At 39.6% G+C, this 243,793-nt stretch overlaps 2 protein-coding genes across 10 annotated transcripts; one reads left to right on the top strand and one right to left on the bottom strand.

The window, feature by feature from the left end:
• Positions 1 to 80,205: 80,205 nt before the first annotated feature.
• On the bottom strand, positions 80,206 to 126,208 carry suds3 (SDS3 homolog, SIN3A corepressor complex component). 8 transcript variants are annotated; one of them, XM_052032465.1, is made up of 13 exons: positions 122,513 to 122,806; positions 114,082 to 114,453; positions 111,910 to 111,982; positions 107,773 to 107,828; positions 100,982 to 101,053; positions 99,965 to 99,984; positions 97,262 to 97,418; positions 96,826 to 96,921; positions 94,450 to 94,511; positions 93,640 to 93,661; positions 93,398 to 93,503; positions 84,061 to 84,145; positions 80,206 to 81,957 (listed from the first exon to the last, which is right to left on the bottom strand). In XM_052032465.1, exons 4-13 carry the CDS (start codon positions 107,825 to 107,827, stop codon positions 81,859 to 81,861), a joined length of 774 nt encoding a protein of 257 aa, XP_051888425.1. In that variant the 5' UTR covers position 107,828; positions 111,910 to 111,982; positions 114,082 to 114,453; positions 122,513 to 122,806; the 3' UTR covers positions 80,206 to 81,858. The 8 variants fall into 8 exon arrangements, with proteins under 8 accessions (XP_051888425.1, XP_051888426.1, XP_051888421.1 ...); XM_052032466.1 differs by having other exon boundaries at positions 113,984 to 114,453; XM_052032461.1 differs by lacking the exons at positions 114,082 to 114,453; positions 122,513 to 122,806 and adding an exon at positions 126,115 to 126,208.
• Positions 126,209 to 138,498: 12,290 nt separating this feature from the next.
• On the top strand, positions 138,499 to 242,713 carry taok3a (TAO kinase 3a). Of its 2 annotated transcripts, XM_052032238.1 has the most exons (21): positions 138,499 to 138,634; positions 176,392 to 176,496; positions 177,705 to 177,915; positions 188,872 to 188,943; positions 189,118 to 189,219; positions 190,356 to 190,401; positions 193,720 to 193,816; positions 198,904 to 199,017; positions 199,558 to 199,649; positions 203,167 to 203,260; positions 203,738 to 203,819; positions 207,944 to 208,111; positions 211,617 to 211,820; positions 220,460 to 220,597; positions 229,001 to 229,237; positions 231,628 to 231,756; positions 232,616 to 232,819; positions 235,694 to 235,933; positions 238,321 to 238,533; positions 240,562 to 240,744; positions 241,152 to 242,713. In XM_052032238.1, exons 3-21 carry the CDS (start codon positions 177,784 to 177,786, stop codon positions 241,311 to 241,313), a joined length of 2,709 nt encoding a protein of 902 aa, XP_051888198.1. In that variant the 5' UTR covers positions 138,499 to 138,634; positions 176,392 to 176,496; positions 177,705 to 177,783; the 3' UTR covers positions 241,314 to 242,713. The 2 variants fall into 2 exon arrangements, with proteins under 2 accessions (XP_051888198.1, XP_051888199.1); XM_052032239.1 differs by lacking the exon at positions 211,617 to 211,820.
• The last annotated feature ends 1,080 nt before the right edge of the window (positions 242,714 to 243,793 follow it).

A 243,793-nucleotide genomic window follows, 5' to 3' on the forward strand; every position in this document is an offset into this window, starting at 1 on the left:
TGGCCTATCTATTTAGTTCAATTCCCCAGTCTTTACCCCACACAATTGTATTCTAGTTTATAAAACATTTATACACTTACATTTTTTGATTCTGTTTCCTTCACTGTTTTTGGATGGATCACATTCTACATCTCCTCTACTCAAACAGAAATTCTCTCACTTCTTTCCTCATTCTCTCGGCAGTAATTTTATGTCCTCTGCCACTGGATAACATGGAGTGGTTGCAGAAGGGAAATAGGAAGACATCAGAGTCCACTGATGAGATTGAGATCCTGCATTTTCACAATCTAGGAACCAACTAAAGAGCAGGGCCCCAAAGTCTCAGAATTACTTCCACCACTGGGCAGTCCAAAAGAGATTCACTGGGCTAATTCCTAGGATGAGAAGATTGACCTGTCACCAGCAGCTAAAAAAATTAGATCTCTATTCTTTGGAATTTCGAAGAATGAGGGATGATCTTATTGAAGTATGTGATATCCTAAGGGGACATGACGGGCAGATGTTGAGGTAGTTCCACCAGTGGGACAATCTAAAATGAAAGGACATTGTTCCAAGATTAGGAGGCAGGCATTGCAAACTAATATGCAAAGGAATTTCTGCTTACAGAGGGTGGTAAATCTCCAGAATTCTCTATACCCCAGAGAGTTGTGGATGAAGTAGAACTGATATTGGAATTGGTTTATTATTGTCACATGTACCAAAGTACAGTAAAAAAACTTGTCTTGCATACTGTTCATATGGATCAATTCATTACACAGTGCATTGAGGTAGTGCAAGGTAAAATAATAACAGAATGCAGAATAAAGTGTAACAGCTGCAGAGAAGTGCAGTGCAGGTAGACAATAAGGTGCAAGGTCATAACAAGGTAGATTGTGAGGTCAAGAATCCATCTTATCATACTAGGGAACTGTTCAATAGTCATAACAGTGGGGTAGAAGCTGTCCTTGAGCCTGGTGGTACGTGCTTTCAGGCTTTTGTATCTTCTGTCTGATGGGAGAGGGGAGAAGAGAGAATGTCTGGGGTGGGTGAGGTCTTTGATTATTGTGGCTGCTTTACCGAGGCAGCGAGAAGTATAGACAGAGTCCATGGAGGGGAGGCTGGTTTCTGTGATGTGCTGGGCTGTGTCCACAACTCTCAGCAGTTTCTTGCAGTTACAGGCAAAGCAATTGCCATACCAAGCCGGGATATATCCAGATAGTATGCTGACTATGGTGCATCGATAAAAATTGATAAGGGTCGACATGAACATACCAAATTTCTTTAGCCTCCTGAGGAAGTAGAGGCACTGGTGAGCTTTCCTGGATGTAGCAACTACGTGGTTGGACCAGGACAAACTATTGATGATGTTCACTCCTAGGAACTCAAAGCTTTCAACCCTCTCGACCTCAGCACTGTTGATGTGGACAGGAGCGTGTGCACTGTCCCCCCTCCTGAAGTCAATGACCAGCTCTTTTGTTTTGCTGACATTGAGGGAAAGGTTGTTGTCATGACACCATGTCACTCAGCTCTCTCTCTCCTTCCCGTACTCTGACTCATCATAAGAAGAGGCCTGGGACAGCTCAGCCATGATCATATTGAATAGCATGGCAGGCTTGAGGGGCTGAGGGGCTTACTTCTGTTCCTATTTTCTTATATTCACTGTATAGAGGTCTTCCCCTGGGTTATGAAAGGGAAATGTTCCTGTGAACACAGTTTGCGAGTCGGAAATACAGCAGCATACTATGTTCCCACATGGCAGAAGATACCTGCAGCCTTGCGGCAGGCGGCAAATCCATCCCACCAGTCTCCCAAATGCCCATTCGTATGTACGGGCTGTACATAAGGTGGGCATTCATAAGCTCGGGAGGACCTGTACCAGAATATATAGGAACAGTAAGACAATCAGGTTACAAAATCATAGCAAATTTACAACACTGAAGGAGGTCAATTGGCCCACTGTGTATCAGTGAGCCAATTGGTTAAAAAAGAGCTACCCAACCTAATCCCACCATCTATAGCCTTCTGGGTCACAGCTCTTCAAGTATTTATCCTAATTCTGTTTACATGTGACAATGGTTTTGGCCTCATGCAGTGAGTTCCAGTTAATACATGGGTGGAATGTTGACACAGAGGGCAGGGTGTTTTCTATTGTGGATGGAGGTATTTAGAAAAGCATACAACAAACTGGAACATGGTAGATTTGTGGGAAAATCATGGTTCATTGGATGAAAGTCACAATGTGGTTGTGAAATTGCGTTAAGGACAGCAATCAGATTGAAGTGAAAAACAGGTATTTTAAGACAGAGAAATGTATTTTCCAACCCGATTAAGAATTAGGACCACCACTCTGTAGTATGAAAGGCCAGGGGTCAGATGACAGTGACAAAACTACTGACCCCCATGGTCGGATGATAGCATTGCCTATCAGGTCGGAAGCTATACCACTGTCAATCAAGGGTCAGGCTCCGCTCCACCCATTAAAAAGCACACCCGAGGTTTGGCTCATAACCCACCTTTGTTCTTGACCCTGAATCATTGGCTTGTTTCACCTGAGCGGGCTCCACCCCACTACAGCCCTATAAAAGATGGTACACATGTGCTCTCATCCTCTTTTCCGATTGCTGCTGGGGTCGAGACCACAGGTGAGAGGGTGCACTTCCACAGGGGTCTAGGAGCATCCTGAGTAGATTCCCAGTAGCGTAGAGCTGTTGTTTGTCCCGATTCAGGGGGTCCAGACAACGTATCTGTTCGTTCCCTGATAGTTTGTACTGGTTCTTTGTGTGTGTGTGTGTGAGTGTGTGTGCACTTCACCCCTGTTGCAACTTCCCCCACGTTTCGCGATCACCCTAGTGCAAGTGTGCAAGGGTGCATTTGTTCCTTCACCTTCTGTTCCCATGTCGGTCTTTGTGAATAAAATCCTCCTTTTAAAGTACAAAGACTGTGTGTCCAGGTACCTTTTATCTTTAAGATACCAAAAGAACCTTTCTCATAACACATTCCCTGTGATAGATATCTCTGCAGGAATTTCAAATCTTGTGGATGACACAAACTTCAGAAATGTAGTAAAATTTGAGGATAGAAGTAGCAGACTTTAGTGCAATTGAGAGGCTACTGAAATAGGAAGAGACAAGAAATGGAATGCAATGATAAAATGTGAAGCAACAGTTGTTGGTAAAAAGTGGATAGTCATTATAAACTAGATAATGAAATTTTAAAAGTGAGTGTATATGTTGAGAAGGTGTCTGGACAAGTAGAAATAGATGTTTAAAAAAATGCATAGGATTTGAAGACATTATAAACGGATGTTTGATAGGAATTTTAACCTGGAATTTCCCTTGATTTATTTATGAGCGAGAGAACAAAATTTCCAGAAATCCAAGTAGACTAGCTCCACCTCACCAGCATCTACTTTTAACTCAGCCCTATCCTGTTGGGTGCACAATACCCCCCGCCCAACTAAAATAGGTGGGCAAGCACTTTAAGTCATTCAGTTTCATTAATATTCAACCCAGTTTTAAACATAACTGAAATGTCAGAGATCTGAGATGTCTTCCTTTCTTAGTAAACGGAGTTTCCCATCCACCGCCATCAGTGCTGCCCTCACCCGCATCTCCTCCATTTCCCGCAAGTCTGCCCTTACCCCATACCATCCCCCACTCCCCCGACATAACAGGGACAGGGTTCCCCTTGTCCTCACCTACCACCCCACGAGCCTCTGCATCTAACACATCATTTTCCACAAATTCTGCCACCTCCAGCGGGATCCCACCACTGGGCACGTCTTCCCCTACCCCTCTCTCCGCTTTCTGCAGGGACCGCGCTCTCTGCAGCTTCCTTGTCCACTCATCCCTCCCCACTGGTGACCATCCCAGCACTTATCCCTGTAACCGCACTAAGTGCTACACCTGTCCCTACACCTCCTCCCTCAACACCACTCAGGGCCCTAGACAGTCCTGCTGGGTGAGGCAGTGGTTTACCTGTGAATCCAAGGGTGTCATTTATTGCATCTGGTGCTCCCGGTGCTGCATCCTCTACAATGGTGAGACCCGACGCAGATTGGGTGACCGCTTCATCGAGCACCTTCACTCCATCCACTGCAAAAGCAAGGATCTCCTGCTGTCCAGCCACTTCAATTCTAGATCCCACTCCCATACTGACATGGCTATCCATGACCTCCCTTACTGCCACGATGGGGCCAGATGTAGGTTGGAGGAACAACACCTCATATTCCGCCTTGGGAGTCTCCAACCTGACGACCTCAATGTCGATTTCTCTAAGTTCCAGTAACCCCTCCCCTCTTCTTCCCCCCTCCCTTTTTTTTCCCCTCCCTCCTTTCTGCCCCCCCCTTGTCTTCCTTCATTTCTGTGGCCCCTCATCCCTTGTTTTTCCCCTTCCCCACCCTCATGACCTACCCATCTATTCCCCACCTACTTCCCTTTATTCCATGGTCCACTGCCTGCTCCTACCAGATTCCTCCTCCTTCAGCCCTTTGCCTTTTCTACCTATCACCTCACAGCTTCTGACATCACTCCCTTTCATCCCCCCTCCTCCTGACCCACCTACCTTCCCCCTCTCACCTGGAGTCACCTATCACCTGCCAGCTCGTGCTCCTCCCCCTCCCTCCCACTCCCTGACCTTCTTATTCTGGCTTCTGCCCTCTTCCTTTCCAGTCCTGGTGAAGGGTTTCGACCTGAAACGTCGACTGTTTATTTTCCTTCATAGATGCTGTCTGACCTGCTGAGTTCCTCCAGCATTTTGTGTGTGTTGTTTCAACGTAGCTGGCTGTGAATGACTTTCCTGAGTTTCCTAAAGCTTGCCATTGACACCAATGTGAGAAAAGAACAAGCAAAAGGTTTTATTTAAAGTCAGGCAAACACTCCAACACATGCTCACAGCTGCTTTCTTACTCTGCACTGTGAAAGGTTGGCTTGCTGCCCTTACTGTGCAAGGTTTATTTCAATGCAATAGTCAGTTTCAGAATCAGATCAGGGTGAGTGGTGCCGTAGTTGTCTCCAGTTGAATACCAAGGCAGGACCATGCGGGACAGCACAGGCTGGCAGACCAGCAAGTAGTTAACACAGAGTGGTGCAGAGACCGCACAGTTCACTGGAATAACCAACGCAGCGGGATGTATAGGTAGAGACTCCACTTCCAGGAACATCCAGAAGAGATTAAAATCAATTCTGTCAGAAGCTCCGTGGAACATCAGTTGATGGCAGAGATATACAGTCTGGGAGTCCTGGACACTGTCTCCAGACTCAATGAAACCTTATGGCATCAGGTCAAGGAAATCCCTTCCTGATTACAATTTACCTTCCTCTCTCAGCTGAAGAGGCAGTACTCCTCTTTGTTGAACAATGCCCAGAAGAAACACTGAAAGTAGCAAAGGCACAGAATGTAGTCTGAGTGGGGTTCTCAATGTATATCGCCATTTGACTAGAAATGTTCCAGTTAATTAACTAGTCTAATTAACTAGAAATGCTCCAATTCGCAGGATCAAAAGAGGCTGCAGAGGGTTGTAGACTCAGCCAGCTCCATCACAGGCACACCTCACCCCGCCATCGAGGACATCTTCAAGAGGTGGTGCCTCAAGAAGGCGACATCCGTCATTTAAGGACCCTCACCACCCGGGACATGCCCTCTTCATGTTACTACCATCAGGGAGGAGGTACAGAAGCCTGAAGACCCACACTCAATGTTTCAGGAACAGCTTCTTCCCCTCCACCATCAGATTTCTGAACAGTCCATGAACCCATGAACACTACCTCATTGTTCCTCTTTTGAACTCTATTTATTTTTGTAACTTAGAGTAATTTTTATGTCTTTATGTCTTGCACTGTACTGCTGTTGCAAAACAACACATATAACAGCATATGGCAGTTATAATAAATTCTGATTCTGATTCTGGAACTCAACCTGGACCTGACACATATATACAGTGGCTGTACAAGCTGATCAAAGGATGGATATCTGGTAATCTTTCCACCATCTACAAGCCACAGGTCAGGAGTGCAATGGAGCATCTACACTTGCCTCAAGAAGCTCGACGCAACCCAGGAAAAAGCACCCTGACTGTTTTGCACCCCATTCACCACCCCAAACATTCATTTACTCTGTCACTAGGACACAGTGTCTGCAATGTGTGCCGTCTACAAAATGCACTGGAGTTGCTCACCCAGGCTACACCAACAGCAGCTCCCAAATCACAACCTCTACCACCAAGAAGGACTGCTGTCCTTGGAAGCACCACCATTTGCAGATTCCCTTCCAAGTCACACACAATCCTGACTTGGAAGTAGGTCACCTTTGTCACTGGCTCTAAATTCTGGAACTCCCTTCCCCAAAATCACTGTGGGAGTACCTTCACTGGAAGGGCTGCAAAACTCAAAAAGGTGATTTGTCTCTACCTTGTCAAAAGTACTTAGAGATGTACAATAAATGTTAACCCTGCTGCCAATGGAAAAATGAGTAAATAAATTAAACTTCCCTGTGGAAAACCTAGATCTCGATTGGAACGGGCAGCAATGTATTGCTTATGGCTATCAAGGTTCCCACTACCCAAATATTTTTGCCCCGGGGTTCTTCCAGAGCTATCTGGAGGCATTTGCCAGATTTCTAATCAGAATACACAGGGCAGGTAACTGAGACTGAAGATAACACAAGAGACTGCAGATGCTGGAAATCTGAAGCAACACACAAAGCAGCTGCCTGACCTGGTGAGTTCCTCCAGCTCCTTTGTGCGTTGCTTCATGTAACTGAAGGGTTGTTTGGCAAGACAAATAGTAGATCCTATTTCCAGCTGCTGACAGAGAGTAACTGCAGATTTAAGATTCTTGCCAAAAATACAGGTGTGAGACGGATTTCTTTCTACAACAGGTGTTCTGGTCTGGTGAACTTTGTTGAAAGGACAATGAAAGTAGATTCATCAGCATTTTCAAAAGGGAATTGAAGCAGAAAAAAAATGTTGAGTTCCGAGGAGAAAGCACAGGAAATAATTGGAGAACTCTACCAAAAAGCTTGCACGGGCATGATGGGTTGAATGGTCAGTCTCCTTTGCTGCATCGTTCTATAATTCTGTGATACTGACATACTGAGCCATGAAGTAGCTACACACTCTCCTTTCTTTTTATGTGTGGGGTAGATGGTTAATTTTTAATTTTCACTACGCTGAAGCTTTAAAACAATGGTCTCCGCTGTTGAGTTAACATTGCAACCCCTTGTGCTAAATAACTGCTAGTCTGGATCACAACGATAAATGTCATTGCTGACATTGCTGGGATGGTTTTTTTTAAGTGGCAGGGGTCCGTTCTCAGTCCAGACAGGCATCAAAGCCTTGATAATTTTACAGAAACTTCAAAGCTGTAGAACTTCATTACAATGCTAATTCTCTTTCAGTTGTCAAAATTAATACCTTTTAGTTGGAAAAATAATTTCAACTCAAATCATAGAAAAGCTTCTCATCTGTTTTTTAAAAAAAATTGCAATTATGCTTCACGGGAGTCTGCTCTGACCTTCAGTATAATTGCGGCTTTTGTTCTAAAAATATTGTGTGATTAGGAAAATATATGTTGATCTATATCATAGTTTTCATCTTGTTTCATTTAAAAAGTGCCATGTTGTATATGTTTTTTTTAAATATAAGCTGATGCAAATTCTTCAGTGATTTAATTTGAAGGAATCCAGGTGGAATTGTTTATTATTGTTGTTTCAAGATGCCAACTGTATGGTAACGAGGGGTACTGCTGTCTACATGGCACAAAGGCAGATCTGCATACACCTGTTGCATTTGCATAAGGATACTGTGAGCCATTGTAAGAGAGAGTGATCCCTTTGCTGAACATCTGCATTCAGTCCACAATCGAAATCCAGAACATCTGCTTGCTTGTCATTAATTCTATGGTGCATGCCCACTCTGACCTCAGCCTCCTTCAAGGTTTGAAAGAGCGCTCAATGGAAATTCAAAGAACAAAAGTCCATTTATTGATTTTGCATTTTAGAGCCTTTCATTAAGGTGATGATTATATCATCCTACATGATTGAGCTGGAACCATGAACTCAACTTCCAACATGAACACTTAAATTCAGTTCATTAAATAAATATGGAATAAAAGCTAGTATTAGTTATCATTACCATGAAATTACTGTATTATTGTAAAAAAAATCTGTTTTATTAATTTTCTCTCCTTGCCTGAACTAGCCACGGTTATTCTGGCCCCATTCGTAGGAATGATTCGTAACTTCCCAGCAAAATAGCCCAGAAAGAATTCAGTTCATGTGCAACCAGAGGTGGGCTGTGAATATTGACCCCGCCAGCATTACCACATCCCAGAAAAGAGTTTTAAAAAATTCCAGACTCAATAATTTCCAGTTATAACTACAGTTCCCATTCCTTTCTATGGTAGTGGTTAAGGTAACAAGTCATCATTTACACCCACCTTCAGATTCTTTACCTGACCCTTTACTGTCACCTCAGACTTTCACCCCCTTTGCCATTCCTTCTCTCCTGATTCTACCCTATAACAAAGCTTCCCTGTTATTCTTTCTGCCTGTCCTTTTTCTCATTTTGCTTAAAACTTGATATGTCTCTTATTCTCTCCAGTTCTGATCAAACATTAACTCTGTTTCCTTCTCCACAAACACTAACCACACCAGCTAAATATCCCCAGCATCTTCTGGTATTGCTTTAGGAGAGCTGGGCTATGATATCTTGAGACCCACCTCTCCAACTAGGCTTCACCATCAATTTTTCCAAATTCTGCCTCGCAGAAAAAGGAAGAGTATATGTTGCCAAGGTAGCGATAGAGGGCTGCATGTAGCCTTCCAGAAGAGACTTTAAAAGATTACATTGATGAGGATACAAGATCCAATTGCATTATTTAAAACAGAGTGGTTGAGAATCAGCTACCTAAACCAATACCAGAGACACTTGAGACTGCAGATGCTGGAATCTGGAGCAAAAACAAGATGCAGGAGGAACTCGGTGGGTCAGGCAGCATCTGTGGAGGGAAAGGGACAGTCAATGTTTCAGGTCGAGAACCCTCATCACTATCTTTCAGCCCAGTTGTTCTCCACCACATAACACCAGCAACCTTTCACCAGGCATGTTGTAGCCACAGTATCATCCCGAAATCAATTTTCCCTTTCCGTCCGCTGTAAATAACACAGTGCCACAAGGTCGATTCGAACAAATACCTTTATTAGCAGTGCACCCGCGAGGAGAATTCTCTTCAGCACTCACTGAGAGTCGCTTCCCGAGTTCTCCCCGAACAAAGGGCAGACAGACATTTATACAGGAATTGTCACGCACATCCCATGCAGACGGCACCGTGAGTCTCGGTCAAACTATAGAGATCCCGAGACAGCTATCACACCTTTTGTCTTAGTATAATTGAGTTATAATCAAGGCTTTCAAAGGCAGGTATCACCCTTCATTGTTCAGACCAAGTCTTCACCTCGATGTTAATTACACTCAGTATCGCCACTGTCTGACATATCGGAATGGTTCGTTACCCGAAACAAAGGCAGTTAACATACTTAACATTCCAACCTAACTAGTGGGTCAGCAGCTTGCTAGTCCTTGCTAAAGAAATATAAATGCATATATATGTATATATATATATATTGTGTTTGCCAGTTATAGGTATGGTTGCAATTCTTAACCCTTCACTTTCTCAACAGGAGTACCACAACAAGCAAAGGTAGACAGAAGACAGGCATATGGAGGCACCAAGAATTCTGCAGATACTGGAATCTGAAGCAATACACAAAAGGTGCTGGAGGAACTCAGCAGGTCAGGCAGCATCTGTGGAAATAAACAAACAGTCGACGTTTTAGGCCGAGACACTTCATCAAGACTGGAAAGGAAGAGGGCAGAAGCCAGAATAAGAAGGTGGGGGGGGGGGGGGGCCCCGGGGACGAGCACACACAGGCAGGTGACAGGTGAGTTCAAATGAGGGGGATGTAAGTGGGTGGGGGAGGGGGAGAAGATGTAATAAGCTGAGAGGTGATAGGTAGAAGAGGCAAAGGGCTGAAGAAGAAGGAATCTGGTTGGAGAGGGCAGTGGACCATGACTGAAGGAAGAACACCTCATATTCTGCCTTGGGAGTCTCCAACCTGATGGCCTCAACATCGATTTCTCTAACTTCCGGTAACCTCACCCGTTCCTTTTCTTTTTCCCCCAACTCCTATGTTTTCACTTATTCATGTCACTCCCTTCCCATGCCCCTGATGACCTGCCCATCTCCTCTCCTCCCCCATCCTTTATTCCATGGTCCACTGCTTTCTCCTATGGGATTCCTCATCTTCAGCCTTTGGCCTCTTCTACCTATCACCTTACATCTTCTCCCCCTCCCCCACCCACCTACCTTCCCCCTCTCACCTGGGACTCACCTATCACCATGCCTGCGTGTGCTCCTCCCTCTCCCCCCATCTTCTTACTCTGGCTTCTACCCTCTTCCTTTCCAGTCCTGATGAAGGGTCTCGGCCCGAAACGTCGACCGTTTATTTTCCTCCATGGATGCTGCCTGACCTGCTGAGTTCCTCCAGCGCTTTTTGTGTATTGCAGAAGATAGGCACCGGGGCTTTGCATGAGGATGATCAGTTAGTTTGTTGTTACATGATTTCATCATAAATTGGTTCAGAGTGTTTATTCTGTAGTGGCTTCTGTTTCAGAGTTGTAGCCAGATGATGTTGGTGATGATCAGTCGCAGAGGAAGGTAAGACCATAGGTGAATGGGGAATTGGGACTGCAGTTACTGCTATAGTGCTTGGATGCATCCTTCATTGACAGCCTGAAATAAGAAGAAAGAGATTTGTTGGTTTGCCTGTTCCCCTCCTCTTCATTTCCTCATCTTCTCCTCCTTCTCATGCATCTTTTCCACAGCTATACCCCATATGGCAAGGGCTTATGTGACGGCAAGAGTGAGCATCAGGTTGAGAGCAGGAAACCTGACCTTCTCTGCTGAGTACTGCAGACTCCTCCAGAACACTCCTGGCAGCACAACCTTTTTTTCACCATACTTGTTGGCTGCTCTGTCATAATTTGCATGGTAGCATGAGTCTTTAGTTCATTGTGCTGTGCACATTTCTTTGTATTCCATAGCAGAGTTTGTTTGCTCTGGTGCCTCCAATGCAGTTGGCCCAGGAGAGTGCGAGAGAATGAAGCCTTGCCTGACTCTGCCTCAATACTTCCATGATGCACTCCATGGGGACACCCACCAGCTGGGTATTGAGGGAATGGAATTCTTTCGTTTGTAGCTCACCTTCAGTTGCCATGTGGCATCTGCAAATCAATGTGTATGCAATCATTGGCAGGCACTCTATCCTATGGGAAAGTCTGCAATCTTCCAGAAATCCCATGATCGATCTGTCTGCTCATCTCTGACAGGAAAGAATGAAATATATTCAGTTCTCTTTGAATAGCTAACTTCAGTGACATCCCTTTCTCAATGGTGTACTGCCAGATGTTGCAACTGCCTCCAGCTCCGCCTGGAAGGAGGAGACATAAGAGTTCACAGCCACCAGCAATGTAATCCCAGCAACCCTCCAAGATTTCACTTCTGGCAGATTTCAGCGAGGACATCTTCAGTGAAGTACAGATGCACCACACCTTATTCCTTGCTGAGGTTCATCTACAGGATGTTAAGAAGGATGTTACTGCAGAAACTATCTTCAGAGAGAAGAAGGCCAGGTCTAAGTGTAAACTGTGAGATCTCAAACCCTATCTGGGCAAATGCAGTTGGCTTGAGGAAGCTGTTCTTGGTGGTTGCTAGTCATTTTCTGAACTTGTTTCTAGTGTAGAGAATTCAGAGGTGCACCTGCCATTTCTGTTGACCCTTTTTTTTCTCTAGTTTTTATTAGTGGTAACATCTTGTGTCAATATTTTCATGCTGCAAGGCACTCAAACAGGGTCCTCATGTCCTGAGATTTGAGATTGAGCAGCTGCTGATCTCCTGGTCCCTCTGTGATTAGTTGTCTCCAATAATTTCAAAAGTAGCTCAGCATAACTAAATTTATTTTTAAGGTCTTGAAACTGAATGATTTTTCCTGTGATAGGAGAATGAGAGGTGATCTTATAGAGGTTTCTAAAATCATGAGGGTCATAGATAAAGTGGACGGTAGCAGTCTTTTCTCCAGGGTAGGGGAGTCCAAAACCAGGGGACATAGATTTGTGGTGAGAGGGGAAAGAATTAAAAGAGACTTGAGGGGCAACTTTTTCACACAGAGGGTGTTGAGTATATGGAACTAGCTGCCAGAGGAAGTGGTTGAGGCAGGTCCAATAGTATCATTTAAGAAGCACTTGGATAGGGACGAGGGGCGGGGCTTAGAGGGATATGGGACGAACCCAGGAAATTGGGACTAGATGGGTGGGCACCATGGTCAGCATGGACTCATTGAGCCAAAGGGTCTGTATCCATGCTGTATTGCTCTATGACTCTACAGAAACCCCTCCTCAAAGAACCAGGGCTTATAGGACCTCATACTGAGAATCATTCTCCCACTCCCTTTCCCAACAGTATTATCCTGTTCATTCTCCCAGTCATGCTGAATTACAACAGGACTCCTTATTAATTCTCCCTTGTCAAGAAACAATTGGTTTTTACAAGTGCCTTGGTGTCAGGAAAAATCACTTTAGTGTTTATGCCTCCTCGTAAACTTTAGCAAATTGAAATAACAATAGAAATCTCCAAACCTGCAGAATCAATCAGCATCCAGCCAGTGAGTAATTAATGAGCTATTTAAATGAGTGTTAGCACTTTCCATTGGCTATTACCTGCTCAACCGTGCAAGGTTAAGAGAGGATGTTGGCTGGAATATTGAGTTCCAAAATGGTTGTGCCAGCAGCAAAGCAGCATTGCACAGTAATTGTTGTGATCTCCCCATTCGACATTCTTCCAGTGGGGGTTCACTGTGAGCACAGTATTGCCCTTATCATTAGGGCATCCGGCTTGAATCACCCCACAAATGAGTTTATGTACCAGGTACCCCATGTGGGAGGTCTAAGGATACTCATAACAGACAATTAATGAGTATCTTTACTCATTAATTGTCTGTTATGAACCTAAATGAACTTTATATCAAAAGACTTCTTAAATGGTCAGCTAGAATCTTGTTTAGTCTAATAAATGGATCCCTACCCAATTTCCTTCATTTCTAAAGATGACACCAGGATTGTTCCAGTCAGTTAAAAATTAAATCTTACATCCATTATATAGTTACTTCAGAGGGACTGCTGTTCTAAGTTATGTTTGCTTATAGAATAATAGGAAAATCTTTCCAGGTTCTGCATTTGAGAGAGAATTCAGGGCAGGAAAGATTGCACCCCATTGAAATAGCCCATCTGCTTTTCTGTGCATTTAATTTAAAGGACAGAGAAGTAGCCTGGTTCTATTATGGGGATGAAATGCTCCCCACTCAACTCCTTTCTACGAACTACACCCAGGTGATTGATACTCTCCAGTGCTATAAAAGAAAAATCTGTCCAGTGGTTTAAGGCAGGATACAATGGTTAGTAGATTATTCTGTTATATAATCCTGGATCATTGAGCCAGAGCCTGATCACAGTCCAATGTTATAGAAGGACACAATCACTGCAGAATAGATACAATATAAATTATATCGCAGTTGATAAACGCTTACCTGTCCAATACTATTGTTAGTCAAGCAAAACATTCCAATTTACAATTTCTATTTGCTTCCATTATCCTGAAATCCTGATCCAAGCAAATTCCATATTCAAGCTTAATATTATGTGGCAAACTAGTTACATTTTTATCAGGATTTATTTGTGTTCAATTACAATAATCAGCAGAGGCTGTTATAACTTGTGTTTCCATTATAAGTATGAGCAGACTCAGTGTGTATAAAAGCTCAAGGATTGTCATTTATTTCATTTTTGGCCAGGCACCAAACCAACCTTTCTCACCAACTCATTGTTGCTTTTCAATTTCAATTAACAGTAAACAACACAATCACAATTTGCTTAGAGTTTTTGTAAAGAAATAATTAATGTCATTTGTGTCTTTTGACTAAACTCACAAAACAAATCCATTACTGTTCATAGTTATGAGTGGGCACAGAGCAAATCAAATTACTTTTAAACCACTCTACTTTATATAAGGCAAGTTCAACAGGATCCAATGCAATTCAATGCATCTCAAGAGAATCATTTTGATGTCATTACACTACTATGACAGCATTAATTTATTTCATACAGAATTCAACCAACATTGAATTTAATGCTTGAATATCAGATTGCTCTAAGGGACTGGGACAAAGGTGCATGATTCAACGTTAAACAAAATAAATATGATAACAACCAAATAATATCACACATTAGCCATTAACAGCAAGTAGGCGGAATGACTGTGTTCAATAGCTGATGCATAAAACTTAGGTTAGTTATTCGTTATTAGTATATATGAGCATGGCTCTCATATATACTGCATGCGTAGTGTACTCCCTACCAATACTAGGTGAGACCAGCAATATAAGGGCCAGCAGAGTTAAAAACTGAAATATCCCATCCTAGTGAATGCAAACAATCATTGGTGATCAATATAGTGTCTCCAACCACCTAAGTTTTGCCAGGAAATATATGGAGTGATTTTAAACCAATCCGCTCATTGCAGATTGGGTCTGAATCTTATTTTATTCCCCACCCAATTTTGCTCTCCAGTAAGCCATGGGAAAATATTAATGAGAATATTAGGAGTAGTGCTACACTGGATTCCATGGCTTTCTATCTACCTGCTTATAATTACCCCCAAAGAAGCCCCACACCTCCCTCTGTCTCGATGACATTTCCAATCAGTACCCGACGCCAAGTTGTGTAGCAGCGCAATTTTCTGCAATCCTCAAGTGCAGGCAGAATTTCAATCAAAGATTAGTACAATAGCAAAAATCAGATATTCACACTGGGACACACAACTGTTAGTCCCACATCGCCACCACAGCAACAGTCTTCCTAATCACCTGCATTGGCCTGGGGGAACAGGTGGGCAATGCATCATTTGCATGCAGTTAGAATACAACTCCTCAAATTTGGAAGGGGAGCTGGTGAAAGAGAACCAGTGGATTCAGTTCATATTTGTTTTAGTTACAATGGAACTCCAGAATCTTCAGCAGAGATGTGTCGAACAGGCAGTGTGCTATGAATGCTTCATGAACAGCTCCCAGCCACAGAATAGATACTTAAGTTTGCTATAGTGCTTAAATTAAGATACATACATTTCTCATGTTCTAGGGGAATGACATTCATTCATGTATAAAAGACAACTTACTGGTTAACTTGAAGTAATCTGAAACTAAACATTAAAGGTGGCAATATGAGTAGGAAACTATTTAATGTCTGCAAGCAGTAATTGTCAGCCTCCTGCTTTAGCTTGTTTATTTTAAATGGGTTAATGACTCCACTTAAGCAACAGGTACGAGAACTCATAGATGTGTGTTTGCATTCATCCACCATCATTATCTCCTGTCCATTTTTAACAGTAATTTCCAGTCTTTAGTGCATGGCAAAACAATTGTAATTTTTGCCTGTGGGCCTAATATTCCTGTGGAGAATGATTTTACTTTAATGTATTTTATTGCAACATTAAGGATTTTTGGGTTGTTAAGCACCAATTAGTGACAAATGTGTAAATTTATTCATGGTCCAGTTCACATGAGACTAAGGACACCTGCATTAAAGATGCGGAAACAATCTGCAGAGGGCCAGCATGGGGCAAAGTGAAGATATCGGAAGGGATGATCCCACTGTTTCAGTACATGCAGAGACAAGGATGCAGTATTTATTGGAAGATGAGAAGAAGCCAGAAGCAATGACATAGGCTGCAGAAAAAAAATCTGCAAATAAACCTCACATCACATCTACTTCAGGCAACAGGACTATTTTGACTTTACCCTCTGAGACAACTGCACTATACCTCACTGATGCAGACATAAATAAACTCTGCCATCTTCTGGAATCAAACTGCATTGAGAAACATTACAAAAGAAGTAACTTAATCAACCATTTTTATAAGGTATAAATAATGGTTGTCCTTTAGCTTCCTCACTACCTTAATTCTTCCACTTTAGCAAAAGGATACACAAGAAAATGTGTCTGACGTGTATCCTAATAGTCCCATGACTTATTTATTTATGTCGGTTGAAAATATCTGCTTATTCTTGCATTGCTCTTAGAAACATACAGCGTAGAAACAGGCTCCTTGACCCTCCATGTCCAATCAGGTGCCTATCAAGTCTCTACCTAAACTCATTGCAAAGGTGATCACGCATTTCACTCGTTTCTCGGTACGTGATTACGTGCTGCCTTCTCCTCCAGTTGTTGGTGATTTCTGTTCCATACGGTGTAGATACAGTTGCTTGCATCTTATTGCTGAGTTCAAAGAAGGCCATTCTGCCCAGATTGCCTCTGCTGATTCTTTGTTCCAGAATCTACATCTGTAAATGTTCAACCCAGAGACTGTACTCCACATCTGCATTGGCCTGCAATGAGTGATGTTTAAAAGTCATAGAGGGATCCAGTATGGAAACAAGTCCTTAGACTCACTCAACCACCCGTTTTACAGTAACCCTACATTAATGCCATTCTTTGTTCTTTTCAACCTCCTTCCAGATGCTACCACTCACCTACACACCAGGGGCAATTTATATTGGCCAACCTACCTGCCAATCCACACATCTTTGGGATGTGGGAGGAAACTGGAGCAACCGGAAAAAAAAACCCATTCACAGGGAGAATGTGCAAACTCCACACAGACGGTACCCAAGTCAGGGTTGAACCTGGGTCTCTGGCATTGTGAGGCAGTGGCTCCAATAGCTGTGCCATTGTGCCGCCTGCAGTTATGAGCCTGTTTTTTTATTGTGCCGGTTACATGGTACTAAAGAAAAGGAACCCTCCATAACTGTACTGCATGGCAGAGCAGGTGTGATGGGCCAAGTGGTTTGCTCCTGCTGCTGTTTCTTATGATCTTATGTTCCTTCATATTGATTACTCAGCCAACTGTTACTTCTTGTAGGCCATAAGCAATCCAAGCACACTTAGATTTTCCAACAAAACATGCAAATAAATTAAGTGCTGTTTAACGAGCTAAACATTATCAGATAAAAGGTTAAGAAGGGTTTGCTTGGAGGCTGCAACTGTCAGAGACACAGGGAAGTTGATTATGGCATTTTATATTTGACTTGATTTAATATATATTACGTACAGTGTCTGATTCCATGTACAGCTGATGTCTGGTTCTTAATGGTTACCACAAGACCAGAGTGACACCAGTTAATTCTGCATATTAGAACTGCCCAAACAGTTATTTAACATTAAGGGACACAGTTAGGAAAATCTGTGTTAGAAAAATGTGATAAACATTGACAGATACGTCAGACACTTTTTTTTGTGGGATCATATACTCTGTTCTGGTGCAAGTGAGTTTCATAAAATTTAATGTGTTTCTCTTTACTTGATGTGTGTTTTGCCCCTGGCAGCATGCATTGGTCAGGCTGCATATTATATGCAAGTAAACGATAGAATGAATGGATTGGATGGTGGTTACATTGACCTGGTCGTCCACAACTGTGTCATGGGTCAAAAGGTCTGTTCCTGTGTTGTTCTATGTTCTATGTCTTGAAGGTGGAACATTGCACTTTTCCTGTGTCTCCACCTGCATTGATTGTCCCTCTTATGGAAACCACCATTAAGAAACAGATATGGCTTGCTTGGTATTTTCTTAATTGCTGGCAGGGACTGGTACAAAGATGACTTATCCATTTTAAAATAGTAGCTAGAATCCTGCATTGTCAATTGTTGCAGCTTCAAGTAGTCAATAATGACAACTTCAGGAATCTGTGCATTTTTAATAACATATTGGGTCAGATCGTATTCAATCCTGACCGCCTTCAGTGCTTGCTGCCACATTATCCCTGCAGCCTCACAAGCCTTTTGCCACCCTGTTGCTCCAATCAGCCTTGAGGCTTCGCTGCTGCACCCACCTCACAGAGCGGAGCAGTCGGTCAGCAAAAGACCAGCGTCAGGTGGTGGATCCTGAGACCCTGCCCCAACCCACCCTCATGGTCTTCCCACAGCTCACTGCTGTGAAAGGCCCTTGAAAGGGTGATTAGAGGCATTTAAAAACAGATCAAAAGAATTAAAATAATCAAACAAAAAACAAAAAAGTACAGATTAATAACTTACCTAGAAGTAGTTCAGTGATCTAAGTTTATTAAAGACAATAATATTAAGTAAAATTAAAAACATCTCTCTTTTCAATCTAATCCAATGACTCCGTTGAAGTGTAAAGGTCCACACTAGACGCACTAGGCATGGCTGTTGTAAACCTGACTGCACCAGCCCCTCAGCTCAACACAATGGAGATCTGAACCTGGTCTCAGTGTTGAGTCCAACAATGGACTCAGAGGTCAGGTCCACTGGTTTCTGACCTACAGCAAGTTCCTGACTTCCATGTTGCAATGTGAAGGCATGGACATCACGAACGAGCTGACCTACAGTGCTGTTAGCCTACAGTTCTCCAAAGAACTGAGGCAGTCCAGTAGGATCCATGCCATTAACTTTTAGTTTAACTAGTTGTTTATCTCAGTGCTGTTTGAAGGACATTGCTGTACATAAATTGCCTGACATATTTCCCTATATTACAGCAAAATACTACACATCAAATGTACTTCATTAGCTGCAAAACACTTGAAGGTGTCCTGAATTCACTATCTACATGTCAGGGAGACAGGAGAGGGATGGCCAAGCTCTGGGGAGTGTTCAAACAAGAGCCAACCAGCATCATTTACACAATGAGGTGATTGTCACTTTGGGTGATGATGTTAATCAGAAAATATCAAGTCAATTTCCCAGCATGTCTCATTTTACCAATGGAAATGAAAACCAGAATATAGATATACAGAACCGTTTACCCTTAACTTTGTTTCTCTATCCACAGATGCTACCTGACCTACCGAGTGTTTCCAGCATTCTCTAATTTCATTTCAGACTACTAGTATCTGCAGTTCTTTTGATTTTCAGTTTCTCCAATATGGCCCATTTTATATTAATGCCCTGGACAAAATTTTCCCAATAATGACCATCAGAAAGAGCAGGCCTCCTGGGAATGGAACTATGGTGAAGACCTTGGAATGATCTGATCACCTGGGTTATGTTCACCAATCTAGTGATCCTAATGTGGAGCTATATTCCAAGAGGACAGAAGTTCAGAGAGACAGTGCTCGGTATCAGTGGCCCATCTCTAGCCTGCTTTCTCTTACAACTCAGCCCCCACTAGAAGCATGTATTCCAATGACACCAGAGACACAAGAGACTGCAGATGCTGGAAACTGGGGCGACAAGCAATCTGCTGGAGGAACTCAACGGGTCGAGCAGCATCTATTGGGGGAAAGGAATTGTCGATGGTTTGGGTTGAAATCCTGCATCAGGACTAAATGGAGTGTTTTGACCCCAAATATCAACAGGTTCGTTTCCCCACACAGATGCTGCTCAACCCACTGAGTTCCTCCAGCAGATTATTTGCTGCAGTAACATGCTGAAGGCATTGCTCTGTTGGGAGCTGACATGCACCCAGTGGGTTAAATAGCCTCTACCTGTGCTGGAATAAGTAAGTAAAACAAAATCATTTAATGTAACTTTACTCCCAAATCTTCTTGATGGAAAAAATATTCACTGAACCCTGAAGTATGATAACCTTCCTCTCAGAGTGATCCAAGCTTCACACTGCAACTTGCTGTCATGGGAATTTTCTATGATGCTCAGAGCCCTGCAACTGGGCAGCTCATTCACTTCCATGACATCAGCCCCCACACTGAAAACATAATGGTGAAATCCTTCTAGGCTTATACTGAAGCACTCTAAAAGTTTTTGAAATGGGCCTGTGTTCTTTTTCTCATGCTTTGCAGCATTATATCACAGTAAGAAACAGTAATTTTGTTCCATCTTTCAATCAATTACCTTGTAGTGTTAATACTGTGATCCTAATGGCCTTCTATTTGAAAACCACCTCTTTAGTGCAGAGTCAGGCCATGTGTCAGTTTGCAGCTTGATTTTGTGTGTGTCTGTTTTAAAGAGATTACACTCAAGGGCCCATTGCTCAGGATTGAGACCAACTATGTTATTCAGGCAAGAATTTTAACACGAAACAGGACAAGTGGAAAAATGCAGCAAGATAAGCTCTCTGGTGCAAGTTAATGAGAATGGTAAATTGTAGCAAGGTTTTCACAAAATATTATGGTCAGCTGGCATTATAAGTTAAAGCAAAAGAAAAATAAGCATGCTTGAGGGATAACAATCATTTTGCAACCACAGTCTGAAATAAACCTTCCAGCCTTTGAATCTTTGATGGAAATGTCCTTATCATTGACCTTTAGAGGTACAGAGGCAGTATTATCAACAATCCTCACAGCTTGCATTAAAGAACAGGCTTAGAAATCAAATTTGATCCCTGAGGTAGGGAACTGAGAGTCAATATTTACAATACTGAAATCATTCGAAGTTTAAGGGGGAAAAAATCTCAGTCTGAAACTCCTAAACCATTTCTTCAGAATCCCAGTATTTCAGTAAATGTCCTGTTGACAAATGAAGCTTTAAGGTTTTTATTTATTATAGCTAAGAAGAAGGCCATTTGGCCTTGAAATATGATCGCCTTCCTCTCAGAGTGATCCAGGTTTCACACTGCAGCATGTTACCACGGGGAGTTTCTGTGACGTTCAGAGACTTACAGACAGGCAGCCCATTCACCTGCATGACAATAGTCCCCACATTGAAAACATAATGCTGAAATCCTTCAACATTTATTTTGAACCACTCTATAAAAGTTTTTGAAATGGCCTGTGTTCTATTTCTTGTGCTTTGCAGCATTAACAAACAGTAATTTTGTTCCATCTTTCAATCAATCACCTCAGGTCCATGTTATCCTCCAGCAGAGCAGTCCCACTCCCCCTCTCCTTAGTTCTGCACCTTATTTTCTCCTATGTGCCCTTTGATTTCTTTTCCCATCTACCTACACTAAGGGGTAAGTTAGAGTAGCCAATTGACCTACCAGCATGTCACTGGGATGTAAGAGGAAACCCACATGGTTACAGGGAAAACATGCAACCTTCACATAGACAGCACTCAGATCAGATTAGTTTATTGTCACCTACACCAGGGTGCAATGAACCTCCTTGCTCACATGAAGCTCACAGAGTAAACAGTGTACATGGTAATAATAAATGCAAATGCAAAACAATGGAATGGTGCAAAGTAGAGTGGGTGCAAACTGAAGGAGTGCAAAAAGAAATGTTAAAGTGACAATAGCGGAAGAGGTAGAATTAAGGGTTTGAGATTGTGACGGCACCGATGGGAAGGGGATGTGAAAGAGGTGATTCATTCAGAAGTCTGAGAGCAATGGGGAAGAAGCTGTCCTTGAGTCTGGTCGTCCGAGCTTTCAAGACAGAAAGGGGAATGGCCCCCCAGGGTGGCAGGCATCCTTGACGATACTATAAGCCTTCCTGATACAACACAGCATGAAGATGGACTGGACATGACTGTGAAGGTCAAGGTTTAACACAAATCCATGAAGCTCCGAGGCAGCAGCTCTAACTGCTGTTCCATCAAGCCACCCATGATTCAGTGCCCTTAGCAGAAATCTATTCTGAGGTAATGATACAAGTCAAGATATGCATTTAATATTAAATGGTATTTTCACACAGGAGGCCCACAGAGTAATACCACATTAATGCCCATTATCCCCTCCCAGGTATATTTCTGTGTAGAGTCCAAAGAGTATTTTGCTGCAAGACCAAACTAAGGGATGACACATGTAATTAGGAAATGCTAGAGGTTAAGGAAAATGGGTTAGAAGGTCTTCCATGTGAACAAGGCACAATAAAGTGGCAATGCAGAGCAGATCATTAGTTGTTTGGGCCCACCACATACTCTGTACCATACCAGCTAATGCATTGGCAAAATAGAACGAGCCTTTGCGCTTTGGAGGAATGGGGGAAGGAACTCAAGTAGGGTGTGTATCACATGGGATGACTATGGAGACAGGTTCAGGAGGTGCAGGAGGTAACAGTGGCGTTCGTAAGTGGGAACTTCAAGGGTCAGTTCAGGGCTTTATGAGGGAGCAACATTCAGCTGATGGAGAGAGTGTCGGGGCTGTGGTTGGGTATGTGAGGGGGAGGTCAGGATCAAGATTGGGAGGCAGGGAGAGTCAGAGACAAAGAGACAAGGTCTGGAGTATGGTGATGAAGGGGCCTGATGAGGACCCTGGACACCTACAGGTAGTTGGTTCCAAGCACTGAAGCAAACAGCCTGTGAACCAGGTCAGGTTGTCCCCTTTAAGTCTCACTGAAGCAGGCCTTGTATTGACTTGGGAACCACATGGCAGGTTTCCAATATAATTTCATATAAAAGAGATGCCTTCTCCCTTCTTCACCAAGGCCTTAGGTGCAATGTTCAAAACTCATAGAATCTGATGCCTTCCATGTTGTGCCACATATGTTCCTTGCAATCACTTCTACAATACCTGCTACAACCAAAATGCACTTTCCCCTTAAGAAATGGAGGCTGGGTTAATACAGTGCAGGCTCGTTTACACCAATCCTGGCAATTCACAAAACTGGACCCCCTACTAATGTGATAAGGCAGGTAAAGCACTGGTTACCATTGGATCACTGCCAAAATCATTATAAAACTAGCAGGCAGCACAGATTTGGTGCAGTGCCCATACTGGGTCAAACAAAGCAGGGTTAATGGCACAGTGTGATCCCACCACCCCCTTTTTTTAAGGAGCTTCTAATTTAGTTGCTAATTATAGACATGGGCATAAGTATAACAGAGACCACGTTACAGTTGAGAAAACAGCAAATTTTTAGCTACCAGGAGTAGAACTTCAGAAATTAAAGTGAAGAAATTAAAGTGGCAAAGACTTAAAACTGCTCAAAAGGACACAGGATGCACTAAGAGCGAACGAGACTCCCTCAGGAAGTATGAAGTTGAGGACAGAGTGAAACACAAGGCCAAAGGCAAGGAAGAGGAGAACAATGAGGAAAGTAATTAGGAAAGAAAAGGGGAAATATGAAATTAAATTAACAAACGTGAAATTAAGTAATAGAATTAACTACAGGCACCACAATAAAACATGGAAAATTGGTATAAGGATAGGACAGCAAATGGTGGACAGGATCAAAGCACAGAGATAGTAAAATTGTGGAAATATTAAATGATTGCTTTGCATCAGTATTTATCAGGGCATCTGATCAGGAGGGCCTGACATGAGAATATTAGATTAGAATGCATCTAAAATAAAGAGGAAAAGTAGCATATAAAGTCGAAAAGGAACAAACCTTGGACGGATTGCGTCTAGACACAGGAGGTAGCAGGAGCACTATTATACATGTTTAAATTATTCAACAGTTGGAGGTATTTTGCCAAGGGATGGGCAGATAGCTGATACTATACCCATATTTAAGGAGAGAACTTGAATGTGTCCCAGGGAAAAACAAACAAACCAGTCATCTCATCATTAGTGGTGGGAAAATTAATGGATTCCCTACTGTCAGAGAAAATGGAAAATCATCTAGAAACCAAAAATAACATAAGGAACAGATAGCATTGATTTCAAAAGTTTTGCTTAAACAACCTCTTTGAAATCTCAGACAAGCTAACAGAGAAAGTTGACCAGGACATTGTTATAGATTTCTAAAGTTAGGATGTATCTAGATTTCCAAAGGGCATCCTATAAGATGCCAAACATTAGACAATGAAATGTCAGAACATGAAAGGACAAGTAGCAGAATAGATTGCTAGTTGGCTCCAACCAAGGAGTTGGCAGAAGTTAGAAAGTCAGTTCTCACAAGAATGAGTGCAAGGGCCGGCACTGCTCACCATTTAGCTCAGCTTCTTAGGTTTTAGACTCAAAAATATTATCTTCTAAATCCGGACATTACACCAAATGGGGAAGGTGGAGATGAGCAAGACAAATTTCAGCAAGACATTCATGGGCAAAATGGACAAATTGGCAAATAAATTTCAAGTGTGATTTAGTACATTTTGACAAGAAAGGTGAGGAGATCACCTATTATTTAAAGCATACAAACCTAAATGGGGTAGAGGATCTGGGAGTACACAGACACTGAAAGTAGTAATACATGTTAATGATACTATTAGTAGAAGCAAACCAGACAGCAGAGTTTAATTCTAGAGGGGTCAGATGATCTCCACCAGAGAAAGGCAAGCACTTGGAAGGAGATCCTGTATCTCCAACCTAAAAAGGGAACCAGGCTTCCAGCAGCCAGGTGGCAGCTGGAGGGGAAGGACTGTGGTCGTCAGGTTTCCAAGCCTATTGCAGAAAATTACAAAAATTAAGGAGCACCACCAGTGACTGGATTTTGCTTCATTGTTTAATGAAGTTTCTTTTGTAACCAGCTCTTGTTGCTCATTTGTGCAGCTAATACTATGTAAAACCATTTAACTTGAAGGACCTGTCCCTCAGTAAACCAAGGTAAGTCAGCCGAATGCACTGGAGAGTGTGTGCATTGTCACTGCAAAGCAGAAGATAAATGCAATTCTCTGAAAATATGTACTTCCCAATAATAAGGTGATGATCAATTCAATGGATTAGAAAACAGAGTAATATGGTAGTGAGGCTCAGATACCCAGGCCAACGTTTCACCTTCTTATGGAATTTTACTGCCTTGCATTGTAATCATCTTCAAAGATTTATGTAAAAATTATGTAAAAAATATTTAAAATATGTGTAAAATTATTGTTATATGAAAAAAATATTTTTACATAAAAAAGTGAAACAAGGAGTTTAGTATTCTACACCTTTCTGTTCATCTCTTCTCATTTAAATTATGAAAGCACTGTCAACACAAGAATTTTGCCTAATGTTCAGGCATGGACATCTGTGCAAAGTATGACTGGTGGAAAGCTGAGGTCAAGAGGTGGTAGAGAATATCTCAGAAGCTTAGAGGGGTAACTGGCTCACGAAGACTTTCCAACACAACAGACACCTTAGGCACTACTGTGCCTGCTGGGCAATCCCAACGTGTTTCTATTTGATTTCAGATGCTTCATCCCTCCCAGTGTCTTTTTCCCCTTTTAATGAATCTGTGTTGACTTCAATCATTACGTTTCTCAAGCTTCTTTCTGATTTAACAGGTAAAATGTAGCTATTGCTTCTGTACTGCAACAGACAGTTGCAGAGTGTTAGTGACTAAACCAAATAGAGGAACACTGTTTAAAAATCATTGCATCAAACGTGAGAGATTTTAGCTGATGAAGGGATTAATTGGAAATGAACTGACATTTACAAGCGATGATGGAAGAAAACACCCAGGGTACAAACTAGCCTGCAGTATGAGATCAGCAGGAACACTACAGTGCTAATATTTACAGGGAGGTGGAGAGATGCAGGGAAATCTGGCAGTGCCAATGACACACGCCGCCTGCTGAACAAAATGGCAAGTCTCTCAGTAACGGCCTTCCATTCTGTTACCAGCCCAGCCAAATTCACACTGTGAAAGCAGACTGCAGCCGGGGTTCCTTGAAGTCTGTTGAGGGAAGAAAGAGGCCATGATTGCAGCTGCAGGGAGGTTTAGGCTTTGAAGAGTTCTGCTGTTCCTCTGGCAGACAAAGAGGTGCTGAAACAGGTTCACCTTGTGGAGCAAGAATGTCCTGCTGGCTCTCTGAGCCACACGGAAACCCAGCTGCCAGTTGTTTCACCAGCTCTCAAATGCATAATGATAACTCCACTAATTAACTTACATGGGAAATCATTGCCTTTGAACAGGAGTCTCTGGTAATTTATGAAAGTTACTCCAGACGATTCAATGAAAACCCCAAGTTACTTAAGTTAAGCCTGTGCATAAGCCCCCAAACTCAGGTCTGTTTGTGGGCCCCTTGATCCAGGTCTGCACCTGTCAAAAGCAGATCTATGTTGGTGCTCTTGTGTGTGCTGCTCTCAGACCTGGCCCTGTGTCCCACCCCTGGATCAGGCCTTTCAGAATGGTACAATTGATAAATGAACACCTAAAGCTTCACATGGCCCCAAAGAAGCCTGTGATATCGGCTCTGAACAATGTGCAGATCAATATTTTGGAACAGTTCCCAGGCATGTCAGTAAAGTCCCTAACTTTCCCCAGCAGGGCAAAGGGGCAACTTGTCCAACAGCAGTGGGCACCTGGTCAGTGATTGAGGATGAGGATGTGCTTCCCTTATTTAACTCTTTAACTACAACCAGCCCGATCCCCTTCCACCCATCAAGGGGGTTAATGTCGGGTCCGGCATCTTAGATGTTTGTACGTATTTGATTTTAGGGGATATTTTGAAATAAATTCACAAGTTGAAATCTGAGCACCAAGCATAGTCTTTGCGAAGAATGAATTACTTCCAATGTTAAAATAGTTCTTCGTGATTTTGGCAGACTGCACATGGGTACATAGAAACAGGTGTCAGTCAGTGAAACCCCTGAGCCCGCTTTGCCACTCAGTGATATCCTGGTTTATTGGTATTCCAACTTTACCCATCTGCCTTGGCTCCAAATCCTTTAATATCCTTATCTTGCAATCTTATGTTTAAAATTAGTAACAGGGTAGCATCTATCGACTTTTAGCGGGAAAGAGTTTGATATTCATACTATTTGCACATAGAACATAGAATAATACAGCACAGGAACAGGCCCTTCAGCCCAAAATGTTGTGTCAAACTAATTAAACTAGTAATTAAACACCTAAACTAATCCCTTCTGCCTCCACAATGTCCATATCCCTCCAATCTCTACACATTCATTTGCCTATCTGAGAGCCTCTTAAATGCCTCTGTTGTATCTGCCTCCACTACCACCCCTGGCAGCGCATTACAGGCACCCACCACTCCATGTTTAAAAAAATCTTGCCCCGCACATCTCCTTTGAATTTCCCCCCCTTCACCTTAAATGCATGCACTCTAGTATCAGACATTTTGATCTTGGGAAAATGATACCGGCTGTCTACTCTATCTATGCCTCTCATAATCTTATAAACTTCTATCAGGTCTCCCATCAGCCTTCTCCACTCCAGAAAAAAAACAACCCAAGTTTGTCCCACCTCTCCTTATAGCACATGCTCTCTAATCCAGGCAGCATCATGGTAAACTTTTGCATCCTCGTCCAAGCCTCCACATCCTTCCTATAATGGGGCGACCAGAATGCACAAGGAGTGTTTCCGAACTTCTCTGTCCTTCTGATTTTAAGGCAACACTCCCTTGTTGTAGCCTCCTCAACATTTCTCCCTATAATCCGGGCAAATTCCTTACTAAATCCTAAAAATTTCAGGGAATATATTTGCATAAATTTGCATAAATTTGCACTCAATTTGCATAATCTCTCTGCATTATCTAATCCTGGGACCCCACAGCACTTTATATTACACAAACTGAAATGCACTAAGGAGCATATTTCCCCAACATCAGCCTCAGGGCTGCTCAGATAGGAACCCCAGACCACATCCTGGAAACCCCCATTCATCCCCCACACCATGCTCAGGTCTGCTCCAGCAAGCCCCCTGGACCAGACCCTCATGGAAACAGATGGTTAACTTTGACACATCCAGTATGTTGTTGGCACCATGATCATCCTTCTATTAAGTCTGTGTTTAATCTGGCACACTCTACTTCTTTACTTCTGGACCTGTGATACAACCATTTTTATGCGTTTATAGGAAAAAGCCTTGAAATATTTTGTACAGCCGGTTAAACACATTTGATCTCAAGTTTGTCCATTCCCAAATCTCCTTAATATTTTGTTACCACCAATTGTTATAGTAAATGATGATATATGAGAACATAAAGGAATATTTTCACAGTCAATTTCCACATCTCCTTTGCAGGACTTTGCACCCTGTGGGCTTCCTTATATGTATGGAATATAAACAGATAAATAAATTTAAAGAACAGTTAAATATCATTTTATTCAGGTATTTAAACTGCCTAAATCTCTGCTGATCCCTGCTTTGCCAGATTATGTTGAGGTCCCACAAGAGTCAGTTCCTTTTCAAATCTATCAGCTGATATGCTCCCCTAATTTGTAAAAAGAGAAAATCTCAATTCATGAAGAATGTTTTCAATTTCCAAACATTTTTGTATTAATTTTTGGGATCTGCATTTTTGTGAATTCTCCTAACACAGGACCAAACTTTCTGAAATACATAATGTTAAACAAAAATTAGAAATGCTTAAAATAAATTGTAGCATTAATAAATCAATTGTCACAATGTAGTTCATATTTTAGTATTGTTCCATCGAAAAACTGAGGAAAGAACATCTGCTAAAAACCAGAAAAGCTGCATTATTGAAGACTTTGCCAAGGGTAAGAATGAAGACATTACAGGGCTGCAGAGTCAGAAGAGAATATTCAGAGCCTCAATTGTTTCAGAGGTAGGGAAAGGGCATTGTGACAAAGGACTAAAGATAAGCAATTTAAGCATGATGAGGGAAGGTTTGACAACAGAAGTCATTGAGGGCTAGAGTGGTAGTTGATTAGGATTTTGCTTAATGTAATAGACATGCAGGTGCTTCTGAATGAGAGGGACAGAGTGTTGGAGACTGGTGAAGGATGGTATTTAAGGAAATAAATGGAGAATTAATAAACACATGAGCAAGAGATAAATTCTTATTCTGAGCATGTGTTGGAAAGTTGCATTCTTTCAACATAAACACATCACAAATATTGTATAAATTACAATCATTTTAAATTCTCGCTACAAAGCAGCACATTAGTTGCAATGTTAATTTTAAAAGTCTAAATAACCAGAGTATTCAGGATTTCATATCCCTTGCTCCTCAATTAGTAGTTTCATAATAAAAATTTGCATTTGTAAGGTTTATGTTTAAGGATGAAATCATCAGTGGTATTGTACCAATAGATGTTGTTAAATGCTCAGTAATTACATTCTTCATGCTTTCTCCACTTTTTAATTTACCACTGATGCTAAATTAAACCATCCAATGGAATATACAAAGCAATAATGCAAATTGAGTATAGTAATTCATTAATCTGCTGAAGTGCTCTTTGTTGCATTTATTGTTAATGATCAAAGGCCTCTTTACTCAGAGTTTCAGCTGTGATTGAGCAATGCTGTGATTTTTATTATTCTTTGCCTCATCTTAACTTTAACTCCTTTGGAGGCTGATGTTACACTTGAGAACTGACCTACTGCAGAGGCACAATTATAATTCCTTTTCCAAACCATCAATTTAGAAGGAACTTAAAGTTGTGCCTTGGAGTAAATGCTGAGCTTACTTGATGTGCGGTGTGTTCTTGTGTCATGTCATAACGTTACACCCAAAGCCCAGGACAGTGATATTTCACTGTTATGAACAACACCTTATATTTATGTAGCACATCAACATAAGTAACAGCCCAAGACACTTGGTGGAAAAGTGAGCAAAACAAAATAGAATGCTAGGAATACCTGGATAGACCAGCCGTGTTTAACAGGCATTCATCTCCTTCTCCTAGATGAACCCTTGGACTCCACCCTATCACAGACATTCCCTTTGATCTCTCTATCCATCCCTCCCTCTCACTCTGCAGTTTCGATGAAAGCTTATCAATTGAAACATCAACTCTGTTTCTTTCTCCACAGATGCTGCCTGACCTGCTGAGTATACCCAGCACTTTCAATTTGTATTTAAGTTTTCCAGCATCTGCAGTATTTTGCTTTTGGATTTGATGTTGGTTGTGAAAGCGAGTGAACTCTCAAAATGTTCATTTGGCTTTCTGGAGAATGTAACTCATTTAAACTTAATACTCACTAATTACTATATCTCACAGTAGCTTAATAAACTATATTTCCACACATGGGAGATGCAAGTAACCATAAAATATAATTTTAAAGGATAGGTTTGGAGAGGATATTTCCTCTTATAAGGGAATCTAGAACTAGGGTCACTTTTTAAAAATAAGGGGGCACTCATTTAATGCAGGCATGAAGCAAAATGTTTTCTCATAGGAGGTCATGAATCTTTGGAGCTCGCTCAAAGGAAAGTGGAAGCAAAGTCTTTTTAGATAGATAGTCTTTTAGGTAGATAGATTTGTATTAAGCAAGAGGGTGAGAGGTTACTGGGAGTAAGCAGACATGCAGAGATGAGCTTACAGTCAAATGAGCCATGAACTTATCAAATGGCACAGCAGGCTTGAGGGACAAATGTCCTCCTACTCCTAAATTGTACATTCATACATTTGCAAAGACAAACAGCATTGCAAGAATGGAAGAAGTTGCAGAATAACTTAAACAATGTAGCAAGGAAGGTGATTAGGTGTCATCCACATTTACTTTGCTGTAAACTCCATACCAATTTATTCTTTGGATGGAATTGTAATTTAGACCAGGAACACAGCAAAGATTAATGTTCCATCCCTGGGCTACTGATGCTTCCTGCAGCACAGACTCTGCTGCCTGATCCATTCCCTGGTGGAGCCCAGCAGATGTTCCCTTTATAATTGCACTCTGGAGAAGACATGGGAGATTTGTTTGCTACGTTCTCTCATATAAAGAAAAATCTGTTGTTGCATAAATGGCAAATAAATTCTTAATGGCCTTAATCTTGTCTGTTGGTTTCTCCTGCAGCTTGGAAAGCTCTGATATTATTGAAGGATTTTGAATTTTTCAATTCAGTGCATGTGGGAAGCTGGCCTTGCCTCCAAAGGTCATCACACAACCTCGGTCAGCCTCCCCAGATAGCCGGCTATCACAAGAGCAGCACATCTAGATAAGTTGACTTGTTACTCCTCTACCTGCACATATCTCACACACATGCACTCTCTGAAATACCCCAGTCAACCATCTGTGGTTAAAACAAATTTCATTCACTATACAGATATCAAATGACCAGCCTATAAATATCAAATGAACCAACTGCTTAGAAAATAAATAATTTCTGAGCTGGCCAAGAGCCAGAGGTACCATAAATGAACATTTACCAACATACAAACTCTGTTTAACAAAATAAAGCCCTTGAGCCATTCTGCAGCATCTTTCAGTTGCTGGCAGAGCTCTGATATATCATACCTCATAATTCTTGCGATGATCCCTTCATGAATAGAGAAGCAAAATACTGTTTTTTCATTCCCAGAACTTTTCAGAGCTGATTAGTTTTAAACCTACAGCAGAACCTACTGCAGAGGGCAGGTGGGTGGGGATAGATTCAGAGGCAACGGCTGCATGAAAGGGCAGGGGAGGAGAGTGTAAGGGAGGGGGAATGGAAGGTGGGCGGGAGGGGGAAAAGAGAGATGGAGGACTGGAGGAATGGTTAGGGGAGCATGTGGTAGGAGAGAATAGGTCAAGGGAGGTGATGGGAAAGGGGAGGGGATGGGGTGAGGAGAGGGAAAGGTGTAAAGAGATGTAGATGAAAAAAATAGATAGGGGAAGACAATGAAGACCAAGGGTGTGGGCAGAGAAAGCGAGGGAGGTCTAGAACGGAGAGCGAGGGAGACAGGAGGGGGAAGAGGAAGGAGGGGAGGGGGAGGGGGTTTAGAGGCAGGAGAAGGGAGTTAGAGAGGGGAAATAGAGGCGGAGGGAAGGGAATAGGAAGACTAAGAGTGAAATAAGCAAGAGATCATGGGAGAGGGTGATTTGGGAAGGAAAGGAGGAGGCAGGTGGGGGAATAGTGCTGCAGGAAGGAGTGGAGGGGACAGAGAAGTGGAAAGGGAGATGGGTAAGGGAGTAGGGGAGAGGAGGAATGGACAGGAATGCAAGAGAAAGGGGCAGAAGGTGAGAGGGGCTCAGGCTGAAACGAGCTGGGCAGATTTACCTACCTGATATCTTCTGTGATACAGGGCAATCCTGATCTCTCCCATCAGCACTTCAGCTGCCAGATTGGAAGACCAAATTTTCAGGCATGTTTATTTAATTTAATTTAACATACACATTCATAGGGTAAATCAGATTCAAGGAAATGAGAAGAGAGCAAAAGTTAGAGCTTCTGCCTCGCCGAAATGTATTTCCACACTGGGCTGTTTTCCTGTTGAGGTTGCCTGAGTTATACCACCTAAACAGCTTTATAATATCTGGACCTGTGTCTTCTAATTCAGAGGCTGATTCAGAATTGCAGTCATAAGGTACACACTGCATCTTTGTGATAGAAATGTATCTGCTCCTTCATATTATTAAAGGTTCAATAGCATTGTGAAGCTTACACATCTTCAAGTAATCTGACTGAACTGAACACCATTTCATTGCTTATCTAATGCCTTGTGCTTGTGATGAGACTCCAATCTGTGGTTTACTTGCCCTGGTCAACATATTTAATATGTGGTATACACGTCATCCATCAATTCTCAGTCACAGGCACAATTTTTTCACTGTGTCACCTAAAGCAACAAGGATGATGACCGCACTTCACTGAGGCATCCATTCATCTTGTGTTAATCAGCTCACTAAAGTATCCAGCTGTGGGGAGTTATTACAACTGAACTTGACCCTTAATCAATCTATCGGCCACACACATGCATTTTCTCACATTAGCCACTGGATGAAGACCAGGAACAAAATCCTCAGCCACTTTCCTTTAACCTCCCTGTCTATCCTGCCCAGCTGTCTGAGATCTGCTGGAGAATTAAATCAGTGCCTTCCTATGTCTGTGTAACTCTTTAACACACAGCTCTGTGCCTTTGCCAGGGGAGCTATCAGAAGCTTTTATTGTCCAAATTTTAGTGTATCAAATGGGGAAAACTACTGACAATTAAAATATTGTGAGGCTCTATTTCCATTGGGAGGGAACATACACAGTGTGTAATGGAAAATCACAGTCTATGAATCAAAAATCATGTTCAAGTCTTCCACTATGTGTTTGTTTTAATAAATGTGTAACCTAGGCCACTATAGATTTTGTACCACTGTGGGCAAAGTATCACAGGTTTGAGAAAGTTACCCTTCTAAATTTCTCTTTGGCCATCAAAACTCTAGAATACCTTCCAAGCTCACCAGAGTCAACAACCTTCTATATTACATGTTATTATAGTCTTGAGACTAAACTAGATGAGTGATGATGCAGCCAAACTTTAAGGAGAATGAATATTTCCAATGAAAAGGCAAAACCAAGCAAATAAAATTGATTTCTGCATGAACTATATCAAACAGAGAAAAAAATATCGATTGTTAAGGTAAGTTCTGGTCCTCAGATGACTGAAGTTTCATCAATCTCAAACAATTCTCCTCTAACTTAGCTCATGTAATTCAAGTGCATTTTAATAGATGCTTAAAACATAGAGAGAATACGCTAGAGGAAAATTATTGAGTTAATAGGATTGATCTATGAGTCGCTATAGATTCAATGGGTCAAAATCGCCTCCTTCAATACCGTAAAGAAATATGACATAATAAAAACAACATCGTTAGCCTGGCCTGTGTACCTTAGCAATTATTTAAATGTTGTGTTTTTTTTTCATTTGAAGTTTTTTTTTCTGGTGAGTATTACACATATTTAAGGATGTCCCACTGCTTGGACCTAATCTGTGGAGGCTTCATTACGTGGCCCCTTACCTCCTCCATTGATTACCAATCACATTCCCATCCCAGCAAGCCATCATCCCTCCACCAATGGTGAACCAAGCAGACTTTGCATTACAAATCAGTGATTCTCAACAACACTTGTTCCTGTTTCTATGATTTATATAACTAATAGATAATGAAAACTTCAAAAAAATTAAATTTGTGTTCCAATTATTTTCCTCCAGAACTGCCCATGGCTCTGCCCTGAAAATCAATATTCATCGCTTGGAAACCCAAGCCAATCTCAAAGGGTTAGCCACCCCTGTAACTAGTTCAGTATTAAACTATACTATAACTAATTGTTTCTCTATGTTATTATGTAATTGTGTTGCAAAAATTCATTGTATAAGTGGATTTCTTCAGGGTAACATACTTTCTGTGGGGGAACAAATGTTAAACTCTAAGTGGGCATGAATCATCACCTTATCTTCTGTTTCGTTGAGGATACCTTCTCACAGTACAGGTCATTCGTTAACTCTCATCAACATAAAATCTCTTGATGGAACTCACTTAGGCCATAATACATAAGTCCATAGTTACCATTTTACTAAACAGTAAGGATCTGAAGAGTTCTAAGAAAGTTTCATAAGACTGAAGTCTTGGTGTAAAAGGATAATGTCACAGATCAATCTCCAGCTGTAGAAACAGTCCAATTTTCATTTCCAGTAAAATCAATGAAAATGAGAATCAGGCAGCTTCGGTAAAGGGCAACCGATCTAAATCAACAGTAGCTTTACACTTGAGCAGCAATTTGAAAATCTACAACAACTTCTCCAAAATGTAGCCTTGTTCTTTTTTTTTAATTCATACAGAGTGCTGTGGTTTCCAAATGTTTACCGCATATATTTTTCTCTTTCAATGATTTCACACTTGTTCCTGTAAGTGAGCCTTGTACCAGCAACCATTTGTCAAGTCCTGCTTACTCTTTCTGAAGAGGCCACAAGAGTAGATCAATCATCTAGAGTCACTGCCATTGGCTTGAATGGGACAACAGTTAAAGAAATAAGTGAAACATTCTTTCCCCAGAATGAAGTCTCCTTGATTCACTCCCATGTGAAGTGGCAGATCTTCACAGCTTGAACCACTATCGCCTCTCAAGTATGGTAAATCAATAAAGATGTGCCAATGTCTTGCAGGAGGTATTCTCTTCCATTCTCACATAAGCCTCATACTTATAAACACCACTTTATGCTTTGCCTGACATCATTTAAACAATATTTCTTCATTTACCTCTTTGCTTGCTCTTCCAGATGGTGATTTGCAAAGCAGGATTTGATTTCTTGCCCTGGTTCCACAAATTATACATCAGCGATTCCATCTTTAACATCAATTGGGCAGTCTGATTACCAATAAGTTTAAAGCCTTGCATTTATTTGTGGACATTGCTTTAATTCTTTCCAAAATTTTCGATGATCTGGCAGTGAATGAAGTCAATTGGATATTCAATGTTCGCCACAGAAATCAGACACTTGCATCACATGTTGTTGGAATATTGATCCAATAGCAGCACAAGAATGTCAACATCACATCTACGACCTTACAAGGGCCTCTATTGCTTATTACTTTAACCAATGAAATAAAAGGATATGCGCTGCCAGGGTGGTGGTGGAGGCAAATATAATAGAGGCATTTAAGAGGCTCTTAGATAGGCACATGAGCATACAGAGAATAGAGGAATATGGAGTTGTGTAAGCAGACGGTACTAGTTTAGTAGGCTTTTAATTACTAGTTTAATTAGTTTGGCACAACATCGTGGGCTGAAGGGTCTGTTCCTGTGCTGTACTTTTCTATCTATGTTCTATGTTCTAGAAGCAGAAGAACACATATCCTGATAGCTGACTTTTTATTTCCAATGGCATTGCTCACCCAGCACATTACTGATGATAGCTTTTAACCATTCAACATTTTTTAGATTGCCCCTTTGCATCCAATTCCCACTGTATCACCTGTTCAACTCTATCTGTATCAATCCGAACAGAACTTGTCACCTGACCCTGTACATTCTCGATGTTTTGCAGATCCCCCCTCTGGATGCATGCAATTACATTATCATCCTTTTCCTAGATTTTTTAGAAAGTTCAGGGCAGTCCAAATGCTATAATAAATAAGAAATCCCTTCTGAGATGTCCAATCAGTTACTGGATTTTTGCTGGAGTTAGTTCCCAATTGCATCCATCTTTTACGTTTTTACATTCACATTCCTGTCATGTAAACTTCACTTACATCTCCTCACTGGAGTACAATCTTTGCAAAGTACACAGAGATTAAGGCTTAGCCCTGTGTTTCCCTTCACATTATAACTTCTTAAACTTGTTAAGCACTGTGACAGCAAATCATTCCCCTTCTGAGTGTTATTGGTGTGTTGTAGCGTTAAATGCTAATTGGGAAGGAAGGTTATATAACCAGATAGAAGGAATTTTATTTCATTTATTTCAAGTTTTTGAAATAAACCATGTCAGGGAATGAAGGAACTGCAAACCTGAAGTAAGCAGTCTTTGCCTTGCTTTATTCCTACATGCAATGTGGAGAAGTAAATTACATTAGGGATTTTTAACATGCAGAATTCATTGGTCAATGAATTTCAATTGTGCGTGGCTGTACGAAGTTCCTATAGTCAATACAGTTCAATCTTAGTTTCTTACATCAATGCTGTAAATGAGCACATAGCAACTTCCAGCCATAGGCAGCCTGAGAGGTTAAACAGGTTATTGCAGTGAGGCATATTTATACCACCAGTTATTATCCCAGTATTCTACAAAAACAGAGTTAACCTATTTTGACTTCATAACCAAAGCAATCTCTTTGTTATGACATGGTGCTGGCATTCTACGTTCAAAGAAAAGATGACATAAATATAGTAGCCTTCTTAGGCAGTCCATTATGGTCAATGATGTGTTGTTTAAACTACAGTTCTGGAGGTTCTGAAGAGTCAAATGAATGCAGTGTGGGAACAGTAGACTCTGCCACAGACATGGAGCTTGGTGAGTTGGTAGGTTAAAATGTGATGCACTCCTTTTGCTGTTTTCACTCTGCCTCCATGTGCTCCCATTGGAGAAACTTGAAGTGCCCAGTGCCTTCCCGTCAACTTCTCCACCGGCTTGGGCTGCCATGAGCCAAGGCTTTGAGGATGTCCATGAAGAATCTTCTCTGTCCACCTGGAAATCTCTTGGAGTGCTGGAGATCTGAGTAGAGAGCTTTATTCAGGACACTGCTTTTAGGCCTGTGGAACATCCACAGGAGCTGGTGAATCCTGATGAGAACCTGCATGATGGGGATGGTGTCCTTGGAGAGAACTCTAAAGATAAAACTCTAACCATTCAGTGGATCTGGAGAATCTTGCAGAAGAAATGTTGATGTCACATCTCCAATGGTTTGAACTGCCTCCTGGAGGTTTTGCGTTTCTCTGATACATACAGGGGATGGGAGAGTCATCATCCTAGTTCTGAGGTATTGGTCTTTGAACACTCTTTTCCTCAGATGAAGGCTGTGCTGGCTCATTGAGGTGGTGGAGTATTTCATTAAAGATGCCTGCCTGTGCTGAGCAGTGGCTCCCGAGCTATGAGGAATTATCCAAGGTCTTGGCATGGATCTTGATTGTTGGTGGTTGTTGTTGCATGCTGAGCTGAAAGACCTTTGTCTTCTGAATGTTTAATCCAAGACCTGTATCTCCTACACTCTGGCGAAGGAATCAATAAAAGTTTGTGCCTCAGTCTCCAAGTGTGACATACACAAGCTGAGGTTGGAGTGTGGAATACTGTGCAACAAACCAACTGACCTGAGTAACTATAATTGTTTATTTTAAAAAAAGGAGGTAGAACTGATCACATCACATGGGCATGGATGACGTCAAATCATGAGTGCCAACAGTCTGCAATTCCGTCCATCTGCTTTGAAGCTGGGCCCGGTGTATTCATGCATTAGTTTGAGTTGGAGAGAATGTGTAACCCAGAAAGTTTGTCACCATTCATATCTGAAACCAGATTACTGGATGGGAAATAAAAACAGAACGCGTTGGAAGCACTCAATAGGCTGGGCAGCTTCTGCAGAAAGAGAAACAATGATAATGTCAATCAAAATAATTGGAAATACTGGAAAGCTAATGTGAAAAACAGAAAATGCTGGAAACACTCAGCAGGTCAGGTGGCATCTGCGGAAGGAGAAACAGCATTAACTTTTCATCAGCAATGGGAAAGAGAGAAAACAAGTTAGTTTTAAGTTGGAGAGAAGGTGGGGAGGGATTGCTAGAGCCATGGGTATATATGGGATAAGGTAAGGCCAGGGTTTACATGGGGATAAGTTGTAGAGGTCATCCGGTCTGATGGATTAATGGGGTTAGTTAGAGAGATGGAAAAGAACGAGAGCTATGGGCCGAGAGTTCTTAGAGAATGGAACTATAAACAAAGGAACAGAAAGGGGTGCAAAGTGCAGGGCAGTAGGACATGCCCTGCAGGTCAGGCTGTGCTATCGGTGAAAGTAAAATAGACCCAATAAGACAGATGGATAACCTACAGCAGAAGCTGTCTCCACCTCCTCCCACCTCCCTCCATCTGCCTCCCTTTTTTTTCTCTGCCTCCATCCATCAACCACTTGCCTCTGTCTACCAACTCTACCCCTACCCGGCTCGACCTGTCCGTCATCCTTCACCCCTCTCCAGTACACCAATCACCTCAGGGTCCTGTCACACCACTCCCCCCCCCCCCTCCTCTCCAGACAGGTCATCTCCCCTCTCAGTCCTGATGCAGGATTTTGACCTGAAATGTCGACAACTATTTCCCTCCACAGATGATACTTGACCCACTGACTTCATCCAGCAGATTGTTTGTTTCAGCAGAGATGGCCAGTTCTGATACAGACAGAGATAGAGAGTCACCTGAACTTATCAGCTTCAGTCCAAAAAAACCGCAACATGCACAGACAGAAGATGAGGTACTGGTCTTCAAGCCTCGGACAGATAGGTCCAAATGGGAGTAGGATGGAGCAGTAAAGTGGCAGACAACAGGGAACCCTGAGTCACCCCTATAGACTGAATGCAGGTGCTCTGCAAAGCAGTCAATCAATTTGCATTTGGTTTCTACAATATAAAAGAGACCACATTATGAACACTGAGTGCAGTAAACTAGATTGAAAGAAGTGGTCTGGATGGTAGTGCCCTCACTGTACCAACTGCATAGTGTGAGTACTGACAATACCAATCCAATTTTTGCTGAGTGAGAACATGTATCATGGAATATATAGCTATATGATTGAGAGATCACTAGCAGGGTCTACAAGAGGGCACAGTATGGTTAAAGTGGGAAATGGGAACAACAGTGGTTGTGTAGGAGATGCTTGTCTTTCAAGTTTCAAGGATTTCTGATGTCCCATCAACCTTGCATAATGTGGAATTATTTGTCTTCCCACATTTACTATTCTCAAACTGCTGCCTAGATATCCTCAACCTGGTTGTGTTCATTTCCTTGTCCTCAGTAGAATTATGTCCAAGGTGTAAAATCTGTATCATCAGTTGGAGCAGCAATGATCCTGGAGAGGGGTAATCTATTCCCTGAGGTCTCCAGGTCTCTAAAACAGCAGGTCTCAACTGCTGTGATTTCCATTGGTATCTGTCAGAGGTGCAGAGGAATTTCCACAGACATCCCAGAACTGCCCCTGAAGTAGGAGGAAAGTGCTAAAGAAATTTAAAAATCAAATGTAGAATTGACAATACACCACAGCCAAACTCTTGGCCATATTCCATATCTCCCAACTGGCAGTGAGGCAATGGTCACTCCAAAACCAGCAACTTAGGGCCCACACTCTTGGTAAATGTCCTTCCCTGAGTCTGCCTTGTCAATCAGTGACGTTTTCTCAGTATTCAGCTTTAATGTGAAGTTAATGAAATAAGTCTCTTATTTAATCAAAACTGCACAGGATTCAACATCATCTTTATAGTAAATACAAATCATCTTTAAATAAGGTATCAAACAAAAATATTTATCAAAATATGTCCAGTAACTATTAAGTGTTATCATGTAATCAAATTAAATAATGCTTAGTACAAACATTTCACTTCCATCAGGTCTAACACATTTTTGCAAAACACCATGCAGACCAACATTTTCTTTTAATACATGCTAAACAGTGCAGATATGTAAGTGCCAGCCCTCGATTAGAACCATCATCTCTGTGCTCACTTAGCCTAAATGAGAAAGCTCATTTTCTGTCATGAGTCTAATGTGCTTGGCCAGTGACTGATTTCTAACTGAGTACATCACTTCCTAATCTAATATCCAGGATGTAAATCATCCGATGAGCAAATATTAACATCAGTATTTGACATGGACTGCATTTGCATTTTTATGTGATTTTTGCAGGGTTCCCAAGTAGTCACCTGTCTCACTGATTATATGGCTCAGGAGACATATCATAAAAGAAACTGATGGTTACTTTGAAATTGTTGCAGGTAAATCAGTGTTCAGTCAACCAACTTGTTAACCACAGCCTGTGAAGAGAGTCAATAATAGACAAGATGAATTGTGTACATTAAGAGCCTGATACATTATGGTTGAAAAAAACAGCATTTTCATCACTTCAACAAGAATCACTTCTGGTTTAAAAAAAGTCATAGAGAGTTACAACGCGGAAACAGGCCCTTCAGCCCAACGAGTCCATGCTGACCATCAAGCACCCATTTACACTAATCCTACATTAATCCCATTTTTTCATTTACTTCACCGTCCCATCTGCTACCCTCAGATTCTACCACTGACCTGCACAGAGAGGACAATTTACAGTGGCCAAATAACATACCAACCTGCACGACTTTGGGACGTGGGAGGAAACTGGAGCATCCAGAGGAAACCCACATACTCACAGGGAGAGTGTGCAAACTCCATTCAGACAGCAACTGAAGTCAGGACTGAACCCGGGTCTCTGGCACTATGAGGCAGCAGCTCTATTAGCTGCTATTAGCCCTGTGTAAGTTATTGCTTACTGTTTGCATTCTCCAAATACTCTTGGAGCTTCTAAAGCAAGGAAAAGACTTCAATTTACACAGCTACCAATTGACATCCAAAAGCACTTCACAGCCAATCAAATACTTTTGAAATGCAGTAACTTCTGTAACACAGAAAATTTGGCAGCCATTTAGTGTACAGCAAGGTTGCACCAACACCAAGGAGGTAAGATGAGAATCAGAATCAGATTTATTATCACTAACTTAAATGATGTGAAATTGGTTGTTTCGCGGCAACAGTACAGTGCAGAGATAGAAAATTACTGTAAATTACAAGAAAAAATTAATTAGTGCAAAACAAAAGGAAGAACGAGGTCATGTTCATGGGTTCATGGACCTTTCAGAAATCTGATGGTGGAGGGGAAGAAGTTGGGTCTTCAGGCTCCTCTACTCCTCTCTGATGGCAGTAATGAGAAGAGGTCGTGTCCCGGATGGGGAGGGTCCTCAGTGATGGATGCCGCCTTCTTGAGGCACCGCCTCTTGAAGATGTCCTCGATAGTGGGGAGGGTTGTGCCCATGATGGAGCTAAGTAGTTTTGCTCGAGGAACAAAATTGACCAATACAGCAGGAGGAACTCCTGCCTTCCTCCATTAGAACTTACAAGTCCACATGAAAATTTTTGTTAATTGATTTATGGGATGTTGGGTTTGCTGGGATTTATTACCCATCCTTAATTGCACTTGAGAAGATTATGATGAGCTGCCTTTTAGACACACTGAAATGTGAATTCATGTGAATGTGTCCAAAGAATTGATCTGTGTTAAATTAATCCTCTTGTTAAATATCCTGCCTTACAGGCATTACAACATATACCAGATTCTTTTTTTAGATGGACCACAAATTGACTAAATCTGACAAGCTGGATGATCATAAAACAAATTGAGCATTTGATGTGTGCATGAATTTCGTCAAACTGTTTTAACCACAATAAGACTGGTTTTTAACTACAATAAAGGCACTTGCTGGAGGTAAGAGGCCATGTCATATCTGGTATCCCTTGCATCTCATTTGAACTGTTCATTTGCTTTCTACATAAGGTCCACCATACATCACATTGTCAAACTATTGCAGAATTTGTGTCAAGCTCTGAATATAAACCAAATTTAAATCACAAACGTAAAACAAATCATTACACTGTGTTTTTTGTCTCTAAGTGGAACCAAAGTGCAACCTTGTCATAAAAAGGGATGTGTTAACAATAAGCTCTCAACTGAATGACAAGCTCAAAGTGGCCACTTTCAACAAAATTGTAGAAAATCTGTATTTAGCTCAACATGAACACATTTAATGTCACATCATTTAACACCTTCGGAAAGCAGTAGCTACATTTAACTTCTCTGGTCAATGATTTTCTCTCTGAGGAAAGATCTTTAAAGAGACCACAGATCCGGCTATTCAAAACTGGAAACTTATTGTGGGCAATAGGAAAATTTACAACAAAAAAGGAGGCCATTTGGCCCATCATGTCTGTACAAGTCAAAAAGAGCTACTCTGTCTATTCCCACTTTCCTGCACTGGGTCCTACAGGTTACAGCTCTTCAAATATACTGTCATGTGCTGTTTGTGTGAGCTTTTTATTCAAGTCCGCCAAAACACATCGCTACATCTTGGGCAGTAGCTAACATGGTGATACAGGAGCTAAGTTACATGGTGCCTTGGATCGAGCCACAGCCTTGTTGAGGTTCCCTCCACTGTCACCCTGTCACTGTCTTCTAGCAATAGACTGTCCTGTGCTCTCTCAGCAGTTTTAAGTCTCCTCATCAAATATCTCCCACAGGTTTTTTTCTCCCGTGAACAATAGTTCCATGAATCCCTTGGGCAGCTATGGCTTTACACACCCAATCCCTCCTCTCCCTCTTCCAGCAATTTGTCCTGTTCCTTGCCACCCCATCATGTTGCATTCCCAAGGGATGTCCGCTAATAGATTCATGTCAGATTTGTGCAGAAACCTTGAAATCAGCACTGGTTACTACCCTCACATCTGGAGGAACTTATAGTCAGTACCATAACAGTTCTTGGACTATGGCAACCACCAGGAAGAATTGGTCATTCAGCAATCTGTAGGAAGTTAATAAGCGGGGAGGCTCTTCCAGCTGATGAACATATGTTTAGCTTGCACTAATGCGAGAACTGAGCTCCAAAATGACGGAGCATAATCAGCCTGATGTTAGGATCTGCTTACCCCGAATAATTCCACAGGTCCTCATCCCAACACTTTTACCAACGTGTAGGATGAATGGGTTACAGGGAAAGAAGTGGAAGAATGGGATTAATGAGATTGCTCCAAGAACTGGCATCAACTTGATGGGCCGAATGGCCTCCTTCTGTTTGGGAGAAATGTGAGATAACATGACGTCTGGATGATTTGACCCACAGATGCGGAGGCACATGAAAGATGTCACCTTGAAGCTCGAGGAGGACTCAGGGCATGCAAAAAGCAAACAATAATTTCCCAACTTCTGCTCATAAGTGTCAACATTCACACACAGCCCATTGGACAAGGCACTGGAGGCCTCAGTGTTAAGGGAAATGTAACCCATTGATAGTTAGCACCTTCCAGCAAGGAAGGAAATAAATTAGAGCAAGAGAAGGAATCAATACTGATAGCAGTTTTTTCTCCATTTTCAGTATAAGTTGTGAGGCAGGCGGGGAAATAAATAACATAGGAAAACAGAGAGAGGAACATCTAGTAAGAAAAAGTGGAAGAAAAGAGAGATTGAAAGCTGTAATGGTCTTTTAGCTTTGAACGTAGTACGCATAAATGATACCTTGAAGATTAATCTGGTTTTTGGAGTTAGTATAAAGCAGCAAAAATAAATCAACCTTTCACTTTGAACCCAGCCCAATTTGTTTTGCTATTGACATTTTACTTGAAAGATTAATAGACCAAGGTGGAAATGGCTGGCAAGTACTGTTCTCCATTTTGCCTACCTCTGAGGACCAGTTTCACCTTCAGTAAGTCTAAGAGAAGCCTGAAGAGAGGTATTGTGCACTATAGTTCATGCAAGGTCAGTGGAGTTGAGATACTATGGCATTATGCACTCACCTGCCTATTTTTCTTCATTTTTGCTCGTGATAAGTTCTATCAGCAAACAAGAAGTTTATCAAATGGTGCCTGTCATTCACTGTCAGTTTAAACTGATCTTAATTCCAATATGTCACTAAGCTCCAACATTTTCTAAAATTAAGTACTCACCAGAAAGAAATGCCAGACAGTCTTTATCCTGCCTGCAAGTGTTATAGGATTTCAACATGGGTTATTGGAATAAACAGATGAAGCACGGATCAAGTAAAATTAAATGATAAACTTTGATGACTCATTCATCCGAGCAGCTCAAGCTGCTGTCATCCAAATCAGATGATATCCTCTGTTTTCTTGGAATTATGAAATTGTACAAAACAGAAGGAGCCCATTAGACTGATCATGCCCATGTCAGCTTACAGAAGAAACATCCAATTAGTCCCAATCCCTACACTCCTTCACTATACCCCTGCAACCTTTGGAATATGCTTCCAATTCCTTTTGTAAGTTACAGTTCAGTCTGCTTCCCTCACTCTTTTGGGGATTCCTGATCATAAGTAAAAGCTGCATAAATCACTCTCCACACAAGTAAAATATAAGCTTATCTCTCCAGTTTATGTCATTTCCAATCAAGAATAATGAGAATAATGAGCCAATGAGCCAATGCGTCAATGCCTCATTGCTCTCGGGACCTGAGTTTGAACCAGAACTTGACTGCTGTCTGTGTGGAGTTTGCACATTCATCCTGTGACAGTGTGGGTTTGCGTTGGGTACACAGGTCCCCTCCTGCATCCCAGTGAAACACAGGTAGGTTATGTGGCTACTATAAATTAACTCTTAGTATAGGTTAAGTGGGGATGTGAGAGTGAATAAGTTGCAGGGCCAAGGGAGAAGAACAGAAAGAATGCAAGTGATGGGTTTGCTCATCTGGAAGCCAGCATGGATCAAGTGGGACAAGTGGCCTCCTCCTGTGTCACAATAAGTATTAATAATGACTTCAGCTATAGGTTAGAATGGAGAAGCTGGGATCATTCCCTCTACAGCGAAGAAGGTTGACAGGAGATTTGACAAGGCTACATGAACTTGACAGATGCAGATAAGGGAAACAGAGAAAAGCGGTTCCCACATCAAGGATCAGGACACAGATTCAGGGAGATATGAGAAGACCCTTCTTTTTAACACAGAGTGTATATTAGTAAATTGGTTTATTATTGTCACTTGTACTGAGGAACAATTAAACACTTGTCTTGCATACCGTTCATACAGATCAATTCATTACACAGTGCATTGAGGTAGTACAAGGTAAAACAATAACAGAATGCAGAATAAAGTGTTACAATTACAGAGAAAGTGCAGTGCAGGCGGACAGTAAGGTGCAAGGTCATAATGAGGTAGATTGTGAGGTCAAGAGTCCATCTTATCGTACGAAGGAACCATTCAATAGTCTTACAACAGCAGGATAGAAGCTGTCCTTGAGCCTGGTGGTATGTGCTTTCAGGCTTTTGTATCTTCTGCCTGATGGGAGAGGGGAGAAGAGAGAATGACCCGGGTGTGTGGAGTCTTTGACTATGCTGGCTGCTTTATCGAGGCAACGAGAAGTATAGACCATGGAGGGGAGGCTGGTTTCCGTGATAGGCTGAGCTGTGTCCACAACTTGCTGCAATTTCTTAAGGTCACAGGCACAGACGTTGCCATACCAAGCGGTGATGCATCCAGATAGGATGCTTTCTATGGTGCGTTGATAAAAATTGGTGAGGGTCAAAGGGGACATGCCAAATTTCTTCAGCCTCTTGAGGAAGTAGAGGCGCTGGTGAGCTTTCTCAACTGTGACGTCAACGTGATTGGACCAGGACAGGCTATTGGTGATGTTCACTCCTGGGAATTTGAAGCTCTCAACCCTCTTGACTTCAGCACCGTTGGTGTAGACAGAGGCATGTGCATCGCTGCCCTTCCTGAAATCAATGACCAGCTCTTTTGTTTTACTGACATTGAGGGAAAGGTTGTTGTCATGACACCATGTCACTAGGCTCTCTATCTCCTTCCTGTACTCCGACTCATTGCTATTTGAGATACAGCCTACTATGGTGGCATCATCTGCAAACTTGTAGATAGAGTTACTGCAGAATCTGGCCACGCCATGTGATCTAAAAATCAATGCAAGGCTTTCAAGAGTAATTGCCATTGCTCTTGTAGGACAGTGGGCTGATTGGCCTCCTTCTATGCCATAACAATGCTTTCATTCTAATGACACTACACCAGATGGGTGTGGTAGTTGCAGGTCACATTCCTACAGTCAACACACTCTTGGGAAATGACGCCCAGAGGATGGGAAGGATATCCTCTGTGCACCATATTATTGAGATTTTAAACCCTTTCTTTATATGTGAATCTTTATTCCCTTTCATATACATCAATGATTTGATGAAAATTTTCACCAAAGCCTTCAACATTCTGCTTGAGCACATGGATGTGTGTGAGAGGGGTTGGAGAAAGGTTATTATAATCAGGGACCTCTGTTTAACCACCTCACCTCCACCCCCCCCCCCCCCCCCCACCAACACACACACTTTAGAAAATGATGTATTTGGAGCAGATTCTGATCTGTTTCCAGTAAGGGTTTCCATCCTTGGCAACTTTTACACCCCAGCACTCCAGAAGTATTTACAAGACAACTTTGCGACATTTTGTTGCTTGACATACACCATGGCGACAGAATTCTCACCAACATGTGGAATTGTTTCAATAACAACTATAAAATTTGACAGCATTACATGTAAATATTTCCCTTATTTCAATGTGTGATGGATAAATCAGTTTGCTGAATCTGTGATAATTGGTAAAATTAATTACGAGATTTAGTTTAATTTGGCATCGTGTTTGGTGCAAACATGTGGGCTGAAGGGTCTGTTCCCATCCTGTACTGTGCTATGTGCTATGTTTTAATAATCCACCGCACAACATTTATCAGATATTTATTATTTGGATGTTAATATTAAAGCTTTGCTAAGCTTGGCTAACTGCTAGCACTCTCACCTCTGAGTCTGAAGTTTGTGGGTTCAAACCCTATTCATTCACACATTGGGGAAAGTTCTAGGAATAATAATCAATGCCAGGATTACCAGTCATGGACGAGTGTGGCTTAATTAGAGAGAGCCAGCGAGGATTACTTGGAGGCAAATCAGTTCTATTCAATTTGTTTGAGGTTTTTGATGAAGTAATAGAAATGACTGATGGGGGAAATGTGGTAGACGTGGAATAAGGACATTAGCCCAGAGTTGCTAAGATTTTCCAGTCTTCTGCTGAAACAATCTCCTCTCTGATCCTGTGCCAGGCCAGGTCTGGTGCAGGATTGGAAACCACTTTAATTTCAACAGAGTTTATAGGGAAAAGGTTGTAGGCAAAGGGAAAGGTAATTATTTTGCTTCATTTAAAGTTTTGTTTATTTATTTATCTATTTATTTATAATCATTCCATATTTTATAATATTTACATCAATTTTAGTCAGAGACATTTAAAAATTGTTAAAAATCAGTAACAGCTTTCACAGCTGGGGGTGGGATTTTATTGTTTGTCGAAGATTTCGGAGTCAGGTTGGGGGAGGTTTTCTGGATGGACCCTTCATGTTGCAGCTCTCTGCTCCCACTGAAAGCACACCGCTGGTCTCAGGGATGTGGAGGACCAGCGAGGTTTGACCCATTAACCTGCCGTACGCTGTTTATCCCTCACCCTCCACCAAAATGTCACTATTTGTCAGAATTTGTAAATCAATTACCTAAATAAGCGGTCAATAACTGTTTGCAAATTGGTTGTCTCACTGGCTTACAGTAATGTTAAAAAGGGAGCAATTCATTGGCTGCGAAACACATTGAGACACCCTGTGGTTGTGCAAGGGACAAAGTGATTCCTGTCCCTTTAGCCTTCAGTTATTCTGAAAGTTTAATTATGGATGCTCTTCAGAGGTTGGAATGAAGGTAGATCAAGGGGTGATTTATTATTTCATGGAATCATAAAATTATTTATACAGTAGTTGTAAGTGCAAGAGAAAATTTCAGGTTTATGACTTTGATATAAGTAAGAAACAGCGGGGACCACCCACATCTTGTGATGCTGCTCCTGACCCAGGAATGCTTGATGTTGACACAAAGTAATAAAATTGAGGAATTGCTCCATTCCCTGGCACTGACAGACTTCAGCTGATTGGCATAAAAATTTAGCACCTCAAAAAACAAATGGAACACCAATATGAAAGTACATCCATTCACTAGAAGAACCACCAACATTATTGCCTCACCAATAGAAAGTTGCTCAGAAACCTTTTACAATTTGAAATGCACTTTATTCATCAGTTATTTGTCCATTCTAAATGGCACATTGTCACCGCTGTGTGTGAAAGAGCTCAGAATTCATTTGTTCCACACATTCTTCTTAAAGGAAAACAAAATCACCTGAATCAGTATCATTCAATAGATGTGCCCCTTTACAGGTATCTACTAACCTGTCACAAAATGGTTCATTTAACATCACAAAATGAATCTAATTTGAAGTAACATTTAACACGTCCACTTACACAATGAGACTGGGATTGACTTTAACTTGTGGCAGGCTGGCTGATCCAGGAATGACAACATGGTGTCCCATCCAACTCCAACAGCCAGGCCTCTTTAATATTCCACAACATAAACTCCTGAGTAACTGCTAGCTAACACAAAGCAACTACCTGACCATGACATTCATTCAGCATAAGCCTGCCACTGTGGAGCAGAAGAGGTGGCCCCCCAGCGATGACATGGTAAATGATGAGGATTGGTGAGAGTGGGGGATGAGGATTGGGAAGGAGCTCACTATCAGGGCAGTGGGAGGGTCACCCAGATGCTGGAGGTCAATAGGTTTTTCGTGGATTTGGAGGAGCATTTACAACCTCCCGATAGAGGGGGTTAAAATAAAAAAGGTTACCTCTCTTTAGACCATTCACTTCCTCTCATGTCTGACCTGCACAGAAGTTTCGAAAACATAGGAAACAGAAGCAGGAATAAACCATGTAGCTCCATTCACCATATTCATTAACTCATCTTTACCTACTTTGCTGGTTACAAACTTCAAGGTGGAGATAAAGGATGCTCTGGTTGTCAGCTTCTAAAATTCACACATTTAAGAATCTCAAAAACGCTAATAGATTTGTCAAATATGATTGTCCATTAATAAATCCATATTGACTCTACCCAACTATATTATTATTTTCTAAGTTCCCTATTATCACTTCATAATAGATTCTAGCATTTTCCCTACTACTAATGTTGGGCTAAATTGTCTTTGGTTCCTCTCTTTCTCCTTCCCAGGTTTCTTTAAGATTAAGATTTAAGATTTCTTTATTAGTCACATGTACATCGAAGCACACAGTGAAATGCATCTTTTGCGTAAGAGTGTTCTGCGGGCAGCCCGCAAGTGTCGCCACTTTTCCGGCGCCAACATAGCATGGCCACAACTTCCTAACCCGTATGTCTTTGGAATGTGGGAGGAAACCGGAGCACCTGGAGGAAACCCACGCAGACACGGGGAGAACATATAAACTCCTTACAGACAGTGGCCGGAATTGAACCCGGGTCGCTGGCGCTGTAAAGTGTTATGCTAACATCTACACTACCATGCCTGCCTTAAATAGTTGGTTTATATCTACTATCTTCCAATGTCTTCTCAGATCTATAGAATTTTAGAAGACGACTAGCAGAGTATCCACTATCTCCATAGCCACCTCATTTTAGAACCCTCGGATACCGATCATCAGGATCTAGGGATTTATTACCTTTCAGTACCATTACCTTCTCCCATGTTAATTTTTTTTATCAATGATATTTCTCACTTATTCCACACCTGTAATCCTTCACTATTTCCACAAGGTTTTCTGACTCAGTTCCATCAAGGCAGACACAAAATATTTGTTTAATTTTTCTGCATTTTCTTATTTTTCAGTATTATTTCTCCTGTGTCACCCCCATAGGGATCCACTTTAACTTGAGCTAACTAGTTCTTTTTTACATATCTGAAGAAGCTTTTCCAGTCTGTTTTATTGTTTGTCACTGGCCTTCTCTCTCATCTTACTTTCCCTTTCTTTATCAATGCCTTGGTCCTCCTCTGCACAATACTGCTTTTCTTTTGGCAACATTCTAAGCTTTTTCCTTTGATCTAATACTACCTTTAACTTGATAGCTGCAACTGGATCACTTCCCATTGAGTTTTTTTTACCTTAAGGTATTATATATTGTTTGTAAACTTTGTATTAATCCATGTCATTGCAAACACCTGGAGTTAAGATTGCAATTGGGCTTCAGTGAAATCATTAGAACTGATTCCACCTGGAAAAACAAAAATCCCATAGACAGTGGACCTGTTTCCAAGGTTCCAGCAATTTAGGGTGGCATTGATTGAATTTACAAGGACGTCAAGGAGCCCTGGTGAAATAGAAGTCAATGGGCTTCAAAGGGGAAAAAATTAAATGATTGCAGTCATACTTCCCACAAGGACAGATGGTTGTGGTTGTTGGGAATCAATGATCCCAATTGCAGGAGTTTCTCAGGCCTGTGGCCCAAACATCTTCAGCTGCTTCATCAATTACCCACCTTCCATTGTGATGTCAGAAATGGGGACATACATTGACGATTGCACAAAATTCAATTCCATTCACAGTGCCTCAGCAAATAAAGTAGTCCATGGACAACATTCAGGCCTGGGCTGATAAGTGCCAGGTAACATTCATGTTACAAGAGTGCCAGTCAATGATCATCTCTTACAATATTCAATGGAAGTACCATCACTAAATCCTGCATCATCAACATCCTGAGGGTCACCACTGACCAGAAACTCAACTGGACCAGCAGCATAAACACTGTGGCTACAAGAGCAGGTATCCTGCTGTGAGTGACTCACTTCCCGAGTCCTCATTGCCTTTCCACCACCTACAAGGTACAAGTGGGTGTGATAGAAATCTCTCCATTGCTTAGACAGGCCCAGTACCAATAGCCCTTGAGAAGCTGGACACTATCCTGATGAAAGCAGCCCACTTGATTGGCACCATCAATCACCTTAAACATTCATTCCCTCCACAGAGACTACTGTGTGTACCACCTACAACGTACAGTGCAGTTATTTTCCCAAGTTACACCAACAGCAGTTCCTAAATCTGTGACCTCTATCACCAAGAAGGTCAAGAGCTGCAGATGCCTAGGAATATTACTGCCATTGCATTCCACTCCAAGTACCTTAAGATGCTGGTCCTTCATCCTTGCTGGGTCTAATATGCTTTTTTTTAAATAGGCAGATTTTTTTGCCTTCAACTTCAACCAATAAATATAAATTACCAAAGCCACATTAAGAATCAGAGCAGCAGTGCAGAAGTAACTTCATTTGATCTCCAGTGCATTCTGTGTTTCCATCCTGAGGTCTGGAGTGCCCTGATGCATGGACTGCAGCCAACCAGAATTTCTCATGGAACCATCTGGTACCTGTCAGTGTGATCTGGCCCAATGCTAAATTACAGAGTCCCAATGCTAAATGAACAGAGTCCCAATCTAAAACAAATTCCATTCATTTCACTTGAACCTCTCTCCTTGGAAAACTTGTTCTTACCCATGGGTTTATCTACACCTCATTTTCTATTTACCAGATAATAGCAATGTCTGATGTAATGTTGCTAACCTGAAACGTAGTTCCAGCAATTTCTGCTGTTGCAGCAAAAACAGCTACCTAGCCTTCACACCATTACCATCCCCCCCCCCCCCCCCCCCCCCCCACTTTATCTCACTATCTCCATCTCAGGGGATGGACTATCAAGAAACATCCATTGTAAGCCCAGTCTCTGGAGCTATCTTGATTATGCCTCCTACAACTCTGCCTTCTGCAAGGACCCCATTCATTCTTCCCTTTCCTCCATCTCATCTTGCTCTGATGATGGTTCTTCCCACACAGGTACCTCAGATGTCTTCCTTCCCTGAGTTTCCAGTTGCCTACCACTTTAATACGACATCCCACACCTGCTTTGACCTCTCTGTTTGTAGTTTCCTGCACTGTAATAACGTGGTCCAACGCAAGCTTGAGGAACGACACCTCACCCTACATCTGGGCACTTCTCAGCTTTCCGAGCTCAATATCGAATTCAGCTTCCGGTAACTCACTTCCTCTGTTTGTATCAGAGCTGGCCATTTCCACTGTAGGTCTCCCACATGTAAAGTGGGCTGTTTCTCTCTCCCTGCAAGCATAGCCTGACCTACTGGGCATTGCCTACAGCTCTGCATCTTCCAATGTTTACATGTTCCTTTCTCTGCGTTCTCTCCTTTGAAATGCCCTCATTAACCTGTCAATCAGATGACCTCCTCAACAGCTTATCACCATTGCAACCCTGGCACTTACCCTGCGAGAGATATTCGTTCGGTCCTATCCATCACATCCCTATCCTCCCTGCAGCTATAATTAATTTGTTTTCCCTCTTTCCCAGTTCTGACAGAGCTTCTTCAACCTGCAACGTTAACTGTTTCTCTCCCCGCAAATGCTGACTGACTTGCTGAAGGTTTCCAGCATTTTTTGTCGTTGTTTCAAATTTCCAATATTTTTCAGTATTTTTTTGATTTTCATTTAAAGAAAATATTCCCTGCAGCCTTCAGTAATTAAAGAGAAACATTCTGGCTAAATAGTCAGGGTGAAACAAGTCAACCCTCACTGTGCAAGCTAAAAATAGCCCTGGTCCTTGCCCAACACTTTCTCATGCACAATCTCACCAGCTGTAATCTATGGTGCTTAAAAATACTACAAAACTGTTTGTATTGAGGTAGAAATGAACAGAAATCACAGTCATGATGGATGTAGTTGACTTAAATGAAAATTTCTATGGAGCCATTTGAACAGATGGTTCAAGAATAACACCCTACCACCCTTAAGGACCTGGATCCCACAGTATTGCTAAATGATCCATTTGGTAATTTGAAGCAACATCAGACACTTGCACTGTAACTATGTGGAAAAATACAAAGTGTCTTACTAATTTTAATTTCTAATGTCCACAAAACAGAAAATACTGGAAACACTCAGCAGGTCAGGCAGCATCTATGGAAAGAGAAACAGTTAACGTTTCAGTTTTTTAAGAATCTGGCTGAGGATTTACGGGGTTATCAGTGGATGGGAATTGGGGGAGGGATTAATGGATGTTCTTTTAAGAACCTAATTCTGACAATGAGTTCCAGTCAGGAAATGTTAACTGCTTCTCCTTCTGCACATGCTGCCTGACTTGCTGAGTGTTTCCAGCATTTTCTGTTTTTGTTTCAGCTTTCTAACATCTGCAATTTTTGATTTCACTTACTGTCTCACTGCAAGTCATTCTGGCCTTAGAGAGACAGCAGTCAATGCAATTAACACCCTGCTTCAGTGTTGTCCTTCCCCTTTCCTTACCACACACTGGCGGTTTGATGTATAAAGCTGACAATGTAAAACAGTTACCTGCTGTAGAAACCACCCAATTACCACTGCCAGTGTAATCAATGAAAATCTATTTGCCTGTTTTCATTTATTTTTATTTTTGTGCTTTGAATTAGCAATGCAAAGAAAATCCTGGCAATGAGCAGTTAATAGCTGGCCTTAAGATTTGAAATATCTATTAAACAGTGAAAATAAATGAGCTATGAAAATTAAAAATTTAGAATCCATTCACTTTAATGTATTGCAATGAATGCATAATTCATAGTGAGGGAAATAAAGTCTCTATATTCAGTCATACAAGGTAGATCCAATGGATTATATCTGCAAATGACATGCTATGGACCATGAGGTAATGTCAGAAATCATTTTATAAACTATAAATCTGGAATATATCAAATATACAGTTGCCAATAGACTTCAAAATTTCTAATTTGTTGGTGCCTTATAATCATGCAGTGAATTACATGGGGTTTTGGAGTTCAGGAAATACATAGTAACCTGATTATGGAGTTTGCCATATGTGAAAACACCATTCCTTATCAGACTGAATCGGAGACAAGAGGAATACCACAAGGCAATGCTCACCATGGTATTGTATGAGTTAGAATAGGCCTTCAATGAGAAAACATACAAAGGTCTTTCCTCTGTGATTTCACACCAGTGTCGAGAGTGGGGATTGAATGGCACTGATAAATGGTAGAATTTACTGGGCCCTGAGTCTGCTGCTACAGAGTTCAGTGGCACACAAGGCCCAATGCATTGTGCACTAGAGGAAGTGCCACAAGGCATTTCTCGCCATATCAGTGCAATGGCTTGCTGGAACTCGACCAGGTCATCCAATCAGCTCAAGTCTTTGTGTACAACATGGAAGAAGGTGTTGCTTAACACTGGTTTATGCTTCTATACAATCTGAGCATGGGTAAAATAATTAGCTAGCAACTTGGACTGAGTGGAACCAATTGTAAAAACATTGCAAAATGAAACCAAGTTTGCAGCTTTTCCAATAACTTGAAATGAAGTAAAATGCTCCAAGGTGTTTCATGAGAGTGCTGCCAAACAAAAAGTGGGGACTTCCCCAGTCCCCATCTACTGACCCTCCTCAATCCCCGTCCACCAACACCCTTCAATGCCCTTCCATTGAACCCCCTCAATTCCCATCCACTGACCCCCATCAGTTCCCCCATCCACTCCCCCCTCAATCCCCATTCACTGATCCCCTTAATCTGTTCCACCGAATTACTCAATCCCCACCCACCAACCCCTCAATCCCCCATCCATCGAACCACGGCAGTCCCTATCTACTAACCAACCCAAGTCCTCATCCACTGACTTCCCTCAATCCGCATCCACCGACCCCCCCAATCCGCATCCACCAACCTCCCTGAATCCCCATACACCAATAATGCCCTCACTCCTCATCCAATGGCCTTCCTCAATCGCCCATTCATTGATCCCCATTCATCCCACATCCACTGACCATACCCTCCCAATCCCCATCCACCGATAACCCCATCAATCCTCAGCCACCAACCTTCTACAGATCTCCAGCTGTTGATCATCAGTCCTCAGCTGCTGGACATAGTGATGATTCCTATTCTTCTTCCCAACCTTCCACCCACCACAGACCTCTCACAACCATAATCTCAGCTACCCAGGCCACTATAACCCTGGCTTTTGGCTGTCCTCAGTGATGGAGTGTTTGGAGGAAAGGCCTTGCCTAATATAAGGCCTGTTCAATAATGCACAACGCATTTGGCCTTGGCTGCCACTGAATTCTGTAGCAGCAAGTTCAGGGCCCATTAACATCCTTTTACTGAGGCCATCCAATCCCACTCACAGACCTTTGTATGTTTTCTCACTGAAGGCCTATTTAAACATACCTTGGGAATTGTACGCTATTGTCTAAGGCAGCATATAGAGGCAGCCTACCAAACTGGCATTGACCCCTTACACACCTTATTGGGCAATTTTACACATATTATATTTTCTAATCCCTTAATTTGTAATGTTGCACCTTAACAAGTTAGAGCAATACTCCTCTGACAACTACTTTGAAGCCACAAAGATTTTTGAATTGATTTTTTCCCCTATTTTGGCCCACCTCTCCACACCATTCTAACGCACTGGTCCATGTGTGCCAGGAACCCACCAGCCTTTGCTCATTTTTCAACTGTTCATTTCATAACTGCAGCAGATTACTTTTGTTACTTCTGTTTTTGTTTAGATTTTATTTTATTTCATGTTGCGTCAATTTGTAAAATGTGGCAAATTGGAATAAGAAATCCTCAAGTTGGAACTTATGCATTTAAACCCTTTGTCAAAGATATTCTGGGTGACCTTTCTTCAATGGCATCATGAAGATTCAAGTTGGTACAGGAATCCTATTATCAGCTGTGCAAAGAAGATTAAAATATACATTCATTCACTTCCCCACTATTCATTGTTCCACGTGCATTTCTCTGCTTTAAAACTGCTTCTCAGAGATATTCAGATCATTGATATTTTTGTGGGCATGTATCCCATTAGTAGATTAAATGGAATAGAATTCAAGATCTTGAACTCTAGATCTTGATCAATTCAAGGTTCTGAAGATAGTGCCAGAAGGAAACATTACCCAAAGTATCCTCAGGCAGTTTAAAAGCATAATGCTCAGGCATTCAGAACAGTACTGACTAAACTGACCCACACAGGACCTGGGTTAATTGGCAATCCACAAGAAATCTATTCAAAGTTATCCCACTGAATTTTGATCTGCAGATGTGAAGCAATGACCAAGCTTCAACTGACAGCCACCTGTGCAAAGGATTTACTGCAGCACGGTAAACCCTTTACATTAGGAGGCTGCTTCCAAGCAGAGATTACTGGAGAACTCATTCAAAGCAGATTTTACTTCAGCCACAAAGGTTACTACCTTGGTAATACCAGCAGAAAATCAGTTTGACAACACTTCTGCCGTCTTTCTCCAAAATCCGTCAATGTCAATAATTATTTTCTGCACAAGTGCTGGGGAATATCTGGAGTTCAGTCCACTCCCTCTTTAAAGTTCATGAATGACAAGTCAATTGCCAGATTGCTTAGGCCTAAAAAATATAGTGAAAATGATTTAGTTGCCATCGTTCCTATAAACTGCAAATGCTAAACCTTTATTTTCATTTATATTCAATCCTTTTAAGGTTAACTTAAAATGTCCTATTCCATTTTCATTTCATGATATTCTGAAAGGTCAAAATCTAGGCTTAATTTTATTGTTCAATGAAATCAGACAGCAGAGAAACAAATGTTCACTTAACCATTCATTATCAATGAGATACCTTTCTGCTGTGGACTATTAAGACACAAGTTAATGGGCTGTGATGCTTGTTTTTTTTGTTATCCAGAAGTTATCAGTGGAAATATGTTTCATGATGTCATGCTGGTTAACAAGGATCTTGATACTGTAAAATTTCAAAGACTCGATCATATATCAACCAGGCGAACTATCGCTCTTGCCTGTAGCAAGTCCACAATAACCACTGCCACCACACCAACCTAAACTGTGCACAAAAATAAACACAGCTGCTTGTCGTGTTTTGCTGCCTTTGTTAACAAAGAAATAAACATGTAAGGTGGCTAAAGTTCCTTAGTTATTGTCAAAGAAAACTGGTACAAACCAGATGATCCATGAATTTTTAACTTTTCTTACACCACAACCAGAAAGACTGCCCGCTCTGTCGACCTCTCTTCTGGTACATGGCATCAGATGTCTTCACCATTTCTCTCTGGATCAGAGCGTACAAGGAAAGAGAAGATGAGCAATTGCCTGAGGCTGAATGACTTCAGGCAGGTTATTAATTTAATCCACTTTTAAAAGTACTTGAACCATAATACTCGAGGAGTATTATTAAAGAAAGGAATCTAGTGAGGAATTTAGCTTTTTCCCCACCACTGGACAATATTGCATTCTTCACCTTGTAACACAAATAGATCTGAATAAACATATTTCTCTTCAATGGACTTGCTTGGAGTCACCACTTTTCTAGGAAGCTGACACAAGTCATCAGCTGGAGTGTAATGAATCTACTTTAGTCTACCATCCAAGCAAGATTTCAGTGCCTTTAGAATTCAGTCCGAGCTGATTTGTAAGCAGTGCATGTGGATTTGAACACCTAAAGGGCTCAATCTGTACTGAATCTCCTTAATTGAAAAGTCATGTTGCTGCCAAAGTCAAGACAGTTCTGTTCTCATCCCTGGTTGTGACTTAGAAGCATTCTCTCAAAACTGCCAATTCTGCTAATGCAACTTGTCAATCTTTTCCTGACGGCATAAGAGAGGCTTTGCTGGAGGGATTTCTTCCTTTCAGCTGGACTCCACCAGTTCTTTGAGGATTTGAGGAGTGCCTGTAGAGGTTGAACCTGGTGTGGTGACGTCCATCCCTGACATTTTGCAATTCCCCCACTAAGCAAAATTGAGCAGTTGAGTTCACCAAAAAGAAAACACTTAGCAAATAAATGAATGGTATAAAAAAATGACTATCTTTTCTCTGTGTTGCTCTACAAAATTTAATTTTTTAAATTAAATAATCATCGCCAGATCGTATCCTACGCTAAAGATACAACTTGGAAAATTTGAGAGAGATGAGGGAAAGAATATTCAGGGAGATATTCAAAGGTTTAAAATGAACATTTAAAATCAAAATAATTTAATTAACCAGACAAAATTTAAAAGTGAAGTGCATTTTTTTGGATTATTGTGAGCATCACATGGAGCACCACTCAATGGATCGATTAATCGTGCAGGAGCAACAATTTTCAGCAGTGCTTCGGTAAATGATTTAGTCGCGAGACGTAGGCATCGCTAACAAGGTAGGATTCGATTCTCATTGGCATTTGTGCTTCAGAAGGCGATGGTGAATCACCTTGTTGAACTGCCACTGTCTTTGTTTTCAACGTATTTCACCGGTGCTGTTAGGAAGGGAGTTACCGGATTCTGACGCAGCAACAAGGAGACAAAATGCTGCAAGTCCAGTCTAGGGTGGTAAGTTGCTGGTGATGCCTTTGCCTTCCGAGGTGGTTGAGAAGTTCTGTTGAGAAAGCCTTGACACGTTGTCGCAGAGCACTCTGTAAACGGCACATAATGCAGCTTAAATAGTAGAAATGAGTCAGATGGCTTTATCCAGAATGGTGTCAAGCTTCTTGGTCTTGTTTGAAGTTATATTCATTCAGGCAAGTAAAAATATTCGAACCTATACCTTGCAGGTGATGGAAAGATGTTGGGGAATCAGAAGTGAGACATAGTGCAGGAGACTCAAGCCTGGAAATTGTACTTCGCCTATCTATGATGCACTAACCCATCATTGTGTTTACCATTCATAGGACCCCTGCAAAAAGACATGAGGTTGGCCAAAAGACATGTAAAGCAGTTAATTAGAACAGGACCTGCACTGTGAGAGGTTGCAGGGAAGAGGAAGAGAGCCCTTCGCTTTAGTGAGAGACCCAGACATTCTCAGCAGTGTGAGAAATGCCTGGTGGGAGGTCCTGTGTACCATGGGTCCACAAAGCCCACTAGAGCCAAATAGGAGGAGGAGGAGTAGCTATTTTTGTCTCCTCCACATGTGAGAATTCTGACTCAAGTGACTAATACACAAATAACTCTCACAACCTCACCAAAATACCAACATGAGCTGCAGACCACTAAGAAAGGTTGTAACAAGCTATTTCAATAACTGGATCAGAGGTCCATTTTCTGATCTTTTATAATCAGTACAGGTAGGTCAGCAAAGCAGAATTTAATGGATTATGTAACATGTTGTCTGGGCTCCCCTGTCTTATTGTTGATGCACTATATTGTTGGTAACAACTGGAATGTGGAGATGGTCACTGGTTTGTAGCTCTCTATCTCATGTGGACAATCCCTTTACCCTTGTACCCTGGGTGGACAATGCCTGCCTCTTCTCGACCCAGCCGAGACCTCAGGCTCCAGGTCTCCTTGTTGCTCTCTTGTTGACTCCATCTGCAGTGGTCTGGGTTGTGCAACATGTGTGTCACACAACGATGAAGTCTCCACACCTGGCTGGGATATATCGCAGAGCCACCCAGACTAACACAGGCAATTGCACCCCATTTTTAGAAGACCAATGGTTTTTCTCCCCCTTTTGTTTGATCACTTCTGCCTGATGCTTTGGAGATTCATAAAGAAAATGGTTAAAATCAGCAGTGAACCTCTGGAATTCTCTGCCCCAGAGGGTGGTGGAGGTCTGACATTAAGGTAGAGATAGATAAATATTTAAAAGATCGAGGAATTGAGTGTTATGGGGAACTGGCACAGAAGAGGAGTTGAGGCCAGTGTAGATCAGTCATGGTCATACTGAATGACGGGGAAGACTTGAGGGGCCTGGTGGTCTACTCCTGCTCCTATTTTCTTGTGTTATTGTGTTCTATTTATTCATTCCATTGCCCACAATGAAGGTTTAGGATTCTTAGAAGGCCTTGTATAATTGCAGGAGTGGAAATTAATCCGAGGCGCATCATACATCCAGGATTGGAACAGTATGAGCAGTGCACTTCCAAGCCTGAAGGCCTTGAAACTGGACACCACCCTGCCAAAAGTCGGGCACTTGTCAGGCCTGGTCATGCCATTTGACTTCTAGAAAATCGAGGTTCATTTTAATTCATCCTCTGTTTACTATCTGGCAGTACTGGCTTTTTCGCTGTATTGTGCTTCAAGCCCAGTTGCTAGACTGAGCGTTCCTTCCAACCCTTTGAGGCCTAGATAATGTGTGGAATTTTCAGTGGATTCAAACAGCACGTTATCTCTATCTGAGGTGGATTACACAGACCCTTTATTATCTAGTTAAGTAGGTCCATTGATCCACTCACCTGGTTGGGGATTGTGCAAGATAGTCAATGAGGAAGTCAGCAACCAAGGATCGAGTTTACACTTCTAATCCCACAGGATCGCACTGGTTTTCCTCTTACTTCAATTATGCTCGATATTCATCTAACTCCAAGCCGTGCATGGCCAAGATTCACAAATCAGTGGAATTGGTTTGAAAGCTTGATCAAGCTAAGATAAATCCTTTATCCCCTCAATTCAAATTCAGTCAGCCTGAAATATCAATTGCCTCTTTGGCCTGGGTTCCCGCGGTGAGATTTTGGGGTGGTTTTACCTCTGCAATCGACCAGTTGTGGGAACAATGCAACATCACAATTAAACTGGAGAAACAAACTATCTGCTGGAAGAAGGGGATGAAGATGAGTGAAGGGGGACTGGGGGGGGGGTGGGGGGTGGGGGGGGTGGTGTATGGGAAAGGGGACAAAAATGGGAGGACCAAAGGATCGGAAGGAGGGGGTAAGGGGGTGAGGGAAAAGGGGTTTACCTAAATTTGGAAAACTCAATAGTCATGTCAGTGGGTTGTAGACTACCCAGGCAGAATATAATCTTCGTTCCTTCCCCCTCCTGGTTCCATCCACCCACTTCACACACAGGCTCGCCCCCACATCCCCGACCCCCAGTCTGACTGTCGTTCACCTCTCACCTAATGGTTCCCATTGTCATCTCCTTTACTTATCCAAAACCAGCTCTGGTAAAGCTTTGTGGTCCTGCTTATCTCCCTCCAGCAGCTGTGTCCTATCTTCACACTCCCGTCCCCCCACCTTGCTCCATCTGATGAAGTCCTGATGAAGGGTCTCAGCCCGAAACGTTGACTGTTTATTTCCCTCTATAGATGCTGCCTGACCTGCTGAGTTCCTACAGCACCTTTTGTGTATTGCTCCAGATTCAGCATCTTCAGAATCTCTTCTGCCTCCATCTGTTGTTTTACCTTTTCCTTCTCTCTCCGTCTGCCTCCATCCATCCATCCAGCTCCACCCCCACTCCCATCCCTGGCACTACCTGCCTGGCATCTCACACCCCTCGGTTCACCAATTGCCCAGGAATCCTTTCTCACCACTCCACTTCTATTTATACCGGCCATCCTGCCTCTCCACTCTCAGTCCTGATGCAGGGTTTCTACTTGAAACATCGACAACTCCTCTCCTCCCACTGATGCTGCTTGACCTGCTGAGTTCTTCCAGCAGATTGTTTGTTGTTCCAGATTCCAGCACCTGTAGTCTCATGTGTTACCAAAATTAAACTGCTCTGGGATCATAATTGCCACCTTTAGCTCTTCAGGAATGGCTCTGTATCACAGAAATGACCATTCAACCACAACTGTAAAGATCTCTTTTGTTTCTTCATTTACTGCATCTTAAATGGACCAAAGACACCAACTAACATTTGTGAACCAAATAAACTTTGGCAAAGAAATGTCCCCATTATCTTTTCTTATTCAGCACCTGGCAGGAATTGCATTGCCTGCCATATTGGTTAAGGAGGTATTGGATAAGGTATCCCCCTTACCTCAGCATGTATCATGCTGGTTTTAGATGCTTCACATATGTAGGTAAGTATTTTAAGCCTGATTGATGCTTCCTTGAAATGGTTTTGCACTGAGACAAGCTTTCAATCAGATATAAAGAAATTGGACAGCTTCCAGCAACCTTAACTGCCTCTTTAAAATGCCACCGGTCACACTCCCCATTCCAAGCCCTCAGCCAAACCTCTAATCCCTCATTTGACCATCACTCACTCAGGCCATGATCCATCTCCCCATAGCACTGACACCATTCTATAGGGACTTACCTCCCTGACCTTCACTACCATGAAAACAGCTCCGAGCATAGCAACTCTTCAACGTTTGGACCTCTGGTGCTGGAATGATCTGAGGACCTTGCCTGCTTCACGTTAATGAGACATGGTTAACGTCAACACCTCACCACTCAAGCACAGTCACTGCACCAAACCACAAGCAGTGTGTTATGACAATTCCATGACAAAAGTTGGTTTGAATAGCAATATAAGTGACTAGCTTGACAGATTCACCAGCGAGTGATTGTGAGGATAAAAGCTCCTTTATGTTGCTTGTCTAAACACTGGTGAATTGCCAGCTTCAACAGCTGGGACCTGTTGCTGGCCCATTGGAGCAGATTGATGGAGTATCAATGTACAGCCTTCCATTGTGGGAGACAGAGGGACTTTCAGCCACAATGCAGAGGTACAGAAATTAACATGCAGAATATTTCTCACTCCCCTGGTATATCTACCTCTCCCTTACCCAATCTACTTCACTGTCTAATTTTCCTTTCAAATCTTACGTTTTATGTTTGAACACTTCTAAACTGTGTTTCTCAATTGATTTCAGTTATATTTAAAGTGTAAATATATTTGGTGCTGGACCTGCCTGAATGCAAGGCATTGCATTTGTCTAGCTTAGAAACCACTTGCCAGAGTTTGGCCCATTCCCTAGCAAGATCTGTACACTACTGTTTGATATCCTCTTCAATCCTACATTAGCACAAATTTCTTGCATCTTTCTCAAAGTGGTGACTTTTCTCCATGGACTTTTATCTATATGATTTATTAACTCAGTAAGAAACAATGGCCCTAGGCAGTCTCTTGGGATCGAGGATGACCTACTTCCACTCCATTTCTATGGGTTCTCAGGTGGCTGATAAGGCCAAAGTGGGATGCTCAATCTCTATCATGGTTGGGGTAGATGAGAGGGTAGCTTGGGAGACAGGTGCACTCCTTCTGCTTTTAAGCTGGACTTCTGCATGCTCCCGATGAATGGACTTGAGATTCTCAATACCATCCTTCTCCATTTTGTGCAGTCTTAGGCCAGGGATTCCCATGTCAATGGGAAATCTACACTCTTTCAAGAAGGTTTTGAGAACATACTTGCATTTTTACCTATGTGCATTTGGTAAACTCTTGCCACAATGGAGCTTGGAATAGAATGCCCGTCTCTCCAGTGCTTTAAGGCACCCACACACCATTTCCTTACTACTTCAGTGCTTCTTCAAAGTAGTGTTCATCACACATATCCATCAACTGAGGGACAGCAAATCCCTGGTGGTTTCCTTGCCTGACTTTGAGGACTCCAGGGTCACTTGGTCTCAACTATAAACCACTAAGCTGCCACATCTAGTATGTCTGCCAGAGGGACAGGACAGATCCAGGGATCAAAATACAGGAGTCTGGGACACTGGTTGGTCTGCAGGTGTGACCATTTCATGCTATTGAGACTCCTCTGTATGATAGCTCCCCCTATATTGACACAAATCCACAAGTGTTACTGAGGAGTTTACAGTGTTGGCTGAATTGGGTCTGTATTTAATACGTCCTTATCCAGTGCTGGGCAATCTATCTAGTTTTATTTTATTATACTTTGTTGCAGCAGCTTGTTACAAATGGAGAGGTCGCTAGGTTACTTTTAGTTTGGCATTTTCTACTACTTTAGCTCAGCTGAATTTTGAAGAATGTATTCAAAGTATTAACTTTACAAAGTTAAAATACCACATCACTAACACGTTAATCGTAAAAGTAATTCTGCTGGCACACTATTATAAGATGCCCTTTATCTGACTGCATTCTAGCAAACCATTAGCTAACAGTTTAGCTTTCAGAGAAACTGAGACCCAAGTTCTCAAGTGTTGCCTAATCTTGCTTCCTAAGATGTTCGGAAACATCCAGGATTGAACATTATTCTGTATATAGACACAGCATGACTGTGATGCTAAGATTAGACACAGTTTTTTCTTGTATTACTGGTATTGATTTGTGTTGTCTTTCAAACCAGAACCTAATTCAGTTCCACTCCACAGCCTCACTTTTCAGAAGATCACTATGCTATAAAGTTGGATTATAGATTTCAAAGGTTATTTTTTCCCTCTCCTTTTCTGGTTTGCAAAATGATCAAGTCTATTTTGTTTATTTCTCCTATCCCTCTGGACCAAAGTATTAGTGTCTGTGAATCCTAACAAATGTATTGGACCTGATTTTGTTTTGAGCAGAGAACAAACACCAAAGCCATTTGTTAGACCTACACTTGCCCACTGACTTCCTATGAGCTTTTCAAATGGAAACCCTTGTGTGTCTACAGAGGCTGAACCAAGTAGTATCAATTAGATTATTGAACCCAATCTCAAATTCAGGAGCAAAAGAAAGGGGGGAATAAAATTAGTGAGAAAGGTAAAGGAGACAGAAAGAGAAAATTAAAAAACATAATTCTTTTCTATTTTTAAATTTCCAACAATACTTAACATCTGAAGGAATAAAACTCCACACTTCCAGAAATTAATTTTCATTGCTAGAGAAGCTGTTTGCCATTAATTAAAACTAATGACTGATTACTTACACCACAGACTGTTCATATTTAAATTCAGCATCTATCAAATTATGTCATCTTTGATAAGCTTGATGGCAAAAATTATAGCACAACAATATACAGAAGATGAAACATTTAATAAAACCACTGAGCTTTATGAAAATAATCACTGATTAAAGTTCATATAAATGGCCACTATTGAACATACCTATCTATCCAGTGTTCAACATAATCACCGAGATGATGATTGGTGATTATGTTGAATAGCGGATAGATAGGTATGTTCAAAATAACTACCTACCTTTGGAATATTGTGAATAATTCTTCTTCATTTGGATTTCAGTAAGGTAGAGTCCTGTTTATGACTTTGACTAAGTACAAAGGAAACACATCAGTAATTGGCAACAAAAATTTCAAAGTAATTTATAATTCTGTTCATGTTTCATCAGACTGAGGGCAGGTTTGGATGTATATTGATAAGGCATAATAAAGAGGTTTAGTGTGCAACTTACTGACCATTTCAGCACTATATATTTTCTTTTGGTTCTGCTGCCACGAATGTTATCAGGGGCCTTTCAGCAATAGGCCTGCTACTTGTTATGTTTTGTGTACACTCCATTATGGACCACCAATGGGTTTCTCCGTGAGAATAGCCTTACGTCTGTAATGACTGAAGAAAGATGATGTGAATTGCCAAAGGTGTTCTGCACTTTTCTGACATGTCATGATGCCAGCACTTGCAGTTAGAGAGCACCTACCTGCTGTTCTAAGTATTGTAAAGGTAAAATAGAAACTGTCCTTGCAGCATTCTCAAACAACTGGAAACCAGTTTAGAGGTTGAATGTGTCCATATCTTCCACAGATGCTGTTCATTGATTCAAAATACAATATACATGGAGAAAAAGGAATCCAGTAACTATCATTGCTCATCATGACCTTCCGCTGTGGTACACCATGCTGTACATGACATCAGGCTGTGTCCCTGGTTTAAATTTATGAAAGGACTTGGGGCATAGAAGACAAATCATAATTCAAAATTTCTGAATGTCTGTGCTTTCAGAGAGCAGTTTGTGGATCTTTACAAACAAGTTCCTCAACAAGGGACATTTGCTTTCAGGTATCTGTTTCTTGGGAGGGTCCCTTTGTACCAGTTTCACTGAATTTATTTTCAATTTATAGCAGCGTGGCAATTAAATCACTTGTCCCCACACCTAAATATTTCTTTTAACGGTTCTTTTGCTTGAATGTAAACAATTTAGATTGAGGTGTCCAGAAGCAGTCTGACGAAAATGAGTTTCTCTCGGATCAGATTGTTTTGCTTCCTCTCAAACATTATTTCTCACATGGGAGCTAGGTACTGAGGCTTGAGTTAAAAGAAATTTCCTGTTTTAACGTACAGTGATTCTATGCTCACAATTGCTAATATTAACCATGAGGAAGGAAATAAATACTACTGCTCAGCAGATACCTTTAATCTATAATAATGCATAATAACGTGACCTTTTATTAAGAATAATGGGTCTGCAAGTTCCATTATCATAACACTATTTAAAAGCCATTGTCTTCCATCAAGCCACATTAAACACAACCTTTAAGATTAATTGAAGTTGTTTAGTTAGTTTACAGCCTGTATTTTCTGATCAGGTTTAGTTCAAAATGGATAGAAGCAGAGGAAATTTTCCCAGTTTTGTCCCAGGTGAGTGAGGAGGAAATTTGGTAGAAATCTATTCAGCTGCCAAAAGATGAAGTCTGTAAACATTTCAGCACGATAAAGAATTGGTGATGGAGCCTCTCTGGAACACTGAAATAAACTGTACACAGTGTACACAAATTTGTTCTTTTAATACTGTTCTATAATGGTCTAAATGGCTGTGTATTGCCAAGGCATAATAAAGAGGTTCAGTGTGGGATTTACTGCCATTTTGGCACTATTTTTCTTTTTGTGCTGCTGCCATGAATGTTATCAAGAGCCTTTCAGCAACTTCTGCTCTTTATTTCATTTTGTGTACAGCTCCGTTGGGGGCCACCAGTGGGTTTCTCCATGAGAATTGTCTTATATGCACAGTGACTGAAGAATGATGATGTGAATTGTCAACAGCATAATACAGAGGGATGGCCAATACCTGCTTCAACAGACAACCAGAAGAAGAGGTTCCTATCCTCCAGAACGGGAGACCAACTATAACGTGGATGCTTTTCCCAAATGCCCGTGGATACTTGTGTATTCTGGGTACAGTGTTGCAGTGGTTAAGTTACTAGACCACTAACCCAGAGGTCTGGACTAACAATCCAGAGACTTGAGTTCAAATCCCCCTAAGGCAACTGTGGAATTTAAATTTAATTAATAATTAATTTTCTTTTAAATTAGTCTTAGTAATGATGACCACAAAAACTATTGGATAGTTATAGAAATCTATCAGGTTGACTGATGCCTCACTGAAGAGAAAATGTGCTATCCTGACCTGGTCTGACCTATAACTGACCGTAGATCCACAGCAAAATGGTTGTTTCTTAACACTGCTAAGAAAAAGGAATTTATTCACTAATAATTTTCTCATTAATGTTTCACTTGAGTTCTGCCAACTCAATTTGGCTAAAGATTTCATTACAGCCTTAGTCCAAACATGACTAAAGTGCTGAATTCCAGAGATGAGCTGAGAGTGACCACCCTTGACATTAATGTAACATTTGATCATGTGTAATATCAAGAAGGTCCAAGAAAATTGATATCAAAGGGAATCAATGGCATTTTTTTCTACTGTCTTGAGCCATACCTAGCACAAAGAAAAATAGCTATAGTTGTTGGAGGCCAATCATTTCAGCCCCAGGACACCCCTACAGAAGTTTCTTGAGCAAGCATCAATGACGTTTCTTTCATCATTAGGTCAGAGGTAGGAATGTCTGCCGATGATTGCATAAAATTCAACTCATCAAATAATGGGAATATGTCTGCACACAGCAAGATATGAGCAACATTTAAGCAGGGAGCCGATGAAACGCAAAGTAACATTTGTGCTACACAAGTGACAAGCAAGGGTCATTTCCAATATGAGAGTCTAACGTTATCCTCATGGTCATCTAACATCCTGGGGAAATCACCAGTGAGCAGAACTCTAACAGGACCAGCCATACAAAGATAATGGCTACAACAGCACTTCTGGAGCTAGGTACCCAGGGAATGATGTTACTTCCCAAATCCCCAGAGCCTTTTCATGAGCCAAAAGGCCCAGCTCAGATGCCACCCTCTCCACTTACCTGGATGGGTGCAGCTCCAACACCACCATGAAGCTTTATGTGATTGAGGAAAAAGCATCCAACTTGATTGGTACCCTTTTCATCACCATGGTTACACCATGGTTCATCACCATGCCACCCAGAAAATGCACGGCAATTATTCACCAAGTTTTTGCTCACAATGGGTCATGCATTTGGGACCTCCCAAACCCATTACAACCAGAAGAACCAGAGGGAGCAGACATACAGAAACACCAGCCCATGCGAATTTCTGTTTAAAGTCACACACTATCTCCACTTTGAAATATATCACTGGCCTTTGTTGTTACTGGGTCTAAATCTGGTATTTCCTTCTCAACAATACTCTGGAACATCTTCATCAGAAGGGCTCAAGAAAGCAGCTCACTATCATCTTTATGGTCTTCCTAGCAATGCCAATATCCTGTGTATGGATATAGTTCAACTGATAATCAGAAAGAAGGCTATCAGAGGATGGACAATGGGATCTATCCTCTGGTTGTGAAAGCAGTAATTTCATAATATACTTGAAATGCTCATCACATCTTAAGGGATCTTTCTAGCCATTCTGTTGTAATATTTTAGGTTTATATTCAGTACTTAAACTCCTGTCAGGAAATTCCATTATAGCTTTCAAAATGATGTGTAAATACTGTACACATTTCAAATATAAAGTAACTCTATCAAAAAATAATGGCTGTAAATTGACTATAAAAGTCTGGAAATTGGTCCCCAAAGAGCTTTTCGTCAATTAGTCTTGTTTTGCTTTCAGATTCAGCTTCAGAATTCTGGTCAGAAATCTCCCACAGATATTATACTTTGAGAAGGCAGGAACTTGAAAGCCTGTAATTTACTTGAGCAACCATTAAGATGCTGTTCTGTGAAGCTTGTATTGTTCAAGTTTCCATGGATGAACTAAAATAACTTCCACAGCTTTCCAAAGCGTTAATGCACTTGAGATTTTTAATGCAGTCCCTTAATATCAAAAAAGGCCAATATTTATCAACAAATTATATTTAAAAAAAGATGATTTTTTACATATGTGTGGACATTTGTTTTGATAGCAGGCTAATTCTAGCACAGTACATTTAAATCTGATTTATTCCAATGCAGTACTTGTAACAAAACACAACAGACAACAATCTCACAAAAGGGTAGACCAGACACAGAGGGGGTCAGGAATTGCCATCAAAGGCAAGGCGGGTAGCCAGGTTTTAAGTAGTATGTTGATAGTGGGTGGTGGAGAAAAAAAAGTTGGTGACAGAAGGCTTTCCCACCAACGTTGGAGAAGGGGATAATTTGCAAGATTAAATGAAGGGCGGTGGGGTGGGATAAATTGGAGTTCAGGAAAAAGAAAGGGATGGTGCAATTAAAGGAGGGTATACAGGGAGAAAGAAGAAGAAATTGATAATCAGTAACCTGTATCCAATATATTCCTTTCCCTATTATGTCTCTTCTTTATAGACCTACAATCCAGAGCAAAATAATAGGAAAGCTGAATCAAATTGGAGCTAGTGGACAGGATTGAATTTTGTATTCAGCTAGGACAGATAGAAGTGGGGCAATAGGGTGGTAAAGAGGAGAAAGGATCAGCTTGTGGGGGTGGGGGGGGGGGTGGAAGGGAGGGTTGAACATAGAACTGTCCCGCGCAGGAACAGGCCCTTCAGCGCACAGCATTGTGCCAAACTAATTAAACTAGTAATTAAATGCCTAACTAAACTATTGTCTTCTGCCTACACAATATCCATATCCCTGCATTCTCTGCATATTCGTGTGCCTATGTGAGGGCCTCTTAAACTCCTCTATCGTACCTACCTCCACTATGACCCCGGCAGCAGTGCATGCCCTCTACTATTAGACATTTTGACCTTGGGAAAAAGATATCAGCTGTCTACCCTATCTATGCCCCTCTTAGTTTTACAAACTACTATCAGGTCACCCCTCAGCCTCCACTGCTCCAGATTGTTAAACAGACGATATCCCCACTACCCGTTCACAAGTCTTTGCATCAGCGATGACCCCTGCTGGCTCTACTGTGATTTACCGGTGTACTAGAATTGATGAGTGGCAAAAGACCTCCAGCTGAATGAAACCCCCAGAAGGAACAACGCCTGTGGCTCTGTTTGAAACTGTAGGTGGGGGTGGGTGGGGTGGTGGTGTGGGGAGAGAACGTTCCCACAAAGTGTGGTGGATTAAATTACATAATAGAAATCCTCATAATCAATGACAAATTGAAAAAATGTTAAAGAAGAAACCTTCCTTCCTTTTGAATTTTTTTCTAACTTTCATGATGCAATCATTTCCAAGTGGGTTATTCTTATGCTAATCCTAAAACTGAGATTAAATTTCCCTCAACAAAAGCCAGCAGCCTCCAAAGGACCTTGGTATGTATCTGATTATAACACTATCCAAAAGGGAGAAGATAAACAAGCAGAAAGTCACATTTCACCTCTGGTCCTGGCAACCTTAAACACAGAGTTGCTTTGGTTATAGGCTGCTTTGTTGTTTCACTTGACCCAGCAAATAGGGTTGAAATCAGAAGGAAGTGAAGTCCTGTGCTGTTAAGGTAATTTACCCAAGGTAAGGTAATTGAGATATAATTGGATGGGATGGATATTTGCATCTGCTCAGGAAATCCAATATGGTAAAATGCAGGAACAATGGAGTGTATTGTATAGTCAGAGTCATACAGCAAAGGAACAGACCTGGTACACCATGTCTGTGTCAAACGTCAAGAATCCCTCTATACTAATCCTATTCTCCAGAATTTGATGGTAGCCTTCTATGCCTTGCCAATCTAAGTTCTTGTCCAAGTACTTATTAAATGTTGTGAGCGTACTTATCTCCACTACCCACTAAAGCAGTGTGTTCCAAACTCCAGCCAACCTCTGTGCAGTCTCTACCTAACATGAATGTTATCTCAATAGCTGCACACCTTAACAGGAGAGAAATGTTTTATTTAATATGAGGTGAAGAGAGACAATGGGAAGGGATCATAGAAAGGATTGTGGATGGATAAAGGGTTCAGAGAAGTGATCAGGAGGGATGATTGGGTAGATGATCAGGGAAGGGAGAGACAGTCACGCAGTTAATGAATGGTCAATGTCAGGAGGCTTCTGGCTTAATCTGGGGCTTGGGGTAACACTAGGGGTAAGGGGAGGTTTACCAGTTATTTATGTGCAAAACAGTGATAGATGTGAAGGAGTTTAAAATCTACAACAAAGCTGATTATTTAGCCTAGAAGTGTCTATTTTAGTCCCATTGCTGATCCAAGACACACATGCCCGAAGACATTTAATGAATGGCAGGATGGGCACCATAGCCTCTGCATCCCCACATGCCCATAAGACTTGCCTCACACAGGACAGCAGATTCAGCCTCGCTGGCTAGTGCCCATGCTGACATTTTGGTCAGAAGGATGCAGTTGCCCTCTGCCGTGATCATATTTGGGTTGGTCTTGTTTTTGGTTGCAGGATTAATTGTGCTATAATGCCCCGCAGGAGTTTGAAACCTGTAGATCCAGTAGTAGTGTCCACAGAAATATATATTTGACATGTTTTGTACTTTTGAAGGAAGCTGCCTTGCAACAAATTGGCTTAGCATTCAAATGCCTACACCAGTTTTGAGAATTCGACATTTTCAGGTTCCACGACCCTATTTCAACTCTTGCCTTGCTGAACACACCTATGTTTATTCTCACATTCTGCAGTATTAAATGGAATTCAGAGTCAGGCATTCCCTGTGAAGCTGCCAAACTGGTTTTTGAGGGAGAGCCTTTAACTCAGGGGTTTATCAGTCTGTGCAAGGGTCTGTCACGTCCTGTCTCATGTACGCTAATGAGATGAGCACAGTACAGATTTACCAGAAGGAGGGAGTCCTGAAGTCTGTCACTGAGAAGTGTGCAAAATGGCTAGGATTCTTCAGGCAGGAAGCTGGCAAGGGGCAGATCAGGCATTCCACCTACTTACCTTCCAGTCCCACAGACAGTGAATGATGTTCTCCAATGCTGGTTTCACAAAGTCAAGGTCCTGAATAGTGCTTAACCTTGTCCACAAGGCAGTCTGCTGCACTGTCTACCCAATGAAACACACTGAACTGGCACAGCAGATCAACATTAATGTGATGTCTGCAGCATGTGCTTTTCCCTTATTGGATAGTCATAAGAGTCCTCAACCTACAAGGACACAACTGTCACATACAGTTTATATTCCTCACATTAACACAACTAAGTCACGAAACATCTCATTTATCAATCTTCCGTGTGCTCTATGCTGTTATGGGGCAGTTGCAACTGAGTAGGCAATGTCAAAGTTCCTTCACCACAAGTATTGCAGCAGGACAGGGAAGTAGATCCTCAGCACCCTCAACAGTTAAGAATCAGCAAGAAATGACAACCTCCCTGCAGTGTTCAATGCCCAGGAACAACAACAAAGAAAACTGAATTCTCCACAGTGATACAGCTCCTATGTTGCCATCATTTATGTTCCCTTCTGGACAAATCACAATACCCAGAACAAAAGAGTCAATATCCCAAATACATCGAGTGCCTTTATTTAACCTAGGAGAGTTGTACAGTGCTTGTCCCTCTCCATGCTGACTGTGGCTGGAACCAAGCTAGATTATTGCCCCCTAGGAGTGGAGGTTTCAAATGATTGTGAAAGGCAACTGCAAGTGTGGCTGTGGCTAGGTACCTGGCTTTAGACTGCATCATCTTGTTACAAGTTGGCAGCCACCTAGACTTGCAGTTTTACAAAACTCTAGTTAGACCACATTTAGAGTACTGTGTTCAGTTCTGGTCGCCGCATTATAGGAAGGATGTGGAGGCGTTGGAGAGGGTGCAGAGGAGATTTACCAGGATGCTGCCTGGATTAAAGCGTATGGAATATGAGGAGAGGCTTAAGGTGCTAGGGCTTTATTCACTGGAAAGGAGGAGGATGAGAGGAGACATGATAGAGGTATATAAAATATTGAGAGGAATAGATAGACAGCGCGAAGACAAGAGGGCATGGCTTTAAGGTTATGGGTGGGAGGTTCAGGGGAGATGTCAGGGGGAGGTTTTTCACCCAGAGAGTGGTTGGTGCATGGAATGCACTGCCTGGGGTGGTGGTGGAGGCAGATACATTGGACAGGTTCAAGAGTTTGTTGGATAGGCATATGGACGAATGTGAGATAGAGGGATATGCGAGAGGGAAGGGTTAGATAGTGTGAGGGTGGTTTGATGGACGGCACAACATGGTGGGCCGAAGGGCCTGTTTTGTGCTGTATGGTTCTATGGTAGACTATCTGGCTGATGGGCAACTGTAAGGGTAATGTCAGACCAGCAGTGATGGAGCATAATGCTACCATGCAGGAAAAGGAGAGCAGATTCATACTTCACCACTGACATTCCTCCAGGATGGGGCTTCTGTTGACCTAACAATTTGCTGGGGGATAGATCTCCAGAGTTTCACATTGCAGGTGAAAAGGAGAGGCCCCAAGTGTCATGACACACTGTGTTCAAGGCTGGAGTTGGACTCTCCCATCCTCCTCGGCATCTCACCCATAATGCAGCTTCACGCTAATTTCTGCTGCTGGAGTTTGAGCAGAATTTCGAAAAAGGTTGGCATCTTAGCTACATGCAAATAAGCATGTTTATATGAATGGCTGAAAAGTGCATTGAAAGGAGGGATTTCAATACACAGGGTACAATTCAACAGCAGAGAAAGGTGTGCTTCAATTAAACAGGCTGGGCATAGTGCCCTGGTGATTAGCTGAAGTGGTGGATTTGATGTTAAGCCAATGAGGAAACAAAAGATCAATAGTGAAACCATGAAGGCTTTGGAGAAAAGATCTGCATGTCAATCTATACTATAAACTTAAAGTTATAGAGTAATACAGCACAGAAACAGGCCCTTCGGCCCAACTCGTCCATGCTGACCATGGTGCCCACCAAGCTAGTCCCATTTGCTGAAGTAGTTTGCACCTCAACCACGATCCTGGTACTGCATTTGGTCTCAGCACTCTAAAGGCCTACCTTTTGATTCTATCATCCCTTGTTGTAGTTGCACAAATAAAATAGCTTACATTTATACAATGTTTGCAACATATTATACATTTCACATTGGTATAATTCAACAAAATCTACTGGTTCAACCTACCATGAACCATATTCCGTATGCTTATGCATTTTCATCAGATCAGCCAGTGTCAAACAAAAAAAAGGCCCTATTTTAAAACACTTCCTTTGTGTTATTTCCTCACATCATGCAGTATCCAAGTGAACATGTAGAATTGAGAGGAACCGGACAGTTTGGGTTTACTTTCCTTGGAGTTCAGAAGACTGAGAGATACTTGTTAGGATTCAACATTGAATTCAAAAATTTCACATACCAGCCTCTCCTGTGTGTGTCAGAACTGGCCAGATCTGTTGCAAGGTCTATAACATGAACTCAGTTTCTCCACTGATGCTCCCTGACTGCTGAGTACTTCCAGCTTTCCCTTTTACTTCAGATCTCCAACAACCACTGTGCTGGGCATCTCACAGTTCTAGCATTGTTTTTATCTCCCATGTAACAGTTAACAGTAATAATAAATATAGTATCTTATCACCACACCAGTGGTCCAAAATTACTCGTTTCCTCTCCTCTCCCCCCACCCCCACCATTAACTTTTGAACTGCAATTATCATAGGCAACTGTCAATTTTGCACATATGCACAGTAAAGCAACTGAAAAATCAAATACTGTAGATGCTGGAAATCTGAAATAAAAACAGAAAATGCTATAAACATTCAGCAGGTCGGGCAGCATCTGTGGGAAGAAAATCGTTAACGTTTCAGGTCCAAGTCCCTTCATAATGTCATATCTATCTTTGGTTATGTTGGCTGATGAAAACCTTCAAGAACTCGATGTTCTTCACAAAGTCTTGTGGATTCAATTGCAGCACAAGGAAAAAGAGCTATTATAAAAGCACAAAATTCTATCCCTTCATTAAAATATCAAGTCTCACCACCATGGAAAGGAATAACAGATGCACTAATTGCTTGCACCATCCTATTCTATGTCTGTCCAAATTATCCCAAATGTTATTCAAACCAGATATAGATATATATCAAGTGCACAATAGAGACCGGCAAAATAGCTAAACAAGGAAATCACAAACTCCTTTAATATGATTAACATGGCCTTAATATTGGAACATTCCAACTTGAGAATGTGCAAGGTGCTGAGGACTTTAACTCTATCAGATTTGCTCTGTTTCAAATGATTCAGTACACCAAGGGTCCCCTTGCCTCAGATGGATGCAAAAAATTCTGTAACTTCCTTGTTGGTCTTCCAAATAGCATCATCCTCCTGGGACCTACACAATATGTATTCCTGAAGTATCACATAGCTGTCTGGGGGAGTTTCCCATGTGCAAATTGGCTACCATATTTCCAACCTTCAACAATGGCTATACTTCAAAGTAGTGCATTGGCTGCGAAATGTTTTGAGGATGTCAAGATCATGAAATGGTCCTTTCTCAGAACTGTACTGCTGGCAATTTACAGCTTTAAATACAATTTCAAATATCAGGTCTGTATTCTTCAAAGCTGTCCCACACTTCATTGAAACTTAAATACACTCTAGAAGTTCTAAGACCAAGGCAAAGCACAGAATATTTCAAATACAAAATATTTAAACCTTCAAAGATGACTTCTTTTATTTATCTTTTGAAAAATGCTAAAGGTTTTTTATTAAATACCCATAAGCGCTGATGGTCGTACTAACTCATTTAAGTCAACCAGCTGGTTTAGCAATTTGGACTTCCTATACACAGCCATTACTAAATTATCCTGACTTTCACCATGAGTCCAAACATTTCATCTTTCCAAACAGTAGTTTAGGAGCACCAAAACATTGAGTATTTTTTTTATTTTCAAGAACAAACTTGAAATTATATTCAAGGCCAATTAACTTTGCATCTAGTAGACAAGTGTTTTTGCCAGATAAATAAGCAACAACAACATTATAATGTATTTCAAATAAGATAATTACAATTTTGTATAGATATATAGCATAATCAAGGCATATTTTCCCCCAAAAAGTGTTGGAATTCTAGAGGAACAGAATTGATGTTTCAGCTTGATGACACAAGCTCAGGGGAAAAACATTCTTATAATGGAAGTATATCAAGCCCGATAAAATACAGGATATCAAAGTGCTACACTTTTGCTGCCACACATGGTTAACATAAGTATGAGAGAAATTACAAGTTTAAAACTGCAGAGTAATTTTGTAATCAAACTCGCTCTCATTATTTTAAAAAAATTGTAGGGCATTAATCCTGAGATCATAAGAACTGAAACCATGCAGAACAATTTAATGATCACAAGTAATTTGAATACAAAAACAACTTTAATAGAAACATTTTTTTTCCCACGATCTGTAATGCAATAACAGCATGCTACTATTTTCATACTATAATTAGCTCAATCAGTAAAGTGGAATCTTTTCAAACACTAAAAAATGAATACCATTAATAATCAGGGCCAATTTCATTTTGAAAATAGGTGTCATAGAGCAGGCATATTTGCAAATCTGTGACAAAGTTACTGAACCATCTTCTGGTAAAATGTACAATGGCTCAATTCAATCTCACTTTACTGCAGCATTTCCACTGCACCTGCACAAACTAACGGAGACCAGCACTGATGTAGAAATGGAATATACGAGCACTCCTCTGCCAGAGTGAAGAACATACATATTTTAGGTAGACCGGAATAATAAACTGCATATGACATATTTAATTGATAATACAAGGAAAGAAGTTATCTACCTCAAGGCACTGCCCAAATATATTTTTAAAATAGCTTTGCAGATTAATAATACATTTAAGAATTTGCATTACCTGTACATCACATTTCTTTACCTAGATTTGTATACATTTTAACAAGAGGCATACCTGTGTATAACAATTACACATTTGCCTATGCAGCAATTACATCCCACTCTAACCACAAGTTACATCTCCAAATTCCTCTCCAAACCACTGGGACTTAAAGAGCCAACCATCCTTATTTGCTTCCCAAATTAAAGTGTTGATGGTTCCCCCTGATATAAATATTCCAAAATCACAAAGACTAAAATATGATTCAAGATCAATTTACTACTTAGTTCTGTCAAGCTTCAGAATGCATGCATTAACCTTCTAAGCCTTCACAAATGCAAGAAGTTTTGTTACATAACTGATTTAATGTAATTTTCTCTTCTGAAGAAAATCAAATAAATAATACTTAAGACAAAGCTTTGAAATCATGGTTGTGGAGAAAGACTGCACAATTTAATGGCTTCAAAGAATATACAAAAACTAACTGAAGGATAGAACAAAAACACAGCCACAAGGTCACTAAAATATTTCCTAGCATAATTTGAGATAAAAGGAATGTCTTTCTGAAATAAGTCTGAATTTCTAGATGAACTAATAACACATCATCTACTGAGAAATTATACAGGCAGACTAAAAAAATATTTCATCTCCACATCCCACAGGAAGATAAAATCATATGAAATACTTATGTTCATAAAACCCTTTGAAAACAGCCTGAGCAGCAAATAATCAGCATACGCATGGACTTTCCATTATGTTTATAGATTATCAGTTATCATGTCTACATTTCAGCTGTTTAACACATTGCACCATATAGTTCCAAGCATCATTTAAATTTAAATACCTTATTTTGAATTAGACTTAAACTAATCTCCAATTGAATTAGTAAATATTGTTGTCAACAATATATTGGCATATTAAAAATATTTTTGTTCTTTGTTTCTCCAACCAATTTATTGGCTTTTGAATTAATAGAGAATTTTATTTCATGTATTACACTTTAGAACTAAAAGACAACAGAAAGGGAAAAAAAACACATCACAGGCAAAATATTTTTTGGTCATACCTCAAAATTCTATATTTGCTCATATATTTGGCAACTTTTGGTAAACTAGATTAATTATGTGGTGGAAAATGTTATGCTCAATCCTAGTATATAATACTCATCAAAATCATTACTGATTATGACATATGCACTAAACATTATCCCAATGAAAATGGAATGTTATTAAACCGAACAAAGCAGGGAGGTCCCAAGGACCAAAGCCTTATGCTATCTCTGAAAACATTATCCACTTCATCCCTTTACCTTTTCCCTTTTAAATGTTTTTGTTTTTAATATTTATCCACTCCTATTTTACCTTCTTAAAAATCGGTGTACAGCATCTTACACTGCAATTTTTGTGTCTTAGCAGAATTCAATACAAAAGTACTCAACCACTTCATCCCTTTCTTTTAAAATTTTAAATGTGTGCACGCTATTTAGACTTTTATTGACCACATGAAAACATTCTTCCCATTTATTTGATCAGAACCTTTAATAATTTTGTACACCTTTCACATCTCCTCTTAACCTTCTCTGCTGAGATGAAAAGAGCTCTAGTTTCTCGGGATTTTAGAACTACCCTCCCATTCATTTTTACCAGTACATTTGGAGGTATCACTGAATAACTTGAGCTAAGTGGAATTATGTTGATAATGAATATGGATCGTTCATCATTTTGCATACTTTCTGTCCAATAACAGACAGCATTCACCATTCTGAAATTCTAATTATGCAAGTCAAATAAACATAAGCCTGCATTTATTTAGTAACTTTAACATGGTAATTGCTCCAATGCACTTCACAAGCATAATCAACCAAAAAATTAACACTAAGCTAAGGAAGATGCTAGGACTGGTAACTAAAAACTTGGTTGAAACAGCAAATCTTAGGAGAATTTAAAGAGTGAATGACAGGTTTTAAGGTGGAAATTCAGAATTTAAGGCATAAATATTTGAAGGTATCCCCACAAATCGCAATAGTGTGGGGATAAACCACAGGCCTTTATTGGAAGAATGCGGTGTTCTTGAAGGATGGGAGGTTGGTGGTGGTGGTGGTGGGGGGGGGAGGTTGTGGGAGGTGGTTGTGGGTGGGAAGTAAAGAGGATATAGGTGGTGAATGAGGTCATTGAGCAGTTTTCAACATTGATGAAAATGTAAGAACTGTGTAAGATGCAATTGCCCAGGTTCAAATGAATCAGAATAGCAAAATCCCACCCACTTTTAAATTTTAGTTGACATTTTTCATGATACTTGTTATTGCATCATGAAAGAAAAAAATTATTGCTACCAACAGCTGGTAATGAAAATCACCCATACTCTTCTTAAGGTATATAACCAGTCCCATTAAATCATAAGAGACTAGCAGCTGAACAAATAAATATCTGGTGTATTTACCAATGATGCTCTGGGATTGATTGTGCGTGCAGTAAATTAAGCTCTAGGTTCCACATCCCAACAAATTATCCTAATAAAAGACCATGGTGAAATTGTATTACAAGCCAGGATTGGAACTGTGGTCTAATAACTACATGCAAAAGGTCAAGGACAGTACAACAGTCGAGATAAAATGTCCTAGCTCAGGAGTTATGGGGAGAAGTAGCAAAACAGTATAGTTGTCTGTTAGTTCAACTACAAACATGGTTCAGTGCTGGCATTCTTGGCCAAGAGTCAGATAGTTGTGAGTAAAAAGCTCCATTACAGGAGATAACCACAACCTAGAATAATACCTTAGTTCCATATGGTGGAGATGGAGGTGGATGATTCATAAGCTAAACTGAGGCTCAGTTAATCAATTTAAGCAGTGATATTCATTTTCTATTTTTATTGCTGATTTCCAGCATGTACAGAAATTTGCTTTTGTTATGAGAAGTCTATTGTCCTGACTAACAATTATCCCTGAACAATTCTCCTGTAGCATAGCAGTTATCACATTCACTTTAGTGCAGAAAATTCTCATTTAGATTCCGGGCAAGAACACAAAAACAGAAGAGGCAGGAAAAACTCAGGTCAGGCAGCAACTGTGGAAAGAGAAATGGTTTTTCAGGTCTTCATTTGTTTTGACATAGGGTTGCAAAATCAAAAAAGTTGACTGTTCTCTTTCCACAAGTGCTGCCTGACCTGCTGTTTTTCTAGCATTTTCCATTTCAGATTTCCAGTATCTGTCATTATTTTTTATTTTCATTTACTGGGCAAGATCATTCTGACTGGCACAGTGGCAGAGCAATTAGTGCTGCTGCCACACAGCTCCAGCAACCCAAAGTCAATTCTGACCTCAGATGTTGTCTGTGTGAAGTTGGTACATTTGCCCTATGACTACGTGGGTTTTCCCCAAGTGCTACAGTTTCCTCCCACTTCCTAAACGCTGTAGTTAACTGGCTATCGTAAATTACTATAAGTGTAGGTGGACGGCAGGAAAATCAGGTGGACCAAAAAAAATGAGTTGGAGAGAATAGTTTACAGGGAAATACATGGGGTAACTGAATTGATGGGAGTGCTCAGAGACATAGCATAGATACAAGGGCTAAATGGCCTCTCAACACATTGGGAAAAGACCCTTACTTAATGCAAGCTCTATTTGTCATTATCATTTCAAAGCACATGTTCAGAGCATAGAAATACAATGCTCTACTATGCCATAAACCCAGCCAACACCCACATGGTTAATATTGTATTGTTAGGTGTACAAAGGAAATTTAAGTGGCAACTTTCCATATATTGTGTAATCTCTGAACAAGCAATTACTTTAACTTTCCCCATCTAGATAACATGCATTATTTCTTATTCATTTACAAGATAATCCTGCAGATAAAAGATATTGTATTACATTATGGATTACTTTGAATTTAGAAAGAGGATACTTTAAATCTCTGTGAAAAGTATTCAACAATGACATTAAACTGTGACAAGGACACCTCTAAAACTTGGTGTCATGTTTAATGTACCATTTCAGTTAATAAAACAGACTTACTTGGTTTTATTTCACAATCAAAAGCTAAAGAATAACACAATGCAAAACTTATTTCAATGGAAAATGAAGAAGAAATGGTAGTCTTGATTGTGTCATTGATGTTGATATTTCATGATATTCCTCAATTAACTAGGCATCCAGGTTTGCACCTCAAAAGATCATCAGGAAGCACATATATACAGCAACCTTTTGCTTCTATATAGTTGTTGGAAGTAAATTCCAAAAGCACATTTGTAAATATAATGCTGCCACATTCTTTAAAAACTCAGCAACAAAACCATCACCAAACTATTGTATTCTAAAAGTGTGGGAAGAGTAAAGAATACATTTTCTTGTGCACATACTCAGTTTGAATTTTTATATCTTGCTCCATGAGGAATTTAAATAATTTCAGTCTAACTTGCTTCAGTTTTTAATAAATGAGATTGAGCAGCAATATCACCAGGTAGACCTTCAAGTTCATGACTCAAAAGAAGAAAACAAAACAGAATTTATAGCAGCCTTCTTTAAAAAGGAATAGGTCTCCAACTACAAGTCATAAAAATCTGTTTCAAAAGTTATTCAAATTTCGAATGGGATAAATTCCACCACACAATTGAGGAAGTTAGGAGAAGACAAAATGGAGCATCATCCGACACTTGTAACAGCAATCATTACAAAGCAGTTAGTGATACCAGGGACAATTACAAAAGAAATACCTTTTTGATTTAATCATATCTCACAAATATTGTTTCCTTAGAAGCAAAGTTCTTCAAATATTTCAAAAAGTTTCCCAAAAGTCAGGCCAAATGCAGTAGCCTTTGAATCAGTGAGTTGCTGACCATGAGCATTTTTAAGCAGCAGCTTTAAAACGTATTTGCGACCTGGCAATCAAGCTGCTAACAAAAAAAGAGCAGAATTATTTGGTTTAATTCTGTTCCAACGCCACGTGTTGCAAACCACTATTTAAGGAACAACAGCAGAACTTCATAAATATAGATCATTACACAGTATTAATCATAATCACAGGCTACCAACATTTTCAGTTTTATTTAAGGATACAGCATACTATAAATCATGAACTTGAGTTGATTGTTCAAAGAAACAAGGTTATTTAATACACTTGTAAAAACAAACAAAGAATGCACGTTTTTGGCCTGTACCCAAGAGTGACTATGATGAAGCATTTAATACAAAATAAACAGCATGTACAAAACATAGTCCTCTCAAAAAAAGGGTGATAATTGTTCAGGTAAAAATGTTCCAGACTGTCCAGCACTGAAGCAAACAGGTCTTCGCTCTGTTGTCTAGAATAAATGAAACAATCCACAAATTGGCAGTTTCCAGCCTTAAAGAATGGTCAGCTCCATCTTGGGAAGATGAAAGTAAAGAGAAATCCTTGAAAAGGTGAATTTAATTCTTAAAAATATGCACAATCATCAAAACTGAGATGGCATTGGAAAGTGTCTTCAAATTGTGTGCTCTCCAGCCTGTCAATAAGCTTGCTTGTTTTAATATAAGTTTCCATATAAAAGTCATGGAAGAGTTCACCTCTGAGCATAGGGAGATAAGAAGCAAGCCTCCAATGTAACTTGGTAAGAGTTCTAGGCAGCAGATCGCCTCCTTATAATGAAGACTCCTCTGTGTAGCTGTCCTAGATATATACGCATCTTTGTGCTATCACTGGTCTTCCTTACCCATATCTGTGAGGAACAAAGATGGATGGGCTTTACATTTGCACCATTTAAATTAATACATACTGACTATTCACAGCAACCCCAAATATCTGAAAGGTACCAATGAAAAGCTGTTTTTTTTCCCTTAAAAGCTTCCAGATTAGGTAGACAATTAGTACACACACAATTTTTCCCTGCTGTCCCTGGAAGAAGTGTGATTTATAGATAGCATAACATCAATTGCTAACTGGCATTTCGCTCAAGTACAGTGGAAGTTTCCCTTCATTCACAATCAACTATTTTTCTGTGCCTTCAAGGAAAGTTAAATTTTCCTCAATGGCTAGGACCATGTGACAGATCACAGTCAAGAATGTGAGACGCTGAATGCTTTAGGGGAGCAATTTAATCACTGATCACAAATGCCAAAACTTGATCACAAAGGTACCAGTTGAACACATCTTGCAACATTCAGTTCCACTGCTTTCAATGAAATTGAATGTACAGGAGGCGAGGGCCAATATTCTCCCTAGCACTTAGCACTAGCTACCAGTGACAAACTTCTCTCCTCATTACATCTCACAGAGTAATTGCTTGAAATAGCAAACAACTATTGTTTAGAATTAAATCAGCTGCTGCTGAACGCTCAAACTTCACCATTGCCCTACAGTGGCCAGCATCAGGAGAGAGCTATGGAAAACTATACATCCAATAAAGCATTAGTTTCTCAAATCTGGTCTGCTTTAAATCTGTAATTAATGCAACATTAAATCACTAATACTAATTAAACTACCCATGTACTGTCAGCATTTCTACATTTTTGTCTCAATATATGCAGTTAATTTCAGGCTGGTTTGATACTGCAAATCATTTAATGACTAAATTCTTTTGATTAGTCATTGAGAGATGGAGATACAAAACAAAGAATTTACCTTTATAGAGTACCTTTAGTGACCTTTTGCCAAAGATGCCCAAGAATGCTTTATAGCTAACAAAGCACTTTTCAAGAGTAGCTGTTGTAACATATGGAATAGCTGTAGTAAATTTGTACACAGCAAAATTCCAATAACAATAAGATAATGGCCTGCTTCGAGTGATTTTTGGCTGGGGGATAATAGTGGATGAGCAGTAGGTGGAACTCTCCACCTCGTTTTCGAATACTACTATTATATTGTTTTCTATACTCACCCGAGACGATGGCTTGTTGAAACATCTCTTCTAAATGGCCACCCCTCCATCAGTACAGCAATGCTCAAAGTACTGGACTGAGTTCCAGGCTTGATTTGTGCACTCAAGTTTTTGTTTTGGAGCTTCTCCCCACAACCTCATAATTCAAGAGCTTTAAAAACTCTTAACAAAGACTGGTGCATTAAAATGAAATAGATACTAGATAGGGATTTTCTAAGCACAATTTCCTTTCACTTTTAATAGGCTGACAAGCACAGAAGCAGCAAATTTTAGCCATTATGTCTAAGTAACACCCTAGTGCATAAAAATGTACTTAACCTAAGTCTGAATGTGTTTCTTTCTTCAATGTAATCATGTCATTACAACAATGTTTTGCTCTGTGAAACAAAATTTCAGTAAAAAAAAAGCCTGCTCTAGATACCAGAAGTTTCAAGATATGTTTCTGAATAACTAAACAGTAGTAAAATTAAACAGTGGCTACATGAAAATCTGAAGTAGAACACATTGTGTAAGAACTGAACAATGAAACAATTTTTGCTTTTCAAATTGCTATTCTAAGCTGCTTCCAAATTCCTTATTATTAAATGATGAAAAAGGGCACATTATAAGTAACGAGACAAAAGTGAACTATACAAAAGACCAGAGAAATAAAATCTACTGAAAAAAATTAGAATTTTAAAAACAAGATTATTACATGGATTTTGTTACAAAGGAAAAGCTCAACGTTAATAAAGCTTGAGATCACAACTGCCAAGTATTTTTCTTGATTATGGGTGCACAAGTAGTTTAATAATGTTGTTTGGTCCCTGTCAACCATTTTACCCTTTACCAGGTTAGGTTTTAAGTAGAAGATACCAAAATCAATTTATCTATCAGGAAACTTGTGCATCAAGGCACACTGGTCAAAAGAAGAAAGAGTATCTCAGTCAGAATAAGAAAGAGTACCTCATTTGTTCCAACTGAGCTAATTACACAGCCAATCTTTGTATTCTCCTTGGATTCCAGATAGATAGCCTGACTTTTATGATACCTAAAGGAAAAAAAAATCCAATGTTTGTAAGAACATTTCAAATTATTGTTTTTAATTCAAGCAATGCACTTCAAGCTTCACCTTCAGGCCAGAGTTCAGTAACCAGACTGGCACTCCAACCCAGTACTAAGTGCTGAGAGAATCTATTTATAATATATTATTGGAAAGCCAACTATACTGAAGTTTAAAGTTAGTTATTCAACTATTCTAACCAATAATTTTCACTCATTCACCAAAAGCAAATAATAATGCATAATGGCAGTGGTGCATCACAAAAGCAGGATGCAGTGTTTTAAGTGTAAAGGCGAGCATAGTCTACTAACCATCAAAAGAAACTGCTTCTCTGTCTCCACAGCCAAACTCTAAATTGTCTATATCAAAGCTACTTCACTACTCCCAAACTCCAACATGCATTCTCATAAGGGGATTGTGGAATGTTTGAATTAGGTTCCTTCCAATCTTGGGCCAGGTAACAACACATGCAAGTGCAAGCCACAATGACAAACCAATTTTATCACTTTCCTCCAATCTAATCAAAATTATGAATTTATGGTTTTAAACACAATTTCTACTACCAAGTAGTGTAAAACTCCTATAACATTTAGAATCTTTGGGACTTCAGTGGTACCAGACTAGCGGATTTTCCAGACAACTGGATATTACGCCTACTAAAACTCACATTTTTATTTCACCTTATATTACATGTTACGCAGTGAATAATTTTTCCAGTGAACCCAATGAATTTAAATGGAGTGGGAATTACACAAGCACTCCGGACACTGGCTCCAAAAGCAAACCCCTGGTGTACCAGACCCCAACCCCAGCTCTGGACACCCCCCAAGCATTTTGGACCCATGGCCCCATGAATAAATGAATGCTGAATTATTAGAGTTTTACTATGGTAAAGAATATTGAAATAATCAGTACATTAAAACATGCACTTATTTTTTTTATTTCACCTCCCTCCACAATTTATATAGCCATTTATTTAGATGCAACCATTAAAACTTTACATTTCAATATAATACTTAATGCTTAAATATTATTCAGTCCCAGTACATTTCATACAAGGATTCAAGGTTGTACAATGCTCATCTGCAGATCTCAGCAGCAGAAGCACAAAAGTAAAAAATAAAATGATTAACTTCACCAAACGCTTCAAAACTTTGGGACATGTTTTTATACTACAAAAATACCACTATAATAAAAGCCGCTCTGACTCAAGTCTGACTCATAACAGGGATGAGAGAACTTCCTATTTTGATGCTCTTGAAATTTGAAAACATGATTTTTAACCAATGTCTTGATTTTTGTTGATTATCCTTGGAAATGCTTTAACTCGCAGAAATGCATTTAAAAATAAGCAAAAAATTAGCATATTTTCCAGTTTGTTTAGTGCTTTGCAAGATGTTAGGTTATGAAGGAGATGAAGTTATGCTTCAGTTGTACAGATTCTTGGTCCAAAATGACCTGGACTTTTGTATTCATTCAAAAGGTGTCACACTTCAGGAAGGATACATCAACCTTGAAGAAAGAACTTGAATTCCCTTGAAGGTTAATCTACTGGAAGTGCTAAAATTGATATAATGGGTACAGAGAAGCCATTTCCTCTAATGGAGAAATCATTTGTGTGATCGCATCCTGATTTTAAATTCAAGTAAACTTTTTTTTTTACTTCCCACATAAAGAGTAAAAGGAAATGCTGATTAACATTGGGACAACTGACAATAACAGCGATTGGCAATTGTTTTTTTTATTGGGCAGGGTTACTAAGGGAGTCAGATCAAAAATTAAGTAAATGGAGTTGGGTACCTATTTCCGTGGGCTTGAGGCACTGAATGGTCTTCTTGGCTCTTGCATTTTACCACCAACTGTTACCAGGGAAAATTCTTACCAACTTAAAGAATAAATTATACCATTTGAATTGCCAGTATGTCAGCAAAAACTGTCTTCCTAGATGAGCAATATTTGTAAATTTTCAACTGACTCACTGCATCACACAAAAAATATTCTGGTAACAAAACTACTCTAAAGACAGGAGCTGTTTAATTCTTGTAATGTTAAATCATATTGCATCATTGTCTGATTTTTATTCTATTTGACTAGTCATTCAATTGGCTTTGTTGACTGCAATTATTGCATTGATTAGGGACTCTGATTGGACAAGTCGATTTGTCTGCCAAAAAGCAAAAAAAAACTGCAGGTGCTGGAAATCTGAAATATAAATCGAAAGGTCAAGCAGTGTCTGTGGAGAGATAAGATAAAGTTAACATTTCTGGTTAATGACCTTTCATCAGAACTCAAGGCAAGTTTAACACTCGGAAAATGCTTTTACCAAAGCTGATATATTGACTTCTGATGGACCTCAATTAACAGCAATGCTGCTGACAAAAGGTTATCAACCTGAAATATTCTATTTCAAGTTCTCTATCCACAGATGAAATATTCTATATCCACAGATGCCACTTGACCTGCTGAGCATTTCCACTATTTTCTGTTTTAGATCCTTTTCAACTAATGCTTATCCATTTCACACCATTATTGAGGTATATGTGGTGCACATTTTGACATGCTAGTTTTCACATTCACTGCAGAAGAAAAAAATAAAAGAACATTTAGATAGAGAACATTAATGGCCCCCAGGGAGGGAAATAATCACTTAGCAAGAGGAGTGACTTAGGTATCTAGACATTTTATGAGGGATTTATGGATGAGAGTGGGGGCTGTAAGGAAGGATGAGCAACCAAACCATGGCACCATGGTTCAGGGAGCCATTCACGAGGGGGGAGAGAAGAGAAATGTAGTTGTAATTGGGGATAGCATAGTCAGGGGAATAGACACAAATCTCTGTTGCAAGGATCGAGAGTCCTGAAGGCTGTGTTGCCTGCCTGGTGCCCAGGTTCGGGACATCTCATCTGAGGAATTTGGAGTGGGATGGGAAATATCCAGTTTTCGTGGTCCATGTGGGTACCAATGACATAGGTAGAACAAGGAGAGAGGTTCTGCTGAGGGAATTTGAACAGCAAGGGAATAAATTAAGAAGCAGAAACAAAAAGGTAATAATCTCTGGTCTGCTACCTGAGCCACGTGCAAATTGGCACAGGGTCAATAAGATCAGAGAGTTAAATGCATGGCTCAAAGATTGGTGTGGGAGAAGTGGGTTTGAATTTGTGGGACACTGGCACCATTAGAGGGAGCTGTCCTGATGGGACGGGCTCTACCTGAACCATGCTGGGAACCAGAGTCCTGGCGAATCACATAACTAGGGCTGTAGATAGGGCTTTAAACGAAATAGTGGGGAGGTTCAACAGATTGGAAAAGTATGGATGAAGTAAAACGGGCAGGAGAGGATTTAAGAATTTAACTTCAGGCAACATGGAGATAGATTTGAGAAGGGTGGCGAATACAGGACTGAAAGTGTTATATTTGAATGCATACAGTATACGAAATAAGTTAGATAAGGTTATAGCGCAGTTAAAAATTGGCAGGTATGAAGTTGAGGGCATCAGAATTGTGTTGAAAGAAGATCACGGCCAGGAGCTAAACATCCAAGGATACACATCCTACTGAAAAGTCAGGCAGGTGGGCAGAGGGGGTGGGGTGTCTCTGTTGGTAAAAAAAAATGAAATCAAATCCTGAGAAAGAAGTGACATAGGATCAGAAGATGTAGAATCCTTGTGGGTAGGAGTTAAGAAACAGTAAGGGTATGCTGTTGAGAGTTATATACAGACCTCCAAATAGTAGCCAAGATGTTGTGTACAAATTACAACAGGAGATAGAAAAGGCATGTAAAAAGGGCAATGTTACAGTGGTCATGGGGGATTTCAATATGCAGGTAGATTGGGGAAAATCACGTTGGTACTGGATCCCAAGAGAAGGAATTTGTAGAATGCCTATGAGATGGCTTTTCGGAGCAGCTTGTGGTTGAGCCCACTAGGGAAAAGGCAATTCTGGATTTGGTGTTGTGCAATGAATCAGATTTGATTAAGGAGCTTAAGGTAAAGGAACCCTTAGGAAGCAATGATTATAATATAGAACTCACCCTGCAATTTGAGAGGAAGAAGCTAAAATCAGATGTATTGGTATTAAAGTTAAGTTAAAAGTTACTGCAGAAGCATGAGAGAGGAGTTGGCCAAAGTTGATTGGAAGGGGACCCTACCAGGGATGACGGTTGATCCGCAAAGGCAGGAGCTCCTGGGAGTAATCCAGGAGACGCAGGATCACTTCATCCAAAGAAGCAGCACTCCAAAGGGAGGATGAGGCAACCGTGGCTGACAAGGGAAGTCAAAGATAGCATAAAAGCAAAAAAGAGGGCATACAATATTGCAAAAAAAGTGGGAAGCTAGAGGATTGAGAACCTTTTAAAAACCAACAGAAGGCAACTGAAAAAGCAATAAGGGGAGAAAAGATGAAATATGAAGGTAAGCCAGCCAATAATATAAAACAGGATACCAAAAGCTTTTTCCAGATATATAAGGAGTACAAGAGAGGCAAGAGTGGACATCAGTCTACTGGAAAATGATGCTGGAGAAGTAGTAATGGCGGACGAACTAAATAAGTATCTTGTGTCAGTCTTCACTGTGGAAAACACCAGCAACATGCCAGAAATTCGAGAGAGTCAGAGGGCAGGAGTGTCGTCACTATTACTAAGGAGAAGGTGCTTGGGAAACTGAAAGGGCTGAAAGTAGATAAGTCATCTGGACTGGATGGACTACACCCCAGGGTTCTGAAAGAGGTAGCTGAAAAGATTGTGGAGGCATTAGTAGTGATCTTTCAAGAATCACTAGATTCAGGAATGGTTCCTGAGGACTGCAAAAATCACAAATGTCACTCCACTCTTAAAGAAGGGAGGGAGGCAAAAGACTGGAAATTAAAGGCCAGTTAACCTGACTTCAGTAAATTGGTAAGACGTTAGAATCCATTAAGGATAAGGTTTCGGGGTACTTGGAAGCACCTGATAAAACAGGTCGAAGTCTGCATGGTTTCCTTAAGGGGAAATCTTGCCTGAAAAATCTGTTGGAATTCTTTGGAGGAAGTAACAGGCAAGATAGACTGTTGATAGATAGTGGATGTTGTTTACTTGGATTTTCAGAAGGCCTTTGACAAAGTGCCGCACATGAAGCTGCTAAACAAGATAGGAGCCCATTGGTATTACAGGAAAAGTATGAGCATGGATAGAAGATTGGCTGACTGGCAGAAGGCAAAGAGTGGGAATAAAGGGGGCCTTTTCTGGTTGGCTACCGGTGACTAGTGGTGTTCCGCAGGGGTTGATGTTGTGTCCACTACTTTTCACGTTATATGTTAATGATCTGGATGATGAAATTGATGGTTTTGTGGCCAAGTTTGTGGATGATACAAAGATAGGTGGAGGGACAGGCAATGTTGAGGAAGTAGGGAGTCTACAGAAGGACCTGGACAGGTTGGGGGAATGGGCAAAGAAGTGGTGGATGGAATACAGTGTAGGGACATGTAGTCATCATGCACTTTGATAGAAGGAATAAAGGCGTAGACTATTTTCTAAACGGGGAGCAAATTCAGAAATAGGAGGGGTAAAGGGACTTAGGATTCCTTATGCAGGATTCCCTAAAGGTTAACTTGCAGGTCAAGTTGGTAGTAAGGAAAGCAAATGCAATGTTAGCATTCATTTCAAGAGGACTAGTATAAAAAAGCAAAGATTCAATGCTGAGGCTTTATAAGGCATTGGTCAGACCACATTTGGAGTATTGAGAGCAGTTTTGGGCCTCTTATCTAAGGAAGGATGTGCTGGCATTGGAGAGGGTCCAGAGGACGTTTACAAGAGTGATCCCGGGAGTGTGAAAGAGTTAATGTATGAGGAGCGTTTGATATCCCTGGGCCTGTATTCACTAGAGTTTAAAAGGAGTTGTTGGGTAGGGGGGCGGGGGGGAGGTTTCATTGAAACCTACCAAATATTGAAAGGCCTGGATAGAGTGGATGTGGAGAGGATGTTTCCAGTAGTGGGAGAGTCTTGGACCAGAGGGCACAGCCTCAGAATAGAAGGACGTCCCTTTAGAACAGAGATGAGGAGGAACTTCTTCAGCTAGAGCGTGGGGAATCTGTCGAATTCATTGCCGCGGACAGCTGTGGAGGCCAAGTCATTGGGTATATTTAAAGCAGAGGTTGATAGGTTCTTGATTAGTAAGGGGATCAAACGTTACGAGGAGAAGGCAGGGGAATAGGCTCGAGAGGGAAAAATAAAACAGTCATGATCGAATGGCAGAGCAGACTCGATGGGCCAAATGGCCTAATTCTGCTCCTATGTTTTCTGGTCTAATTGCTACAACTAGGTGTAAACTGGAAGCTTGAGGGCAGCAGACAAAAGAAAAGTTGGCAAAGAAAGTCAGTAAAATATCTTGGGCTGATGTTTACCATGTGGAAGTTTTGACTGAACATAGATAGACACACTTGGTTAAAGTATATCAATGTCTTTGCATATTATTATAATATAAATCAATTTATTCCAGACAGGACTGAGAAATGATGCAAGCAAGCTTGAATCTTAAAACGGCCATCTGGCTCAAATTGAGAAAACTGGGAAACACAGGTTAAGAATGAAAAAGCCATCTGATGCCCCCAACAGGGAAAGGAGAGGATTTACTTCTTAAAAAAATTACCAAAGCAACAACCAAGACAAGGATCCAAAACAAAAAGTTTCTAATCAGACATGTATGTGGAAGCTTGGCTCACATGCAAGCCAAGTTTGTTTATTGAATCTAATTAGCGCTCAAACTATTATTCTAGAGCATTTAAAGGTTCAGCTTTGATCGCGATGACAGCATTAGGGTATCTTGTCACAAGGATTTTTAGATTAGGTTTAATTGAACAATTTGCCTGACAAGCATGATGGCTCTTGTGCAAAGCAGCTCCCTCTGTAATTGGAATTCAAGACATGTTTAGCACTTTGAAATGGCCCACTTACCAATGCTAATGTATTAACTCCTGATAGACTCCAAACTACTCAAACACCATGGAATCTGAGAAAACACAGTCTTGTTTATGTAAATGAATCAGCCGTCTTGCACAGAAATAGGAGTAAAAATGCAAGAGTAATGATGGTGAAAGAGGACCAATATTATTAACATCTGTGCTTTAAGATGTCAAAATACAGCTCCTATTACCATTTCATTGAAATAATGATTGATCCAAATGATAATATGGGCCTAAAGGGTTAAATGGCCTACTCTCGTTCTTCTATTTTAATATGACCTCAACTGTAACGTAGCTGGGTTCTGAAGTCGAACCAATTAACTAAAGTGTTGTAAGAAAATGTAAAACAGGCAGTAGTATCTATTCACATTGAATTTAGATTGCATTTATGGTAGGTGGACTTTTAGTACAGATTTACAAATCAATGAAGCAGGGGTTTGAGGGTGGAAACAATGGAAGGAAAGAAAACCATCACACAATAAGATACAACGTTGTGTGCTGGTTAGTGAAATAATTACGGCCGAAGAAACAGAAAACATGTTACTCTAGTCACCAGCTTGATATCCCCACCCAATGTGTGCCCAATGTCTGTACTTAGTTGATCTGGATGCAAAGAGCCAATCTGACTGGACCTTGCCATCCAGAACTCCACTGATGTGGTGTGAGCAGTCTGAAGCAACCATCCCCAAAGCCTTAGACAGCTGAGCAATCATGCCTCCAGCTTTGCCAACAATAAAGGTTGCATATAATTTTTAAATAATTTTTAAATCTGTGATATCCAGAGCAATTTAAAAAATAATTGAATTTAAAACTAACATAAAAATAATATTTAAAGTAATTCGCCTTTATTGCCTCCTAAATTTTTGCCCAAAGCTCCCAGTGAAATGCATGTGGTTCTGACTTCTGTGCCAAGTCTAACCCTGCAAAGCTAACAACTGAGCTCAGCTAATGGAATCCATAAAACACAAGACCATATGAAGCAAGAGCAAGCATAGGCTGGCAGCCTTCAAGACTACTCCACTGTTCAGTAGATACAATTGATCCAATCTTGGCCTCAGCGGAACTTTCCCCCCTCCCCATCTGCCATACCTCATGATTAAAATGTCTGCCATTCTTTGTCCTGTAAAAATTAAGTTACTCCACCTCCATAGCCCCGAGGTAGAGAAATCCAAAAAGATTCATAAATCTCAGTGAAGATCTGAAATGTGACCCCTTATTGTGAAACCATGCTCCTAGTTTGAGACCTCAGCTAAGTTAAAAATATCGTCTCAAACATCCCTTTCAAACTCCCTCAGAAACAGTAAGATCACCTCTCACAAGTATAAGCCAAACTGCTGAACCTTTCTTCATACATCAACCCCTCAAAAATGCTTCTAATACAAGCATATCCTTCCTTAAATAGAGAGACCAAATCCAATTGCAGTTCTCCAATTTTCAGTAGAGAAAACTGACAGATTCAGCCACTCAAATCTCTCAGCAAGTTCTGTGTTTTGACAGTACCAGTGCAGAAATCCAGCCCTTACTTCAAACAAAATAGCTAAACAATGTGTTCAGAACCATTGTTACTGGTCAATGAGTTAGACTCCATAAACCCTTTTCTTTATGGAGAATTGCAGTGTTTTACCTTCATACTAACTTTGTTTATCTAGAATTCCCTGTTCAATTATTCAATTCAAAGAATCAAGTAAACACTCCCTTAAAACTATGTTCTTCTCATTCTGATAATTTTCTTTCAAGCTTTTTCTTTCATAAAGATCTGGAATGGACAATTTAAACCTTTAAATCATTATAGCTCATATTCATAGCCTGCTGTACACATCAACAATATCCCTAAGGGAAACAATCAGGATAATCAAGCGATTGTTCTGAAAATTTTAACAATAGACAGCAGACAGAGATGCTCAAGGTGAAGAGTTGGAAATAGTGGGTTCACATCACCATCTAGTGGCCTTTTTATTTTACTTCCAGAAAGTAGCAAACAAATCCCAAAAAGATCAAACAATTTTAAGCAAATGTTTTAAAAAATTATAGAAATTCATATAACCTTACTTGAATAATGGCATTATCTTTTATGGTTTCAAAAATATAGTCACATTACTCTAATAAATATACAACAAGAAGTCAATACTAGCTGTTTGACCACATATTTCACAAATTCAAAAATCAATGGCCAAAGTAAATTGGGTTTCTGTCATGACAGACTGTGCTGTAGTGTCAGATGATCCACGTTAATCACGTGTGCCCATTAAGTTGAATTACAGCCACTGCAGTAAAGGGAAATAAAAAAAATGAAAATTTCTAACTCACCATCTCTTATCATAATATAATTTTCCATCTTCTATTCGTGCTTCATACCTTTGTGCTGGTGATTCAGCAGGAGTGCTAGGAAGATGCTCAGGAGAAGATGGAGATGCTAATATACAAAAAAAACACAATGGGTTAGGGTACGGACTGGAGCAACAAATACCATGTTTCACTACTGTTTGTTTCTTCTGTGGAATATTTTATAAACCATTTTGTAACCTCAAATGAATATAAAATAAAACTACCTGGTCTTTTTGGAGATTTGAGCTGAAAAATAAAATAAAAAAAAATTACTTCCTTTGACAACTAAACCCATTCAGACCTCTGACCAATGGGCACACACTTAGAAGGAATTGATGTCATTGTTTTGGGGTGGTTGTCTTGTATGTCAATCATCAGTTACTAGAGCACAAACAAACCTGTTACGTAGTTGAAATATTTTAAATACCTTGTTAATCAAAGCTTCCTTTCAGGCAAAATCTGGCCCAACCTTAGTGTCAGACTAACGTGCTACTAAAATAAACTGGTCTTCCAGAAGTTCATTTGCCAATAGCAGCTTATTTAATTGAAGTGGGAGAAACCCAAAACTTTCAAATGGCATAAAATTCTTGCCATTTCAGCTGGTTCTGAAGCGGCTGATCTTCCACTCTGGCCAAGTCTTGCTTCAGGCTATGCACAGTAGTTAAAAACCAATGTTCTACACCAGTAAAAGGTGTGTGCAATCATACCCAGTAATTGATACCAGACATCGAGTCTTCCATGCAAGAATTTTTTATTTGCCGGAAGACAGAGGAACATCTTCTATATTGATCACCTTGGAAGAAAAGGTTAGGGTTCTCAGCCTAAAATTTAAGATAGCATTGTTAGTATTTTCCACTTTGAAGTGATATTGTTAATAGGTACAATTTTCCCATCTCCGATTTTATTCTGGTTGTACTAACACCATCCAGGTAACATCTCAATTCATAAGATGCTTGAATACACATCATGTTTTGTTAGCAAAAACTTATCATAATCACCTAATTATCTCATATTTACAGTACCAAGTAAATCACCTTATTAAGAGTTCGCAGATCCTCCATTATCTGTTCATCTGTTAACAAGTAATTTAACTGAGGTATTTGTTGTTAAGCAGAACACACCAAAATGCCTTCTAAGATTCAGATTAATATATTAGACTGTAGTAAAAAGATACCTTCCGTGAAGTAATCTGACTGGTTTATTTCATCTTTTATGCCTTGGCAACCATCAATTCCAAGCTTCATTTTATGGTCAATCAGAAACATCCATCCACTTGAGACAAAGGCCCTCATCATACATGGGATTAGTATGAACAACCAGGCCTTGATGGAAACCAGGGTGATAAATGATGACTCCCAAATAGAGCCTCGCCATATGCAATAAATTCCTATACTTACTCTGCCAAGCCTGTTGCAGTGATGGTGTTGGTCTCACTGGCAACTTAAACCCTGATATACTCCCCCTACTGTTATGCCTTCTTCAAGCATCTCAACTTGCTTCAACACTCATCACATTTAAAAACCATCCACTCACTTATGCCTCTCATTCTCTACTGCTTGGTCGAGAATTAAAGTTAAATAAAAATTCTCATCCAAGCCATCTTTTCTGTTTTTCCCTCAGCCTCTATGCCAAGCAACGTAGCCTCAGATTTAACCGCCATCTTAATTTGTCTTGTTCTGCCCCAAGAGTTCATTGTCTTGCTAGCCTCCCTTAATTGCCTTCCATACAAACTCCCCGACTTTTATTCTTGGTTTTGTTGCTATCCCATGTGGCCTGACTACTCTGATCATCTCAACCAGTGCTGAAGCAGTCTCTGAATCACTCTTCACCTACTTTTCCCTTTCAACAATACTTCCTCAATCTGCATTTCATCTTTCCAAATTTCAACTGCCTAACTTTTTGACCTCCATTCACAACATCTCTACGGAATTACAAATTTGCATCTTGTCCTACTTTCTTTATCTTCCTCATGTGCTTTGCAAACTTATCTTATCAGACCCAATGTCTGGTCCCTTGACCTAATTATACTCAACTACTGACCAAGCAACTTCATTGACTAGCCCATATTAGCTATCATTGTTAAAAGTTCTCTATGCTTAGTCTGTCTTTCCCTCAAATCTTTCCTTAGCAATTTCCTCAAAAACCCTCAGATCTTCCATCCCAACACCTTTTGAATATCATTGAAACATACTGTTGCCTTCCAAATGTAGGCCCATCTTAACCAAAATTTTTTGCTTCAATCCCTTCAATTGGATTTTTGACAAAAGTAGCTGTTCAAAGAAACTAAATGTAGCCTTTGTTTAAACTTTCCCTGTCCCTTTTGACCTGTCTGCAGTTAGTCACATCATCATCTGCCTCCAATGTCCTTCCCCTGTCATCAGTGAAGCAATTAATGACTTCTCCTATGCCCACATAGACATCCCTGGAGTTCTCACCCCTAATCCCCACCCAAGTTCGAGTTTAGGACTCCACTCATTTCTGTATGCTGCCGGTGACAACACAATCTGAGAGGAGTGTCACCGATAACATCTCTCATTGTCTCTAATTTGTTAGTTTGCCTTTTGTCCAGCACTGGACAAGATTTCCTCTAACTACAGGCAGGTCAAAAAGGAAAAAAGAAAAAGAAAAAGGTTACTTCCAACACAGTCACTAAGATTGCATTTAGTTACAAAGACAACTGCATTAACAACTCCAATCCTCTCCCTTCTAACTGCCTACAAATAAGTCAGATTGCTCAAAGCTTTTATGCCACATTTGACCTGGAAGCAAATTTCAAACTGTACCAACACCAAAACTACCTGTTTCTACTTTCACAACATTGCCTACTTCATTCCTTCTGCTGTTGAAACCATCATCCATGTAGTGCTACACATGGTCTCAACATTCCAAAACACTCCTGATCTGTTACACGCCTTCATCTTTCATAAACGTGTGCTCATCCAAAACTAAGATGCACATGTCCTAACTCGCAATAAGTCCCATTCATCCACCACCTGATATTTCTGCCTTATCCAGGCTTCTGTTTAAGTAGCCGCATTATTCTAAAATTCTCATTGTGTTTTTAAATCCTTTTCTCATCTTTGGAATCTGCTCTAGCTCTCAAATCCTAGGAGATATGTACATGCCTTGTTCATCCCCAAATAATCACTACACCACAAATGGTTGCGCCTTCAGCACTTGCTTTCAAGCTGAGAATTTCCTCCCAAAATTTTTCTGCCTCCCATTTCTCCTTTTAAAAATTCCAGAACTTAGCCCTTAACTGGTAAAGGTACAGCCACCAGTGTCAAAGCAATTCAATTCATAATGGTTACACTGGTTATTAACTAAAATATATCAAGCCATTAATTTACAGTACACTATTACTATCTGAATTATCTTAAAAGCAGATATTCGATTTAATGTAAGGATATCAGGTGCAGGTTTTCGTCTTTTGTCTGGAATTGGAACAGGATCATTCGGTCTCCTCCTTAGCTTCCTGGTCATTATTGGCTTCACCTCCATAGAATCTGCAATATACAGATGTAGTTAACAGCATTGAGGGCCAAACTCCAAGAGAGGTACAAACATGCAACATCATTCATTCAGTTTATAAATACTGGAATTGAAAATGCCTAATGGAAAATTTAATAAAAAGCATTTTTATTTCTATACAATTCTCACTCCTCCCACCTTATCATTCTCCATGTTCCAAACTACAGGTAAATTCTATGACTGATGATTTTCCATTCAAGGTTTCAAAGAACATACTTCTCGGCTAACACAATTTAATTTGTCAAAATCTAAGTCAACTTGTTAACGTCAGTTCTTGGAATACTGCAAGGAATGTTAAATCTGAATTCTATGCACCTCCTGTGAGTTCCATTGTTAGTCTCTCATTCTCAATCATCTTTTTCTTTTCTTCTAATTCAGCAATAAGATTCTCTTTCAACTCAATCTTTTTATCTTCAAATTCCTTGACTGCTGCTTTCTTCTCTTTAATATAATTCCTTTCCACTTGTTCTGTCTGCAACAAGAAACATATTTGATGACACATAATAATGATTTTAAAATGGAAAGCAGCTCGGAACAATCAGAAACAGACATTCAAATCCTTTAGTTACTTCAGACTGTGCAAATCAAAAGAGGAAAAGGAGAAAAATGTTTTTTTTAGTACAAGTTCAATCTGGTAAAAGCTAATATAAAAATGTGATAAATGCAACATCTCATAACTTGCCTGTCCCCCTCCCACAATGTTAACGCTTAATTCTGGATTATAGTTTGTTGAACAAATTTAACCATTTTATTCCAAAAAGTGCAATTCTGTTACAGTACAGAGCGATAACATAAAAGTGGGATTAACCTGAACAGTTTTTGTAATTATACATACTCATCTGGGCTGCAAATTTCTGCTTTTCTACAATTTTTCCCATCAATTAAGGTTGCAGATGAGTAATCTAAATTGCAATACTTTAGGGAAAAAAAAAATCAACTGCAAGTATTACTCAACCGCACCATGACACTTCAAATGAAAAACTCAAATACAGTTCCTTATATAGTTCTGTATTTTACTACATTCACTTTGGCATTTCCTTCACAAATCCTAAATAAAATTAATCCATGAAGAAAGAATCAAGATATTGGAGCAATAACCTGATCATCTCAGTTAACTGGTTTCTGGGACTGATGAAATTGTTTGAGAGACATTTCTCGACATTTGGTAATTTTTACAAATATAGAATCATAGAGCCATACCGCATAGAAAACGGGCCCTTCGGCCCAACTTATCCATGCTAACCAAGCTGGCGTTACTTGCCTGCGTTTGGCCCTTATCTCTCTGAAACTTTCCGATCCATGTACCTGTCCAAGTGTCTTTTAAGTGTTGTAGTTGTACTCACCTCAACCAATTCCTCTGGCATTCCATACACGCACCACCCTGTATGTGAAAAAGTTGCCCCTTGGGTCCTTTTTAAATCTTTCCCCTCATTTTTACCCTATGCCTTCTAGTTTTGGACTCCCCTACCCTAGGGAAAAGACTGGCTATTCACTTTATCTGTGCCTCTCATGGCTTCAGAACCTCTCTAAGGTCACACCTCAGCCCCCTATGCTCCACGGAAAAAGGTCCTAGCCTATCCAGCTTCTCCTTTTTACTCAAACCCTCCAGTCCCGCTGACACCCTCTTAAGTCATTTTTGAACCCTTTTCAGTTTAATGACAGCCTTTCTACAGCAGGGCAACCAGAACAGTTCGCAATACTTCAAGTGTGGCCTTACCACTGTCTTGTACAGCTGTAACATGACATTCCAACTCCTGTAGTCAATGTCCTTACCGATGAAGGCAAGTATCCCAAGCACCTTCTTTATCATCCCGTCCACCTGTGTTGTCACTTTCAAGGAACTATGTGCCTGTAGCCCTAGGTCTCTCTGTTCTACAACACTCCCCAGGGCCCTAACATTTACTGTCCTGCCGTGGTCTGTCTTACTAAAATGCAACACCTCAGAACTATCTGAGTTAAAGTCCACCTACCATACCTCAGCCTGCTGGCCAGGTTGATCGAGATCCTGTTGTAATCTTAGATAACTTCTTCACTGTCCACTATACCACTGATTTTACTGTCATTCACAAACTTGCTAACTGTGCCACATATATTCTCATCCAAATCATTAACAATGAACAGTGGACCCAAGAGACCCAGACATATGCATAGTTGTTTAATGCCTAGTTGATGCAATTTTCAACACTTTAACTTTAGTTTTTGCCATGGCTCAGACTGATTCCTAAACCATAATTTACAAAACTAGAAGATAAAAGAATCCTGTCAATCAATGTAGAGGTTTTATCAATAGCTTAAGCTAAAAATGTTGGGTTACAGTTCAGCATTCAAAAGGTATGCTTTAATTTAGCCAACTTTTTGGCAGAAATACAAGAGAAACTATCTCCAGCTCATGCTCTAGGGTTAAAGTACCTTAAAAAAAATCAACTGATGAGTGGAAAAACAATAACCGTTTGCCCCTTTCCTTACTCTGATGCTGTAACCCCTCCAACAGGATTTTTCTCACCTGTTCATCAATTTTAATCTCAATCTACCAGACTAGTAATCCTCTAAAAAAAATTGTTTTCCCTTCCAACAGAAATCATGTGATTGGAATTGTAGAAAATAAAAACCCAGCCTTCAAGGGGGCATAGAAGACTCCCATATCTGTTTCGTTGGTTTATCTGCTGAATATTTTGGACAGCATTTAACCACTAAAGATCATATACCTTCAAGTTTTATACCCATGCTCCATTGTTTAAATCATATTATACCAACCTGTTCCCAGACTTTTGACAATATTTTTCAACTAGGTATTAGGTGAAGCAGAAATACAATAAATTTCTTTTCCTCCTCAGAGAATTAAAACCACCTAGAAGCATAAAGAAATGTAAATAATTGCCTAAAATTCAAGTTCCCTTCCACCATAGTGCTCCCAAGTATAGAGCACGGTGCCATGGAAAATCTTAATGCATTAATTGTTAAGATCAGTTATATTTTAACTGACTTGTGAGGGGAAAATTTAATTTGTAAAACGCTTACCTCCAGTTGCAGAAAAAGCTCTAGAGAAAAAGCAAACAGAATGATCACATCAATGACATGCACTTTTAAGTTGTTAGCTGGTATGCCAAATCCTACAATGTGAAGTTCTAAATGTTTTCTAACTTTACTTAAAAATGCATCATACAACAGAATATTCAAAAATAACAGTGATGCCAATTCCCCTCTCCACTAATTATGCATAAACACTGCAGAAAGGGTAGTTACAAGGATAAGGAGCGACCCAATATTTATGTGAGATGGACTGCTCTGTAATGTTAGATTTGTGAAAACAGCAGCACACTGTCTGCCTCATCATTGAGCCATGTGAAGTTGCTGAACAAAGTATTAGAAAGAAATCAAACTCATTGCAGAATGCTAAGTTGAGTCCATTTCAGTTCGGGTATCTTTTAAAATGATAAGGCAGGTATTTATTACTCATGGTCAACTTCTGGCAATGAAAATTAATTACTGTATTGGAAGTTAATAAAATACTAAATAAGGTAACAAATTGTTCTTTTTGCCTTCTTTTGTCTGTATTAACCCAAACATTCTGCAATAATTTCACAATGAATTCAATATATTGTAACCCGTACTTTTGTCATTGCTTCAAAAACTCCAATTTGTTACAAGGATTCACATACATAGTAATAACATGCATTTTCACCAATTCATCACTAGAAATTTAATATCTAAATATATCATGCTGCAGTAAATTAATGACATACTTATTGTTAAGATATTAGTAAAATACGGTATATACAACAACACTGGGTCTTTTGAACAAACACCACTTCTTTACAGATACCAATATAAAATATAAATTTAACCATCAAGACAGTCAGATATTTTTGCCAGCAGCCTAAATAAAGCGCATCTCATTTCTAATACCTTTAATACCAATCTGCTGAGATTTCATTCAGTGAAACGTTAGTGAAAGCAATAATCTGTGGCTGTAGGAGATAAAATTGTGGGAACAAATAAATTTCATCTTAAAAGACATTAAAAAATAAAACTAACCTGCATTTCGTATTCTTTCTTTGTACTGTTGATCTAGTTTCTTCATCCTTTTCTGATACTCCTGCAAGGTACCTATAGCATAAAGATATATTACTTCAGGAGAGAAACTGTTACATCAGGGATAATTTAATTCCTTGGGACAAAAAATATTCCATAAGGAAATAGAGGATAGGTAACAAAGCATTAAAATTAGGAGGGTGGTATAACTAACTAATCAGTCTGTCATAACCCCAAATGGATCAGCCAGTTCCTTGCAACTCTGTATCAACCATCTCATATTCTCTGGATGCCATATTGTACTCTTGGAGGATCCAAATTTTTTTTTAAATATGATCATACTTATTCAAATGTAAATACATAATGAAACCTTTATCTTAGGGTCATAGACTTCCACTAGGTGTCCTTAATTTGAACTTAGATTTAACAGTACAGACAAAGAACCAAACACTCTCCTAGAGTACTGCTTCATTTTTTCCATCTGCATCTGGAATTTTGTCTCTCTGTGCTGCCAGTGGGGATGTGATTAGAGTTAACTTGTTTGTTGCCATTGAAGGCAACTTATTCCACCGAAGATGAGATTTCTAGATCCAGAGAGGTGCTACACTAATCAGCCTTCACAGAACATGGTAGTTTCTGCAGGAAAAGAATCCCAGTTTATCCCAGCCAAATTGGGGAGAGGAAAGAATTAATGCCCTGCAGAATCCTTTTTCAAATGCTGCCAATATTTGAGTGTGCTGAAGAGGTGAGTAAATGGCATTTGTAGCTTTTTGATAGAACTGAGGTGACCCAAGAGTCATCTCTGTCCCAAGCCCCATCTCCACCTCCCTGTTCCCATTTGCAAAATCTCCACTATTAAACCATCTACAATTTCAGTCCCCTGCCATTCGCTACCCCATCACCAATTTCCTAAACCCTTTTCTACTGCACCCAAGGCAGCAGTTTGCAACTTTTATTAGAAATCTTTTCAATCCATGCATAGCAATAGAGAAACCCTCTACCCTTGTGACGTTACCCCTGCAACGGAGCTCTGTCTGTACTCAGTGATAAAGAATCCAAATGATAGGGATAGATCAGAGGTTGTTCCATTTAGTGTACAAGTAGATGAAGTGTGTAGAAAGACTGTGAAGAAAGATAGGCAGTTGAAAGGGCAAAACTGCAGTCAGTTAGATGGGCTGAAGTATGTATACTTTAATGCAAGAAGTATCAGGAACAAGGGTAATGAACTCAGAGCAAGGGTAAGCACATGGAACTATGACATGGTGGCCATTACAGAGACTTGCTGTCGCAAGGGCAGGAATGGCTGCTGGATATTCCGGGGTTTAGATGTTTCAAAAGGGACAGGACCGGAAGTAAAAGAGGTGGGGGGAGTGGTTTTGCTGATCAGGGACAGTGTCACAGCTGTAGAAAGGGAGGATGTCCTGGAGGAATCGTCCACTGAGTCAGTGTGGGTGGAAGTCAGAAACAGAAAGGGAGCGATCAATCTATTGGGAGTATTCTACAGACCTCACCCCTCACCCCCACCCCCCAATAGCAGCAGAGATGCTGAGGAGCAGATCGGCAGGCAGATTTTGGAGAGGTGCAAAAATAACAGGTATGGTAGCGTAGCGGTTAGCGCGACGCTATTACAGCGCCAGCGATCGGGGTTCGATTCCCGTTGCTGTCTGTAAGGAGTTTGTACATTCTCCCATGTCTGCGTGGGTTTCCTCCAGGTGCTCCAGTTTCCTCCCACATTCTAAAGATGTAAGGGCAGGTTAATATGGGGGTTTAAAATGGGCGGCGCCGACTCGTTGGGCCAGAAGGGTCTGTTACCATGCTGTAAATAAATTTTTTTTTTGTCATGGGTTATTTCAACTTCCCTAATATTGATTGGCACCTCCTTAGTGTAAAGGGGATAGGTGGGACGGAGTTTGTTCAGTGTGTACAGGAAGGATTCCTGACACAGTACGTGGACAGGCTGACTAGAGAAGCCATACTGGATCTGGTACAAGGCAATGAGCCTGATCAGGTTTCAGATTTCTCGGTAGGAGAGCATTTTGGAGAAAGTGACCATAACTACATGACCTTTACCATAGCCTTGGAGAGGGATAGGAGCAGACAATATGGGAAAGTATTTAATTGGGGGAGGGGTAATTATGATGCTATTAGGAAGGAACTTGGGAGCATAAATTAGGAACAGATGTTCTTGGGGAAGTACACAATGGAAATGTGGTAGTTGTTTAGGGATTACTTGCATGGGGTTCTGGATAGGTTTGTCCCACTGAGGCAGGGCAAGGACGGTAGAGTGGAGGAACCAAGGCTGACAAGAGACAGAATATCTTGTCAAAAGGAAGATAGCTTACCTGAGGTTTAGAAAGCAAGGATCAGACAGGGCTCCAGAGAGTTCTCTAGAGAGTTACAAGGTAGCCAGGAGGGAGCTTAAGAATGGACTGAGAAGGGGGCATGAGAAGGCCTCGGCGAGTAGGATTTTATTTTTCCTGCTGAAACTTGCATCCATTGGTTTTTCATTGAATTTATTAGGTGTTCTATACATATGTGAAGAATAGGAGGATGACTAGACTGATGGTAGGACCGATCAGGGATAAAAGAGGAAACATGTGCCTGGAGTCAGAAGAGGTAGGGGAGGTCCTTAACGAATACTTTGCTTCCATATTCAACGGTGAGAGAGACCTTGACGTTTGTGAGGATGGTATACAACAGGCTGATGCTAGGGCATGCTGACATGAGGAAAGAGGATGTGCTGGAACTTTTTAAAAACGTAGGGATAGATAAATCACTGGAGCCAGATGGGATATATCCAAGGTTATTAAGGGAAGTGACGGAAGAGATTGCTGCGCCTTTGTCGATGATCTTTGCATCCTTACTGGCCACAGTAGTGTCAGATGATTGAAGAGTGGCAAATATTGTTCCTTTGTTCAAGAAGGGGAGTATGGATAACTCTCAGAATTACAGGCCAATGAGTCTCACTTCAGTGCTGGACAAATTACTGAAGATTCTTAGAGACAGGATTTATGGACATTTGGAGAAGCATAGGCTGATCAGGGACAGTCAGCATGGCTTTGTGAGGGGCAGGTTATGTCTGACAAGCCCGATTGAATTCTTTGAGGATGTGACAAAGCACATTCATGAAGGTAGAGCAGTGGATGTAGTGTACATGGATTTTAGTAAGGTGTTTGATAAGGTTCCTCATAGAAGGCTCATTCAGAAAGTCAGGAGGCATGGGATCCAAGGAAACTTGGCTATGTGGATTCAGAATTGGCTCGCCCCTAAAAGACAGAGGGTGGTTGTTAATGGAGCGTATTCTACCTGGAGGGTGGTGACTAGTGGTGTTCCACAGGGATCTGTTCCGGAACCCCTGCTCTTTGTGATTTTTGTCAATACTTGGATGAGGATGTGGAAGGGTGGGTTAGTAAGTTTGCAGATGACACGAAGGTTGGTGATGTTGTGGATAGTGTAGAAGGTTGCTGTAGGTTACAACAGGACATTGATAGGATGCAGAGCTGGGCTGAGAAGTACCAGATGGAGTTCAACCCGGAAAAGTATGAAGTGATACACTTTGGAAGATCGAATTTGAAGGCAGAATACAAGGTTAATGTCAGGACTCTTAGCAGCATGGAGGAAGAGAGGGATCTTGAGGGATCTATGGATGTGGACCCCAAGGTTGCCACACAGGTTGATAGGGTTGTTAAGAAGGCAAATGGCATGTTAGCCTTCATTAGTCAGGGTATTGAGTGCAAGAGCTGCAAGGTAACGTTGCAGTTCTGTAAAACTCTGGTTAGACCACACTTGGAGTACTGTCTTCAGTTCTGGTCACCTCATTATAGAAAGGACGTGGAAGCTTTAGAGATGGTGCAGAAGAGATTTACCAGGATGCTGTCTGGATTGGAGAGCACAACCTATGAAGATAGGTTAAGCAAGCTTGGTCTTTTCTCTTTGGAGAGGAGGATGAGAGGTGACTTGATTGAAGTGTACAAGAGGCATGGATTGAGTGGGCAGTCAAGAGACTTTTTCCCTAGGAAGAAAATGGCGAACATGAGGGGGCATAATTTTAAGGTGATTGGAGGAAGGTTTTTTTGGTGGTGGGGGGGGGGGGGGGGGGGGGGGGGGGGGGAAGGTGTATAAAGAGAAGAGAGGAGATGTCAGAGGCAAGTTCTCCACCCCACCCCCACACAGTGGTGGGTGCGTGGAACACACTGCTGTCTGAGGTGGGCTGTCAGGGACATTTAAGAGACTCTAACAGGCACATGAATGATAAAAAAAATGGAGGGCTATGTGGGAGGGAAGGGTTAGATAAATCTAAGAGCAGGATAAAATGTCAGCACACCACCATAGCCAAAAAGGGCCTGTACTGTGCTGTAATGTTCTATATTCTGGAAAGTACCCTGCCTTTATGAAGCTGGGGGGAAAAAAAAAAGACTACCACAACACAAAATTCATTTTTCCCCCCCCAAAGTTAACATCTACTACCTATTTGCATACCTGGTTCTTTAAGGTGCAAGACACTTTAGATGCAGTGAAAAGACTATACATAGTTAATCACTTGCATGCGACTAGTTCCCCTTAGATTTAAAGAGTCTGTTTGTATCTATTACAATGTAAGGTTTTGATTTGTACAGCAAGTTGTTTCTGCAAGCTTCTGTATTTATTGTCACCAAACTATTTGAACTTTGGATTGAAATTCCAAGTGCAACCAGTCTTATAATGTTTTTTTCAATTGAAGATTTAATCTTTTTAAAATTTTAAGAATGCATATTCACAGTACTGCATTGTTAACATGAGAAGGCTATGCTCTGATTGGAATGTACCTTTCCTGGTGCATAACAGACATAATGTAATCACTTTGCGGCCCTGGGAATCCTATTTTTACCATTCAAACTAATGTCATAACTGCCAGTGGAAGGATTCAAGACTTTGGTGGATGGTTAGAAAGTCATGATAATTAGATGTTGAGATTCTGAACAAAAATATTTTACTTCTTGCAGAAAATTTGTACATGCTGTTGACCCTTACCTTGGTCAACTAACTTAGGTTAGGTAAATGACCACACAGATCCTAATTAATTCAAACTCGCAACTTTATCGTATAAACTTTATTGTATCAATGCAAATATCCATACAAGTGATGCTGAGCCCAGGTCAACTATTCCTAATTGCTATTACTCTTTTTGTACCAATACTTGCCCAAACTACTTCACTTGCAACACCAAAATAGGGGATCATCTCCTGTTGGCCAAACGATTGGTCCTTCTTCTCCCTGCCCCAGGCATGGGGGTCTTGAAATAGTTTGTCTCTGGAGTTCATGTTTGTGACTCATCCAAAATCTCTCATTATTATTCTCTATTCTTAACAGTTTTGAACTGTTATATTTTGATTCCATTGGTTCTGACTTATCGGGCTAGCCTGTGTCCACTTTTCATTGGCTGTGGCCCAAAACACCAAATGCAACTCAAAACAAGCCAAGGAGAAGTTTCCCAGTTTTTTCCCCTCCCCCTACGAATTTGCTTCCAATTTGGTCTCTTCATTTTTGCTGGGAAATTATGTGGCTACAGGTGATGATAGAGGTCAAAGATTATGATTCTCAGATGAGCACTGTAATGCAAGACTGGCTCAATGGAATGGATGACATTTTCCCGATCAATCATGAGCTTGTAGTCGGGAGCATGGGACACTCTCTCAGGACTGGCACTACTGAACAAAAGAAGCTTTCTACAAAAAAAATTGTAGTAAGTGTGGGCTTAGATTAGAAACATCAGAGGGAAATATAGAACAAGAGAAAGTTGTAGAGGGAGGAAAGGATTGCCTCTAAGGGATTTTAAAATACAACAAAAAGGTAAAATTTTACACCTGACACGATGTAGAATAAGTGAGCAAGAACATTGGCAATGGTAAACCACAAATTTGGAAACAATCCAGGAAAGCAATGGAATAAACAACATTATCTCTGCTTTTCTTCCTTCTAACATATTGCTCAATGCAACAGGTTGAAAGGGAAGTTGTATAGGTAGTTTTTGTGATTGAAAGAATTATGGAACTAGAACCTTATATGGAGTCATAGAGCACAACAGCACAGAAACAGGCCCTTCGGCCCATCTAGTCCATGCTAGCTTGGTTTTCTGCCTAGTCCCATCTACCTGTACCTGGACTCCGTTAAACAAAATTCCTAAGTTGCCAGCAGTTTAAGATCTTAGATAGCAGGTGGCAAGGTTACAGATTGTGACAGGAGCCAAAATCAATGGCTTAGATTATTTAATTTTCAGTGAAAGGAAACTGCTGCTCTTTCAAGATTTGATTTTGAATTAGTAGTTTGATGGTGCAAAAGCAAGGATTGAGAAAGGTGATAGATAGACAGAACCCAAATTGCACAATGGCTAACTAATCTGTTTGTTATTTTGACTAAAGAATAAATATCAGCCAGGCAAGAACTTTCCAATCGTTCTAATGTCCATTTGAGAACACAGATGGGCTTCCAGTTTAACACCTTAACCACAAAAACAGTTTAGAATTGTCTATTTAATTGCTGCAACCATTTTTGAAGAGTTAATGTTTTATCCTAACAGTGCAGCACTCCCTCAGTATTGTAATAAAATGTCTCAGATCTCTGTAGGGAGATTGGAACCCATAACATTCAGATAGTAGCTGCTACACAGCCAAGTTAGGCACCCATGAAGCATTATGGAAAATAAAATAAAAACACACCTGCCAGTATGACAGACTTTCACAGCTCCTAGTTATCAAATTGTTTATGTTGTGTCAATTTTAACTATTCAGTGCAAGACTCGAAAACAAGACACCTACCTTCCTGTAACTGCTGTAGCTGTCTCTTAAGAGATGTCAATTTCTCCTGGTACATCCTATGAATAAAGTGAAGAAAAATAAAGCTTGAGTTTCAATTAAAACAACTTATGCAACTTTGTCCAGAGTCAAACATGTACTTAGAACAAGATAGATGAAGGCAACTGTGATTACTTTCAGCACATTGACCAGTTTAGAACGTCACAATAGAGTTTCTGAAAAGCACATTAAGTTATGAATGCAAGTTGTTAAGCCTGATTCTTTTCAATTAATCAAGTAGATGACAAACCTCTACCTTGTTGGATAGATACCATGGGGTGGCTGACAAGGCTATCGAAGTAAAGCACTTTAGTGTGAATTTTGAGTTACTAGTTAGCTGAATTTGTACAACAATTGATCAGCCTCAAACTCATTTATTACAATATTCAAACTATCAAAAGTTCTCAAATTATTCATGTGGGAATTGAACTCAATCTCAGTGGTGTTAGCCCAGCTCACTCATGATAGTGCAGTGAAAATACTACCATGCCCCTACATGTTCATGGAAGCTTTCACCTTAGCAACACTTTTTCTAATGATGCTAAGAAATCCCACACAATCTTATATAGCTCCATTTTGAGGAGACTTGCTTCAAATCAAGTCCTAAAAAAATTCATAGCCCTGAGTTGGTATGTGGGCAGCACACATTTCAGATATCAGTCTCTTGAAATAATTCATATCTCAAAGTCAATTTACCTTAAACTAATGGTTTTAAAACTATATTGTACATAAACATAATTTGTTTGCATATACTTTACAAGCTATTTTAGCAGAAGTCAGAAACTTGTAAGCCAAGTCACTTTGCTTGAACTTTTCCCCTCCAGGGTTTAAAAACTTAATCAAGTTTCCCATTCCAGTTAAAACAAAATTAAAAAGTTCAGCAAGTTATACTGAACACACTTTCATAGCTTCAGTTTAAATGCAATACAAAGCAATGGGCAGTTTCCTCTTAACTGTGGGCAGGAGTTCACAGTGAGGTGGTGTGAATGCATGCCCACCACATAAAAATGTCCAGAATTTTACAGTGTACTGGCAGTTGGCAGTGTTAAAAGAAAACTTGAGGAAGAATGGCTCTTCCAAGGTTAAAACTGAAATAGACACCTGAAGTAAAGACAGATTTACCCATTTTTGGCTGGATTTGCTTTGGAAATGCTCACTTACACGTGATTCCCATAATCAAAGATCTTCCATTCTGGCTAAATCTGTAATACTCCAAGGACTGTGGGTTCAATTCTATTCCAGTGAATTGGACACAAAAAGCTTGATTATGCTCCAGAGCAGCACTGAGGGATTGTTGCAGTGTCAAAGAGTTACATCCAAGTAGCTGTACTTTTGATAGTACAACATTCTCTCACTACTGCATTGGAACATCAGCCAGGATTGCTATGCTCAAATCATTGTAATGTTACTTAAACTCATAACTTCAGACTCAGAGACTGCTATCTTTTGACTGGGACATTAAACAAGATGGATAAAAAAAACATGGACATCTTAACTCTCCTGAATAGTGCCCTGGCATATATTTAACCATAAAAAGTTATCCAGTGAACATTACAACTGTATGTGGGAGCTTATATATGGGGGCGTACATGTCTTATATGATAATATTTAAAAGCATCCCATCTCCTGTAAAATATTTTGGAAGGACTGTTTGATGGTATGAAAAACACAAAGAAAGAATTAGGAAACTTCAATTTACAAACTAAAAGATTTGCACAGGATAACCAGCAAAAAAGCTACAATGACATTTTTAATTAGAAAATAACAATATTAGTTAGCACAGGTTAGCAAAATCATAAAACACGAGCAAATCAAAACAAAAGCAGACCTAAATCACCAATACTGACCTTTGAGAAACTCCAATTTAGAGAATAGTTTACTAGGTTCATTTTGATATTAGGTCATTAAAATTTCCCTTGAAATATTATCATTTTTCTCTCCACTGCTGCTGATTGATCTGTTCAACAAGTCCCGATGCAGTCTTGGCCCAAAACTTCGATTATTCCTTTGCCTCCACAGATGATGCCTGACCCACCGAGTTCTTTCAGCAGTTTGTTTTTTTTTTTGCTCGACACTGGAGTTTAGCTATTTCCACTATTCTCATTGGCTTGATTTTCTGCACAGCAGTTGTTGGCAATGATTTTGCTGTTCATTTTTATTTGTTGTCCAGACCTATTGTTTGGTTCTTCAATTCCATCTCCACAAACTTTTGACAGTTAATTCCTCTTGTTGCCACCTTATCATAGACCTTTAATTTTAATAATCTCCCACCCTCCCTCTGAACTTGCCCAAATTATTTAACTTTTTCTTTAAAAGACTGGTGAAGGGTTATTATTTCACCCCTCACCCCCCTCAGGTTCAGCTTCACTTGAGTATTTCCAGGATTGTGTTTTTATTTGTAGGATCTACCATACTTTGTTTGGGTCTCATTCTTCCTGGTCAGAACACGAAACCAAAATCTTAGAGAAATGCCACTGTCCAGTAAACTAAACATAGTCCAAATACAGAAAGTATCAAAAGGGAAATTAACAGAACTCATGTTTAAGAAAAAAAATCCACTGATTCCTTTCATTTCAGAGCAAGTTTTAACAGGTTTCAGCAGTGACAAAAGAAAAGAAAAACTTTTGAAATACATTTTATCAAAACATCAACAAAAAACTTGGCATCAATATCTACTAATCAGTAGATTTCAACATACATTCCACAAAACAGATACCTGCTTCCACATTCTCTAAATAATGTTCAACAGCTACATACCAAAGATTTGACAGTCACTAAACAAGGTATTCTATTTTAAGACAATAACTGCTTAATTGGTCTGTCCTACTATCATTAACCTTTTGTTTCCCTAAATTCCCAGAGTTTTATTCTACAACCACTCTTCAACTGTTTCATCTTATATCAGACTATTGAGACCTCATTAATTCAATGGGAAGTGAGCAGAAACTCCAAATCAATCAGGCAAAGGCACAGTAAACAAATGCAAAAAGAATCAATGTTAGCAATTTGTGACAATTTATTTTTTTACAAAACAAAGATGAAAGCAATCTTTCAAAAAAATTACTGAGGCAGACAATTTTACAAATAGGTAACAATTTATATTAAATCAACAGTACTGTTGCAGGGTGAGTTTCATAAGCTAAATGCAAAGACTATAGCGTCAAATACTGATATCAGTAAAGGTCATACCATTCATCATTAAGATAAAACCTTAACATCAGAATTCAGTAGGACAGGCAGCATCAGTGAAAAAAGCAAAAACAGTTAACGTTTCAAATTAAAGACCCTTCATCAGAATTGGGGAAGAGAGAAAGCAAATTAGTTTCAAACTGCAAAGAAGGTGGGGAATATTTCTGAAAGGGCGAGACCAGAGATGGCATGGGGACCAGTTATAAAGGTCATCCAGTCAATGGGATAGTTAGAGAGAGATAAAAAGCATTAAAAATGAGGGTAACAAGACTGAGAATACCAACAAAGGAATACAGAAGTTATGAAATGCAGAGCGTGAGACATGCCCAGCAGGTCAGGCTTCGCTCATGGACAGAAAAATTGAGCCTATGTCACAGATGGATGACTTACATCAGAAATGGCTTGTTCTAATACAAAGAAATGAGTTGCAGTCTAAATAGTCACATTAATGACTGCTGGGTATATTATTTCACAGCCCTGACAACTTTTATGCTTTGTATTATCATTTTCTAACTGCCTTAATCTCATACCTGGTGTTCACTTTTTTCTTTAACTGTCCATACTAGCACATCAACTGAGGACCTCACCAATTTATCCCCATGGCAACCCTGGCCGCAGCCTTTTGGAGATATTACCTTTGTCCTGTCTGTCCCTCCCCCATGGAAAACTAACTTGCTTTCTCTCATGCCCAGTTCTGACAAAGAGTTAGGATGTGAAATGTTGCCTGTTTCTCCTTGACCACTGTCAAGTAATCGCAGCTTCAAAGCCTTTGACATTTTGATCTCTCAAATCAAATCAGCAGACAAAACACCTTCTAAAATATATCTATTCAATGCAGAAGAGATTTTTAACCAGAGCTTTTTTTATTGCACCTATATTCCACAAGGCAAATGCACATATTACAATACTTACTGCTCTTTTACTTCCAGGTAGTCTTCATCATCCTGCTTATTGGCAATATCTGTCTCGCTTGCATCCTCTGTATCTGTCAAATGTAAACAAGCTTTCCTTTAAATCATTTGAGAAAAGTAAAAGGATCACATACAAAAGCAATACTCATTTATTGATGGGTTACACGTATCAGTAAAGTCAGCACTTATTTACTATCCCCAATGTTCTTGAGTAAAATGTGCCTAATCCATTACCTTGATATTAAAAGGCAGGGCACTGAGTCTGCCAGGTCATGAAATTATAGATTATGGAGAAGTAAAATTTTGTTACTGATGGCAATGCATGACATGCTATCGGCTAATTTTAACTGCCAGATCTGTTATCACTTTATCTAGTTGGCATGATGTAAACACCTTAAAAACAAAATGGGGATGTTCAGTGTGAAAACAGGACTGTCTCTACATGCACAATCCCCCTAGACCTATACTTATCTGACCCTGAGAATCTAGGATTCCACTGACATGGCCCAAGTCCATTTGGCACCTGGCAAAAATGTCTGCAAAACTTTGTTGGCTATAAAAGCTGCAAAGAGGGTTACGTCTGACAGATTTTTTTTGTTCAAATTATTTGCCAATTCAAAAGTACTAAATACCAATAAACAAAAGCAAAATAATTTTACAAGTACCTTATCCCCTTCCCCCAATCTCCTACTATAAGCTGCAGATACCCATTCTGAACCTACACGATACCAGATCCCATGTTAAGAAAAATAAACAATTCACCAACATAATACTGGGGAATATCAGCAGGACCAAGGTCTGTCATTGGACTTGAGCAGCAGAGTTGCACGATGCCACCTTCTAAAACTACTAGTAGATCCATGACTTGTGTTTGATAGTGCAGGCATGGAAGTTCAGGTTATACTGGAGTTTCAACAGCTGAACTGCCAGTGAGATATGGCCTTGTGCTTTTCAGCTTGGTTGCAACAGCACAAAGTCCCCAGGACACATGACAATAAAAAGGTGCAGCTCCCTTAAACTGCAGTAAGTTGGGAGAAATGTAGGGATTCAGTAGCATACTAGAGAAGTTACCAAATTAGAACCAAAGGTTTGTAATACTGATCCCAAGGCACAAATTTGAATCCCACCATAGCAGCTGGAAAATTTGAATTCAAGTAATTGAAATAAATTCAGAATGAATAACTATTATAGATGATGGCAAGCATGAAATTACAGCATTGTCATCCGCTTCACCAATATCCTTTAATAAAGAAAATCAGACATGTCCCATTCTGGCCTATGTATGCAACTCCAGGTCCATTAATGACTCAAACTGCTCTCTGAAATGGCTCAGGAAGCCACTCAATTAAGACAATAAATGTTCCTTTATGACAACCAGACTCCATGAACAGTTTTATAAAATACTGATTTTTGTTTAAAATGTCTATCAGGAGTTGCCATACCATTTATCCCCATCAGCTGACAACCAGCCAGCAGAGACAGAAGTTAAAGTGACCTGCAATCTACTAGCGTCTCGTGAAAAATGTCAGATTGTAGAACAAGAGAAATACAGGAATATTTAAAAGATCAACAATAAGGTAATAGAAATTATTTCTCAGAATAAATAATGCAATAAAAAGTTCTAATTTTAACTGACTGTTAGTTTTAGAATCAATACTTTAGCATTGCTGAAGAATAAGCTGGGAAGGTGGGGAAAAACATTTTTTTCGGGCCATAACAATAAATATTGACCCAGAATTTCCTGGCACTGATAAGTCACTAACTAAGCAAAGACTTATCATGCAGATCTAATGAGATCAACCTTGCAAATGCCAGACTGAACATCAGTGGCAGGCCCTGTGCAACACAAGGCCTTTCAGATACAAATCTGATGACATCACAGAGCCAGAATGAGTTCTTTTTTGGCAGTCCCTCAGGATCAAGGATGACACGTCTGCTCTGGTTCCTTGGGTTTTGAGGTGACTAATGATGCTAATGTAGGGAAAAACAGCCTCTTCTACCGATGGGGCAGTTGGTGGCCAATGGCATGGATAGATGAGTAGTTTATAAGTTGGTCCATTCCTTCTGCTGCTTACAATGGTCTTCTGTGTGCTCCAGATACAAGGACTAGAGATGCTCAAGAGGTCCTTTTCCATTTCGAGCAGTCATAGGCTAGGTGTCAGTAGAGCATTACCATTTTTTCCAAATGATTGAGCACAGCCTTTTCTTCTGTCCGCCTTCCCACAACAGAACTCAGAATGGTGTCAGCTTTGGGAATCTAACGTTGGGCTCATGAATGATATGGATTGCCCAGCGCAGCCGGCTGAGTATAACTAGGGCAGACCACGTGCAAAGGTGTTGGCCTGGGAGAGGAAACTATCACTGGTTCACTTGTCCTTCCAGTGAATTTGGAGGACTTTGCAGAGACATCCTCGGTGGTATTTTACCAATGCCTTGAGATGCCTGCTGTAGGTAATCCAGATGTCAGAAGGGCAAGGTTTCCTGCTCCCTGGTAGACAACGAGTTTTGTGCCAGGTCTGAGGTCTTGATCTTCAAATATCTTTTGCTGGGGGAAAAAAAAATCTGACAGTTGGCTAAATCAGATCATCTGGCCTGGCCAGTAGTTATTCAAATACAATTTTTAAAAAATGAAAAACAAGTCAAAAACTGAAAATTACTTTATATTTGCCTAGGCCCCTTACAGCTGCACTTCTCCATTGAAAGAAGTGGAGCCAAAGATTTTGCACCAGATAGTGGGCAGGTGTTCCAGCCCAGGACCTGGGGAATTTAAGGACAACTGTACTCCACAACTGTATTCCATGAGAAATCTAGGGCAAGAGCACAGTCAGCAAAATCCAGGCAAACACCAATTGTGAACATCCTTACAATCACAAGGAAAAATACAAGTAATTTCGCTGTCACTATTCCTGAGGAAAATTCAGACCCATCTTCCATCTGGATTCACAAGCTTACTACAGGTCCTCCCCAGATTAGGTCAGGGTTCCACTCCTGTGAACCATTCGTAACCTGAACAATTTGCAAGTTGGAAATGCAGCCGCAAACCAAGCTCCCACCTGGCATAAGGTGCCTGCAGCCAACAAGACCATCTCGCTGGTTTCCCAAGCGTTCATTCTTATGTACAGGCTGTACACAAGTCAGGCATTCACAAGCTGGGGAGGTCCTATAATGTATCTTGTGCATACTATTCATGTTGAGTACATAGATTCCTTTAACTAATGAAGGGACAGCAAAAGACAAGCAAAGTTCAACTCTTAAGTGTTTGAGTAAAAATAATCAAAAGCAATTGGTATTCTCTTTGGCCTTTAAGTAAAAAGTATTGCCCTATCACCATTATACATTATTTTCACCACTAGATAAATAATATTTTGTATTAGTGTAAATAGTCAATTATGAGCCAAATTCTATCTTCACTCGCCCCCTCCCCCCACCAAGTCAAGCACCTTCGCTCCATGTGTCGCAACAGCCAGGACCTCCCAGTGTCCACCCGCTTCAATTCCACATCCCATTCCCATACTGACATGTCTCTCCATGGTCTCCTCTACAGCCACGTTGAGGCGAGGCACAGGTTGGAAGAACAACACCTCATATTCCACCTTGGGAGTCTCCAAGCTGATGGCCTCAACATCGATTTCTCTAACTTCCGGTATCCCCCCCCCAACACTCCTTTGTCTTCCCTTACTCCTATGGCTCCCTTCCCCCACCTTGATGACCTGCCCATCTCCTCTCCACCCCTCCCCCATCTTTGATTCCATGGTCCACTGCCCTCTTTTACCGGATTCCTTCTTCTTCAGCCCTTTGCCTCTTCTACTTATCACCTCGCAGTTTATTACATCTTCTCCCCCTCCTACTACCTTCCCCCTCTCACCTGGACTCACCTATTACCTGAACTCAACTATCCCCTGCCTGCATGTACTCCTCCCCCTCCCCCCACCTTCTTATTCTGGCTTCTGCCCTCTTTCTTTCCAGGCCTGATGAAGGGTCTCGGCCTAAAACGTCGACTATTTATTTCCCTCCATGGATGCTGCCTGACCTGCCGAGTTCCTCCAGCACTTTTTGTGTATTGCTCCAGATCCCCAGCATCTGCAGAATTTGTGTCTCAGCAACACAAATATTCTTATTTTAAATTTCTGCCACTTCATACTGTATCAGTAGAGAACAACCAGGTTTGTAGGTGGAACCATGGTTTAGAAGTAAATATTGAGAAAAAGGAACAACACTCAAAAAAAGCCTCCAGTCACTTAACCACAAGTGAAGAGCAACCACCACCTTAGGTTGCAAGTAGAAACCCACATATTGACAAGAACCTGAGTTTACATACTTAAACAGACCATCGAGACTATGATTGCTGGTTGAATAATTGCTGATTTGTTTTATGGAAGTGATTGTTAATATGTTAAAACATATCCAAAAGGAGGAATTAACTTGGATATGGGAACATCAGACCCATACTTTAATAGACATTTAATTTTAGGACACTATTTTACTCATTGGGAAAGTCTATTTTAAAAACAAATCATTGCAATAAACAAACACTTGACATTAAATGACAGTTTACCATCAGAATTATATCTGACAACAGCAAAAATCCAATGACTGCAGCTTACCCCTGATTGCAAAAGGATGGGTGGAGGGGAGGGAGTCACACGCGGATGCATCAGTTAAGGTTCATGCCAATCACCAACTAGTAGACCCAGCAGCAAAAATCCAAAATGGGTGTGAAAAGGAGATGGAACTGCTGTAACAGCAATCAGATTCCACAGAATTTCCAGAAGACAGGAGAAATAAAAGCTGGAGTATAGAACTAAGCTAGCTGGTTCTTTCATAGAACCAACACAAGCATAATGGGCCAAAAAGCTTCATTTAATACTGCAAGGGTGTGAATGGAATCTCTTTATTTGTGCAATCCTCATAAGTGGACTCTCTTGCACATCTTTACTACAGCCCAAGGCAAAAAAAGCCCCTAGTTTTGCCCCAATTCATTCCTTAAATCCTCTTCCCACATTCTGTCCTCTTTACAACACCCTCCCCCTTTAAATCTTAAAGGAAGGTGTGGAGTCGACCAGAATCACTTATGGGCCACACACGCAAAATCCTCCCCCTTTAAATCTTAAAGGAAGGTGTGGAGTCGACCAGAATCACTTATGGGCCACACACGCAAAATCCTGACAGATCCTGTAGTCCACTAGCGACACACTAAATTTCTGCAGTTTCTAATAGTTATGCTGTGATGAACCAGAGCCCAGGTTCAGCAAGTTTTTGATTAACTAAATTTACAAATTTATTCAAATTTAGTTTCATCTAGTGCTTAAATTATCACTAAAATTCATACTTTAAATTTAAGTTTTTCGATACTTAACCACATTTGAACATCTTTGACAGTCAAGCTTCTTTCAAAATTTTGACAGCCAGCAACATGTGGCTTAACCAACTGTTGAAGCATTTAGTAGGAAGGGCCTATCCATGAAGTGGGAACTGCTAATCTGCCAAGTTACCACTCTAGTTAAGTGTGATTTAATGTTTGATTCCGTTATGAAGTTCATTCATATTATTCTGCTATGATCATATGGTATAGATATAATCTTTTTGGAAGCAAACTTCCTTGCATTTACCAAGGAACCATTTGAAAATAGTGTTAGTAGGTAAAATTCTTAAGTGAGGGAGTGGTTTGTTTACCTTATTGAAGGAACCTACCTTCAACCAACTTCACAATAATTCAGTTCAAAAATCAAGGTTATGATTGTAGTTTTATAACAAATGTACTGGTACTAAAACCAACCTTATTCTAAGTTCATAGTGCACATCATACAATTAAGACACACTTCAGGCAAGTGTAGATTTGGGAGTCATAAACTTGTACACCTCACAATTCACTGCAGCAGTCTAGACGACACCACCCTGTAGACGAGCTGGAGTATGTTGTGAACCAGTCTTACTTATTCACCTCACTACCGAGCTCCAGTCATGCTGTTATACCAGTTTTTAAAGTCACTTAAACAAATGCAATTTGTTCTCAATAACACCCACACACCAGTGAATCCTTGCAATTATCAATACAAGGCTTCCTCATGTGGCGGGCGGGGGGGGGGGGAAAGAGGGGAGTGGAAATAATCACAACTATTTCTTTACTCCCAAAACTACATTCTACACCTGCAACCAAATGGTTTAAAGTTTCTATGTTCATTTTAAGCTGCACCAGTTCCTCACTGGTGACTTTTCAGCATTGGCGCTGGCCTCAGGATATCTGACCCCATACACCCCAGCCAATAAAAGTGCATCCAATCACTTCCCCTTGACATTACTATCATTGAATCCCCTACCATGAACATCCTAGGAATCACCTATGACCAGAAATTAACCAGTCACATAAATAGTGTGGCACCAGGAACAGGTCAAAGGCTGAGAATCCTTCATTGAGTGATTTATAGCCTGATTCCTCCAAGCTTTCAGCTATCCAGAAAGCACTCATCAGTAACGTCATGGTGACCTGGATGAATTCAGCTCTAACATCATCCAGGAGAAAAGTAATCTGCTTGACTGGCTGCATTCTGCATCCTCCTCCTCCTCAGGCAGTCCCTCAGAATCATGAATGACCAACTTCCACTAAGGAGTGGAAGGTGCCCATGTGCGATTTCATTCAGTGGAGGGAAAAAAAAACACTGCACACCAGCTGCCACACAACCTTGACAGAGCAATGTCTTGGCCCAATGGTAAAGAAGCCCAAGACAAGTAGAGGCTAAAGTCTGTGCACAGATTTAACACCTTCTTTTCATCTTCCTCACCACCCTGATTACCGCAACCAAACCCTCCCACCCCAGTTTCCCTGCCCCAGCCCCTTCCTCCTGTCTCTCTCAGACCCTGTCCCTTACCCTTTGCTCACCTCCTCCCTGTCAGCCCATTTCCTCTTATTTTCTCTCATTTCCTATGCATCCACTCCATCCTCACTGCTCCCCAATCTCAAGCTGCTCATCCTCTCCAAGAGGGAGGCTATCCACTGACCACTGTGATTTGCCCACTTCAGAAGTCATTCCCCAACTGCCAGCACCCCTATACACACCCATGCCCATGCTTGGCCCCAGCAGCTGTTCCAGCTGAAGCCCACAGCCTAACCCAGAACCCCTTTACTTCTCCCAGGAAAACTCAGGAGGAAGCACTCAGTGGCTCAAGTAGCACCTATGGAAAGCAAAACAGGTCAAAGACCACTCCTCAGAACTCGGTCTATGACTCAAAACATCAACTCCATCTCTCATGCCCAACATCGAAGTGCTTCCACCGCCTTCTGCCCTTATTTCAGATTTCCAGTATCTGCAGTTTTTTTTTTATTTTTCAACCTCAGGAGAATCTTCATCTGCCCTCCTCATACCATCTAAATGTTGTCAGGCTATGATCTCCTGCTGGGTACCAGTGGATGGGGGTAAACTTCAAGAATATGAGCTCATTTGGCTACCACTTTTATCCAGTGGAAACACTGACCCTAAGCTCAGAGGGGCATTCTGCCTCTGCACTTCCTGGGTTCTGCTCCCCTCATACGCTCTTTGGGTTCCAATCCTCTTCTATACTCCCAAGATCCTGCTCTCCATTTCTTTCTCTCTTCTCCCTGCACTCCCCCCAGGTCACTCTCCTGCACTCTTTTACATCACCAGCCACAAGAAACAATGCAACAAACCACTGACCTATGGCACCCATAAGGACAAGGACTAAAACATCACCAGCATGTTCCCCTCCAAGTCCTACACTATTTTAACTTGGAAACTGATTACTGGTCTATCATAATCACTGGAAGAAAATCCTCCCTCAAGTAATAGCACTCTGGGAGTGCCTTCACCACAGTTTGAAACAGTTGAAGATGACTTCTTGGAGAACTACAAGCAGTAGCATCTTAAAGGTTAAAAAGGAACAAGGATGAGATTTCAACGCTAGTCTCAGTGACAATATCTGAACACTGAATAAAAACAATCCTCCCTTTAATATACCACAGAACTGAATTACGTTAGCTGTTATATCATCACCAAATTGCTGAGGAAACATCTCCACATCATTCCACATTGCCATAATTAAGGTCTTTGTATTATGGCATTCATCTGGTTGAGTGACTTTCATGCAAAACAGCTTCTCTTAAAATAAATTATTTGCAGTTCACCAGAACCCAAATAGCTTATTTCTAGGGATCTCCTCTCTTATCTTTTTTTTCCCCCCCAGTCTCAGCAATGCAAATCACTTTCAATTTGCATCCAACTTCATCTTGCAATGCCTTCTCAGTTTTCTCCATCCTCCTCGTATCCATGAAGTTCCCAGCTGACATTCCGCATCCTCAATTTTATTCATCTACAAATTAAAACTTAAACAAATTTAACCAGCAAATGCTATTTTAAGACCAACTTCACCTCAATTTCACAATCCTGCCCTTGCTCTACATCCTTTGCAAACTCATTCTATCCTTCTCAGTCTGAAATGTACCAGTTGACCCAACATCACAAGTTTGTTGGATGAGAGGGGTCTACAGTTTTATTCAATTCAGGGGTGGAATTAGGGCAATGGTGGATGGAAAGTGTTTCGATTTGATTCCTGATTGAAAAAGTTACAAGATACCCACTTGTTCTGGATTCCTCAACAGGATGAAACAGTTTCTTTCTGACTACATTTCCCAATCCTTTAAACAACACAACTAGAATATCTTAGTCTCCTAATGCAAGAGAATACAAGTTACATCTGTGCAAACCCAGTTCCACAATGATGAATATGAGCTGTACACTGTCCAAGCACCAATAAACCCCAACCTGCAATGACCAAAGCTGAATACATAACTCCAAAGGGTGCCTAATTATAACATAATCTCTCTTTCGTATTCCTATTACTGTGACAAAAGTGTCAGCGTTCCTTGCAAGTATCAGTAACATATATTATGAAATTGCTGGATTACCATAAAACTTAACTGATTCACCGATGTCCCTTTGGGAAGGAAATTTACTCTCTTACCTCTCTGATTTGTATGGACTTCAAACCCATAGCACCAACTTTGAATCTTCATTCCGAAATGGACTAGTAGATGTCTGTTATAACCTACAACTACAGCATCAATAATAAAATTGGATGCAATCATTCTCACGGAATCACATCTTCCAATGTCCAAGACTACTCCAATGCTACCTCAGGTTACATCCTGCTCAATATTAAAAAGAGGCCCTCCAGCGATGAAGGCACAGTGGTATCAAAGTCAGGAAGGAATTGCTCTGGGAGTCCTCAATGTTGCTGTGAGCTTTAACAGGGTCTGCAGTGATTAGATCAAATCTGGGTAAAGGAACCCCCTGCTATTTACCACCTATCATCTTCCTTCAGTTAATGAATCAGTACTACTCCATGTCAAAGACTACTTAGAAACACTCGGAGTTGCAAGGGTACAGTGTATGCCATTAGTGAAGGAGCTCCAATATCCATCACCACGGGTGTCTCAGTAGCAATGTGAATAACAAAGCCCAGAAGATATAGCTACCACACTGGACTTGAGGAAGGTTGTGCAATCATGAGATATAAAAATCAACTTGAACTCATCTGCCCCACCTATTACGTGTCTTTTGCATAACAATATAGTTTGAAGCATCCACTCCTCAATCCCTTTGGAGACAAAATCCCAGCTTCACAATGAGGACCAAAGGTCTGCTTGGGACAAGTTTAAAATCTGACCCAACCATGGCGAATTTGAACTTGACCAGGGTACTTAATTAAGTGACTATCATTGAAATATTTTTCTTTACAATCATGACCAGTTTTGATGATGGAACACCAAATACTAACAGGCAATCAGAACATTACATGTTCATGTGAACATGAAAATGTGTCAGAATGTTCTGGCCAACATTCCCTCCCTTGACTAGGGATACTAAAACTAACCTTTCATACAATTATGCTGCAAACATATTGGTTGAATTATATATAATAAATTACTTTGAAATTGCAGGAAAGGGATTTATAGGATATTTCCCAAAATAATCCAAGTTAGGATGTGGAAATTTTAACCAACATTCAGGTTAAATCCAGTGCACTTTATTTGCTCAAATATGGAGACCAAGTACTAACAGGCTGTAAATAACACCACTGCTTACCAACACTCACATGCTAACAACATCTATTTGGACAGGCTTCCAGTGGGAACGAGTGACCCTGTAAATACCATCCCAAGATGGAATGGAGGGGGGAAAGAGAGAGAGAGCAAACACCAGAGCAATTTCTCAAACAGATGTGTCCAAAGCTAACCAACAGCCAACCTTACACCCTGGAGTGACTAAAGCCCACACACAAATAAAATACACTATGAGAAAAACATTGAGCTATGATCAATGAGACAGAGGTGTCTTCCTGGTGGGAGTTTTTAAAAAAGTTTGTCCAGGCTCGCACCGCCAGCTGCTGCCATTGTGACCCCACAACAGCCCACTGGCCCAAACCGTGGGCGGTATAACCGAGGCCGGGGGTCTGCCTGTGTCCCCCGGGGATGCGGTTACCTGCCGGTCCCCGCCTCTGTACGCGAGGCCCACCATCCGGCGGCGGCACCAACCGCACGGCTCTCCCCATTCCCCCCCCCCCCCGCCCTCTTCAAGTGTATCGGAAATCACCTTCATCCGAGTCGCGGCCGCGGATGCTGCGCTCGTCCTCATCGTCGACGCTGTCCAGCTCCTCCTCGTCGTTGTAATAATCCACAATGGGCGAGAGGAGAGCGGCGGACATCTTCCCCGCCGAGCTGCCCGCCCCCGCCCCCTCCCCCGGCAACCGCACCGGCCGGCGCTCTGCCGCCTGCCTGCCGGGGCCTCGCACGGCAAAGGCGAAGAGCGAGCGCCACCGGCAGCGGTCGCCCGGTTATCGCAACGGCAGTGCGGCAGCCGGTCACCACGGGCGACGGGAGGCAAGCCCACCGTCCGAATGAGACAGACGTGGAAATTCGCCACCAGGCAGCGGCGGAGCCACCTAACCGGTGGGACCTCCGTACCGGAGGGAGCGCGGGAGCTGGGCTGCGCTGAGTGACACTTGTAACCAATGCACAACATGGGCAGGCGGTGCAATTTGTCCCTCTTAGTGTGGTTATATGGAAGGAAAATGTCAACTGCTGAAACTTAATTCCATATTGCAATTACTCCAACACTTTGCAACTTGCAAAGTTATGTAACTTTAATAAATCTTGTTGCAAGACATTGACAAATGTCGATGATCCAGAAGGTTACAATAGTTTCTAGACTCAGATGTTGATTGACCTACTGGACGTCCCTCCCCAAGTATTTTTATGTTTTCACTTCAGATTTTTCATCACAGTAAAAGGTATAGGTCATTCAGTGAATTCTGACCAAGTTTCTCCAGTTTAATGAAGTTTTTAAACTTACTAAAAGGCAAGCAGGCTGCTAAATGTTACACATTTAAACGTGGTCTCCCACTGCTTAAAATGTACTCACTAATGGAAAAGTTTATTCTGACAAATAATCCCAGTATGAACCAAGTTAACTATTTTAACGTCTTGCAAATAAGTGTTCTTCGCATTTAAAAGACCATCTCTGTTCCTTTGCAGCAACTGAAGAACCTCAACAATGAAGGTAATAATTGTGACCCTGTCCACAAATTGAGAAGTGGATGATCAAATCTATGGCATTGGGTTGTTCTATTTTCCATCATAAACTGTGCATCCAAAAAATATCCAAGGTTTCAAGTTTAAATAGGCATGTGCACTCTGGAAGTTAAAAAAAAAATCAGCATACTGTTTTGGTCATACCACCTCCAACTTAAGCCATGACAAGTTTGGGGTTTGAATGTGGAATCACTTTCTTGTCTCAAGCAAATAGGGTAAACACTCTTGTTTGATGGTGTCACCATCAATATTCTAAGTTTCTTGGGGAATGGAAAACAACAACATACATTCTTCTAAACTCATTCCTTGTGAAGCTCAAACATTTACTGTCTGGATCAACCTTGGCATATTTTGTTTGAGGTCTATTTCATGGTACTTAGACCAATTCTTTCAACAATTATCAATGCATTTTCTCCCTTGAATACACTAAAGTTAACATTGATCCCGTTTCTCTCTAAACAGGTGCTGAGTCACTGTGCATTCCCAGTATTTTCTGGTTTCATTTCAGATTTCCAGCACCTGTATGATTTTGGTTATCATCTCCTCCCTCCTGACTGACAACAACATTGTTTAGTGGTCTGAATTTGACTGGCCGTGGCCAGCAATTATGAAAGCAACAGCCAGCATTCAACCATTTGGACAAATGCCCACAGATTGGTTGTCACGTACATAGGTGCCATTCAGCACACATACACTCACCCTCACACACCTACAGGCACCTCAAAGCATTGGAAAGATATTATCAATGCTATCTCCATGAAATCCTCCTAATCCACTGGAAGGATAAGCAAACCAACATCAACCAGGCCAACATCCCCAACTTTTGAGGGGCTAATTGCATTCATTGACCCCATTAGGCAGGTCACATCATTCATATTCCTGACATCAGGCTCCCAAAATAGGCAATCTATTCAAAGTTCTGTTACAGAAGATTACCAGCCAGCAGTGGAAAAGATTCAAGGATGTTCTCAAAGCCACTTTGAAAACAATGCAACATTCTATTTATTCCTGAGAATCGCTGGCCCACAGCTGCTCAAAGTGCAGGCACTGAAAACCTCAAACCCATCCTTCAGGAGCACAAGGAAAACCAGCAGAGGAAGTGCACCACCTCACACCCATCAACCCAATCATCCCATCAGGCACTTCCTGCCCCATCTGTGGCAAATTCTGCAGGCCCCACATTGGCCTCAGTCATCTCAAAATCACAGCGGAACAAAAGTGTTCTCAATCCCAAGGGGCCACCCAAAAAGAGATTAGACACAATTCAGTCTCAGACTCGAGCAGACCTGCTACAAATCTGAAACTAAATGAATGCCAGATGTTTCTGTGGAATCCAGCAGTGGAATAGTTTCTCTGATTCCACATTAGGTCATTGCTGACAAGGGATCAGACATCATTCAGCTCAGTTGGGACTCTTGGCCTAAAGAATGGGAAAAGTAATTTTGTTTTTTTTTAAGCTTCAGTCTAATGTTTTTCTAATGATTTTTTTTGAAAAGGAGTCATCAATTATAATAGCTTTCAAACATCTCTGAATATAAATGGTCTCAGCCCAAGTCTTACTTGCCATAGGGATTTCTCCATCCAGTGAGATCAGCCTTCCACATCCAGTCCAGGCTGGTGCAGACAGACAGGATGGCAGGAAGTGACTCTGGGCCACGGGTTAAGTCTGGCAATATCCAGCTCTTTACTTCTCTACAATTACTCATAAAGGAGTCTCAACAATATGTATCAATAAAGACTGATCCAATCTTCACCCTTGGATCACTCACAGAAATCAGAGTAAGAATCTACATAGGGAATCTGAGCCAAATATTCCTCAAGGCCAGCATTAAGCCTTAACATAATGTATGTGCCAAGGAAAGAAGATGATACAATCCATACCAATGATGAGACAGACTATTTTTCTAATGTATTCAGGCACTAATATTGACATAAATTTACAGCATAGAAAGAGACCATTTAGCTCAACTGGTCCATTTATGCTCCATGCAACTCTACCATCCTTCATCTCCAGATATCACGCCATACAATTACCAGATAACAATCACCTCCAAAAAGAGAGGCAACCCTTGACATTAAAAGATATTACTGACACCAAGTCCCCCACCACCAATATCCTGAGTGTTGCAATTATCCAGTAACACAATTAGACTAGCCATATATTTATATACATATACCATACCTAAAAGGTCAGAGATTTGATACCTATTGCTGAATAGCTCACTTGATATCCCAGAGTGTTTCCACTATCCAAAGGGACACAATTCAGAGGTATGATGGAATATTTTCCACTTGCCTGGATGAATACAGATCAAACATCACTCAAGAAGCTCAACACTATCTAGTGCAAAACTGTTCACTTAACTGGCACCCTATCTACAACCCTAAATATCCATTTCCTCCACCACCATTTTTGCAGTGTGTGTCACCTACAAAATGCACTGTAATTATCCAGTTAAGCTGCTCCAACCACACTTCCAGACTTGTGACCTCTATCACCATGGATGAGATTAGAAGATGTATGGGAACATCATTACCTGCAGGTTCCACTCTATAACATACACCACCCTGACCTGAAAACATATTGTCATTCTTTCATTGTACCTGGGTCCAAATCCTGGAACTCCCTTCCCAATAGCATTGTGACTTTATTTTCACCAGAGCAACTACAACACTTTGAAAGAATAGCTCCTCCCACCTTCTCAAAGGCAATTATGGGTAGGCAATAAATATTGGCTTAGCCTGCAGCAGTCACATCTTGAAAACAATGAATAAGCAAAAAAAAACTCGTTAGAAGCAATTTGAGTAGTATTTCAATAGCCTGACCTACAATTTCCTCTTGTGGCCAGTTATCTTATTTTGTCTGTTAACACTCCTTTGAGGCATCTTGTTGAATCGAAAATGCCATATAAATGCAAATCGTTGTTGAATAATTTGGTAGCTGCTTGGTGTTCCTGTGGAAGAATCACTCCAATACTTCCCTTTCTTGCTCAGCCTTGTCAATACCTGAATTTTCTGAATAAGGAACATGTGTTTCTATTGGTGAGCTCAAGGCTTACTGCAATCAGAGAGCACTGAGCCACATTCATTGCATAATCAATTGAATGAATAAATACTCATTTAGTTCATTTGAGTCTCTATAATTTTTAATTAGCCCTGTTAGATCACTTATGTGGTCCTATCTTATAGGTGCACTTATTTTTAAGAGGGACAATGTTAAGAGTACACCTGCATTGCTTCCACCAAGATAAATAAAATATACATATCCCTAGATCTTGGCAATCGGGGGAAAAGGCAAATTATCAAAATCAGGAAAAAAAAAGAAAAATAATTAGGTTTATTTTTCATGTATACTTTTGGATTTGCTGCCTGAAGAGTTATTGACATGCACCAGACAGAAACTTTTGCAACAGTTTTCACTTCCTGTCCACATGACTTACTTCCTGTTGTCATGATTTGAGTATAAATAATTCAAGAATTCAATTTTAATAGCAGATTTCTTGCTTGACTTTTCTATTTTACATTTGCTAACACAATTATTTTGGATAATTCTGATTTTATAGTTGAGATGTGCCTTTTACATCAAAATTTATAAATTAAAATAACTGTATAATTATTCCTAATATAAATTAATTTAACATTTACTGTGTTAGGAGAAGTCACACAATTGTTTTAGAATGATGGCTCAACATAATGAGTCACCTGGTTCTGCCTGTTATTTTGCTTTTTATAACTCTTGGATACTTAGAAATCCATGACTTAATTTTCACCAGAACATGCTGGTTGCCTGTTCCATTGCTCACATAAGTCAGTTTTATGCTATGATATTCACCATTTTATGGTATTTGTAAGGTGGAGATGGCTTTTAATACCACTGTTTAGTTGATAGGTTGTAATGATGTGATAATGCTATTGAAATGAGAATCTACTTGGCTGGACAGATAATTCAGAGAATATGATTTCAGATTCCACCATTCAGTTTATAATTTATAAGTTTAAAAAGCTTTGAGTAAAGTTACCATGAAGCTGCTAGCTTCTCATAAATACCAAACAGATTTTTACCATTTATTAAGGAAGGAAAACTGATTTCCTTAGCCAGTTTAGAGTTTATGTGACTTCTGTCATGTATGTTTGATATTGCTCCCTCAAGCTACTCAGTCAAGGCATTGAGAGATAAGGAATGCTGAGAGATAAGGAATGAAGAGGTCTTCATTTCGCTCATATGCGGCTAATCCTCTTCTTCAGACTGAGGCCCCCCCTAGTCGAGACTTTCCAACTTCTCAGCATCTACCCTCTCACACCCTCTCAGAATGTCGTACGTTTCATTGAGATCAGATATCCTGAGATAAGATATGGTGAGAGCAGAGGTGTGGGAAATGCAGCATATATGTTGAGAGGCCAATCAACTACAGTGAAGGGGAAGGAACAGGGGAGGATCAAGGATGATGTACAGTAAGCACTCTGAAGCAAATGCTAGAAGTTGCTGTCTCTGCTGCATCTGTTTTGCGGAGACCATCCATGCTTCTGATCATGGACCATTCCTCTTATTCTCTCTGAACGATCACCACCCCCAGTCTACTCCCTACCCCTTCTACTTGCACCATTTTGTTGTTTTGCACTCACTGCTGTATTTATTGTTGTACTTATTAGGACCATGTAAACTGTTCATTATGTGAGCTTCACATGAGCAAAGAAGTTCTTTGTATCCTGGTATACATGGCAATAAACTAATCTGATCTGTTCTGCAGCTCTACTTTTATTTCTAACTTTTCACAGTTCTGATGAAAAGTCATTGAACTGAAAGGTTGATTCTGTTTCTTCTTCCACGGACGCTACCAGTAAGAGTGGAGGATTTCAGGCCGAGAGTGAATGAGAGGCTCAAGGAAATTAGCATAACCAAAAAACAGTATTGGAGAAATTAATAGGACTGAAGGGTGATAAATCTTTTTTGGACGTAGCAATGGAGAAGGAAGATGCTCTGCTTGTCATCTTCTAATATTCCATTAGTTCTAGAACTGTTTAGAAGGAAACAAATATAACCCCGAACTCAAGAAAGGAAGGAGAGAGGAACAAGGAAACCACAGACTAGTTAGTCTAACATCAGTAAAAGGGAAAACTATGATAAATAAAATGACAACAGAGAATGTAGAAAATAGTAATAGGATTGTGAAGAGTCAACATGGATTTATGAAAGAAAAAACATGTTTGACAAATCTGTTGCAATTTGTTGAGCTCCTAACTAGCAGAATAGAAAAGCACGAACCAGTTAATGTGCTTATTTGGACTTTCAGCTGGCCTTCAACAAGGTGCCACGCAAGATTTTGAAGTGAGTGCAAATTATCAGGAATAATATTAGTGAGCACTGGTTGACAGAAAACAGACAGTTGGAATAAATAGGTCATTCTCAGGTTTGGAGGCTGTGACCAGTGGGATATTGCAAGAATCAATGCTGTTCACAATCTATATCATTGATTTCAGTCAGGGAATCATGTCATATATCCATCCATATATAATGTTACAGAGCTATGTTGCAGTGTGGACTGTATGAAGAATGTAGAGAGCCTTCAGGGTTAACTGAATGGAAAAGACATGGCAGATGCAAATATAATATGGACAAATATAATGTGGAAAAAGATAAGGTCATCCACTTTGGTGGAACAAAATAGAAAGGCAAAGTATGTTTTAAATGCTTACAGACTGAAAACTTGCGGTGTTCAGAGGGACCTGGGTGTCCAACACAAATCACTGAAACTTAATGGCAGATCCAGCAAACAATTAGGAAGGCAAATTGTATGTTGTTCTTTATCACAAGAGGTTTTGAGTACAAATTGTTCCAATTTTATAGAGCCCTGGCAAGGTTGTATCCGGAGTATTATGCACGGGTCTAGTTCTCCAACCTCGGGAAAGGTATGTTTACAATAGAGGGGCTCAGGCTAAGATTCACTAGATTGATTCTTGAGATAGCAAGTTTGTTGTAGTTGGAGGGATTAAACAGACCAGGTCTATTCTCTTTTGAGCTTAAAAGAATGTTGAAAATTCCTAAGGTGTCCATCAGGGTATGTTTCCTGTGACGTTGTTGAGAATCAGGACTAATGGTCTCAAAAGAAAGGGAAGCCATTCAGGAGAGAGGCAGGAAGAAATTCACCCAGGAGGTAGTGAATGTTTAGAATTCTCTACTTAAGCAGCACAGTAGAGGATCAGTCATTGAGTATATTTGAGTTGATGATCAGTAGATTGTTAGGTAATCAAGGGATATAGGGTTAGTTCAGGGATGTGTTGCTGAGGTAAAAGGTCAGCCATAATATTATTGAATGGCAGAGCAGGCACGAGGGGGTGAAGAGCCTACTCCAGCTTCTACTTCTTGTGCTTCAATGGACTGGCCTTGGCATAGGTGGACCTTGCGTGCAGGGTGACATGCAGAGAGCCTGAGTGTTTTCATTAGGAGGGAACCAACAGTGCTCTGTTTGCTCTGGTGACTCCAAAACCTTGGCCACTGCTGGCCTAGTATGTGGCAGCACGGTAGTGTAGCGGTTAGCGCAATGCTATTACAGCGCCAGCGACCCGGGTTCAATTCCGCTGCTGTCTGTAAGGAGTTTGTACGTTCTCTCCATGCGGGCTGCCCCCAGCACATTCCTTGTAATGCAAAAAGACACATTTCACTGTGTGTGTCAATGTACATGTGACTAAAAAATAAATCTCAATATCATATGGGACCCAGAGTCAAGAAAATAAAAAAAGATCCAAGGCATCCAGCATCAGCCTTGGAGAGGACAGCCAACATAACCTGGAAACAAGGGAAGGCCTGTGAAATATGGGATTAACGGAAGACCTACCTCACACACTTGCGGGTCAGCTACCTGATAAACTTAACCCCATCTTCGGCTGGTGCCCCTGTATGACAATCCTTGTGGAAGATGACTTCAACTTGATCAGCGAGAACCTGTGTGCTGCAAGACTTTCTGGCCATAAATCCCACTGCCACCAAACTGAACCTGCTGTCATTCAGAAACAATTGAAAGTTAACCATACCATTAATGTTTAAAACATTTAAAAAAATTATATCACATAAAAGAACACCTCAGAAAACCAAAAATACTTAAACTCACGTACTGATGAAAGATCATTCTCTGTTTCCTTCTCCAGATGCTCCCTGACCTGTTGAGTATTTCCTGCATTTTCTGTTTTTATGTGTTATTGGCTACAGAACCATCTTCAAGGAAATTCAATAGCTTGTTTACTTTGCTGATGTCATGAAGAAATGCTTTATCTCAAATTGCTATGTACCTTATGCATATGACAATGGCTATTGGGTCAACCCCACTAAAATGATCAGAAGACTTTGAAACCAATATTGCTTGAATTATATATGGCATCTCCAATGTAGAAGTTCAGGATGGTGGTCCTACGAAAATGTTTGATATGACTTTTTTTCTGATGAAGAGATAGAAAAGAAGGTAAAGAAAACAATTGCTCATTACACAAAGTAAGGTAAGAACTGGGGTCAACAATTTAGAAACAGCGAAGTGTCATTAGATATTTATGGGCACTAAATTGACACAACAGAAGGCAAGGAGATAAGTGGCAAAAATGTACAAAATACCTTACTGATTCAGGGTTTTGTATTGATTCTTGGTTACACCTCTGCTATATATAACCAGAAACAAACAGCACAATATTCATATGTCACAAATGCACTGATAATTACAAATTATTCCAGATAAGAAATTGCTGTTCAAAATTAAATAAAATATATCTGTAGACGTAAAGTTTGAATGGTTGTTGGGAACATTTGCACTTGGAATTGATACGTGGAAAGGGACCACAAGATAAAACACATTAAACCACAATTGTAGATCATGGTCCACCTACACATTTTCCAAAACTAATTTCCTGATCTTTCAGTGAGTCATCCAGTCCTGAAGGCAAGCAGTGTCACTGAACTGTGAATCACTTCACGTTAGTGCAAAATAATTGACTCATTGAAACAAAGTACGTTTGCGAGTGGGTGTGGAAATAGTTCTTATGGAAGAACTGGTTTTCTCGCATATATCTGCAAACACTGGTCATCAGGAAGATTACAAGCCATGTTTATCATCTCTTGAAAATACTCCTTTAAAAAAGAAACATGTTTTACTGCAGATCTAGTTATTATTGACATGAAAAGTGAATCAAGATTTCAGATTTGAACCTAAATTGTACTCTTTAACGATGGCAAATCCAGTCCAATGCAAAATAAATTTGCGTCTAAAATATAACCATTAGCATACCACATTTTAAATTCAAGTTACTTCTTCAGCTTATGATCTTTGATTTTTCTCCCCTTGAATGAGCTGATTAGTTGCTGGGTGCATTTTGATGTACACACGAGCAAGCAGGCAAACTTCATGCATGAATCCTGAAAGACTATTTAATTGCGAGATGGAAAGAATAGAATATTGGAGCCAAATACATCCTATTCTCACACAATATACTTTACATACACTTTCAGGGAAGATTGCTGAAAAGTGATCAGTAAGTGAATCCTGGGTAAATTTCCAGACAATCTGTGTGCAGTAATGTAGAAGATATGCACATTACAAAAAGCATTACTTCCAGGTATTTTTCTTTTGTACAAATATACAGGTCTGCCTCAACATTATATTTTATGGCTATACACATATTATTAGTTGATAATAATAACCTCAACTTGCTAATAGCTGTGATGATAAGTAAAACTGAGAACTAAAGTTGAGACATATTGTGAAACTTGACTATTCGTGATTGAAGAATTATGGATAGACTACTTCAGTCTATCCCTGCATAGTCCTCCATCTTTTGTCCTGTAATCATTGCTAGAATACATTTGGATTGCATGACCTTGTCCAAGTAACCATTATTCACCTGTAGTATTTCACACGAAGTGTCTACAGCTGTTTAACTCCAAGGAACATTTATCTCTCTTGCCTGGATGACAAAGTGCAAGTGTTTACAGCAGGAATTGCATGATAAAGATGAGAGGTGGGAAATCAGGCTGATCAGCTCCTCCTTATCTCCAATACATGACGAGTTGCAGAAATAGTCCTTACGCTGCTCTAGTTGCTAAACCTGCAAAAGACTAACCTGTCCTTTGGAAATCAGCTGCACAACCATGATATATAAGGTGGCAGTTAATTGATGGGCCACAAACTAAGTTTTAGGTTTAACTCAGGATACATTACCGATGAAAGGTTGAAGGTGACACATAGACGCATTAGATAGACACATGATAGAAAAATAGGGGGCTATGTGGGAGGGAAGGGTTAGATAGATCTTAGAGCAGGATAAAATGTCGGCATAACATTGTGGGCCGAAGAGCCTGTACTGTTCTATGTTCTAGGAATGGCCCATGGATCAGTGCTTCTCTCCATATACAACTGATTTAGACTTGGGGATAGGAATCACAATGTTAAAATTTGTTGAAAATACAGATGCAGCATACTTTGCAAACAACAAGGACGGTTAAAAGACTTCAGGAGAACCCATTTTCCAATAACATTTGAAGACCAAATTGACCTCATCATTCATTGAATGTAAAAAAAGCTAGAGGAACTCAGCGGGTCAGGCAGCATCTATGGAGGGGAAATGGACAGTCAACCCTACCCAAAAAGTCTATTGGTATGGGTGGATGGATGGCTGATGGAATTTAATGCTGGGAAATGCAAAGTATTTCATTCTGGTAGGAAAATGGGAGGCAGATAAGCTAGAGGCACAATTCTAAAAGGGATAGAAAATCAAAGAGTTCAGATGGTTCAGATCCCTAGTTTGTTGAAAGTGGCAGGGCAAGTTGAGAAAGTGGTTAAAAAATGTACGCAATCCTGTGTTTCAAAAATAGAGGCATGGTGTACAACAGCAAGGAAGTGATATGCACATTTATAAAACACTTGTCACGACTGGAGTATTGTGTCCAGTTCTGAATAGCACACTTTAGGAAAGACATGAAGGCTTTAAAGGAGGTGCAGAAGGGAGTTACTAACGAGTCCCAGGAGGAAGAACAGCAGTTATGCGTTAGATTAGAGAAACTGGGGTTGTTCCTCTGGGAACAGGAGGCAGTGAGGGGATTAGATAAAGGTATTTAATACCATGAAGGGTATAGACTAAGTAGACAGATAGAAACTGCTCACATTTCAAGAATTAGGGTATGCAGAATGAAGGCGATTGGCAAAAGAGCCAAAAGTGACATGAAGAGAAATTTGTTCATGCAGGATCTGGAATGCACTGCCAGGGTAGTAAAGGAGGTTGGTTAAATTGCCAAATTCAAAAGGGATCTGGATTAGTATCATAAAAGAAGGAATTTGCAGGACAATGGGAGGAGGAGGTTGGGGGAGTGGGGGGCAGAGGAAGGGAGAAAGACTAGCTGTACTGCTCTTACACAGAGCCAGTACTGACTCAACAATCATAATGGCCTCCTTCAATGTCATTACTATTCTGTTATATTAAACATAATTTTTTGAAATTTTCAATTGACCTGGTCTCAACAATTTTGTTGGTGTGTGTGTGGGGGGGGGGGGGGGGGGGGAGGGGGAGGATGATTTCCATTATCCCTTTTACAAGAACATTTTTTTAAAAAAGTAGGAAATACTGCTTCTTGTTCCAAATGGAGATATTATGAACCAGTCAGAATGATCTAAAACCCTTTGGGAAGCTTTTGATCAATTTGTAAATAATTTGTTTTTGATAGGTTGATTTAGATTACAACTATTTCTGCAGTAATTAACCCAGTGAAGCCCATTTCTGTTCATTCTGACTTTAGGAAATGAAGTGCTTTAACTGCTACCAAATTTGTCCTGTTTCTTTTTGTGGGGTCTTTGCTGTTTAAAATGATATAATACTTAAGGGGAATATTAGTTTTGATAACATTAAGTACAACATAGAAGAAATTAGAAACATGAGGCATTACTGTTAATAACCCAAGATAAATTTTAATTAAAGAACATTATGATCAACACCTTTTATTTGCAATTCTCAGATAATGAAATAAAAGCAGAAAGTTCTGGAAATATACAGTTGGTTCAGCAGCACCTGTAAAGAGAGAAATTAAGGTTGCAGAATAGTCCTATGACATAAACTGCTTATTTGCCAGTAAACATACAACATACTGAAACTCAAAATGAAAATGTATTTCTTGATGAATTGAGGAATGTAAAGTATGTGGAACATTGAATATCTTCCTTACTTACCCTTGACAAGGTGCTGCTGAGCCACATTTCTGACAACTGCAGGCATTAGGGCGAATGTACTGCGGTGCTTTTGGGTAGAGTTCCATTATTTCAGCAATGCTCAAATGTTAAAGAAGTCAGAATAGTTTGTGTTTAACAAAGGTGACAATTGTTTGCTGTTCTTGTCCTTTTAAATGGTGCAGTCATCATTTTGGTGAGTTGCTGCAGTGCATCTTGTAAATTGTATAGACCACAGTCGTAATATGCCGATGGGGAAAAAGAATAACGTTTAGTATAGAGAATAAGGTTCCAATTCATTATGATGCTTTGTCTTGGATGGTGTCTAGCTTCCTGAGCATTGTTAGAGCTGCACTTGTCCTGTTGTCAAGGGTATTCCATCATATTGCTGATGGGCCTTAAAGATGATGGAAATGCCTTTGAGTTGGGTAAGCCATTCACCACAGAGTACCCAGTCTCCAACTTGTTCCCAGTCTTTATGTGGCTTGTCGAGATTAGTTTCTGACCAATGGTGACAATTGCCACCTCGCCACACACCAGCCACCAACTAACCCTGCATTATGCCGATAATGAAGACTTGACATTATCATGTCTTTGAATATAAACATTGATGGTAAGAGCCTCTTTTGTTGGAGATGGTCTTTGCCTGGCACCTATGTGGCATAAATGACATTTGCCGTATCAGCTCAGTTTTAAAACTGCCTAGGTGTTGCAGTATGCTGGCAGGGACAGCTACATTATCCAAGGAGTTGTGAATGATAATGAAAATTGTACAGTCATCAGTTTACATGCCCATTTCTGAAGAATGGAAGATCATTAATGAAGCAGCTGAAAATGGTTAGGCAAAGTCCTCTACCCTGAAGAATTTCTACTGTGATGACCACAGATTGAGACTATTAATCTCCAACAACCATAATCACTTATTATGATAGATATGCCTCTAGCCAATGGAATGTTGTTTTTATCATTGATCCACATTGATTTCAATTCTGCTTGGGCTCCTTGATGCTGCACTTGAAGGCAGTCAATCTCACGACATCTCTAGGGTTTAGCTCTTTGTCCTTGTTTGTACCAAGGCTGTAATGAAGTCTATAACTGAATCCTGACTGAATCCAAAATGAGCATATTGAATAGACTATTGGTCACTTGATAGCACTGCCAATGCTCTTTTATTGATAATCAGAGGAAACTGATGGTGAAGTACTTTGCCAAATTAGGTATTTCCTGTTGTTTTTGTGTTTCTAATTCTAATTTTTAAGCTGCTCTGACAATCTCTTTAAAATGTAGATTTTAACATTTGACTAATTTCAATTTAGTAAATTTAAGCACTCTATTGATGCTGAAATGACACACCATTGAATTTCATTATTGTACTTTCCATATCTCTTTGCACATACATATATGGAATGAGGGAACATGACTTTGATGCAGGATTCTTTCCTGAATTATTCATTTTCTTATTCAAGTTTAAAAAAAAGAGGTGGGTTTAGAAGAGGTGTGTAAATGGTAAAATCGTAATTATTATCTGGTACTGTAAAAGGAAAGTACACTAAGCTCTGAAATTTACCAGTAAAGAAAATGCTTGTTATCCAAAATTAGAGTCGTAGAGAATCACACAGCACAGAAACAGTCCCTTCAACCCATCATGTACATGCCAACCATTAAGCACTTAACCAGACCAATCCCATTTACCACCTCCCCTGCCTTGGTGATTCAACTGCTCGAATGCATACAGGGACTCCCCAGGTTACGAACAACCTGACTTACAGAAATCCAACTTGAAAAAGGTATGGGAGAATTTGCGTAAAGTATTTTTCAAGCTACTACTACTAGTAATAAAATGTTTTGGTGGTATTCATCAATGACTGGATACAGTATATGTTTTATTAGTTTAATTATGCGTAGTGTTAGGATAATTATTCAATGAATTGAAAGTATAGCAAGTGTATGTAGAATGATGCAATATGGATAGTTATAGAAAACGGATGTTTCTGACTTGGGGAAAAATTATCTTACAGATGGTTCTCAGGAACTGAACCCTGACGTGACCCGGGGACTGCCTGTACTTGTTAAATGTTGTGAGAGTACCTGCCTTCACCAGCAAGGCAGTGCATTCCAGATTTGAACCACCCTTTGGGTGGAAAATGATCTTCCTCAGATACCCTCAAAATCTCTTACCCCTTACCCTAGACCAATGCCTTCTAATTATAATTAGCCATGCTATTTGGAAAGGTTTCCCACTGCCTACCCTATCTATGCCCCTCATAATTTTGTATACCCCTAACAGGTGCCACTCAGCCTCCTCCACTACAAGGAAGACAAACCCAGTTTATCCAGTCTCTGAAATGCTTCATCCCAAACAACACTCTGGTGAATCTCTTCCACATCTTCTTCTATGCAACCATGTCTTGCTTGCAGTGTAGTGATGAAAACTGTACCTAATTTATTCAGCTGTAATCTAACTGATGTTTTATAAAGTTGAAACACACCATCCCTGCACCATATTCTATGCCCTGGCAAATGAAGGTAAGTATCCCATAAGCTCTCTTCACCACCTTATCTACTTGTGCAAATTGTCAAAGGCATTGTTGAGATCTGAGGCTATAATGTATCAGTTAGACGATGATGCACTATTCCTTAAAATTGTGCAGGGCTATATTGGAGCGCTACAGGAAGGCAGAGAGCTGGCACGTCTGAGTGGGAAGGGTTGGAGAATTTCGGTCATGCCTGCTTTGCTGATGGATAGAATTGTTCTGCAAAACAGATTGGGGTCTGGAAGGAGGGGACAGGGGTCAGGAAGGAGGGTTTTTTTGGTTCCTGCGGTGTAAAGAAAACTGAATTGTGTGCAGAACTAAATTGAAAGTACAAAAAATATGTGGAGGAACTCAGTGGGTCAGGCAGCATCTGCGGAGGGAAATGGACAGTTGATGCTTCCGGTTGACATCCTTCACCTGAACTAATCTGGATTTCTTGCTCCAGGTTCCAGCATCTGCAGTCTCCAGTGTCTGCACTAAACTAGTTGTAGTTAAAAGATGTTGGTGAGGCTGCATTTGGAATATTGTGCTCAGTTTTGGTCATCCTACTATAAGGAAAATGTCATTAAGCTGGAAAGAGTGGCAGAGGAGATTTACAAGGACATTGCCAGGACTTGAGGGACTGAGTTACGGAGAAAGGTTGAGCAGGTTGGGACTTTTTTCAATGGTGTGTAGCAGAATGAGGAGTGATCTTATAGAGGTGCATAAAATCATGATGGGGCACAGACAGGGTCAATGCACAGTCTTTTTCCCCAGGGTTAGGGAATCAAAAACTAGAGGGCAAAGATTTAAGATGAGAGGGGTTAGATTTAATGGGAACCTGAGGGGCAACTTTTTCCACCCAGAGGGTGGTCAGTATACGGAAATGAGCTGCCAGAGGAAGTGGTTGAGGGAGGAACATTAACAACATTTAAAAGGTACATGGATCGGAAAGACTTGGAGGAATACGAGGCAAACGGGTCATCTCAGTCGGCATGGACCAGTAGGGCCGAAGGGCCCGTTCCCGTGCTGTGTGACTGCAAACCGAAAGTGCACCAAGTAAACCCTTCCTTCACCTGGCTCGATGTTTGCAGCCCCCGGCCGTGGGGAGAGAGGCGGGGGGGGGGGCGCAGCGGTCCAGGAAGGCAACACAGGGCACATTCCGCTGGTGCGGACCCACTCCCAGAGGTTGGTCATCCAGCCAGTTGGCACGTTGCCTGCGCGGGAAGAGAAGTGCGTACTCTCTTGCGACACGCCTGAGCGCTCTTTGGCGGCGGGGAGGCGCGGTTGAGCGGCCATATTAGTGGTGGCGGAGAGTGTCGGCGCCGGAGCCGGAGCGGGGCCGAGTGTGCGGCGGCGGGGGTGGGGGCAGCCGGCGGCGGAGGAGGAGGCGAGGACGGCCCGCTGCCATCGCGGCCGGTGAGTGCGCGGGAGCCGCCCGCCCACTGCCGGGACGCCTCCCGAGGGCCGGCGGCTGCTGTCAGCGGCCGTGTGTTTATGTGGAGGGAGGAGGAGGGTTGGCGGCGCTTCCGCCTGCGCTGTCCGGCCTTCACCAGGAAGTCGGGTGGCCGTCCCTCTCTGGGACCCCGGGGGTCACCCAGCTGGAGGCAACCTGTCAGCTCGGGCACATCACCCCGCTGCCGAGGGGCATTTCCCCTGCCAACCCCGTCTGGGGCTTCCTTAAACCCGGTGAAGCCTCGGTAGCTCGCCGGGCAGGCTGCGGGCTCCAAGAGCTGGTGGAGGGGGAGGTGGGGTAGAGAGTAGAGGGGGAGGTGAGGTAGAAGGGGGAGGTGGGGGCATTGGGTGGGAGAAGGGAGGTCAGGATTGGGTGAGGGGGATGTGGGGTAGAGGGGTGGGGGCATTGGGTGGGAGAAGGGGGGTCAGGATTGGGTGAGGGGGATGTGGGGTAGAGGGGTGGGGGGGTTCAGGATTTTGTGGTGGGGGGGTCAGGGAGGAGAGTGGGCAGTGGGGTTAGTGAGAGGGGGTTGGGCAGAGCAGGCCCATGGGAGGGTCTGGTGGGCAGAGAGCGAGTGGAGCAGGGCATGATAGGGTGGTGGATGGGTAGATGAGGGACGATGGTAGGGGATAGAAGTGGTTTGGGTGGGCTGATGGAGGCAAAGGGTGGGCACAGGTGGGAATGGGTGAGAGGGAAAGGCAGTGGAGGGTGAAGGTGGAAGGGCAAAGGTGTGGTGGTTAAGGAGAACGTGACAGTGGTTGGGATGGTGGAGAGAGTAGGTGGGGGGAGATGGGATGGCAGTGGTTGGTGGTTCAGGGGAGGGCTTGAAGGGTCAAGGTCTGTGACATGAGAGGGAGAAGTAGGGAGGGAGGAAATATGGGGCTGGGGGAGGTGGGTGTGATGAGAAGAAGGCAATGCCATCTTCCTTGTAAAGTGCTGTCACTTATTGTTGATACCTGCATCTGGTGGGGGGAGCAGTGGTGCCTTTATCCCTATGTTGTCATTCTTCCTATTGCTGCTGCCTAGATTATCCCTGGGTTGGGCAGCTGGCATTGGCAAGAGGTAGTGACACCACTTTAATATTTCCCTGTGATTGAGAGTGACTTTGGTACTGCTTTCTCCTGTAACTCCCCCCTCCTCAGCCTGTCCAATAGTATTTTGGGTCAGCCCAAACCCAGCAGGTGCATATACTTTGTGTGACTTGTGCGAGAGACTGCTCCATGCACTTCTCTACTGATTCACTTAAATAGGAATAGGTAACTGCAGTTGTAACCCTCTATAAATTACATGGAAAGTATCAGAATGGATGGTACTTCCTGCATAGTGACTATGTTAGTATTGCATTTGTGCCACGCCTGATTAGTTGGGTCTTGACCCATCTGACACACGAGGGCAGTTTTGTGTCTATGTCCCTCCATACTAACATTATCTAACTGCAACTGGTGTCAGAATCTTGCAGGATGGCTGTACCCAGACTTGCCGAGTCTGCGCAATAAAGGAATTGGTTGGATATCCAATGGTGATGCACCTGTCCATCCAGTGCACCTGAAAAAATTGGTTCACTTTAGTGTAACATTTTTGTTTGCAATGTATTGAGAGTAAAGACTTCTGTAGCTTTGGAGCTTTTTTTTTCTATTCCAGTTGTAATATCACTTTTTCTTTAAGCATTTTGAAATGGTTACTTATCTTGTCAACCGTAATGTAGCACAAAAGTTAAACATTGTTCAACATTAGGCCTCTTTTAAAATCACATTTATTAGAACGGTTATGAATGTAATTAATGCCTAAGAACTTTAGATAATTTTCTCTGTACAATAATTTACATTGTGCAGAAGATATGTGACACTTGGGAGAGCTGTTTTGTATTTAATGGTTCCTTGCATCTTCATTATGTCATGTTGCTATTCATTATCATGTGATAGTGCAATAACATTTAGATGGAATGTCCCATTGTCTATCTGAATATTTTATCTGCATAATATCCACACTGAAGCTGTAATGCTAGTGTCAGGCTGCAAATACAATGCATATTTTGTGTGTATATTATTGCATTTCTTTGATTTTATACTTAATTGGTCTACTAAGCAATGATTAACTTGTTTAAAGCGTTTTAACAGGTTTAAACGCTTTTTAAGCTTGGAGATACTTTCCCGCCCTTTGTTAATATTTTCATGCTTGGTTCTGGAACATGGATACTTACCATGTTTCAATTTAATTTTTTTTTCTCTTTATTATTTTACTTTAATATTTTTGATCGGTTTTGGGTAATAACTAAGAACTTAACTGAGTGATAGCTTTTTTCTCTTTGAAATTAAAATAAGACTATTTCTTAAATGTTAACTGTTTATATTTGTAGCTGTTGAACTTTCTTAGCAAGTCTGTTTGCTTTTGAGAGGAGATTTTATATGACTATATGGAAGTAATGAATGGATAATGGAAAGAGGTTTCCTTTGGAGGAGTTGAGGTCTAGAGATAATAGGTACAAAATAATGGGAAAGAGAATTGAGTGTAACAGGAGGAAAATGTTTCTACACTGTGTGGTTGGAATCCGAATGCACCAGTGGAGGCTGATTCTATTCTGACTTTCAAGAGGGAATGGGATAAATATATTCTGGAAAAATATTTGCAAGGCTATAGAGAAAAGGCTGACCTTCTGGGCATGCCTTCCTGCTCTACATTCTGCAGCTCCTACGTTTGTCCATGTTCTCACTCCCTAACTGCTCCTGTTCACTCATTGACCTTGTTTACGGCTTATCCCCATGGTCACCCCAGTCTTACCTGATCAGAGACATTTCCCCATCCCCCACCCTCCCTGAAGCTTTACTAGCTTTTTTGTCTCCTTCCGAGCTCTGACGAAGGGTCGTTGACCTGAATAGTTAACTCTATTTCTCTTCCCACGGATGTAGCTTGATCTCCTGAGTATTTATAGCCTTTTCTGTTTTGTTTTTAGATTTCCAGTTTCTGCGTTCTTAAAACTTTTTTTCACTTTCGGAGAAAAGGCTGGTGGGTTGAATTAGAGAGGTGCACCAGTAGAGAGCTGACACATTAATGGATTGAATGGCCACACTTGTTCCAACCATAAGGCACTGAAAGGAAGTACAATAGAAATTAGATATTAACATCTCATAGAGTACATTATTATGCATTCATTAACATTATGAATTCTTGATTGAAAACAAAAAAAATGCAGTGGCTGGAAATCTAAAAACCAAATTGAGTTGTGGAAATGCTTGGCAAGTCCGGTAGCTTCTATGCAAAGAGAAACAGTTGAAGACCCTTCACCAGAACTCATTTCCTGATGTTATGATAACGTGGCATTGTTTCCTGATTGGATACCTTGATGCAAAAAAGATTTAAAATTATGTTGTGTTTTAGGCTGCTTTTGCTTTACTTTTTCTTTTCCTTCTTCCATTCTTTAGGGATGCATTAAATGTAGAAGTAGGTTATTTGATTCAACCGGTATTTATCAGCCAAATTGAGCAGATTGTTTTAATCACTATCCACTATGGCTCAATGGGTAACACTAGCTTCTGAGTCAGAAGGTTATGCATTCTAGTTCCATGCCAGAGACTTGAGCACAAAAATATAGACTGACACTTCAGTGCAATACTGAGGTTTTGCTGCATTTGCTGCAAAGCTGGCTTCAGATGAAATGCTAACTGAGGTCCCATCTGCTTTCTTGGGTAAATTTAAAAGGTCTTTGGCACTGTTTCAGAAAAGTGCATGGGATCTTATCCTCAGCCACCTGGCTAATGTTTATACCTCAATCAACATCACTAAAAATATGATTTATTTGGTCACGATTGGACTATTTGTAGAATCAAATATTGACTGTTTCAATTCTTAATCTATGACATTGCATTAAAACGTACTTAATTGTTTGTCCAGTGCTCTGGTGAATCCTTAGATCATGAAAGGCATTTAATAAATGCATTTTTATATAGATCTCTTCATGTAAACTTGTATGTTACCATAGTTTCTATGTCAACTAACTCAGATTGGAGGGCAGTGACTAGTGGTGTCCCGCAGGGATTGGTTCTGGGACCTCTACTTTTTGTGATATTTATAGATGACAGATGAGGGGGTGGAAGGCTGGGTTAGTAAGTTTGCAGACGACACTAAGATCGGCAGTGTTGTGGATAGGGTGGAGGGTTGTCGGAGCTTACAGAGGGATATTGATAGGATGCAGAGCTGGGCTGACAAGTGGCAGATGGAGTTCAATCTGGAGAAGTGTGAGGTGGTACACTTTGGAAGGACAAACTCCAGGGCAGAGTACAGGGTAAATGGCAAGGTACTTGGCAGTGTAGAGGAGCAGAGGGATCTGGGGGTTCATATTCACAGTTCACTGAAAGTTGCCTCACAGGTGGATAGAGCAGTTAAGAAGGCCTATGGGATGTTAGCTTTCATAAATCGTGGGATTGAGTTTAAGAGCCGCGAAGTGATGATGCAGCTTTACAAAACTCTAGTTAGACCACACTTAGAGTACTGTGTTCAGTTTTGGTCGCCACATTATAGGAAGAATGTGGAGGAGTTGGAGAGGGTGCAGAGGAGATTTACCAGGATGCTGCCTGGATTAGAACGTATGGAATATGAGGAGAGGCTTAAGGTGCTTGGGCTTTATTCACTGGAAAGGAGGAGGATGAGGGGAGACATGATAGAGGTATATAAAATATCGAGAGGAATAGATAGAGTAGACAGTCAGCGCCTCCTTCCCAGGGCACCAATGCTCAAGACGAGAGGGCATGGCTTTAAGGTTATGGGTGGGAGGTTCAGGGGAGATGTCAGGGGGAGGTTTTTCACCCAGAGAGTGGTTGGTGCATGGAATGCACTACCTGGGGTGGTGGTGGAAGCAGATACATTGGACACGTTCAAGAGTTTGTTGGATAGGAACATGGAGGAATGAGAGATAGAGGGATATGCAGGAGGAAAGGTTTAGATAGTGTGAGGGTGGTTTGATGGATGGCACAACATGGTGGGCCGAAGGGCCTGTTTTGTGCTGTATGGGTCTATGATTCTAACAGGTAATCCTTGACATTCTACAGTTTCACAACTGTGCAAATTCTGCTTGTGATTAAATCAGAGGTTCTTTTAACGCAGTATTTTGCATTAGGTATTTATAAAACACAAAAAGACTGAAAGCACTTGTGAAATTAAATGTTTATCATACATGCCCCAACCCCAGATAGACACCTGATTTGGTAGCTCATTGACAAAGATAGCAGCAGTGGGTTGACCAGGGTCCCACAGGTGGTATGGTGGTAGAAGGACTAGTTTCAGACTGTTTAGGATTGTAAGGAGATAGTGAATAGACTAGGTGGGATCTTACAGTGAGGAAAGACTGGGAATTAGACAAATTATATTGCTCAGAATTTTTTTAAGTCTAGTATGACTACTATACAATTTAATATTCTGTTAAGTTTTTCAACGCTATCAACTTTAGCATACTTGAATATCCTGTTAACCTGTTTGCTGAAATCTTTTTGCTGTTTCACAGCTCCATTTCTGTTCAGAGTACAATTGCTGCTTGTATTTCTTGAACCAGAATGCATCATTCTCTTGTTAAAATTCATCTGCCAGGATCGTTGTTTGGTGGATGTGATAGTGCTTGGAAAAACAATTCTTTGATTAGCCTGTCAAGTAATATGCAGTGAGCGCTTGTACTTGAGTTCTGTTCCACTTGTGTCCAATATCTAGCAGTTTTGAATTGCACATGCATCCAAGTTTGGAACTGGTTACATTTATGATATCATATTTCTTATGCTTCAACCAATTTTTTATTTTTGTTCTTGCACACCCAATCTTCAAGGTGGTGAAAGCAAATTAAAAAGATCCAAGTTTTGTTTTGGGGTGATGTGGGAGAAATTTAGGAAAAAATGTATTAATGTGGTGCTTTCTGTTGCTTCTAATGTTGCAAAGTATTTCATGTAAAATGAATTATTTTGATGCATAACTACAGTTATGCAGGTAATATAGCAACAAAGGTGTAAGGTAGATTGCAACATAAATGTTAACAGTTATCCTGGACGTTTTGGAAAGTTCTTTTACAATATCGTGCTGGGATTTGCTGTATAGAACCCTTGGTGTTCAACTGTTGCAAGTCCCAGACTTCCTCAGGTTTATTGTCGAACATGGGAGCTTGGGGAATTTGTCAGTTCACTCTGCTGTTCAACTCCATATAGCATAATAAATACTAAGGAATGACCTTTGAGATCTTGCACTGGGTTGGTCCTGGTGGTGTCTGAAACCCCAATGACTTTAATTGAGATTGTAAACCGTCAGATGAGGAGGCAAAGGTCACACTATTTTTTAAACAAAAATGTATTTTAACTTGATTAAAACATTTAAAATTTATTTTCTTGAACGTTCAATTAACTTTTTACATTATTTTAAATAGATCTTAAAATTTTTTACAGTTGGCAAAGGTAGATTTCCCCAGCCTTGCCAGTTGTTGGGATGGTTCCAGAGGTGGGGCTCCATAGGTAAGGCCCAGTTGCTATTTAGGCCTTGGTGCTGGACTTCTCAGCTATTCATTAAGTAGGCTGTGACCATTGTAGAGTTAATTGTAATAGCAATGTACTTCCGTGTGATCTTTCTTTAAAAAAAAATCTAATTCAAAAATACTTTATTTTCTAAATACCTATCGTAAGTACCTGCTTTGTCAGTGATTCACTTCCTGGTGATGAACTAGAGAAAGTGTGAAGTGGATAAGTTGGAGAATGCAGATAATGTACACGTTAAGTAGTTATGCTGAGTTGAGCTTGTGTTTGTATTGAAGTCGTTTGTGTTGAAATTGTTGCATTGTTGAGGCTTATACTCATGAGATAAAAATGAATTGTTTGTTTCTTAGAGACTTGTTTTTAACTTTTTTTAACCAAGTGAGCATTAAGCAGATACCGGCATTCAAGTCTGCCCAGTCTCTCTCTATGCTGAATTTCTGACTTTTTTTAAACTATTATTTTAACCTTCTAATGTTTCTCTGCACTGACTTGCTTAATGGATGCCAGACTATAGTAAAATTATGCTATTCCTTTATAACTTTTGATAATTGGCATATTTTAGTTGATTTGCAGTGCTTGGCACTAAACATGAATAGTTCTAGATGTACACACTGCTGTCTTATTTTTGTTTCTTTGGCACACATTTATATTTTGTGCTCTTAATCTTTATCTGTTTTTGACATTGTCCTTTGTGTCTAGTTGTTGGTAGGCTTTTTGAAAAGCCTAAATGTAAGCAAGTGCAAGGAAGATGAAGCAAATCAAAAGGGCATTTTGAAAGACAAGAATTGTCAATTAAATCCAGAGGGCAAAGAATGCAAATGGAAAAGAGGAGAACGTGCAAAAAGGAGGGAAAGTAGTGGAAAAGAGAGGAGAAATTGTGTAGTTTTACTTCTTTATACAGAATTCGTGCATGGAGGTAATTCCAACGTTAAGGCAATCATACTAGACAATGAAATGGGGAAGAAATGTGCAATGTCATACAGGCTTGTTTTCTTTTTGGAGAACTGTATTTTAGAAATTACTTTCTTACTTGTGGATATATACAGTTAAAATGCTGAAATATTCTTGAAAATTTAAAAATGTGAATTTAAGATATCTTTATTAGTCACATGTATCTCAAAACATACAGTGAAATGCATCTTTGCATAGTGTTTTCTGGGGGCACCCGCGAGTGTCCTTTTGAGATTCTTGAATCCATATTTCAGAAAATCAGTATTGTTAGGTTTATTACTTTAATGAGGGAAAACATAGCAATTTCTTTCTGTTGCCAGCAGACTTGTGTTCTGTGTAGTGCGTAAATTGTTTATTGTTGTACTGATCCGAAACTTGATTATCCATAAAATGCCATTCCCATTTTTTTGGTTTGTGTTTTGGTAAAATAGTTGAATTCAAATAATCAAGGTATGTCACAGATTTCAATTTTAAAAAAAATTCAGCTTGTCAACAAAACCTGTTTACATCAGAGGGGATGGTATTTTGATTAATTATAATTGAATTGCAACTTCGTAATATTTGGTAATTTTGCATTCTATAAATGTTACCTTTTGAGCAAAAGTTCATCTTGATGATTATATCCAGTTATGCACCTTAAATTTGTACGTACTGAGCCAAAACTTTTGTATTTTGATATGTGTTGGAATGTTGCATGTCAGATGAACTTTTTTTATTAATGGAGAAGATGACAAAAAGTGGCAAAGAAACACTGATTGATTGGAGTCCTTTGAAAGGAGATGAAATTTTTCATTTTTCTGGAGCATTGGTCAGACTCCATCTGAATATTGCATCAAATGACATACAGGTTTGGATATAGCATGGTTTCAATAGAATATTAGGGCTTGGTGGGTTAAATTGAGGAAGGTGGTATAAACTTGCAATGTATTTCCCAAAGTATAAGAGAGATCTATCTGGTTGGCATGTTAATACAGGAGACGGAGCAATGTTTAGTGTGGAAATCCAAGAGCATGGGGACATCTTGAAATATAGACCATTTATGATCGAAATCAGGAGGCACTTTTTCATACTACTGCAGAAATTTCAAATTCATTTACCACTTTCCAAGCCCTTAAAGGCCATAGATGCCGGGATAATTGGGAGCTTTAAAAATAGGTTTTCTTTGTAAAGGGTATCCAAGATATGAAGCATTTGTAGGAAAATAGTGCTAAGGTGCAGAGGAACCAGAATAACATGGGCTATTCTAGTTCCTATGTTCCAAAATACCCAGCCTAGAAAATTAGGTAGGTCTGATTTTTGAAATCTCTTGGCTGGACCAATATCCAGATGATATCATTTCTTCATTTCGTATAAATGTGAAATTAAGAGTTTGCGCAAATTTTAATTGGCAAATAACTTCAAACGGTTAACTAGTATTTTGTCGATCTCTTTTTTTTCAAATAATCGGTCTCGTCTTTTTAATATTGTAATTTTCTTGTCGAGTTGCATACTAGTGGTTTACATGATTTTACTGGGACACTAAAAGAGAAAGTCAAGTATTTTATGAATTTCAACCAAAGGTTATGATGGAATTCAGAAGTCCATCACCCATAAGGATATGACAAAAGAAAAAAGATTCTGTTGGAGGCCATGTGGCTGTCAAACTGGATCTTTCATTCAGTAAGACCAAGGTTTATCTGATCTTGGTTGAAGCTCCGCTCCTGCGTCTTCCTATAGTTGATGGTTCTCCTAGACATTAAAAGCCCCTTTATCTTGACTTTGAAGTGATCCTCTGGAGAATTCTGAAGATTTGTGACCTCTGAGAGAAGAAATTCCTCATCACTTGTCTTAAATTAGTGACCTGTTCTGAAACTATGGCCACAAGATGTAGATTTGTCCAAGAGTGGACGTATTCTCTCAACACCAATCTGAGGTGAAATTTCTTCTTGCAGAGGGTGGTGAATTTCTGGAATTGTCTGTCCCGGCAGGTGGTGGAGGCTGGATCATTAGAAGTATTTAAAGTGGCGGTAGATAAAAATTTGATAGATCAAAGAATGGAGTATTGAGAAATGGCACCGAACAGGAGTTGAGACCAACATAGATCAGCCATAAGTGTATTAAACAGCAGGGCAGGCTTGAAGGACTTGATGGCCTACTCTTATTTTCTTGTGTTTGTGTTTTTGTGTGCTAATTGACAAACAGTAAGGATGCCAGTACCAGGTTGCATTGAACCAATGGGCTAATTAAGAGTTTCTGTTGTTTTCTGTTCTGATGACAGATCTTTGACCCGAAAGGTGAACTGTATTTCTTTCCACAGATGTTGTCTGAGCTGCTGAATGTTTCCAGCATTTTTATTTCAGTTTTCTAACATTGCATTTTTTTCCTATTCAATTACGTAACAGCTTCTTCCCCTCTGCCATCAGATTTCTGAATGGTCCATGAACACTAACTTGTTATTCCTTTTTGTTTTGCACTATTTATTTATTTTTGTAATTTTATGTCTTTGCACTGTAATGCTGTTGCAAACAACACATTTCACGTAACTTAGTCAGTGATAATAAATCTGATTCTGATTCAATTGCTGCTCATCAAAAGGTTGTGCCATAAGCGTATCTTGTTGAGGCATGACTTTGGAAAAACATTTTAAGGCATGAAGTTGTATAGCAAGGCCATGCAAATGAAGCTCTTTGAACTAGCATCTTAACTGGTTACCACTGAGCAGTTTTTGTTTGTGTTTAACCACCAAATACTAAATGCCACATTCCTATTGAGCATGGTCGATATTAATCTTGTCCAAAAAACATTTGTCCACTGAGAGTAAATCTTTAATGGTGTGATTTGATTGTCTTAATTAAGGCCAGTCTCTCAGTCACTCAAAAAAAAACTTTTCAATCTGTGGGCCCATTCCTTTAGATTTTAGAAATTTACTGTTTTTGCTTCTAACCATTTTCTTCTTTTAATTGTGCCATTCTACACTGGACTTCTGCTTTTCTCAAAAAAAAAATGGTTTGACATTGAACTTAGTATCATAATTTAAAACTTCCTGGTTTAGACTGGAGTGCTTCAATCTGATAACAAATTCCGGTTTCTTGCAGGTTCTAACATGTCCCGATCCACTATAAATGATACTACATTGAGAAGGCTTTCCCTTCCCTCACCAAGAATAAATGAGTCTGCACATGCAAGACTGTTTTGATTATTTCTCATGTTTCAATATCATAAGTGGCAAAGGGACTATTTCAAAATCCATGTAGCCCTATCCCCCAACACTAAATATCAGCTACATTTCCTATAACTGCCTAAAATTATTTCAATGTCTTTTTAGAAAGAAATATGACTGCAATGTAGATTGTTACTTGGTGTCAAGGAAGCAGCTGCAATTATGTTATGACGCATTTCTCATCCCACTGATGCCAAATGTATACTTCTCTTCTGACACTAAGTTAAAATATATCCCACTTAACCAACACACTGCAGGTGTGAAAACTTTGTATAAATTTTAGATTTCTATTGTAGTTCCTGAAAAAAAAACAAAATTGGTATTAAATTTCTTGAAAGTTAATTTGCAATATTATACCAGTTTAGAAATATGTAACAAGTTTTGTAAAAATAAAATATTGTATTGTTTATCTTTGATTTTGAATTTAACAAGTTAAAATTTTGTTAGTACTATTTGATGTTTTTGCACCCAGTTTGATGAGGGCTGAAATCCTGCCTTGGTGTGATTTAGGAAGGAAATGCTAAATTTGGTCCAGATAAGAAAGTTGCATCCCCTGCCCTGCAAAACTGACCATTCTTGCTCACCCATACAAAGAAAATAAATCCATACAAAGAAAATAAATTTAGAGAGTAAAAACAGACTTGAACCATATTTTTCAATTATTTCTTTGTTAGTTTGCTTGGCATTATAGCATAGACACAGAAGCTCTTCTAATATTCCACTGGATGGTATTTCAGGATTGTAGCAAGCTCTTTGTGTTTTCATGCATGTTTTACTAGATTTGATTGTTCTTGAGTTCAGAGTCACTTGACATCACTTATTAGTGGAAAATGCAGTGTTGTCAAGTTGACAGCTGAATAAGCATATTTGTTACAAACTCTGTATCAATAAATGCATCACTTTTTAACTAAGAAAAATTAGTTGACTGTAGTTTAGCTTTAAGCCTTCCAGTTGTGAATAGTTGACAAAACTTTAGTTTGCAGAATTCTTTTGCCACACCAAGTGATTTTTTTTTGTGCTATTGCACCCAATTCCACTGTCAGTGAACAAACTTCATCCTGCATGTGCATATGTTCTAATAAGAAATAGAAGCAGGATGGGTTGAGGCTCAGAGCCTCAGGGTATGGGGTAGATCATTTAGAACCAGGATCAGGAGAAATTTCTTCACTCAGAGCAGAGAATTTGTGGAATTCTCCACCACAGGAGGCAGTGGAGGCAAAGTCATTAAATGTGTTCAAAAAGATGTCAGAAGGTTCAAGAAAGATGGGGAGAGGTTGGAACATGGTTCTTGAGGTGAATATTGAGCTATGGTCATGTAGATAGGTAAAGCAGAAGGGCCTATTTTCTATGTGTCTTGAAGGAGGACTTTCAGCCTGTATGCCTTGCATTGGTTGAGCCTTTACCTCATCACCACTTTACTTCATTAACCTCATATACCTCAATATCCAAAATTCTCAACTTCTGCCCTGAATTTGTTCACCAATGTCCTTCGCAGCCCTTTTGGGTACCTCTTCTTGGGCCGTCTCTCAGAATTGATGATGACTTGCTGCTTTATTAAATTAGATTTTGAGGTCGATGTGGGACTGAAGACTATGCTACAGGTGGAGCAGGAGCTACTTGAACAGGGTGGGTGTTTCATTTAGGAGATGTTGTGTTCCTGTGTGCTTCAGTGAACAGGCTTAAGGTTCTCAGTGCCATCCTGAATTCTCCTGTTCTATTTTGAGCAGTAATGGGCTATGGGGCAAGTTTTGAGAATACCCTTGAATCTTTTCCACTGTCCACATGATAATTTTTGGAATAGAGTGTCTGAATATGGTGTTATGTATGTGAACATTGTGGCCTGCCTCAGTGCTGGGGATATTAGTCTGGGAGAGGGTGCTGATGTTGGTTTGGCTGTTCCGTAAGTGAATTTGGAGAATTTTGTGGAAGTGCTTTCCAGTGCTTTGAGGTGCCTGCTGTAAGTAGTCCATGTTTCAGTAGCATACAAAAGGGCCAGAATCGCTGCTGCCTCCTAGATCTTTAGTTCTGTGCTGTTGCAATCTTTTCCAAAGGCTGTTCCGACACCCTGAAGGTGATGCTGAATTATAGGATTTTGACCCTGTGGATAAAGAAATTTCTTCTCTTTTCAGCTTTAAATGCTAATCCCTTGTTTTGAGACTGACCCCTTATTCTGGACACTCTAGACAGTAAAACTGGTCCTGAACTACCCCTCTTGAGCTCTGAAAGATTTTTTATATTTGAATGAGATTGCCTCCCATTCTCTTTCACTGAAATTATAGAGAGCATAGGCCCAATCTGCTTCAAAGCTCCTCATAAGCCAACACTACCCTAATTGAGTTTACCTGTGAATCTTTGCACTCTTTCACATGGCAATCTTTATGTAAGCAATCCAAATCCAAACCTGTATACAGATCTCTCCAGTGCCCTGATAATTGATCTAAGATACAAGGGATCCCTGAGTTATGTATAAGTTTCATTCTTGAGAATTGTCTGTAAACTGAATTTTCTGTGAGTTGAAAATGAACAATTTCCCCCAAAATCATAATGTGAAGTCTTCTGCCTTGACAGCCCTTGGGGACTGATTTTCAAAGGGTAGACTAGTGAAGGTCAGTGTTGGTGATAAGACATGTTACCAGCAAGTGAACTGTGACAAATGTCTATCTGGATGCAGTTCGGGTGGGGTAAGAGTGGGAGAGACCCGATCTGCCAATTGGAGCAAAAACTATCTGCAGTTTAATAAAAGTGTGCGCAAAGGAGAGGTGGCTCGGGGTTTGTAACATTTGATCTTATCTGAACAAGGGTTTGGAGAAGGCATTGGCTTTTTCTTTGGGTGATCTCTGCATTGCTTCCTGGCGAAGAGATTCGAGCACTTTATCTGAGAGCAGAGTCTGGTAGAGTCTGTGTAAAAGTTGGACATTCATAAGTCGGGTCTTTCATAACCTGGGGACCCCTGTATCTTCTCAAATCCTTTTACTATAAAGGTCAATATCATTATTTGCCTTTCAAATTGCCCGCTGTATTTGGATGTTAACATTCAGTGAGGTATTTACAAGGATACCCAGGTCTCTCTGAACACCACAAGCTTTCAATCTTACAATTTAAAAAAAATCTGTTTTTTTATCTTTCCACCATTGTGGATGATCTCTCATTTCTTCACATTATATTACAGCTGCATGGCCCAGACCATTGCCTTAGCCTTCTCTAATCTGTAAGAACTTTCATAGAGTCAACAGCATTTTGCAAGATAACCAGTTTTATCCATTCTATTGCCACCTCATTCTTTTAAGGAAAAGTCTTGTGGAATTAGTTGCTTTCGTTCTCATTAATTTTTTCACTTTTGTTACCAATGCTAATTTCTTTCAGCTCCTCATTCACTCTAGATCTGTTCTCCACTATTTTTGGGATACTTCCCTCTGTCGTCTGTGAAAATGGATGAAAGATGCTTGTTGGAAAATATCAAACAGAAGTGATTGCATTGAATTTGGGACTACCTGGGAAGCAGATGTATTTTCCATAACTATATGGTAAATAAGAGTTTATGTTGAAGATTTTACTTGGATTTACTTTCATGTTTGTTATGTTGATCAAAGATGTTATTCCATTTCAGTTTATCCAAAATATCAATTTATTTCCTTGACATTGAAACCTGTAAAGAATATATGCTGAATATATGCTACAACCTACACCTGTGACACCAGAATTGATTGATTTCAAGGAAATTCAGTAGCACTTATTACCCGGCTAATGTGCTCTTTCAGTCGTCAAAGATGTACTTGTTTTGCATCTGTATATATTAGTGAGTTGCAGTTAAACTCTCTTTAAATACTAAATGTTATAATTGAATTGGAACCAGCTAATTACTGTAGTTCACTTAACAATAGTTTTATAATAACTAAATTATCAGGCTCCCATTTAAAATGAACCAGTTGGGCAGCACAGTGGCACAGCTATTAGAGCCTCTGCCTCACAGCCCCAGAGACACTGATTCCATCATGACCTTGACTGTCACCTGTGTAGACTTTGTGCATTCTCCCAGTGACCATGCGAGTTTCCCTGAGTGCTCCAGTTTTGTTCCATGTGTGTGAGTTTCTAGGTTATTGGACCACTGTAAATTGCCCTTAGAGTATAGGTGAGTGGTAGAATGTGGGGATAAAAAATGGGATTAATGTAAAATTAGTGTTTATAGGTAGTTGATGGTCAGTAGAGATTTGATGGGCTGAAGGGCCTGGTTCTGTGTTGTATCTCTGTAGGACTTTATAATTCTTAAAGCTGTCTCTCTTAACCTCTTTTCACCCTTGCGTCCCAAGACGCTGAAGGAACTCTTTGCTGCCTTTGTCATGAAGATGGGTTTGTTGCATCTGCTGTTTGTTTTTTCATTTCTGATTCTTGGGTCATCTTTCTCTCCCAATCCTTCATGCACTTTTTTTGCTTCTGACTGCTATGCCCTGGTTCACTTCACACTACTGAATTATTTTTGCCCCCTTTCACTCTCTCTCTCACTTGCACCACATGAGCCAATCTCGGAGGATGTTTGGTCCCAGTTCCCTAGGGTGCAATGTGCCTGGCCTGTACAGACCCTGCCACCTCCAGAACTGGTCAAAATGCCCCAAGAATCTCAAGTCTTACCCCAGCTATGCATTCATTTGCATAATCTTACTATAATTTGGAGATTCTGAGGTGTTATTTCTCAAACTTTTTCCTTACTCATCCTTCTGTCATTGGTACTGACATGTACCATGAGTTTGGGGTCATGCTGTTAGTCCTGTAGAAGTCACCACACTCCTTTACCCAAGCACCAGGGAATCAACATACCACATGGATCTCTCGTTGAGTGATTACCGATATGCCTGTCTGCACCTCCCACACACCCCCTATTATGGAATCCCCTGTGACTACTGCATCTTGGCACTTTGCCCTTCCTGAGTGCAGTCCTTTGGCCCATGCTGCCATGTTCCCAATGTATTCCAATGTCTTGCCCCCTCCACCTGTCTCAAATGCTGAACATTGGTTTGACAGTGGCATGGACCCTGAAGATTCCTGTTCTTCCCACTCTTTTCAGGTGACCACTCACTTGATATCATATTGATATTCCCTGGCTGCAGAGTGGAATGGTGCAGGAAAAACTCAGTCTCTCTGATACTTTGCATTGACTACAGATGCCCCTTAAGTTTGGTCAGTATTGGGTGCTACATATGATATCTTTGAGCAGATATATTATCCTAAAGTTCCTACTTTGTGTAAGAATTGCATGCAGTCGGCTCAATGGCCAGCCTATCTTCAAAGAAGCCTTTTATTTCTTCAGTATTCCCTTTCTGGATGCACTTTTTATGAATTTGCCTGAATATTCTTAATTTTTTTTAAAGTAGAAATTTAAACTACTGGTTAAAATATTGTTAAATATTTATTAATTTAACCCTGGATTTCATCTTAAATTTTAAGCAGCTACTTTCCCTCTTCTCCCAATTATTGTTGTTTACTCTTACTGATACCATACTCTCTGGAAACTGCATTCTGTGTTACACAGACTCAACACGTGAACATCAATAACTTTCACCTTCGTAATGTTCATTATATTACAAAGAAACACATCATATTAATGGATATAGAATTGTGAATGGAGATAATGAGAGAAGTAGTTCTAGCTGATAGCAAAGTTGCTTGTGTTTAAGATGCAATTTTCCTATTGTGAATTCAATTTACAAGCACTTTTGTTGGCTTGTGCTGATGAAACGTACTTTATATAATTGTGTTCAAATGGAGGGAGAAGGCATTGTTGAATAATTTTACAGCTTCATACAATGGATTAGCTTTAAAATGCAGTGACCTAGAGAGACAATTTATTTGGCTATTTAAAGACATTTTCCATTTATCAGTTTGGCATATATTGCATAAGCATTTTTGCACAGTAATATTAAATTAGGCAAGGTAATTATTATCCCACTCCTCAAATCCCAGTTGTCTGACTTGAATATATTGCAACATATTTCTTTTTTTAAAAAAACACTTCAGCATTTAGTTTTGGTCTTTACCTGTCCCTAGAGCAATAATGTTCCCAATCATATTCTACATTCTCTTGAACTGTGATTTCAATGTGATCAAAACTTTCAGAGCTACAAGTAGCTTCAAGCTATTAAACTTTGAATTAACTCTCCTTTCTTTGAGCAATTTAATGGGTTTGCAACATCAGTAAAATTTACCACAAAATTTACATTAAGTGAGAATTTGTCTACATATTCTGTTGCCCAACAATAACAAGCTGTAGCTAAATAGCAGAATCTAACAATGGAAAACCATGAAAGCACCCCACTTCCACCTCTCTTTCAAATAAGGACAAAGTGTATAATGGGGTTGATTTAGATTTGCATAGTCTGACCCATTTATTTATCACTCTATCATAAAAGTTGTACTTGTGCTCAAAGTTTGCACTCTGCAGCATCATAGCATGGTGCTTTGCACTGACCTTTTTTAAAAACAGCTTCCCACAAAGATCAAGCAATCTTTGGGGCAATAACTTTTTCCAGTGTTGTGTCTGTCTGGCATCAGTTCAACTCTATCCTTGGCACCTTCCTACCCACCCCTTTGTAGTTGAGGTATCACGGATGAATTTTGAGTTAATTATTTGAAAAAAAATTAAAACCAAGAAACAAGAACGTGTACATGATTAAGTTCAAAGCTGAAACAACACAAACGTTGCGATGTTTCTAAACAAAAAAAAAACCCTTGTATTGGAAAACGTACAGTGGCATGCAAAAGCTTGGGCACCCCTGGTCAAAATTTCTGTTACTGTGAATAGTTAAGTGAGTAGAAGATGAACTGATCTCCAAAAGTCATAAAATTAAAGATGAAACATTCTTTTCAACATCTTAGCAAGATTAGTGTATTATTTTTGTTTTGTACAATTTTAGAGTGAAAAAAGGAAAGGAGCACTATGCAAAAGTTTGGGCACCCCAAGAGATTTGAGCTCTCAGATAACTTTTACCAAGGTCTCAGACCTTCATTAGCTTGTTAGGGCTATGGCTTGTTCACAGTTATCGTTAGGAAAGGCCAGATGATGCAAATTTCAAAGCTTTATAAATACCCTGACTCCTCAAACTTTGTCCCAACAATCAGCAGCCATGGGCTCCTCTAAGTAGCTGCCTAGCACTCTGAAAATTAAAATAAATGATGCCCATAAAGCAGGAGAAGGCTATAAGAAGATAGCAAAGCGTTTTCAGGTAGCCGTTTCCTCAGTTAGTAATGCAATTAAGAAATGGCAGTTAACAAGAACGGTGGAGGTCAAGTTGAGATCGGGAAGACCAAGAAAACTTTCCAAGAGAACTGCTCGTAGGATTGCTAGAAAGGCAAATCAAAACCCCTGTTTGACTGCAAAAGACCTTCAGGAAGATTTAGCAGACTCTGGGGTGGTGGTGCACTGTTCTATTGTGCAGCGACACTTGCACAAATGTGACCTTCATGGAAGAGTCATCAGAAGAAAACCTTTCCTGCATCCTCACCACAAAATTCAGCGTCAGAAGTTTGCAAACGAACATCTAAACAAGCCTGATGCATTTTGGAAACAAGTCCTATGGACGGATGAGGTTAAAATAGAACAAAGATATGTTTGGAGAAAAAAGAGTGCAGAATTTCATGAAAAGAACATCTCTCCAACTGTTAAGCACGGGGGTGGATCGATCATGTTTTGAGCTTGTGTTGCAGCCAGTGGCACGGGGAACATTTCACTGGTAGAGGGAATAATGAATTCAATTAAATACCAGCAAATTCTGGAAGCAAACATCACACTGTCTGTTTAAAAAAAAAAGCTGAAGATGAAAAGAGGATGGCTTCTACAACAGGATAACGATCCTAAACACACCTCAAAATCCACAATGGACTACCTCAAGAGGCACAAGCTGAAGGTTTTGCCATGGCCCTCAGTCCCCTGACCTAAACGTCATCCAAAATCTGTGGATAGACCTCAAAAGAGCAGTGCATGCAAGACGGTCCAAGAATCTCACGGAACTAGAAGCCTTTTGCAAGGAAGGATGGGTGAAAATCCCCCAAACAAGACTTGAAAGACTCTTCGCTGGCTACAGAAAGCATTTACAAGCTGTGATACTTGCCAAAGGGGGTGTTACTAAGTACTGACCATGCAGAGTGCCCAAACCTTTGCTTCGGGCCCTTTTCCTTTTTTGTTATTTTGAAACTGTAAAAGATGGAAATAAAAAAGTAATCTTGCTCAAAATATTAAAGAAATGTGTCATCTTTAACTTTATGCCTTTTGGAAATCAGGTCATCTTTTACTCGCTTAGCTATTCACAGTAACAGAAATTTTGACTGGGGTGCCCAAACTTTTGCATGCCACTATATGTAAGGAAATACACACAAACTTTGTTTTAAGAATAAGAGCTGGTATTTATAGAGAGGAGATAAGCACTGAAGTGAAGCAGAATTGTAATCGACAGCAAATCAAGCTATAGTAATAAATGATTGGAAGCGGTGAACACCTTTTTAAGTACTCAGATGAAAAATTAACTGCTGGAAAAGAAAGACGAGGCTAGCAGTTCGTGGAGTCGCACAGCACAGAAATGGGCCCTTCAGTCCACCACGTTAATGTGGACCATCAAGTACTTGTACTAATATGGTCTGTAGATTTCTGTAGCTTGGTGACTCAAGTGCTCATCTAGATAGTCCATAAATGTTGTGAGAGTACCTGCCATCGCCATCCACCCAGCATGTTCCAGATTTCAAACACCCTTCCAGCGAAAATGTTATTGTTCGGAACCCCTCTCAACCTCCTACCCTTTATCCTAAACCTATGCCCTCTAGTTTTGGACATCTCTGTACTATGGGGAAGTTTCTGACTATCTACCCTATCTATGCCCCTTTATAATTTTGTATATCTCTATCACGTCCCCTGTTAGCTCCAGGAAGAACAAACCAAGCCATCCTGTTTCTCGTATCTGAAATGCTTCATCCTGGCCAACATCATGGTGAATCTCCTGTACAATCACATTCTTCCCACAGCGTTGTGACCAGAACTGCACACAATACTCTAACTATAGCCTGATCAATATTTTTCAAAGCTGTACCATAACTTCCATGTTCTGCTTTATCCCCTAATGAATGCAAGTCTCCTGTATGCCTGCTTCAGCTCTTTATGCACCTGTGCTGTCACCTTCGGGGATCCTTGGACTTCTACACCATCATTTCCTCAGTACTCCCGAGGGCCTGCCTGTTCATTGTGCACGTCCTCCCAAAGTGCAGCTCCTCGCTTTTAACTAGTAAATTCCATCTGCTGTTGATCTGCTTTTCCTCCCAATGGATCAATATCATCCTTCAGCTTAAGACTAACCTTGCTATCAACAACACCATTGTGTTATCTGCAAACCTACAAATCATACCTTGTGCATTTCATATCCAAATTGTTAAAGTTTATAACAAACAACAGGGATCCCAGTACCAATCCCTGTGGTACACCAATTGTCACAGTATTCTAATCACAAAGCAACCCTCCACCATTTCCCTATGCTTCCTCTTACGAAGCTAGTTTTGAATCCAGTTCGTCAACTCTCATGTGGGAACTTGTCAAAGGCCTTGCTGAAATCCTTGTAGAATACAATTGCAATAAAACAGACAACAACAGATTAAAGCAAGGACAATTGGCATTTGCCACCAAAACCAGATGAAAGCATGTAACAGAGTGCATTGCCATTCATGGCTGTGAAATGTGGACTCTCAAAAGGTGAGAGTGAACAAGTTTGCAAGCATTTCAAATGCAATACTGCAAGGTCCTGAAGATCTTGCATCCCGAAAAATGAAATGCAGACTGCAGAAAATTAACTCTAGAGCTGGGAAACAAACCTTTAATACCCTAGTAAACAAGAAACTGCAAGGTATAACCATGGTGGGTTGGCTCTGGACCTGTTTGAGGTCCAGAGCTGTGCATGAGAAGCTAATGGAGGCATCAGGAAACACATCCAGATGATATATGTAGTTTAATATTTGAAATTCACAGTAGAAGTTACTTTAAAAACCAAAAAAAACTAGATGTTACAAATATAAGATAAAGTGCTTCAATGACTCAGCAGCTCAAGCAGCATCTGTGATTCTAGAAGCAGTTAATGCTTTGCATCCTGATCTTTCATTGGAGCTGGGAAAAGTTGTCTGTTCTGATGACAGCAATTTCCTTGCCTATATTTTTAACCATGTTTGAAGCTATGAAGGCATGGTGAGAATAAAGGGCATGACTGCAATGGAGTCAGGACCAAGAGATGGATTAAAATGCTGCAACCAGAAAGGGGATTGTGAGAGTTGTTGAAAATCAATAAAAAAAATTGCAGATGCTGGAAATCTGAAATTTAAAAAAAACAAAAAAATGCTGGAAAAACGCAGCAGGTTAGGCTGCATCTGTAGAAAGAGAAAGTTTCCTTTTTAGTTGCAGCTGATCTGCTTACAGGAGATACAGAACTCTGCAGTTGCTGGAAATCTGAAATAGAAGAGAAGGCTGGAAATAACCAGCAATCTGGCAGTATCGGTAGAGAGAGAAAATGGAGTTAACTTGACTACAGCTTTATAATCTTTCATCAGAAGTGCTTAATTATGGTGTAAAATAGAAAAGTTGGTTAAATGAAATCGTTGAATTCAATATTGAGTCCTGGTGGTTATAATGTGCCCAGGTGGCAGATCAGATGCTTGCATGAGGCATCATTGGAAAAGTGCAACAGGCAAAAGACAGAGGTCAGAGTTGGATAGAGAATTAAAGTGATGGGCAAGTGAAAGTAGAGGTATTCCACAAAGTGGTCAGTCAATCTGTGTTTGATTTCAACAATGTAGATTAGGCCACAATGCAGTGCGCTAAATTGGAAGAAGTGAACCACACCTAGAAGGAGTGTTTGCATTCCTGCATGGTGGGGGAAGAAGAGGTGAACGGGTAGATATTGCCTCTCTTGGATTTGCATGGCAACATGTCTTGAAAAGGAGAGGGTATTGCTGGAGATGGAAGAGTCAACCAGGAATTTGTGGAATGAGCGATCCCTTCAGAATGATGAAAGGGGAAGGGTAGATGCATCTGGAGCTTGAAATGTTAAATGTGGAAGCTGGTGAAGAGGAAAGTTAGACAAGGGAATCTTGTTTGAGATTGCTGTTAATTATTATGGTGGGTTAAGGAAAAAAGACATCTTGGAAATATAGATGGGGAATTGTCATGAGAACGATATAATGGCACTGGAGAAATGGGAAATGGAGTCCTTGGAGGAAGTTGGGTGGCAGGAGGTGTAGTTAAAATATTTATGGGATTTTGTGGGCTTGTAATGGATATTGATTACTAACCTATCCCCTGAGATTGATATAGTGAAGTCCAGGAAAAAGTGGGTCAAAGATGGACTGTGTGAAGGTGTGGAAATCTGCATCAGAAATGAAACTCCTATATTCTGAATTCCTGTATGAGAGCAGGAAGCAGCACCAATGCAGTCATTCTTTAAGTGGATAAAGAGGTGAGGGAGGTATCTTGAGTTGGGCAGAAACAAAGACTCTTCTACATTTCATGTGCAGAGGCAGACATGGTTTGTAATACAACTTTGATTTAGAGGTGGTGAATGGAGTTGAAGGAGAGGCTTTTTTTCAGAGAAATGATTGTGAATATTTGTTTTGCATTATTGCTGCAAAATCCAAACCTTAGTTTTCAAGCTCTCTCCTCCTAAAATTTTGAGATATGCAGTGTATTGTCATCCTATTGCTATTCCTAGTAACCAGTAATTAAACAAAAACTAAGCTGAGCATTTCAGTAACATCAGTCATTTTTATCCCATGGTTTGGAGCAGGATCATACAAGGGTTCCTCATATGGACAAAACATTGATTATATTTAGTCCTGTAAATCTGGTATTTTTCCTGCTGATTTTGCTTATCCTTGGTTATCTGGTGATCATTATTCATATGAAGCTTAAAGTTAATTGTGGTGTGCAAGGTCTTAAGTTGAACTTCTTAAAAAAAATGATTGAGTTGTGGACAAGATTGCTGGAAGATAGTATTAACCACAAAATAATAGTAATAATTTGCAGAAGTTGGTAGGTGTATGTGTTTCGGTGGTTGGGGGGGCAGGGTGCTAATGATGTTGTGTTATGGCTGTTGTAGAGAATCAGTTGCTATTCTTCCTCTGCCATCATTCTTCAGTGAGTGAGCATGGTGGCTTTAGGCATGGACTTATTATTTTGCTCCCTTTTGCATTCAGGCTGGGGCAGTTGCAGCCACAATACTTAACCCAATCCAGTCCCAGAAGCCAGACCCACCAACCTGCCAATGGCTGAATTGGGAGAGTTGTCCCAGAGTTCAATTAAGTAACAGCCTGATGTAGTTGTCCCACAGAATCGTTGCTTACAGATAGCTTGCCAGACTTGCATGTAATACTTCCTGGGTATGTCCTGTCCCTCTGGCATCAGAGACCTACCAAAGAGGGCATCATTGTCATATACAGGCAGGTGGGAGTAGCTATGAGAGTCCTTTTAACTTGAGAACTGATTGCAGTCTCATGTCAGAAGGACAAACTTGGACAAGGAAACCACCTTCTGATTACCAACAACCTATTCTCTTTCAGCTGATGTTGTAAAACATTTGGAAGAAACACTGGAAAGTAGTTAAGGCAAGGAATGTACCCTGGGTGGTGTCTTCAATATCCATCATCAAGAGTGGTACCATCATCGACCAAAATGACTGACTCCTGAAAAACAGAGCTGACAGATTGGATCTGTGGCAGAGAGTGAATGAACCAACAAAAGGAATAAAACTAATTGGCTTTGTTCCCACAAACCTACCTGTGGTAGATACATCCATCCCTACTATCTTGGTTTAAAGTGACCACCATGTGATCCTTGACTCACAAGTCCCAACTTCAGAGGACAGCCTCCATGGGCCCTCTGCTATCTTGACTCTAATCCTTTCGCCCTGCCTCCTTGAAGGCACCATTCCTTCTCAGTTTCTTCGTCTCTGCATTTGTTCCAGTGATAAGGTCTATTGCTCAGAACTCAGATGGAGTTCTCTTTATAGTTTGTCTTTTACCTACTTGTCTACTCTCACCCCTTTCTTCTCCAGAACAGAAAAAAGATGAGAGTTCCCTGAATACTCGCCTTCCACTTCACTAAGCTTCGCATTCTTTGTATTATCCTTTGCAATTTCTGCCAGCTCCAAATATGATTCCACCACAGGTCACATTTTCTCCCCCCCCCCCCCCCCCCTTCTGCCTTTTTCAGGGACCACTCACTTGGTGAGTCCCCATCCCATGGCACCTTCCCAAACAAGGGGAGTAGATGCAACACTTGTCCATTCACCTTTTGTCTTCCCACCATCCAGAGACCTAAGCAATCATTCTGAGCGAAGCAGCAATTTGCTTGCACTTCTTGCAATCTCGTCTACTGCATTTGGTGTTCAGTGTTCTTCTGTCTTGGAGAAACCAAACTTAGATTGGGTAATTGCTTTGTGAAGCACCTGAACTCGGTCAGTGGGGGTGATCCTGAGCTCTCTGTTGCATACCACTTTAATTCTCAATCCCTCTCCTAATCTGATTTTGTGGTCTGCAGCCTCCTCTAATGCCATTGTGAGACCCAACATAAAGTTCTAGGCACTTCGTAACCTTTTGGAGTAAACATTGAATTTTTCAACTTAAAGTGAACTCTCTCATCATTTCTCATTATCACGTGTCCCTTTCTCATCCCATTGATTTAATGTGCCTTACTAATGTTCAGTACTCGTGCTCCTTGTCACCTGAAGTGCCTTAACCTATCTCCGGAAGTTTTCTGTCTTTTAACTCCTCTTTCCTCCTCTTGCTCATGCTTTCTTCCCTTCCCATCCCCAACAAGTTCTGATTTTCCGAGGAAGGATCCCTGATCTTCTGAAACATAACTGGTTTCTCTTTTGAAGGATGCTGTATAACTAGCTGAGTTCTTGTAGCATTTGTCTTTATTTTTTCTTAATCCAATATCTTCTTTTCCCTCTATTGCTTTTTTTGTAATTAACTTGATTCCAGGAGCTTCATTTCCTCTCCATCATATGCTCTGTTTCTTTCACAATCTTTAATTTCCTTGGTTTAGGTGATGGACCCTCAACACAGCAGTCCCAATGTGATATCAATGCTATGCTGTAATCAATTTGCACCTCCAGTAATTTACAGTGCAGAAATAATACATTCTGAAGGCTGAGGTAATAAATGCAGTGCTCTTAAAGAGGCTGAAGTTAAGAACTCAGCATTTTTAAATAGCTTTTACAGTAATTATTAACAGAACTAATATAATTTCAAGATTGGAAAAAAGGAATAAATTATACAGTTCAAGATGTACTATGGTCATTAGAAGTCACAAAACCTGCAGTGTTTAGATCTTTTCACTCCTGTCATAACAAATAACTTGCTTCATGTGCCTCCTTCTTCCTCTATTCTGCATGGTCAAATTTTGAGTAGTGTTTAGTGTATTAGGCATTACTATGCTTATTGAGCATCTCAGTGCTAGACATCTTGGAGACTTGATGGCAAATGATTGTAATTGTGTAGAAATTGGGCTAGGCCACACCTGGATTCAGGACAGTGAACAGTTTTAGGCTCCTTACTGAAGGAAGGATGTATTTACCTTCAAAGTGGATGCAGGAAAAGTTAATTACATCTATTCCCTAGTTGAAAGACCAGGCTTATGAGAAGAAACTGAATAGACGGTGGTGAAGAAGAGGCATTAAGTATAGAAGTTGGGATGTCATATTACAATTGTACAAATCGTTGGTTAGGCTGCACTTGGAGTATTGTGTGCAGTTCTGGTCATTATAGGAAGGGTGTGATTAAGCTCAAAAGGGTGCAGAAAAATTTCACAGGAATGTTGCTTGGGCTTGCGGGCTTGAGATGTAAGGAGAGATTGGATAGGCTGGGACCGTTACCTGGGAGTAAGGAGCCTGAAATTGGTCGTCCTTCTTCATCTCATGTAAACCCCTCCTAACTTTGTACATCTTGGTTAAATTGCCTCCAACCTCCCCTGTTTCGAAGAAAACACCCCTACTCAGTCACATAACTAATGATTCCAGCCCTGACAACATCCTTATTGCAGGTGGGGTGGTGGGGGGAGGAATGGTGGAATTGAGTACAGGGTTATTTGTATATTATCTGCTGGAAATGTGCATGCAAGGAGGAAAAAAGTGACTGGAATGACATGGATATGAATGATATTAAGTAATAAACTTAAGCTGGGCAGATGGCTATACAATAACAGTTGTATAAAAAGAAGGGCTAGAAATTCATTGGGCTCCTTCCACAAATCTAGAGATTACTGAAGTATTTTACAGTCAACAAGAACTTCTGTAGCCAATCCATGTGCAGCATGCTCTTGTGTAGTATCTGACGGTGGTTTCTAAGGTCTTTCTGCTGAACCCCCACTTCAGAGCAGTTCTTCATGCCCACTCCCTATCTGTTTTGTTAATCTCATCAGAGATGCTTCTCTTCCCCACCTTCATCCAACAAACCCTTAATATTTTAGCTTTTTTCTCCAGTTTGAAAACCAATGGTGTAGAAGGAGTTCAGAAGGGTGAGTTGCTACTAAAATTCAGAAGATTCATTAAATGATAAACCAGGAAGTCCTACTTGAGGAAAGGTTTATGGGGAAAAAACACTACTAAGGTAGTTTGAAAGTGGACGTTTGAAAGAATGAACATACATGGGTTTTACTTGTGATGTAAACCTTTACTGTAGAAAAATCTTTATGTCTAAGGTATTGTAACTTTGATCATGCATTTTTGGGGGCTCCAAAGAGAAACCAAACTTGCACTCTGTGTACTGTTGGATTAATTACTGTGCTACATATGAATAAAGTCTGAATAAAGGAGGCCGTCCAAAGGAGATTGACCAGGGTAATTCCTGGGATGAGAGGGTTTTCCTACCAAGGGAGGCACAACAGTTGGGTTTATATTCCTTGGCATTTAGAAGATAGAGGTGACCTTACTCAAACATGCAAGGTCCTAAGGAGACTTGAGTGTAGATGTTAAGATGTTTCTTGAAATGGAAGAGTCACGAACAAAGGGACATAGCTACAAAATAAGAGGCTGGTCATTTAAAACTGAGGTGCATGGAAATGTCTTTTAAGGGCAGTGAATCTCTGGAATTCTCTATCGCTGAGGGTGGTGGAGCTAGATCATTAAATATTTTTAGGGTGGAGATAGTTAAATATTTGAAAGATTAAGGAATTGAGGGTTATGGGTAACTGGCACAGAATAGTAGTTAAGACCAGTGTAGATCAGCTATGACCATACTGAATGGTGGGGCAGGTTTACGGGACTGAGTAGTCTATTTTCTTGTGTTCTTTTTTTGTTCCACATGCTACTCCATTAAATGCTCAGTTGAACCTTCCACAGAAGGTGAGAAAGTTCACCATGTAACAGGAACTGTATAGAACATGGCTACCTCATTTAAGTTTTCAATTTCCATTGTGCAACAAAAGGAAGGTTCTTGGTGAGGTACATTTTCACTGTGCACAAGAAAGAATCAGTATGCCTCTGATGTTAATTTCAGTGCAATATTGGTGAAGGTCTGGTTCTACTCATTTTTCACCCAACTAAGGAAAGGCCAACAAAGAAAATGCATTGAGGGTGATCTTGCCGGTAGAAAAAATGTACAAATTAAGACCAAGCTATAAAGTTCTTCGAAATCTTTTAATTTTTTGAACTGCGCCTCTTTGAATCATCAACAATAGGAATAATTGAATGAAATAATTTCTACCTGGTTTGAACTCTACAATACCATGAATGCTAAAAATCAGTATCGTGGCATTCTTAACTGTTCTAAGATCCAATACACGTGGTAAAACAAAAGTTTGACTTGTGTAACTCCTTTTAGCAACCTCCTACTCGGAGTCTGAAGTTTTACTAGAGCAACTCGTCAGTAACATCTAATTGGATTTGCACAATTAAAGCTTGTTACAATATCCTTTAATGTTTCATTTAATATTTCTAATAGTAATTGTTTTAAAAATAATGCATTTTATTGTAGTTTTTAAAAGCATACAGCAGATCTGTTATTTAAGAATCGATGGTTAGGCCACTGAAAATAAGGTTGCATTTTCACTTTCATTTCCAGTGCAGTATCTTGATACTGCATGCTGGAGGATGGTTGCTATACTACCTTGGAAAAAAAACTGAAGGAAATGAACATCCATTTAAATGGTCTTATTCTCAAAATAAGTGGAAAATAATGTTAAGAAATTGTTAATCAAAACATTGTTGCGGCACTTTGTCATGAAATTTCATATGAGCTTTTGATTATCCTTTTAAAATATTTTCTGAACTTCTCAAGTACATGTTGAAAATGAGCTTATTAGTAGGATTTGATAATGCATCTGTCAGGCAGATGAAATTTTATTTCAGAGTTAGATTAAATGTCTTATTTCTGTTTTATTGGTCTTCATAAGTCAGGTTTTAAAGGAGTTTTTTTTTCAGGCTGTGGCTTTCTTGGAAAGGTAGAAGCCAGATTAGGAAAGTGGTTCTGAAAATGAAGTTATTCTTCATGAGCTTTGTTGTTCATGCTAAACAGCATATTGGATTGTTTTTCTCATCTGCCATATGTTTGATATTCCAATGAGCGAAGTTAGCTCTGAAAGTACTTGAAATGTCAGCTTCAAAGACCCAATTCTAGGCACACAGTGCCAACAGTTCCTCCCACTGCATTTCTAAAGGTTGTTTATGCCAATGCATATTCAACGTGCATTTATGAGCACATATGGGCAATTCCCTAGGTTGGGTATAGTGATTAATTTAATTCTACCGCCTTCAGTCTTTGTAACAAGGATAATCAGAAAGGCAGACAATTAGAAAATTTCAAGCTGAAGTGTATACTCCGTGGATGGTTTTGCATGCTGTTTCTGTTGCAAGTAGAAGGTGACACATTTCACTTTGAATGTTTTAAATCAAAAGTATTATGTGCTTGATACTGAACTACAGTAGTGTAAAATATCCATATTCAACTTTGCAAAAATCTGCCTTAATCTTGTTTTTCAACCTGTCATTCTAGCACAAACAGGTCTGATCATTTTAATATGATTGCTTTAGTGACATTGAATTATTGAGAGTTATTAAGACAAGTCATTTTTATAAAGTGAAGATTGGGGAAAGACTAGCTGCAATTGATATCAATCTACTTGTTAACCACTAATTTAATTTGAGATATAAATTGGATGCCTCATTGACCAGAGGAGTGATTATGATCTTTCTGGCAGTAAGGTATTGTCACTGAGAAGTACTGTTACTGTTGAGATTCCATAGCTGTTATTCACCTACTTGGGCTGAACAGCTAATTTAAATTATTTTTGTAAAGCTGACGTTACTCCATCTATTCTTCAATTACTTCAACAGTTCTTTCTGTTTACTTTATCTAAACTGGTTGTAATCTTCTTCACTTTTGTCAAATCTCCTCCAAACCTTCCTTGTTCTAGCAGAGTCCCAGATTTTATTCTGTCAAATGTAAGTGATATCCCTTGTTCTGGGACTCCATTTGAGTAAATTTTTCTGCATCCTTTCTCAAACCTTCACATATCCTGAATATGAATTGGATGCACTGCAGATTGGCCAAATAAGCATTTCATAAAGATTCAGTATAACCACACTACTTTTGAACTTGGCCTCTTTTCATGAAGTTTTCACGAACAGCTGGCTCAACACATCCTGCCACTTTGAAGATTTGTTCACATGTACACCTATGCTCTTCTAACCTTGTACATCCTTTAAAGTTTTCCCATTTTGTCTATATTGTCACTACTCTGCCAAAATATATTACTTCACTGTTCTCTGTATTAAATTTCGTCTGTTTAGCTGCCTGTTCTGCTGGCCTATGTACTTTTACAGTGCACATCTACCTTGCTCACTCTTGAGATTTGAGATTTATAAACTTTGAAATTTTATGCTGCACACCAGATCATTAATGTATATCAAAAAAGTAACAGTCCTGGTGCTCATCACTGTGAAACACCATTGTTTGCTCTGTGATAAGGTTGTCATAATGTCCATTCTCCAGCTTTCTGGTACCTGCCTGTACTCAGAGATTGGCAGATTATGGCAAGCCCTTCTGCATTCTCCACCCCAACTTCTGTCAACCATCTCAGATGAATCCTGTCTGACCTGGTGACTGACTTTAACCATAGCTAGTATTTCTAATACTACTTGTGAATTTTCTTCTCATCTATTTTCTCCGCCTCTTCATCTGTCAAAGTATTTGCTTCATTTTCTTTGGTGAAGATCAATACAGAAGTCAAAAAAAAAAAGTTGCTGATTAATCAAAACTCCATTAATCTGAAGTAGTTTTAAGATGGCATCAGATCTTTAAAATAAAACCTATTAAAATTGGAAACCACTAATAAGTTGTGTATTTGCAACTTCATGCTGCTGCAAAATGACACAGTCTGGGAGTAGGTTAATTTTAGTAAATGTAGTTAGCATCTGCTATCCTCCATGTGTGTCTTCTTGATGCAGATTGCTCTAATGTTAATGTGAACATTGTAGTTTAGCTTTTAATGGGTGTACTTCATATCACTATAACTTCTGATTATTGAGGTCTAGCCATTAGTTGCTTCATGTAGCTGTTTTTATGTATCGGACCCATGTAAGCATCCCATTTGCCACCTTCTCCACCTTATCTACTTGTGCTGTCACCTTTGGGGATCTTTGAACTTGTACGCCAAGGTCCCTTAGTTTCTCAAAACTCTCCAGGACCTTGATATTCATGGTGCATCTTACCTTTATTTGATACCCCAAAATACATCATCTCACAGTTCACAGGAGTAAGTTCCATCAACCATTGTTCTGCCCAACTTAATAGCTGATCAATATCATTCTGTAGTCTAAGACTACCTTCCTCACTATCAACACACCACCAATTTTTGTGTCATTTGCAAACTAAGTCATCATACCTCCAATGTTAACATCTAATGCAGATAACAAACAGCAGGGGTCCCAGCACTGATCCCTGTGGTACACCGCTGGTCTCAAGCTTCCAATCACAAAAGCAGCTCTCCGCCATCACCTGCTATCTCCTTTTACTAAATCAATTTTGGATCCAATTTGCAAACTTACCCTGGATTCCATGAGCTCTAACCTTTTGGACCAGCCACCTTTATGGGACATTGTCAGAGGCCTTACTGAAGTCTATGTAAATCACATCAATTACACTGCTGTCATCAAAATAATCAGTTACCTCTTCAAAAAAAAGTTAAATTATTCAGACAGGATCTCCCACCATAAATCCATGCCATCTTTGATCTATTCTTGTTTAAAATGTAGATTAATCCTGCCCTTAGATTTTATCCCCCCCAATAAGTTCCCTATCATTGACATTAGAGTAACTAGCCTATAATTACCTGGTTTATTCCTGCTTCCCTTGTTGTCTTCCAGAACTCTGGCACTGCACCTGTGGTCAGCACGGATCTAAATATCTCCATCAGGGCCCTAGCAATCTCTCCCCTTAATAGCAGCCTGAAATGGATCTCATCTTTATCTTACTAAGACACTGAATACCCACGGTTTAATCTTAACATGCTGGGAATTCACCATCCTGACTGAAAGCTCCAACTACATTGTCTTTCTCTCTAGTGAATAGCGATGAAAAGTATTTATTTAAGATCTTGCCCATGTCCTCTGGCTCCACACACCAGTTGTCCCTTTGAACCTTAATGGGCCCCACTCATTCCCTGGTTACTCTTTTGCTGTTAACATACTTATAAAATGACTTTAGGATTTTCCTTAATCTTATCTGCCAGTGAATATTTTGTGGCCCTATTTACCCTCCTAATTTTGTTTTAAGCAGCTGCCTACACTCCTGAAGGGCTGTATACCTACCCTGTGCTTTGTTTTTTTTTGTTTATCACATCCTCTATCCCTTGACATCCAGGGGTTCCTTGGAGTAGCCATCTTTATCCTTCAGCCTTATGAGAATATGTCAGCCCTGAACTCTTGCTATTTCACTTTTTAATAAAGCTCCTATTTCCTGAATATACATGGACCTGCATTTGCTTTGGCATTACACAAATAAGGAACAAAAGCCAACTTTTTGTGTAACACTGATTAGGCAACAGCTGGTGCATGGTGAATTTTTGGTGTTATATTTTAGGGACGTTAAGGCTTTGGAAATGGTGCAGAAGAGATTTATTAAGATTGTGCTGGGAAGAGAGGCTTCAGTAATTTGGAGATTAAAGAAGCCAGTTTTTCAATTTAAAATGTACAAGATTGTGTCATTATTTGATTAGCCTGTTTGAAATCGAGTAAATAAGGGGAGCCTCCTTCTGATGGCAGAAAGATTGGTTATCAGGGGACATTGATTTAAAGTGTTTAGTAAAAGCATAAGGGAATCTTTAAGTTGTGATTGGAAGTGCCTGCATGAATGTTAGAAGCAGATTCATTCATAATGTTCAAATCTGTTGGATAAATACAAAAAAAGGAAAAGAATTACAAGGCTATGATTCTATACCTGATTACACAGATAGTATAGAAATAAAGGACTGCAGATGTTGCAATCTAGATGAAAAACACTATGATGCTGGAGGAACTCGGCAGGCCAGGCAGCATCCGTGGAGAAAAGCAGGCGGTCAACGTTTTGGGTCGGGACCCTTCTTCAGGACTGAAGATAGGAAAAGGGGAAACCCAGTACATAGGAGGGAAAAGCAGAGCAGTGATAGGTGGACAAAAGCAGGGAGGCGGGTTGGGCACAGGGTAGTGATAGGTAGACACAGGTAAGAGATAGTGATGGGCAGGTGTGGGGGAAGAGAGGAGAGTGGATTTATCCACCCACCCCACCACCATGCTTCTTCTCCTCTTCCCTTTCCTAGCCTCTTTTTTTCTCTACCACTCTTTCCTCTTTCTCCTTGCCTTTGACCCATCCCCCAGTGTATCTGTTGTTAAATTTTGTTCTTTTTTTATTTCAAAATGAGTAGAATCAGAAATGAGATTAATTGAGCATATTTGTTTCTTGGCAAATTTATATTTCATTTTAAGTAAGGCTTCCTATGTTTTGAGTTTATTATCAAATAAAGATAATGCGTAAATTCTGAACTCAAGTTTCTAAAAATACAAGATCTTTTTGATCCAAGGAACTTCTTGCAAGTCAATATGGTTCTGGTTTATTCAGGTTTTAATTTGGTTCAGAAAACTTCTGGAAATTCAACTGAAAACCTCTACCCTGAATTGATTATTGCTTTGAAATTATTGGTCAGGAAAAACGTGCACTTTTCAAGTGTCTTTCCAGCTTCCTATTTGCATAATTGATAACCAATTAATGTCAAAGGCAGGTTAAAAAGTCCTTGTGTCATATCAAGATGTCAAAAACTCTGTTCTCTTCAAAGGAATGTTTATTACAAGAAGCGTGTTAGATTTTTGTGTAGTAATAAATATAATTGCAGTACAAAAGTCCCCTGAGCATGTTATGTCTGAACAATCCTTTTTTTTTAAAGCTATCCAGTCAGTCCTACATCTTGGCTTTTTCGCCAGAGTTCTGCAAGTACTTTTCACAAACAATTATCCAATTCTCCTGGAAATCACTGAATCTGCTTCTGCAAGTTTGAATCATTGCAGTTCTAATTGTAACTTGTACATTTTCTCTGATTCTTGTTGCTCTTAAACCTGCCTCCTCTGATTATAGATTGTTCTGCCAGTAGAAACAATTTCTGCTTATTTACTTTATTAGAATACCTAATTATTCTGCATACTATTAAATTATGCCTAACTTTTGCTCAACCATCTCCATTGTTTAAAATCTTTCCACATAACTGAAATTCCTCATCTCTGGTTTCATTCTGGTAAATCTGCTCAATGCCATCCATCTTTCCAGAAGTGTCGTGCCCAGCACTGGATGCATTACATCAGCGTGCATCTGAACAGTGACATCTAAAGGTTCTGCATAACTTCCTTATGTATTCATTGAATATTTTTCCTGTTTCTCTGTCCTGTTTAACAGGGTTTTGTGAGCCACCAGCCCTTTGACCAGTATTGACTACCTATTGACCAGTATTACAATTGTACCATTAAAGTTTAAATTGGGGAAAACCTACTGCTGAGATGTGCATGGATTTGCAGGCTGATAACATGCCATTATCAGTCTCTGCAGGGTTCCCAGTTCTCAAGCTAGGAAATATGTCCACAGACACTGAGAGAAGTGTATTGTTCCTATTAAAATGAATGGGAAAAATCTACTGCCAGGACAAAGATAAGTAGGGCTTTTTGTTTTATTTTAGTTTAAATGTTTTGAGTTACTTAATTTTGTATTTTTTTTTACAAGAGCAGAAGGATTATGGTATAACTTTATAAAATATTGGTTAGGCCAGAGCTGGGTTACTGTACAGTTCTGGTTAATAGAGTGATTGCCCTGAAGAGGGTGCAGAGGAAGTTCACCAAGATGTTGCCTGGGATGGAGTGTTTCAGTTATGAGGAGAGACTGGGTTTGTTTTCCTTGGAGCAGAGGAGGCTAAGGGAACTTGATTGAGGGACATGGATAGTAAGAAACTTTTCCTCATAGCAGAGGGGTCTAAAACTGGAAGACATTGGATTAAAGTAAGGGGCAAGAGGTTTAGAAGGGGATCTGAGGAAGAACTTTTTCACCCAGAAGGTGGTTGGAATCTAGAGACCACTACCTGAGTGAGCAGTGAAGGCAGGTACTCCCAACATTTCTAGACCCTAGAAGTTTCTAGAACCGCACTTGAATCGTCAAGGCATAGAAATCTATGAACCAAGTGCTGATTAGTATAGATGGGTACTTGATAGTCAGCATGGATATGGTGGGTCAAAGGTCTATTTCTTTGCTGTCTGACTCGATGACTCAATGGCATGACTTCTGGCTTTTTCCTTGATTCAGTTGTGGTGGTACTTTTTTGCAGAGCAGGTTATGAATCCAAACCCTACTGCCAAAACCTGAGCATGTAATCTAAATTCACAGTATGCAGTAAAAGCTGTCAAAGCAGAGAGATCATCTTTTGAATGAAATTTTAGCCTGAAACTTTCAGCTGGATGTAAAAGATTCTGTGGTGCATTTCAAAGATGAACAGAGTTCTTCAGGTGTTGCAGCCAGAATTTAATTTTTAGCAGACATCCTCAAAACTGCTTGCCTGGGCATTTATCTTGACTTTTGATGGGAACTTGCTATGTGCCCAACTTTAGAAAGGTGCTCACATTTCAGAAGTGCTTCATTGTTTGATATGTCCCAATATTGTGAAGGGCATTGTACAAATGCATATTATTTTTAAAAATTTCTGCTTAGCCCCAGACTTTTTTCCCTCTCTTGTCTTTACCATAAAAGGTGGTGTAATACTTCAAGTAAACTACAGTTGGCAAATTTTGAGATTTCTTTTAGTGTTGCATCTACTAGAAACTGATTATCACCCAGATCAACTTTAATGGTAGGAGACTCACCCACTTGGCTGCCTTGGAGACGGGGACAAAATATAAGTAAATGTATGGTTGTTTCTACTGGTTACTTTTTGGTTTACTTTGGAAAATAATTAAGGGGTAATGTAGGGAGACACTTCTCAAATATTTCCACCATGACTGGTTCTGTCAACTTTTATGCTTGCTTGCTTAAAAATGGTGATGTTATGACAGGCTTTTATCCAATCAAGTGGCGAGTATTACTGTATAAATCTGGCAAATCCTCAGATTGCATTGCAATTATGCAGGGGTTTGTCACTTTCTGAGTTTGGTATGCTTGTACCAAAAGCCAAGCTATTTTGCTGGCTGTGGGATATGGTGTTTCTGCAGGAGATGCACTCAGTTTCAACCAAGAACAATGTGACTGCTGAATTTAACTTGGTAGAATTTCAGCCTTCTAGTTATGATTGCAAATGGCTTCATCACTTCCATCTTATTGAGTAATAAGGGATGAACCATAAATGTTGGCTTTGCCAGTAACTCCAGATCCCAGAAAAATGAACATGTGGAAATAAAAAAAAATATATAGGGATGTACCTGGCCTATGGGACGAGTCCTTTCAGCCCAGATGGTCTGTTTCCAGCCATCCTAGCCACTTGCCCTGCTGGCTGCTCCAGCTGTAGGCTTGTCAACAGTTCCTGGAAATCCCCAGGGCACTCCCAATTCCTTAAAAGGAGTGGGTCAAGGTGTTATCAACGAGAAATGTGTGGGAACTGGGAGGAACACCGGAAGCTGTGGCTGAATACTGGAGATAGGACTTGGTTGCACTCATTATCTGACCAGGGCCAACTCGATGCTGTGCCCAGGTATGAGATGGCTTGACACCATGCTGGGATAAGCCTGATCCTCTGGCCCCAAGTCTACATCAACTATTGAACTGGCAAATGCACTGATGCGTCATTTTACAAACTCTTGGGTGCAGTACCGGTGGAGGCATGGGTCTTTGCTGGCACTGACTGTAATTTCACTCCTGATGCAGAGTTTCGACCCCAAAATGTCAAAAATTCCCATCCTTGCACAGATGCCACTTGATCCACTGAGTTCCTCCAGCAGATTGTTTGCTGCAATTTCAGGAAGCTCTTTTAGCAAGCTACATGGGCATAGTGGTTTGGAAGATTCTTTCAGTTACCGTCTCTGCCATTGTCTTCTTCCCAGATTTTATTCTAGTTAGTGATCTGGCAGGGAACGTAGAAAATGTTAAGCATAGGCAATTTGGCCATGAAGGCCTGCGCCACCATTCAACATGATCCTAGCTAATCATATAATTCAATATCCTTTACTCCCCTTCTCCCCATATTCCTTGATCCCTCTGGCATTGAGAAATCTGTCTACCTCTTTGAATATAGTTAATAAGTTGACCTCCATTGCCTTTTGTGGTAGAGAATTCCATAGGTTTACTTCTTGGATGAACAAGTTCCTCTGTTCTAAATGAGGAACCATTCTATCATCTTGAACCTTGAGTTAAGCTGCCACTCTCCTGCCTACTGCTTTCCACCTTGACTTTAGCCACCCTCTTTTCTAAACTTGGGGGAAAATGCTTGAGGAAATATGATTCACTTTGCTGTCACAGGACTGGGAGTGGATGCGGCCAACTCATTCAACATAGTGCAGAGTTTCTATATCTTTTGTTTCTCATGCCTTCATGTACTTTGAATACTGGGTGGATAGTATCAACAAAAGTTGTATTGTTTAGATGTTACCAACCAGCAAGCTTCTGAGGCTCGAGCTGAATTTTTAAATGAATGTCCAAAATCAATAGGAGGAAAAGTTCATACTACTCACATGTGGGAAAATTGGTTTTGTTTCATTCCCAATTCTGTTCAAATATTTTTATTTGATATAAAAGAAAAAGGTATACAGAGACTTTCTGCATCTTAAGCATCTATACCACTAAAATTGCCATGCATGTCTATCATTGTTGCCTGTTTTAATTAACAACAAAATTCTTTAGTTGTTAAGGATGTGAAAGGACATTAAAAGCTCTTGCAGGTTTCTAAATTAATGTATAATTAAGTGTGCAGTGTTAGAAGCAGAAAGTGTTTTGCAGATGCTGCAAATCTGAAATGAGAGTCAACATGAGATTCTGCAGGTGCTGGAATCTGGAGCAATGCACCCAGCATTTTGTGTGTATTATAATGAGAGTCAACCTTTTGAAGTGCTAAATGGAATTAACATCTCATAACTTTTATTTGGTCAGAGATTGAAGTCATCATTTAATTAGCACTTCTTATGTTTTCCTCATTGTACTTGAATCGAGTGGCTTGATACGCCATTTAAGTTAAAAGTTGGGGCGGTTCCAGAATTGTTTGGCTGTACATTATTAAACCAGATGTTTTTTTTCTAGACCTTCATGGGCACCTTTTATAGGTATTAGATTTTTGATATATTCCAGTTTGGACTATCAGTCAGGCTTCTGGATTGCTTGAAATATTAAATGAAAAAAGTCTTTCCTGCATTCACTCAGAGACTCTCTTGTTTGTTCTTCCTCTTATCATAAAGTTTATTTATCTCTTAATTCTTCCAGCTTTGATAAAAGGTCAGTGTCTGGAAACATTAAATTCCACTTTTCACAGTTGCTGCCTAATCCCTTTCCAACATTTTCTATTTACATTTCACTCTTATTAAAGTTGGGATACAAGCTAGAATTGTTTTTTTTTAAAAGAACGTTTTCTCTTCCATAGGTGTGCTGAGTGAACTGAAAGAACGGTACAGAAAACCAATTCAGGAATCAGTATGTTTCGGAGAACATGAGCTTTAACAAGATGTTTAATGAATCATTTTGAAAGGCAAGTTCAGCTGACCTTAAAGATAATTTATCAGCTTCTCCCATCTTCTCAGGTGAAGTGACAACTTTGTGATGGCAATTTTCCTCTTCCCCACTGGACAATTTGTCAATGATTTTTTTGCGTTTATGACATCTTATTATTGATCACTCAAAGAGATGGACTTTCTTTTGCATCATCAAAACATTTCATCCTAAAATGAAATTGCATCATTTTTCCATCACAAGGAGAGCTTCTGACTCCTCATCATAATTGAAATTCTCCATCATGTATTGTGTCCCTCCAACATATTCTTTCTGATATATTTCTAAGTGTGGTGTCCAGAATTGTTCAACTGAGGCATAAGTAATGATCTATAAAGTCTTAGAATGATTTTTTGCTTTTATATGCTATGCATTTAGTTGGATGCCCAAATATGCTTTTGTTAAACTACCTTTAAACTTGTTTTGCCACAATTATGAATTTGTGTATATGATACAACTACACATACCAAAATTTTACATTAGTTTTGTAGTATGTTTTCTCATTTCGGTTTATTTCTTCAGTTTTGCTGTAATGAAAGTGAGCCCGACATCTTCCTAAGTTTGACCTTATTGTCTGCTAGAGTGCTACAAGTTTTACTCGTAGTTCCATCTCAGTTTGGATCTGGGAAAATAATAGCTCACTGCAAGTTTAAAGATACATTTAACATCGTTTAGATGGCTGGTGAAAATTTTAATAATAGAGTTGATTTCTTAGTTGGTGGCATTATCTTCCAAGTGCTCTGTTGATGAGTGTCCTCTTTTATTTATTGAAATGATCAGTGTAAAGGCACTAACGCTGACCTTTTACATCTTGAAAGTACTGTAAGATAAAGATGGACTTGTACCATTTGGTAACCTTCATGAATCTCTGAAGGGATGGTCAGGGAAGTGGAAGCTGGGACCAAAGTTACTGCTGATGACTGGTGAATAATAACAGATGAGAATTTAGATGATAAATACAGTACCAAACAGTAGTCTGTGGATACCACCACTCTCTTCAAACACTGAAGTTTTTAATGGCTATTATCTCTGAAGTTCATGAACTTATCTTCTCTTACTTAAATGGAATATTTTTCAATTCTCAAGAATTATTACTAACTGCAATGCCAAAAAGAAAATAAAAGAGTGAAGTAAATTGCTATAGCATTTTGTTTCCTCTCCACTTAATGTTCAGGTCATCTTTTACAGTTGTTAAAGGAGCATGTGTCCATGAAGGGAGAAATTTGTGAAACCAGCATCATTCTCTTCCACTTTTTGATGGGCAAAGATGCCGTCTTCAACTCGTAAAGGGGCAGCAAGAGATCCAGAAGTTTCTGAGCTATTCTTTAAAGATGATCCAGAAGAATTGTTCGTGGACTTGCATGAAATTGGACATGGGAGTTTTGGCGCTGTGTATTTTGTAAGTAAGAACTTATTTAAAACCATTTATGGATTAGTTGGTCATACAATTTGAAATGCCAAGTTAAATATTAAACCTTACAATAAGTTTCTTAATAGAACTGTTAATGTAAACAAGACTAGTGTTATTAGTCTCATTACTGAAAAACACAGCACTATAATAACTTTCTTTGTGACTTTTGAGTATTAATAATTCAGAAAACGTAATGGATTTAGGTTGCCCTATAAAGTAATTGCCTGGTACATAAAAGAATGTTGTATGGGTCTGGGTAGGAGTGGGGGATGTAGCGAGTTGGGTGCGAAGATGCAATAGTATTGAGAAGGATTCTTGAATCACAGAAGGGCAGTGTTTTATTGAAAACATTGGTTTTCAATAAAAAACTGGGCTAGACTTGCTAAACCCAACACACAGCCCAGAGTCACGACCTGTGGCAATTGCATGGTTCAGATGCAGACGGTCAAGCTTGCCGACTCTCCATTCCCTCGAGTTGAGCAATGATGTCTCGGTGATGACTGTGCTTCAGATGGTATATTGTACAGTCCATGGTCTCGTAATGTTCCTGTTCAGTTTATCAGAAGGCAACGCTGCAGACAGAGCTTAATCTCTTATCAAAGCCAGTGAGGGTTTTTAACTGTCTTTAAATCTCTGATGTTCAGAATATTAAAAAAAATTAAAATTAATAAAGTCCTTAAAGGTTTCTGTCCTCAACGTTTTGATTAAAAACTTAAATAATCAAATTCCAGAAGTCTGGAATTAAGATTGAAACTGAGAGCTCCAATCCTATGCATTATCTACCTGATGTAGGGTCGAAGAGGCAATTTCCCCAAGATTATGCTTGAGAATCCCACTCATACATCATCACTAGCCTCTGTGGAGTGAAGTGACAGTTGTGTCCCATCAGTCATTCAATGATTCTTGGATTCCAAACTCACCGATGTGGTTTTGGAACTTTAGGTTCTAAATCAGCAAGCTTTTGTCCTGATGTGTGGCCTAAATATACCTTAAGAGAAGGTGCAGAGGAGATTTAAAAGAGTAATTTCGGGAATGAAGGATCAATTACGTGGGAAAATGAGAGAGGTGGGAATTTGATTTTCTGAGAGCAGTGGAGATTAAAGTGTTGTTGACACCTTAGAGGACTTCTGATGGTCTTTGTTGGCGGGTTAAATGGCTATCAGAGGAGAGAGATTTAAGATAATTGGCAAACGTACCGGTGAGGAAGATGAGATTTTTTTTTAAAAGAGAAGTGATTGGTTTTTTTTTGGACTTTTTCTTCAATTATTCTCTACGGCTTTCGCCGCTGGTCTTTGTGTTTGTTTCTTGCTGGCCTGCTGGTATCTTGGTCAGCTCCTCCCTTCTGTATATTATTGTTTGGCCAAAATAATTTTGTTTTATGGATTTTTTTCGTAGATGGGATCCACATGCTGTAATAAAAACTTATATTCTTTAAAATTATGTATTTAAAAAAATTATGTAAGGTAGCATGCTGTAGTTCATTGGATACAGCAAAACAAATTTCACACACTGAATATGCCAGTTCCTGTTCTCCTGACTGAGATGGAAACAATCCCAGTGAGATTATTTTACCTGTATATAAAATTTCTAAGAGAATTATTCAAATATGAGCTGTTCAAGGGTCAACAAAATGCAAATTTTATGTTAAAGTGCTTTCGTTTGGCTAACAATTGTGTTGAGACATTGTGACATTGGTTTTATGCTGTAAATTTCTTCTAGCACCATATTTGAAATTATTCCTTATATAGGATTCTCTATTTCTACATTGCAAGTTTCACTGCTTCAACAACCAGATCATGACATTTATAAATCAATGTGAAACATGGTGTTAACAACATTTTTTTGCTTTGAATATTTTTTTAAACTTCCAAATCATTCATTCATGATAACTAATCACTTTTTGGCATTTTTATTTCATTCACTAAAAATAAACTGCTGATTTACTCCTTATCAGTGTTTATCAGTGTTGGCTACTTTTTGTGCCTTGCTTAAAAGGCCATTCTGCCTGTGCCCACCAAGATGGCGTGTCGTCAACCATAGACGGGATTTTGAGTCCTGATTCTGTCCTTGTTGAATCTTGCCTTTATGATCATTTATGTCAAACTGTGGGTTTATCCAATTCAAGTTGAACATGTTAAAACTTTTTTGTAGATTTATTCATACGCAAGATGAATAAGTAAGGGTTTCCCTGGCAAACCCAACACTTGCAGCTGCCCTACATGATGGTGGGAGCTGCCACCTTAAACTGATGCTCTCTCTGTGGTAAAGGTACATCACTAGTATTGCGAGGTAGGAACTAGTTTTTTTTTAAATCAAGAGAAGATGAAGTTGTATATTTCCAAATCAGAATGGCTATATGGTATCTTTTAGTTGTTGGTGTTCCCATCCACCTACTACCCTTTTTTGCATTTTTGCAATTGCAGTTTTGGAAGATGCTTTGAAAGAAATTTTGATGAGTTTTGTAAATGGTACCTACGGCACTGGCAGAAGTGGAGTCCAAATTTAAGGTGATAAATGGAGTTTCAATGAAGCTGCCTGCTTTGTTCTGGATATAGTATAGTGTTGTTGGAGCTGGTTATTTCAGCAAGGAAAGAATAGTCGGTTGTACTCCTAACTGGATTCTTGTAAATGACGGAAAGATTATTAGGATTCAGGAGATGAGTTATTTGCCACACATTCCAGCAGAAACTAGCTCATTTAGCCATAATATTTATGGAAGTATTTCAGTTAAATTTTTATTCACTGGTGATCTCTTCATCCCATTGCTGTTCTGAACTCTGCCTTCAGCCTTTTACATTGCTCCAAAAATGCCCAATGTGAGCTCCAGGGGCAGGACCTCATCTTGCGCCTGGGCATGTGTGGTACTCCACACTCAATATTGAATTTAATAGTTTTCTTTGATGACCCTTTTTTCCTCCCTTTCGCCACTGTTGTGATAAATTGTCAGGAAGGGACAGAACCTACAAAAAAAAGTTCAAGTTTATTGTCACGGGCTTGCATGCCCAGAGTATAAATGCTATGAAAATTGGCTTTTTGCAGCAGCACAGTACATTATAGGCACTAAAAAGTAGGGTCTGGGTAAGAAAAAATGATTATCAGTCAAATTAGGCCATAGTATAAAAAAAATGCTAAGATGTCTAAAAATGTTGAAAAGGCAAATATAAAGGTACTGCGAACGTGCAAAGCATTTGTAATAAAAATACAGAAATTAATAGCACAAATAGATGGAAATGATATAATTGTCATTTATGAGGTCCAAGGTTGGGGACCAAGGATATTCGATGTTTAGGAAGTGTGGTTAAAAGGGAAGTATATGCAAAAAGGTAAAGAAGATAAGGAGTGGCTTTGTCAGTAAAGGATGAAATTGGGACAACGTGAACGAAGATATTAGCTTAGAAAATCAAGATGTGGAATCAGTCTGGGTTGAACCACCAAGCACAACATTTTGGGAGTTGTCCATAGACCTCTGAATAATGATGGTAACATAGGAGATGGCATTAAAGGAATTTAGAGATGTAAATAGCAAGAGTGCTACAATAGTTGTGGGTGACTGACATGCATATGGACTAGCCAAGCCAAATTGGGAATAATGCTGTGGAAAATAAATTCTTGAGGTGTGGATGTTCTATTAGACCCATATACTGAGGAGCGGACTCAGGAACAGACTAAAATAAAGTATTTATTATGTTATTGGGATTGATCATCAAAAAGTTGGTGAGAGATTTTGAGAAGTATCTTAAAAGAGGAAAGCAAGGGAAAGAAAGATATTAACAGTAGCTGATGCTCAAAACACTTTGCATTTAATGATGTACTTTCACATGGTCATTATCACCTTTATCAACTCCCTAAGACCTTGGAAAATAGTAAGACATTTAAATAACAAGGTCATGAATGAAGGAATTTACAATGCCAGTCTCCATCCCTAACTGGCTTTCTTCAAAAGAAACTACCTGCTTCGGAACTTTCTATATTATATGTTGTGAGACACGATGTAATTCTTGCGGGGATGACAACATTAAAGCAAGAATTGTTGTTCTTGGATCAATATTACAGAGACATGCTTATTAAGTCACTGCTGTAGAGAATTCAGAAGAAGAAGGTTTACCCAACGTGGTGTGACTGTTGAACTGGTTAATACAGGGAGTGGATGAAGCTCATAGATGAATTTAAGAGAGGCCAAGAAATGGGAGCAGACCATCTGACCTTTTTGAGCCTACTTCACCAAGATCATGGCTGATCTTCCACCTCAGCACCATTTTGAAGCACTATCCCCATAACAAAAACACAATGCTGGAAACACTCAACAGGTCAGGCCTCATCTGTAGGAAGAAAAACAGGGTTAACATTTTAGATTGGAGACCCTTCGTCAGAACTGGGAAGGAGACAAAAGAAGCTCGTAAAGCTTTGGGGAGGGGTGGCTGCTTCTGATAGGATAAAACCAGGGTGCCTGTGGGATAAGCTGTAAACAAGATTTTCTGGTCAATGAGTAAATGGAAGCAGTTGGAGAGTGAGAACATAAAATAATAAAAGAATGCAAAATGCAAAGCAAGAGGATATGCCCAGCAGGTCAGGCTGGGCATGTCCTCCACTCCCAGAGGGGATAAAGGGGCAAAAAAACAAACTGAGGTATCACCATAGATGGCTGACTGATACAGACAGAAATAAAAGTTACTTGAAATTGTATAATTCAGTACTTTCAGAAGGCTGCAACATGCACAGGTGGAAGATGATGTACTGTTCCTCAAGCTTGCTTTGGGCGTAATTGTAACAGTGCACGAGGCCACAGAGTGAGAGTAGGATGGAGAATTAAAATGATAGGCAACAGGAAGCTGAGGGTTGTTCTTGTGTTCTGAATGCAGGAGCACTGCAAAGTGATCATCCAATCTGCGATTGGTTTTCCCAGTGTAGCGGAGACCACATTGTGTACACCACATGCAATACTCTAGAGGAAATGCAGGTGAATCGCTGCTTCAGCTAGAGAAAGACTGTTTGGGTCTCATGGTGGTGGGAAGGGAAGAGGTGAAAGGACAATTAGTTGTGCCTGCAGTTGCAAAAGAAATGCCGTAAGAAGCGGCATAGTTGGTGGGAACAGAAGAGTAGACCAGGGAATGGTCCCCGCGAAATGGTGAAAGGGGAAGAGAAGGGAAGATGTGTCTGGTGTTGGAATTTCTTTGAAGGTGGTGGAAATTGCAGAGAATAATCTGTTGAAAGTGAAGGCTGGCGGGATAGAAATTGAGGACCAGGGGAACTCTATCCTTGTCCCGTCCCAGAAGACGGGGTGAGAGCAGAGGTGTGGGAAATGATGAGATGCGGTCAAGAGCGCTGTTAACAATTGAATCCGAATCCGGTTTATTATCACTGACGTATGTCGTGAAATTTGCTGTTTTGTGGCAGCAGTACAGTACAAGACATTAAAATTACTATAAGTTACAGAATAAATAGTGCAAAAGAGGAATAATGAGGTAGTGTTCATGGACCGTTCAGAAATCTGATGGTGGAGGGGAAGAAGCTGTACATTGGGTATGTGTCTTCAGGCTCCTGTACCTCTTCCCCAATGTAGTAATGCAAAGAGGGCATGTCCTGTATGGTGAGGATCCTTAATGATGGATGCTGCCTTCTTGAAGCACCGCCTCTTGAAGATATCCTCGATGGCAGGGAGGGTTGTGCCCATGATGGAGCTGGATGAGTCTACATCCCTCCACAGCCTCTTTCAATCCTGCGAAGATCCTGTAGAGGGGAAGCCAAAGTTCCGGAAGAAGGAAGAAATTTCAGAGTCGCCTGCATAGAAAATCCCATCATGTGAGCAAATACGATGGAGATGGAGGAACTGGGAGAATGCAACAGAATCCTTGCAGGAAGCAGAGTGAAGAGTAGTTGAGATGGCTGCGAGAATTGTTAGGCTCATAATGGATATTGGCACCTGGCCTATCTGCTGAGATGGAGAGAGAGAGATTCAGAAAAGGAAGGGTCAGAGATTGATCATGTGAAGGAGAGGGCAGGGTGGAAATTGGCAGGAAAAGTAATGAAATTGTTGAGTTCTGCACAAGTACTAGAGGCAGCATCAATGCAGTCATTGATGTACCAGAAAAAGAATTGGGGATGAGGGACCAGGTAGGACTGGAATAAAGACTATTCCACACATCCAGCAAAAAGCTGTGTCCATAGCTACAGCTTTGATCTGGAGAAATTGAGTGGAGTTGAATGAGAAGCTGTTCGATGTGAGGACAAGTTCATCAAGGTGAATGAGTGTGTTGGTGGAGGTGAACTGGTTGGACCTCTGCAGCAGTAAGAAGCACAGGACCTTCAGACCATCTTGATGTGGGATGGAGATGTAAAGGAGTTGTACATCCATGGTAAAGATGAGCCTGTTGGCACCAGGGAACTGGAAGTAGTCAAAATGGTGGAGACATCATACTCATCATGGATATGTGGGAAGGAATTGGAGTAGAGGTGAAAGGATAGAGTCAAGGTAGGAAGAAATGAGTTTGGTGCGGCAAGATCAAGCTGAAACAATCAGTTGTGGCCTGTTACTGCCAGTTGCAGCCTGACCTGCTGAGTATTTCTAGCATTTTCTGTTTTTATTTCAGAGTTCCAGTGTCCAGTTATTTTTTAAATTTTCACTTTTAGAGAACGAACTATCCTAGTCTAGATACAGTGCAATGAGAAGGGGTTGTTTAATACAGCTTGTTATGCAAATTTATCTCAAAATTTTTCTTGAAGTTTGAAAATGAATTGGTTCAATTTGAAACTAGGGTCCAAAATTTAAAGAAAGAAAGCTACAAAGATATGAGGAAGGTGTTGGCTATGATAGATTGGGGAGCTTCATTGAAATGCATGACAGTGGATCACCAATGGCAAATATTTAAGGAATGAACACAGGAATTGCAATGGTTAGATGTTCCCCTCTGACACAGAAATAAAAATAAATTTGATCCAACTATGGCTAACAAAAGAAGCTAAGGATGGTATTATATCTAAAGGGAAATCATACAAATTTGCCTGATAAAGTAGAAGGTCTAAGGATTGACACCAGTCTAGAATTAGCAAAAAGATGGATTTAGAAAAGGAAAATAGAGTATGAGAGTAAAAGCTTCCACATGCATGTAAAGTATAATAAAGAAAATAGGGAAGACAGATACAGTTCCCTTGCAGTCAGAAACAGGAGAATTTATAAGGGGAACAAAAAGGGCAAAGCAGTTAACCAATTACTTTGGTTTATCTTCATGGAAGAGGATGCAAATGACTTCCCAGTAATACTAGGGAACCAATAGTTTAATGAGAGGGTGGAATTATAAGAAATAATGCTGCTTTTAAAATAGTGCTGAAACAATTAATGGGACTGAGAGCTGACAAATACCTGGGGCCTGTTAATCTGCAAAAGGCAGCCATAGAGATAATGGATGCATTGTTTGTTATCTTCAAAGTCTGTAGGGTGGCAAATCTAACCCCACTATTTTAAAAAAAACTGAGAAGGAAGAGAAAGACAACTACAAACTGGTTAGCTTAGCCCAACACTGGGGAAATTACTAGATTCGACGATAAAGGATATGATAACAGTACACAAGAACTCTCAGCAGGATTAAACAAAGTCTTATCTGAATTTATGAAAAAGATGTAATGTTTGACAAGCCCATGGGAGTTTTTTTGATGAGGTAACTGGTAGAATAGATGAGGGAGAACTAGTGGATGTAGTGTATTTGGATTTTCGGAAAGCTTTGAGAGTCCTAGGTAATATTTGTGAATTTGGATGGTGGTTACTATACTGGCATGAATTGAAAAGTGGTTGACAGAAGGAAATGGGGAGTAAAATAAATGGGACTTTCTCAGGGTGACAGGCAGTGGTGAGTGGAGTACCACAGGGATCGGTGCTTGGGGCCCTGCTTTTCACAATATAATAGAACAGTACAGCACAGAAACAGGCCCTTCTATATATCTCTATTGGTTGTTTTTCAATATAATTGTTAACAATCTTTGGTCTTTTCTTTCAGTGTAGCCAAAGTGTAACACAGTATTCATGCAGTTCCAAGCTGGAAACTTCTAAAATAATTTTTCAAAACTTTCATCGCTCCATCATCCCTCATACAGAAGCCATGCTTGCCTTTGGATTAGGCTTGCGCTAATATGGATTTCTTTGTATGTTTTGGAATTGTGTTACCTTCAGAGATCATTTACCATCTTGATTAATTGGCTTGTAGAAATGAATTTGCATGCTAAATTCTACTTGTGTGTACTGGGATTCTTTGCTCACAGATCACTGTGTCTTGAGCATTTATTTTTCTCCATGGTTCTACAAGGTTTTCAGAGATAGGTATTCACCATGCAAGACCCCCTCACACCTCCCACTTCTCTTCCGTCCATTGCTTAATAGTTCTGAAGCATATACAGGTTTGCAGCCATAAACCTGGAACTGTTCATACATTTTCCTCTGGGCTGTGCTGAGTTGGCTGGTCATAGTCATTGTGAGAGTTTCATTGTGCTGTTCAGGAGAAACTTCGAGAGGGAGAAGTGAAATGAGTCAGTACTCCCATGCTAAGTGAGTAAACCCCCAAAAGAGGACAGAATTGGCTTTGGTATTCTTGATTTTTGAAAATTATTCATCTTTATATTTTAAGAATGACTACTTGTGTGAGGAACCAAAGGACTAGTTCCTCAATAGCACAGTTACATAGCTACTACTATGCCTACAAAGTAGCATAGTAGCACAACTGGTAAAGCTGCTACCTTGCAGTTCCAGTGACCTGGCTTCACTTCTGACCTCGGGTACTGTCTGTGTGGAATTTGTATGTTCTCCCTGTGACAATGTGGTTTCCTGTAGGTGCTCTGGTTTCCTCCCACATCCCAGTCTTGTGGTTTTGTTTGGTTAATTAGCCACTGTAGATTGCTGGTAGAGTGTAGGTGAGGTGTAGAATCTGGGGGGAAGGGAATGTGGGGAGAATTTTTAAAAAAAAATAGGAATAATGTAACTGGGTGCATGATGGTTGATATGGACAGTGGGCTCAAGACCTTTTCCAGTGCTGTATGACCCTGACTATAACTGAAGTCACAGTCAAGGAAAATCTCTTTTTAATTACTGATCCTCAAATATCCACTGTCCTTTCCAATGATGGTAGTTTATGCAACCCACTTTTAACATCTATTCAGATATTGCTTTCCCCCACTACTTTTTGCATCGCCCCAAAGTTTCGGGAGCTGTGTACTGAATTCTGTAGAGTTAGGTGGGTTAGGCCACTGCCAAGCTCCACATCACTTGTTCATCATCAGCACAAATGGGAACTCGCATAACTAGACCCTGGCACAGTGTTTATGGGTAACATTTGGTTCTCCTAGATGATAGGAAAACCCTTGGAAACATTTCTCAATTCCATCCTTTTTTTCTATTGAATGTAAGAATGGATCTCACAATGAACCTCACCCAAAATAAGGGCATAAGCAGAGATAAATATTATCAAGAGTTTCTGTGTCTATCTTCTGCCTCTCTTGCTCCCATCCCCATCTATGCCATCCCATTGACCGCAAGACCAAAACTCACCACTATTCCCTCAGATTAATGCTCCATCTCTTCGAGACCCAAACTAATCCAAAGAGCCATTTATTTTTCCAAAGGGTCTCACTCAGTCAGAGGCTTCTGTCCATTCAAGCAGCTGGTGGCTGAAAAATCTCGCCAGAGCCTGAATTGCTCAAAGGGGAGCCTTCCTGTTGATGCATAGGCAGGGAGACTAAGCTCCCAGCTGCATGGTAAGTTGCCACTCTCCACTAGTGACCAACTGCCCAGAAGGTAGACTGCTCATTGATTTCCTTTTGGCCAACTTGTTCCTGAAAAGAAAAGGAAATACCAGCAATTGCAAGTTGGCCAACTCGTTCCTGAAAAGAAAAGGAAATACCAGCAATTGCATCCATAGCTACCTGAAAGATCCAGTCCAAAGTTATTGATTTCCCCATTGGTGATGTCATATCTCTGCTTGATTTCTCCATTGTATTTAATAAAATAAACAATAATAGCCTTTCCTCTCCATTCTCCTCAATAGTTTTTCCACAGAAAGGCATTCAGTTAATTTAGTCATGTTACGAAAGAGACAGCAAATCCTCATTAATAGTTTCTTGTATATGGTTCCCACCTTTTACAGTTTGCAGGAGTACCATGCAATCATGTGGTTGTGCAGATTTGGTCATTTTAGAATAATCATGGATTAGGTGATTCTGGCATTTGTCATTTCCAGATTTGTCAATAGAATGAATTGTTGCTGTTGAAAGCATCATCACTTACACTGCATTAAAGTAAGGCTTTGAGTAACTACCCAGTAACTATCAACTTTTAAGTAATATTTGTTAAAGTTGAGGTGAATGACTATTTTCCCTGTGTTTTGAGATACACATGATATTCTGATTATAGATCAAGTAAAACTGGAATGCTTTGCTGGAATAATATAGTACATTTTCACTTGTGCATCCTTTCACAGTGAAACACATTTCAATTTAAGTATCTAATTTTTGACATAATAGGACTTGTGAAATGAAAAAATGCTGAAAACACTCAGCAGGTCGGGCAGCATCTGTTGATAGAAAACAGTTAACTTTTGTTGGTTGGCACTTATAAAGTCTGGACTTTGGAATGTACAGTAGATTTGGCCTGGTACCAATAGATGTTTCTGAATATGGATTTCATCATTTTCCAAATTGGTTAGTGACTGGAAATGAAAGTTAAGTTCTGCCATTTTTGACAAATAGTTATATAATGAAGCATGCTGATGTAGGTAGGATTATTGAGCATTTTCAATGTGGAGCTGTTTTATAAACCAAATGATGGGTGGCTGAATGAAAATGCTTATTTGCCTTGCATGATTTCGGATTAGAAATGGTAATGGTTTCTATCACCTGCATTTGGATGCAGGAAGATGTTCTCATGTTACTCTTAAAACATGCTGTTTTTATATATTTGATCTTCAGGCCAGAAATGCTCGCACATCCGAGGTGGTGGCAGTCAAGAAAATGTCCTATAGTGGTAAACAAATAACGGAGGTAAGGAAATTCAAGATTTGTTCATTTTAAAACCTTCTTTTTTCCTCCACATATTGCTAAGGAGTTACTAGTGACATTTAATATATTTCTGATATTTTGGACATAAGTCTTCAAAAATGTGCAACTGATCCATGTTACTGTTACAATACAACTGATGTCATCTATTGTTTACAGAAATGGCAGGACATAATCAAAGAAGTGAAATTTCTGCGCCAGCTCAAACATCCAAATACCATAGAATACAAAGGTTGTTACCTAAAGGAGCACACTGCCTGGGTATGTTGCAAATCTATCAAATTTTATATAATTATACTGTAAGGGCTAAATGTAGATGTGTTGCTGTTCAGAGTTACTATTATAAGCTGCGAACAGAAGATGGACATAATATTTTGCTGCGGAATGTATTTTTATGTCTATTTATCTTAAAGAATAAACATTTCTTTTCAGTCAGTGGAAGCTAGAAGTATGAAAATGTTGAAATACAAGTCAGCTCTCTCCATGGCCGCCTCCATTCTTCCATTGTAGCTTGGCAGAAGATGGTGGGGGGGTGGTGGTACTTGCATCTTTTAAATAGGCACATTATACCTTTCAAAACGCAACATTAATTTCAGTAATTGCAGAAAATAGTATTTGTTTTGCCTTGCACAACAGTTGCTAATGGTTCTGCTCTAGCTATTTACAGTTCATCTGAAATCAATTTCTTTATTTAACCACATATTCCACTGACCACACCGCCAAAACCTCAGTTGCATCAGTGTCTTTGTCTGTTAATTAATTCCATGCCTCCTCTTTATCTCCTCTTTGCCTTCTTTTCCCTCCATGTCTGGATGTGTATGTAATGAACATCTCCAAATTCTTCCTTTTAGAATGACAACTCATTGTTCTGAATATTTCTTCCTCCATAGAACCCCTACCTTTCTGAATATTTCAACATTTTTTAATTTTTACTTCTGAATTCCAGCATCTGTAGTATTTTATTGTATGAGAATCTCGTTTTTTTTAAGCACTGTGACCTGGCACCTTCAAAAACTTTTGTATGTAAATCACTGGTTATCTCTGTTCCTAAAGAAAACCCGGGAGAAACTTCTTTATTGTATTAAGAATATTGAATCTTCCACTAGGAGGAATAGATGTCAAAATAGCATAAAATGCACCAAAAAGAATCTCGATAAAAAAATGGGAAAAGGTATAGAGATGTATGCTGTTAGGGTGAGATGAAGGAGGCTCGTGTGTGCATAAACTCTCTGTAGGCTGTTGGGACCAGGAAACCTGTCTTGGATGCATTTTCAATGCAATTCTTTACTTTGAAAAAGAGAAAAAGTAAATTATAAATTTTCTTTTTCATCTAAAAATTAGTTCACGCATTAAGTATTCTGTATGCTCAAGTAATCCTTAATTATGTTTAATTTCAGATGGTTATGGAGTACTGCCTAGGATCAACTTCTGATTTACTAGAAGGTAAGTGCCATTAAGTAAGCATTTGAAAAATGTTATTGTGGTACAAAATCAGATTTTCATGTGCAGTACAGAATGACTTAAATTTTCAATTAAAAAGTAATAGGGTTTTCAAAAGTATTGTCAGTGTGCAGAAAAGAATAATCAGGGTGTAGAGTATTTTTTTTTGAAGTTGCACAAAGATTAGGAGCAGGAGCATGCTCCACCCATCATCAGCATCACAAGAAGATAGGCACAGGAGTGGACCACCTGCCCTGCCATTCAATATGGTTGTGGCCAATTTACCCAGGCAGTTCCCCATAACCTTAAATTCCTCAATCTTTCCAAAACATATCTACCTCATCAATATTTCTAATGACCTCTCTTCAACAACTCTCTGGGGCAGAGAATTTCAGAAATTCATTACCGTCTGGAAAGAAATTTCTACAAACCTCAGTTTGAAATGACAGACCTCATATCTTGTAACTTTGTCCCCTTGTTCAAGAAGATCATGGCTTATCCTCTGCATTAGCTCTACTTTTTAGGCACTATCCCCATTTCCCTTGATCCCCTTAATATCCACAAATCTATTAAGCTCTCTGAATGAGTCCTTGAGGGTAGGGTTTTTTTTTCTGTGACTTGCCCAGTATTTATCCCTTGATCAGGACCTAAATGTGGATTATCTGGTCATTGTCACTGTGGGACTTTGCTGTCTACAATTAATTGGTGTATTTCCTACATTAATAACTACATTTCAAACATAATTGACTATTTAGTGCTTTGGAATGTCTTGAGGATATTAAAGGATTAAAGGCACTATATATAAATCAAGTATTTTTCTAATTAAATTGTCCAAATGGGAAGTTTGAGTAATGTAGTTTAGAAGTTTCTCCAACACCAATGCTACATGGCCAGAAAGAGTAAACTCTCATCCCATTTTGGCATTTTTCCTGGGGGGAGGGGGAGTGCGCAGATGGATAATGGCCAGGATTTAATTTTTTAGTGGGCTATTACACAGCATGTATGTAGTTACCAAAAGTTTCAAACTCTGAATGATAACACAGGTGTATTCTTGCACATATGCAGAAAGTAAAGAGTTTTCCTTTCTGGTTCCAAGAATGATTGAGAATAAGGGAACAAAGAGACAGACGCATTGTGTCTTAAGTGCTGTAATTTTAATATCCCCAATAACTCATTCCTTGAGATTTGAATTTTCGCTGTTGTAAAAGTAAATTTTTGTGCTTGTTATGTAGTAATTAAGGCCTAACAGACAGTAAACATTCAAAGTGCCAATGCAATGAAGCTTGTGAAGGTTCAAAGTGAATTGGACAGAAATTTTCCGATTTTCATGTTTAGCCTTGCATATGAAAGCACTAGAATTGTCCAGTGAGCACTGATAAACTTTATTGTTCCTTCTTTAGCTATCACCATTATTCCTACAGCAAAATCTGAGCATGATGATTTTGTTTAAATGCTGATGAAATATTTTTGTAGAACTGATTTATTTAGTAAGTAAACAAGGGAGTTTGAGAGAGTAATTCAAAGGCATTGGAGGCAAATTAAGAAACCAGGATCATTGAAAAAGATTAATGCATTTCAGGAGCTAGTTCGAAGCATACCTGCCAAATGTTAATGGAAGTTCTATATTAGATGCCTGCCCTTGGAATGTAATAGACTAATTTTTGACGTCCAGTCATGATACACCAATGGTATAAGGTGACCTTGCACCTTATTGCACTGCACTTTCTCTGTAGCTGTGACACTTTACTCTGTACTGTTATTGTTTTTACCTGTACTACATCAATGCACTCTGTACTAACTCAATGTAACTGAACTGTGTAATGAATTGGCCTGTACGATCAGTTTGTGAGACAAGCTTTTCACTGTACCTTGGTACAAGTGACAATAATAAACCAATACCAATACCAAAAAGCTAATGGAGCTGCTACCTCGCAGCCCCAGTGACCCAGGCTCGACCCTGACCTCTGGTGCTGTCTGTGTGGGGTCTACATGTTCTCACTGTGACTGTGTGGGTTCCCTCCAGGGGCTTTGGTGTTCTCCTACATCCCAAAGATGTGTGGGTTGGTAGGTTTAACTGGTCAGTGTAAATTGTCCACAGTGTGTAGGTTGGTAGCAAAATCTGGGAGGAGTTAATGGGAATGTGGGAGAATAAAATAATGTGGAACAAAGAGTCTGTTTCTGCTGAATGACTGACTCTCTGACTTTACCAGGGAAAGAAGGTTGCATGATAAAAAAAAACTGCACAAACTTAGGTTTTTTCCTGGAAAATCTGATTTAGTTATCCAAAACCATAAAGGATTGCCAGGGTAGAACAGGAAGTTTTTTTTAAAATTGAATATTTTGGAACAGGACATACTTAAACTGAATCAGTTATATGAATCCTCAAAAAAAACACTAAAGCTACTGCTATAGCCTTGTTTCTGAAAATGTGGAATATTCAGAACACTATAAATACAGCATTTTTTTGATATGCTTTGAAATGCATGGGCAATAAAACTATTTAAGATTTTGGAGGAAAGATAGGAAATTGGAGTTTAAAACTGCATAGGCTATCAATTTAATGAAATCGTCCCAATGGACTGAATAGCTTACTTCTGTTTCTGTGTAATTTTTGCAATTTACTTCCTGTCCTGTCACATAGCAACTTTCCCTTCCTGTTGGATCAATTTGCAGGAACAAAGTGGGTAGATATATATTGCTGCAAAATGTGTACCTGGGCCACTGTGTGCCAGATTTTTTGGGATTGCACAAGCATTTATTTTATAGACACATATAAATAGTTTTAAACAATTACTTTCAGAATGTGCAAATGCCTCCTCTAATTTGGCTAAGATAAACATGGTAATTGATAGCAATCTGTTCTTATTGCCCATTATATTGGTGCATATATAAATGCATGTTTAAAATTCGAACACAGGCATAGTTACAGTTCCATTACCTGTTTATGCACCTCTTTTACTGGAAGTGTTTGATTCTGGCAGTTATTGCTTGAAGTCTGAAAGTGTTCATTTTTATGGCACTTGCGTTACTGAGCTAAAACTTTACTTAAAGAAAATAGCAAATTTAAATTTTATTTAAATCTTAAATAAAAATAGTTGTGCAGTATTTGTATATTTTTGCTTTGAAGTAATGCTTTAAGTAAAATTAGAGTTGAAAGGAATTTAAAACACTCTAACTGTGATTGCATTATGTTGTATAATTCCTCCTTGAGTTTTGCAACTCAGTTTCTTTACAGAATTTTGTTATGAGCGCTCAGTGTAATACAGAAGCCTGTACACGGAAACAAAATACTAATATTGAAAAAAATTGTTTTCTCTTTAGTTCACAAGAAACCACTTCAGGAAGTGGAGATTGCTGCCATTACCCATGGTGCCTTGCAGGGGCTGGCCTACCTGCATTCTCATAATTTGATACATAGGTAAGAAAATACAGCAAAGAAATACGTGTCTGAAAATTGTGAATCGTCCTGTAAAGGTTGAGTCAGTAAAGGTGTGCGAATTTGCTTTCTATGAGGACAGTGGAAGTGATGATCAATGATCTAGAAAGGAAATTAGATAAGCACTTGAAGGAAATAAAACTGGTGGACAGAGGGGATAGAATGGGGTAATGGAACTAATTGAATCACTGTTTAGAGAACAAGCATGGATTCGATGGACTGAGGGACCTCTTTCTATGCCATTATGAATCTGATGCAGGGTTTTGACCCAAAATGTCAACAATTCCTTTCCTCCCACAGATGCTGCTCAACCTGCTGAGTTGCTCCAGCAGGTGGTTTATTGCTCGAATGTGAATCTGGCTCTGAGAAATGTCACGGAAGAGAAAACTGTGCTCTGCCCCAACTTGGCCCTTCCTTAGAACATAACAGTAGCAACATTATGTTTTCAATAACCCCAACATTTTTGGCACTAAATTTGATAGATTAATCCAGTGAAGTTATAGAGAAGATGTTATCTTCTGAAATCTGTTTTTAACTTACTTTGCACATTTGGTTTTGTTCATCTAACCCTAGTTCCTAGTACATTCGATTTTGTATATATAAACAACAAACTCTTTATGTACAGAATTGTAAATGACATTCCTTTTAACTATTTCCCTTTGAGATTGAAGCATATAGACTTTTGTAATACTTGCACATCAATTCCATTGCAGTTATCATCAGGCTTTCTTCTGTTATCTAATATAAAGAAATATGTTTCTTGTGATATGACAAAAACTGGAGAAAGTATTCTCTACGGCAAAACTGAAAAGGTAGGGATGAAATTCAATATTCCAAAAAAATCCAACCAGAAGTTATAAGAATAATTAAATAACAGAAAACTAAGTGAGCTTTAGGGGTTGGGCCACAGAAAAAACTAGGCGGCAGATTATAATTGAGAGTGCAAAGGAGGGCTGGAAATGGAGAAAAGGATTACAGAACTAAGGTGTGGCTAGCTTATGAGGAGAGTTGAAAATGAGGCCCAGACACAAAATTCAAATCATTGCTGTGTTTTAGGGCAGCAATCGCGTTGCAGTTGTTCAAGTCATTGGTGAGGCAGCACTTGCAGTATTGTATACAGTTTTGGTCACCCTATTATAGGAAAGAAGTGGTTAAACTGCAAAGAGTACAGAAAAGATTTGAGGATGTTGCCAGGACTAGAGGGCCTGAATTATAGGGAGAGGTTGGCCAAGCTAGGTCTTTATTCTTGGAATGTAGGAGAATGAGGGGCAACCTTAAAGAAATGTTTAAAATTATGAGAGGCATAGATAAGGTGGATGGCAAATCTTTTCCCCAGTGTCAGAGAGTCCAAGACTAGGGGGCATAGGTTTAGGGTGAAAGGGGAAAGATTTAAAAGGGACGCGAGGGGCAACTTTTTCCACACAAGGTGGTGAGTATATGGCTGCTAGAGGAAGTGGTTGAGGGAGGTACGATAATGTCATTTAAGAAGCACTTGGATAGGTACATGGAGGGGTGGGGCTTAGAGGGATATGGCCCAAACACAAGAAATTGGGACTAGCTAGGTGGGCACTATGGTCAGTATGGACTAGTTGGGCCAAAGGGCCTGTATCCATGCTGTATTGCTCTATGACTCTAAGGTTCGAAAACATTTGTGGTGGATGAATAGGATTTACTTTGATTGAACTTATTGGCCCTATTCTAACTCGATCTATTTTTATCCAAAAATAGCTGATTTAAAATTTTTAGACAATATTATAACATTTCTACAAATTTGTGTAGCTGGTAGTTAGATGGTAATGAATACCATTGCTTGGATAACAAAATATTCTCAAGGATTGAATGGAAATTCCACAATTTCAGTGTATCCAATACCAATTCCTAACTTGATATTGCAAAACATAGCTGTTAATTTGTTTTAAACAGAGGGATCTTAAATTGTATTATAGGAAATAGGAATTTAAAGGGAACAACTAATCCTGTCCCTTTTATTGAAGATGCAGCCACCATGTAATCTGCAATAAGAAGCAAATAACCAGGTGAAAACAAAAAAAAAAGTTGGTTCAGGAACAAAGGGAGTTTTGGGAGAATTTCTTCATTCCACCTCTTTCAATATGCATCAGTGTCAGCCGCCGATAGGAATTTGGCCAACATTGTTTGTCCAGATATCGACGACACACTGAATGAAACAGCAGTTTACCCTTAGTGCGAGAAATTGCATGGAAGTATAATGAGTCAAAAGTTGACAGGCAAGGATTAATCATCTTAAAGAATATGAGAGTGTTGGCGAGGAAAGAGCAGGGATGAAAGTAAAATGGTAGGGGCTGGTTCAGCATACCAGTTAGAAAGTGGCTATAGCATTCAGTACAAATGGGTGAAATACAGTAGATATCCTATACAACATTACAGGTAGGAAACTTAAGTTACTTTCACCCCAGGGAAAGAGGTATATAAATGTGGAACTAAAAGTTGGTGGAAAATGGGGAAGTACTTTGCATATGGGGATATGTCGTTGGATTTCATCTAATAATGCAACTGGAACAGTGCTAAGAGCATTATGTTTATATGCATCACCATGCTGTTGACTGCACTCCTTCAATATCGCAAAACTTGGGGTTTTAAATTAGCCTTTTTCATGTTTGTGCGTTTTATTGGTACATGTGTGTAGATGGAAGATGAGAACGTATCAATCTGAGTAAAGCTGAGTCACGATTAAAATAAACGTGCTTTGCTCTTGTCAGAATAGAACTTTGCCATTCATTCAGTATGCTCCACACCCTGCCAATGTGTAAGCTTCAAAATTTCCTGCATTTAGGATTATGATAGCCAGAGTCGGCTCGAATGTTTTGTAGAGCTGGTGAAGTAGGATTTTTCTCATGCAGGTCTTTTTTATTAATTTGTCATGAAAAAGGTACAGAGGAGGGTTATGGGCAAACAGCTTGGGTAAGGGGAGATTGAAACAACACTGCAACCTAATTACCCAAGAACAGACAGTTGTAGAAGTTGCTGAGCAAGTTGCACAAGGTGCATGTCTCCCCTCTCCTGTAAGAAAAAGGATCAGGTTCACTTCAGTTGAGAAATTTTCAGTACTAGCTCTGGAGACAGAATGGGACCTGTCAGAATTTTAAAGCTTTTATAGGACCAGGTAGCATAAACCAAGTGATCAATAGGAAGTGGGGTTTGCCAAATTTGTACAAAAATTCAGAGAAAAAGAATCTTAAGTCTTCATCTTTTCAAATCTAAAAGGGTGCCTGAGATGGTGTTTGAGTTGATGTGCCGCACAGCTTACAGGAAGGAATAATATTGTGTTCCCTGCTCAGTTGGGGAAGGTGTAAGTGAGTATTTTTCTGGGAACTGACTGTGCTGTTTATTCAACACTGCTAATAGGTGAAGTTGATTGGAGAGGTGAATACTCCCTCTAGTGGAAGTCACAGCAGGATCCACTTACTGTCATAATGTTGGAAGTGTACTTAAGAACAGCTGTATATGTTGCTGTAGCCCAGAAGATGGTGCAATTTATTCTTTTGTATAATACAAGTTACACATTACAGGGAAATGAAAGGCACCAGATGCAGTGATGGGATGCTTCTCAGCATCAAGAGCAACCTGTGGTTTGCAAAGACTGGGCAGTCATGGTGATAATTCTAATAGGTGCACAGTCTCCAAAAGCAGGTTCCGATAAATACTGTGGAAATGTTTAGGAAGAGCTTATTATAACTTGCGACATAGCAGTGGTGGATTCCGTTTTCTAAAGGAGAAGACAAGACAGTTGGATCTGCTTAAGGCCAGAATTGGAGGGATATTGACTAACAAACATGACATGTCAACATCCTGGGACTCGCCAATGAACAGAAACTAAATTGGATCAGCCACTTAAAACAGTCTAGCTACAAGACCAGTCAGAGGCCTAATGTCCTGCAGAAAGTAATTCATCACCTGATACCCCAAGGCACAACTTAGGATAGTGATGAAATACTCTCCAGTTGAAGATAGTGCAATTAAGGTGCTGATTTTCATTTTTTAACTTCCCTTTGCCCTTCTAGCAATGGTAATCATTCTTTGGTTACTTTTCCGATACCTTACTCAATTGTCATCATGTTGTGGCATCCTAACCAAATGTTAGCAAGCCATTCCACAACAACATAAGGATAGAACTAGGAGAAGGCTATATGCCCCCTTCATCTCTTCTGGCATTCATTAATAGTTAGTCAGGCTAGTTCTGTACCTGACTTCCACTTTGCCACTTTCTGCATATTTGATGTTTCACTTAGTGCCCAAAAATCCTTTGTTTTCTGTCTTGAATATATTGAACGATTTGAGCATCCAGTGATCTCTGACGTAGAGAATTCCAATGACTTACAACCTTCTGCCCCAAGAAATTTCTCCTAATATCACAGAAAATGCCCAGTTTTTTTATCCTGTGTTAGTCCTTGTACAGCAAAATCTTAATGATTTTAATCTTAATTAAGTTGTTCTTAAATACCTTTCCAAAATCCAGATATACTGTGTTTATTGATTTTTGTTCTTTATCTACCCTGCCATCCTTACTTTCAAAACAAACATTTCCTTCAAAACTCAGCCATTTGTCAATGAACAGTAATGTTTTCCTTTTGTTTACTGTTAATTTTTTTAAGTCCAATTCCTCATTGCCTTCTTGAACAGAGAGATTTGGTGAAACTAGTTCCTTATAATCCAAAGATTAAATTTTGCTATTCTTGCTGAATATAGCTGAAACCATACCAGGTGGAACTATACTGCGTTCTGGAAGGGGTAGTGACAATGTTAATGGATTAAGTATTTGGCAGCCAATCTACCTCACTGATACAGTAACCCTCTGCAAAATTTAACTGGTATTGAATGGAAGTTTCAAGTTGGTTTTCTATAGAGGAGGTTGGAACTATATTTTTATAAATGTAAGCCCAAAATTTGAATGTTCAGGTGCTCACTGAGCTGAGTCTCAGTGAGGTCTGGGTGAAAGAATTAGCCAAATATGAAGTCTTCAGCAAAAAATAACCCATTTGAAAGGATCAAAAAAAGTAGGTAATTTTAATATCTTAATTTTTTTTTTACAGAGACATAAAGGCAGGAAACATTTTATTAACTGAGCCCGGACAAGTTAAACTGGCTGATTTTGGATCTGCCTCAATAGTATCCCCCGCTAACTCCTTTGTTGGGACACCTTACTGGTAAGAAATACATAAATGAAAGAAAAGTATTGTTGCCTCTTTTAAGATAAACAACAGCAAAGCATTGGAACTTTGTCCCAATCACCTATTAAAATGTGCTTGTGCTGCACGTTTCTATTTAACAAAACCATAACTTTTGGTAAAATTGTTTATTACAATTTCTTGCACTGATGGCTCCAATCATCATGTCCCCAGAACAGAAAAGTCCCAGGTTCAATCCCTGGTCAGTGTTGCATTAAAAAAAAAATCTTGAGCAAAGTGACATTAAGCAATGGTACGGTTGAACAGAGTAAACCAATTTACATTAGCTGCTTTAAGTAATTGTCTTTAACAACGAAGGAAAATACAATTGGTCAGAGCAATCCAGATGTGCATTTTCTTGTGTGTACTTTGAATAACAGATTAGCAATTCTGACTCAGCTCTTTGATTTTTGAGTATAGTATTCCTTTTGGCTGCAGTGCTTATTTTGTTCACTGCACTAATGTATTTGAACAATGTAGAAAGAATTTTTTAATAACTTAATGTGTAATATTTTACAGGATGGCCCCAGAAGTGATCCTTGCTATGGATGAGGGACAATATGATGGGAAAGTAGATGTGTGGTCTCTTGGGATTACATCCATTGAACTTGGTTTGTATTTCATTCTTAAGACACAATTTATTTGTTAGCGTCTTAGTCATGATTTTCAGTCGCCAGCAACCTCGTGTAATTGTTTTACTTTTTTAAAAAAAAGTTCAAAATTTGCACAAGTTTCAACAAATGTTTGTGACAGAGAATTAGTAATTAAACTTGTTCAAAACTTTGGGTAAAGTTCTAATAGTGAATCTCTTGACTACTTGCAGAATGTTTCTTTGTTACTCCAACCTGTTAAGTGGACATATCTTCAGATTTCTGTCTACCTGAATTACATAGAGTCCTAGAGAGAGTCTGCACCGACTATCAACTACCCATTTTACATTCATTCTACATTAATCACATTTTTTTCTTCACACTTTCTCTTTGGCTCACCCCAGCTTCTGGCACACATGTACATACCTGGGACATTTTACAAAGACCATTAACCTATCAAACCATGCATATTTGGGAGGAAACTGCAGCACCCTGAGGGAATCAACGTGGTCACAGTGAGAACATACAAACTCCACACAGTACCTGAGGTGTCAGGATTGAACCCAGCTCTCTGGCACTTTGAGGCAGCAGCTCTACAAGCTGCACCACTGTACCACCATACTCTGTGTGCCTGAATTTGACTATCAAATGACTATGGACCAATAATGATATTTAACCAATAAATCAAAACTGTTTGCAAATATGAAGATGTTTCCTGTTAATCTTTTTTTTCTACTGGCTTTCAGATTTTATGTTCTCTATAGCAGAGGTCCATTTCTCTCCATTCAGTGAAGATTTCATTTATATTTTTAGATATCAAAAGATATTATGGTGCAATTGAAGTGGATCTCTACAAAGAGTTCAGTGTTCCAAGAAAGGAATTTTTTTTGCTGTTAGTGAGAATTTTAAACTAATGATCCTTTGTCATTGTCCCTTTGATCAAGGAATATTGTTATTCCTGCTGAACCTAAGTTGCTTGTATTTTTTGGCTTTGATGTTCTTTCTGTGGTAGAATCCCCAGAAATGTTATAACCCTCTAATCGTTGTTCAGTCAATAATTTTAACAAATGTATTATTTTTCTTTATTCTGTTTTCTAAAACTTAAAATATTGTTACAGTTAGCAGAATATTTTATGCTAATGTTCACACCTTCAATGAATTGCATATTTAGAGTTCTGAGGTCTATTCACCTGCACCCTTTATCATCATTGCAATCACTACATCTCTCAAATTGCCTTTGCAAGGATGGTGGTTAGCTGCCTACTCAAGACATTTGTGTGGTGAATGTACATAGAGTGCAATTATATCACATTCTCTGATCTTGTTTGGCAATAAGAAGGAATGGCAAAATATTTCCAAGTTGGGATAACATGTACCTGGTGGTGGTCCCATGCACCTGTATTTCATGTTCTATTAAATGATAAAGAACATGAATTTAGAGGGTGCTGTTGAGAAAGCTATAGCCGGTTGCTGCAAAAGTGCTTTGATTAACTACATGAATTTGATGTTAAAATTTCTATTTTGTTCAAGGTGATTAGCTGTGGATTTTAGTATACTTGCAAAGCATAAAATGAGGAGGAGGAATATCTTACAATAGGCTTATTTTCTACTGTGTTCTAAATTTATTTGATTCTTACCAACAATGATGTAAATGTGGTACCACTGTTCGGAGGAAAATTCTGAATTGAAGCCTTGAATGTAAACTTTAGTAGTACCTCTGGGTAACTAAATCCTGTTGCAAAATTGTTTGAAGCAGAGGATTATAGAGCTTGGTAATTTGTTTTCATTCCTTGACTCGGGTTGTGATTGCTTTTGGGAGGACTGTCTATGCACATTTGCGCAGTGCAGTTATTGCAATTGCTAATATTCTAGTGTGGCGCAGCATTATCAAAGAAAATTAAATACCCAAATTGAATAAAGAGACATCGGAATTAGAAGTTTTAAGACTCATCATAAATAAGGCCTTACGTATACAATGAACCTCAAAGAATTACAGCTGATGATCAAAATCATGGGAAAATAATATTGTCATTTCGATAGTAGCAGTAATTTTCAAAAATCACTACATGTATTTATTTCCAGGGGAAAGAATGGATAAAACTATAAACATGTATGCTGTAGTCTTGAAAACATTTTGTAGTTGCTGATAACAGTGATGTCTTGTGAATCCTGTTGTAGACTAACTTGCAGTTTTTCCTCTGTCATTGTTCTTCATTGAGCATGGAAATGAAGGGCAGTATTCAGCTTCTCCTCTCAAATGACAGGGAGAAGGGCATCCCCAACACTCGGCCCAGGCTGGCTTTTCAAAATCTCTGTAGGCAGCCCACCATGACCTCCATTTTTTTTCCAATGCCTGACCTAGGTCTGTGTGTGCATTGATCCCTCTCTGTGCTCACCGTTGAAGTGTCTCTGCCAACTCCCAGCATGGCAATCTCCCAGCCTCTCAGGGGCAAAACCCAGAATTTTGGCTCCAGGCAGCTGAAGCTGTGGACAATGGTAATTATTAAAATTGAGCTTGCACAAAAGCCCTAGTTTGAGTGCAAAAACAGTGCTGGTTTTGGAGTTAGAGGCAATTGCAGCAAAAGAATGAACCAAGACCTTAAGCGGGGTTTAAAAAGGAGGATGAGGATTTTGAAACTGTGGCTTTGCAGGATTTAGTGTAGGTCAGTGAGCATAGGGTTGATGAGTGCATGGGATTTAGAGTGGGTTAGGACATCACAAGCACAAGGGAACAAATTTATCTGAGAAGCAAAAAAACTGCAGATGCTAAAAATCTGAAATAAAACCAGTTCTGGAAATCCTCAGCGGGTTAGACAACATTTATGGAAAGACAAACAGTTAACATTTCAGATCAATGGTCCTTCATTAGAACTGGAAAAGTGTGAAAACTTTAGTGTTTTAAGTTGCAAGGAGAGGGTTGGAGGGAATAAAGGCAATGTTGTCCAGGTGACACAGTGCTTTCAGTGCTGCCTATTTGTAAAAGGGCTGTTAGAGAATGGGGGAAATAAATGAAGTGTGCTGATCATGCAGAACACATCATTGCTGAAAATCTGAAACAAAGTAATGCTGGGAACACAGCACTTTACAAAAAACCTTTTGATAACTGAAAACTATTTTGTCACTGGACTGATCTTAAACCTTACTTTCCAAAACATTTTTCAATGGAGGTAGTTTAGTTGATACTACAAACTATGCTACTTTTAATATTTAAAAATGCACATTTCATAAACTTGGACACTGCTTAGATTGCCATTTTGCCTTTTCAGTGCAAATTTGTTTATTATGATGCTTTATGTTACTTTTAAATAGAAAATAATAGTAACAATTTCATTTATTTGATACAGACTTATTAATAACTTTGTGTGCTTGATAAACACCTCGTGTGTTAACCATAGAATAGATTTTTACTAGGTTGAACAGGTGATCTTAAATAGGATTACCCTCTATGACGACAGTTCTTATCCATGTGGGTTTATTACTTGCCTTCTGTGGATATAAATCAACTTTTTAACGTGCTCTCGATTTGCCTTTTTTGTAGCTGAACGCAAGCCACCTTTGTTCAACATGAATGCGATGAGTGCCTTATATCACATTGCCCAGAATGAATCACCAACACTTCAATCAAATGAGTGGTATGCTCATACTGATTAGACAGTGAATTATTAAATCACACTTTTATTTTGTAACCATTTGTTAACATTGTATTTAAATGTCTTTCAAATTTTGCATCATTGGTAATTTGTTGTAGTTTGAGCACTACATTTTAAAATAAGTGTATAGTTGTGTATATATGTATAATATATATAGTTGTAACTCAACATCATTGATGTTTTTGCCAAATATTGTTTTGTAGTCATTGATACTCTTTTTAAGTGTAAATGTGATCTTAATTTTAATTTTTGACTGTTTTCTTTTAAAACCCTGAATAACTTTTTTATGATGATAATAGGGAAATATAAAAATTTTTACCAATTTTCTGTGATCTTAAGACTGATTAGACTATCAAGATTGCATGCTGTAAAGGGATTCTAGAAAGCAGCAGCTACTTTAAAAGGCATTATTTGCAGAAAATAGATTTAAGGTTTCTAATTTTGATTTGTATTTTCTAGGTCTCAATTTTTTAGAAATTTTGTGGATTACTGCTTGCAGAAGATTCCCCAGGATAGACCTACATCTTTGGAGCTTCTGCGGGTAAGAATTCTGTATCATTACTAATTAATCATAGAAGAAATGATGAATATTTATTACTCCCCATTAACAGAAATTAATTTGTTTCAGACAAGGCATAATGCTTTTGTTTTGTTGGTTACTTTACAATTAGTGCCCTATAATTGTATTCAGAATGATTTTCTGGCTGTCATTTTGAAGGTTGCAGCACATCCTTCTGACTGGCTTTGAATATCGGTCTGTTTATTTTAGTATTTTGGAAAGATATAAAACTACTATTTAGACAACCAAGCTGGCTTTAGTATGTTTAGGACTTGTATAATCAAACTGTTTAGAACTTTACAAAGTTAGCTTATGATTTTAACATTCAGGATGTGGGTCAATGTCCAAAGTAATGAGAAACAATCTACTTTTCCTGCAAGTATTTTTCAAAATAGATCATAAATATTATAGCAACCAGAGCTTGCATTGCTATTTAATTGGCAGGATTTCTCAATTAAATGTTTAAGGGCCAAAACTACTATGTTTTTGTATGCTGTGATTACTCTTGATATATTCACTTTTATTTCTGAATCTATGATTTCATTTATTTTATGTCATTCAATTAGTAATTATTTGAAAGAATCTGTTCAAATCATTTATAATTTGACTTGAATTAATCTCTCACCTCCAACCCCAGAAGTAATCAAATTATATATTTTTACATTATTTTCCTGAATCCAACCTGGTCCACGTGTCAAGACGAGCAGTTTTTTTTATTTAATCAGTACTTACTGCCTATTTTTATGCCTAACTACCATACCATTCTTAAGTTTATAGTGCACTTTGGCTGACGCTGTATCTTTTTTAAAATTCAGATTATCGCTTCCATGCTCTAATAGCATTAAAGGCTAAAGTTTTCTATTACTGGTAGCAGTGTCATCCATTCATTTCTTAAAATACTTCTTTGAAACCATTCTTCGTCTTGAGCTTCCCGTACTGTCCATCAGTTTGTGGTTAATTTCCAAGCCAGTAACCATTCTGTATGCCAGCTTAATTGGGATAATGACCTTTGTAAGTACACAAGCATTTCAATTTACTTCAATAAAGTTAAATCAAAAAGGATGAAATGAACCTTGAATAAGAAGTGAAGTATCTGGACTTGGGGAGACTTGCAGCTTCTGTCCCAATCAAGTGGGAGGCAGAATACTAAATGAGTTTCCTACATCCCAAGAGGAGAAGTCTGTGTATAACAAAGTTGACTGACCATGCTATACTTTTTCCATTGTCAACACGCAGTCTTGTTTAATTTGCACATACTAGGGCTTTGGAAAGGATAGCATTATTTTTTGTCTCTACCTTAAGCTCTCCAGTTTACATTTATTGAAGATGTCTAATGGCAGGTAATGCCCAGTAGGTTCACAGTATTGGTGGTTTTCCCTCTGCACAGCTATGCATATTGTGTTTCTCTTTAACTATTTTTAGGAACGCAAGGCCAGCATTTACTATGCATCCCAAATTGCCCTTGAGAAGGTGTTGGTGAACTATCTTGAACTCTTGCAGTTCTCCTGCTGTTGAGTAGGAAGTTCCAGGATTTGAATGCAGTGTGAAGAAGGAATAGAGATTACATATTCAGAATGGTGTGTGACATAAGGGCAACAAGTGTTTCGGAACCCTATCTGCAAGGGGAACCTGCAGATAGGGTTCCTAAACGCTTGCTGCCCTTATCCTTCTTGACTCTTGTCCTGCTCTGTAGTGGAGATTATGGGTTTAGAAGGTGCAAACAGTGTGGCTTAGGGCTAGATGGCATATAATGCAGTCACAGCGTAATGGCAATGGAGAGAATGAATGTTTATGATGGTTGTTGAGTTGCCAATCAAATTTGCTTCAAATAGGCAATCAAACCTTGCACTTCAAGACAAGTGGAGTGTAATCCATCACACTCCTGGTTTGTAGATGGTGGAAAGGGTCTGAAGTGTTAAGAGGCGAGTCACTTGCTGCAGGACATTCACACTCCGACTTGTTCTTGTAGCGATGTTATTTATATGACTGGTTCACTTTTGACCTTGTGATGTAAGTGATAGACAATCAACAGCTACAAACATCCGATGAGCCAAGTGTGACTCCAGATCTTGGAATCCTTTCCCCTTGATGCTTGGGCTCTTTCGTGGTTTTGATGTCATACTCTGTAGCCACAGTCAAATGCTACCATGATATCACTCCCAACTTGCCTCTGGAATTTAGCACTTGGGTCCAGGTTTGGTCCAAAGCTGCAAGCTGAGTACCTTGAGGAAACATAACCTGGCATCAGTGAGCATGTTCCTGGTAAGTAAGTGCCACTTGTAACTGTAATGGAACTGCTTGGCTGGAAGCACGTCTGGTTCTGCTCGTTACTGCAAGCAGCATATTGTCTGATCCCATAGTCTTTGTTGGATCTACTGCTGTCAGCCATTTCTATCATGTGGTGTGAATCAATTTGGTTGTCTTCTGTGATGATGGATATCTTGGGAAGATTCCACATGCCACTTTTGACTGAAGGTAGCTGCAAATGCTTCAATTTGTCTTTGACTGGGTCCTGCCATTTTTGAGGATGTACATTGTTGGATGATCCTATTTCTGTTAGTTATTTAATTGTTCCCAATTCACTGCTAGATGTGGCAAGATTACAAATCTGATCTATTGTGGGATTGCTGACCTTTGTCTAGTCCATGCTGGCTTTACTGTTTAGGATGTCTTTTGTCAATTGTCAATGCAGGGTCATTAAAAACCTGTTATCTTTGCTTTATGGTGAAAGAAGTTTAATGCCTGCCTGCCTTACAATTTTGTCTGTCCGTTCCGTTCATCCTAAAACTGCAAAAGTTAAAGCAATTATTTTTCAAATGCTGTCGGCAGAAAAATAGTTCCAAAAACCAACGGAAGGGAAAGCAGTGAAATTATTATAAAAGGATTTGGGATAAATTTGGTGAAAGTGGTGAACAGGAGAAATTATAACATTATGCTGGTTCTTTCATGAGGAGTTCACGATGATTGTGCCCTGCACTATTTAACTAAACATTGGGTCCGACCTAACTCATGGGATGAACTTCAAACATTAGCTGAGTTGCAGTGAATACAGACAGAATTGTGGAAAGGTAATGTTGACTTTTAACTACTAACAGTAATTTCCAGAAGTCAAAAAGCATGTTCGTTTCTGAGACGGAGAACAGTTTAAGTTACATAAACAAGATTTTTATTTCATCACATCTGGGTAATGTTCATTCCATGTGCTGACCACTTTATTGGAAGAACTTCATGGTGGCCCCAAGTATACCTTGCATTTGTTTTGAACTTGTGCCTGATTTTCCTACTTTAGAAGTACAACGCCACTTCATTCTTTTCACAAGAGAAGGCAGTTTCCTCAGCATCTTATGACTGAGCAGTTCACAATTGTCTTGGTGACAAGAGTCACAATTGTTGCTGAACTATTTTTCTCTCAAACTACATAAGTAGGTAGTTGGAATTTATGGATATGAAAATAGAACTAACAGTGCTAGAGAGCAATTGATTCTTAACATTGAGTATTATAAGAAGGCCACGTTTTCATTTCCTGGCTTCCTTCAGATAATCAATCGGTATCTAGTTTCTGTGAGCATGTACAACTTCCATAAATGACTGACGTTCTGGTAATATTTTCCATATGGTAAAATAGAATGGTACATCTGTAATATGGGTAGGCTGCTCAGACAGCCTCTTCAGCAATGCATACAAGTAACCTACATAGGTTCATAAATATTCTAATAGCTGCCTTATCTTACTGGATAATTTGCTTCTTACACTGGCTGGAAAGTACATATTTAATGAGAACATCTTAAATTTTACTACACAGTGCATGAAGAAATGCCTAACAAGAATAAAAATCCTGCTATAAACATGGGAAGTGTGTTCTGTTGTTTAGTCACACTATGAGATTATGGTTCCAATGTACTTCAGTATAGAAGCACAGTACCATTATTATTTGTGTTACAGGGGTGTTTGCTTCCCAAAATGGTCTTGTTTCCTGAAAATTAAAATATTTTCCAATGTTCTCTTGTAGTTATGTTCTTTATATAATACAGCACGCATTATATAAAGAACATAATTAGATTTTGATTAGATGTTTTAGTATTGATAATTTGAATTTTCTGTTTCAGCATGAATTTGTACGCCGAGAGCATCCACAAAGAGTTCTTTGTGACCTTATTGCAAGAACAAAAGATGCAGTTCGAGAGCTGGATAATCTTCAGTATAGAAAAATGAAAAAGATCCTTTTTCAAGAAACTCGCAATGGACCTACAACAGAATCGCAAGAAGAGGAAGAGGTAAGATGAAGTACACGCCTAAAATAACAGATCCAAATCTAAATCAATGAGTAAAGATGCAAAGTGTTTTGGTCTGAGGTCTTGCTTTTCATCTTGTTCCCCCTGAAAATGCTGTCTTGAAATATAGATCCTGAGGTACCACTAGTCCTTTTGCTTTAACGAAATTGCTCCAGGCATAAAAGAAAGCAGGGAGTTGCAGCAATATTAGTAAAGAACATCCTAACCGAGGCCTACAATATCCAGATAAGCACATTTTCCTGGGGATCAGACCTTGTACCTCAACTACCAGTTCTCCTCTTGTTCTCCCAACCTCTACAGTGACTTTTCATGAGTCATTTTCAGTTTTCTTAGCAAAATAACCGAACTAATGATCAAATAAACTGGGTCCTTCTAACAGGTGTGGTTAATCACCACACTTTCTGCACGGACTTAAGCATATTAGGAACTCCTTGATAGCATTGTATAAGAATTTCAAAATTCATATTTGATAAGTACAGAACTGTCAAAAATTGCAGTTGTCCTGTGCTGCTCCTTATTTGTAAAACTTGAGAAATAGATGCATTTGTGCAAACTGAATGGGAGTCTGACATATGTACAATAAGGGCAAAGTGGCACATCATTAACATGTGTTTCATGTTCCTAATAGCTTGGTTGTTAGTGGCCTGTTTGCTTTACTATTAAGCAGTACCTAGGGAGAAGGAAAGGTTTTCATCCCTGAGTTTTAGCCATGTGGATACTAGAATGATTGATTAATCACCGTCTAGCTAAATGGATGTAATTTTTGCATAAGGGGGTGTTAGTGGAGAAGGGAAGAGGACTGGGCATCTGATCCAGCTTTGTTATTGTGTAGTCTTGTCAAACTATGCAGTTATAATGGACATCTGGAAAATGAGGTGAGATTCACCTATGTTCCCTCCATTTAATCAAATGGCGCAACTCACATAGCATTTAGTCTTTCAATGAAAAATACATGCTTGGGTATGTATGATGTGCATGTGGAATGGAACCCAACCAAAGCGCAGTTGGAATATTAGATTAGTATCCAGGGGCCCAGACTGTTGACCTCTAAGCACAAGTTCAAATCCTGCTACAACTGCTGGGGGAATTCAAATTTAAGTAATCACATTTGGACATCAAAAGACAGTTAACACCATTGATGTCAACATTTAAACTTTGGATTGTTATAAAAATTCATCTAGTCCTCCTGCATCCACTGGGGAAGTAGATCTACACCTATTACACAATCTGACATAAATGCAATTCCATACACAATATTGGGGTTAAATTTTAAGCTGTCTTCTGAAATGGCTTAACCAACTAAACAGTTTAATGAGCAATTGGAATGGACAATAATAGATCCTGACTTTGCCAGCTATGTCTACATCCCATGAATTAATTTAGAAAAACAACTAGCAAAGGGAAAAATTGCTTTAATATCAGCTGAATTTGAATAATTATCAGTGGATTGTTTGGAATTTTATAAAATGGAATGCTTTTGTGCATGAATTTGGATGTTTTTTTTAAGAAGGTTGTCTAAGGGAAAGATGGCTTGTCTTAATTAAAAATTTAAATTAGGTACACTTTTAAATCTTTTTTATTTTTTTACGAGTTGCAGAGTAATTATGCATGAGGATATCAAGCTAGTTTATTTGAATTCAGAAAGGCCTTGTAAGACCACCATGTTCCCTTATCTCTCAGCCACTGCAGCATATTTATTTATTAAATAATGAGTGTTTCTCCCTACTGCTATGAAGGTTATCCCAAATCATCATTGTGTGAGAAAAGCTGATCATGTCAATCCCAAATTTTATCTCATGCTCAGTTTATTTTAAAACAAGATCCTAAATTTACCTTCCCAGTTCTATGAATCCTCTGAGTGAAAAGGTATCAAGCCATATTGTATCCAGGCTATGTCTGGTAAGCCATAGAAAACAGAAGTGAGAAAGTTACGATGATCCTTTTATCAAACATTGGTTTGGCAGCAAATGGTAATGGCATACATTTCTGTCCATCTCAGTTTAGGATGGATGTGAAGACCTTGGAGAAGCTACACAAGTTCTAGGGATGTGGGACTTGTGCTACAGGATAGGCTGAAGAAGCCAAGTTTGTGTACCATAGACCCAAGAAGATGATACAAGAACTTTGCAAAATGATGTGCCTAGATACCTTAGATATTGGAGATGGAGAGGAATGATGTTCCCATTGATGCAAGGTCAAGAACTAGTGGACAGATGCAATAAGTATAGCAGAAGAACTAAAGGTCACAAGGAAAACTTTGTGTATAGCAAGTGACCAGCATCAATAGTGCCTCACAGGGTGGTGGACTTAATTCATTTGTGGCTTTCAAAAAGCAATTGGGCCAGCATTCAAAGGAATTGCAAGTCTGTCGGCAAAGGTACAGGTTGGAGTGGAGCTGGAAATACAGTAGTTGTGTTGGGTGTAAGGGGGCTTAGGTTTAGAGAACTGTGGACCCAAGGGTTGAATTGCTGTCTCCTCTGCCATTATAGTTTCATATTATCAATTGTCTAGACTAGTGGGGAAGTGGAGGGTTAAGATTAAAGGAAGATCTTTCTCTCTTAACAGCAATGTCAGTTACTATAAACATAGAATTAAGGTAGTAGGTAAAGGGATCAGTGGAGGAAAAATAACCCCACTCGAGAGAAATAACACTCTTATTTAAAAGGTGTCTGGTTGAATAGTTGATGAGTCATAACCTACCAGGCTTCAGACCAAGAGAAGAAAGTCTAATTACTTAAAAAAAACTTTAAAACTTTATACAACGTGGTAATAGGCCTTCATGCCCAATGAGTCCGCATTGCCCAATTACACCCATGTTAACCTACTAACCCGTACGTCTTTGGAATGTAGGAGGAAACAGGAGCACCCAGAGGAAACCCACGTAGTTGCGGGGAGAGTGTACAAAAACTCCTTGCAGACAGCGGCGGGAATTGAACCCCAATCGCTGGTGGTATAATAGTGTTATGCTAACTGCTACGCTACTGTGTTGCCCTGAATAACTTTTTATTAAATTGTTGTAGATGTGATAGGCCAAATGGTCACCTGTGTATGCTGTAAATTCTTAATCTATTATTTCTTCCTCTAGTGATGGTGCTAAACTTAAATCCATGACGCTGGACTTTCTCTTCTTTGACCTCCTCCCTGGTCCTCCCCATCTCAACAAAGAGCACCTCTAAATTGCAACCAACTAATGATCCTGACTTTGCAGCAACCTCATTCGCAGTCCTCTCTAACATTTAAGTTTGCTAGTGTATATAATCATTTCAAATGGCCATTGTTTACATTCCATCTTCCTGCTGGGATTTAGTGCATTGGGTTACTTACCTGGTCTTGCAAAATAACTCCATTAGAATTGCTTTTTTATAATTGCTGTTTTAGTTCTGTAAAAAGTAAAATAAAAAAAATACTTGCTGCATGTGATTTCCAGATGCATGACTGTGCTGATGCATGTCAGCCTTCACTAACATTGCTTTCCTCTATCTTACAGGACAGTGAGCATGGTGCAGGCCTAGGTAGTAAAGTAGACAGCCTGGGAAGTAATCAATCCATTCCCAGTATGTCAATCAGCACAGGGAGCCAGAATAGCAGTGTTAACAGTCTGCATGAAGTCTTTGATGATAGCTCAGAGATCGCCATGATGCATGATGGTGATAACACCATGCAATCCAATGTCTCCGTCATCCACAGAAAGGTAGGTAGCAGTGTTGTGTTTGAAATGTTGTCTCTAAATATATATAAAATGAATTGTTGCTAGTTCTGTGCAAAAAAGCGTGCCTTTAAGATCAAGTTTCAAGAAAACCTAGAATGCAATTATTAGTTTGGAAATAAGTCTGTTGATTAAATTTGAGGTTCTATTTCGCTACTTAACTTTTCTCTAGTGAGCAATGAATTTTCACAGCTGGATGGTTCAGGGGTTGATCCCAAGCATCCACTGAAAGTCTGGCGGAAGAGTCAAAGTCCTGGGCTGGTGGACAAAATAGAAGAACTCCAGCAGGAATTCATTCTCGCGATGATGTAAACACCAAAAGATGAGAGTTTCTACTCTTTTGGTGAATTTATAGTGCAAAGAAAATCTCACTACAGAGGTTCAAATTTTGGCAATCTTTTACACTGGTCCAATATGCAACTTGACACATCCGGCCTTCTGTGCCCCAACAAAGGGCCATACTATTAGATAAATGAACCACAGTTTTGTTTTCACAAATTCAAACTCTTTACAATGCTCATTAAAAATTAGGATGTTTCATGGGGTTGAGAATTGTAGAAAACATGTTTTAAAAGGCTTTGACACCAGATTCTACAGATGCTGGAATCTGGAGCAACACACACAGAATGCTGAAGAAACTCAGCAGGTCAGGCAACACCTGTGGAGGGAAATAAACAGTTGACGATTCAGGTCGAGACCCTGTATCAGAACTGAAAATTCATCAGTCCTGATGAAGGGTCTCGACCCGAAACATCGACCGTTTATTTCCCTCCATGGATGCTGCCTGACCTGCTGAGTTCCTCCATCATTTTGTGTGTGTGCATAAAAAAGCCTTTTATTACATCGAACCCAACTACTGTATCCCAATATAACTAGTAAGCATTTCTATAATGTTTAAATCAGTTCATTAATTTAACCAAGAAGTTGTGTTAAAATGCTTAATTTTTGTGTTGAGCTAATTTTAGCTGTATTTTTCAAACCACTCTGTCTTTTTCTAAATTGTGGAGTCACGGAGATGGGCAAGGTCTTAAATGATTGCTTCTCGTCTGTATTTTCTGTGGAGAAAGTTACGGAAGCTAGTGAGTTCAGGGAAGGGAACGGTGATGTCCTGAGACTTATCGATATTATAAAAGAGGAGGCATTGGTGGTCTTGAAGCGCATAAAGATAAATGAATTCCCCAGGACCTAACCAAGTTTATTCTGTGACGCTGTGGACCCTAGCAGAGATTTTTGTACCTTCGTTAACCACGGGTGATAAAACTAGAAGACTGGAGGGGCAGCTGATGTGCATTTATTTAAGAAGGACTGCAAGGACAAGCCAGAGAACTATAGACCAATGAGCCTAACAACAGTGGTGGGAAAGTTACTGCAGGGGATTCTGAAAAACACAGCTTATCTGTATTTAGAAAGACAAGGACTGATTAGGAATGTTCAGCATGGCTTTGATTATGGAAAATCATGACTCATGATTTTGAGGCCTTTTTTGAAGAGGTGACCAAGAGGACTGATGAGGGCAGAGTAGTAGATGTTATCTATTTGGACTTTAGCAAGGCTTTGGCCAAGGTCTCATATGGTAGGCTGGTCTGAAAGGTTTGAACTCATGGGATTCAGGGTGAGCTAGCCAATTGGATATAAAATTGGCTTGGTGGTAGGAGGCAGTGTGTGGTAGAGGAGGGTTGTTTTTTAGATTGGAGGCCTAGTGGTGTGCTGCAGGGATCAGTGTTGGGTCCCTGGTTGTCACGTATAGGAGTGACTTGGATGAGAATATGGTTGGCATGATTTAGTAAGTTTGCAGATGATGCCAAAATTGGTGGTATTGTGGACAGTGAAAAAGGTTCTCTAAGGTTGGCAGATGGAATTTAACTCTGACAAATACAAAATGATGCATTTTGGGAAGTTAAACCAGGGTAGGGCATACACAGTGAATGCGTATAAGTGTGTGTGTGTATAATTAAATGAAGGTTTTAAAGATTTTAATAGGCCATCACATTTTTCACACAGTTTATCTAAATTATTGTTTTGATATTACAGCTACCAATTAATATGTACCAACAACAGTAATTAATATTACAGACCAATTTGTCAGCACCCCACAAAACCTTCAAGCTACATGGAAGGCCAGACATGGCCTCAGATGCAAGCCCTCGGACCACATCCATGCTCCCACAACCTCAGATTCCCACCTTTCTTCCCTCATGAACCCAGGTTAATCATGAGGTGTGTGAGCAAATGCCAAAATGTATTGAGCAGTGCCTTGACTGTGAAGGTTCAGTGGCATATACAACAACATGGGCAAAGAGAAATGTACAGAGGAATGGTGAGCAAAGGCCCAACCTCTCCAAGTGTGTAGTGTATATTAAATGTCTCATCTTAGCACCTTTGATTGTTAGCAAGGAGAGTGTTTGATTTGTCATACAGCTTCAAATCGCTGGCTAAACACCAAGTCTGGGTCACCCTGAAACGAGCTATGATCTGTCCTAGTTCGACTTGCTCATCACCTCTCAGACCAGGTAGAGAATGAGAGATTATCAGACCTATTTTGGCCATCTCGAGCATCTCATTCCTCCATACTGTTTGACAATAGGCCACGTAGTCAACAATGGTACAGCAAAAGAAATTGGGTGCACAAGAGGTTGAGTTTAAAGGAAAGTGGAGATCTGAGGATTATGTTATTGTACGAGGTTAGAGATTGGAAAAAGTTCATAAATCAGTAAATTAGTTTATTATTGTCACATGTATTGGTTTATTATTGTCACTTGTACCGAGGTACAGTGAAAAGCTTGTCTTACAAACTGATCGTACAGGTCAATTCATTACACAGTGCAGTTACATTGAGTTAGTACAGAGTGCATTGAAGTAGTACAGGTAAAAACAATAACAGTATAGAGTAAAGTGTCACAGCTACAGAGAAAGTGCAGTGCAATAAGGTGCAAGGTCACAACAAGGTAGATCGTGAGGTCATAGTCCACTTCATTGTATAAGGGAACCGTTCAATAGTCTTATCACAGTGGGGTAGAAGCTGTCCTTAAGTCTGGTGGTACGTGCCCTCAGGCTCCTGTATCTTCTACCCAATGGAAGAGGAGAGAAGAGAGAATGTCCCGGGTGGGTGGGGTCTTTGATCATGCTGGCTGCTACACCAAGACAACAAGAGGTAAAGACAGAGTTCAAGGAGGGGAGGCTGGTGTCCGTGATGCACTGGGCTGTGTCCACAACTCTCTGCAGCTCCTTGCGGTCCTGGGCGGAGCAGTTGCCGTACCAAGCCGTGATACATCTAGATAGGATGCTTTCTATGGTGCATCGGTAAAAGTTGGTGAGAGTCAAAGGGGACAAACCAAATTTCTTTAGCCTCCTGAGGAAGTAGAGGCGCTGGTGAGCTTTCTTGGCCGTGGTATCTGCTGTACGAAAATACAGTGAAAAATTTTGTTTTGAGTGCCATCCATACAGATCATTTCACCACATCAGTACATCATTAAAACAAAAATTGTCAAAAGTAATGGTTGATAGGAACTGGTATTGAAAATTGGGATGTCCTTCACATAGGGTTCACTGAACCTATATGGTTTAACCCTTGGAGGCCTGGTGAGTCCTGTTGCTTTGACGTGACCACAAAATCCAAACCAGGATAGAATTCTCGATTTTACTGTGTACTCTGAAATCGCTAGCATCATTAATATGCAAGATCTAGTATTGCCCATTCACAGAATATTACAGAAAATTTCACCTGCTTAATTGCCACTGCACCAAAACAACTTGGAGCAAAATGAGAAGTAGATTATTCATTGATCTTGTAGCTTTATAAAACTCTTCAATTCCTCCCGTGCAGTGTTCCATATTAAGCACAAATCCAACTTACTGGCCAAGAGATCCTGACTTTAAGTATTTAGTTGGGTATTGCTCCTTTTTTCCTCTTTAAACTTCAGCTACGTTGCTTCATTCTATAAACTAGTTCATTGAAACAGTTTACATTACCATGTGATGAGTTCTCAATGTTTCAAATTCTGCCAGCAATTTGAGAAATAATTTTGCATGTTGGTTGACCACAGTCTCAATTTTAATTCAGAAAGTTCTGGCTTCGAGTCATGTTTATTATTGAGAGAACGCTAAAATATCAAAATGCGCTTTTTTTTGGAGAAGACATTAAACCAAGGTCCTATCTACCTTCTAAGGTAAAAGATGACACAAAGCTCATCAAAGAAAAGCAGGTGTTATTCCCTAGCGAGCTGACCTTCATTTCCAAACCAGATTCTTTGGCCATTATAACACTGCAGTTGTGGGAGTTTGCTATGGACCAATTGGCTGCTTGCAGCTCCAATACTACTGCAGAGTGTCCCTCCACTTGACTGGGGTCTCTAGCACTAGCCCTCTTGTACTCGTTTTACTCCTGACTATATTTTCCTGCTCTTCACAAATTTGCTAACAATGTAGCACTTACAAGTTCTTGTTTCAGATCAAACATTATTAATTCTGCGTGGTTTGCATTAAAAGGGCAGATTTAAACATAGGCTGTCCTTTCTTTCTTTCTTGTACGTCTGTGTGGAACAAGTAGGTATCTTGGAACTGTTATGACAGCCAATGTTTATCTGGCTTGTCAAGTTAATCTGCAAATTAATATGCAAGTGGGCTTAATATACATGTGTATTCTGAATCTCTTAATTAAGCTTGAAATATTTGAATCTTCAGTACACTATAAAATGGTTGGGGAAAATGTATTTATTTGGTGCCAGCACACATTAAAGCATCCTAATTGGAAAGGTTCTACTAGATTTATCCCAAGTGTTAAATTTTAAATTATTTTTTATATATGGTATTCACATTGCTTGAAAAATGGCACTGACACAATTCATGTTGCAGATCACAGGAAATGCTAATCTACAAATTGATTGAAAAGAGCTATATTGTTAGTCTCCTTGTTGACTCTTGTCCATTAATATATTTCAACACTTGTCACTCTGTAATGCTGCTTTCCATTTGTTTTCATTTGTTCTAAAACTTGGATTTTCAAACTTGGGTAACATGCCTCAATTCAGAAGAGGTCTTTTAGGGCTTTTATTCAATGTTCCAAGAATTAAAGTGGAACATTAGTGAGGAGGGTTGGAATTGGGTTCTTTCAGAAAAGTTTGTCACACCTCTGTTTAGAAGCTATTGTGCAAATGATGGTAAATCTGCAGGTTTGCTACCATTTCAATGCAACTGAGTCATTGGATGAACTATTATTTAAGGAAATTTAGCTTTCTGAAGATGGAACTGGTAGAGTAATTACGGGAACACCTGTGGATGCAATGTACTTAGATTTTCAGAAGACCATTGATAAAGTCCCACAGAATAGGTAGATGTCAAGGTTAAAGCATACTGTATAGCTTTGTAGGTAATGAAATAGCAGAAAGTTGGATTGAAAGCTTGGTTGACAGGCAATAAACTGACAAGGAATACAGGTGACCCCATTACAGGGTTTGTGGGGGGGGGGGGGGGGGGGGGGAGTTGTTGGTGGTGGTCTGCGTTCCTAGAAAATCTTATTCTATGCATCAAGAAACAAAGAAAAGTTGTGCTCATTGATTTTTTTTTCACTTAAGTTCTGTATGAGCGAATCTTATTCCATATCTCAAATCTTTGGGTAATGATTTGTGAATTTTGTAACCCCTGTATTTCTCCCTCAGGATGGCAGGTAGTGTCTAGTAGGGTACAACAGGGATTGTTGCTTGGCCTCAGTTTTTCGTCAATGATTTGGATAAGGAAATAGAATGTAATATTTTGAAGTTTGCCAGTAACACTAAACTCTGGGGTTGTAATTTGTGAGGAGGATATAAACATTCTTCGAGGCAACTTAGACAGATTGTGTGAGTGGCAAAATCTTAGCGGATGCAGTATAACTTGGATAAATGTATCCACTTCAGCTGGAAAAACAAAGGGGCCATGTTATTTAAATGGCGTTTTAGTTTGGTAAGTATTGGTGCATACAAGGAATTGGAATTTCTTGTACGACAGTCATTGAGAATGAGCAAGCAGTTAAGAAAGCAAATTGTGCATTGGTCTTGATGGCAAAAGGATCTTAGTGCAGGAAAAAAGATGTCTTTCTACAACAATTAACCAGAGCCTTGGTGATACCATGTGTGGACTATTGAGTGCAATTCTGGTCTCCTTGTGTGTATATATTTTTTAAAAAAACAGACCAGACTTGCCAGAGAGGAATGCACTGAAGGTTCACTGGACTGATTCCTGGGATGACAGGAGTGCCACATGAGGAACAATTGTTCAGGCATATTTGTATTCACTAGATTTTAGAAGAATGAGAGACTATCTAAATTGTGACAGGGCCAGACAGACTCTTTAAACCACTGCCATGCACAATGACTTGTGGAAGCCAGAAGGGAGTCGTCCTGGAACCCTGTTCTTGGGGAGGAGGTTTCCCCTGGCTGAGGTCTCCAGAACAGGGTTCTCAGGCTCAAGTTACAGGCCAGGAGGTTTTGGATTTGAATAAGAAATTTGAAATTAGATGAGATCAGACAGGATGATGAAACTGTGGAATTCTTTACCGTAGAGGGATGAAGGTGCCAAGTTATTGAATATATTTAAGAAGGAGATAGATGAATTTCTTGTTGCTTCAAAAGATACAGAAAGAAGGCAGGAATATGGAATTGAGATACATGATCAGCCATGATCACGTTGGATTGCAGAGCAGGCTTGAAGAGCTAAATGGCCTACTGGTTCTATTTCTCTGTATTTTTTTTGCTTCCTGCATTAATCCCATATTTAATTCCTATATTGCTTTTTTTAAAAAAAGAACTAACAATCTCTGTCTTGAATATACACAGACCTGAGCTGCTACAGCCCTCCGGGGCAAAAAAATTTCCAAAGATTTGTCGTCTTTTCGGTGAAGATTTTTTTTATCATTGTGCTGAATGATCAATCCCTTGCTTGGATACTCTGACCCTTACTTCAAAATATCCCAGCCAAAGGAATCATTGTTCCTGCATTTACATTATCAAACCCTGATGAGAATTTTTAAGTTAAAATAGAACACTGGAAGCACTCTGCAGGTCAAGTAGCATCAGAGGGGAGAGGATGTTTTTGTTTCAGGTCAAGGACCCTTTATCAGAACTGTTAAGGTGAGAACACAAGTGTGGTTTAAGTTGTAGAGAAGGGAAGATGAAGAGAGCAGAAGAAATGTCTATAATAGCATGCAGACCAAAGTTGTCAAGGTAATTATTAAAAACTGGCAGTTGGAACAAATTGAAGTGAGAAAGTACACCCACATCTGTGTGTTACCTGAAATCATTAAACTCATTATTAAGTCCCAAAGGGTGCAATGTTTCTCATCATTACTTGAGGTGAGGTGTCATTACTTGAGCTTATGCTAGGTATTGTTGGTACCATATAGAATGCTGAAGACAGACTAGGATGGAGAATTGAAGTGACAGGTGACTGAAAGCTCAGAGTTGCTTTGCATACTGCAAGAATTTTATAAGTTCCAATGAAATCACTTCCCATTCTTCTGGACTGGTGAGTTTAGTACCAAACCCACTGTCTCAGGAATCAATCTGGTGAGCTTTTGCTATAAATCCTAGCTGCAGGTATATTCATCCCTAAAGCACGGAGACCAGCCTTGTACAAATTATTCCTGATGTCTCATGAGGACCCTGTTTCCTTGCACTTGTTTTCTCTTCCAATGAAAACCAATGTACAATTTGTCCTCCAATGTTGTAACTGCATGCTAACTTGAAATGATTTGTTGTGTTGGATGGGATGGGTCTCCATTGATATGAAGATGTAAAATAAGCTCAAAAATGGTATTGTCAAGTATGCACCCTTCTGTTTTTGTTTAATATTTTAACGATATATTTATGAAAATGTGAATGTTTTTTGATTTTCACATTACCATAAATCTAGCATAATATTTAATGTCACTTTTGCCACTTTTTAAAAACCCAATTTAAATAACATTCTCGTGAAAGTTTTTGTATTTCAAATTTATATTGGGTTTGGAAATGTTTACAGCAGAAAGCATGTAACTTAAAATCATTTTACTACTGAATTTATTTGTATCACTAAACTTTTCTAGAACTATTGTTTTTGACATGGATCCAGTCAATTAAATTCTCTATTGGAAAGATTAATATTTTAGCAGATTTGATGAGAATTATGTTATTTCTCAGTGTGGACATTTTGCCATTGCAAGTTTTTAAATTGAAAAGTTATTTGAAAAAATATATATACCAGAGGTGCTGGCATGATATGTTTCTATATGCACAAAGCAAATCTGTTCACAGATCTGTAATTTATCATGCTGGCATTGTTTATTTTTATGCTGATCTTTAAATGTTGAAAAAAATTGATGAAATATGAAAAGAAACCTATGCAAAATATTTTGCCTGAATAATCAGCTTGAATGTGATGCAAAAGGATTTTGCTGCTGAAGGACTGCCAGAGATTCAGGAAGCATCCCACAACTGATCAGCTGACTCCTCTCCTGCAATGTGTTGGTTATTCATCTCACTGCTCAGCTGCAGTGACTGGTATAGCTAACTATGCATTTCGTATGGTGCTCGCAAAAGAAGCAGAGGTATAACAAAGGTATCCAGCAGGGAAAACACACAGTTTGACGTCGGATTTGTTTTATCCCATTTCAGCAGGACCATGTATTCATAAGGGATGAAGCAGGCCAGAAAGACTCACGGCCTGATCTGCGGCCTACACCGTCTCTCCATAGTCGGGCCTCTCTTCTTAAGAACCGAGAGCATTTTGCTACAATTAGAACAGCATCTCTGGTAAGTAATGTCAAACAAAGGGTTTTTGTATGTTCCTTTTTTCTCTGCAGTGACTGCTTGTGCTAGTTAATCACCTTAATCTTTTAAGTCCAAGCATAATTTCTTTCCTCAATCACTAATTGTATGGAATTTGTCCTGTATTAACCGTTTAAACACAAGGTTTGTGATGCTTTTGTCTTTATTTTAATGTTTTAGAATGGTTGAATAAATGGAGCAGAGTTTCAGCATTTAAAATATTGCAATTTTTTAAAGGATTTATGGTTGCAGAGACTTGATCTCCAATGGATAATCTGTTGAAGCACTGAGATGGCTGGCTCTCAATGTAACCAATGTCAGTCTGAAAGCAAGTATGCAGTCTTGCATTGTGCATTACATATTTTATATATGTCCAGGTTGAAGGAAGGGTATATAATATTAACTTGCAAAATGTTTTGTATCAGGCCCTGCTTGAGTATTTAGAACATGAGTGGGTTATTGTTGTAGTAAAATATTTATGTAGAATAAGATTTAATAAAATTTAAAACATGTTTCGCCTTAATTTTTTTTGGAACATTATTAGCATGTAAAGATCAGTCACAAGTGCAACCTGAATTCAAATTGATTTGGATCTTTCTTTAAAAGTAAACTTGTCACTCTTTATTCAAAAAGCATCAATTACCAGTCCAGAGAACCAAACTATAAGCCATCTTGTTTCTTATATATGTTGTAATTTGAGGCTGAATATGCAAGTGAAAAGGTCAAGTCCAACCAGGACATTATGTTCTGGCTAATTGTGTATAAAATAGTATAACTTGTTTCATAGAATGATGTTTTAATTGATTTTAAAATGGGATATCAATGGCTTTACTTGTTTCAGGCATATTTAATTGCACTTTATACATGTCACTACTGAGGGAACTACTACATGTAGTTGTGATTTTTGTGCAAGTTATTGCATTATAAGACGTGTGTGCACAAGTAGTTCCATCAGGAATGTGAAATAATGTGGTCTGATGGCATGGAGTCATCTTGATCCCTCCAATATTGGAGGTCATGACATGCACAGTAAATGTTAACTACTGAAAATGTATTACCTCTGTTTAAAAACCTAGCTTTCTAATGGTGGATTAGAGGTTTATGGATTTTTTTTTCCAATCCTGGACAAAAAGTTGAGTAGAACAGGAACCTATCATAAAATTAAATTGCTCACCTTCTCTCCCTGTTAAAATGAACAAAGATTGAGCAACTTGTGCTCAATTTTCCTCTTGCATCTTGGTGATAACAGACGAGATTTTCCCTTTTATTTCCAGCTTTTCCCATTATACTTTCCTATCATAAAAACAACCCAGTTTTTCAGCATAACTAATTCTTTACCATCATGCATATATTCTTACCATTGTTTGCTGTTGGCTTTAAGAAGTTGCCTGCCCATTATGTGAGTGAACACATTTGCTTTCCTACTTAGGTTAGCTTTTAGTAACATTTTCAAATATAGAATTAGTAAGCTTTTATACCGATCCGGTTTAACCATATTGGATAGTGTTATGCACCAGGGCAGAAATGGTCCTGTAACAATATTATTGACCTATTTACTTATTGTTTTTCTGTTTAAAAGATTACATTTTTGCATTGTACACTGTTTTTCAATGTAGGGGAAAGAACATTGTAGATTTTGCTTTTTTTTAGTTTGAGTGCAACTTACCTCTTCACTTTTCATATGCACATACTACCCTGCATCTCACTGCATCAAAGGTGTATTAAATATCAAATATTATAGATTGACATTTTTTGTCCATAATGTTTGGTAATTTTAAACATTGCATTTTTGAACAATCCACTTCAAGAGTATTCTTTTTCTGCAAATTTTTAATTACACCCTCCCCAAGTCTAGCATTAGAGTTCTGAGTGAGGCTGCTTTTGATTAATCTCCTGGTGATCTTCCTGAAAGATGAGGCCAGTCTATGAAATGTTTCCATCATGTTTGTCTGAGAACATCATTGCCTGAGGGAGATCAGAGTTAGTAATGCATCTAGACCATGGGTATCTAATATTTCAGATTTGGAGGAGCATTTTCAGGTCTGAACACTGGAGAACAAAATTGTTGTTGGCACTCCTGCAGGTCCAACTTTACCAACGATACTTGCATTTCGGAGAACCATAAGACCTCCTGAAGCAGTTCTTAACTGGAAGATTGAGGCTTTACTTCAGCATTTGTTAAATGGTTGCACCCTACCTGTGCTGTTGCCAGCAAGCCTGAGGCATCCGTCCTGTTTCAGGAATATGCTGCCTGTGACTTCATAGATGATTGCTCATCATCCTATCAGTTTTCTCAGTGAGGCCCACCCCAAACCCTTCCTGCAGATACAGGAATCGGTTTTCTGAAAGCCCCCTCATCCAGCATTCCCTTCCCTATGTCATTTCCACGGTGAACTTTCTTGCTCTCAAAATGGGAGATCATTAAGCAAATTCCTATTCTACTGCACTTGGCAACTTGGGACTCATGAGCAGTAGAATATTGAGGATTCCCCTTGAGAGTATTAGTTATTCTGAACATGAGTTTATCACCATACTAAGTATTTACATTTATGTAATGTTTAAAATTGGATTATTTTTAATACAACTTCTGAAAACCACTCAGCTATAATTTCTCATATTTTTATGACCTCTATTGCAAAGTGGTGGCACTTGGCACTGATTGCAAAGAAAGCTGACTGCAAAGGAAGCTGCCCTCAAAAATCTTCCCTTCCCAAGTGTGGGCTTGCCTTTTCCTGATGAGGATTTCTATCAGGCATGAGTGCAAGGGATCCCTAGTGCACAGAAATTATGATGTCATTGAGCTGGCTGAGCACCCAGTCACATTGAGGAATTCTTACAGACAGCAATGCAAGAATGAAAGAACATAACATAGCTAATATTGAAATCATTTTACCAACTAGAACGTACATGATGTAGAAGCTGAAAAATTACCCTTTTTAAAAATTAAGTATATTTAGAAACAGTTAAGTAGTTACACTGTTTACATCAGATTTTTAGGATCAAAATGTTTGCTAAGCAAGAAAAATGGCATAATATGCCACCTGAAAAGCTCAGTTATACCTCATATAGCAACAAATATTTTTAGTTTTTTTTGGTATAACCAGTTGATACAATGACAAAAAAAAAAGAGATTTATTTGATTCTGTTTTAGAAGGCTGGTAAATGGTGCAACTTGCAAAGAAGCACCCTATCACTGATAGTAATAATATTAAATCGTGCACATGCAAAAATCCTAAAAGTCAAGGCTTATTGTGGTATTAATGTGAGCACTAATATTTATGTTGTTATTAATTTGCAAAATTCAAAGCTTTCATTTTACTTGGTACTCAATCTCTCCTGCTTTACTTTTTCCTTACAAATTACACATACTTCTGTATTCATTATGGGAATTATGCAATTTGCATGCAGCCTTTTGTGGTTAAAAAGAAAACCTGTAGTTGAAGTATTGTAGCAAAAGTTATAGTTGCATAGCTTTAAGCAAAATATTCCATATTCAATAATTTCTACAGTTCAGTTGTAAGTTTGTTTGTTTTATCATCTAATTTAGGTTGCACAAAAATAAAACCACATGATTTAATTGTAAAGTTTAGGACCAATGTAAAAGTAAACTGTATGTGGTAATATAAAAATAGATGCAGGAATAGTTGTTGGTGTAGAGGGAAGGTTTACACCTTCCAGTGGACTAATGTCTTTAATTGATGGGAAAATAAATCTTATTCAATCAATTTTTTTGGTATGGAAGATGAAAATTACAGAGTGGAGTTCCGATTCCCTCTTCTGAAGGAGTCATGTGGTGGTTACCACCCTAGAGTGATATGATACTGGGAGATTACAAAACTAGGTAGTATCAATCCATAGCAATCTTTTGTGCTCATTTCATTGGACAAGATGTGACCAGATGTAAGTTTCTTGTCTCATAGCTTGAAGCTTTTGAGTTCCTAAGCACGTTTCATTTGTCAGTTTCTCTGCCCATCATATTAGAATGAACTATCTTCTAACTTGGGTGAAAAAATAACAGCACTTGGCATTCATTGCATGGAAACCTATGAATCTGAGTCCTGGGAACTGTTTCAGAGTTGGGACTTTCTCACTCCATATATATGTATATAATCTATATTAAGAAAATGTCAAAATCATGCCCAATCAAATTTTAAATGCTTAATGGTCTAAAGGGCATATTGATCAGACGATGGGGAAGGACATTAAAGGTTTTAATAGTGCTGTTCTGTGGTCCAAACCTGAAACAAGTGACCTCCAGTATTTTGGCTAGAAATGAGAAAATGTTGACAGGGGGTTAGTTTCTTGTTGGTCAAAAGTAGTTTGGAATATATAACTTTTTGAAAGCATGATTTCCATGTATGAATGCAAAAATAACATGGAGTAAATTAGTTTCTTTCCATTGGAATCCTATTTCACTTTTCTGTTTGTTTTCATTCAGTTCAAGGGTCATGGATTGTTTGTTAATTTCTAAATGCAATTTAGATCTGATGCAGTTGTAAGATCAAGGTACTTTAAATAGGGAACCATAAATTATATCTGGCATTGCAAGCCATAGGCTAGCGAATAATTTGTTTCAAAAGCATGTTAGTTTCATTTTCCAAAGCAGGTCATTAGCAATGTTTTTACTTTAACTTTCTACGCAGTAATGTATGCAAGGTAGATCTTTAAGAAGATGAAGAAATAACTGAACAGTCATGGCTCAGTTGAAAGTACTAATAAGGTCATGGGCACAGAAGGAAACCATTGGCCCATGAAACCCATGTCACGTCTCTGTAGACTAATCTGGTTAATGCCATTCCCCAGTATATCCTTGTAGCCTTGCAAGTTTTTCTCTCGTGTGCCAATCCAATTTTTCTTTGGAATCATTGATCATCTCCACTTCTGCCACCCCTGCAGGCTGTGAACTCCAGGTAATTACTGCTTGCTGCATTTTTTTTAAATACAGTAATTACTTCTTGCTGCATTAAAAAAAAATGCTCTTTACATCCCATTTGTATTCTTTGCTAAAACTTTAAATCTGTGTCCTCCAGTAATTTACCATCAATAAATGGGAATAACTGCTTTTGTCTACTTACCTAAGACTATCATAACCTTGTACAACTCTTCAAAATTGCCCCTTAACTTCCTTCCCATCAAGAATACTCCCAGTGTCTTCAGCTTACCTTGAGGCTAAAAGAACCTGATCCCTGGAACCATTCTGGAAAATCTGTCTGTCAATTAAAGACTCACCCATCCTCTCAAAGGTGTGGTGATCAGGACTGGTGCAATATTCTAACTGTTGGTAACCAGAGCTTTATAAAGGTTCAGATTGCCTTACTTGATTGTGTATTCAGTACCTGTGTTAATGAACCAAATACTTGCTAATCACTCTCAATTTATTCCTGCCAATTTCAAAGGTCTGCTTACGTATATTATTGTGTTCCTCTGTTCCTGCACATTCTTTAGAACTATGCCATTAAGTCTGTATTGCCTCTGGCTGTCCCTTCTGCCAAAACGTCTTGTGGTGTAAGCTGCCTCTTTTTATATAGTTGCCTCCCGCCTCAGAACTGGTACCAGTGCCCCCAGTCCATCCTTCTGTGTGTCCCTAGCCTCATATTGACAATATTTGACTTTCCACTTTGACTCTTGCTGGCCAGGAGAAATCTCTGGATTGTTTGAAGTTTTAATCCTGAAAATATGACCATAGGACCTCAGTGCTGCCTTCCGTACAATATTGACCCTTACCCCTGCAGAACATTCTGCACCCTTTTTGAGATGTTATCCTGGCACCAGTGAGGCAACACACCATACCTAAATCAGAAGATTGCAGATCCACTTCCCATTCTAGAGATTTCAACCAAAACTAATTTGATATTCCAGTGCAATAATGAGGAAGTACTGCACTTTCATGGGTATTTTCTCTTGGATGAGAGGCCTCTACTGTTAAATCATTTGAAAGCAAAAAGTCCCATCACGTTACTTTGAAGAGAAGGAGAATTTCTCTTTCTTGATCTATATATTTATTCCTAAACCAATAACTTAAAAAATGTACCAGTCATAATCAAAATGCTTCATGCAAGTTGGCTACCTTGTTTTTCACATTACAATAGGGACAACATTCCAAAAGCACCTTGGGTAACCATGATAGAAATCTATAAATACAAGTCGTGTCCTTTTTCAGTATATATCATTAGGTGAAATGTCAGTGGCCTTTGCTGTAAGCAACTTTAACACTTTCAATCCAGGATGTACATTTATTTGCACAATATCTAACTTAAGGTAACATGAGACAATCAAAAATCTATAGCTACTATATTCAAATTTACTGCAGTGCATATTGGAAAAGCAAAATACTGTAGGTGCTGAAAGTGCTCAGCTCAGTTGCATTTGTGGAGAGCAAAATCAACTCAATGTTTCTGGTCAATGACTTTCATCAGAACTCGTGAATTTTAGTGGAAAGTTATTGTTAATTCAAGAGTTAATTCTGTTTCTTACTCCATAGATGCTGAATATTTCCAGTAAGTTCTGTTTTATTATAGTATAATGTTGTTTGATTTTATCTTTGTGTGCAAGAATATTCACACTGTGGTGGCCTCAAACTAGAAACAAATTGCTAAATTTATCTTTTTTTATCATTCATATATGGGATATAGGCAAAGCTGACATTCCCAGTATTTATTGCCCACTTCTAATTGCCATTGAGAAGCTGGTATTGTACTGTTCACTTAAACTGTTCCAGCCCAGTTAAGATATTCCCCAATGCAGCTGAATAGGGAATTCCTGGAATTTGACCCACCAACAATGAAAGATCTGTGATTATAGCATTGTCTGAATGGTGTTTGTCCATACATCTCCTGCTCATAAGTGATTCAGATCTTTGAGACATACTAAAGAAATCTTGCCAATTTGTCAAGTTGCATTTTATGAATGGTGCATGTGCAAGCAACAAAATGCTAGTAGTAGATGGAGTGAATGTTTAAGATGGTAGATGGAGTCTAATTAAGTGGGTTGCATTTGTACTGGACATTGTTGGGTTTGTGTGAGTGTTCTAAGAACTGTTGCTGACTACCTTATAGATTGGAGAAAGTTATTGGGGAGATGGCGAGCGAGTCGACTTTCACAGAATATCCAGCCTCTGACCTGCTTGTGGCTGATCCAATTATGTCATTGGTTAGTAGCCACCTCCTTTGATCATGCCATGGATTGTTTAGGGGAGGTGGTTAGAATATCCCATATTGGAGGTTGTTGTCTAGGACTTGCATGGCATGATTGTTATTTTTCATTTACTAGCCCAGTGTAAATGTTGTCCTGTCATGCTTTGTGCAGTTGTGAACTGTTTTTTTTCTGAGGACCCACAAATGAATGCATGTCATCAGTTATTGGGGTGGGGGCAGGATGAGGTCACTGATGAAACAACTGAAATTATTCAAGTCTGCGACACTGCCATGGGGAAATTCTCCAGTAGTGTTTCAGGATGTCTTAATTACAACTACCCAATTGGCTTTTTGTTGTTTGAGATACAACTCCAGCTTTTGGAGCATTCTCAGATTATTTACATTGAACAATTTTACCTGTGCTCCCAAATGCCAGTCAGTGCAATGCTGCATTGATGTTAAAGATCACTGGGATTCAACCATCTTGTTCTTGTTTTGGCCAAGGCTGCAACAAGGTCTGGTGGTGAGAAGTCTTCTGGAGTCGAGAATATGCATCAATGAGTAGGTTATTGGGTAACTAATTCAATACCTTCCATCATTTGGCTGATGATTGAGAGGAAGTTGAGATAATTTTCCTGGATTGGGTTTATTCTATTTTTTTATATGGGTGAGATATACCTGCAAGATTTTCTGCTTTTGTCAATACAAACACTGGAATTAATGTAAAATCTCTTGCCAGCTTCAGACCGACATGGGGGTTAAGGACAAACAACCTAGCAATAATCTTGTATGTCAAAATTACCTTCCACTAAGATCTTTCTGAATAAAATAAAATAAAACAAAACAAAAATTACTGGTCCCTATCTTCCTTTTGGGTGTAGCTGTCAATCAATCGAGTCAAATACTCCAAAGATCTTCAAGGCTGCAGGCTTATCAAATGGCTTGATGTGAAGGGAAAACTTCATACATCGATCTCTCCCAAATCTGATAATAATCTGGCAGATCAGTAATAACTGAGCAGATCAATACTTATCCATATAAGTCTTGTATATCAAGGATGATGATGATGATGATACTAATCAAACTGCAATGCACGTTTTTGCAGTTTGTGGGAATAACTTAATTGTGCATGATCAGTATTTATGAAATAACTATTAAATAATGTAACCAAATTAGAATGTTCCATTTTAATACCCCTATTTTTAAATAATTAGGATTGGTCATCTTAGTTTCATGATTTTATTCTTGCTACCAGGTTACAAGACAGATCCATGAGCATGAACAGGAAAACGAATTACGTGAACAGATGTCGGGGTACAAGCGGATGCGAAGACAGCACCAGAAGCAGCTGATGGCTTTAGAGAATAAGTTGAAGGCTGAGATGGATGAACATCGTCTAAGGTTGGAGAAGGAAGTAGAGACTCAGTGTAACAATGCATCCATTGAATTGGAGAAGCTGGCAAAAAAACAACAGATTTCCATGGAAAAGGAGGTAAGATGAATAAAAGGGATTCGGATGAAAATGAATATATCAATAATCTGGATGTCTTGGAAGGGAAGGAGACAGCCATATAAACAAACATTTGGGAACTGTAGACTGTCTGAGTTATGTTTCTTAGTACTATACTGGTTAGTTTCAAAAGAAAAGTGTGATATTAAGTCTGCAGTAGCAGAGAAGGCAGGGAGGGTTGGGTAGAACAAAGAGAATATCGCTTGTAGGGTGAGATCGAATGACTTTAATGTGGCTGTTAGTGGCCAATTGTGCTTCTTTATCTTTGTAATGTGTTGCTAATAGCAAGACTGCAGAAGGTGCTGTGTAGGCCAGACTATACAAATAGAAAAAAGAAAAAACTGACCAAAACGATGACAGGTAGAAATGGGCACTTCTGATACAGACATAAAGAGTGAGTTAGCTGAAGTTGGAGAATTCGATAATCAGAATCAGGTTTATTATCACTCTCTTGTATGGCATGAAATTAGTCGTTTTGTGGCAGCAGTGCAGTACAAAGACATAAAATTACCTAAATTACAAAATAAATAGTGCCAAAGAATAGGAATAATAAGGTAGTGTTCACGGGTTCATTGACCATTCAGAAGTTTGCCAGATAGTGGTTGAGGTATTGTTCCTCAAAACTGCATTGTCATCTGTACCCAGAGAATTGTCCCACACCCTTACCTCAAATTTCCCATGTGGTCCATCCTTGGACCACACAGATGTGGTCCATCCTTGGACCACACAGATTTCTCGTGTTAGTTGCAACTTGGCAACATCACACTGACAACACTTGTCTCTGTCTCACCATATTACATCATTTCTTGGGTTCTCTCAACTTTCTTTGATTTGTGGCACTTACTGTCCAACTTCCAACTTTGGAAGAGCAGAAATTTTCACCAACCTAAATACTGTACAACCCTAATATTAATCACTCCAACACTGTGGGCCATGTTTTAAGATGTCTTGGCCTTGAGCTCTGAAATTCTGTCCTTTGTGTGATGCTCCTTAAAACCTGAATTTTTGACGGTTTTTGATCACTTTTCCTTATGTTCTGATTTGCTTCTGTGGTAAGCTTTTATTTAAAACACTCTCTCTCTTGTGCATTTGTTGAATTACTGTATCAGTAATCAAGGAACCAGCTTGGTCCACCTCTGAATCATGAAACTGACATTTATTGTAGCACCCTTTTTATTTCAATTTAATATTGAGGTCTTTAATTGGCTAGAGTTCTAGCTTTGGATGCCCTTTGCTCCTCAAAGGAATATGCCTAATCTGCATCTGATGCATGTTCTTTTTTTTTTACAACCTTTCATTGTTCATGTACTGATTTTTTTTTTCTCTACTAATCTTTGATTCCAGTCCACCTGAGCCAGATCCCTTTGCATATCACTGAAATTAGTTTTCCAGTTGAATATTTTCACATATGATATTCCCTTTTCAGCATCTATTGTGAACAAAATATTTTGATTACCCTTACACATTTCTTATTTTGTACTCCATAATTAGTTCCAGCACTAATTATTTTTCCCCCTAATGCTGAAAATATACTGATCGAGAAATTTCTCAGGAATGCTTCTCCCCTCCTGGCCCTTGCAATCTTCCTATCTACACTGGAGTTATTGAAAGTACCATCTGTCTAAAGTTCTGGCAGCTTCCTGAAGTTTTCTATTAAATTTGCTCTTCCATCTCCTTCCCATTATTTTGAGGCCTGAAAAGTAATATCTTTATTCTTCAACTGTATTCATATTGATCTGTCTGTTAATTCTCAAGTATGTTGCTCCGTTTCTCTTTCTGAGAATGCGTTGCATTAAGTTCCCATTCCTCCTTTGAGCCTAATATCTATTCCTTCCATTAAGTTATCTGTGGGGCTACGTGCAATTAAAACTCACCAATCGGATTTACCACGCTGCAGATTTGTAAAATGCTCAAGTTTTCCTCGTATTTTCCAGCCTTCTATTCCCTCTTGTTTCTAAAATTCTCTTTATTTTGTTTCTTTCCTAATGCAATGCCAACTTGAATCTTCTCTCAGATTGTTCATCATGTTGCCCTTCCTCTGGCTAAAGTATCATTAAAATTCAATTTAAAGGTTATGTTATTAAACTATTTTAAATGGTTCTAATTGTCTTTTTTCAAAAAAAGCCTATCTGAATTCTAAGTTGTCAAAAAAGTTATTTTTTTCATATTTCTTAGATTTGCTCAAATTATTGGGCAGTATGATGTGGGTTTAAATTCTTGTTTGATTTTATATAAGCCAAAACTTCCAGGTTCTTTGTGTGCTGGAAAAATTTTAATCTACATTTAATATTGGAGTGACTAAATAGGGCTCTGCTGTCTTAGTTTCACCGCTGTTGCTCTTAGTAGATGAATATTAACTTTGCTTCTTTCAGATGAAGATAGCAGCACAGGATGAGAAAAAAACACAGCAACAAATTGCAGCCCAACAAAAAAAGGAACTGACCACGTTCTTAGAAAGTCAGAGGCGCCAGTACAAACTTTGTAAGGAAAAAATTAAAGAGGTAAGTGTGAATAGGAGAGCACGTTTTCGGATGGGAGGGTAAGCTGGGTTGAGGAAGTCACTACTTCAAAACAAAATTGCATTTAGATTCTAGGGAGTATTTATTTTCATGCAAAACTTAAAGTGATCCTGAATGGGTCTGAGAGAATGCTGGACATGACGTGCATTTTAGATCAGCTGTCTAAGTTTCTTGGTTCAAGAGCTGAGATCCTGCAAATCATCATCGACCTAATTCAGAGGAATTATTTTGAATTTTCTCTCCCGTGATAGAATCAGAAACTTAGTGTGCATGTTGGACAAAAATGGATTATTTAGGTTAATTTCATTTCCCAGCTTTCACATTTCCATTTCTCTTAGACAATGATATCACATCAGCAATCTTCCAGATTTCCACTTCTCTTAGACAGTGATATCACATCAGCAATCTTCCAGCCCTCTGCAACTACATATGTAGCCAGAGAGGATGTCTAAATAGAGTGCTATTTCCCCCCATGCATCTTTTAAGGGCTTTGTTTTTTTATTCAGGGCTAGGGATTTCCATTTTTGAAAACACTAGACCACTTAATATGTTCCCTTTACTTTTATTTACCACTTCCATTTCTTAACACCCTTTTCCCTTCACGACAGCATCTATATCATTCCCGTTTTCTGTGAAGACATGGAAAGTGTTCATTTAGACCTTTACACATCTTTAGCTTCTACACACATACTGTCGCTTTGGTCTCTAATCAGACGTGTTCTATTGTTACCCTCTTTCTCCATGTGTTTATAAAACATGGTGCTTTCTTTGATTTTATCAGTATATTTTCATACACCCCCTCGGCCTCCTTAATTTCATCTATGCAATTTCTATACTTCAGGAGATGAATGAAGATCACAGTACACCAAAGAAGGAAAAGCAAGAGCGATTGTCCAGGCACAAGGAAAACCTTCAACACACACAGGCAGAAGAAGAATCACAACTTCTTGGTCGCCAACGATTACAGTATGATAGAAATTGTCGGGAGCTTAAGCGTAGGTTGTTGATCATGCGACACAATTTGGAGCAGGAGCATCTACGTGAGGTAAAATTTTGAGGAGAAATCAGACTTTTGTGTATATGTGAATCTTCTCATTTAATATCTTCTACTTTAAAATAGTGGCATCAGTGTTGATCGAAATAGCAAAATGAGAAATATTCCCTGCTCTTCCTCTCTGCTGTTTTGACATCACTTAAGTTTGGACATAAGACAATATGTTCATGAAAGAAAATCATAGTTCATTTTCAGTTCTAAGCAGTTTTTTAAATATTGTATTCAAGACTTGAAAACAAAATGTAGTTAAAGGACTGACAAATGTGTGTCTATAACTGCCATTCATCTTTTTTCAGCCAAGTCTCAGACCTGTGCAGATATACCAAGTCCAGAACATGCTGAGTGACTGATGCCAGTGGAGTAATAGTTGCCAGTGCATCTGCCACCCCACTGTGTCATCGAGTCCCACATGGAGTCCAGTAGCAGAGCCCATCCATGCTGGGATTGTCCAGCATTACACTGGGGAATCTAACTCTGCAATCCTAATGCAGCCAGATAGTTAGAGTCATACCACACGGAAACAGGCCCTTGAGTCCAACTGGTCCATGCCAACCAAGATTCCCATCTGAGCTAGTCCCATTTGGCCCATATCCTTCTAAACCTTTCCTCTCTATGTACCTATCAAAGTACCTTTTAAATGTTGTTAATGTACCTGCCTCAACCACTTCCTCTGGCAGCTCATTCCATATACTGAGCATTCTCTGGATGGAAAAAGTTGCTTCTTAGGTTCCTATTAAATCTCTCCCATCTCACACTAAACCTATGCCCTCTAGTTCTTGATTCCCCAACCATGGGAAAAAGACAGGGTGAATGCGCACAATCTATGCCCTTCATGATTTTATACACTTGTATAAGATCACCCCTCATTCTCCTACGCTCCAATGAAAACAGTGTCAACCTGCTCAACCTTTCTCCATAACTCAGTCCCTCGAGTCCCGGCAACATCCTCGTAAATCTCCTCTGCACTCTTTCCAGCTTAATGACATCTTTCCTACAGCAGGTAACCAAAACTAAACACAATTTTCCAAATGCGGCCTCACCAATGAATTGTACAACTGCAGCATAACATCCCAACTGCTATGGTCAATGCCCTGACTGATGAAGGCCAGCGTGCCAAAAGCTGCCTTCAGCATGTTGTCTAATTGTGACGCCACTTTAAGGGAACCGTGTACTTGTACTCCTAGATCCCTCTGTTCTACAACACTCCCCATGATCCTACTCTTGACTGTGAATCTCTTACCCTGATTTCTCTTCCTAAAATGGAACAGCTTACACTTATCCGAATTAAACTCCATTTGCCATTCCTCAGCCCGCTTATCCAGCTGATCAAGATCCTTCTGTAAATCCTGATAATTGTCTTCACTGTCAACGACACCACTTGCTTTGGTGTCATCTGCAAACTTGCTAACCATGTCTTGTACATTCTCATCCAAATCATTTATATAGATAACAAATAGCAATGGGCCTAGCACTGACCCCTGGGGAAAATGACTAATCATGGGCTTCCAATCTGGAAAAATAACCTTCCACCATCACCTTCTGCTTCACACCACCAAGCCAATTGTGTGTTCAATTAGCTCGCTCTCCCTGAATCCCATACGATTTAACTTTCCCTAGCAGCTAACCATGTGAAACCTTATCAAAGGGAGGTAAAAAGGCCCAGGGTTTGAAGCTTGGTGATTAATATTGAGGGGATAATGGTGTTGAACGCTGAGCTGTAACCAATGAACAGCAGCCTGACATGTGTTTTGCTGTTGTCTAGGTGCTCCAAAACAGAGTGGAGAGCCAGTGAGATTGCGTCTGCTGTAGACCTGTTGTGGTGGTAGGCGAATTGCAGCGGGTCCAGGTCCTTGCTCAAAATTTGCCTTGCCCCAATCTAGAGCTTTAAATTGTGGACCAGATCTGTCTCTTTCCATAACTAAATTACAATTAATAGAATTATAGTTGCTGGTCCCAAAGTGTTCCCCCGCTGCCACCTCCATCACCTTGTCCTGCCCTATTTCCCAAGAGTAGGTCAAGCTTTACCCTCTCCTTAGTAGGGCCTTCTATATTATTGCCTGAGGAAATTTTCCTGAACACACTTAACAAATTCCACCCCATCTAAGTCCTTAGCATCATGGCAGTCCCTGTCTATACTAGGAAAGTTAAAGTCCCCTACTATGATAACCCTTTTATTCTTGCACCCTTCTGCAATCTCCTGCATATTTATTCCTCTCATTCCCAATGACTATTAGGGGACTTGCAGTACAAATCCAACAAGGTGACCATCTCCTCCTTATTTTGCAGCTCCATCTATAAAGCCTCGCTAGACGATCCCTCAGTAATTTCATCTCAGACCACTGCCGTGACGTTTTCCTTTATCGGAAATGCAACACCCCTCCTCTCTTTCCTCCATCTCTATCCCGCCTATAGCACTTCCTACACTGGAACGTTTTAGCTGCCAGTCCTGTTCCTCTCATTCTCCATCATAATGCAAACATTTCCATTTTTTCCACCGTCTTTTCTGCAGCTTGTTTTTCAAGTTTTCCCAGTTTCAATGAAAAGTTGTCAACCTATAACATTAACTGTGGTTCTCTCTCCATGGATGTTGCCTGACCTGCTGTGTATTTTCCAGCAGTTTTTTTTCTTTTCTTTTTAATTTCAGACATCTGCCCCCTGCAGTTTTTTGCTTGTATGAATTTTACTGTTGATGTGGACTGTAATTTGTGTATTTAAATTGTCAGCATAAAGCAGATATACTAATTGTGTTGCTGACAAAGTATAAAACTGTGCCAGTTGTTTAAGAACATCATTCAATTGCTATATTTATTGGGTTTTTCAGAGCATGTGTAATATAAACATTTAATATCACTGTCTACCTTACAGGAAGTGAATAAGAAGCAGACACAGAAGGAGATGGAACATGCCATGTTAATTCGACATGATGAGTCCACACAAGAACTGGAGTTCCGACAACTTAACATGTTGCAGAAATTAAGGATTGATCTAATCCGCTTGCAGCATCAGACTGAGCTGGAGAATCAAACTGAGTATAATACACGCCGAGAGCGGGAATTACACCGAAAACATGTCCTGGAACTCCGACAGCAGCCAAAGAGCCTAAAGGTATGAGATGGAACTTGCTATTATATCATTCTTAATAAATCCCCAAGGGACTACATCTGACAAATGGAATCAATGGTTTTACACTTTTCCTATACGTTACAATGATTGGTCTATGACTATTCAGCCAACTATAAACATTCCAATTAATGCAAATATTATTCTGTGTAAATGTTGATTTTTGTAGTAAATACTTGTTAAGGACAAATCAAAGAAAAATGCCACAAATAATAAGTACTGTCTGTTACCTCCCAGTCTCTGTTACTACTTTCCACCCTTCCCTCCCCCACCTGACTGCATCTGCCATCAAATTATTACAGAAAATTAGAGCTTGAGGGATTGAAAGTCATAATATCTTGGTGAGAGCACACACAGTCAGCAACATTCTCTCTGAAGTGTCATAAAGGTTTGCAGAATAATGGGAACTGGCTTAGCCAGTGAAAAGAGGTTGAGTTTACTAGCTTGGTGTTCCTTAGAATTTTGAACCAGAAGAGATGATCCCAGAGGATCATTGGATATTTTAAATGGGTAATGCTGGAAGGATGCTTATTCTACATGGGATGCCCAAAACCAAGGATTGAAGAAATGGTTGGGCTTTTAGATCTGAGAAGGAGATTTTTTTTCACTCAGAAGGATGTGAATCTTTGGACTTCTCCATTCCAGAACGGTGAGGTCGAGTATATTTAAGAAATTGATACCTTTTTTGGATTCTAAGGGAATGGCAAAGAAGGCTCTAAAGACCAAGCAGCTTGCTTGTATTTCTTCAGAGATGTTTTATGATCAATCACTAGTAGATTTTTCACGAAGACAGTTACAGTGACGTTGGATGTATGACACTGGGACTAGAGTTATCTATATCCAGTACCCTGAATTAATACAAATTAGGTGAAATTAAGATCGGTTGGGCTAAATTTACTTGTAGTTGGACTCTTGATGCAACTTCTCGTGTTCTATTATGGGTGCATTTCCCCAGTGCTTGGTGTTAAAACCACACCCCTGTTGATGTATATTAGTAACCTGGGTTTGTTTATAGGACATAATTTCATTGTTTACAGATATCACACAAATCAGAAGTAGAAAACATGAAAGATGGGCACAAGCTTTAGTGATAGTGGTAGACAGATTAAAATAGAGAAGTGCAAAGTAATAATATCTTAGTGAGAGTACACACAGTACTCAAAGAGGGAATTTAAATAGGTGCAATTTAAAGGGGGTGCAGGAACTGAGACATTCTGTAGCTAAATGTCCATAAGTCTTTGAACGTCAAGTAGAATTGAGTCTTAATGTGTTGCAAATACAGTAAGTTACCAGACTAGTAACCCAGAGTTTTGAACTAAAATCCAGAGACAAAATTTCAAATCCCAACTTGGCAGCTGTGGAATTTAAATTTAGTTAATTATCTGACATAAAAAAAATAAAAACTAGCCTTGGTAGTGATGACCACAAAACTATTGGATTTTCTTGCTTATCCCATACATATTTTGGATAACTTCCATATACCCATAGATATATTCTGCATGAAGAACAGCACCATTTTTGAACATGCTAATTTGAAGAGAGCAAAAAATGCAATAATTGAAAAGCAAAAAATTTGCAGATGGTGGAAATCCAGAATAAAAACAGAAAAGTTCTGAAGGCAGGTTAGACGGCGTGTGGTAGGAGAAACCAAATTAATGTTTCAAGTTGATGAATGTTGATCAGAACCAGGAAAGATTAGAAACTGTATTAAGTTGGAGAGAAGGGCGAGAGTTGAAGAGAACGGAGGGAGTGTCTGTGATAGTGTGGAGAGCAAAAATGATTGAATGGCACAAAAGAAGCTGAGATTGGGTGAAGGCAACTGATGTATTTGGAGGAGGTGTAAATGGAAAATGAAGGACAACAGTGGAGGGGAAAAACACTGCTAAACCTGTGGAATATAAACTACTGTATTTGTCAGAAGTCTAAAATAATTGAGAATGCTGGAAATACACAGCAGGTCAGGCAGCATCAGTGGAGAGAGGAAAAACTGACTTAACACTACAAGTTGATGATCTTTCATCAGAACTGGCCAATCTTTCCAGGCTGTCAGAACTGGACAGTACTCACGACAGATCCCCAAACTGTAATATTAACTTTTTCTCTCTCCACACTTGCTGACTGACCTGCTGGGTATTTCTTGCATTTTCTATTTTTATAAACATAGGACTATAGGCTCAAGTTGCATTTTCAGGTCATTCTTTATCTTTTTCAATATCTGAATTTTAATAAGTACATTTTTAATGAAAATAATTTTCTGCCTGAAATACAGGATTTATTTTAGCAAATTGTTATGTATGACATGTCATTCCTTCAAAACATATTTACAAGCTCTTGCATAACCTAACAGGATCTTTCCTTGTAATTCTGCACAGGCTATGGAGTTACAGATAAAAAAGCAATTCCAAGACACGTGTAAAGTCCAAACAAAACAGTACAAAGCACTGAGGAACCACCAGCTGGAGGTAACTCCAAAAAGTGACCACAAGATGGTCCTAAAAGCACTTAAAGAGGAACAGACGCGGAAACTGGCCATCCTGGCAGAACAGTATGAACAAAGTATCAATGAGATGATGGCCTCGCAGGCGGTATGTGTTTCATTTTCTATACTGTTTTAGTAGTAGTAGTACATTCCTTTAAATGTCCTTCATCACAAGTGCTTTAAGAATCAATACCTGATCTTTGTCCTTAATCCAGTGGCTTTTTGGTGAAGCTGCTTGCACAATTAGATATTAAAGAGCCTTAAAATTTTAAGTGTTCATCATCATGTCTTCCACACTTTTTGTTATCCAGTGTTGGCTTTTATTTGGTGATAGAGTCAGTAATTTTCTGTCTGCTACAGGCTAATTTGTGCAATTGATTTACCTATGTCTTTTGAGGCCTTTGCCACCATTTTTAAATAAACATAGAGAAATTAAACTTTTATGTTAAATTATTTGAGATTTTATTTAGTGATGAGTGTTGATGAAATTTACTTAAAGTAGATAAATCACCTGCCCTAGATGAAATACATCCTAGGTTGCAGATGGAATTGATAGAATTAGTGGAGCTATTGGGCATAATCTTCCAAACATCTGTAGGTAAGGAGCAATGCTTGTCGACGAAGAAGTGCAAATGTTGCTCCCTTGCCCGATGAGATTATATGGACAAACCTAGCAAATGTGAGCCGGTCAGTTTAACTTCAGTAATAAGGTAACTTTTAGAAATGATAATCAGGGAAAGAATTTCCAGTCATTTAAGAAAGCATGGACAAGTTAGGGAAAGACAGCGTGAATTGGTGGAAGGCAAATCCTTAATACAATTTTTTGATGAGATAACAAGAGTTGATAAGGGAAGTGTGCTTGATGTGCCATATGTCAGCTTCTAAATGGCATTTGATAATGTGCCAAGTCAATCAGCATCGAAGCCCATTGAATAAATGGGACAGAACAGCATGAATAGAAAATTGGCTCAGTGACAGGAAACACAATGGTAGCAAATGGTTGTTTTGCATGCCGGAAGGCAGTGTGTAGTGGTGTTCTGCAGGGCTCGGTACTTTACCTATATTAGTAACTTGGATTTGGATGTACAGGGCACAATTTACAAAATCGTTCATGACACCAAGCACGGAAGTGCAATAAACGATAAGGATAATAGTAGATTTCAAGTAAATGTACAAGCTGGTGGAATGGGTGGTCACGGAGTAGATGAAATTTGACAGGAAGAACGAGAAGACGTAACATAGGCTGTGGGACAATCCTTAAAAGGGTATAGGAACAGATCTGGAGCTATGTGCTTAAATTGTTGGCTGGGCGTACGTGATGCTGGGCTTCATAAATGGAGCCACAGAATACCAGAGCAAGGAAGTCACCGTAAATCTTTGAGGAACTGATTTGGAGTATATTAACTGATTCTAGGCAACACACTTTAGGAAAAATGTGAATGCTCTAGAGAAGGTACAGGAGAGATTTGCAATGTTTGCAATAATAAGGGACTTCTGTAACATGAATAAACTATAGAGATGGGACTGGTTGAGATGAGATCTAATAGGCAAATTTAAAATTATGAAGTTATACAGACAGTAGAGAGAAACAGTTTCCTTCGGAGGAAGGGTTAAGAACTCGGTGTAGATTGAAGGTGATTAGAAAAAAGTGACTTGAGGAAAATCTTCTACGCAGCGAGTGGTTAGAATTTAGAATGCACTGTCAGGAGAAAGAATGGAGGCAGATTCAGATGTGGCATTTAAAAAGGAATTGGATAAGTACCTGAAAGGAAAGTTGAATAGGAACATGGAGAGAGGGCAGGGAACTGGGAGGGCTGGATGACTCTTGCATCCCAACGTGGACTTTAAGTTAAATAGCTGCTTTCTGTGTTGTAATTTTTGTGAATCTCCGAAATCAGAGAGTCTATCCCAATGCTGTATTATTATTTTCGTGCCCTCCACAATAACTCAGGGCAAATTAATGAGCTTCTTAGTTTATCTTACTTCAATAGTCTAAAATCTGCCTTGCATAAAGCAGCGTCTGGATTTTCCCCCACCTCCCTCGAGATCTAATCCCCCATTGAGGTAAAGATCAAATTTGCCTTGTTCTCGAAATTTATGGAGGAATGCAATGATCTTGTTTTTTCTTAAACAGCTACGACTGGATGAGGCTCAGGAAGCAGAGTGCCAAGCCCTGAAACATCAGCTTCAGCAGGAAATGGAGCTTCTCAATGCCTACCAGAGTAAAATTAAAATGCAAACTGAAGCACAGCATGAGCGAGAGCTTCAGAAACTGGAGCAATTGGTGTCATTGCGTAGAGCACGTCTTGAACAAAAGGTCAGTTCAAATCAAAATTGCATTATATCTATAGTAGTGCATGCTGTAGCAAATTCTTTATTAATCAGTGTAGAATAATTTATCTTTATAAAATATAATTTTAAAATAAATTCCTTTTTTGCATTAAACACCACTGCAAGATCGAATATATTCTCAGTGGACAGAAGCTTATCATAGATTTAGAGAATTAGGCTATATGATTCTGGATGAAAACGCGTACATATTCACTAGACTACTACGTGAATAACAACCATTTGGATGATGTACTAAATGGCCTCATCGAAACGTACAAGGGGAAGTTAACAAAAGAAGATTAAATTTGGATTCTGTAAAATTCACCGCTGTGTGTCGGTGTCAAGGAAAATGTAGAGCATCAATATTTATAATAATTGTTTACTTATTTCAAGATTGAAGAGGAACTTGCTGCACTTCAGAAAGAGCGGACCGAGAGAATACGAAATTTATTGGAAAGACGAGAGCGAGAAATTGAAAACTTTGATATAGAAACCCTCAGACTTGGGTTTGGAAATCTGGTTGCGCTGGACTATCCGAAGGAAGACTATAGATGAAAAACTATGCCATAATCTTGCCCAGGTATTTTAATCATGGGCTCACTTAGTGAGGGCAGACATCACCTCTGGACTAGTGCCTGTACAGTCCTTAAATTTCCTTATAATCAGGGCCCCATTGTTAATGTTAAAAAGAACACTGACCATTTGTTGGTCACCTTTTAAAATGACACAGTATTGATATATGTGCAATCATACTTTTTGTGAAATTGGAAAGCAGGATGTACATTGCTTATCATGCATTACAAATAATTTGTAAATCTGTGCAGAAAGACAAATGTTATTATCTGCAGCCTTATCTTACTCGCTGCTAGCTTTCTTTTGGTATTTATTCATCAGGAAATTTTATTAAGATTGAATAATTTGATACAAAAAATTTGATGTACATGTTGATCATACAAAGTGCTTCTGGGAAATATATAAGAGTTTTAAAACATGCTGGCAAGGGTATCCTGACCCAGTGTTATATATATAAATATATAAATAAATCATTTTCTGCTGTGGCAGAGGATGTGCATACTGTATGTGAATCCTGGGACCCAAGTAGCACAATCGGGCCAAGGCACTATCACACATATTGTATAGATGGAAATCAAGAGAGCTTTTACTTATTTTCATAAAGTATTTTAATGTTCCTCAAATTAATTTTTTAATATTTTTTTGTTCAGAGTATGGAGGCAAATCTGGTTTTCAGTGGGATCTTCTAATGGAATTTTCCATCTAAATCATAAATACCAAATCATAAATGTTGCTTACTCATACTACAAGCTGTGTATTTTCTTACAAACAAACGAGTAAGATGCTTTACTATTGCATGCACCCCAATTTTTTTCAGGTGAAATAGCATGACTGTCAAGGCAAAAGCTTTTAATCATATTTGTAAATAAAAGTGCTCACCACAATGTGTTGTGTTTTTTTAGCCAGTTGTACTAAAATCTGAAGTCATTTTCTTTTCAGCTTCAATTATTGTGGAAATGTTGAATGGGAATCCTTTATGGCCTAGTTATGACTATTATCAGAATATTTGAAATGTTTGAATTTTAATTAAGCACATCGTTGTTGCTCAGATTTGGGATAGTTTTGCAGTGCTGTGTCTTAAAGATTGTGTGGCCCTTCATATAACTTAGCCCAACCTAGATTAAGGGGAGGGAAGCTTCCATTTTTGTATTATTGAAGCACCAAGCACCCGTGTTGATGTCACTGATGTTCTCTGGTCCCAGAAGGGGAAAATGATTGTTGTAAGAATATATGGACCCACAGCTGGTTAAGACCTTGGTACCTATGATTAATTCTGGGTCCCCTTTCCTATTTTGTGCATCGTGGCTAAAATTAAGTGGTTTAAATTGGAAAACATTTTAATGGCCTTTCCTGAAATAAACGTGCAACTTCTGCAGCTCTAATTGGTCTGATCAGTCTCAATCTAGTTTCTATTGGATGCTGAGAATTTTTCAAAACTTGCAAGATGAACTTAAGACTGAGTGTGTGAAATTAAAGAAATTATGAAGTCTTTTGGACTATATTGAACTTGTGCAATACCAGGCTTGATGGCATTTCATTCTGTTGAGAAGGAAAATGTCACTTCCCAACCCTGACCACCATCACACTTTTTAACCAACTGAACTATATTGTTTCTTTTCCTCCACCAACTTCAAATATATCACAATTATAACAACCAAAATTATCACATTTAACTGGGACTTGCCTTTAATTCATTTCTGATTAAATGTATTTAGAATACTGCCAATAATCAAATAGTTGTATATCACTGAAATGTTAGTAATCATTAATTTAATATTCAGTTCACTGGACCAGAAAGCCATGAATTATGGAACTTTGCCTTTAAAAAGAGAATTAAAGATTTCTCCCAAGTTTCAGTTGATTATCATTAAATTAATTAGTTCTTTCCAAGAAAACTAATCACCAGCATCTACCAATCACAAAAACATTGAAGTAAATGTTAGTGTTGAAACAAGCCATTCACATCAATCACTCTTTTATAGGCCACTGGATGTTCCCTCTGATTTTCCTTTTAAATCTACCAGTAGTGACCTTTATTCCCTTCTCCCTCATTATCTTCTCCAGCTTCCCAATAAATTCTTCAATACTGTTCACTTCAGCCAATCCCTGTGGTACCAAGTTCCACATTCTTGACACTCTGGGGAAAGAAGTTTCTTCTGAATTCCATTCTGGATCTCTTGCTGACTATCTTTTATTGATGGCCACCAGTTGTGCTTTACCCCACAAGTGGAAACATTCTCTCTACATCCACAATCTTTCTTCATTTTAATGATCCCTATTTAACCTTCAAAGAACAGTTCATTCTTTCCTGATATGTATACCCTCCAGTTTCTGTTATCATGGTTATAAATCATTTTTGCACCCATTCCATTATCCCTATATTTATGATGTGGTGATAAGGACTGTTCCCTAAAAAGTATTTCAACCAATCCTGTCCTTCTAGCTTTATCCCAAGTATTTGC

The sequence above is a fragment of the Pristis pectinata genome, chromosome 17, assembly GCF_009764475.1.
Source record: "Pristis pectinata isolate sPriPec2 chromosome 17, sPriPec2.1.pri, whole genome shotgun sequence".
Taxonomy (NCBI): domain Eukaryota; kingdom Metazoa; phylum Chordata; class Chondrichthyes; order Rhinopristiformes; family Pristidae; genus Pristis; species Pristis pectinata.

Coding starts and splice junctions, on each gene's coding strand:
- suds3 (XM_052032459.1), bottom strand. CDS start 122,624: ATGTCCGCCGCTCTCCTCTCGCCCATTGTGGATTATTACAACGACGAG. Junction 96,922..97,261: donor AACAATGGAACTCACAGGAG/GTGCATAGAATT, acceptor TGTATATTGCAG/ATTCTATGGAGGTGAAGCCA. Junction 93,662..94,449: donor ATCTGCGAACTCTTAATAAG/GTGATTTACTTG, acceptor TTTATTTTTCAG/CTCAAATCTCCAAAAAGACC.
- taok3a (XM_052032238.1), top strand. CDS start 177,784: ATGCCGTCTTCAACTCGTAAAGGGGCAGCAAGAGATCCAGAAGTTTCT. Junction 208,112..211,616: donor AATCGCAAGAAGAGGAAGAG/GTAAGATGAAGT, acceptor TCTATCTTACAG/GACAGTGAGCATGGTGCAGG. Junction 231,757..232,615: donor GTAAGGAAAAAATTAAAGAG/GTAAGTGTGAAT, acceptor TCTATACTTCAG/GAGATGAATGAAGATCACAG.